General features: G+C 45.5%; 4 protein-coding genes and 1 long non-coding RNA gene across 27 annotated transcripts in view; 3 read left to right on the forward strand and 2 right to left on the reverse strand.

Annotated features, from left to right (window-relative positions):
- LOC119851133 (cryptochrome DASH-like) overlaps positions 1-7199 on the reverse strand; it is a 29885-nt gene extending 22686 nt beyond the window's left edge. For all 4 annotated transcript variants that reach the window (XM_038390451.1, XM_038390449.1, XM_038390448.1 and 1 more), the window contains exons 1-4: positions 7078-7199; positions 5310-5482; positions 3114-3207; positions 1087-1217 (exon numbers count right to left, since the gene is read on the reverse strand). In XM_038390451.1, the coding sequence (XP_038246379.1) occupies positions 1087-1217; positions 3114-3207; positions 5310-5482; positions 7078-7146 (467 nt within the window). In that variant the 5' untranslated portion in view covers positions 7147-7199. The remainder of the gene's footprint in view (positions 1-1086; positions 1218-3113; positions 3208-5309; positions 5483-7077) is intronic.
- A 26878-nt stretch (positions 7200-34077) lies between these two features.
- LOC119851757 (mitogen-activated protein kinase kinase kinase 3-like) lies at positions 34078-163684 on the forward strand. 13 transcript variants are annotated; one of them, XM_043509721.1, is made up of 18 exons: positions 34133-34433; positions 69620-69699; positions 94342-94451; positions 112997-113106; positions 116783-116826; positions 118155-118254; positions 125224-125337; positions 127495-127606; positions 137260-137393; positions 140110-140183; positions 144177-144244; positions 146561-146653; positions 147846-148040; positions 148968-149116; positions 149948-150079; positions 152985-153114; positions 154004-154181; positions 157483-163684. In XM_043509721.1, exons 3-18 carry the CDS (start codon positions 94394-94396, stop codon positions 157709-157711), a joined length of 1920 nt encoding a protein of 639 aa, XP_043365656.1. In that variant the 5' UTR covers positions 34133-34433; positions 69620-69699; positions 94342-94393; the 3' UTR covers positions 157712-163684. The 13 variants fall into 13 exon arrangements, with proteins under 13 accessions (XP_038248005.1, XP_043365662.1, XP_043365666.1 ...); XM_043509724.1 differs by lacking the exons at positions 34133-34433; positions 69620-69699 and adding exons at positions 89047-89056; positions 89250-89253; XM_038392077.2 differs by lacking the exon at positions 112997-113106 and having other exon boundaries at positions 34078-34433.
- A 9899-nt stretch (positions 163685-173583) lies between these two features.
- ACAA1 (acetyl-CoA acyltransferase 1) lies at positions 173584-207008 on the forward strand. Of its 3 annotated transcripts, XM_038388222.2 has the most exons (12): positions 173584-173837; positions 186719-186812; positions 187146-187203; positions 191896-191975; positions 192365-192407; positions 195146-195244; positions 195919-195999; positions 199226-199416; positions 199574-199753; positions 200643-200698; positions 204487-204632; positions 205406-207008. In XM_038388222.2, the coding sequence occupies exons 1-12, from the start codon at positions 173655-173657 to the stop codon at positions 205479-205481; spliced, it is 1287 nt and encodes a 428-aa protein (XP_038244150.1). In that variant the 5' UTR covers positions 173584-173654; the 3' UTR covers positions 205482-207008. The 3 variants fall into 3 exon arrangements, with proteins under 3 accessions (XP_038244150.1, XP_038244151.1, XP_043365670.1); XM_038388223.2 differs by lacking the exon at positions 195919-195999 and having other exon boundaries at positions 173591-173837; XM_043509735.1 differs by lacking the exons at positions 191896-191975; positions 192365-192407 and having other exon boundaries at positions 173593-173837.
- Positions 207009-209822: 2814 nt separating this feature from the next.
- Positions 209823-276981, reverse strand: DLEC1 (DLEC1 cilia and flagella associated protein). Of its 6 annotated transcripts, none has more exons than XM_038388216.2 (38): positions 276845-276981; positions 273026-273166; positions 261029-261185; positions 260314-260424; positions 256817-257013; positions 256316-256536; positions 255964-256045; positions 255503-255590; positions 254568-254741; positions 253613-253749; positions 253137-253229; positions 251015-251105; positions 246985-247147; positions 244678-244870; positions 243240-243298; positions 241523-241694; positions 240977-241070; positions 240611-240741; positions 236301-236459; positions 234358-234497; positions 233968-234121; positions 229980-230090; positions 228735-228865; positions 227835-228023; positions 227224-227291; positions 224275-224426; positions 223302-223417; positions 222461-222531; positions 220786-221003; positions 218001-218153; positions 216886-217008; positions 216086-216180; positions 215898-215982; positions 215114-215308; positions 213972-214133; positions 212433-212586; positions 211750-211870; positions 209825-210276 (listed from the first exon to the last, which is right to left on the reverse strand). In XM_038388216.2, the coding sequence occupies exons 1-38, from the start codon at positions 276917-276919 to the stop codon at positions 210153-210155; spliced, it is 5100 nt and encodes a 1699-aa protein (XP_038244144.1). In that variant the 5' UTR covers positions 276920-276981; the 3' UTR covers positions 209825-210152. The 6 variants fall into 6 exon arrangements, 5 of the variants coding, with proteins under 5 accessions (XP_043365669.1, XP_038244144.1, XP_043365668.1 ...); XR_006279501.1 differs by having other exon boundaries at positions 210248-210276; positions 211750-212178; XM_038388217.2 differs by lacking the exon at positions 209825-210276 and adding an exon at positions 212103-212178 and having other exon boundaries at positions 211755-211870.
- On the forward strand, positions 210200-213719 carry LOC122459062. Its single transcript, XR_006279502.1, has 3 exons — positions 210200-210211; positions 212735-212740; positions 213159-213719. It is a non-coding gene; the product is annotated as an uncharacterized LOC122459062 (long non-coding RNA).
- Positions 276982-288358: the final 11377 nt, after the last annotated feature.

A 288358-nucleotide genomic window follows, 5' to 3' on the forward strand; every position in this document is an offset into this window, starting at 1 on the left:
GATACACTGGTCGTTAATATCATTGTGAATTGTATGTACAAACACTGTATGAGGAATTATGGATACTTACTGATATTATGCTATCAAGTTTGCAACCAAACCAAGGGAGAAACTGGTTTCTTCCAGACAGGAGGAAAGGTAGTTATCCTGCCGTCCCTAATGTACGTTAAGGAAGCCCCATTTGGGCTGAGGCCCAATCTATGTCACCAGAAAAGCAGCTCTGGGGGATACCTTTGGCAGATGTAGTAAAATGGGGGCGGATGAAATGATCTGGATTTCCTCAGTTCCTCAGCACAGGGGTGTTGGGAGGGAAAAAACCCTCAGTGCTGGGCTCAGAGAGCAGGTCTGAAAGAAGCCAGGGCTAGCACTGCCAATGCAGAGTCAGGCTGCTCCTATCTAGCCACTGCACTCAATGCAGGGGGCTACTCTGAGCACAGACGGCACTCGCCCCACTGCCTCATGATCCAGCTCTGAGCAACGGCTCAGCCCTGCCCTGCGGGCACTGCAGTAACCCAGCCGTGTGGGCACCAGGGCAACATGGGACAAACAAAGAAGCAACAGGAGCAAACTGTGCCTTGGGGGGGAAGGTGAAAACAAGTAAATGCCCTCCCATCACTGGTGCACATAGGCCAACAGGCCCTCCCCTCTTGGTACAGAGGGGCCAACAGGTCCCTCCCCAGAGGTGCTGGTGGGCCAACAGGCCCTTCCCCTGCCCCTTCCCTCCTATGTGGTGCAGGTGGGCCAATAGACACCACCCCTTCCTTCCCATGTGGTGCAGGGAAGCCAAACAGGCACCGCCCCTCCCATTGGCACAGGTGAGCCAAAAGGCCCAGCCCCTTCCCTCCTATGTGGTGCAGGTGAGCTAAACAGCCCCCCCCACACACACACACCCTGGTGCATATGAGCCAAGAGGCCCCTGGGGCAAAGCCTCAGCTGGTGTACATTGTTGTCATAAATCCATTAAAGCCAACAGAGCTATGACAATTTACACTGAGGATCTGTCCCCTGACCTGGCAATGAACGCAGTGGCAGAGGGGAGAATAGGCAGCATCCCCACGCACAGAGTGAAGGCAGAGACAAGCCTACCTGGAAATGTGGCTGAACGGCAGGTCATCCCGGTGATAGAGAGTGGATGCCCAGAAGGTCTGGATCTTCACCCCGTGCTGAGCGCACACCCGCTGCAGCGCCTTCTCCACGTCCAGCTCCTCTTTCGTCGCCTAGCACCAACGGGGACAAAAGCAGAGGGACACTCTTCTGTCTGCGCACCCAACGTGCAGCTGAGAGCATCTGGGGTGCGTCATGCACACTGACCCCCACTCCTATGTCCTCCCCTTTGCCAGATTTGGCTTTGGCCTCAATCCCTCGCACCCCTCTCTTTAAGAGATGAGCACAACCAAAATGCCAACAATTCCTGTAGACATTATATCCTGGGTTTCATTTATTAGATCAACATACATCAGCTGTACCCAGCTGCCCCTCGACCCGTCTGCTATTAAAGCCTGATCCGCAGCCATGGTAGCCAATGAGAGTCCTGCCGTTGACTACACAGGCCTTGGATCAAGCTCTTAGTTGACCAATTTCTTGTAGGCATCATAAAAGAGTTGGTTGTTGGGAAGGAATTTGAAGGAGAAGAGGAACAGCTCAAGGAGGGCGATTCATGTGCAGAAGGCAATGTGGCAGAAGGCATAAAGGACTGGGTCCATGGCCCACTGATATCCAGGGGAATCTTGCCACTCACTGCAGTGGACTGTGCATCATGCCCAGAGACAGTTGCAGGATGGATGGTAGAGACAGATGCCGTTGGCGGAGCCAGGAGTCAATGTGACAAGATGGGGTAAGTAGGGAGGGGCACAGCTGTGATGGATCTTAAACGCGGGTTAAACTGCTTGTGCTGGGTGGATTAATAGATTTTTAAATCCAGATCAAGACAAAGGGATGAAGTTCTGGCCTTCCCAAGGGCTGTGGCTAGGGTTGCCAACTCTGACTGAAACTATTCTGGGAGATTTTTTCCCCCAGCATGACATAGTGTCATTTCCTTAAAATATGCTATTAAAATCTCCCGGATTGCTTTCAACAATCCCCAGGGGATTGATGCTGGTTCCGGGAGACTCCAGGCCAATCCTGGAGGGTTGGCAACCCTAGCTGTGGCTGTGATTCAGATTGGTGGCTAGGGACATTGCAAGTTTCCAATAGCCACTAACAATTAGTTCGCTGAGAATAAGCTGACACAGCCCCCATCACTGCCCCAAACCATACACCTGGCTCCCTCCTCAGCCCTGTTCTGGCCTCTGACACGCAGTTGGGCAGTTCTGCTTCCATCCAGAAGAGGGCAGTGGTGGCCCCTACGAGCCAGCCAGTTCATCATCATGACACTTCTACTTCTCTGATTGCAGGAAAATACCCTGCTTCTCCCTCCTTGCTCTTGCAGCTGCTATATCAGAGCAGTCAATTCCCTAGTTTCCCGGTGAGCTTCTCCTCCAGATCTGCTGTGCAGAAATCGGTGGAGCTCCACTTCTGCCAACAGATCAACGTCCCACCAAGAAGACAAGTCTCTCCTCTTTTGCTTCCTCACCGTTCTCCATCTGAATGCAGGGGCGCCCTCCCTGCCTCCACTTCCCTATACACAGCTAGGCTGGGCTCTTTGCTGGTGCCTCCTTGCTCCTGCTGCACCGCCTGCCTGCCTGCCTGTGCTGACTCCCAGTCTGAGCAAGGAGCCAGGGCGTGGCAGTGTATGCCCATCATTTCTGCAGTTCGAAGTTCTGCAGGGCACACAGCAGTTTCTAGTCGGAGGGAGAATATTGCTCCACCCTTGAGTCTCAATCCTCCAGCATCCAGAAACTGCTTTCTTCCAAAGCACAGTGCCTCCGAGCGGCCACTCACAACCAGCAACCTGTACCTTGTACCCCCTATAGATCACCCACAATTGATTCCCATCAGCCACTCGGACCGAAGACCTCCCTTGGAATTAGCCAGCTCCGAGGGGTTAAGACATGACAGTAGCAGAGAACATCAAGGACTCTGAATTCACAGGCCAGGCAAGTCCAATACTGCCCTGCACTAAATGTTCTTGCCAATTTTATGCTGAGCCGACATGGTTCAAACCTTTCCTTTACCTCTTCATGGAAAGCCACGGCAGCCACAGTGCCCAGCTGCGTAATAAGATCATGAACCACATCTTCCGGATTCCCTTTCCTTACCACCAAATTACTGCGGACACACAAAATTGGAATGAATTAGGCTTTATGCTATTATTTATTATTATTAATTATTTGTATGACCGTGGCACCTATGAGCCCCAGTCATGGACCAGGACCTCACTGTGCTAGCACAGAACAAAAAGATGGTCCTGCCCCAAAGAGCTTGCAAAGTAAGTATGAGACAAGAGATACCAGTTGGATACAGCTAGAGAGAGGCAAGGGCATAAAAAAAGAGACAATATTTATTATTGCCTCTCTTGTCCTTTCTTCTCCTTTCCCCCATTTTCATCTGCACATGGACCTCACTGATTATGACCCGTTGAATGTAGACTGTTTGGGACAGGGGCGGTGTCTGCACTTGTGTTCATGAGGCACCTATCATGCCTTTGGGTGCATGGGAGAAAAGATTAATTTATTAACCTCCAGCAAAGCAGTGCAGTGACTCTGGGTAGCTCCGCGATAGTTAAAGCCACACTGTCAGGACATAAGAACTTAAGAACAGCCACACTAGGTCAGACCAAAGGTCCATCTAGCCCAGTATCCTATCTTCCGACAATGGCCAGTGCCAGGTGCTTCAGAGGGAACGAACAGAACAAGCAATCATCGAGTTTAAATCACCAATTTAAACTCAATACTTAGGACAATTTAAACTCAACGCTTAGCTTACGCAAAAACACTGCTTCAAAAAAGGGCTTGGCTGAGTTTAGGTGGGGGGCGTAGAGAGATATGCTGTGGAAATGGTTGTTCCCCTCTACATGCTCACAGTGGACGTGAAAGGAAAGTTATGCATGGAGGAGCACCACTATGCATGGATCTAAGGTGAGGGAGAGTTACGATCTGGTCTGTTAATACTACGGCATTGAAAGGACATGCCAAATATTAATAGATGGAGCATAGGTCTGAATGATCTTAAAAACCAGAGGTCTTTGCCATTTTAGCTAAAGAAGAATCTCTTATCTGCAGAGATGTTAGGTTTATATGTGGCCTTTATAAAACAGTCACAAGGCATCACATGTGTTTGAGCAGTTCTGATTCTCTCCAGTACAGGCCAGTGACACACAGACATACTGGCCTGTTCATTACCTTTGTTAGGGATTCAGATGGATTCAGATCCTTTCATGGACCATAGTGTATTGCAGACCTAAAGGTATTCTTCAGGTGTTTGTGATCCACAACCTGTCACCACTGCACCCCCTCAGGAGAGGGGCAAGCCAGCTGCTACATATTCTGCTACCCAAGGATTAACATTATCTTGCTGTGATAATAATAAAATGAAGAAAAAGGTCCTTGGAAAATTTTAGATTCTAATAACCTTCCCTGACCAGTATGGACAAGATGATTTTCCTGAGGACTGTATTATCAGTGGTATAACACTGAGCTATGGGCTACACAGAAAGCCACGGCCGCTGCTGGTCTGGGAAAACATCTTTCATACATCATGGGCTCAAGCTAACCACTAGATGAAACTCCCTAGGGATAGGAAGGATGGTCCAGTGGTTGGAGCATTGGCTTGACACCAGATGTTTCAGAAGATTATGGAAGAAACCCCATGGTCAGCAGTTATGGGATATCTGTCTATCAAGGTTCTTGTATGGCCTCTAATACCATAATATCTGAGCACCTCACATTATATAATGTATTTATTCTCACAACATCCTTGTGTGGTAGGGAAGTACTTTTATCCCCATTTTACAGATGGAAACTGAAGCACAGATTGGCTAAGTTTCCATCTGTAAAATGGGGATAAAAGTACTTCCCTACCACACAAGGGTGTTGTGAGAATAAATACATTATATAATGTGAGGTGCTCAGATATTATGGTATTAGAGGCCATACAAGAACCTTAGATAGACAGATATCCAATAACTGCTGACCATGGGGTTTCTTCCATAATCTTCTGAAACATCTGGTGCTGGCTGTTGCCAGAGACAGGCTATTGGGCTAGCATGGGAATTCCTGTGTTCTTATGGTACTAGCAACAGGTGCTCAAACATGGTTGTCACCAGCATTGCTTGCTCCATAGGACAGACAAGTCTTAAGGAAGAGGAGGTGGAAGAACAAAGGGGGTTAAATAATGAAATAGACTCATGTTTATGACAAACCCCCCTGTACCTTCCTTTTTTCTTGAGTGTTTGCCTTAGATCCTTCACGCTTTCCAGTAAAAATTTGAGTCGATGAGGCCCAGTCTTTGGGAAACCATAGTAATAGGTTCTTAGGTACTGTCTTGGATCAAAGCAGTAGAGAGGAATGATATAGTCTGCGTTATTCTGAGCCCAGTGTAGTACCTGGAAATACAGAGAGGAGCAGTTAAAGATGTCAATGTTCCAGGTGTTTTCTTTCTGTACAGCAATTCATAGCACCATTTCAATTTTCCTTTATTCAGACTCATCATGAAAAAGGAAGACATGCAACCGGATATTGTACTATAGCTTTATTATATTATAGGGTCTTTCTCTCTCTCTCTCTCAGGGCCTGATCCTGCACAGACTTTGTAGGCAAAACTCCCATTGACTTAAAAGAGACCAGGATCAGAACCCTAGCATGTCTATCACCTTGGTAACCAGATGCCAAATTATAAAATTATAAAATTTAGACTTCCTCAAAGGGGCTTATACAGCACCAAGGTGAAAGGTAGATACGTCCATGCCGATTGAGTCAGTAATCACATCCCCACAGAAATCCTCACGGCTAACCGGGGAATGCTGCTGCTCTTACAGCTGCCCCGTCCAACCTCCCCCTTCCCATACACAGAACCGGAACCCTTCACCGCCGTTACCACAGGGCATGGGGGCACTGAGCAGTGCCAGGGCACTCTCCCATGCCATCCCCTGCCTTAGGCTGGGATCTGCTGGACTCTCAGACCCTCTGCTGGCAGGAGGAGAGGTTAAAATGTGGCCCTAATTTAACAGGCTAAAATGTGTGGGCAGCGTCCACAATAAGGGTCGGTGTACAGGGCATGGAAGACCACAAGGCAATATCTGTAATAAGGGTGGTGCTATCTCCAGAGTTCTGGTCAAATTCCAACCTGGGTAATTGCCACTGGCCTCCCTAAATTTCCCTCTAGTCACTCGGGACACTGGTAGCATTGCTATGTGCTGCTTAGAGCTCTGCCTTTCACCGCCAAAGATCCCAACAGGTCCCAGGGATGATTAGGGTGACCAGATAGTAAGTGTGAAAAATCGGGACGGGAGGACTAATTGGCACCTCTATAAGAAAAAGCCCCAAATATCGGGACTCTCCCTGTAAAAATGGGACATCCGGTCACCCTAGGGGTGATAAGAAAAGGAGGACTTGTGGCACCTTAGAGACTAACAAATTTCTTAGAGCATAAGCTTTCGTGAGCTACAGCTCACTTCATCGGATGCAAATGCCCTAACCGCTGGGCTTCCTAGGGCAGCGCAGAGCATTATTCTGCCCAGATCACAGCGTATCAGGGCTGGCAGGGACCTAGTCCAACCTCCTGCTCAAGAGACAGGACCAATCCCCAATTTTTGCCCCAGATCCCTCGAGGGCCCCCTCAAGGGCTGAACCCTGGGGCTTAGCCGGCCAATGCTCAAACCACTGAGCTCCCTCCCGCCGGGACACCAGAGAGCCCCTTTCCCCACCCAAAACTGCCCCCCCCCCGCTTCCCCCACTCCAGTCCCTGCCGCCGGCTCTGCCCTTGCGGCCCCAGCTCAGGCTAGGCTCCGCCGGCCCGCTCACGGCCCGGGCTCGCAGCAGCGGCCCCGGGGGCGGAGCTCAGGGCCGCCCGGGTTACATAAAGCCACGTGCGGGCAGCGGGGACGGGAGCTGCGCGGCGGCCCGGCCCGGCCCGTGCCCCTGACGCCGCCCGGTGCTCCGGGGGCGGCAGCCGCGCCCCCGGCCCCCAGCCCGGCCCCACCTCGCTGTCGTGGTAGCGCAGGTCGTGGCGCAGCAGGCAGATCGCCGTCCTCGGCCCGGGCCCCGCCATGCTGCGGGCGGCCCCCGCCCGCCCCCGCCTCCCGCAGCCCCCGCCGCTCCGCCTCCCGCCTCCCGCAGCCCTGGCCCGGCCCCGCCTCCCGCCTCCCGCAGCCCTGGCCCGCCCCCTCCGCTCCGCCTCCCGCCTCCCGCAGCCCCCGCCCGCCCCCGCCGCTCCGCCTCCCGCAGCCCTGGCCCGGCCCCCCGCTCCGCCTCCCGCCTCCCGCAGCCCTGGCCCGGCCCCGCCGCTCCGCCTCCCGCAGCCCTGGCCCGGCTCCGCCTCCCGCCTCCCGCAGCCCCCGCCCGCCCCCGCCGCTCCGCCTCCCGCAGCCCTGGCCCGGCCCCGCCGCTCCGCCTCCCGCAGCCCTGGCCCGCCCCCGCCTCCCGCCTCCCTGGCCCGGCCCCGCTGCCGAGAGCGGGGGGGCTCCCTGTGCACGTGGGCTCGGCGTTTCCCCACCTGGGGGCTCCGCCTTCAGTTCCGAGGGCCGGGGCCTGGTTGCCAGCCGCCGTGAAAGTGGGGGGGGGGCCCTAACTGCAGCTGCGGCCACTCGGGGGCCCCCAGGGGTTCCCCTTTGGGGCCTACAACTACCCCTGTCCCCACCCCATTGAAGGCCCATGGGGCAGGGCCGCAGCGTGGCTCTAGTCTAAGGGCGATTGGGGTTATCTTCAATGTTACCGAAGGACAGCCCGCAAACAAATCAATCAACTCAAACCAATATCCCAAGCAGAGATTTTCCCCTGAAAAAGAAGAGCCAGAGAAGCCATGAAGTCCACTATGGGATTTGCTCCTGCTGTTGGCTTTGGGCAGCGGTATGAAGCCTTCAGAGAGGGAGAGAGAAATTGTTACCAAAGCCGCCTCTCTCCATGCTGGCAGCCTGGAAAATAGACCCAAACTATGTCTACGCTGGCACTTCTGTGGGTGTAACTTATGTCCCTCAGGGGTGTGAAAAAACACCCTTCTGAGTGACGTAAATTACACCGACAGAAGTGCTGGTGTGGACAGCGCTATGTCGGCGGGAGACGCTCTCCCGCTGTTCAGGCTGATTCCCTACTCTGGCACATCGAGTGCAGAAGGTGGGTGCCCACAAAGGCTTTAAAAATTAATACTTACCACTCCAGGCTTGTGTGACGCAGTAGGAAGCGGGGCGGATTGACCTGGGACTGTCGCAGGGGAGTTTTACTGGGACTGTTTGTATTGGGGATGGGGTAACGGGGTGACTTTACTTGAAGGAGGATACCTGAGCCTGTAACCCGAGCCAGGAGGGGGGTTAGGGCCAGGTGACACCTTTGCCCGGGGAAACTGGACAAAGGCTGGAGGAGGAGCCGGGGGGAGGCTGGGTGAGACTGCTGGAGGCGGTTTCAGTTTGGAACGGTTCAGGGGAATCGGCAGGAGCCCCAGGGTTGGGGTCTAAGCTCCCTGCCCCCAAGAGGGACCTGACTCAGGGGTCCTGTTTGTACCTACAAGGTCTGTTTGGGACTGTGTTCCTGTCGTCTAATAAACCTTCAATTTTACTGGCTGGCTGAGAGTCACAGAGAATCGCAGGAAGAGTGGGGGTGCAGGGCCCTGACTCCCCCACACTCCATGACAGCTTGTATTAAACTCCCAAGGTTACAGCTTTTCTCTGACCTTGGATTGGTTGATGCTGCCACCACCCAAGTGCAGAACTCCTTTGAGAACCCAGGAAGGCTCACTTGTCGGGTGACCAAATAGCAACTGTGAAAAAACGGGATGGGGTGGGTGGTAATAGGCGCCAAAAAATGGGATGGTCCCTATAAAAACGGGACATCTGATCACCCTACTTACTTGGGAATTCCTTCCTGTCGGGGTACTCTCAATCCCTTTCACACACACACCCTCCGGGGAAGAGCTGAGAAAGAAAAGAAAAAAAAAGAAATCAGCTGTTGCCACCAGCTAATTAAACAACATGCGCACAAACCTCTTAAGACACAGAAATCCAATCCTGTTCTTAAAAAAGGTAAATTTTATTTAAAAAAAAATACATCTGGAACTCAGGCTATTGCTAGATTTTAAAAGAGCAAATACAAGGATTAAGCACCAAGAATAGCTTTCTTGAGGTCCAGCTTAAAGGTTACAAGCAATACAAAAACACCTGGGGTTAGCACAGAGGAATCCACAAGCCATAAAGAAATAAAAGAGATAAACCTAATTGCATCTTCCTAGACACTTCCTGATTTACTTACATATCTGGGGTTTCCAATGAGTAGTTTCTAGGTATGATACTGATGGTTTTTCATACCTAGCCCAAGCTTTTTACAGCTTAGCTGTTGCCCTGTCCGCTTCTCCCCGGGAGAACAACCACAGACAGACGAAAGGAGAGTTTTTTCTCCATTTTAAAAAGTTCTAGCCTTCCCATTGGCTCTTTTGGCCAGGTGTCCGCTCACTTCCTTTTACCTATGCATAGCTGTGAGACTTTTTAACACTTTACAGGTAACACAATTAGAGAACAGCTACTAAGAGGGATTTTATAGCTACTGACTGGCTGGGTGTCCATAAAAGGGAGCTAACCCCCCACCCCCCATTTCATTTATCACACCCACAAACATAGCTACCACCGCTTGTTGGAGGTGTTTTAATTATGTCAATGGGAGAGCTCTCTCCTGTTGGCAAAGAGCAGCTACACGAGCGATCTTACAGCAGCACAGCTGCATCAGCACCGCTATGCTGCTGTAAGCTCACTAGTGTATTCATGGCACGAGAAAGAGAAAATATTGTGCTATCTGATGGAGATACAAGGGAAGGAATCCCTTTTTCTCCTCATCTGGGCCCTGCAGTCTCCATATAGACCTCGTCTCCACAGCTCGGAACAGAATGGCTGAAATCTCCTCCGTGGTATGCCTATTAGGGAATGCTTTCAGCAGGTTCCTGGCAAGTTTCCAATGGGCAAAGTTTGGGTACCTCTGTGATGGAGCATCCCTTTATTAAGGCCCTGTGCAGGGCCTCAATATTTGTTGTCAGATTTTCAGCTACAACTATAAACAAATCCAAATACCAGCTGCCTTGGATAATCCCACCCCTGCTCCCACCGACAGCCACTGGGCAAAATCAAAGAGGCCCTAATTTAAAACAAACAAAGGCCCACATTTCGGTGGGGTCACTGGGGGCTCTGCTGTGTTATCACTGTGGCCTTCACTTAGGGTCAAACCCGGGAAAGCCAGGCATAGTCTGAGCAGGCAAGCTGTCATGCTAACCTTCCAGGAGGGGGAGGAACCTGCACTTGGTTCTCTCTTGAACCATGCCAAGAGCACATCTGTACATGCTCATGCTCCATACTCTCCATTTCCTCACCCTTGTGTCCTGCCCCAACACTAAGTGGCGGGACCTATTACCACCTATTGTGGGTGAGGAACCCCGGTGGGCCAGCCTAGATTCCACCTTGGTTCCACGGCCAGCCTGGGATATTATCTGACAGCTCCTTCATGGAGCCATGAGCCCGGGTGTGTACCTGGCACGGTTCACCCCTGTTCCAGATGCCTGTCCCTTTTGTGGTGTGAGGGAGACCCTGGCGCACATTTACCTTGAGTGCACCGGGTTGCAGCCCCTTTACCAGGTCCTCCTGGACTTATTTTTGCAGTTTTGGCTGTACATCTCCCCCCATCTTGTATATGCACACCCTATCCATGGCCCCGCAAAGTCGAGGGACCTCCTCGCCAACCTCCTAGTGATGGCCAAAGTGGCCATCTACAACTCCAGGGAGAGGATGTTGGCTGAGGGGGTTCTCTGCGACCATGGGTCCTATTTCCAAGTCTCTCTCTGTTCACACATCCTGAGTTCCTCTGGGCAGTATCCACTGGCTCCCTTGACACCTTCGAGGAGCAGTGGGCGCTGTCTGTAGTTCTCTGCTCGGTGTCCCCTTTAGGTTTTCTACTTTTGACCCTTTGACCTTCACATCTGTTCTTGTTATTTTTTCTGTTGTCCCCCATAATTATTTGAATCCCGGGCTCACTGAATCCTCCCCATAGGCTGGGGGAGGGTCCTTTAGCCATGGGCGGGCTTGCGCCCACCCACTTTCCAGAACCCAAGAGGAGGATGGGGAGGAAGCAGGCCACAGGGAGGCTGTATAGCTTCTCCAGTCTCCTGCTCCCTTATGGAGACCACATAGCAATAATAGATAGATCCACATAGCAATAATAGATCCTTGCTCCTCCATCTCTCCTCTCACTCCGAGCTCTCTTTGTTCCACCCCACCCAGAGGTACATAACAATGGCATGGATTCCCCAAGTCTGGCCTTTGCATGCACAGCACCTTATTGGTTCAGGTTGGGGGGCCTTGATAAAGATTTGCCCTGTAAAGCAGAACCCATTGGTGTATAGGCCAACTTCCTAGGGAACTCACCAACTCGTTAGTAAAGCTTGTTAAAAGCAACTGGTTGCTACCGAGCAACAATAGCGTCTTTTTTCCCTATCACTAATAACCGTGATTGGACTCAAAGGCTTGCCTCATCCCACTGCTTCTGTAGTTCTACTGTGACACCCATTGGTGACACATCCCTTAGTCAGAGTCCAGATTATTCACAGAATTGTCCTCAAGGTCCATTTTGCATTCAACATTTATACTTAGAAACAAAAGGATTTGTGCAACACTCCTTACCTACCTCACTGGGTGTTCAGCCAAATTCCTCCCCAGGGGAATTCCACCAGCGCCCAGGGTTAGGGTAATAGACTGGGACGGGGACTGGGATGCAGAATCCAGAAAGTGAATTGCAGCAGTTCACCAGGGCATCTGGCCTTAGTCCTGAAGTTTTGAATGTTCCATTGATTCAATTTTTCCAGTGAAGCCAGATCCTGATTCCTGGATGCTCCAGAGAAATCCTAAGCTGTTGTGACACCCAACACAGCATCGAGCAGAGAGTCCTTGTTTTATTTCCATATTGAGCACCAACGCTTCCAAACCCTCAAGATCCTTAAAAAGCTCTTTGCAGTGGCTGGCACAAGGAAATGATACTGATTTTCCATGTGACTCATAATTCCCTGGTTTCCTTCTTTTCCCTGCATTGCCATCTTATATCCTTATATACGAACCACACTGATTCATCTCCCTCAGCTCACACTGGAGAAAAGAAAGACAGAGCTGATAGCTAATTTGATAAATTCACTCATTTAAAGCAACACTGTCAGCTAAAGAATTGTGTCTTGTAGACGAGTGCATGTCTCTCCCTATGTTACTAATAGCACCATAGGTATTTAGAAGCGAAGGGGTTTTAAAAATCCAGAGTACAAGTCACTATTTAGGCTCTGTTTATATTTCCGTCAGTTTGGATAATAACAATAAATGAAATTGGTTTCACTTTTGTTTATAGTCCTGTTCTTAGTGCTGCAATGTTTGGGTTGCAAACGTAATAGTCAAGGGAAGGCCAATACTTGTGATCATGACACTACCTAGTGGCTTATGCAAAGTAAGCAGTCATGGGATAAGAGGGAAGTTCCTCTCCTGGATCAGTAACTGGTTAAAAGTCAGGAAATAAAAGGTAGGAATAAACAGTCAGTTTTCACAATGTAGAGAGGTAAATAGTGGGGTGCCCCAAGGATTTGTATTGCAATCTGTGCTATTCAACGTATTCATAAATGATCTGGAAAAAGAGGTAAACAGTGAAGTGGCAAAATTTGCTGATGATACAAAATTACGCAATAGTTATGTCAAAAACTGACTGCAAAGGATTACAAAGGAATCTCACAAAACTGGGTGACAAAATGGCAGTTGAAATTCAATGTTGATAAATGCAAAGTAATTCACATTGGAAAATATAATCCAAATTAGACATACAAAATGATAAGGTCTAAATTCGCTAGTAACACTCAAGAAAGAGATCTTGGAGTCATTGTGGGTAGTTCTCCAAAAACATCCATTCAATGTGCAACAGCAGTCAAAAAACCTAACAGAATGTTAGGAACCGTTAGGAAAGGGATAGATGAGAAGACAGAAAATATCCTAATGCCACTATATAAATCCATGGTATGCTCACATGCAGCTAGAATACTGCATGTAGTTCTGGTTGCCCATCTCAAAGATATATTAGAATCAGGAAAGCTACAGAGCAGGGCAACAAGAACGTTTAGGGGTATGGAACACCTTCCATCCAAGGAGAAATTAAAAAGACAGAGCCTGTTCACCTTGGAAAAGAGACAACTAAGGAGGGATACGATAGAGGTCTAGAAAATCATTAATAGCACAGAGAAAATGAATACGGAAGTGTTATTTACTCCTTTACATCACCAGACTGAATAAGATGGACACCTGAAGGCAAGCGAAAACGAGGCCGCCTGAAAACAACATGGCGAAGAGTTGTGGAAGCCAAGCTGATGGGCACAGCTGGGGAACCATTGAAAGACTTGCTAGAAACAGACAGGATTGGAGGAGCTTCGTCGCTGCCCTAAATGCCAGAAGTGTAATGGGAACATGATGATGATGATGATGATGATGATAACATAAGAACCAGGGGTAACCCTATGAAATTAATAGGCAGCAGGTTTAAAACAAACAAAAAGTACTTCTTCACTCAATGCACAATCAGCCTGTGGAACTCATTGCCACAGGTTGTTGTGAAGGCCAAAAGTATAACTGGGTTCAAAAAAGAATTAGATACATTCATGGAGGACAGGTCCATCAATGTCTATTAGCCAAGATGATCAGGGACGCAGTTCCATGCTCCTGGTATCCCCAGACCTCCAACTGCCAAATGCTGGGACTGGACAACTGGGATTGGATCACTCATAATTGCCCTGTTCTGTTCATTCCCTATGAAGCGTCTGTCACTGGCTACTGTCAGAGACAGGAGGATATTGGGCTAGATGGACCATTGGTCTCACTCAGTTTGGCTGTTCTTATGTCCCCAGCAGCTATACAGCCTTCCACTTTCCTACAGCTCAGGGAGCTCTCCTGTATCTTTGCTGCTGCAGTTCCAGGGTTCAGTCCCCAGTGATGATGGGTTGCCAGTCTGATAAATATCCCTTTAAGCAAATTGCTCAAAACAAAGGAAATGTGGGTTCACTTGTGCTGAGAGGACAGCTGATTCACAGAAAGATGGAATTCTGTTTCTGTCACCGTGCTAAAATGACACTTAAAGATGCCTGACAAAGAAAAAATGTGCTCTGTAATTAAATATTCTACCCTCTTTTCTTCAGTTATGGGCTGAGAAAGCTTCAGATCTACTCCTTGAAGCTTCTAAAGAGAACTCTAGCAAAAATAAACAAGAGAAGACTTGATATGTCTAGGGTTAAAGAAAAGCCATGAGAAAAAAAATCTAGGCTAATTGTATTCTCCATAAAGAAATAAAAGAATACACATTTATTATATTACTATTTATATTACAGTAGTGCCTAGAGAGCCCATTTTAACCACTGTACTTACACTTAGTAAGAAACAATCCCTGCACTGAAACATTTACAATCTAAGGTTTCAGAGTAGCAGCCGTGTTAGTCTGTATTCGCAAAAAGAAAAGGAGTACTTGTGGCACCTTAGAGACTAACAAATTTATTAGAGCATAAGCTTTCGTGAGCTACAGCTCACTTCATCGGATGCATTACGATGAAGTGAGCTGTAGCTCACGAAAGCTTATGCTCTAATAAATTTGTTAGTCTCTAAGGTGCCACAAGTACTCCTTTTCTATTTACAATCTAAAGAGACAAGACAGACAAAGGATGGGAGGGGAAATTGACTTGCCCCAGGTCAATGGAAGAACCAGGAATAGAACCCAAACTCTTGGTGTTCTAGTACAGTGCCCCATCCATTAGAGCATCTGTTTTATTTCCTTCACAGCTCATTTTTAAAATCAGATGCATTTTTAATAGTCTGTGATGGGGTGTATCTCTCCCATACAGGTTAAACAGTGGTTAACCGAATGCTGTGGGCCAAAGAAGCCACGGCCCTCTCACTCCTGGGCATGCTACAACTGGAACCAGAGTATAAAAGGGAGTAGCTCAGCTCAGTCTGGGCTGGTCACTTATGGGAGTAAACTTGTGTTGCATGCTCCTGCTGGAGTGCCAGGAAACCGAAGTCAGCTGGGTTAAGACTGCAGTGAACCCCCAGCCAACTGCTGGTGGAGAGACAGTGGAGGCTGAGACTACTGGCATTGGAAGGAAGGGTAGGAAGCAGCTCAGGGAATGGGACTATAGTAATGGATGACTGGGACTGATCATAGAAGTAGTGGTTCTCTGGCTTGGGACCTGGTGGGAGAAGGGTGGGTTGATGCCTGGAGGGATGATCTTGGCTGCAGAAAGACAGCCTTATTGACTCTGGCCATTGGGCCATACTGCCCTGAGTTGCCCGGCTGATACATAGACCCAGACCACTTAGCCAAATGGGTATTTAATGGTCCAACACCCACAATCTGACACCCCATGATGGGGTGTACCTACCCTGTGACATAGCCAAATACCACTTCACATGCAAACCAGAATTTTCTAAGGTATTAGACACTATTAATAGGCTCCCTTGTTAGTTTCCTGGGTATAAGAGTTTGCATTTGGCTAAGTTCTTTTTTTACGTATGTGGTGGTTTGCTCTCCTTTGGTTTTATATGTAATTCCCCTCCCCAAACCATGCTCATGCTCATATGGGTTATTATGAAACCACGCTCTGTAAATGAGTGCATCATAGGTGTGTGCATGGAGTGTGGGGGTGAAAAGCAGCTTGTGCCAAATATGGAAAGCAAGAGAACTGGCATTGTGATCCTTGGACTGCAGTGTTTTTCATGCCTGGATTTTCCGTTCAGGCAGATGCGGACCCTAAGAACAAAAGACATTTTGTTCTGCTGACACCTGCCTCTCTGCTCCAAAAGGGATGCCGGTTGTCCATTCTCCCTTTAACAAGCAAAGCCTTCTCACTTTGGTCAGCAATTGCTGCTGCATGGTGGATTCTCTATCACCTGAAGTCTTTCAATCAAAATTGGATCTCTTTCCAAAAGGTACACTCTGACTCGACTACAAGATACAGTTTTAATGTGGGAATCACAAGGTAAAATTCTATGGCCTGTGTATAGAGGAGAGCAGGCTAGATGATCATAATGGTCCCTCCTGGCCTTAAAACCTACGAAAGGTGTTCAGGACATTCTCACCTGTCTTCCTGCTCTATGATCCAGCAAGACCATCCATTCTAGGCTTCTGGATCCCCAGCCATTGTCTCCTGGGAGGAGACATGCATCTCACCCCAGTCAGAAGGGAGAATTTCCAGGCTCCCCAGCCCCGTGATCATATTGTGACTTCACTAGCAAAGCAGACTGTCGAAGCAAGCTTGCTCGTTTTATCTTCAGAGAATTGTGCACACCGATTTTTCTGTGCAAGCACATTTATTCATAGTGCAAAAGCATTACAGAAAAAACATATTGAAAACAGTAAAGGAACCTACATATGTGCTAATAAGCTTACCAGAAATCACTCCTACAAGGACTCTGGTTGGTGATTTTGCTTTTTAACCATCCCCACCCAGGGGTTTTCCTGTGGTCACCAGTTCCACTCAAGACAAGCACACCCATGAGTCTAAGACTCACTCATTTATCCCTTTGAAGAGACATTGAATAGGTAATCACAGACAGTGACTTTATGCTCAAGGTGAAGTTTCAGAAAAGGGGGGTGTCATTTGCATTTCCCTCACCCAAAGTATTTTCTAAGAAACCCACTTCACACGTATTGTTCCTATAGTGGTCTCTCCCACTCGGCAGGCCATTCCGCCTCACTACGGCTGTCACCAATAGTCTGGGTCTGACCCCTCTGGCCAGGCTGAGTGACAAACAGTTTATGGCCCAGAGCCTCCTGGCTAGGGCAGACAACTCATTGTCTGTATGGTTTGGCAGCCAGCCCCGGGCGGGAGAGGAGGGGTGGCAGCAGAGGGTATGGGGATCTGGGCCCACCCTATTCCACTGGGTCCCAGTCCAGGGCCTTGATAGTGGCAGAGGGTACTGCCACTGGGTCAGTGGGGATACATAAACACAATGCCTAGCTTCCCAGCAGCACAGCTGGACCGAAGTCTGGTTCCCTTGGGCTACTTCCTACCCAACTCTGTTGGCATTCCTCTGTCAGGCCTGTGTTCTGTCTTGCCGCCTCGTAGTCAGGTGGTGTTTCCTCCAGTACCTTTTAGGAACCTTCAGCCTCCTCCATTAATGGGGTGCTGAGCTGCTGATCCTGAATCCTGCACAGGACTCAGCTCCCTGGAAGTGACATCTGCCCCCTTCCCTGGTCCAGGCCCAACTGAGCTACAGGGCCCTCCCTTTATACTTCCTGTTCCACCCTGATACTTCTGGAAGCAGGGCAGGGCGGACTTGGCTTTGCCCACCAGGGGTCTCTCCCCCCTGGGTCCAGAGGAAGACCACTCCGCTTTACTACAGTCCCAAAAAGTCCTTTGAAGTGCCCAATACTTCTCAGAGATGGCATTAGTTGCATCTCCTAAAGAGGTTACATACAATTCTACAATAACACAAAAACAAATGTATTTTTAATACAATGGATCTCAAAGGTATTAAACTTAATTCAGTAAGGTTTGTCAAGGATATTTCAAGAAATTACCATAATTGTCACAGGGACGTTTGAAATGTGAGTTTGGGAGGGGGAGGATCAGGCCATACAACCCAGAAATACTTGAATTATAGTCTGGGGACACAAAGATCAGACTGGCAAATTCTCAGTATTTGTTTCATGTGATGTGAATTCAGAGGTCCTCTCTCCAGGCAGCAGGGGGAACCAGGATTTAGACAAACAAGACTTGAAGTTCATTAATAAGGAATAATTCATTTTGCAAAGAAAATAAACAAGTGTGCTGATACCACTGCTTATTATATTATTTATGCTCTCCTCACTCTTGCCTTGTGCATCCCTTCTGTTATTGTACTCACTTGTCTTGTTCCTCAAGTCAGATTTTAAGGCCAGAAGAATCCATTGTGATCAACTAGTCTGTATCATGCATGAGCTCAGGCCAGAGAACTTCAGTTAGTGATTCCTGCATCAAGCCCATAGCTTGTGGTTGAGCGAGAGCATTTATTTTAGAAAAACATCTAATAATGCTTTAATGTCTGCAAGTGATGAAAAATCCATCACATCCCAAAGAAAGTTGTCCTAATGGTTAATTACCCTCACTGTTAAATGTTTGTACCTTAAGTATCTACTTAGATTTACTTAGATTATAAATTCTTTAGGAGGGGGTATCTTTTAGTTAACTGTATATAGTAGGGCTGTGATCCCTGATAAGGGTTCTCTAGGCACTACAATGAATAATGAGGAGGAGGACGGTAATGATAATTCAGCTACAGTCTCTTCTGTTGTCTCCTCCTTGTTGCGAGCTTCTAAGAGAGATTACACTTTCTGATCCTCCAAGGCTCTCAGCACTTTGTTCCTGATCCAATAAAGCACTTACACCTGTGCTTAACTTCAGTACAGGAATTGTCCCATTGACTTCCATCAGCACGGGATCAGGCCCCAGATGAGCTCCCTGCAGATGATGTGTGAAACATACATCAGCCACTGGATAGCATAGAAATACAAAGCTTGTTACCCCAGTAATGCTGGCAAAATTCTATCCTGGCATAAGATCATGTAGGTGAAATTGCAGCTGGTGTAGTTTCATTCTGGTTAAGTGAATAGGTGGTAAAAACCAGGGGCCAGATCTTGAAGTGGTGTAGTTCAATATAGCTCCAATGAAGCGACCCTGATTTACACCTGCTGAAGATTTGCCCCAGCCTTAAAATGGAAAGTTTAAATTCTACAGTTTTGCAAAGTCAGAGAAAGAAGCATGGGCTTGTGGTCAGAAACACAGGATGGGGAATCCCCAGATCTTTGTCTCTCCAGCTCTATGCTTCCTGCATGGCCTGGGACAAATCCCTTAATCTCTTTATGCCTCCATTTCCTCTATTCTATTATACAGGTTTTAAAGTGCACTCATCACCATAGCATCTGAGCAGTTGCCAGTAGTGCATTAAGCAACAAGACTACACGTTTGTCACGTGTTTGTTCTCTCATCCTCTCCCCAGAGGGAGAAGCGTATGCAGTGGAGGGTCTTGGTTTTGGTAGGGTGTGGTTGTTGGGTTTTTTAATATATTGTCACAGGGTTCACTCAATGCTGGGGCGCCTCCTTGTGGCTGGGTCTGGGGATCTGCTCTCATCTGGTCTAGCACCCTCTTCTATCACTCACTTGCCCTGTGGCTCTTCTCACTTTCCAGGATTCAGGGTGCTCTCTCTACATGACTCTGATCACCTGGCCAGAGGGCTTATAGTTTTCCCCTCCTGGAGTATCTATGTCATGCCCAACCAACTGACCGGATACCACCTTCATCAGTCCTGTGCCACTTCCCAGTGGCTGGTAGGGGACCCTGGGCCTGCCCGCTACTCCAGGTTCCATGCCAGGGATCTTACAATCAGCACCCAAGGTCTATACAGTCTCAACCCTTGCTGCTCTTTCCCTGAGCTTCTTCCTGCACTGCCTTCCACAGGCTTTCTCCTCCACAACTCCTCGGGGTAAAACTTTCCTGAAGGGCTAGGACCCCAGGGTTTTTGCTCCCCTCTGATTTTTCTCCTACCCACCTCTCTGTGCCCAGAGTGACTGCAGTCTCTTTCCCTGCAGCCCCCTTCTTCTCTCAACTTCCTGGCTTTCTACAAACCCAGCCTGCTGCTGCCTAGCAGCCATTCATCTTCAACTAGTACTTATCAATCAGGCCTGACTCTCCCCCAGATGCAGCCTATAAGGTTAATTGGCCTCTTCTTAGCCACCTTACCCCTTCAGGGCTGGGATGGGGTGAACACCTCATCAAATATACCCATACCTGTTGCTATGCGTTTATGTTGGAGAAGGCAGGTCAAAGAAATGTGCTGTGCACTCAAAGTGGAAGATGATGTGGTTTGTGAGGGTCCTTAGTTCCCAGGGGAGTTCATTCCACAGCCTCAGATCGCCCCTGGAGAAGGTTCTGCCTGTCACACAGACAAGCTTTAGTCCTATGACTGAGAGTTCCACCATGCCAGAGGAGCAAAGTTGTCGACCACAATCTTTGTCCCTGAGCTTTAGACGGTCTTTTAGGTATCCTGGGCCCAGGCCATGAAATGCCTTGAAGATAAGGGCTGAGACCTTTAACTGGGTTCGAAATTCTATGAGAAACACACGGAGCACAGGTCTGATGTGTTGGCAATAGTCTGTAGTGTTGAGGAGACATGCTGCAATATTCTGAACTACTTAGTTACTTAGGTGCTGTAACTTTCCTGCCCAGGCATATCACACTGCGGTAGTTCAGCCAAGAGGTGACAAAGGCATGAATAACTGAGGTCTAGTCTTCATCGGCCAGGATGGGTAAGTGTTTCCTAACCAAGAGAAGATGGTAGACAGTGTAACTCAGAGATACGCTGCTATGTGAGAGCTTAGCGAGGAATCCCAGAGTATGCCTAGAGTAGGGACTGAAGTGGCCAGCTGTGGGTGTCTATCTTCAACCAACAGAGATCGCACTGTGGCTGCAAGCTCTTCAAAGTGCTTTCCTCTGCCCAACAGCATCACCTCGCTCTTACTCGGGTTCAGCTTCAGCCAGCTGATCTCATCCAAGGACTGGGCCATCTTGGTGGTAGTGGTGTGGTCGGATGTGATGAAGGATTGTCAGAGCTGTGTATCTTCTGCATACTGTTGGCACTTGAGTCTGTTGTCTGACTGGTTTCAGAGTAGCAGCCGTGTTAGTCTGTATTCGCAAAAAGAAAAGGAGTACTTGTGGCACCTTAGAGACTAACAAATTTATTTGAGCATAAGCTTTCGTGAGCTACAGCTCACGAAAATGCATCCGATGAAGTGAGCTGTAGCTCACGAAAGCTTATGCTCAAATATATTTGTTAGTCTCTAAGGCGCCACAAGTACTCCTTTTCTTTTTGTTGTCTGACTGGTTCACCTAGTGATTCCACGTAAGCAACATGTACAGCGGGTATGTGGGGTCAAGTGTCCCCCCCCCAGATTTCTGCTTGGGCTATTAGGGGGGGCGGAGAGAGGGGTCTGTCCTTCTGCTGCTGCGCCTGCCTCTGGCAGCCAGGCCTGGGTGGGGAGCAGAAGGGGCGGGACCAGCCTCTTCTCAGACCCGCAGCTTGGGGTCGCTGCTCTGGGGGAAGCAGTGGCAGCAGACCACCACCACCTGCCATGCCTGGCTTCCAGGGATAGGGGCTGAGCTAGCCAGAGTCCCCCTGGCATGTTTCCAGCCCATTAAGCCCCTCTCCCTGGCAGCCAGGCATGTGGGTGGGGAGGGGTGCAGCCTGCCACCACCTCCTCCTCAGCCTGGCTCTCGCAGGCAGCTACCACGGTGCACAGAGCAGCAACCTGGAGTGGCCAGCTTCAGCTGCATGAGAAGTAGCTCCCTCCCACCAAACATGCCGGGGGGCAGGCGCAGCAGGAGGACAGAACCCTCCCCACCTCACTTCAGAAATCTGGTGGAGGGGAGGAAGAGCGTGGGGGGGGGTCACTGGGTAGAAGAGACACATGGAGCCATCACGTCTCTCCCCCCACCAGCGTCAAGAAGCACGAGTTGTCTGTGTATGTAGATGTTGAAAAGGATGGGAGAGAACTGATTCTTGGGAACTCCCCAAGTGAGGGGACTTGTGATAAAGGCACAGTGTCCCATTTCTATTTATTTGGGTGCATCCCTCCAGGAAGGACTGAAACTATTTTAGCGCATTATCTTGCCACCTTTCTCAGGGGAGGCAACAGAATCTCATGATCAACAGGGTCAAAGGCTGCAGAGAGGTCCAGGAAGATGAGACTGGATGATTGTCTTCAGTCCGTTGACTGGAGGAGATCATCCATCAATGCCACTAAAGCAGTTTCAGTTCCATATCCTGGCCTGAATCCAGCTTGTGCCAGGTCTAGAGTGTTGGCTTCAATTTGAGCTTTACAGACAGCCTTTTGCTAGCTTGTCTATGGGCATGCTCAGGAACCAAAGGTTTGATGCTGGATGGTAGTTGGCTAGAACTGAAGTATCCAGTGCTGAGTTGTTGTGGGTTTTTTTTCAGCACTGAAATAGCCAATAGTTTCTCTGTAATATGGAGATACTGATATTTCCCTATCTCACAGGGGCCTTACGAGTATTATTTTGTTAGTGCTAGAGGTCCTTGGATGGAAGGTGCTATTAGAAGTGCAAAGTACTGTGTATGATAAAGTTTATAGGATATTGCAGTCAAATAAAGCCATCCTGCATATTTAAAGACAGGTTCAAAGGTTAATATCCATTGATTTTAATCAATATGACCAGATTGTTTTTAATGTGTACACTATGAAGAAGACAGAAATATAGGAATTGCCAAACTAGATCACAGCAACAGTCCATTCAGTCCAGTGTCCTGCCTCTGACAGTGGCCAATACAAGATGTTTCACAGGAAGATGCCAGATCCCTGCAGATGTCAGTTAGAGAAGAACCTTCCCAAAGGGAATGTTTCCCTTCACTCCCCAAATTTCATGCTGGGTTCTGCTTTAGAGTGCAAGGAGTTTATAGAGTGTCATTTCTAGAAATCATGAAAATGGTTTTGCCAGATAATAATTACTTGGAGGAAATGTCTTTATTAGCATCGCTTACACTTTATGTGTAACAGGATTTCCACTTAGCGACCAATCCTGAGGTCCTCCCAGAGTTTCACTCAAACTTCCATTGAGGGCAATGGAAATTTTGCCTAAAAAGATGAAAGGAAACACTGACTGAGGATGTTGGCGCTTTGGCCCTGTGTTGGATACAATGAGCCAAATCCTGGTCCTACTGTCTTCAATGGGACTAAGATCTGGTCTCCTGTCTCTAAGAGAAAGCAAATGAAAAGAAAGAAAAATGAGTCAAACTCTTCACTCCTCCTCCCCCCCAAATCAATGCTTAGGTGTAAATAATATTTATTGTGGCCTCTGCCAAAATGTGCCTAAAATAGCTTGCGGCTGTAGCTATTTTGGCTGGGAGATAGCAGCAACTTTAACCTGCCCCTATTGTGCTAGCACAGCTGGATTTTTGCCATTATATCCTCATGGGTTTTCCACAGATCCATAATTCAAAGTTACAGCTCATGCAAAATGCTACTGTGTGAGCTTAGACAAGCTTAAAAAACATTAGTCATGTTTCCTACGCTGCTTTACTAAGCTTCCTATTTGCAATCAAATTATTTTTAATTTCAACCACATTCCTATTGTTTGCCAGGGAGATAATCATCTTATCTCAGTGGCTGGATAGTTCTCTACTTTCTCATGTAGCTTAAGATGGATTAAATAAATACCCCAAACACAAAACACACCAAGCTGGGTGAAAGGGCACTTCATGATCACAGGCTGATTGGAAGTTTAGGAAATGTCTTCTTCTATTTTGGGGAGAGGGAGGACTTGGGGAGAAGAGAGGGAAGGACCAATGGTATAGCTGCCATTATGCAATGAGCTAATTTGCATGTCTGCAACTATTTTGCATGGAACACTACACATCTTAATAAAAAAATGTGGGTGCATTTAGTGCAGGTGAAAGGCATTGGCCCATTTGATCACCAGTAATGAGGAAGGGCCACAGATGACTGTCCCAAGCCCACAGAAAGAGAGAGCCCAGAGAATTTTAGGACTGGAAGGGACCTCGAGAGGTCATCTAGTCAAGTACCCTGCACTCATGGCAGGACAAAGTATTATCTAGACCATCCCTGACAGGTATTTGTCTAACCTGCTCTTAAAAATCCCCAGTGATGGAGATCCCACAACCTCCCTGGACATTGTATTCCAGTGCTTAACCACCCTGACAGTTAGGAAGTTTTTCCTAACGTCCAACCTAAACCGCCCTTGCTGCAATTTAAGGCCATTGCTTCTTGTCCTATCCTCAGAGGTTAAGGAGAACAATTTTTCTCCCTCCTTCTTGTAACAACCTTTTATGTACTTGAAAACTGTTATCATGCCCTCTCTGTCTTCTCTTCTCCAAAACTAAACAAACCCAGTTTTTTCAATCTTCCCTCATAGGTTATGTTTTCTAAACCTTTCATCCTTTTTGTTGCTCCTCTCTGGACTTTCTCAACAGGGCCAGCTCTAGGCACCAGCAAACCAAGCAAGTGCTTGGGGCGACACATTCCACCACCCCCCTTTGTTTTTTTGCTTCGGTGGCATTCTGCTTGGGGCGGCAAAAAACCTAGAGCCGGCCCTGTTTCTCAAAGTCATAAAAAGGAACTGGGGTCAGATGGTTATGTGAAACAACTCAAGAAGAGCAGGGATTATAAAATCATGAATGGTGTGGAGAAAGTGAATAAGGAAGTGTTGTTTACCCCTTCACATAACACAAGAACCCAGAGTCACTCAATGAAATTAATAGGCAGCAAGTTTTTTTTTAAAAAGGAAGTACTTCTTCATACAGCGCACAGTCAACCTGGGGAATTCATTGCTAGAGGATATCACAAAGGTCAAAAGTATAACTGGATTAAAAAAGGCAATTAAGTTCATGGAGGATATGTCCATCAATAGCTATTAGCCAAGATGTCCAGTCCACATGCTCTGAATCTCCCTAGCCTCTGACTATCAGAAGCTGGGACTGGAGGCCAGGGGATGATGGATCCCTTGATGATTGCCTGTTCTGTTCATTCCCTCTGAAGCCCCTGGCCTTGGCCACTGTCAGCAAAGAGGATACTGAGTTAGATGGACCATTGGTCTGACCCAGTACGGCTGCTCTTATGATTGGAGTAAAGTCAAAGGCTGAGCAAAAGAGTGTATCAGAGGGAGCAGTGCGGAGAGAACTCTGGGTAATACCCACTGCTCTGAGGGAGTCCATGGACAATGGTATCTTGCTCCTGAACCAGATATGGACGGGCTACGGAGCTAGTTTATACATACCAGATGTGTTCATCATAAGATCCTTCAGTGTTCTGCCAGGTCCATGGCTGAGGGTTGTTTAAATAAGGTCTTTTACACGCAGTTCCACCTAGTGGCTGACAAGGTTAGCCTTCCATTTCAAGCGGAACTCTGCCCAGATGTGTATGCATGAGTCACAGAGAGCTTTCTTCTCCTAGGCTTCTAAATGGCCATCGCCAGGAGATGGGTTATGAGTAGATCTCTGGATTTCAGGGGCATCATTGTTCTACAGAGCAGTGCCTAGCCCCATCTTTCCCTCTGCCCCAGACAAAACAATCCTGGGTCTGAGTGTACAGCTCAGTACTGAGTCAGGGATCCTGTGGCTAGCAATCTGCAGACTATGATCTCTGACCCATAGGACATGCCCCAATGCCCCTCAGCAGCTGCATTCATGGAAGGCCTTCTCTGCCTCTGTCTGCCTGCAGATTTAAAGGGGAGTTCAAATTGGTTGGACAACTGCCCATAGGATATGAAATTAGGTAGCCTAATTTTCAGAGGTGCCGAGTCCCTACAGCTCCCATTTACTTGAAAGAGAGGGACAGCAACTCCGCACCTCTGGAAATCAGATTGTAAATTCAGATCCAAATTCAAGTTTTGCAGTTCTGTTACATCTCTAGCAGAAGGTTGCTAAGATATGGGCTTCTGTGACTGGATGTACTGGGCATGACAGCACCCAAATAAGCCTGGCCATCATAGACATCAAAAGGGAAGGGGCTGGATGGGCCTGCCAACAGAGTTGCAGTTTTAGCCACACTGCAAGCTGCAACAGTGGCCTGCCAGCCTAGAGGAACAGCAGCAATGCCTCTTACGGATCCTGCAGGAAAGAAGCAGCAATGGTTACAGGTACTGGGTACACAAGAGAGGTCTAGTTGGATGGAGGCCTGAAGCCTGGCCAAGGAGATATTATGGATATGGACAGATTGGGACACTCAAGAAGGGCTTGCCCTCAGGTGAGCCAGGGGAAGAAGACAGAGTTGCTGGAGTGAACTTCAGGAAGAGCCACAAACTTCTGCAGAGCCTAAGAGGAATGAGTCCAGTTGAGAACATGCTATGCCTGTGGGTAACTTGGACATATCTGAAGTACCTGCCTCTATATGAACAGTGATGGCAAGGGTGACTCAGGGCATGAGAAGTACTGAACGGGCTCCAAGGGATACTCTGCCCACTGCCAAAGCAAGGGCAGCAGAGATATGTTTTGCCTGTAGGATGGCAGGGCATTTAAAACCACATTGTCCTCTTAGAGAAATGAGTGGCAACCAGAGAAAAGAAGGGGACCCCAGAGAGATAGAAAAAAGGAGGGGGTGTCTGGAGACTGGAGATGTGGCGGTGATGATCATGGACCTGGCAGGGGGTCATTCCACACTCCCAGTAGTGGCTAGGAAGGAGCTAACACATGAAATAACTGGGACAGAGAATGCCCAGGCAGACATAGGGATAAACACTAAAGTGAATCAGACTGCAGTGGGAACTCAGACCCTGCGGGAAACGAAAGACTTTCCAGACAAGAGGCCTAGGAGAGAGGATGCTGAGAAACCAGGGCAGAGAATACTAATAGCTCTCCAGGTACAGAGGCCTGAGAGGGAACCCAGACTCAAAGGGGCAATGATTGTTATAAGCTTTCCAGGCACAGAGGTCTCAGAGAGGAGACCCTAAGAAGGGAAAAAGACTGGATAGGAGGGGACGTTATCCTCAATAGTACCTAGGGTTGGCAACCCTCCAGGATTATCCTAGAATCTTTAATTCCTGGAGACGAATCTTTAATTAAAGATTGTCATGTGATGACACCTCCAAAAATACATTCAACCAAAATTGGCAACCCCACCCCAATCCTTTCTGAGGTATGTGACAGGGTGTTCCAGGTCCTTTGTGACCCCTGGCTGGAGGCCTTGCAGTCCTACCACACCCCTCCCCAGAAAAGGAGCAGTGAAGTGGGGTCTTCCAGGCTTGCCTAGAAAAGCTGCAGGGAAGCAGCCAAAGCATAACAGGCTCAGGTAAAAGGTGCTGCAGGGGCTGAGCTAGTCAGTTGCTGGCTGGGATCAGAAGGGTGAGGAGGGAGTGGAAGGCTTTGAAACTCTCCAGGCGAGGAGGCCTGGGAGAGACCCAGCTCAAGCCAGGAACAGACCAAGAACCCAAGGACCCTAACCCTAAGGTAAAGGCTTCGTGGGAAGTGGCCCGGGAATAGAAGCGGCAATTATTAAAGGAAGCAGCACAAGGCTGCTATTTGTAGGGTCCCTGGATTGGGACCCTGAGTAGGGGGCAGGCCCAGGTTTCCCCCCCCCCCCGTCACTGGCAGAGTGGCCAAAGCCCTGAGAAGGGGACAACGTTTCATTTAGAAGCCCAAGCACAGGGCTGGAATTTACAGGGCTCAAAGACGGGGCTGAAGATGGCTAACCATTCGTTTGAACTTCGTTGTCCCTGGAAGGGAACTGAACTTCAAGAAGTGACCTGGCTGGAGAAAGCCCTTGGGCCCTTGCTCTCTGCCAAAGCCGGCATGGACTTAAAACAGGCCTAAAGGCTTTAACAAGGGCACAGAAACAGGCCCGGTTTGACCTTTTCCCCTGGAAGGGGTTTGTTTGTTCACACACTGCGTGAGTGAGACTTGGCTGGAGGGGGGAGCCACTGAAGACCCACCTGATGAGCTTAGTAACCGACAGGGGGCGCTGGGAGCAGAGAGAGTGCAGGTTCGCACCCAAGCGAAAGGAGGGGCTCACGAGAGTGAGTGTCCCCAGTCACAGCTGCAATTGACTGTGCAGTGGAATATCCTGTGGGTGTGTGACACTACAGAGAACAAAACTGTGCTGTATTGAACTGTTGCTTCAACCAAAATCTTTCCTAATGCCGTATGCTGAGTGGGTTACATCCAGCTTCCTCATGACCAAACTGCTGCTGCTCGTATGTTACTACAGATGAGGAAACCAAGACATATGGCTTTCGTGATAAGAGATCTATGCTCGCCGTCTGTGGAGCAGGGCTGCAACTTTCTATACAAGTCCATTTATAAAACAAAACATATGTAAACAGTCAGGTTTTCATTGTTTCTGTGATTTCTCTCCCCCTCAGGATAGATGCAGAGGAAAATCTGCAGATTTCTGTGTGACAGGGTACAGCATGCAGAGGGATTTAAAGCCAATAGGACAGGCCCTCAGTTGGTGTAAATCAGCGTAGTTTCAATGACTTCAGTGCAGCCACCTCAGTTCCACTGTGTGAGCCAATGTGCGTGTTTGGGATGAAATAAAAAATGTAGGTCTAGTGGCTGCACTCAAATAGATCATCTCAGGTCAGAAGAATATGAATGTACCAGAAGACCTATACTACCAGCATCCTCAGCAGGAAGAGGGTATTGGGTGCAAGTTATTGACCAAAGAGGCAACTAACTCCAGTGAAATAATTATAACACGTGACTTCAACTAACCTTATGTGAGCTGACTAACTTTCACATCAGGACAAGGTTTGAAGAGACTGAACCAGATTCTCAGCTGTTGTAAATTGGTGTAGCTTCATTTAAGTCAACGGTCAGCTCAACCAAGACATTTAAATCTAGATCTGGACTTTTTCTGCAGTTCCATTGCTAGCCTGGACGCTGTCCAGTTACTACAAGTGATGGGTCAAATTCAAGAGGTTCAAAGTTTGGGGCTTTGTTTAGAAAAGTGTTCAGATGCTTCTCTGAACTTCCTGGGGAGCTGTAAACTTAGGCTAGAAATCCAGACTATTCCCTGGGATTCTGGGCCTCTTTGCACATAATCCCAGCTGCAATTGCCACAAGGAGAGTCTTCCTCATGGTATTTCCATACTGCTAGTTGTGGCCCTGGCTAAAATCCATAGTGTTCTGAGCTAGACCTGGCCCTGGCTGAAAGGTCCATGCTGTACCTGATTTGTGCCTAGAGAGATAGACCATATAATGACCTAGGGCTTTCAGTCCAGCACATTTTTACCAGCAGAACTCTGACTAATACATAAAATGAAGCCCTTATAAGCGTTCTTCAAAGGATTCTGCTGTATGTGGGAGGGTCTTTGAAAAATGATCCCTTATGCGGTTAGTTTAGCAGTCCCAATGGACAAGCTCTTCCCATTTTCACTCTGCCCCTTTTGGCATTGAATTCCCTTGTGGTTGGTCCATGCAGATAAGTGGTTTGCAAGTCGTGGACCAGAGGCAGCATGGAATGCTACTCTCAGCCCTTATTGCATGTGCAATACGCACATGGGAGCAAATCCCTTCATTGTAGTCATGCAGTCGATCTCAGGGGAGTTACACCCAGCGTGGGTGAATTTGACCCAGGGCATAGGAGATAATGGAAATGGACTGAAGAGCTGAGCTGTTTGAGCCGGTTCATAGCTATTGGCAATTACCTTTTTGTTATCTTCCTGTATGTGTCACATTAACCCCTCCAGGTTTTGTATCTTGACACCTACAGGAGCTCAGCTTTCTACTGTTAATGGGAAGGTGGGTGAATGCATACAGTAAATAGAATGAAGAGTCTGTACTGAGGCTGACTGATGCAAACAGGACCCTGTAATGCTAACTGAACACATCCCATGCTGCCGGGTATCTTCCTAAATCCTGGACTGGATTATATGGCCATGAAAGGGATAGCAACTACACCACAGTGAGAGAATTTAGAATTTACTATCTAAAATCTCACTTCAGGCTGTGTTTTCACTCAGGAATACTGTCCTGTGAAATAAATACTTCTGTATTTAAAAAAAAATCAAGGTAAGTGAAAGTTTCCTCCAATAGGCTTACTTACTAAGTGATAACAAACTATTACAGGTATACAGCATCGTTTGTAACAGAGAAATTCAAGGCACTTTACAACCTAAGTCTAGGGAGGATTTCACTGACCACTGACACACAGCACCCTCTATGGAAGAAAGCCTGACAGCTGTCCACAGCCAGAGCTGCACTATACCACAGTTTAGGACAGGAGTTGAAAACGGATATTGTATTCAATAGAAAGCATGGGAGAATTTTAGGTTAGGCTGAGTGTATTTAGGGTCACTGGAATCTGGTCAGTGATCTCTGGGCCATGTATTCATGTCACACAGAAACCCAAATATAGCCCAAAATAGTAGGAGTCAGATAAAGTTGAATAAAACCAAATATCTACTCCCCAATGTAGTTAAATGTTAACGGTCACATCAAAAAGGGGGGGAAGTATAAATAAAACAATGTAGTTGTTCTCAACAACATTGCCAGTCCAATGTTTGTAATATTATCCTCTCTATGTAAATGTGGAGAAGGCTATTATTGTTGATTGATATGAATCAGTGGTATTGCATGCCAACTGCACCGAAATATTTTAATTAACAGGTTTCAGAGTAGCAGCCGTGTTAGTCTGTATTCGCAAAAAAGAAAAGGAGTACTTCTGGCACCTTAGTTAGTCTTTGTTAGTCTCTAAGGTGCCACAAGTACTCCATTTATTTTAATTAACCTACACATTAAGCCTTTATATTTGTGTTTATGCTTCTTCTAGGCTTTATAAATCCCACAACAAGCAATTAATTGGCACAGAATAACACTAGATCAGAGGCCAGCTCCGCAGTTGGTTAAAATCAGCACAGCTCCATTGATCCGCTGGAGTGATGCTGAAGTTGTTATCACCTAGATCTACTGATGAAAAACACCATACAAGAGCACAAACCATTTTACAAAGGAGATCAGAATCATTACCCCCCATTGTACAGATGGGGGAATTGAGGCACAGAGCAGAGCAGTGACTGGCCCAGGGTCACCCTGCAGAAGCAGGAATAGGTGCCCTAGCCCAGTGCTCTGTCCATTAAGCCACGCTGCCTCCATACTGATTTACACCAGTGAAGCACTGGATGCTGGTCGTCTTATGGTACTTCCACCATCCAGGAACTGAAATACCCTAATCTTGCATTGTGTCATGCCCCTAGGTGCATTTTCCAAGCATTAAAGAGGCTCCCAAGAGAATAATCACCTGGATGGGATTTTCAACCGTACTCAGTGCTGGCCTAACTCCGCTTCCAGTGAAGTCAATGATAAAACTCCCATTGATGTCAACGGTAGGAGAGTTAGGATCACGCTGAAAGTAATTCCAGATCAGAGCAGCCAATAAGATTCCCTGAATCCAGTGGCTGGACATAATGCCCTGTCTTCATGTATGTGAGAGGGTGACAGAATGCTGTAACTCTCTAGTGGCTAGATCCCAACAAGACTAAAGGACCTCCTGCTGCTACTAGCTGAGGGAGATCTTTTTGCTCAGTAGCTTATGTCTTTGAAGCTCAAGAATCAGGATTCTGTGCCCAGTTCGTGTGTGATCTATGAAATAAATGTGTGTGGCTGCAGCATGTGAATTCCTCACACACATCCCCGATGGATGGGAGCCAAACCATTTGAAATGTAACATTCTAATAACTCAACAGTAGAAGCCGCAGGCGTGAGAGCAAAGGCGCAGATTGGGGCAATCTCCTTCCCAAAGCCAGGTGGTTTAGGAGATTCTTACATCGCTGCTCAAGATGACAGGGCAAGCTGGAATCAGGGTTGACTCCAGCAACAGTTCAGTCTCACTGGAAATCTCCCCCGTAAGCTCCATAAATACTGTGCAAGCGGGAAAAACTATGTGATTACACCGAGACCTCACTTGGTCTAGTAAAATCCTTTATGGAGTGAGGAAACACAGTGATTTGGGCTGGAGCCAGGCCCTGTTGTTTGGTATACAAAAAAGGGTTTCTATGGATTCTATGAATAGGTCATTGCAATTATACACTAGATTGTGAGATGTGAATCTCTCTGGAGAGCTCCTTGGTTTGTGCTTCTATTACCTTTACAGACAATGACACTTGCCTTCTCTCAGCAACTAATCATTTAAAAACCTAAGGAATATGGGGCCAGCTTTAAGATTTTGCCAGGGTGGTGGGGAGGAGGGTGGCTGGGAAGTGATCAGCAAGTGTATTTTTAGAAGCTTTATCCCTTACATTTGTCCTTTCTCTCCCTCATCCATCCAGTTAGAGTGAAATTGAGTCCAAAGACTTCACCTCACTGAAGTCCTTCTTTAACTCAGAGATCATAGGTAGGATTCAAACCTATAGGCTTTGCGGTGGCCGCTCTGTACAGGGGTGAATTTCACCCTTAAACCACAGCAGACTCTGTAGGCCCACGTAAAATTGCCTTTAAACGGGGGGGGGGGGTCACAAAGGAGCCTGGGGAAGCACAGTGTAAGTTTGGGCAGCCTTGAGGCTGCTCACACTTATACCTGGGCCAGGCAAGCCCTGCAAAAGCCCCAGAATACTGGTTATGCAGCAGCATGTTAAAGCAATCTGTGACACCCCCTCCTTGCTGCAAGTACCAGGACGGGATAACCGAGAATCAGGCCGCAAAGTAAGTGAACCAAAACCAAAGCAAATGAAACAACCCAACCCCCACAACTTCTGGCATTTGTCATGCAGAAAAGCCTGGTTACAGAAGTGAGTTATAATGAGGCCAACTGCTTGGGGTGATGAACAGTTTGTATGTTGCAGCACTGCCAACTCTTGCAATATTTGGTGTCTTTCTTAAAGCCCCAACTCCTGGAGTCAGGTGCTTGCATCAGAATTTCAGCTTTCCTCCCTCCCCCTTCCCGCTAATAAAAAGAAGTCTGGGTGAAATCCTGGGCCCCTTTAAATCAATGGCAGCCTAAAGTTTCTAGCCTTAATGGCTGCAGAGAAAAGTTGGGAAATGCCACCTCTAAAGGCTCAAAACCCAGAGGGTAAAAATGTATCCCTCACATTGCTAATTTTTAAACCCATCTCATAATTGTGATCAGCTGGTCTCGCTTGTGACATTTCAACATTTAGGGTTGGCAAGCCTGATGAGGCAAGATTTATCCTTTGCTACACTGATCAGTACTTCCAAATGAATTAAATCCAATCCAATGATGGGGGAGGGAGAAGGAAGAGGGAGGAAATTCTCAGCTTTTAAGAAGACTACTTTAAAAAATAAGTTAATCTGGAAAGCTCTGATTGGGCCTGATGCTGGGGTCAGTCCTATGGTCTATGTTGTGCCGGAAAGACCAGATGCTCCCAGTGGTCGCTGTGATAGAGAAAGCTGACTTTAATGCCACCTTTGACATTAATAAAGCTAATGTTAAATTTATTTAATACACAGGTTGAGAAAAGAGTGTCTGTACATCTGGGTATAGTGCTTAGATTATTATCCACAAATACAAAGTTTGTTTTTAAAGTTATAAGATACATATAAAGAAAAGGAGTACTTGTGGCACCTTAGAGACTAACAAATTTATTAGAGCATAAGCTTTCGTGAGCTACAGCTCACATCATCGGATGCATTCATAAATTCATCATGCATCCGATGAAGTGAGCTGTAGCTCACGAAAGCTTATGCTCTAATAAATTTGTTAGTCTCTAAGGTGCCACAAGTCCTCCTTTTCTCTTTGCGAATACAGACTAACACGGCTGCTACGCTGAAACCTGTCAAGATACATATAGTGCATAATCAGCAGTAACCCAAATTTAGGTGAGTGAATTTAAGAATACGGTTTAGATATTAGCATCCAAGTAGTTGGGTACATCACTGGTGAAAAGGTATAAGGAGAGTTGGTTGTGGAAAGCACATATATCAATGAGTGGAGATGGTCCTTCAGTGATTGAGAAGGAGGGTAGGTTGTCCATTTAGAAACATTCTGCACTGCATTGTAAGCCCAGGGATGCAGGGTTGGGGACGCCGTTTCCAAGCCTGTGTTGAGCAACCAGGTTGCCTTGCAAACGCCGGTTCCCAATTGCTGGAGCCGGGCCTCCCAGCCGTGCTAACGTGTCCATCCTGCACTGCACAGACCTTCTGACTCGGGCCAGAGGCTGGAGCTGAATCCACACTGGCCTGGACCAGGGCCACAGGGCGACTTGGGCGCTGACCCCCAGCAGGCTCCGAGGACCCGGGTCCTGAGTGCTTGCTGACCCGAATGGGACTGATCGGTGTGCGGAGGGGGCTTGGCTTGGCTGCAGCGCGGCCACCCACCCCAGGGCCCAGAGGGCGGCGCTCTGCTCCCGCTGCCCCCTTCCCCGCCCGACTCCCCCCCGACTGCAAGGGGAGCAGCCCTCAGCCGGGACCGAACTCCCGCAGGCGGAGCCCGCCGGCCTCCCTGCCGCCGCCCCATTGGCCAGGGCTGCCCGGCGTCACCGCTTCCGGCCCCGCCCCCGCGGGCGGCTGTGCCGCGACTGGCTGCAAAGTTTCCTCGCCCGCCGCCTTCTGTCCCGTCCCGTCCCGCGCGTGCGACTTTCCGCGCGGCGCCTGCAGCAGCCTCCGCACGTTGCCCTCGGGGATCATAGCAGGGGCGGCCCTGCCCACGCCGGCTCCCTGGGTCGGGCGCCGAGCTCCGCGCTGGGGCCGTCTGTGGCGTGGGCGCTGGCCCGGGGGAGGCATGGTCTGATCCGGAGCCCGGGCGCCGCGTTGGGTCCGTTCCGCCGGCTTCCTCCTCCTCTCGCTGTTGCCGCAGCAGCAGGCGGTGCTCGCTATGGCGCGCCAGGTGTGAGAGAGGCGCTAGAAGAGGTAAGCGCCCCCCCCCGTCCTTGCATAGGTCCGCTCCTGTGTCTCTTTCTTCCCCCCCCCCCCGATCCTTGCATAGGTCCGCTCCTGTGTCTCTTTCTTCCCCCCCCCCCGGTCCTTGCATAGGTCCGCTCCTGTGTCTCTTTCTTTCCCCCCCCCCCCGTCCTTGCATAGGTCCGCTCCTGTGTCTCTTTCGTCCCCCCCCCCCCGATCCTTGCATAGGTCCGCTCCTGTGTCTCTTTCTTCCCCCCCCCCCCCCCCGTCCTTGCATAGGTCCGCTCCTGTGTCTCTTTCTCCCCCCCCCCCCGGTCCTTGCATAGGTCCGCTCCTGTGTCTCTTTCTCCCCCCCCCCCGGTCCTTGCATAGGTCCGCTCCTGTGTCTCTTTCTTTCCCCCCCCCCCGGTCCTTGCATAGGTCCGCTCCTGTGTCTCTTTCTTCCCCCCCCCCCCCGGTCCTTGCATAGGTCCGCTCCTGTGTCTCTTTCTTCCCCCCCCCCGTCCTTGCATAGGTCCGCTCCTGTGTCTCTTTCTTCCCCCCCCCGTCCTTGCATAGGTCCGCTCCTGTGTCTCTTTCTTCCCCCCCCCCCGTCCTTGCATAGGTCCGCTCCTGTGTCTCTTTCTTCCCTTCCCTCCCCCCCCGGTCCTTGCATAGGTCCGCTCCTGTGTCTCTTTCTCCCCCCCCCCGTCCTTGCATAGGTCCGCTCCTGTGTCTCTTTCTTCCCCCCCCCCCGGTCCTTGCATAGGTCCGCTCCTGTGTCTCTTTCTTCCCCCCCCCCCCCCGTCCTTGCATAGGTCCGCTCCTGTGTCTCTTTCTTCCCCCCCCCCCCCGATCCTTGCATAGGTCCGCTCCTGTGTCTCTTTCTTCCCCCCCCCCCCCCCGTCCTTGCATAGGTCCGCTCCTGTGTCTCTTTCTTCCCCGCCCCCCCGTCCTTGCATAGGTCCGCTCCTGTGTCTCTTTCTTCCCCCCCCCCCCCGTCCTTGCATAGGTCCGCTCCTGTGTCTCTTTCTCCCCCCCCCCCCCCCCGGTCCTTGCATAGGTCCGCTCCTGTGTTCTTTCTCTCTCTCCCCCCCCCCCCCCGTCCTTGCATAGGTCCGCTCCTGTGTCTCTTTCTTCCCCCCCCCCCGTCCTTGCATAGGTTCCGCTCCTGTGTCCTCTTTCTTCTTCCCCCCCCCCCCCGTCCTGCATAGGTCCGCTCCTGTGTCTCTTTCTTCTTTTCTTCCCCCCCCCCGTCCTTGCATAGGTCCGCGCCTGTGTCTCTTTCTTCTTCCCCCCCCCCCCCGTCTTGCATAGGTCCGCTCCTGTGTCCTCTTTCTTCTCCCCCCCCCCCCGGTCCTTGCATAGGTCCGCTCCTGTGTCTCTTTCTCCCCCCCCCCCCGGTCCTTGCATAGGTCCGCTCCTGTGTCTCTTTCTTCCCTTCCCTCCCCCCCCGGTCCTTGCATAGGTCCGCTCCTGTGTCTCTTCTTCCCCCCCCCCCGTCCTTGCATAGGTCCGCTCCTGTTCTCTTTCTTCCCCCCCCCCCGTCCTTGCATAGGTCCGCTCCTGTGTCTCTTTCTTCCCCCCCCCCCCGTCCTTGCATAGGTCCGCTCCTGTGTCTCTTTCTTTCTCCCCCCCCCCCCGATCCTTGCATAGGTCCGCTCCTGTGTCTCTTTCTTCCCCCCCCCCCCGATCTTGCATAGGTCCGCTCCTGTGGCTCTTTCTTCCCCCCCCCCCCCCGGTCCTTGCATAGGTCCGCTCCTGTGTCTCTTTCTTCCCCCCCCCCGGTCCTTGCATAGGTCCGCTCCTGTGTCTCTTTCTTCCCCCCCCCCCCCGTCCTTGCATAGGTCCGCTCCTGTGTCTCTTTCTTCCCCCCCCCCCCCGCCTTGCATAGGTCCGCTCCTGTGTCTCTTTCTTCCCCCCCCCCCCCCCGTCCTTGCATAGGTCCGCTCCTGTGTCTCTTTCTTCCCCCCCCCCCCCCCGTCCTTGCATAGGTCCCCTCCTGTGTCTCTTTCTTCCCTTCCCTCCCCCCCCGGTCCTTGCATAGGTCCGCTCCTGTGTCTCTTTCTTCCCACCCCCCCCCCCCGATCCTTGCATAGGTCCGCTCCTGTGTCTCTTTCATTTCCCCCCCCCCCCCCCCGGTCCTTGGCATAGTGTCCCCTCCTGTGTCTCTTTCTTTAGCCCCCCCCCCCCGAATCCTTGCATAGGATCCGCTCCCTGTGTCTCTTTCCTCCCCCCCCCCCCGATCCTTGCATAGGGTCCGATCCATGTGTCCTTCCTTTCTTCCCTTCCCTCCCCCCACTCGGTCCGGGATAGCATAGGTCCGCTCCTGTGTCCTTTCTCTCTCCCCCTCTCCCCCCCCCCTCGGTCCCTTGCATAGGTCCGCTCCTGTGTCTCTTTCTTCCCTTCCCTCCCCCCCCCCGGTCCTTGCATAGGTCCGCTCCTGTGTCTCTTTCTCCCCCCCCCCCCCCCCCGGTCCTTGCATAGGTCCGCTCCTGTGTCTCTTTCTTTCTTCCCCCCCCCCCCCCCGGTCCTTGCATAGGTCCGCTCCGGTGTCTCTTTCTTTCTTCCCCCCCCCCCCCCCCCGGTCCTTGCATAGGTCCGCTCCTGTGTCTCTTTCTTCCCTCCCCCCCCCCCCGGTCCTTGCATAGGTCCGCTCCTGTGTCTTTCTTCCCTCCCCCCCCCCGGTCCTTGCATAGGTCCGCTCCTGTGTCTCTTTCTCTCCCCCTCCCCCCGGGTCCTTGCATAGGTCCGCTCCTGTGTCTCTTTCTCCCCTCTCCCCCCCCCCCCCCCCCCGGTCCTTGCATAGGTCCGCTCCTGTGTCTCTTTCTTCCCTCCCCCCCCACGGTCCTTGCATAGGTCCGCTCCTGTGTCTCTTTCTTCCCTTCCCCCCCCCGGTCCTTGCATAGGTCCGCTCCTGTGTCTCTTTCTTCCCTCCCCCCCCCGGTCCTTGCATAGGTCCGCTCCTGTGTCTCTCCCTCCCCCCCCCCCCCCGGTCCTTGCATAGGTCCGCTCCTGTGTCTCTTTCTTCCCTCCCCCCCCCCGGTCCTTGCATACGTCCGCTCCTGTGTCTCTTTCTCTCCCCCTCCCCCCGGGTCCTTGCATAGGTCCACTCCTGTGTCTCTTTCTCCCTCCCTCTCCCCCCCCCGGGTCCTTGCATAGGTCCGCTCCTGTGTCTCTTTCTCCCCCCCTCCCCCCCCCGGTCCTTGTATAGGTCCGCTCCTGTGTCTCTTTCTTCCTCCCCCCCCCCGTCCTTGCATAGGTCCGCTCCTGTGTCTCTTTCTTCCCTTCCCTCCCCCCCGGTCCTTGCATAGGTCCGCTCCTGTGTCTCTTCCTTCCCCACCCCCCCGGCCTTGCATAGGTCCGCTCCTGTGTCTCTTTCTTCCTTCCCCCCCCCCGGCCTTGCATAGGTCCGCTCCTGTGTCTCTTTCTCCTCCCACCCCCCCCTTGCATAGGCCTCTTGTGTCTCTCTTCCCTCCCCCCCCCGGTCCTTGCATAGGTCCGCTCCTGTGTCTCTTTCTTCCTTCCCCCCCCCCCCCCCGGTCCTTGCATAGGTCCGCTCCTGTGTCTCTTTCTTCCTTCCCCCCCCCCCGGTCCTTGCATAGGTCCGCTCCTGTGTCTCTTTCTTCCTTCCCCCCCCCCCCCCGGTCCTTGCATAGGTCCGCTCCTGTGTCTCTTTCTTCCTTCCCCCCCCCCGTCCTTGCATAGGTCCGCTCCTGTGTCTCTTTCTTCCCTCTTCCCCCCCCCCCCGGTCCTTGCATAGGTCCGCTCCTGTGTCTCTTTCTTCCCTCTCCCCCCCCCCCGGGTCCTTGCATAGGTCCGCTCCTGTGTCTCTTTCTTCCCTCTCCCCCCTGCCCCCCGGTCCTTGCATAGGTCCGCTCCTGTGTCTCTTTCTTCTCTCCCCCCCGCCCCCAGGTCCTTGCATAGGTCTGCTCCTGTGTCTCTTTCTCTCCCCCCCGAGCCTTTTTCACCCCCCCTTCCTCCCCAGCCATGGGTTTTCCATTCATGTGTCATTATTCAAAGTTATGGTGTTATTCCCACACGCACAGAAGCACACATACACACACCTACGCACACTTGGATTGCCGGCCTCCTGCATGTCTGTGTCCCCTGGGTGGGAACTAGTTGCACGAATAATGAAGGGCCAGGAAAAGCCGCGGCTGCTGGAAGGCCTGGGACGCATTCGGGAGCGCTCAGGATCTTGTTCGGTCCCCACCCGCGGTAACCCTAATGTTAACACTGAGAAATGCATCTCCAAGTTTTCTGCTAAGCAGGCCACGGCAATTCTGTCATGGTGAGGGGCGGGGTTGTTAAACTTCTGGAGCTCTGCAGAGCATTTCAGGTGGACGCCTCTTTTGGAGGCAGGACACGGTTCTCAATCCACCGAAATTTCCCACCCCTCCTTTTTTCCAAGAGCGGCGTAATTTTCGGTAATGAGATGGTGCTTTAATTTTTCCAGCCTTGCTAGTGAGATCGTTGTATATTTTCCCCTATAAATAACTTAAATATGTTTTTTAATCTGTTCGATCTATCTGAGAAGTTGTGTGCAATCTGCAAAGCGCTGCTAAACAGTGGGAGGTTTGGGGGTGTGTGGAAAAAAGCACAGAAATGCCCATGCAAAATTGCATTCTCTTTCTGTATACAAGCCTGGCTGGTCTGATCTCTTTGATGCAGAGACCCTATCTTTGTTTTAAGAAAAGGAGTACTTGTGGCACCTTAGAGACTAACAAATTTATTAGAGCATAAGCTTTCGTGAGCTACAGCTCACGCTGTAGCTCACGAAAGCTTATGCTCTAATAAATTTGTTAGTCTCTAAGGTGCCACAAGTACTCCTTTTCTTTTTGCGAATACAGACTAACACGGCTGCTACTCTGAAACAAAACAAAAATATCTTTGTTTTGTGTTTGTACAGCGCCTAGTGCTATGGGGTCCTGATCCATAACTGGGGCTTCTAGGCTCTACTGAAATACGAATAATAATTCATGAGCCATAGGCCATATTAATCTATTTTAGGCAACAACAGGATTGTTAGAGGAATGAATGCAATCATTGGGCCAAATGCAATCCCAGTGTAACTCTGTTACCCTTTGCAGTCATTTAATCCCTGATAATTTATCATAATAAGTGTACAAGTCCCTTTGTAAAGCATGCAAGCAGGCAAGGTTCCCTGCTCCAAACACCTGTTAATGTAAAGGTCTGATTCCTCAAGTCCTGTGTGTGTGTGTGTGTAAAGTCCATTGACATCAGAGAGCATTCCCCATGCAGAGGGTTTGCAGAGTCTGACAAGTGCAGTGCAGCTACAGTTCAACCACAGAAGAAGTTCTGGGGTACAGTCAATGAGAGGGGTCAGTGGAGGAGGATTTGCGGCAGGCCATGGGTTTGAAGGAGGGATTTGTAGGAAGACGGAGGCTATTTGGCACAAGGGAAACTGTTCCAAGTGTGGGGGTGTGGCGTGAGCGATAGTCATTGCAAGCCAGTAGAGCTGGGAAATATGGCATGGGTTTCCCTCTCCACCCAGTTATATTTGAGCAGATTGCAGCACAGAGTCACTGTAGAATCATGAGTTGTGCCATGTTAGAACATACAGGTTGATGATGCAGGAGAGTTTATTTTGCTAGCACCAAACTTTAGACAGACTGGGCTGGACTGAGAGATGACGTGTAAAGGGCTAGAAGTTCATGCCAATGCATAGGTGTGAGTCTGAGGAAATGTAAATTGGTCTATTATGTAAATAGAATAAGGTGTATATCTCACCAGCTGGATAAACCTCTGAATTTGTCCCACTGTCGCTGAGTTTTCTGATGAGGTCCTCTTCCTCCTTATGTTTTACAAGGGATCGTTATCTGGTGTTGTTTTTGCACATAGACCTGACCCTAGTTCATTGTGAGTCAGAGATTGCCTGCAGGAGGAGTTTTGCCTGAGTAAGGACAGAAAGCCAAATGCTCCCTTCCCCTTTTGCAAGTGTAGAGCAGAGGAAGTGGCTGAGGATTGTGGAGCTGTGCAGTCTGAGAAAGAAGCAGGGTCCTGGAAGTATTGTAGAGGAACAAGACCTGGACTCCAGCAGAGTTCCTAGGGTCTGTGCAGATTTTGGGTGATTCAAGGTTTTTTCCTGGGTTAACCCACCTGCCTGGTCCGTGGAGGACACGGAGTAGCATCCTGGCAGAATGGGTGGTAACTTGCTCAGTTTCCAGTACCCTAATCACAGCTTGCCACAGCTCTAGGCAGGAGCTTAGTTTAGGCAAAGAGAATTGTAGAACTGATGCCTAAGAACATTTATGCATTCTCAAGTTCTGCAGGAGTTGAACTCCTCTGCAGCTTTGCAGATGCTTAGCTGTATTCATAAGGAATTTAGGGCTGAGGTACTGTGTTATCCAGACCCCTGGATTTTATATTTCGAGTCTGCCCTGAGCCATTTGCAGAATCGGAGTTCATCTGTACAGTACTGCACAGTCTATTGCATTTACAGGGGCTTGATCACCTCTAAAAGAACCTCTGTTGGTGCCAGGATGCATGGTTGGGTTGGCCATTCTGTTTGGTTGTGGATTTAAAGGCTCTTTTATATGTTCCATCTCTAAAATGGTTTCAGTGCCTTTAGTTTTTTCCATGTGACTTAGTTTCCCATTCAAAACCCACAGTCACACTGTGTAAACATCCTAATAGGAGGCTTGGGTTTTTTTCTCTTTGAGGCAGTGAGAGGAGGTGCATCCTCCCATACCGACACAGACTGGAACCTGGACTGGGGGAACTGCCAGCAGGGCGAGTGGGTCTACTTTGCTAGTAGCCAGTAGATTAGGGCAAAGCCTCAGGAATGTGCTGCCTCCTCTATCCTGTCCAAAGTGCTCATGTTGTTTGCTGGTGACGGGCATTATTGTGCTGTTTGACAGGCTTGAAATAAGTCCTGAATCTGCACTCGTAAGCTTGCCCCCCGCCCCAAGGCAATGAGGTATGAATGGTTATTCTATCTATCTGGGCTTTCCCAGGACTCTGCATGCTGATGCTGGGGACCCAGAAAAGAGACATACTCACCCCTCCTTCCCATTCTTATGCAGGTTAGCAGGATGCAGGGACCAGGCAGGAAGGGGTTAAGGGCTTTGAGTTCCGGTTGACTTGCCCCTCCACCCACGACACCCTAGGTTCTTAACTCTTTCCTGCCCAATGCTTGAAACCTGCTGCAAACCCTAGAAGGGGTGGGGTTTTAAAGCCACTCTTCTCCAGGGACTTCTGCACCCTCTTGCCACCCGGACTCCATCTGGGGGGGTTTCAGTGGGACCAGGATTTGGCTGTAATGTTGTCAAGCCGTGGTGTGAGTATACTTGGTCCAAGTATCTCAGCGTCTTTTTCCCCCCTACCTATCTCCCAGATGCCTATTAAATTACAAACATAGAACAAAAAAAAAATGTACAGAATGTCTGCTGTGTACCACACAGATGGAAAATCATTTATATAAGGATGAAGAGTGGAAAATATGGAATTCAGCTTGGATACTTTTTATTTCTCTCTGAGACCTCAAACGCTATTCACACTTCCCAGAAAACCATATATGACCCACTTATCCTGAGTCTAGCGGTGTATGGATTTACCATGAACCTCTGCTTTTTTTGTTTTTGTTTAAAGCAACACAAGATGAAATGACTAATCGTGCTGTCTTTGTGAATCCCTTAAGGAAAGCATCAAAGGAATAATATGGCTTGTAGCTGTAAGGCTTGAGTTACCTGTTGTGGCCGAGCAGTTAGTTGGCTACAGGACTTCACACCTGCTGCTCAGCAGTGCTTGCCAGCCGAGCTTGTGTTTCTTTTGTTGCAATCATCTGTATTGAACAAGTGTTGGTTTTCAGAGCTCTCCACATGGCTTAAGTGCTGCCATAAAAAATAAGATGGCGGAAAGCTCTGTGTTCCTGCCGCCCACCCCCGCACTACTTGTCAGATATTTGAGCCTGCACCTAATATTACATACTGTAAAGAAATCGGGATGGTGAGCCAATGGGATTGTCAGACTGGCTGACCTTTACTAAAGGGATGTATAAGGAGTCGGAGTTGGGACGCTGGGTTCTAGTCTTGAGTGTGCCATTTAGTGACAGCACTTCTGTGGCTTAGTTTCCCTCTCTTTAAAATGGTAATGGTGATACTTAGCACAGGCTGCTGCGAGGCTCAGCGAGTGAAAGTTGCAAAGTGCTCTGGGATCCTTGGCTGAAAGCCCCCATAGGAGTGCAAAATATTCTCTCAGTCCTGTAGAGTAAAATCTCTTCTCTTTGTGGTCTGATACGGCGCCCATGAATGTGGAGTTGGTGTGCCTTCTAGTGATGCCTAAAGCATTCTGACTGACTAAGTTGTGTATGTGGTTCAGTCTCCATTCCTTTCCCTAGAAGGGGAAAGAAGATTCCTCTTCTGTTTGGGAGGGCAGTTGTCTGTGTGTGTTTGGGGTGGTTGTTTTTTCATCTCTGCCTGCGCCTGTGGTTCTCTTGTTGTCTAACATTGTGATTGGACAACAGTGTGACGTTAATAATGCTCAACCACCAAATCACTGTGACCCAACTCTGACCTTTAGTAATAATACAAGGACTTTAACTGGTTAAGACCTTTTAAATAGGTACCCGGGGTTGCTTCTGTTGAAGTCAGTGACAAATTGCTGATTGCAGAAGTGTAGTCACACTAGAGATTGGAGGGCAGGGAGGTTGGCAGGAGTGCAAATGCTTGAGCTTCGTAACAGCAATACGAGACATCAGTCGGATAGTGAGCAGTTGGTGGGGGACGTATGCTCCCCACTCCCCATTAGCTGCATCTATGGCTCACTGATTTCAGTGGGAGCAGGATTGGACCCTAGGAATGCAGCATGCAAATTGTCACATTTTGTTATAGGGTTGGCCGAGCTGTGCCTGATTTCACAATCCTGTCGCTCAGTGAGTCCCTTTCCTGGGGGACTACAGACAGTCCTCATTGATACACATGGCTTGTTACTCTAAGGGCCAGCTGGGTGAACAGCTCCTCGTGCAAGGAGTCCCATTGAAGTCAATGGGAGTACTGGTGTGAGGAATTGCCCTGTACTTGAAGGAAGGGCTTCACCATCTGGCCTTAAAACTTCCCACTGGCTCACCTTCCCCAGCAGCAGCGGTGGCAGGATCACAGATGCAGACAAGGTGCTGGTGGCGGCTGGCATCTTAAGCACCATCTCACCTAGACCCTGCTCTAGAAAAGCTGGACGACGTGGTGCCGGGGGCCCCATGTACAGTAGCACTACTGCTATGGTGCCACTAAAACAGACTGCAGCAGTAGGAAAACTTGGGGCAAAAAAACAGTCTGACCTCCTTGTCCAATTCTTACTCGGCAAATCGCCCCGGAGGAGTCCAGATGGAGCAAGGATTCCACACTGGGGCTGTCGTAGTTAGAATGCGGAGAAGTTTGTCAGTTGAATTTATGCCCTCCCATTCTATATTCTGTGGACTGGGGAGATAATTACAGGCAGCCCAAGGAGGAGAAGCAGTGGCAGTGAGGAAGGAGGGTGGAGCTGAGCTGGGAGTTTGGCTCAGAGCCTGGGCAGCTGCGTGGGGCAAAGTCCAACTGGTAGCATGTGCTGTGGGTAGTGAAGAAGGGCCTGATTCTGGAAAGGGTGGGGCCCAAGTATGGTATTCACAGATTCATAGATACTAAGGTCAGAGGGACCATTCTGATCATCTAGTCCAACCTCCTGCACAACGCAGGCCACAGAATCTCACCCACCCACTCCTACAAAAAACCTCACCTGTGTCTGAGCTATTGAAGTCCTCAAATCGTGGTTTAAAGACTTCAAGGAGCAGAGAATCCTCCCTCAAGTGACCCGTGCCCCATGCTACTGAGGAAGGCGAAAAACTTCCAGGGCCTCTCCAATCTGTCCTGGAGGAAAATTCCTTCCCGACCCCAATATGGTGATCAGCTAAACCCTGAGCATATGGGCAAGATTCACTAGCCAGATACTACAGAAAATTCTTTCCTGGGTAACTCAGATCTCATCCATCTAATATCCCATCTCAGGGGATTAGGCCTATTTACCCTGAATATTTAAAGATCAATTACTTACCAAAATCATGTTATCCCATCATACCATCTCCTCCATAAACTTATCAAGTAGAATCTTAAAGCCAGATAGATCTTTTGCCCCCACTGCTTCCCTTGGAAGGCTATTACAAAACTTCACTCCTCTGATGGTTAAAAACCTTCGTCTGATTTCAAGTCTAAACTTCCTGGTGGCCAGTTTATACCCATTTGTTCTTGTGTCCACATTGGTGCTGAGCTTAAATAATTCCTCTCCCTCTCCGGTATTTATCCCTCTGATATATTTATAGAGAGCAATCCTATCTCCCCTCAACCTTCTTTTAGTTAGGCTAAACAAGCCAAGCTCCTTGAGTCTCCTTTCATAAGACAAGTTTTCCATTCCTCGGATCATCCTAGTAGCCCTTCTCTGTACCTGCTCCAGTTTGAATTCATCCTTTTTAAACATGGGAGAGCAGAACTGCACACAGTATTCTAGGTGAGGTCTCACCAGTGCCTTGTATAATGGTACTAAAACCTCCTTATCCCTACTGGAAATGCCTCTCCTGATGCATCCCAAAACCGCATTAGCTTTTTTCACAGCCATATCACATTGGCAGCTCATAGTCATCCTATGATCAACCAATACTCCAAGGTCCTTCTCCTCTTCCGTTACTTCTAATTGATGCGTCCCCAACTTATAACTAAAATTCTTGTTATTAATCCCTAAATGCATAACCTTACACTTCTCACTATTCAATTTCATTCTATTACTATTACTCCAGTTTACAAGGTCATCCAGATCCTCCTGTATAATATCCCGATCCTTCTCTGAATTGGCAATACCTCGCAGCTTTGTATCATCTGCAAACTTTATTAGCACACTCCCACTTTTTGTGCCGAGATCAGTAATAAAAAGATTAAATAAGATTGGTCCCAAAACCGATCCCTGAGGAACTCCACTGGTAACCTCCCTCCAGCCTGACAGTTCGCTTTTCAGTAGGACCCGTTGCAGTCTCCCCTTTAACCAGTTCCTTATCCACCTTTTGATGTTCATATTGATCCCCATCTTCTCCAATTTAACTAATAATTCCCCACGTGGCAAGGTATCCAACGCCTTACTGAAATCTAGGTAAATTAGATCCACTGCGTTTCCTTTATCTAAAAAATCTGTTACTTTTTCAAAAAAGGAGATCAGGTTGGCTTGGTATTAAGCAGGCATGACGCCCAGTCATAAGTGTATGCAGGATCAGGCCCTACGAAGGAATGGACAAATCTACCCAGCCCCAGGAGGGGATTGGAGGCCAAATGATTCTGTCCAGGGGCACGCAGCCTGGAGTATTTTATCGCCACTGGGGCATGGAAGTTACACATTTAAAATAAGGAAAGAGGGGAGGTGTCCATGGACTAGGCAATGTAGCTAATGGTGTGAGATTTTGCCAGTTGTTAGGAAAGGGGTGTCTTATGATGCTGGACCTACCTGCTATGGGAAAGGGGTCAGTGTTTTGACAAGTCCTCTTATTAACCTCACAGAACCCAGCACTGGCTAAACATGCTAGCCTGATGGCTGTAGAGAGGGAAGCCTCAGGAGTATCCAGAGACCAATAGGTCTAGGATGGGTAGTGGCTGTGCAAGCTTTCTGCACACTGACCCTTACCCCTGCCCTGGAGGGACTGTTGTGTGAAGGTGAGTTGAGCTGCCACATCCCAGCCTTTGTACTTGGACCCTTGCTAGCACTCTTAGCTACTAGTTAGTTCCAGCTGGGGTAGGTCTGTTGGGGCCACTTATTCACTGGGAGATTTGTTGAGACCTACCAGCCTCATCATAGTACATGTAAGCCACTGAACAGTGAGTTGTTTTGCTATTGCTGTGTGTGTTGCTTACACAGTGCAAGAGTAGTGCATGGCACTTGGCACACTATGAGTCAGCCACTCGGATGGTGTAAATCGTTATAACGCCTTTGATTTACACCAGGACTTGCACTGAGGATCTGACTCCAGACAGATTCCTTGCCCTAAGCAACTTACAATGAAAGTTAGGACTAGAACAACCATGGGACATGATAATGCAGAGATGTAACTGTCCTGACTTTCAGAGGGGCTACCTCTCCTCTTACCCCCCACTTGGTCTCTGAGTACACTGTAGGGGGCTAGTTTTTGATCTGTTAAAGTCCAATGAATTGAGGCCTGGTTACCGCCAAGATCATCTCCTGTGATCAACAGAGATGCTTGAGCTAACGGCCTTCTTTAAAAGAGAAGAGGTTGCTTGCTAGAAGAGTTCTTGATTCTGGAACTTGCCCTGACAGCCTTTAGGGCATGCTACAAAGTCTTATTTTTTACTCCCCGCCCCCCACAGCCTCTCTGCAGGGGGTGAGCTGGAAGATACAGGTTGGCCAAATTGGAGATAGTGCTTACTGGCACTATCTGGGAATGTGGTTTGAGTGGTTTTTGCAGGCTGCTTAGATTGAACACAAACCATAGATGAGATACGGGGTCCTTGGGGAAAGGCCTATTGAATAAATCAATGCACAGATAGATAGTTGCCATTGTGCATGACCCAGATTCCTCCTTTGCATTTGCATGGTTCCCATGGACTTGCTGAATGTGCCCAACCCTTTCTGTTTTATATTGTACAGGTTCCTATACCATGCTCATCAGTGTATATTTGAGTGCCTTCCAGCTGTGCATTGAGCCACATGAGTAACATCTGTCCTGTGTTTGGTCTCTCCCCCACTGCCCAGAGGGAAGAAGTATGTGCAGAGGTGTGTCTTGTTTTTCAGTTTTTAAATCTGTTTACCAGGAGGGAATGGAGTCTCCTAGCCAACCAGAGATGGTAGGGAGTGTTGCCTACACTTTTGTGGGAGCCCACGGCCCAACACATGTCTCCAAAGGCAGCGTCTGTGGCAAATTTCCAGAGAGCTCAGCAGTGGGGACTGGCAGAAGCCTGCCCTTCTAAGCTGTGTCGCTGAACATCCCCTCAACCTCCTCTCCCCTCTTTGGCCAGATTCAGGTGTGTCATTGGCAGGCTATGAAGGAGTCCTCTTCTGCAACCCCTCTCATTCAGAGATGGGAAGAGGGAAGACTTCATGCAAAGATGGCCTGACCCCTGAGGGGCGCAGGCAAAACGTCTGCGTATCTCTGCTGTTTATCTCTAGTTTGAGTCTGGGAAGCATCGGTAGATGGAATCTAGTTCTTTCTAAGCCTACGGTGTGGGAAGCTTACAGCCATTTGCCACAACATTGCGGGGCTTGAAAAATTTACGAGATCCTTGCTAGTCAGAAGAATAAATCTGTTAGCCAGGGATTGATTAAAAAATAGTGTGTGAGTGGGGGCGGGCCCCACCGGTTCATAAGTTGTGCCCTGTTGAGAGGCCCATTTCTCTCAGCACCTGATGGGAAGGTGCTGAGATTCCTACAAGGCTGATGCCTCTGGTCTCTGCTTTTGAATCAGGCTCAGGCTAACAGGTGTCTGGTAATGTGGAGCCATACTCCAGCTTGTGGAATAGGATATGGCATTGTCTCTCTTTCCTTCTCCTCTTCCCCGTCCTTAGCCTCCCCTTTGTTGCTACTCTGCCTCTCCCCTCGGCTGCTACGGAGGGTGATGTTTGGGACTGGACTGGGTTTGGACTTGGGTTTTGTGCTCAGCTTTGAGGGCAAATCAAGGCTAGCATTCAGGTCTGGCTATCCGGGTGAGGCTTGAACCAGCACCAGGAAATGACACTGCTCCCTGTTTGGGATCTATCCTGGAGCCAGAACTGATGGGGCAGGAATGGATCTGGGATTCCAGGGTATTTGGGCCAAAATTCTGTTTTTGTTTCTAAACAGATGGTCCAATTTGCTTTTTTAAAAATAAAATGTAGAGTATCGTGTGTGTGTGTGTGTGTGTGTGTGTGTGTGTGCGCACGTGTGTGTGTGAAAAGTCAGTTGCTTACTTGGCATTACCAAAGCAAGGAGATGTTGCTTCTCCTGACTCATGAAATGCACTGTAGGCTCTTCTAAGAATGGGTGAGCTCATTATTTTGGCTTGGACTTGGCATCTGGTTTCCTTGGCAATCTTGGCAGGGGAGGGAGGGAGACTTCTAGGGAGGATGGGGCTGCAGGAGCGGATTTCCAAATTTGTTTCTCTGCATGAGTGTTGTGAAATCTTGGACTTGGCTAGAGTAAAACACAGAAGGTTTTGTGCATCATTAACTTTATGGAAAGGCTTGTAGATTTCAGATCCCTAGATTTCTTAGGGCTTGTCTACATTTAAAATACTACAGCAGCACCCCTGCAGTGCTTCATTGTAGACACTACCTATGCTGATGAGGAGAGATTCTCCTGTTGACCTAGTAATCCACCTCCCCGTGAGGTGGTAGTTAGAGAAGAGAGAAGAACTCTTGAGAGAAGAACTCTTCCATTGACCTCGTGCTGCCTACACAGGGGGTTAGGTGAAAAATCCACACCCCAGAGAGATATAGCTCTACCAATGTAAATTCCTAGTGTAGACCAGTGTGTCTTATTTAGTCACTCTGTGTCTTAAATCGGTGGGGGGAGGGAATACTAGATAACGTGATGGAACTGGATCCCATATGTTCCAAACAGTTGTTGATCTAGGCAATTAATTGAAGAAAGGTAGAGAAGCAATTTTTATTTCTTTAGTTAGGAAATCTACCAATCACAGATCATGTGGAAACAGCAAATAGAATCCCAGCAGTATGAATTCAAATAAAATTTTTACTGAAATATGAGACTGTAAGAAGAAGCTACATCAACACAGTGTATGGGAGACTAGCAAAAGGATTTAGTTTATTTTCTGCAGTGTTGGATTAGTACGTTGCTCAGTTCCTTCTCTGTGAGTATATAAGGCCTGATTCTCTTTAGTGTAAATCAAAAGTGACACCACTGCAGTCAGGCAAGTTAAACTGGAGTAAGACTAGCATGAGAGGAGAATCAGGGCTATAATATTTGCATGATATTCTGGATCGTGAAGAGTCCCAAAATTCTTTATGAACCCTACAAACAGGATTTTTTTCAGCAGTCTGCAGCTACCTCTGGAGTGGAAGATCAGCTGGTTAACAGAGCCTAGCAACACGTCTCAGGGATGGAAGTGAGGCTAAAATAGGGAACGAATAAGTTAAAAATTACTTAGATAAGTTAGATGTTTTTGTCATCGGGGCCTGATGAAATGCATCCTACTCAAGGAGCTGACTGAGGAGGTATCTGAGTAATTAGTGATCCTCTTTGAAAAATTGTGGAAGATGGGAGAGATTCCAGAGGACTGGAAAAGGGCAAATGTAGAGCCCAACTATAAAAAGGGAAATAAGGACAACCCAGGGAATTACAGACCAGTCATCTTAACTTAACCTGGAAAGATAATGGAGTGAATAATTTAAGCAATCTATTTGTAAACATCTAGAAGATAAGTCAGCATGGATTTCTCAAGAACAAATCATGTCAAACCAACCTAGTAGTTTTCTTTGACAGGTAACAAGCCTTATGGGTTGGGGTGGGGGGAGGAGGAGGAGGAGGAAGTGGTAGATGTGGTATATCTTGACTTTAATAAGTCTTTTGATACTGTCTCACATGACCTTCTCGTAAACAAACTAGGGAAATACAACTTAGATGGAGCTACTATAAGGTGCACGCATAAGTGGTTGGAAAACTGTTCCCAGAGGGTAGTTATCAGTGGTTCACAGTCAAGCTGGAAGGGCATATTGAGCAGGGTCCTGCAGAGATCAGTTCTGGGTCCAGTTCTGTTCAATATCTTCATCAATGATTTAGATAATGGCATAGAGAGTACACTGATAAAATTTGCGGAAGATACCAAGCCGGGAGGGGTTGCAAGTGCTTTGGAGGATAGGATTAAAACTCAAAATGATCTGGACAAACTGGAAAAGTGGTCTGAAGAAAACAGGATGAAATTCAATAAGGACAAATGCAAGGAACAATCAGTTAAGACAAAATGGGAAAAGGAGTGCTGCAGAAGGGGATCGGGGGGGTCATAGTGGATCACAAACTAAATATGAGTAGAGTGTAACACCATTGCAAAAAAAACCAAAACAAAACAAAAAAAACCCCTAATTCTTGGATGTATTAGCAGGAGTGTTGTAAGCATAGGCGCCAACTCCTGAGCACCCATGGAAAAAAATGGTGTGTGCTAAGCACCCACCAGCAGCCCCCCTATCAGTGCCTCCACCCCCAGTGCCTCCCAGCCACTGGTGGCCCCACTGATCAGCGTCTTCCCCCCTCTGTCCCAGCGTCTCCCACTGGCTGCAGATCAGCTGTTCCGCAGTGTGCAGGAGGTGCTGGGGGGAGGGGAGAGGGTGAGAAGAGACGGGGCAGAGTGGGGATGGGAAGAGGTGGGGTGGGGGCTTGGAGGAAGGGGTGGGAGCAGGGCAGGGCCTGAGGTGGAGCCAGAGGGGGAGCACTCCCTGGCACATTAGAAAGTTGTCACCTATGGTTGTAAGCAATACATGAGAAGTAATTCTTCCACTCTGTGCTGATTAGGTCTCAACTGGAGTATTGTGTTCAGTTCTGGGCGCCACATTTCAGGAAAGATGTGGACAAATTGGAGAAAGTCCAGAGAAGAGCAACAAAAATGATTAAAGTCTAGAAAGCATGATCTGTGAGGGAAGATTGAAAAAGTTGTTTAGTTTGGGAAAGAAGACTGAGCAGGGATATACCAGTTTTCAAGTACATGAAAGGTTGTTACGAGGAGGGAGAGAAATTATTCTCCTTAACCTCAGAGGATAGGATAAGACGCAATGGGCTTAAATTGCAGCAAGGGTACTTTAGGTTGGACATTAGGAAAAACTTCCTGTCAGGGTGAATAAGCACTGGAATAAATTGCCTAGGGAGGTTGTGGAATCTCCATAACTGGAGATTTTTAAGAGCAGTTTAGATAAACGCCTGTCGGGGATGGTCTAGGCTAGGTAATATTTAGTCATGCCGGGGAGTGGACTAGATGACCTCTCCAAGGTCCCTTCCAGTCCTATGATTATGAAGATGTCTTCCCGGGGCAGTTCTAGGTAGAGTGCAATTGAGATATATCCAGACCAATGGGTTTAGCGCTCCTGTCTCTTGCTGGAGATTGAAAAGCAGTGGCAGCATTTAAACCATGCTTGAGGTAGGGCTTGTAAAGATCCATGTATGTAAGTGTTTGATGCCAGGTAGTGTTGCTAATCAGCACTGATGGAAATCTTATGTGCATGTATTCTGCTAGCCCTTTGTCTGTGGCTAAACATCCCAGGTATGACTGGTAGAAACATGCCCAATATGTTGGTGAAACTCTGGTTCTCTACTGAGTACAGGGGATCCTTCGTGGAACAGCAGAAACGCAGCAAGGTAACTGGCCAACCAGCAGGCAAGGAGTTAATAGTGAACAATGTTACTGAACAGGTTTATATTTACTTCCTTGTGATCCTAAAGATGAGAGAATTTCAAAATCTGACAGCATTTGCCATCAAAGAATGAGGCTTCCTTTTCATGCTTAAGTACATATCATGCAAGACAGGAACAGCTGACTTGTTATCTCAGCCTGGGCAGTGAGTGGAAAGCAAAACTTTTGTGCTTTAAGAACTGGCACGGCCAGATTCTTAGCTGGTATAAATTGGTGTAGCTCATTTGAAGAGACTGGTACTATATTCACTTACATCAACTGGATCTGGGTCTGAAGATGTTGCCTTAAAATACACTGCTCAAGAAGAACACTTAAGAACATAAAGCTATCTTTTTAAATCCCCCAAATTGCTTTTTAAGCTGAGGTTTTTCATGGCTGCCCCTAAATATATAGTTTTTGAAAAATACAAGTATCTCAGTGATTTACAAATCCTGTTAAATTAAGCCTCGCAGTAACCTAGTGAAGGAAAGAAGTAAAATCTTGTTTGGCTGTTGTTGTTCATTTGTATTGTGGTAGCACCTACCAGCCACAGCCATGACCAAGACCTCATTATGCTTGGTGCAGCATAAACACAGTACAGAAAGAGGGTCCCTGCCCCAAGGAATTTACAATCCAATTTGTTCTTGTGTCTTCCAATCCTGGGAATATTTTTCACTCGTTAAAAGCATTTTAAGTGCTTTGTGTGCTTGGAGCACCCAAGCTGGCTGGCTTCTTGAAAGCTGTGGAGTCTGATGTCACATACTCTATATTTACACCAGTGTAACCCCAATGAAGTCAGAGTTACAAGTGCATGATGCATTGCAGCCCTCTTGCATCATCCATGTGACTAACCTTGTTGGGTTAGATCCTGACCTGTGGCTGAGGAGAAAGAGGTGGATAGGGTTGCAAAAGTGGTTTCAAGCCACCTGTGTGCTCCCCCCAATCCAGTGTAGCACAGCCCTGGGGCCCAGATCCCTTCTATTCTGTTCTGGCTCTTACTAAGTTATGAAGAGCATATATCTGAGTTCTTCATGCCAGCAGCCTCTGGCCCCAGTGGACCATCCTGGCAGCCTGAGATCACTAAGACGCAAGGATATCCAAGCCACACTCCCTTACCCTCCCTGCAGTCAGCATGGCCAAGGCATCAGTGTAAAAGTTACTGTGGCAGCTCTCTGCCACCCAAAGTTCAGATCTAGAGTCCTGAAGCGGAACCTGGAACCTGCGAGTTGCACAGGACCCACTGTCATAATAGCAGGAGCAGGTAACATGTACTTTGCAAGCGAGAATAGATGGGCAAAAAAACCCAGACTGCAGTAATTTTCTGGAAAACACTAAATCTCTTGTCAGTTTGTACTAAATAGAATTTCAGCAATGGAAAGCAAGGTCCCCCCCCCTTTTTTTTTTAAAAAAAAAGAAGGTTTTAATACTTAAACTTGAGTGAGGATAGAAAAGAGATTTGATGTCATTAACAGGAGTTAAAGTATTTTTTTTCAAGCAAGATTTGTTTTATTGGTAAAAATTCTATGGGTTTTTTAAAAAATAATATAAATATATATATATGCCAATGGTGGGTGGGTGTTTTCTTTTTATAGTAGCATAGGGGAATCTGTGTCTCTTGCGGGATCTAAGGCTTTTGCGGGTGGGAGCGAGATAAAAATGCAAGAAATAATGTGGGAGTGGGATTAAAAAATAGTCAAGCGCAGAGCTCTAGTCTAACCCTGCAATGGCCAGGTAAGCCAGTGCTTTGCACTGGTAATGCAGTACAGGGCTGTTCTAATCCAGCCTATTGGATTTCATTCAGTTTAACCTACATTGAAATCAATGTGCCTGATTCTCCACTGCCCAGAATCTTGCATAGTTATTTACACCTGGACAAAGTAGGTGCAAACCACTTTTCTAATTAGAAGGGTAATGTTTTACACCCACTGTACCTAGATGTAAATGACCCACTCAAAGGGCAGGGGAAATGGAGAATCAAGGCTGTAGAACTTTAAAACATCCAGGAAATAAATACAAGCTTCCATGCTAATGGCACTCTCCAGGAATTTGGTTTGAGGCAAAGCTCTCCTTTTTTAGAGCTTTAAACCTACTGGGAAGTACATAATTAAAACGGAAAATCCCAACTCCTGCAAACCTTACTCAGATGAGTAGTTTTTACTAGGGTGGTTTCTTGTATGAGCAAAGTTTAAAGGATCAGGGCCTACCTTGAGATTTTAAGCATAAAAAAATACACAAAGCAATGGCCAGTCCCATTCTAGATGCACATTATACTGAATTTAACAGGCTGGGTGTCTGTGTGCCATTACTGGACCGATTCAGAAATACTCAACTGTGTGCTGTAGGTGATCTGTGGCTAGCAACTAAAGCAGATTCTTAAGGGATTAAGTCCTATGCTTTTTGATGCTGTTCTATTGCTGCTGTGAGGTTGTGAGTGGCCGTGGCATGCAGCATAGTAACAACAGTGAAGACCACCAATATTTTGTCATATAAATGGATTAAACTGAATACGTGCCATGCAGGCTGAGAAGTACACATGCGGTCTCCTGCTTGCCAATTGGAGAGGACCACATCTCTCTCTCTCACTTCAGTTCTGCTCAGCAATCCTACTCCTCTTTCCAGCAATGTGTCTCCCTAGTATACTGGCCCTGATCCTGTATTCCTTGCACGCTCAGAACTCCCACCGACTTCAGCGGGAATGAAGTTTGTGCACACTTGAGCATGTGGCTTCTTGAACGTTCTAGGAATAAACTAATTTTGATGAAGTAGGTGGCTTTAAAAAATAGAAAGCCTTTCCGTAGTGAAGGGTCAGCTAAAGCTAACTAGCCAGGTGTGTGGCTGGCTCAGATTCCATTTGGTGTGATCTATGATGATGGTATATGAAGCTTTCGAAGGACACGGTGGAAAGGTGCTAGTGGAAAAGCTGTTGCTATGACAATTGGCTCAGTGCTGGAATTTGAACTGTCAACTTTGAAACTATCAACACTACCTCATTTATTCCCTTGCTTAATGAACGGCTGTAGGGCTTTTTGTTTTAATTTTTCCTCCTTACTGACCTTACCAAAAAAAAAAAAATTGTAATTCCACAGTCTGAGCTGGCTCCAGCGAGGTGCCAAAAACCTTCACTTCCCACTGACGTCAGTGATGGTGGAGTGTAGGACTGAACCGTGTAGGACTGAACCATGCAGGACTGAACTCGCTAGCATTTGTACAGAAGGGGGCTGATTCAGGAAAGAACTTGGGCGTATGCCTAAATCCCACAATAGGATTTATGTGCATGCCTAAACTTAAGCACTTGCTTATGTGCATTCCTGCATCAGGATTGTCCATTGGGTTTTGCAGTAGCGTAGCTCCATTGGCTTCGTTGGAGACCCACCTAGTTTACACCAGTGTAAATGAGATTAAATTTGAGCTTAAAAGCCTTGCCTGCAATATAGATAGTAATCAGTGGCATAAACAAGCGATAGTTTTATACCGATTGTTCAACCACTAACAGTGTGTGTCTTCACGGGTGATGCTCAACCAATTGAAGCACCCATTTTGCATTGCATGGACTTCGACGCACAGTTTAATCTTGTCTGTCTGTTTATATAACTACTTGGAACCTTGAAAATAATCCTTAGAACTGTACGTTACAGTTAAAGGACAGTACAAATAGTAACTGACCAGTTCTCACCTCTCTAATAAGTGGCCTAGTTTTTCAGAGGTGCTAAGTACCTGCTGCTCCCATTGACTTCACTGATAGGACTTATGGGTGCTATTCAGCACCTCTGAAAATCAAGGACTCTTTCCATCGATTACAATGGACTTTGGATCAAGCTCTTACTGAGGTATTTGAACATGTCTAACTCTCTAGGCAGCCTGACAACATGTAGCCTTTGTATCTCTTAAGTGTAGAATGATGGCACTTCTAGGGCATTTTTAAACACAAAACTCCATGTCTTTTGTCCTGGGAAAAAGGTATATAAACCCTATAAAGGGTTTATGATGGGGTTCCCTCCCTCCCTGCCCATCCGATTTCTGAGCTCAGTTCAGCTATGTTGGCATTCGCGTCCTAGAGAAGCATTCATCATTTAGCCAGCACATTGCATGACTTCCTGTGTTTATATGGGCAGCCTGCCAGAAAGCCAGGGCATTCTCTCCTGGCGCTGTCACTGGTGTTGCAGAAGAAAATGGAAACCTTGGTGAAATTCATCCTTGGGATTAGTGAGACACTTTCCGGAGTATCTTGATTATTTAAGACCCTTTGTTTGCTGCCAGAGCTTTAAATCAAGCCCAGGAAGGAAACCCTCGGAGTGCAGTTTCCCCACCATATATCCTTGGTGTCTCAGTGCAAAGAGGTCAGTCCTCGGAAGGGAGCAGAAGTGATGTCCTTGGGTCCTCTTTGTTTGCTGAAGGAAACGGTCCTCCTTCCTCCCCGAATCATGTTGTCTCCAAGTACTTAGCCAACAAATAGGGAGAGGGAGCATTCCGAGTGGTTAAAGTACAGGACTGGGAGTCAGGTGATTGCTAGAGGACAGTTGAATTTGTAGTTAAAGCCCTGGTTTGGGATATCTAGGTGTGCGACATACATGGCTTCTGTGACTGTAGTATCTGAGCACCTCCCACTCTTTAATATATTGATCCTCACCGCACCCTTATGAGGCAGGGCAGTGCTGTTATCACCATTATTTAGAAGGGGACCCAAGGCCCAGATTGGTTAAGTGACTTGCCTAGATCACATGGGAAGTCTGTGGCAGAACAGGGAGTTGAACCTAAGTCTTCTGAGTCTGCTAACCACAGGACCATCCTTCCTTTCCAGGAGATCTAGGTTCTGTTCTGCACCTCTAGCGTGGTGTCCTCGAGAAAACGGTTTTTAATCTATCATATTCCTAAATTGCCTGGCCATAGCATGGAGAGAATAATACATCTTCCATCACAGGGCTTTTGTGAGAATAAATTCATTGAGGCTGATGTGGTGCTTAGATACTACCTCAGTAGATCTGGTACCCCAGAGAAGTGTGGTCAGTAGGCCCTAGATGAGGGCTGAGATGCTATGGATGCACTGTCTGACTTCAGGCAAGTCCCTTCAGTGTCCCCCATCACTAAAGTGGGGATAACAATCCTTACGCCCTTTTATCAGAACACAGATATCTGGATGAAATGTGCTATGTATTATCTGCGTTCTGTTCCTGGCATTGCCACGGATTGCCTAGATGGCCTTGCGCGAGTCACAGGCCGTCGCTTTTAAAAGCAGCTCCCGATTTTGGGCGCCTGGTATTTTGACCAGAGGAGCCTCAAGCAGAGCATGTGAAAAATTCCAATGCCCACAACTCTTGCTGAAGGTAGTGGGAGCTATGGTGCTGAGAGCCTCTGACAAGTAGTCCCTAGGGATTCTCCAATTGGGCACTCAAAAATGGAGGCAACCCAAAATGCCTACTCGCTTCTGGGCCTCTCTCTGCTTGTTTACCCATCCGTAAAATGGAGAGCACATTCCCCAGAGGGATGTTGGGAGGCTTCTTTCATTCATATTTGTAAAGCAAAGCATCTTGGGGTGGATAGCAATGGACAGTGTGACGATTGCTAGACTAGATTACCTGCCCTCCCTAGAGTTTCAAAACATCTCATTAGGTAAAGCTACCATGGAGCTCTGAGAGTTCCAAATAGTGTCTACAATGGTTGGGTGCTTGGTGTGGCCACTTAGCCTGTAACCTTCCATTCTGATGGACCATTGAGGTATGTACAGCACTGGGTGCAAGTGTGTTCTTTTCTTTTCATAACTTGTAGACCACGCTGAGTTAATGTACTGTAGGTGTCTACTGGGTCATGTCCCACAATTCCACCCAGGCTCGGTGTTTAATCATATATGGCATATTTTTGTTATGTTTCTTCATATACTAAAAGCAAACTGATACTTTGAGACTGAATGGTCAAGAGGACCTATTTTAGGTCAAGAGGAGAACAAAAAATAGTCTTGATGAAAGAGCAGAATCTGTGTGTCTTCTATAGTAATCTGTGATGGGATGAGCCTGCAGCCTAGCTGTCCATCTCAGCAGAATACTTAGTAGCATTGCCAGGTGTCCAGTTTAACATCTGGTCAAAAAGGGACCCTGGTAGCTCTGGTCAGCACTGCTGACTGGGCTGTTAAGTCTGGTTGGCGGGGGGCTGGCAGGCTCCCTACCCGGCTCCCTTGGGCTCACCGGAAACGGCAACATGTCCCTAAGCACAGGGGCCGCCACGTAGGCTCTGTGCGCTGCCTCCTCCCCAAGCTCCGGCTCCGCAGCTTCCCTTGGTTGGGAACCACAGCCTGAGGGACATGTTGCCACTTCCGAGGAGCTGCCTGAGGTGAGCGCTGCCAGGTGCCTGCATCCCGAACCTCCTCCCATGCCCCAGCTTGGAACCCCCTCTCACACAGACCCCTTGGCCCCAGCCTGGAGCCCCCTTCTGCACTGCACCCCCCCAGCCCAGAGCCCGTACCCCCTCCCGCAAGCGAGTGAGGGTGGAGGAGAGCGAGTGACGGGGGGGGGGATGGAGTGAGCAGGGGGTTGAGCCTCGGGGAAGAGGTGGGGCAAGAGTGTTTGGTCTTGTGCAGTTAGAAAGTTGGCAACTCTAATACTTAGAGATTTAAAGATGCAGCATGCAAGAACAGAATTCTACGAGCAAAATACACCACTTTTTTTTTTTTTTACTTTCAGCATTTAATAAATGATTTTTCTCTCATTTACTGTAACGTAAATCTGGCTTAACTCCGCTACAGTTGATATTGCAAACATGAGAATAATCACTCCTGTTCTTTGGTAATTAACTGTTGATCAGCATGTGTGTCAGGAAGCATTTTTTCCTTGTTTTGCAAGGAAGAATTAACAAAAACAAAAACAAAACCCATCTGACTCATGCCAGTGTCTTTTTAAAGTGTGCTGAGCAAGATGCAGCCGCTAACAGTCTGACCTGTCTGACCTTACCAGTCAATTGGAAAGGAACATGGTGATCAACCCAATCTGAACAGACTAGAGAATTGAAACTGTAGCTCACTAAAACGGATGCTGTTGTAAGATACAAAATGGGATGCCACCAAGAGGGACTATTGATTTAGGGGGAGAAGGGTGTTGATGAAGGATGACTGTGTTAAAAAAGGATGATGGCTGGTGTGAGATCGCTTGTAATATTTGAGCTTTTCCTCCAAGTCCTGTCAGCAAGATACTGAATAAGGGAAGAGAAAGTGGGTCAGTTAACAAACGCGCTGATCTTGTGAGATAGCAAATAACTTTCAGTATCTGATGTTAACTTAGAGCAACTACCGCTGAGGCCATATTCTTTCTTTCAGTTGCCTATTGTCTTCAATGAGGATTGTGACTGCCAACTCTCTACCCCCAGCCTCACACGTTCTTGTCAACTGCTGGAAATAGCCCAACTTGATTATCACTACAAAAGATTTTTTTTTTCTCTCCTGCTGGTAATAGCTCACCTTACCTGATCACTCTCATTACAGTGTGTATGATAACACCCACTGTTTCATGTTCTCTGTGTACATAAAATCTCCCCACTGTATTTTCCACTGAATGCATCCGATGAAGTGAGCTGTAGCTCACGAAAGCTTATGCTCAAATAAATTTGTTAGTCTCTAAAGTGCCACAAGTACTCCTTTTTTTTTCTTTTAAAGGTTTCAGGGATCACCATCACCCCTCTTTTCCTTATGGCTAGATGCGGGGGAGCAGGTCTTGAACTTTTTGGATGATGAGTCTCAAAACCCTTCTGTTGTAACATAGGGTCACAGTATGGAAACGGCTGAGACCCACTGACCTAAGTTATAAGCTCTTCAGAGCAGAGATAGTGTTTGTAGAGCATCTAGTACAATGGAGCCCTGATCCGCGAATGTGGGACTTCTAGGAGCTACTGAAGAAATAAGACCATTCTGGAATTTCAGCAAGTGCAAACTGCAGCTGTCCACGTTCATAGCAGAGATCATCCCCCACAGCCACATTACACCCATGTTCTGGGTGTTCATGGAGCTATTGGGCCTGACCCCATTCAGATCGATGGGAGTCTTTCCACTGATTTCAGCAGGTATTAAATGAGGCTCATAAAGCCCCATATTGCTTGGATCGTAGCGTTCTTAGAGACCAGGCTGAGATGGTCAAAGCTAGGTAGGGGATTTGGATGCCTACTTCCCATTAATTTCATTGGGAGTTGGGCATCAAAATCCCTTTGATAAGTTCAGCTCACAGGCCTGATTCTACATTCTGTTTGGTGCTGTTCTGGGGGCAATGGAATTACATCAGCATAGAACTGGTGCCCTAAATTAGAGATGCAGGCTCTAACTCTCTCTCTCTGGGACCTTTCTGGCTCCTGTGAGAAGTGAAAGTTGGGAGGTGCTCTCACTGAAATGTCGTTGTCAGTGTCTGATCAAAAAAGACTTTGGAAGGATGCAAAAAGCTTTGTGGGGACACTTTTTTGTATCCTGAACAAATTTAATTCAGAATGGGAATTTTAGTGTGTGGGTTGCTGTGTGTGTATTTTTTTTAAGTGCCCATCTACCCTTTTCCTATGGAGAACAAGGGTTAGAAGGGGCTGGGGGGAGAATTTCTGAAAGACACCCCCCCCCCAATAAAATTTCAAATTGAAATGAATGAATCTTTTTCTTTTTTTTTTAACCACCACCCTAAAAAGTGTTTGGTTTTGTTTGTTTTTTATGGGGAGAGGGAGATGACCATTTTATTTTATTTTTGCAGACTATCTTTTTTTTCAGTGAGCCTTAGTTGGGAGTGCCTCCATTCAAATCAGTGGGGATGTTCTCAATTTCCACTGGTGTAGCTCACATCTGCACTGTACCCCTTCTGTGACATCTACACAAATATTCATCTGAGGGCACAATCTGGCCCTATGTGAAAGCAAAAAAAAAACAAAAAACCCCCCCAGAGCAGCATTCTTCATCGTCATTAGGCTTTCCTCCTGAGAAGAGAAGTTCCCTTTCTGAGCCAATTACAAATCTTCCAGATCCTCAGCTGGTGTAAACAGACTGAACTCCATTGATGTCAAAGGAGTTGTGCCAGGTTACACCTACTGAGGATCTGATTCATTTATACCTCGTGGCTTTAGCATTTAAAGTGTGCATAACTGAGCTGTTTTTTTATGAGTCCCACTTAAGTGTTTTTGTAAATTCGTTCAGTTTGGTTGGCCATTCAGGGTAGCCATTTCCGTGTAACAAATGAAAGAACACTGAAAAATAAATTGTACATTATGAAAGGTATAATGCAAGCAAAAAGCCCAGCATGTGTCAGACCTGTGGCCTGAAACATCACTTGCCTTAGTTTTTGTTCCTTTTTGTTTTTCATTAGCCTTGACCTGAGAGGTCCTTAGAACTTTTCATTCCTGATGAATCTACAGACCGGGTCTGCCTTTTGTTATGTAGGGTTTACATTTCCAGAAATTGCTGATCTCTATGGAACCACGAGAGCTGTCTCATACACCAATGTGAGTTAGTTATTACTCTTAAGTTACTAATAGTTAGTAATAATAGTTATTATTGCTAACTATTCCACCAAAGTTAATGGAGTTACACTAGTGTAAGAGGAAATTCAGGCTGAACATAATTTCTTGGAACAGTGTCTACTACTTCTCTTATAAATATGCACGCAGACGCGGGGAAGTTCAATTATTTGGAAAAGGACATGATTTGAAGGTGATATAATGTCCTTTGTCTACTGTTGCTTGTTAAAGCTCTCACTTTATGCCCACAGTGTGAAGTAGTCAGCAGGGTGGTTTATGTACTGGGTTTCTCTGAGTCACTGAAGCCATAGCTTTGATTCCTGGTAGGGTTGCATCATTCTCTGGAGGTAGATGAAGTCTCATGCAGTTGCAATGTGTGTCATTTGAAACATGTCATTTTAAAAACAAAGCATCAGTCCATCTAAAGTAACACATTTGAAATTTTGTCATGTGTACTTCCAGGTAGCTAAGAGTTTGAATCATTAAATACAAGCAAGCAGGCTGCCCTGGTGCAAGCAGGCTGCTAAGCTATACACATGCAACTTGATCTGTGAGCCCAACTAAAGTGCTTTATCTTGTAACCCTGTGTCATGCAAATAATTCTTACTTGTGTGAGTAATCCCACAGAGGTCAGTGGGTTTGCTCATGTGAGTCAGGTTTGCAAGACTGGGCTCAGTTTGCAGGCAAATGTTCAGTGCTGAAGAAAACAGACCTACAACCCCAAAAAGCCCATACTCCATGCTCAAAAATACAGGTGCATCATTTTGGGCTCACCCATCTGGAAAGCTGCTTTGGAAAACATGAGCAGCATGTTCCATGAGTGTAGGAATTTGCACCAGTGAGCTTTGCCAAAATGTACTCCCTTCCCCGAGTGTAGCACAACCTGCTGTGCACCGGGCTGCTGCCCTCCACCCTAGAGGTGGCTGCATTTCCATGAGGTTGCGGGCACTGTAGTTTGTAGAACAAAACTAGAATGTTAAAGGTATCAGGCTGGAAAGAAGATATACATTATTAACAGGGAGGGTAATTAACCACTAGAACAATTTACAATGGCTGTGGTGGATTCACCATCCCGGGCAATTTTAAAATTAAGATTGGATGTTTTTCTAAAAGATCTGCTCTAGGAAATTTACAGGGAAGTTCTCTGGCTTGTGTTACACAGGAGGTCAGACTAGATGAGTGCACTGGTCCCTTTGGGCCTTGAAGTTGTGAAACCGGCAGTATTGTTACACTTTTCATTGTTTGACTTTCTTTCAAGCCAATCCTGCAGGTTGTATAAATATACGTTCATATTTTTGGATGTTAAAGTTAGTACCATTTCTCCATTCATTGCTGCTGTTTTGAACGCTGCCCCAGCCCTGGCCCCCAAAGCTTGTGAAAATAACATTTACAATAATACTTTTTAACAGTTCCGTAGTATACAAAACTCCAGCGTCCTGGCAGGCTGCCTGGAAACTTGCGGAAAGTTAATGCTGTTGACTCTTTAAAAGGAGAGATTTTTTTCCGCTTGACTCCTTTTGCTTTTAAGCTCTCCAGGCCCAACATGTTGCTCCCTGCTGCTTGAAAAACAAGGAATGTCCAAATTTTAGCAAAGTTAGTTAGGGTGGTTTTCTAACTCAGCCACATTTCGGGGGGGACCAGTGATTTGTATGTTGGTTAATTACACCATCTCAGCGTATACATGGGCTAAGTTCAGCATGGAAAAAGATGAAGCTCCTCATGGAGATCTGTGGCCTGCATGCAGTGGTGCAGTAAATAATTATTTGTATTGCAAGTAGTGCCTAGAATCTCAAACTGAATTTGAGGCCTTGGTATACTTGGTGCACCCCCCAAGAAGAGATGGTCCCAGCCCTGAAGAGCTGATGATCTAAATAAACAAGACAAAGGGTGAGTGGGAAAGTGTTGGTGAGAGATGCAAGTGGCGCACTATTGCAACATGCACTAGTTTGATATTCAGTCAGGACCTGATCCTGCAGTATACAGAGTGCCACTTTCTCCTATTGGCCTCAGTGGAAAAATGCTCGTCCCCTTGCAGGAGATATCCAGCCCCTTCCAAAGTCAAGCACTGGGTGTGCAAAATGGTCATGATTCTGATGTCTGCTATAGTGCAAATCCAGAGTTGTTGCATCTAAGCCAGCGTTCACCATTGTGAAGTTACTTCTGGTTTACACTGAGCTGAATCAGACCCTCACATATTGCACCAGGGGCTGAAGGATGGTGGTTTACGACCATGTCGCTGAAAAGCTGACCCTTCCCTGAGCTGAAGGAGGGCAGAGTTCACGCTGCTGTTGCTTTTATTGCTTGTCAGGTAGTCTTTCTCCAAGGCTGGGTTACAGGCCAATAGTTTGTAAGGTGTGCTGCAAGAGATTTACAGTGCAGGCAGCATTCACTGAGTCAGGAGACCTGGGGTCTATTCCACGTGCTAGTTGACTTTGTTTTTAAAAAAAAAAAAAAAAAAAAAAAAAGACGACTTGTGGCACCTTTAGAGACTAACATTGATTTGGGCATAAGCTTTCGTGGGCTAAAACCCACTTCATCGGATGCATGCAGTGGAAAATACAGTAGGAAGATATATACACACAACATGAAAAAATGGCTGTTGCCATACCAACTGGAACAAACACCTTCTTGTCAACTGTTTGAAATGGACCATCCTGATTATCACTACAAAAGTTTTTGTTTTTGTTTTGTTTTTTTGCTCCTGCTGATAATAGCCCACCTTAATTAATTGGTCTTTTTCATAGATACTAAGGTCAGAAGGGACCATTCTGATCATCTAGTCCGACCTCCTGCACAGCACAGGCCACAGAATCTCACCCACCCACTCCTATGAAAAACCTCACCCATGTCTGAGCTATTGAAGTCCTTAAATCATGGTTCAAAGACTTCAAGGAGCAGAGAAGCCTCCATCAAGTGACCCATGCCCCATGCTACAGAGGAAGGCAAAAAACCTCCAGGGCCTCTTCCAATCTGCCCTGGAGGAAAATTCCTTCCCGACCCCAAATATGGCAATCAGCTAAACCCTGAGCATATGGGCAAGATTCACCAGCCAGATACTACAGAAAATTCTTTCCTGGGTACTCAGATCCCATCCATCTAATATCCCATCTCAGGGGATTTGGCCTATTTACCCTGAATATTTAAAGATCAATTACTTACTAAAATCCCATTATCCCATCATACCATCTCCTCCATAAACTTATCAAGTAGAATCTTAAAACCAGATAGATCTTTTGCCCCCACTGCTTCCCTTGGAAGGCTATTCCAAAACTTCACTCCTCTGATGGTTAAAAACCTTCGTCTGATTTCAAGTCTAAACTTCCCGGTGGCCAGTTTATACCCATTTGTTCTTGTGTCCACATTGGTGCTGAGCTTAAATAATTCCTCTCCCTCTCCGGTATTTATCCCTCTGATATATTTATAGAGAGCAATCCTATCTCCCCTCAACCTTCTTTTGGTTAGGCTAAACAAGCCAAGCTCCTTGAGTCTCCTTTCATAAGACAAGTTTTCCATTCCTCAGATCATCCTAGTAGGCCTTCTCTGTACCTGCTCCAGTTTGAATTCATCCTTTTTAAACATGGGAGAGCAGAACTGCACACAGTATTCTAGGTGAAGTCTCACCAGTGCCTTGTATAACGGTACTAAAACCTCCTTATCCCTACTGGAAATGCCTCTCCTGATGCATCCCAAAACCGCATTAGCTTTTTTCACAGCCATATCACATTGGCGGCTCATAGTCATCCTATGATCAACCAATACTCCAAGGTCCTTCTCCTCTTCCGTTACTTCTAATTGATGCGTCCCCAACTTATAGCTAAAATTCTTGTTATTAATCCCTAAATGCATAACCTTACACTTCTCACTATTAAATTTCATCCTATTACTATTACTCCAGTTTACAAGGTAATCCAGATCCTCCTGTATAATATCCCGATCCTTCTCCGAATTGGCAATACCTCCCAGCTTTGTATCATCTGCAAACTTTATTAGCACACTCCCACTTTTTGTGCCAAGGTCACTAATAAAAAGATTAAATAAGATTGGTCCCAAAACCGATCCCTGAGGAACTCCACTGGTAACCTCCCTCCAACCTGACAGTTCGCCTTTCAGTAGGACCCGTTGCAGTCTCCCCTTGAACCAATTCCTTATCCACCTTTTGATGTTCATATTGATCCCCATCTTCTCCAATTTAATAATAATTCCCCATGTGGCACGGTATCAAATGCCTTACTGAAACCTAGGTAAATTAGATCCACTGCATTTCCTTTATCTAAAAAATCTGTTACCTTTTCAAAAAAGGAGATTAGGTTGGTTTGGCATGATCTACCTTTTGTAAAACCATGTTGTATTTTGTCCCATTTACCATTGACTTCAATGTCCTTAACTAATTTCTCCTTCAAAATTTTTTCCAGGACCTTGCATACTACAGATGTCAAACTAACTGGCCTGTAGTTACCCGGATCACTTTTTTTCCCTTTCTTAAAAATAGGGACTATATTAGCAATTCTCCAATCATTCGGTACTACTCCTGAGTTTACAGATTCATTAAAAATTCTTGCTAATGGGCTTGCAATTTAGGGTGCCAATTCCTTTAATATTCTTGGATGAAGATTATCTGGGCCCCCTGATTTAGTCCCATTAAGCTGTTTCAGTTTCGCTTCTACCTCAGATATGGTAATATCTACCTCCATATCCTCATTCCCATTTGTCATGCTACCATTATCCCTAAGATCCTCATTAGTCTTATTAAAGACTGAGGCAAAGTATTTGTTTAGATATTGGGCCATGCCTAGATTATCTTTAACCTCCACTCCATCCTCAGCGTTAAGCGGCCCCACTTCTTCTTTCTTAGTTTTCTTCTTATTTATATGGCTATAGAACCTTTTACTATTGGTTTTAATTCCCTTTGCAAGGTCCAACTCTACTCGACTTTTAGCCTGTCTCACTTTATCCCTACATGTTCTGACCTCAATTAGGTAGTTTTCCTTGCTGATCCCTCCCATCTTCCACTCCCTGTATGCTTTCTGCTTCTTCTTAATCACCTCTCTAAGATGCTTGCTCATCCAGCTTGGTCTACAACTCCTTCCTATGAATTTTTCCCCCTTTCTTGGGATACAGGCTTCCAATAGTTTCTGCGGCTTTGATTTAAAGTAATCCCAGGCCTCCTCTACCTTTAGATCCATAAGTTCTTCAGTCTTGTTACAGTTGATATGGCAACACCCATTTTTTATGTTCTCTGTGTATATATATCTTCCTACTGTATTTTCCACTGCATGCATCCGATGCAGTGGGTTTTAGCCCACAAAAGCTGATGCCCAAATCAATGTTAGTCTCTAAGATGCCATAAGTACTCCTCGTTTGTTTGTTTTGTGCTTATACAGACTAACCCAGCTACCCCTCTGAAATCTGACATTGTGTAACATGCCAGCACTTGAAAGCTCTAAAGAGGGACTCTGGTGAGAGGTCTAGGGAAATGCTGTTGCATTCCACTGAGATGCATTGGAATAGGAGAGATGTGTAAAAGGCCACTGTAAAATTGTGCTAAAAAACAGGGATTGGGTGCTCCTCAACTGGGACAGCTAGTGTGTATTGCTGGGAATCTGGCCCAAAAAAAAAAATCAGAATTTGCAATCCAATTCTAAGGGCATCCATTTTCATAGTTAAAAAAATGTTAAAATAGAAAACATGAAACCCATATATGTTTGCATTGCTATTTACTCCATTGCACATGGGTGCTGGCTTGTTATTGTAGGGTTGCTTGTGAAAACTAACCTGCAGGAGCTTGATGGCTTGTATTCGAGGAAAGACTATATAAAACATGAGTGTAATTTCTCAGAAGGGCAAGGTCACAGGATCACATTTTCAGGCATGCATCTGTATGAGTTACTTGCATGCACAGGAGCATGGGCAGGTGTCCAGTTGTGTGTCTAGCTGCCCATTCAGACAGATGACAATGCTCTACATGCAATTGTGGTACTTGTGTGCACAAACTAGGAGCACAACTTCATTTCTGAAAGTATGACATGGAATTTGAAAACAGAAGCAAAAAAGAAGTACCCGTATATACTTGATCGTAAGCCGGTTTGTTTATAAACCAACCCCCCCCCCAAGATGGATAAGTATAAATGGTAAAAATTGTATGACCCTTTCATAAGCCGACCCTATATTTCAGGTATTGGCAAACTTTGGCTCCCAGCCCGTCAGGATAAGCCGCTGGCGGATTGGGACGTTTTGTTTACCTGGAGCAGTCGCAAGCATGGAGCCCCTCAGCTCCCAGTGGCTGCGATTTGCCATTCCCGGCCAATGGGAGCTGCGGGAAGTGGCGCCACTTCCCGCAGCTCCCGTTGGCCAGGAACGGCAAACCGCAGCCACAGGGAACTGAGGGGCTCCGTGCCTGTGAACGCTCCAGGTAAACAAAACGACAATATATTAATGTTCAATTCAATGATTTCATAGAGTTTAAAATCAAATTTTGGTGTAGACCCGTTTATAAGCCGACCCCCACTCTTTGATGCGATCACTTTTTTTTTTTTTACCAAAAATATTCATCTTATGAATGAGTATATACGGTAGGTCAGATTCTGTCCCTTTCCAGCTAAGAAACTAATCCAAATCCCATTGCAGTCCGTTTGAGTCTTGCCATTGAATTCAATAGGAGCTGGATCAGGCCCGAAGGCAGGTCCATTTATCTGAGACAGTTCATTATTCTCTGGTAGAGATATTAAGCTTTTCCATGTCCCTACTTAAGTCTTTGTCTTGAAAGGTTATAGAACATACAGTCCTCAGCTTTAGGGTCTCGGGGTAAAGAGTGCTCTTGCTCAGATAGGAAGGAATAACACATGTAGTGACACATGTAAACTTCAGAGTATTTTGCTGGCTTCTTATCTGTCTCCCTTCCTGCTTGTTTCTCTCAAAATAGGTTGGGTAAATATCCTAGTGCTTGCCAACATGAAGGTCCAAAGATTCAGATGTTTTTGAAAGAATTATTTTTAGGTCAGATCTTGAAGTCACAGTATCTTCCATAGTTCTTTTAGGAGTTGTGATTTTTATAGCTCTTGATGCTCTGGGAGCTTTCAAACTCCTTTTGTGTTACTGGTGGAGCATTTTTCCTAATAGTGTGTAAGGATCCAAAATAATTGTCTGTCTGTCTGCCCAGCACCCAAACCTCCCATTGACTTTAATGGACGTGTTGCCTGTGCAAGGATTGCAGGATCAGACCCCTGGGGAAAAAAAACTATTCTGTATATTTGTGAGATGCTGATTAAATGGAAGTCTCTTGCATATTTTATCAAACAATCAAGGGGTAAAGCCTATGGCCAAGATTTAAAAAAAAAAAAAAGGGGGGTACATCAGGTTATGTCCCTAAATCCAGCAGCTCCCAGTGGGGTTTGGGTATATATCAGTTGACTTCAGTGGGAGCTACCTGGGTGCTAAGTGCATCTAAAAATCAGGTGTGTAAATGGTGTCTATGGACTTAGGTGTCTAAAGCCATGCTTCTATGTACCTGATCTACTTCCATGTGGTCCATAGGAAGTTTGCCGTTGCCATAAACAGGAGCAGGATTTTGCCCTATGGGTTCAGTCTTGCCCTTTGTAAAATTCTCAGGGTCTGATACTGTGAACAGAGATAATCCTGTTCCAGCTCTGACCAAAAGCTACATGCTGGATTTTAAAAACATCAAGCTCTGTATCTGTCTGAGAGGTTTTGGAGACAGCTGGAGATGGGTGGAGGGGAGAGATATTGGGAGAGGGAGTCTTGGACTGCTGTGGGAAGACAGCCTGCCTTTAAAATGTTTGTTCTCTGGTACAGTTTCCCTCCACATACAATCAGCTGCTCATATCCTGGCTTCCTCCTAGGAGGATGCAGCTGTAATAAGGGAGGATGGTCCAGTGGTTAAGCCAGTAGGCTGGGACCTGGGAAAGCTGAGTCCAATTCCCTGCTCTGTCCTAGAGTCCTTCCCAGTCACTTAGTCTTGGTGTCTGTCAGATACATGTACCTCACAAGGATGTTGTGAGGATAACTACGCTCAGTATGGTGAGGTGCTCTTATGCTACAGTGAGTACAATAGATAGGTAGTCTGCACTCGGTGGAAGAGGCTTTGAGGCCTGTAGATGAGAAGTATGTTACAAAGTGGGTAGGTATCATGTCCATTTTACAGGTGGGGGAGTGGAGACACAACAAGGTGAGTAGCTCAAGTTTGTGTACAAAGTTGAGACTATACCTCTGGGGAGGGCAGAGGAGTCTAGACTGCTTGTCTGATTCCTATCAAAATAAATTGCCTGTATAAACAGGGCAAAAAGGGAAACCTGTTTGATAAAGAGCAATCAGATCAAATATCTGCATGGATAGCTGTGTTGGAGTTCACCTGTGAATTCTGTCTGTATTATTATTGCAGGGTGGACGCTTGTGAGTGGAAGACGAGGTGTGAGTGTCCGTGACCGGTGGAGTGGAGGCCTGATGTAAATGCAAACATGGGTAAGGAGTGCATCCCACTGGAGCAATTGAGCCTCTCTCTAATAGGTTACTGTGTCTTGTACCTGACAAAACAGCCCAGAGCAGGAAAATCTGCAGAAATAGCTTTGCTCAACATTAAATTGGTTTGTTCTCTTGCCTTCCAGTCAAGAAAAGAGTCCCAAGTGAAACACTGCTTTTGGTGTCTTTGTGGTATGGTGGGCAAGTCATTGCAGCTTTCTGTGCCACAGTTTACAATGCAGGCTCTTGGGGCAGGGAACTTTCTTGCTATATACCTGTACGACACCTAGCAATGGAGTGCTGATGTCAGATGGGGCCTCTCAGCCCTATTGTAATACTAAAAAAACAAAAGGGAAAAAAATGAATTGGCTAGTGAATATGTGCATCATTGCCCTCTACTGGATGGAATCTGCTCAGTTATGTGTCCTAAGCCCTATATTGCTAATGGCGATCTGCCTTTCGCTCATATAGTAGGAGTCTATAATTTTGGAGGTGGAGGATGATTCCAGTTTTATATCTGTTGTAGCCATGAAGTTCCAAGTGGCCTGGACTTGTGACTCAGTGAAGTTCAAGGCAACCAGGATTTTGTTACTCTGATACATTGCGTACTGACCATGTGCTTGGTGCTGTATGGGAGATGTTTTAAAAATGCTTAAAGGAGTTGGGCACCTGGCTCCCTCTCACTTTAATCTCCTTGGAAATCTCTACCCTCCATTTAGAGAAAAAAATCACAGCATCTCCACTGAGGAGCTTGCAATTTAAAATCATTGCAGGGAGCTGAGACGTAGCTAGAACACTCAATATTCTTGTGGCACCAGTGTGTACATCTGTCTCTCTGGGCAGTCAACCACACAATGGCTTCCCAGGAAAAATGAGTTTTGAGGAGAGTTTGAATGAAGAGAGAGGAAGCAACCCTGAGCTGCAACTGCTGTGGGCTCCTTGGCTCAAGATAAAATGCTTGTTTGATGGCATTTATGGACTTGTAACTCCAAAAACTCAAACAAACCAAGTACAGTAAAGCTCTTTTTAAAGAGAACGCTGTTTCAGTGAAAAAGACAGACTGAACTTTTCCTAAATGATGTGTAAGCCAGTGGGCCAATTTACCAGCAAATGCTTCCAATAATACTCCCAACAGTAACAGGATTTCAGCCCCTTTTCTCCAAATCAAAACAATTCAATGCAGATCAAGCACCTAAACCAGGTTCTGTTTTCTGCAAGTCACATTTTCTAATCGACCTCAGGCTGTCCTTAATATTTCCCAGGTGGACTGGTTCTGAGTCATATGCTCCCATCATGTGACCTCTGGAATCATTCCCTTCACCTAGGGAGGTGGTTATACCTGGCTCAGGTGAGGCTGAGCTCCACCTCGTAAAGGGCTAGCTCACCCAATGACAAAATGATCTAACTAATGTGGGGGAGTAGAGGTCCTAGGAGATAATGATTGGCTTTTCATTTGTAAATCTTCGCTGTCTAATCCAGCCCAGGACAGAATTGGGAGTGATTGAAAATCATCAGGGCTGGTTGAAATTTGAAAAATGGTTTCTTTGTCTCTTCCTTCCCTTCCTTTCTCTCTATCACCCCCTCCTTCATGGGGGGTGGGAAGGAGAAAGCAAAAAATTCAAACAAAAGTGAAAATGTTCATCCTTTGCTATATTTAAAAAAAAATAGACAAAAAAATGTTAACCGTTTACTGTAGTTCTTACTTTCTGATGTTTTTTGTGCAGTGAGTTAGCGCCTTCAATCCAAGTCTTAATTGGCCTGCTATTTGACTGCTTCCCCTTTTACTGGAATCTTGGTGAGGGAAAGGTGTGGGCTAACCCTGGGATTAGATCCCTCTTCAGTGTGCGAATGTGACTGAGTTACATGTCACAGTGCCCTTCAGGACTCCGCTGGGTGGTCTGTGCCTACGACTGCTTTGATCTCTCTGCCTGGGGTCTGTGCACACCTCTGCTTATATGAACTTTATTGTAACATAGGTGCACACAAAGGCAGGTAGAACTGTCAGGCTGCAGTGGACAAGAACACAATGTGAGCATAACTCTGGTCTCAGTGGCCCAGTTGTTTGGGCGAGATAGGTACAGGATGTACAGTATATATTACTGCCTCGCTGAGATGTTACTTTCACTGCCCCATTTACTTCCCTCTGAGAGTCGCTAGACTAAAGGAGCTTAAATGAGAATGCACTGAAACTGCAGAGAGGTGAAGGGAAGATTAATGTTTAATCTACAATGAATGGGTTTGGATTTTTTTTTTTAAAAGTCTTTTTGGTCTACAGCAGGCGGGGTTTTAATGAATAACTGGAAAAAACGCTGCTTATTACCCAGGGTATGAGCATTGTGATCAGACCCTAGCGGTGCTGTTTAACACAGCCACATCTCCAAAATCTTGACTTGGATTTCCTTTCAATTTAAAAGGAACAACCACCCCAGATCCCTTACAAGGAAGATCGTTAGCACAAATGAGGTATTCACAATGTGATCAGTAACTCAGATTTCACCATAACCCCATTTTCTTTGGGGAGGTGCTTCAAAGAAGCACCATGGCCTCATAAATAGAGCAGAGGGCGTGAAGTCGGAAGATCTGGTTTTTCTTTTGGCTTTGCCATGTTTGTACTGTGTGACCTTGGGTATGTCACTTAATATTTGTGCCCCATTTAGTGCCATGCTAACGATATTTGTGAAGAATGGATAGTTGCATAGATGGCACAATAAAAATATGATGCATCATTAATTATTAACCTTTCAGAGGCATTTCAAAGACAGTGTGGCCTAGCAGTTAAAGCAGGGCTCGGGGGACTTCCACTGGAAATGCACTTGTTTAATTCAGGGCAGAAATGTCTATTTCCAGTTCTTACTCTGGACAGGTCACTCAGGCTCTGATTCATCATTGCCCTACGACCCCTTGCACCAGGTAGCATAACCCACAGAGTTCTACTGCAGCATTTTATTTTGTTTCTTTGTTTATTTTCAAACTCAAAGAGCTGGAGAGAAACAGTGCGAAGGGCACATGAACATAAAAACAGCCATACTGGGTCAGACCAAAGATCCATCTAGCCCAGTATCCTGTCTTCTGACAGTGGCCAAAGCCAGATGCTTCAGAGGGAATGAACAGAACAGGTGATCATCAAGTGATCCATCCCCTGTCGCCCATTCCCAGCTTTTGGTAAACAGAGTGCCAGCAATCTGGTTCCATTTTGGCTTAGGTGGTGTCCATCCTCCCTGAATAGATTCCCCCTTTTCCCAAAGTTTCCCCAGTTCCTAATAAATCTAACCCCCCTTCCCCCACACCATTGTCTCATCCACACAATGAGACCCTGCAGTTCTGCCTGTCTAACTGGCCCTGTGCGTGGAACTGGAAGCATTTCAGAGAATGCTACTGTGGAGGGTCCTGGACTTCAATCTCTTACCTAGCAGGCTAAATTGGCCTCCAGGACCTCTCTCCTAGCCTTCCCTATGTCACTGGTACCTACCTGTACCACGACCACCAACTCCTCTCCAGCCCTACACATACATCTATCTAGATGTCTCGAGATCGGCAACCTTCGCACCAGGCAGGCAAGTCACCATGTGGTTCTCCTGGTCATCTCATACCCAGCTATCTGTGGTTTCTAATGATCGAATCCTCCATAACTATTACCTGTCTCTTCCTAATAACTGGAGTTCCCTCCCCTGGAGCGGCATCCTCAGTTCCAGAGGATACCACAACACCATCTGGAAGGAGGGTCCCAACTATGGGATCATTTCCCTCTGGTCCAGTTGGATGCTCTCCTCCTTCCCTGAGACTTTCATCCTCCACACAGCAGCTGTCAGACCGGGAGTGGGAACTTTCTACTGTGTCCTGGAAAGTCTTGTCTATGTACCTTTTGTCTCCTGTAGTTCCTCCAGTTCAGCCACTCTGGTCTCCAAAGTCTGTACACGGTCTCGGAGAGCCAGGTAATTATACATACTGCATTGAGTGCAATAAACTGGATAACACCCACTCTGTTGCTGGACTTCTGTCTGCATTCTCTTATTACTCCTGCAGCTTGTTCCTTGTTTTTATCAGGGGGTGTTTTTTGTCTTAAGTTTAACTAATGTTAAATGTATCTAGCCCCCCTCACAAAACTCCTCTGTTAGCTGCTCCTGTTAGTTAGCTCCTCTGGTCGCTTAGGAGCTGGCTTTTTAAAGCCCTGGTCTTCCTGAGTAGCCCTGCCCCTTGGTTAAGGGTTGACTGGTGCTAAAGGGCTTACGGATCAAAGCCTCCTTAAGAAGCTCTCAGCCTTTCCTAGCAGGCCGCTAGGCTCAGCACATGGTTCCCCAAACAGACAGACCACATGGTATATTTCAGTCAAGCAGCAAGCATACCACAAACAACAAGTAATTACACAAAGTGAAACTATTTCCCCTTGTTTCCCCTCCTACTGTTCTTGTAAAGTGCTGGAAATAGCCCACCTTGATTATCACTACAAAAGGTTCTGTCCCTGTCCCTCCCCTCTCCTGCTGGTAATAGCTCACCTTTCCTGGTCACTCTTGTTACAGTCTGTATGGTAACATCCATTGTTTCATGTTCTCTGTGTATATAAAATCTCCCCACTATATTTTCCACTGTATGCATCCGATGAAGTGAGCTGTAGCTCACGAAAGCTTATGCTCTAATAAATTTGTTGATCTCTAAGGTGCCACAAGTACTCCTTTTTTCTTTTCACAAACACACACATGCTTACAGACAACAAACTTACCCCAAGGATCACGTAATCACTCCACCTTCACCTGGAGAACTCCCTCGCTAAACTCCCCGTTAGCTGCTCCTGTTTGCTTGCTCCATGGATTTTAGTTTGACTCCTCTGTGTCACTGCACATGTGTAGGACAGGGCAACCAAGTTAGATGGTCCCAGAGACATCACAAGGAGTGGGAGTGATAGTTACTGGACATGCTTCACAGCTGTTTCTGAAGCGGTGAGGATGAGTTTCTGTGAAGGACAAGCAGTCTAGCAGATTCCACACATTCACCACCTCACAGCTGAGCAGTCTGAGAGGGGGAGGCTACAGATATAGGCGTTGGAGACAGCCCTGCGGGCACAGTGGGTGATCAGCAGGGCTGGTCTTAGGGGAGGGCCACCCTGGTGACCACCCAGGCTGCTGTCGGGGTGGGTGGGTGCCGTATAGCAGTGCAGAGCTGGCAGGGTAACGCTGCAAACTTGTAGAGGCAACACGTGTGGGGTGCCCACATTTCTCCCTGCTTCCTTCCAGCGGAGGGGGGGGGGTGACACTCAGCGTTCTTCTGCAACCCCCTAAGGGATTGTGATGGGGGAAGCAAGGCGTCGCACCAAGTGCTCCGTGCATCCAGGCCACTTTCCCCACGTGGGCTGTGCTGTGAGGCGAACCTCCAGAGCTGCTGCTCTCCTGTCTTCCCCCTTACACAGCCCTGTTTGGCTCAGGGCCTGTAACTGCTGATGGTCAGGAGATCAGACTGTGGAGATTGAGGCATTTGCAGGGTACTGAAGGGCTGCCATTCTCCTTGGTTTCAGGAGAATGGAGGTGTCACACACACACACACACCCTTTTTGAAGGCATGTGGTAGGACTGAGACCTCATCTGTGTGAGAAGATCAGAGAGGAGGGGGTCTGTTTGTGCATCCTAAAATATAGAAGTGTGTGTTCTCTGTTGAAACCTTGCACTGAAACACACTGAAACAGCATCAAATGGGGAAGTCCATAGAAAGAACACCAACCAACTTACTGCCTCATAGCTTTTGGTTAACAGTTATTCATAAGTTTCGAAATACACACAAACCCCACTGTAAATAGTAGGTAGGTACTAAATTTTGTTTACGAAGAAACTATATCTCTTTGATGGGAACTGTCCACCCCCTCCAGTCAGGGTTTTACATATCGTAACTCAGAGGTTGTACTCTGTGTAGTTCTGCCTTCCTAAAAAGGCAGAACTCTGGCCTTTTGCTTCAGCAGAGAGATGAGCTGAGGTGCAGAAAAAGGGAGCGGAACAGTTATTCATCATATTACCCAAATAGCCCCTTGCCACTTACATGAAGGTGGCACAGAACGGGTGCAGGCAGGTAGAAATCTCTCCCTCTGCTACTGTTGGGGGATGTCCTTGGTGCAGGAGATCCTCTCCGTTGACTCTGTCAGCTCCATGCCAGTTTTGGGTGCAGGGGGTGTTCCATGGCGGGCTGGCAGATGGTGAGTAGATAGGGGTGGGACTGAGAGCAGCAGCTGGTTGATTTCGTCCCCTTACAAAGCTCTTTAGGGTCTGTAGAAGCAGGATGGAATCTGAGGGTTGAAACCTGTGGCAATGAATAAAGCAGGCACAAAATATCTCCCCTTGTCCCTGCATCAGAGCCCACAACAGTGCAGGCATGAATCTATCCCTTCATTTTTCTGTGCTTCATTTTCCCCATTTTTAAAATCAAGGCCATGCCTACCTGTTTTTTGTAAAGGGCTTATTGATCCTCCTGTGGCTGGAGCTGTAAGAGTGCAGGGGATTTGTAGTATTGTTCCATGTGTCCCGTAACTTTTCTTGTCCTGTTTGCAAATTACGATATTTATTTGTGTTTAGGCAAGCACTACCTCCCTCCCAGACCCTGCACTCCTGAGTCATCCCCCATGTCTCGTTCATGCCAGACTCCCCTGACTTCAACTAGGAGTCCGGGGTACCCAAGCAATGCAAGATCAGCCCAATAATGCTGTATCTGGGACATCGCAGCCATTGCCCTGGCAACAGACTATGAACTCACAGACCCAGGACTGTGGCTTCGCTGTAGCATTGAGCATTAGGGGAAGCAGGTCTGTGAGGGAGAAAGAACCCTTTATGAGAGCACAGAAACCTTCAATGGTATCGGAGGGAGGCAGGAAAATAACCAGCCAGCTATATTCTGTGTAAACATTTTCTTCTTTCAGGTTTACTCCAGTGTAACATTCTTTCGTTAAGAGCCTGATCCTACCTTCATCCCCCACTCGGAGCTCTCACAGAAGCCTGAAGGGTCTAACTTGAACCTACAAGACTGTTGCAGACTTGCCCATTAGACCCTGATCCAGCAGGTTACTTGAGTAAGGGTGTAAATCCTATAGGGTCCTTTAGCTTTTATAGTGTAGTCCTGAGTGCCATTTGAAGACTTTTCCTGTGTTTTTAGCAGGGCTGTTGATTAATCGTAGTTGACTGATGCAGTTAACTCAAAAAAATGAATCACTATTAATTGCAGTTTTAATCGCTCTGTTAAACAATAGAATCCCAGTAGAAATTTATTAAATATTTTTTGTTTTTTTACATTTTCAAATATATTGACTTCAATTACAACACAGAATACCAAGTGTATAGTGCTCACGTTATATTATTTCTGATTACAAATGAAATAGTATTTTTCAGTTCACCTAATACAAGTACTGAAGTGCGATTTTTTTTATCGTGAAAGTGAAATTTACAAATGTATTTTGTTACATAACTGTACTTAAAAACAAAACCGTGTAAAACTTCAGAGCCTACAAGTCCACTCAATCCTATTTCGTGTTCAGCCAACCACTAAGACAAACAAGTTCGTTTACATTTACGGGAGATGATGCTGCCTGTTTGTTCTCATTTTTAGGTGACATTATAAATAAGAGACATTCACATGGCACTTCTGTATCCGGCATTGCAAGGTATTTTCGTGCCAGATATGCTAAACATTTGTATGCCTGTTCCTGCTTCGGCCACCATTCCAGAGGACATGCTTCCATGCTGATGATGCTCGTTTAAAAAAAAAAAAAAAAAAAAAAAGTGTTAATTAAATTTGTGACTGAACTCCTGGGGGAGAATTCATAGATTCATAGATATTAAGGTCAGAAGGGACCATTCTGATCATCTAGTCCGACCTCCTGCACAGCGCAGGCCACAGAATCTCACCCACCCACTCCTATGAAAAACCTCACCCATGTCTGAGCTAATGAAGTCCTTAAATCATGGTTCAAAGACTTCAAGGAGCAGAGAAGCCTCCATCAAGTGACCCATGCCCCATGCTACAGAGGAAGGCAAAAAACCTCCAGGGCCTCTTCCAATCTGCCCTGGAGGAAAATTCCTTCCCGACCCCAAATATGGCAATCAGCTAAACCCTGAGCATATGGGCAAGATTCACCAGCCAGATACCCAGGAAAGAATTTTCTATAGTAACTCAGATCCCATCCATCTAATATTCCATCTCGGGGGATTTGGCCTATTTACCCTGAATATTTAAAGATCAATTACTTACCAAAATCCCATTATCCCATCATACCATCTCCTCCATAAACTTATCGAGTAGAATCTTAAAGCCAGATAGATCTTTTGCCCCCACTGCTTCCCTTGGAAGGCTATTCCAAAACTTCACTCCTCTGATGGTTTAAAAACCTTCGTCTGATTTCAAGTCTAAACTTCCTGGTGGCCAGTTTATACCCATTTGTTCTTGTGTCCACATTGGTGCTGAGCTTAAATAATTCCTCTCCCTCTCCGGTATTTATCCCTCTGATATATTTATAGGGAGCAATCCTATCTCCCCTCAACCTTCTTTTAGTTAGGCTAAACAAGCCAAGCTCCTTGAGTCTCCTTTCATAAGACAAGTTTTCCATTCCTCGGATCATCCTAGTAGCCCTTCTCTGTACCTGCTCCAGTTTGAATTCATCCTTTTTAAACATGGGAGAGCAGAACTGCACACAGTATTCTAGGTGAGGTCTCACCAGTGCCTTGTATAACGGTACTAAAACCTCCTTATCCCTACTGGAAATGCCTCTCCTGATGCATCCCAAAACCGCATTAGCTTTTTTCACAGCCATATCACATTGGCGGCTCATAGTCATCCTATGATCAACCAATACTCCAAGGTCCTTCTCCTCTTCCGTTACTTCTAATTGATGCGTCCCCAACTTATAGCTAAAATTCTTGTTATTAATCCCTAAATGCATAACCTTACACTTCTCACTATTAAATTTCATCCTAATACTATTACTCCAGTTTACAAGGTAATCCAGATCCTCCTGTATAATATCCCGATCCTTCTCCGAATTGGCAATACCTCCCAGCTTTGTATCATCTGCAAACTTTATTAGCACACTCCCACTTTTTGTGCCAAGGTCAGTAATAAAAAGATTAAATAAGATTGGTCCCAAAACCGATCCCTGAGGAACTCCACTGGTAACCTCCCTCCAACCTGACAGTTTGCCTTTCAGTAGGACCCGTTGCAGTCTCCCCTTTAACCAATTCCTTATCCACCTTTTGATGTTCATATTGATCCCCATCTTCTCCAATTTAACTAATAATTCCCCATGTGGCACGGTATCAAATGCCTTACTGAAATCTAGGTAAATTAGATCCACAAATTGTATGCCTCTTCTGTTTTACCTGTATTCTGCCATATATTTTATGTTATAGCAGTCACAGATGATGACCCAGCACAAGTTGTTCATTTTGAGAACACTTTTGCTGCAGATTTGACAAAACACAAAGAAGGTACCAATGTGAGATTTCTAAGGATAGATACATCACTCGACCCAAGGTTTAAGAATCTGAAGTGCCTTCCAAAATCTAAGAGGGACGAGGTGTGGAGCGTGGTTTCAGAAGTCTTTAAATAGCAACACTCTGATGCAGAAACTACAGAACCTGAACCACCCAAAAAGAAAATCAGCCTTCTCTTGGTGGTATCTGACTTGGTTGATGAAAATGAACATGAGTGGGTCCACACTGTTTTGAATAGTTATCGAGCAGAACCCCTTATCAGTATGGAACCATGTCCTCTGAAATGGTGGTTGAAGCATAAAGGGACATATGACTCTTTAGTGCATCTGGCATGTAAATGTTTTGTGACGCCGGCTATGACAGTGCCATGAGAATGCCAGTTCTCACTTTCAGGTGACATTGTAAACAAGAAGCAGGCAGCATTATCTCCTGAAAATGTAAACAAACATGTTTGTCTGAGCAATTGACTGAACAAGAAGTAGGACTGAGTGCACTTGTAGGCTCTAAAGTTTTACCTTTTTAATGCAGGTTTTTTTGTACATAATTCTACATTTGACAGTTTAACTTTAGAATCATAAAATATCAGAGTAGTACGAGACCTCAGGAGATCATCTAGTTCAACCCCCTGCTCAAAGCACCACAATCCCCAATTTTTTTTTTGCCCCAGATCCCTAAATGGCCCCCTCAAGGATTGAGCTCACAACCCTGGGTTTAGCAGGCTAATGCTCAAACCACTGAGCTATCCCTCCCCTTTTCATGATAGAGATTTCACTACAGTACTTGTAATGGGAGAAGTGAAAAATACTGTTTGTTTACTTTATATTTATTTTTTATTACAAATATTTGCATTGTAAGCACTATACGTTTTGTATTCTGTGTTGTAATTGAAATCGATATATTTGAAAATGTAGAAAACATCCACAATATTTAAATAAATGGTATTCTGTTATTGTTTAGCAGTGCGATTAATCACGATTAATTTTTTTAATTGCTTGACAGCCCTCGTTTCTAGATATGCCTCCAATCCTCATGGTTTGGTCTTCTCTGTATGCTATCTTTGTGTGCCTCAATGTAGCATTAACGTGGGCAGGGGTTCACTCTGTGTTGTTAATGTTTAACTGAGTTGGAGCAATGAACGCTGGGTTATCTATCATTCAAGTTCCTTGAAACTTTCACTCTGTGCAGAGGGATTCCAAATTGGGTTGCCCTGTGGTATAACTACTGCTTTTTCATATAGAGATTTGGTAATCTGACTGTCTCTAGGTCATTTTACAGATTTTTGAGGTGGGGGTGGGTGTACTGAAGTGGTGAATAGATATTTTTATTTAGAGATATGAAGCTCTCTCTCTTTATCTGTACATTTCAAAGTGCTTTACAAAGGAAGTCAAGTATCACTAATCCCCATTTTACAGATGGGGAAACTGAGGCACATGTTGGTGATGTGACTTGCCCAAGGTCACCCAGCAGGCCAGTGGCAGAGCTGAGAATAGAACCTGATCTCCCGAGTCCCCGTCTAGGGCCACTAGGCCATCCCCCGTAATTAATAGTTACTAATTAATACTACTGTTAATAAACCAGAGAACAATAACTGAAGTAGCATCCATGTAAGTTAGAGCGAATGACCTTCTCATGGGAATAGTACCTCAGCAGCTGAAGGCAGAATTGAGCCTTATGTATGTAATTGTTGTTTTGAAATATTCAACAGTTATTTAGCAGAAAGGGGCATCTTTAGTGAGTAGATCTAGCTGTGCAATGATATGCTGCAATGTGTGGATTATTTCACAACCCTGTATTGAATCAGATGGCCTAAAGAATGTGACCTAATAATATACATAGCAAAGTTGTTGCCAACCAAGCCTCTGGTGCTGGAGGAATTAGACTTGATAAGTGGAGCTACAATTACCTAAACCTGCAGTAACAAGCTGCTGAATGGGTCCTTTGGGCCCCAGTAGATTATTAACGAGTGTTTACTTCCTGTACCTGGGTCCAAGTTTATGTGCCCTGGTGTTCACTTCCTGGTTTGTTTGAGCAGAAGTGTTTGCTACACTCGTATTGACGTTGTCTCCCTGCTGAGATCAGTACGGTAGAGATTTTATTATTTTTCCCCCTGAACATTTTCAAACCAAGTGTCCATATATGTGAGCATGATTTTGTGCCCACAGTAAATTGCTCCCACAGATTTGTGCCACCTATTGTATTCTTGGCTCTTTCCTGGCAATTCAGTGATGGGGGATTTAATTTATGGGGGCAAAACTGCACTGTTGAAAATGGGGGCATCTCCAGCTCCGACAGTGCCAATGGGAGGGATGAATATTTAGTCCTATAACCTTAGAAAAAGGGTCTTTTACTGTCCAGAAGGAGGCACCTTTGTTCTTTTAACCCTGCCCTATGTTTGCTGTGTAAGGGTTTTCTTAATGTGAGGGTGAGGAAAGAGAAATGGCGGGGTTTGTGACTAGTTTTGTAAGCTGTACGGTGCAATCAGTAGGTGTGCAAGGAAGAGTCGGGCTTCTGTGTTCAGGAAATGCGTCTTTTAAAGACAAAGGGCCAAATTCTATGCTGCGCCTCTCGGGAGGCGGAACACAAAAGGCTCAGCCCAGAAAAGGTGGGGAGCCAATTTTTTTTCATTTTGTTTTTCCTGTAGTGGAAAAATGGTACGTGTAATTGGTTGCTTGTCAGATTGGTGTTCATAAAATTGGGGCTCTACCATATTAAGATCCTCATCAAGCAAATGCTTAAGTGTTTGCATAACTTTATGCACTAATTCCCTTGAAGTCAAGGACACTATTTATGGCCATAAGTGTTTGGATTGTTGCCTTGCTCTTCCATACGGTTAGGTGATCAGAATATCTTCTGTGCTACACTACAGTTATTTACTTGAGATAAAAATCCACTTAAATGAGCAGAAAGAAGCTTTCTGACTGAAGAAATGACTTTTAACCTTCAACACCTCCCTGGGGCCTTAAATGTTCTCCGGATTGGTCATATTCCTGGATTATAGTGAACATGCATTCAAGAGCCTGTAGTACCTTAGTTTTTTTCCTGTACAGCGATTCCCAAGTTGCTTAGACCATCAATGAACAAACTTTCAAAGAGGCTTCAGAAACCCTACACAATTCACAATAGGGTCTCTCATTACCTGATCGCATACCGGTGGTCCATGTGACATTCCAAGCTACTTTCTTCCCACAGTTACATCATTGTAAGCCCATTGACCTCTCTTATGGGGTTGCATGAAGGTGAATGACAGCAGCATGTGACTCGTGAGTTATAATCAATGACACTAAAGAAGTGTGCTTTGATCGTAACCATAGTTTCAGCACATTACGCAGCAGTCTGCATGACTGGGTTTTTTAAGCTGAAATTTAATACTGCTCCTCCAGTGTGACTGGGTAAGTGAGATTAATTGTGCACTGCTGGCTTACGTTTAAATGGAAGATTCTCTATTTATCGAATACTAGATGGACTTTTATAACACTTTCTATTGCTGCAGACAAGAGGACTTGCTAGAAAGAACAGGAGGAAGGCGGAGAATTGCACCAACATCAGGAAGAGGCAGGTCTACTCCCTACTAAGAAGAATGGACAGGCCTGTCACCAGAGCTGATCCAGAGAGCAGAAGGGTGTGCTCTTTGCTGGGAGCTAAGATCTGGGATGTGGACCCAAGGCTGAAGAGGATTCTGGTGGGAGTGGGAAACAATCCACTGATTCACAAAAAGAAAAGGAGGACTTGTGGCACCGTAGAGACTAACAAATTTATTAGAGCATAAGCTTTCGTGAGCTACAGCTCACTTCATCGGATGCCGATGAAGTCCACCAAATGCATCCGATGAAGTGAGCTGTAGCTCACGAAAAGCTTATGCTCTAATAAATTTGTTAGTCTCTAAGGTGCCACAAGTACTCCTTTTCTTTAGACAGAAGACTGTTCTCATGGGATGGACTCCAGTTTGGGATGGAGGTTGGCATAACTGATTAAAAGAGTTCTGAACTAGGAATTGGGGGGAGACTGTTGGGAGATGCTCATGTAATCTCCATGCCTGATTTTAATATGGAGTGGGAGGAAAATCAAGTAAGGGAGGATACAGCAGTGGAGAAAGGAACAACAGAGGGTAGGAGAATGAACTTCAAGAGGAAATTGCCAATACCAATGATGCTAATAGTCAGGTAGGCAACACGGGCAATAGAATGACTGTGCTCATTGGGCGAGGAATCTGTGTGAAGCCAAGCAGAAGCAGCTAAGATGTCTGTACACCAATGCAACAGCATGGGTAACAAAATGGAGGAACTAGAACTACAGGTGCAGGAAGTGAAACCAGACATTATAGGGGTAACAGAAATATGGTGGAGTCCTGACTGGAGTATGGGTATTGAAGGGTATGTGCTGTTCAGGAAAGATGGAAGTAAAGGTGATAGAATAGCATTGTATATTGATGAGAGAGACTGCAAAGATATCAGAAGTGATGGAATGGATAAAATGCAATCTGTTTGGGCCAAAATCACTTTGGGGAAGAAAGATAAGAGGATCTACTGGGATAGTGCTTGGAGTGTGCTACAGACCCTGAGGGTCCAATCTGGATATGGATAGAGACCTGCTATTGGAGTTCCTCAGGGATTGATCTTGGGACCAATTTTATTTAACATTTTCCTTAATGACATTGGCACAAAAAGTGGGAGTGTGCTAATAAAATTTGCAGATGACACAAAGTTGGGAGGTATTGTCAGTATGGAAGAGAATCAGCATATCATACAAGAAGATCTGGACAATCTTGAAAACTGTAGTAATAGAAATGGAATGAAATTTAATAGTGCAAAGTGAAAGGTCATGCACTTAGGGACTGTCTAACAAGAATGTTTGCTATAAGATGGGGAAGTATTAGTTGAAGTGACCGAGAAGGAGGAAGACCTGGGGTCTGGTTGATCACATTATGACTACAAGCCGCCAAAGTGATGTGTCCGTGAAAAAGGCTAATGCAATCCTAGGATAAATCAGGTGAGGTATTTCCAGCAGAGAGAGGGAAATGTTAGTACCTCTACACAAGGCACTGGTGAGACCTCATCTGGAATACTGTGTGCAATTCTGGTGTTTCATGTTTTAGAAAGATGAATTCTAACTGGAACAGGTGCAGAGAAGGCATGCTAGGATGATCTGAGGACTGGAGAACCTACCTTAAAAAGAGGAGACTTAAGGAACTTAGTTTGTTTAGCCTAACCAAACAAAGGCTGAGGGGAGACATGGTTGAGCTCTCCTATTTATCCCTCTGTTATATTTAGAGAGAGGGAGAGGAGTTATTTAAGTCAAGCGCCTAGGTTGACACGAGATCAAATGACCATCAACAAGTTTAGGCTTGAAATTAACCATTATAATCATGAGATGAGTGACATTCTGGAACAGCCTTCCAAGGGAAGCAGTGGGGGCAAAACACCTAGGTGGCTTCAAGACTGAGCTTGGTAAATTTATGGAGGGGATGGTATGATGAGGTTGCCTACGATGGCATTTGGCCCAGCTGCGACTGCTAGTAGCAAGTATCCAACAGCTGATGATGGGACACTAGATGGGGATGGCTCTGAGTTACTACAGAGAATTCTTTTCCAGGTGTCTGGCTGGTGGGTCTTGCCAACATGCTCAGGGTCTTACTGATCACCATATTTGGGGTCGAGAAGGAATTTCCCCCAGGTTAGATTGGCAGAGACCCTGGAGGGGTTTTGCCTTAAGCATTGGCCTGCTAAACCCAGGGTTGTGAGTTCAATTCTTGAGGGGGCCATTTAGGGATCTGGGGCAAAAATTGGGGATTGGTCCTGCTCTGAGCAGCAGGTTGGACTAGATGACCTCCTGAGGTCCCTTCCAACCTGATATTCTAGGAATCCTCTGCAGAATGGGGCCTGGCTCACTTGCAGGTTTAAACTAGTGTAAATGGTGGATTCTCTATAACCTGAGTTCTTTAAATCATGATTTGAGGACTTCATTAGTTCAGCCAGAGGTTAGGGGTCTATTACAGGAGTGCGTGGGAGAGGTTCTGTGGCCTGTGATGTACAGGAGATCCGACTAGATGGTCGCAATGGTCCCTTCAGGCATTAAAGTCTGTGAGGTACCATTAACACTTTTATAGTGCTTGGCTTTTTCAGAGGGGACGGACCCCAGAGGAATGCTTGTATAGCCTACTGCTGAGTGTGTATTGCAGGACCCCCAATCCCCATGCCTGATCCACAATGGATAGGAGTCTGTCACAGCCCTAGCTAGAGAGTCTGGGCTCTTTGGCTCGAGCTGTAGCAGTTTCCAGCTCTCATAATCTCCAGTTCATCCCCCCTCCCCCCGTGTGTTGGCCAAAATAGCAGCTATTGTATTTGTTACCCGTGCACTCCCCTCTGCTGTCTACTCTTAGCCTTACTAGGGATTTTGCCGATATAAAAAGTCGCGCCCCTAAGTGACATTGCTGTACTGGCAAAGGTTTCTAGCATAGACCTGGCCTGTGTCTTGGTTCCCCATCTGTAAAATGGGGATAATTCATTTCTCCCACCCTTTGTCTGTTTAGATGGTAGGCTCTTGAGGGTAGGGAGCATCTTTCTCACCATGTGTTTGTGTAATGCTGAGGACAGTGGGTCCCTGACCCCAGCTGGGACTTCTAGGCGGAACCATCAGGCAAATGATAAATAGTGAATGAGCTGCAAAACGAATTGAACCCCTTGATCAGAAATACCATATCTTGCAAAGTAGGTCTGACAGGAGCAAGGAGGGAAAGATGAATGCTGAATTCACTCTAGGAGCAGAGCTAAGGTCGTTTGGGTCTCGTAGCTGTGCATCGGCCTGTTTCCATATATTTGGATTTCTTTTACCTATAATCTTATCTACTCGGCCTGGGTTTCAAATGGCAGGTTTAGATAATTGAAATGTGTTTGGTCAGGTTTCTTTTCTGTTTTTTAATACTCCTCTGTTACTGATCTGCACCATCAGCCTACATGTAACTCTCTTCTTTGTCAGGGAGTGTACACAGGAGTTATGTCCCCGTCTATGTGCCCTGGGTTGGAGTGTAGCCAGTGAGCAGGCGTGTGGAATTTACACGGGCTGGGCTAACAGCGCTAGTCTTGCAGAAAGCACTGTGGGATATTTGATGACTGCAAATGGTCAGGAGTGTGGTTTTGCATTTTATCCAAATGCAGGCACCTCCAACATTAGAGAGCCCGTTGGCGTGCTGAGGTGTTGGTTGTCAGGCTGGAGGGAGGTTACTAGTGGAGTTCCTCAGGGATTGCCATAGTTGGGGTTGAGAGAAAAATTTCCCCTAGGTTAAATTGGCAGACACTGGGGGTTTTTTTTGCCTTCCTCTTCAGCGTGGGACACTGGTCACTGGCAGGTTTAAACTAGTGTAAATGGTAGAGTCTCTGTAACTTGAAGTTTTTGAATCATGATCTGAGGATTTCAGTAACTCAGCCAAAGGTTATGGGCCTATTACAGACAGGGGTGGGTGAGATTCTGTGGCCTGCAATGCGCAGGGGGGTCAGACTAGATGAATATGATGGTCTCTTCTAGCGTTAAAGTATGAGTCTATGGTTCAGTAATGACTCAGCAGCTGATATTCTTCCCTTCTGCAGCACCCTGGGTTTTTCCTAGATCTTTGTCCCATCCTGTTTAGCTAGTGAGAGCTGATGAGATCATAGTCTGCATTGCACATAACTCTTCACAAGATCCTATTTTGCTTCCTTTCTGTCCTCACTAAATGCAGCTGTTCAAGCCACATCCATGTTTGCGTGTTGATGGAAGCAGATCCACGGATCTACCATTAGCTGCCTCTTCGTAATGACCTGTTAGTGAAGCCAACAATAACAGAACTCTCTAGACTCTAGCCCATCTGAACCCTACTAACTTATTGCTTTGTCTTGTCTTCGTTTTCTGTGTCTCTTCACAGCTGGATGATTTTGGGTGGTCTGTTGTGACCTTCAAACTCTCAATTTCTGCTGTCATTTTTCTCATGAAGAAGCTTCCTTATCACATCAGGATTGAAATTTAAAATCTCCTAGTCCCTCTATCAGTTGCACTAGCTGAAAAACTGAAGTGGTATAACAGGCCTTTGAAGTGTGAACCTGATGAAGGGAGATAGACATCAAATTGCAGCAATGGCTTTAAATGGATTTCACTTTGTACCTGGTCCTGCAGCATGCTGAGTATCCTAAACTCCCAGTGGTAATCAACAGAGGCTGTGGGTGCCCAGCACCTCGCAGGATTCATTTGAGATCTTGCTAATATGGATAGGGAGGCTTGCTTTCTTTAAGAATAGAAAACTGCCCCCCTACCCACCTACCCACCCACCCAACAACTGTTGTAGGAAAAAAGACGACAATAGATTTGGTAGAAAAAGGTATGTAGAAAGATGCCTGATAGAGATACTGAGCATCTGTAGCTCATAGTAAAAAAGAAAAGGAGTACTTGTGGCACCTTAGAGACTAACAAATTTATTTGAGCATAAGCTTTCGTGAGCTACAGCTCACTTCATTGGATGAGTCTGATGCAAAGTCCACTGAAGTTAGTGGGTGTCCTTTCCTTCTTCCTCATTGCCTTTGATAGGAATTTGGATCAGGCCCACTGAGTTCATTCAGTGTTGCAGGCTCTGAACGCTTCTGAAAATCAGGTCCATTTCCTTTGAAATTATATCAGACCGTGGCAATTTGAAATGGGAAACCCGCCCACCCGTTCCCAATGTGTTTTTAAAAGTCTCCAATGTGTGTTAGTGATTCAATAATAAAAAGCAACAGGGCAGGAGGACAGTCAACTAAATTCAGCAGAAATGCTTAAAAGGAGTTGATGATGAATGTGATATGAAAGGGGCAGGGCAGTGGGGGAAGGAGGAACTGGAGACAAAGGCAACAGATAATATAAAACAAAACATACTTAGGCACAGATCCACAAGGGTATTTAGGCTTCTAAATTCCCTTGAAATCAGTGAAAGTTAAGAGCCTAAATACCTTTGTTCTTTTCCTGTGGTGGTCCCTGATCCTGTGTGAGCAGGGAGGCCTGTTACACATGTTCTGTGGATAAGTAGTGTACTTAGCTCCTCAGGGAATTCATCCTAGTACATTTCACCAATGCTAAATTAATTGGTGCAGTGAACAAAAGGGGTGAGTTGTAAGGGGATTGATGGGATTGATTCCTTTCACCAGCTGTGAAGGGAAAGCCAGCTTTGAGAGCATCTGGGTACCTCATAGTACTTCCTTTGCAGTGTGTAACTTGCAGTTGTTTTGCTCTGGATCTGTGATGGAACAGGGAGGTATGGTTTGCCATGAAGTCTTTGCTGCTTGTTCGTAAGCCTGCAGCGTACTAGCAAAGAACTTGATCTTGCAAGTCCCCCGCGTGCATGGGCTTTCCATTGCCTCCATTGGGTTTTCTGCCCATGGAGGGCTCACCAGTGTACACCCCAAAATTGGTTTTTAACGCAGCCACATAAAAAACAGCAAAGGATGACTCATCTTTAGCAGAAGACTCTTGGGAGTGGCATTTGGTTTTGATTATCCAATAGATTCCACTTCTTGTTTGACTCTTGATCGAACTAGCTGAGCTGGCTGCTCATTTCCATGAAACAAAGTTCTCCGCCCTTCAGTCTGCTCAGAGATCCCAGGAGCTGCAATTAGGACAGGCCTGAGGGTTAGTCTGGGCAATGTCAACCCTATGCAAGAACTTTGTAAACAGGTCTGTGAAAGGACAGTTTTGCAACCGGTGATGTAAATTCTGCATCTGTGCTGGTTGCAGTTGAAATCCTGATGCTTGGAGTGTTTGCTGTTAAGCTGGGTGATCGAGAGTCGACGGCTATTTGTTTTAACCTCTGAAGCTACTCTTGATGCTGACAAATACACAGGCTTTTCGAGGAAGTAATTTACGTCTATTTTCATCTGCAGAGTTTAGAAAGGGGTTCCTGAAATGCAAATGTTTCAGGTTTGAGTGGAGGAAGAGGGCTTTCCACACTCATAACAAAAAGAGAGTCATCTTTTTATGGCTTCGCTGGCTCATCTTGTAGCAATAGTGAGATTTGTATCATGCTTTTGTATCCTGCGTAATGCAGCTAATAATACTTTGCAATTGTTTATCACTTTTCATTTAAGAATCTCAGTGCTTTCCAAGATGGGTATTATTTACCCCTTCGATAGCTAGAGACATCAAGTTATAGAGAATTTAAGGCCTAAATGTTTCAAGTATCTACTAATTTTGGTGTCTCCTTTTCCAGTAGCCCAACTTGAGACCATTAGGCCCACACTTGTTAGATTGCTTAACGCCTGATTTGCATGTTGATGTCGGTTAGAACTTTGGGGAACGGGCACTTCTGAAAATCAGCAGATTCAAGTTGGACACCTGAAACTGACACAGGCTTTTAGCATAAGTGACTTGACCAACATCACAAAGCAAGGCATTGGCAGAGTCAGCAGCAGAACCAGGATCTCCTGATTCCTGCTTTAACCACTGGACAATGCTGCTGGAGGAACTTTCCATTTGAGGAATGCTCTGTTGCTGTGAGCCATGTGGGGCTCGGTCTGGTAGACTAATGATTAGCTCTCTCCGTGGTTGTGCTGTAGAGTCTAGGGCTGCTGGAACTTCTGCTGTCCCTGTCCTGGGGTTGCAGAAGGATACAGTTCCATGCAGAACCTGTCAGAATCGCGTGCAGAATTGCCTCTGGAGCTGTGTAGGGCTGGACTGTGAAACAGGTAGACAGTCACCACTCACCCCTGTGGTCAGGATGGGTCAGGACAGCGCAGTGACACTTCAAGCAGGAACAGCAGCAGAAGTGACCTGCCCTTGTGCTACTCTGGTTTTTTTGTTTTTTTTTGTTTTTTTTTTTAGGTTTAATGTAAAAGGAAGTATTTTGGAGTATGTGACCATATTGCTGCTCATTTTGGGAGCGGAGTCTGATCCAGGTGTAATCAAACCACTGACGTGAGCCGATCTGGCTTGCAAATCAGCCATCAGTTTAGTGGAAAGGCAGCATAATGAAGCCATTTTTTATGTATTACTGGGAGAGGGCTCAAGATATGAGTTTTTCATGACTTCATTACCCAGAGCAAAATCACGACATGTGCCAAAGAAACCTTCACTTCCCCCAATCTTTGCTGTTGTCACTAAGATTTTAGCCAATAAAGTGGAGAACTTCAGGGTTTTCAACTCTCCTCTTCATTATGGGTAACCGTCTTCGTTCTATGACCTCATCTCATCCTCCGTGCACCACAACAGCATCATCCTAAATGTTGCGTTCATGGCTCTAATTGGCTTGGTATTGCACATTACCCTCCAGCCAGCAGAGTTCTGTTTTGTTGTTAGTTAGTTTAACTTGTGTCCAGATTTGCTGGCATTCCAAATTAAATTGCATGGCTTGTGTCCAGAAACCTATTTGGGGTCGGGGAAACCAGTGCAAGTGTCCAGGTTGCCCCTGAACACTACAGATGTTGAGTTGTTTCTCAGCCTCTTTGCATTTTGCACGGTTGGTCAGCTCCAGCTTCCTTCAAGTTAGTTGTCTTGCAAGCTTTTTTTGGCTTACCGTCCCTGAAGACCACTGGGGTCAGTGCTTACAGTGTGCACGGAGGGAGGGGGTTTCAAATTAAAATTAAAACTCGAGGCAGGTGGTTGAGGGGTGCACTTTCAGCACTGCCTTACCAATGATGCTGACCCAGATTATGCTATAACTCCCCATTTTTTTTCAAACCACTTTAATGTTGGATTCTCTGTAACTTGATGTCTTTAAACCATGATTTGAGGACTTCAGTAACTCTGCCAGAGGTTAGGGGTCTGTTACAGGAGTGGGTGAGAGAGGTACTGTAGTTGGCACTGTGCAGGAGGTCAGACTAGATGATCATGATGGTCCTTTCTGACTTTAAAGTCTATGAGTCTAAACACTGACTGGGATTGTGGTAACTACTCATTTGGGAACAAAACTGAAGCACTGATCCTGATCAGGCCAATGGGGAAGCGGCGGCCAGCATATCCCTCAGCCCACGCCGCTTCCCGCAGCCCCCATTGGCCTGGAACGGCAAACCGCGGCCAGTGGGAGCTGCGATCGGCCGAACCTGCGGACGCTGCAGGTAAAAAAGCTGTCCCGGCCCGTCAGTGGATTTCCCTGATGGGCCGCGTGCCAAACGTTGCCGATCCCTGTCCTAGGCTAACACCTTAAGCACTGGACTGGCCTTTCTCTGATTGGTTTTACACTGGTGTTATTCCATGAACTTCATTGGAGTTTACACTGGTGTAACTGAAAACAGAAACTAGCCTTTTGTTTAGTGCATTAACTCCAGGCTTACTCTGATTTAGGAAACTGCAATTGGTTTGTGGTGGGAGAGGGAAGAAAAGAATCACTCTTTGTAGAAAAACAACCACAAAGTCTCTCTCAATGCCCTACTAGTTCCATTTGTGCACAATCCCATACAGAAAGTGGTCTGCCCAAGGAGTAAAGGGTTAGATAAATTGCTGCTGTGGTTATAGACTGAGAGATGGATCTACGCAGGAGCATGTGCACAGGTTTTTCTAAAGACTTGGTGCTTTTTGGTTGGCGATTTTTCAGATTTTAATTAGTGCTAAACATGGCCCTCATCCAGCCAAGCACTTAAGCAGGTCCTCTGGGGGCAGATCCTCAGCTGCTGTAAAATTATTGTCGTTCCATTGAAGTCAAAGGTAACGTTAAGCACGTGCTTAAATGCTTTGCTGGATTGGCCCCTGAATGTCTGGAGTAGGCCCTTCCTTCTTAGAGGAACTACACCAACCTGATCCAAAACCCATTGAGTTCAATGAGTGTCTTTCGTTTGGTTGTGGTCCAGACTACATGCAGACTGTTGAAGTGTACTCCCTCTGAGTAAACCCCACGGTCGATGGTGCACTTGGTCTGCTCCTCATCAGCTCACTGCACCATTTCCCCCTTCACCTCTGTGTTGCAAGAAGCATTCTAGATTTTTGTTCCAAAATCCACTTGTTCCTCACAGGAGGAAGAGCAATAAGGAAATGGCTTGCATGTGGGAGCAGCACTGCATTGCTTTTTGACTTGCTGGCTGCTGTATGAGTCATTTCAGAACTTCTTAAATGTTAGGCTGTTCCTCTTTGTTGGTGTATTTTACACTGTGGCAAGCGTCCCTAAAACAGCCTTGCCAACGTGCGTCAATCCTGATCTGCAGCAACGTCTTACAGGCCTCTTTGGAGCAGACACGGTTGATGGTGCTGACACTTGCTTGGTTCTGTGATACGAACAAATGTCCTTTGGCGGTTAGGAAGAGACAGGTCTTCTCTTAGAACTGCAGATGCATTTACAGCAGTATCTCCACTGGTGGAAGGTTCGTAGTGCATTTTGTGTTCTCCTAGGGTAACCCGCTGGTGAGGGTTTATTACAGGGTTCAACTCTGTGCTCCATCCACAGAGAATGTGTCGGTTACAGCCGTGGCTCCTTAGTTCGTGTTTCTAGGTCTGGAGGACCTGGTTCAGTCCCTGATATGTCAGCCAAGAGGGCAGCCACCATCAAACAAGCAGAAATTGGACTCCACCATTCCACATTTAAGCCCCTTTTGTCTGTGGTGGTGGTTATTATTATTGCCCACAGTGCACATTACCAGGTTCGTAGTAGGGCTGGTTGAAATATGTTGAATGAAACTTCTTGTTTTTGTTGGTGGGGGAAGAGGTGTTTTTGTTTTTGTTTGTTTTTTTTTAAGAAATCGGAGGGTTTTTGTGAAAAATATCTAGTATTTTTTCTTCAAAATTTTCTGTTTATTTTTTTAATGAATCTGGAAAACAAGTCATCCTTTTTTTTGTTGTTTAAAAAGATCATGAAAAGTCCTTTTCATTCTAAAAGTTTAGAAAAGAACAATTTTTTCAGTGACTTGAAATTTTTATTTTGAAAATTTCAGTTTTCACTCACTCTCCCCCCCCCTTTTTAGTAATTTCTCCAAACACCCCACTTCCCTTTTTCAGTGGCAATACAGAAGAAGGGTGTGTGGGGGTTAAAAATGAATTTTTAATATAATCTGAATAGGTATTTCTTTTCTAAACCTACAGAATGAAAATCATGGAATTTTTCCTCCCCATTTTTGACTCCTCTGTTGAGGAGGCATGGCCGACGCAGAGGTTAGGACATACTGCATGTTTAGAAGAATCCCTCCAGACCCTTCCTGTTGCAGGATTGCTCATCATAAAATACAGCCCCACACAGTGTTGGGGAGAGGAGCCAGTGCTGGTTTTGATCTTAGGCTCCAAATCCCACTGGATTCAATGAAAAGATTCCCAGGATCTTAGTAGTGTTTGGACCAGCAACTACATGATTTCACGCTGTTTTCTGTGTGTGCCCGTTTCTTGCCTCTTTCTTCTCAGCACCGGAGATAATGTCTCAGTATTTTCTCATAGCGTTAGGGTGCTGCGTGCTGGACCTTTCACACCTTCACAGTTGAGTGGGTTTCTTAGTACAATTTCTTTCTTGCTTGCAATGTTTGACTCTTGTTGGGGGAGTTTGGATGTTTGTTGGAGAAGCTTGCTTATTCTAAAGAGCTTTCCAAGAACCTACCTTTGTCCAGTCTCTCTGGTTTTTAATGGGTGGAATTTTACCAGTGGAGGAACCTGTAGCTGGATTCAGAGGATATGATAATAGGTATAGGCACTTAAAAAAGGAGAAGGGTGGTTTCAGACTAAATAGAGCTTGGAGCCACCAAAATCCCCTTCTCCCCCCATCCACCCCTAGACCAGCAATTTATTCCCCCGTCCCCAGTGGATTCCGTGGACTTTCCCTTCCAGGCTACCTGGATAGAACTCTGGTTGCCCAGTGACTCTAGCTCCCGTCCAGCCACCAGTTGTGGATCCTAAGGAATCCTGTCTTACAGCATCTCTGAAAAGAAATTAGGACACATGCATGTGTGTATGATGGGGAGTAAGAGTCTGGTCCAAACTACTGATGCCAGCAGAGAGACTCCCACTGACCTCAGTGAACGTTGGATCAGGCTCTAAAGGCTAATATTTTGAGGCAATTTGCCCCCTGCACAGAGTTAAGTGGGAACACCCTATGAAAAAGAGGGAGAAGGGAATCCTCCTCCATGCTGGGGAGCTAAGGGGAGAAGCCTGTGCTGTACAATACTCAGCTTGAAAAAGAGCATCTGTGCTGTGAATGCTTTGCATTTCTATCCTCAGCTCGCACTGTGTGTACACGATGGTGCTTCAGGGTAGAAGTTCCTCCGTATGCTACACTCATCCTCTTCTTTTGCAGATGAAGAGGAAGCACTTAACTCTATTATGAAGGATCTGGCCGCATTGGGCAAATGTGGGGGACTGCTGGACAGCAACAGGAACAAAACCAGCATTCACTCCAACAAACAGGTGAGCTACCTCCAGAATCCCATCTCCATGGCTGGCTCAGTCTGCAGAACTCTTAGAAATCTGGGCATTGCTTCAGTCACTGCATGGAGAAATGTGATTATTCATTCAGGTGCCATAGGAGGGCATGGCTCTCTATGGACAGTTAAAGAGAAAACAGGCTCCCTGCTTCAGAATTTGTGCAGTCTAATGCAATAACTGGCAAATTCCACCAGAACAGGAAGTTAAGAGCTGTGGGCCTGAATCTCAGAGGTGCTGAGTACCTGCACATACAGTTAATGGCAGTAGTGGGTGCTCAGCACCTCTGAAAATCAAATCGCTTTACTTAGATGCCAACAATCAACAAATGCATTGGATGTTAAACCAGTGATCTAAGTACCTGGTACATCATAAAACTGTGTGCTGTTTAAAACAATAACTCTTCACTGAGAAGTTGAGCGCAGTTTAATTCAGTCTGCAGCTCTTAGGTGATAGGATACTCTGTCTCGTTAAAATCGGGCAGGGTTATTGCAATTCTGTTTCAAAAAGAAGGTAAATATGAGGCCTAATTCTGAAGCTCCCATGGACTTCAAGGGCAGGTATATATTGATTAATTTTCCTTATTAATAATATTTGTATTACTGTAGCGCCTAGGAGCCCAAGTCATGGACCAGGACCCTATTGTGCTAGGTACTGTACAAATAAAGAGCAAAGAGATGGTCCCTGCCCCACAAGATTCTCTTATTATTTGTGATATGAGAGTGTGGAGTGAGCCCGTGCTGTACAGACACATGGTAGGAGTCATTGCCTGCCCCAAGGAGCTCTCAGAGTAAACAGGCAGGACCGGCTAAGAGTGTAGGAGAAAGGAATGTTAGCCCCATTTTACAGAAGTGGAAACTAAGGCACAGAGATTAAGTAATCTTTTTCTCTCAAGGTCTCGCACACACATTGTGGCATAGCTAGAAATTGGGCCTAGATCACATGCGTCCTAGCCAAGCGCATTAACTACAAGACCAACCTTCCATCCCTTTGTTAATATTGTGTTGAATAAAACTGTTCCTTACCAGGTTATGGATGCTGTAATTCTGAAAAGGTGAACCAGTCAAATAAACTGAGTTTAGGATATCAGCTAGCTGTGCCATGTGTCATAGACATGTTCTACCTCAGATATTTTTTAAAGGCTGAAATAAAAGCATGAGTGTGACAGATATTCAGCACACTTTTAGAAGAAAAGGCCACTTTTATATGGGTGCCTGAAGATGGATGTAGGTATCTGTTTAGGCTCCTAATTCTAAGGTAGATTTAATGCTATTTGTTCTGTATGCAGAATATACAGTAGAGATTTCTCAAACTGCAGTATGGACAAGAGAGGAAATTTTTTTGCACTCAGTTTATACAATTGTCTAAATAACTAGAAGTCAAAAGAAATGGACAGCCATGGTAGAAATACTTCAGCAAATCCACATGATTATCCATTTCTTTTAGTGCTGTGACCAGACAGTAGATTGTAATTAATTTCATGCTGATTGAGTGGCTATCAAGTAAGGAGAAAAAAAATAAACATTTACAATTTTCATGCGTGTTTTCATGACATTGGTACCTATACAAACATTTATGAATGCATTAGAGAAAAATCCTTTCCAGTAGTCCCTCTAGAGTTTGAAACAGACATACACATGTGCATCTGCGTGTATCTATAAAGTGCAGCCTGGGTGTAACAGCTGTCCAAGTGAATCACTGCAGTTGTTCAGCTTGTATTGAAGAGAATTCAAGATGTTTACAAAAGTGACCGGGAAACTCAGAGTTGGCTCCCTACAGCTGCAATAGAATCAGATGATCCAGCACAGGTCAGGATGGCTTGGAGTTGAACATTTTACGCACGATGATGGGTGGAGAGCATAGCAAACCATGTTGGGACGTTAGCCTAGATTAGGAGGATTTTTCTTAAGTAACATATTTCTTCTACAAAGGCAGAAAATTCTAAGCTGTCTTTGAGGCTGTGGACATACACAGTGTATACAACTGTATAGTAGTATTCGTCCAGTTGAAAGTAAGGAAAATACCGGTATTCGGTGGGTGAATACTGAAAAACAGAAGTTATAAAACAGTGAGAATCTTGCAAGTGTGTGTGTGTGTGTGTGTGTGTATATGTATATATATATGTATATATATGCGCGCGCGCACACACACACACCTCTCCTACCTTAATTTATAACGCAGTCTGTTTATATCAGGCATGGGCAAACTTTTTGGCCCAAGGGCCACATCTGGGTATGGAAATTGTATGGTGGGCCGTGAATGCTCATGAAATTGGGGGTTGGGGTGTGGCAGGGGTTAGGGCTCTGGGGTGGGGCCAGAAATTCAAGTTCAGGGTGTGGGAAGTGGCAGGGGGGTTGAGGTGTGTGTGGGGAGGGTGAGGGCTCTGGGGTGGGGCTGAGAATGAGGGTTTGGGGGTGCAGGAGAGTGCTCTGGATTGGGACCAAGGGGCTCAGAGGGAAGGAGGCGGATCAGGGTAGGGCAGGAGGTTGGGGCATGGGAGGGGGTCAGGGGTGCAGACTCCAGGCGGCCCTTACCTCAAGCAGCTCCCGGAAGCAGCGGCATGTCTCCTCTCCAGCTCCTACACATAGGGGTAGCCGGGGGCTCTGCACGCTGCCTCGTCTGCAGGCACCGCCCCTGCAGTTCCCATTGGCTGTGGTTCCTAGCTAATGGGAGCTGCATGGGTGGTGCTTTGGGGCCGGGGCAGCTTGCTGAGCCCCCTGGCTGCCCCTATGCATAGGAGCCAGAGCAGGACATGCCGCTGCTTCCAGGAGCCATGTGGAGCCGGGCAAACCCCAGCCCCCACTCTCCAGTGGGAGTTTGAGGGGTGGATTAAAACATCCGAAGGGCCGGATGTGGCCCCCGGGCCATAGTTTGCCCACCCCTGGTTTATATTGTATCATTCTCTGATATCTGCCGTCTTTCCTTAAACCTTATTATGGCAGGATCCGTGTTTTTCTTTCTTTGATTATTGCACTAATTCTTGGAAAAGCTTCCTGGAATCATTTGGATCAGCCCACCAATTGTGTCCCATGTGATTTTTAGCTGTAATGATGACAGATCAGAGACATGTGCGAAGTGGTATGGCCACTTAGAACCTTGTGCTTCTGGGTGGTCAGATGGTCAGCCCTCCCCTCCCTTCTCTTCACGCTCTTCTGGCTGAGAACTTCACACCAACTGAGCCCAGCCCCACAAGATGAAGGGCGTTGGAGCACTGGACTAGTTGGAACACGTCAGGTTTTTGTACTGGTAAAACTTAGTTTGCGAAGCAGGGAATGGCAAGCCATGTGGATAATTTCTGATTGCCGGGGCGGGGGGGGGAGGCCAAAAATTTGATAACATACATTTTGGCGGAAAACCAAAATATTTCTATTTGGATGTGCTGCTGCAGGGCCTTATGGGCATTGTAGTTCTGGTGCCTCAAGTCTCTGTTTTCCTCTGTGAGCTAGACTCACTGGCCAGACTACATCTCCCATAATATACTGGCTTCTCTCGCCAAAAGGGAGACTGTGGTGAATCATGAGAGAGGTTGTCCAGCAAGGGAACCTGGCCGAGAGCGGAGAATGGGGACAACACGCACAAGGCCCTATCACAGGTTTCAGAGTAGCAGCCGTGTTAGTCTGTATTCGCAAAAAGAAAAGGAGTACTTGTGGCACCTTAGAGACTAACAAATTTATTAGAGCATAAGCTTTCGTGAGCTACAGCTCACTTCATCGGATGCATTTGGTGGAAAAAACAGAGGAGAGATTTATATACACACACACAGAGAACATGAAACAATGGGTTTATCATACACACTGTAAGGAGAGTGATCACTTAAGATAAGCCATCACCAACAGCAGGGGGGGGAAGGAGGAAAACCTTTCATGGTGACAAGCAGGTAGGCTAATTCCAGCACCTTAACAAGAATATCAGAGGAACAGTGGGGGGTGGGGTGGGAGGGAGAAATACCATGGGGAAATAGTTTTACTTTGTGTAATGACTCATCCATTCCCAGTCTCTATTCAAGCCTAAGTTAATTGTATCCAGTTTGCAAATTAATTCCAATTCAGCAGTCTCTCGTTGGAGTCTGTTTTTGAAGCTTTTTTGTTGAAGTATAGCCACTCTTAGGTCTGTGATCGAGTGACCAGAGAGATTGAAGTGTTCTCCAACTGGTTTTTGAATGTTATAATTCTTGACGTCTGATTTGTGTCCATTCATTCTTTTACGTAGAGACTGTCCAGTTTGGCCAATGTACATGGCAGAGGGGCATTGCTGGCACATGATGGCATATATCACATTGGTAGATGCACAGGTTAACGAGCCTCTGATGGTGTGGCTGATGTGAAACTCCCTGAAAAAGCACAAGAACAAATCCGCACAGACACACCCCTGGAGCCAGGACCTGGGGTATTCTATCTGCTACCCAAGATCCATAAACCTGGAAATCCTGGACGCCCCATCATCTCAGGCATTGGCACCCTGACAGCAGGATTGTCTGGCTATGTAGACTCCCTCCTCAGGCCCTTCGTTACCAGCACTCCCAGCTATCTTCGAGACACCACCGATTTCCTGAGGAAACTACAGTCCATTGGTGATCTTCCTAAAAACACCATCCTAGCCACTATGGATGTAGAAGCCCTCTACACCAACATTCCACACAAAGATGGACTACAAGCCGTCAGGAACAGTATCCCCGATACTGTCACGGCTAACCTGGTGGCAGAACTTTGTGACTTTGTCCTGACCCATAACTATTTCACATTTGGTGACAATGTATACCTTCAAATCAGCGGCACTGCGATGGGTACCCGCATGGCCCCACAGTATGCCAACATTTTTATGGCTGACTTAGAACAACGCTTCCTCAGCTCTCGTTCCCTAATGCCCCTACTCTACTTGCGCTACATTGATGACATCTTCATCATCTGGACCCATGGAAAAGAAGCTCTTGAGGAATTCCACCATGATTTCAACAATTTCCATCCCACCATCAACCTCAGCCTGGACCAGTCCACACAAGAGATCCACTTCCTGGACACTACGGTGCTAATAAGCAATGGTCACATAAACACCACCCTATATCGGAAACCTACTGACCGCTATTCCTACCTACATGCCTCTAGCTTTCATCCAGATCATACCACTCGATCCATTGTCTACAGCCAAGCGCTACGATATAACCGCATTTGCTCCAACCCCTCAGACAGAGACAAACACCTACAAGATCTCTATCATGCATTCCTACAACTACAATACCCACCTGCTGAAGTGAAGAAACAGATTGACAGAGCCAGAAGAGTACCCAGAAGTCACCTACTACAGGACAGGCCCAACAAAGAAAACAACAGAACGCCACTAGCCATCACCTTCAGCCCCCAACTAAAACCCCTCCAACGCATCATCAAGGATCTACAACCTATCCTGAAGGACGAGCCATCGCTCTCTCAGATCTTGGGAGACAGACCAGTCCTTGCTTACAGACAGCCCCCCAATCTGAAGCAAATACTCACCAGCAACCACACACCACACAACAGAACCACTAACCCAGGAACCTATCCTTGCAACAAAGCCCGTTGCCAACTCTGTCCACATATCTATTCAGGGGATACCATCATAGGGCCTAATCACATCAGCCACACCATCAGAGGCTCGTTCACCTGTGCATCTACCAATGTGATATATGCCATCATGTGCCAGCAATGCCCCTCTGCCATGTACATTGGCCAAACTGGACAGTCTCTACGTAAAAGAATGAATGGACACAAATCAGACGTCAAGAATTATAACATCCAAAAACCAGTTGGAGAACACTTCAATCTCTCTGGTCACTCGATCACAGACCTAAGAGTGGCTATACTTCAACAAAAAAGCTTCAAAAACAGACTCCAAGGAGAGACTGCTGAATTGGAATTAATTTGCAAACTGGATACAATTAACTTAGGCTTGAATAGAGACTGGGAATGGATGAGTCATTACACAAAGTAAAACTATTTCCCCATGGTATTTCTCCCTCCCACCCCACCCCCCACTGTTCCTCTGATATTCTTGTTAACTGCTGGAATTAGCCTACCTTGCTTGTCACCATGAAAGGTTTTCCTCCTTCCCCCCCCTGCTGTTGGTGATGGCTTATCTTAAGTGATCACTCTCCTTACAGTGTGTATGATAAACCCATTGTTTCATGTTCTCTGTGTGTGTGTATATAAATCTCTCCTCTGTTTTTTCCACCAAATGCATCCGATGAAGTGAGCTGTAGCTCACGAAAGCTTATGCTCTAATAAATTTGTTAGTCTCTAAGGTGCCACAAGTACTCCTTTTCTTTTTACAAGGCCCTATATAGCAGCACATCCAGATATAAATGTTTCAGTTTTCAAGTGTTTGGTGGTTTTTTTTAAGTCAGATTTTCCATGGAAAGTAAACATTTTTTAAAGAATTTTATTTAGTCAGCAGCACAATGTTCCATTTATAACCAACAGTTTGAATGAAAAGCTTTCACCTTTTTCTGTGTCTTTCACAAGGCAGGAGTGCTTTGTTTGTGGAGGAAACATGACAGGAAAGGATGCTATAACATTTGTACGCTACTCCCCCCCCCCACACCCCCATTCCACAGGGCTCTCTTGACACTTATCATCCCAGTTCCTCTGACATTAGCTAAACTCATTCCTTAACTGACATTAGCTTTATTCCAGAACCTGCCCTATATAATGACCATTAAGATTGTGCAAAAATGGGAAGTCATGTGTGCCAGTATGTGCATGTGCATTTTCATGTGTGCAACACAAAATTTCATCTTTAAAATACTCAGTTTTTTGTTCCAGAGCCTTTCACAGGGAGAAATTTTCTGGAGACCAAATGTTCATAGATTGCTGGTTTTCCCATCAAACCACATGAAATGTGCTGGCTTTTTTACATGGTTCTATGTGAATATGTATCTTGGTGCAGCACTAAATTTTGAATTTCAAATGCTATGCTGATGGGATGATAAGCTATAAATAGCTCTTATCCTTTCCAGCTATAGAGCTCATTATCCCCATTTTTCAGATGAGGAAACTGAAACTGAATGGGAAGTGGCTTGACCAAGGTCATCCACTAGCAGCAGAGCTTGGAATAGAACCCAGGTCTCTTGAGTCCTAATTCAGTGCTTTATCCACTAGGTTGCACTACCTCCTTGGTTTATAGGAGAAGTAAGGTAAAGACATTTTGGGAAAAGAAACAACATAAGGAGGCAAGAGATAGGGAACATAATATTAAAAAAGATATTTTGGAAAGGATATAGACGGGGGGGACTTTTTGGGCTGAGGGCCACATCTGGGTGGGGAAATTGTATGCAGGGCCAGGGCAGGGGGTTTGGGTGTAGGAGGGAGTGCGGGGTGTGGGGCGGGTGTGGTGTGCAGGAATGGGCTCAGGGCAAGGGATTGGGGCAGAGGAGGGGTGCGGGGTGAATGAGGGGGCTCAGGGAAGGGGGTTGGGGTGGAGGAGGGGTGTGGGGTGTGGAGGGGGCTCAGGGCAGGGAGATAGGGTGCAGCAGGGGGTTGAAGGGTGCGGGGTGCGGCGTGGGGCAAGCCAGGGGGCTAGGGGTACATGGGGATTTGGGGTGCAGCAGGGGGCTGAGGGCAGGGGGTTGGGATGCAGGAGGAGTGTGGGGTGGAGGCAGGGAGTTGGGGCGCGGGATGCAGGAGGGGTTTGGGCTCAGACCCGGCGCCGCTTACCTAAAGCGGCTCCAGGGTGGCAGAGGTGTGCGCCAGGGCAGGCTGGCTGCCTGCCCTCGGCACACACCACGCCGCTCCAGGAAGCGGCCGGAACCACATCCCTGCGCAGCCCCTAGGGGTGGGCAGGCACAGGGCTCCACGTGCTGCCCTTGCCACACCTCTAGGTACCTTCCCCGAAGCTCACATGGTGGGGGGTGCCTGGAGGCAAGGGCAACCCACGGAGCCCTCTGCTGCCGCCCTCCCCCCCCGGGCCCTAGGGACGTGGTGCTGGCCTCTTCTGAGAGCGGTGCGGGGCCTGCAGCACCACGGAGAGCAATCCCATGGGCCAGATCTAAAGCCCTGATGGGCCGGATCCGGCCCACGGACTGTAGTTTGCACACCCCTGATACAGACCTTTCTTGCTTCTGGGTATAACCCGCAACCTCTAACAAATTGGGGATTTAAAAGAAACTTTCCCTGGGGACAGGTTTCCCTTTTAACTGCTGCTAAATGGTTCCATCCTCTAAAGCAGCTAATATTGGCTACTAAGACATGATGCTGGACCACTGGTCTGATCCAGTCTGGTGACTCCTGTGTTCGTATAACACAGGGAAAGAGAGTGAGAGAAGGAAAAGAGGAAACAGTAATTGAAAATAATGTAGAGAAAGATACATGGTGATCTGTTACAGGAACGAAAAGAGGGGGGAAAAAATGGGCTAAAGCCAGAAGGGGAAGGAAGGTTAAAACAAAGCAAGGGGGAGAGAGAATGAGTTTTATATATTTTTAAAAAGCGATTATTTGTGGATTGCCATTGTTGCAATACAATACAACAGATGATACACACTTATAATAACAATAACTGCTGCAGTAGAACCTCAGAGTTACAAACTGAGCAGTCAATCCCACACCTCATTTGGACCCGGAAGTACACAGTCGGGCAGTAGCAGAACTCCCTCCCCCTCAAAAAAAGCAAATACAGTACAGTACTGTGTTAAACTTAAACTACTAAAAAAAAATAAAGGGAAAGTAGCATTTAGTTTCAAAGCTGTATTAAGTCAATGTTCAGCTGTAAACTTTTGAAAGAACAACCATAATGTTTTGTTCAGAATTACGAACAACCTCCATTCCCGAGGTGTTCGTAACTCTGAGGTTCTACTGTACTTCTTACATAGTGCTTTTCAACAATAGACCTCAAAGCATGTTACAAAGGAGGTTGGTCTGTTATCCTCATTTTACAGATGGGGAAAGTGAGGCACATGGCAATGAAGTGACTTGCCCAAGTTCACCTCAGAATCCAGTAGCAAAGGTGGGAATAGAACCCAGGCCTCCTTGGTCTCAGTCTGGTGCTCTAGCCACTAGCTGTCACTGGCCCATACACGTCACATTGTGCCTTCCTTTAAACTGCAAAGCTTTGGGAGAGGTATGGATGCATGACAGTCTTGCACCTTGACCTAGTGGGTGTAGTTTATGGGGTAGGAGGTGTTGGGTACAATTTCCCAAGCCCAGATCTTAGTGCTTTGTGCTGTATAATTCTAAAATACCAGGATAGTACAGAGAGGCTAAACCACTATCTGCCTTTCTCCAAGCAGGACACTTCCAGTAGACATCGTCTTACCATGCGCTTCTGAGCTAACCACACATTGTGCCTTCCCATGTGGAGGGAAAGGGATGCGATGAACAGGGAGAGATGAAAAAAACTAAATTGTTGAACAACCTGGCAACTAAACATGCTGGGGATCCATGCAGATAATTCCTAATGCCAAGGATTAGTCATGTTCTATTGTGGTTTAGGGACATGGTCCAAATGTCTGGATTATAATGTTTTGATGCTAAAAACAGAGGTAGGTGTAGAACAAATCCAAGCAAAGTGTAAGTGAATGAATTAGTTGGGGAGCCCCCTTGTCTGTGTTGGAAGACCGAGGTCAGTTTGTTTGGGGTTAGAGGTTTAGAAGTGAACCCATCACTTCTCGGATTTACAAAGCGTAACTAGAACTGTACCAGTTGAATGCAGCAGTGCCCAGTGAATTCCTGAACTAGTGAATGGAAAGAGAGGAAAACAATATGCCCTGCTCCCTATCCTACAGTACATGAAGGAGCCACCCACCAACTAATAGGGAAACCACCACAAGGGAAAAGGCACGGAAATCAGACTGGAACTTTGGGCAGAGCAATAACAGAGCTTTTACAGAGAGTTTTTCGTCTGGACATTCCAAGTGCTTTACAAACATGGGTCAGTATCATTATCACCATTTGACAGAAGGGGAAACTGAGGCAGAGTAACCTGTCCTAGGTCAGATAGCAGGGCAGTGGCACAGATGGGAATAGAATGCTGGTCTCCCAGGCCAGCACAACAGTGTACAGTAAGGGGAAGAGAATTCCAGAGTTCTGGGGCTTTAACTGTGATGGTCCTGCCTCTTGTCTGTCTGAAATTTTAACACCAAAGAGTCGGCAGCTCCATACCCATTAATCTTGTTTGCCACAGTGGGGTGTGAAGCAAGAGGCACACCCTCCTGTGGCCTAAATTATTGAAGGCTTTAGGCCAAGATTGTCAAGGGACTCATGATTTTGGGTGCCCAACTTTTGATGCCTTTAAAGGGTCCAGATGTTCAGATTCTGGGACTCTCTGTAAGGTGAACTCCAAATCACTGGTCACTTTTATGAATAGTGGCTTTAAAAAATAACACTACATATAGGATCAGACGAAACACCCTACTTCCAAACAGTGCCAAACTTTGTGGTGGCTGGCTTGAAATCTGAGCCGAAGGGTGGTTCAGAATTTTGCAAATGGCACTGTTAGAACGGGTTGGTCCAACACCTTTGAATATGCCTAAATTTGTGGGGGAGAGGCAATTGGAAAATTTGCAAAATGGGGAGCCCTTGTTGGCTAAACCAAACCCTCACATCTGAACATTCTTGAACTTCAGGGTGTTTGAAACTCAACCCAGATCTACCTTAAGTCCGTTTAAGGCTTATTACTGTAGTATCTGAGCACCTCACAATCTTTAATGGGTTTATCCCCCATCACCCTGGGAGACAGGGAAGTGCTATTATCCCTATTTTACAGATGGAGAATTGAGTTACAGACAGGGTAAGGATGGGATTCACTTAGGCACCTTACTCCCATTGAAATCAAGGGGACTTAGGTGCCTAAATACCTTTGTGAATCCCACCCTCAGTGATTTGCCTCAGGTCTCATCAGAAGTCAGTGCTAGAGCATGGAACTGGATCTAGGTCTGACTCCTGGGCCAGTACCCTAACACTGGACCATTCTTCCTCCGAGCTTTGGTCTTGGACCCATCTCTGACTTAGAGTAAGACTGAATCGTGCTCACTGCGCTATTTGCTTCATGTTTTTTAGTACAGTTATCCGCATTTCTGTACCTGTCCATAGTAAACTGCACTCAGCTGCTGTAGAGGAATGCATTAGTCTACAATCTAATGCAACGACCAGATCTTTCCACTCTTCATTAGACATTGCACCTCCCAGCTTCCACTCCACTTTGGACATGCGCCCCAACCCGATTTGTCTCCCAGCTCTGAGTGAGACCTCTCTAAATGGGAGCTGAGAGTGCTCAGTGTAGCCCAGCAGGAACTGCATGATCTATTCTTTCTAAGCTGTTTCCATTTCAGGCTTAACTGTGTGGTGTAGTGAGAATATGTGTTTTTATTACGAAAGCAGTCTGCTCTTTAGGGAACTCTGCATAAGATCATGATTCACCTTCTTTGGAAGCACTTTTTCCATTTTCCAACATTTCTCCTAATCTAAACCAGTGAGCGTGGCCGCTTTTCCCAATTTCACAGTGAAAAGCAGGGGGAGAGGGAAGCAAAGCAGAGTTTGGCTAACCTCACAGGGTGTGTGTTCTTTAGCTGGACAAGTTCTAGTTAGAAGCAGTTAGAAGCAGTTGATCCATTTATCCCCTCACTGGCCTGAAGGAGCTGGAGTGGAGGAGACTTCACAGTCCTTGCTGATCATTTCCTTTCCGACCTGCTATGGGCTGCGGCTAGATTTGCTTCAACATTTTTTTTCTCAGAAACCAGGAGGTTTCAGCCCTCTCTTTAATTAGCATTTTTAAGGAAGAGGCCAACAAAAAAATGAAAAGTTGGTGATATGCCACAGCAGCTTCATTTTATTTTTCCTTTTAAGGCATTCCGAAGGTAGCAATTGAAATATCAGAAGGCATTTGTTATCTAGGTTCTGGGGAAACACCAATAGCAATACCTGGGAGGAGAGGGGTCAGAAATCAAGGGAACTTGGTGGTATTTCCTGTCACTTTTATTTACATGTTTGTTATTATTAATAATAATTATTGTATATTAAAATAGAGCCTAGAGGCTCCATCCAAGATCAGGGCCCCATTCTGTTAGGTGCTGTACAAACTCTTAGAGCTTGTCTATACCAGGGTAAAAGGTGTCTTTTAAAATTCTAATGTAGACATGGCAGATTGGATTTTATGTCTAAGGTGACCAGTGACACACCAGATGAGGGTTGAGTGACTAGGGTGCTTAGGACATGGGACACCTAGTTTCAAGTCTTTGCTCTGCCACAGATTTTCCTGTGCGACTTCAGGCAACTTATGCCCACGCTGCCATCAGGGCTGTGGTTGCAGCTCCCGTTGACGTACCTGGGCTGGCTTTGATCTAGCGAGCGTGGGTGCCAGTAGTTGTAGCAGCAGCAAAGGCTAGTCTCATGAATACAGACCTGTCCAGTCTCATGAAACCACCCTGCCCAGGACTCTTAAGCAGCTGCCACAGCTACACTGCTGGTTACCTGAGCTAGCTTTGATCTAGTTACACACCTCCTGACTGCAGCGTGGACGTGCCCAATGTCTCTTTGTGCCTCAGTCCTCTGTCTGTAAAATGGGGCTAATAGCACTGCCCTACCTCACAGGCTAAATACATTGTGAAGTGCTCAGATGCGGCAATATAAATACTTTATATACATGGGGCTATAGGAATATAACTGGAGCTGTACTTTGTTTATACCTATTTATAATATTGATCATTATTATAAACAGCTAAAGTAAGTGTCAGCTGTCCTCTCTACCTTCACTGACTGACTGAATTCTTAGGTGCCAGAAGCCAGATCTTGAGGAAGGGGGAAAGCCTTGTGATGCAGAGGACAGCTTGTCGCTTATCGGATCAGCGGGGTGAACCGGTGTTGTCAGTTGCTTGTGTGTCACTGTGGCATCCCATGAAGTGAGCTATAGCTCACGAAAGCTTATGCTCAAATAAATTTTAGTCTCTAAGGTGCCACAAGTACTCCTTTTCTTTTTTGCTTGTGTGTGTATGTGTCCTTCCCGTGTGCTTTCCCAGCTCTTTGCAAATAGCTGGTTCACAGACCTTGATAGTACTACCCAGTGTGGTTAAGTGCTGGAGGCTGGAATGTCGTTGCCTCCGTAGCGCTGTTTAGGCCGCTCAGTGCTTTTGTTCTTGGTATTTGCAGATAACGCAGAAGACTTCAGTGTTACTCATAGAGAAAGACCACAGGAGTGGCTCAGTGACACAGTTATCTGGCCAGGCTTATTGCCACCTAGACATAGTCACTCCTTGGCTTCGTAGTTACAGGTACACTGACATGAGTTCCTAGTAGCAAGGAATGGCTCAGTTGGCAGCAGGAATTTCTGCCATCCCTTCAGCCATGCAAAGAATTAAGGTAAAGAAGACTGACATCTATAGGCTAAGAAAAACAACTAAAATATCCAACCAATACACCACCTTATGATGTATTTTGTAACTTCTGTTCATTACTTCTCCATGTTCCTAATATCTTGGACAAAACATCCCTATTCATTATATTATCAAGCCATCTTATCTTGTACTCGATTGGGATGTAGCTGTACTTGCTGGAATATATTTACATAAATATCTAGTGCCTAGCACACTAGCAACAACTTTGCCAAGTTCATGTACAGGACAGTGAACTTGTAAGCATTTGCTTTAATACATGGCCTGACTGGTTCACAGCCTCTGATTCGGGCCTTGGATCTTACACCAAATACAGAGAGCTTGGTATGTGTGTGTGTGTTGGGGATGTCTGAAAACGTTTGTGCTACAGGAATACATGGGGCATATGAGAATGATTTTAATCTTAGCCCTGTAAAGATCAACTGCCTGCTACAGCGATAGGCAGCTTAGAATGTGAGAGAGAAGATAGGACTGTGGACTGGGAGTCAAGAGACCTGCATTCTGTGCCACTGACCTGCTGTATGACCTTAGGCCAGTCATTTTGTCATCTCTGTGCCTCAATTTCCCTATCTTTAAAATTGAGATAATACTTACTTGTACTGGCTGAAAAATCAGAGTATTTTTGTAGGGATTGAGAGGTATTTTGGTCAAAATGAATTTTTTGATTGAAAAAAATCAGAAATTTTGTCCTGCTCTAATTTCTGCCCACGTTGTAAAGTGATTTGAACTCTGTGGGTGAAGCACTCAAGAGCTAAATAATATTAGTTAGCATGTCCCAGCATGGCCACCCCTTGCTTCACTAAATATATCACTTGCTTTTCTGCCACCTCTCTACCTTTTCTCCTGCACTGCCCAATACCTCCCATTGAAAGGAAGAAAGTAAATTAATATGGAATACCTGGTACATGTGTAGCCAAATTCATCAGAAAATCTCAAAGTGCTTTCCAAAGGAGGTTGTCATTACCCTCTCTGGGCCTCACTTTTAAAAGGGGGCTAAGTGATATGGCCAGGATTATGTACCGTCCCATGGCACAGGTGATAGCTGTTGTGTAGCTTCATATGAGAGTGGTAGGCTTCTTGCATGGCCCCTCAGCGACATGCAAGAGTCTCTTATGATCCTTAATATTTGCAAAAAGAAAAGGAGTACTTGTGGCACCTTAGAGACTAACAAATTTATTAGAGCATAAGCTTTCGTGAGCTACAGCTCACTTCATCGGATGCAGCTTATGCTCTAATAAATTTGTTAGTCTCTAAGGTGCCACAAGTACTCCTTTTCTTTTTGCGAATACAGACTAACACGGCTGCTACTCTGAAACCTTAATATTTGCAGAGTGCTTTGAGATCCTTGTATGAATGGTACTGTAATTGTTCATGTTGTGGTCTTGTGGTTGGGGCCCTGAACTAGGATTTGTGAGATTTGGGTTCAGTGCTTGGCTGTGCCACAGCCTTCTCTGTGATCTTGGGTAAATCACTCAGGATCAGATTTCCAAGTTTGCAACTTGGGTTTGATTTTCAGAGGTGCTCAGCACCCAGCATTGTCTTGGGACATCTGTGCCCAAATTTTCAAGAGTTGATCATGCATTATGCTGAGCAGTTGTGAAAATCTGGCCTTCAGTCTCTTTGTACCTCCACTCCTACCTGCACAATGAGGATGATAATAACAGCACTTCCTTTGTCCCTTTTGTCTAGTTGGACTAAAAGCTCTTTAAGGGAGAGACTGTCTTTTGCTGTGTGTCAATACAGCACCTCGCTTGGGGCTTTGATGTTCATTGGGACCTCTAAGCAGTACCAAAATTTGAAAGGTTAATAATAGTAATGTACTGACGAAGTAGAAAGCATTGCAAATTAAATATTATTAGCTACAGATTTAATAACTTTATGTAAAGTGAGGGAAGGATTCAAAACAAGAATGTAACCATCTGATTAGCTTCCAGTTTTTCTCCCTCCCAAATGTGGGTTTTAAAACCCCTATTTTATGTTTGTGGTTTATTTATATAATATATATATATATTATATTGACACACACACACTCAAAATGTTTTTCTCCAATGTACCCTGCTTGTTTATGTTTCTCTCCTCACAAGTGGAGCGTAATTATGTGGGGCAGCTGGTGTATTTTTGTTGGCTGCTGTCCGTGGAAGATCTGCCTTGTTGTTGTTAATGTAGAAGAAAAGGATGCAGCAGGGTTCTTTTTTTTTTTTTTTTTCCCCCCTCTGGAGTTTTTACAAGTGTGTTTGACATTTTCCAGCAACGAGCTGTTTTTAACTTATTTGTCTGAGAAACTGTTTTGCTGAGCATAAATCTGCAATGTGTTTAAGCTTGTATTTGCTAAGCTGGGGGCAAACATTGCATGTGGGCTTTCCATGGTATGCCCACATCTTGAATACTGCGTACAGATGTGGTCCCCTCATCTCAAAAAGATATACTGGCATTAGAAAAGGTTCGGAAAAGGGCAACTAAAATGATTAGGGGTTTGGAACGGGTCACATATGAGGAGAGATTAAAGAGACTAGGACTTTTCAGCTTGGAAAAGAGGAGACTAAGGGGGGGGATATGATCAATAAAATCATGAGTGGTGCGGAGTAAGTGAATAAGGAAAAGTTATTTACTTGTTCCCATAATATAAGAACTAGGGGCCAGCAAATGAAATTAATTGGCAGCAGGTTTAAAACAAATAAAAGGAAGTTCTTCTTCACTTAGCGCACAGTCAACCTGTGGAACGCCTTGCCTGAGGAGGTTGTGAAGGCTAGGACTACAACAGGATTTAAAAGAGAACAGGATAAATTCATGGAGGTTGAAGCCATTAATGGTTATTAGCCAGGATGGGTAAGGAATGGTGTCCCTAGCCTCTGTTTGTCAGAGAGTGGAGATGGATGGCAAGTAGTGGCGTATTAACGCCTAGGCCGACAAAATTGCAGGGGCGACAAATCTATAATAGCAGCCAGAGGCTGCTTCCCCTGGCGCCGGTTCTCATCCTCCGTCCCCAGCCCCACCCTAACTTCACCCCTTCCCTGCCCCCTCTCTGCCCCTATTGGTCCCCTTCCCCAAATCCCTGCCTTGCCCCGCCTCCTCTCCTGAGCACGCTGCGTTCCCCCCTCTTCCCCCTCCTTCGCGAACCTGTTTCGCACACAAGCACTGGCAGGGAGCGGGGAGAAACAGGACCTGCCGGTGCGCTCAGGGGAGGAGGCGGAGCGGAGGTGAGCTGGGGCGGGCTGGGGCAAGGAGCTGCTGTGCGGGGGGTGCAGGGGCGGGGCAATTATATCAGGGGGGCCTAGGGCGGCAAAATCATTAATCTGCCATTGATGGCAGGAGAGAGATCACTAGATCATTACCTGTTAGGTTCACTCCCTGTGGAGCACCTGGCATCGGCCACTGTCAGTAGATTGGATACTGGGCTGAATGGACCTTTGGTCTGACCCAGTATGGCCATTCTTATGTTCACACATAGGGCAATGCTCAGCAGCTGTTTACAGTGCATAGCAACATAGGTAAGGAAATAAATCAGACTGGACCCAATACTATTTTGGAACTGAGCTTGTAACATCCACCCAACTCTCGCTGATGGTGTTAGCTTTTATTAATTACGGTACAACCTACAGAATCCAATCAAAACCGCAATCCCATTGCACTAGGCACTGTACATACACACACAGAAGTGACCTTGGCTTCCATCCAGAGGGCCCAGCTGAGATCAAGGACCTGTTAGACTAGGAGTCAGAGACAGTCCCCACCCTAAAAAGCTCACAAACAAGGCATACAAAGGGTGGAAGAAAGGGAGTATTCTCCTCACTCCACAGCTGGGGAAGCAAGGCAAACTGTCCTAACCATAAAAAGAAAAGGAGTACTTGTGGCACCTTAGAGACTAACAAATTTATTAGAGCATAAGCTTTCGTGAGCTACAGCTCACTTCATTCATTCTTTTTGCGAATACAGACTAACACGGCTGCTACTCTGAAACCTGTCCTAACCACGTGGTTCTTGAAAGTGGGTCTGCAGATTTCCTAGTCAACAGTTGCTGCCCTGCTCCTACCCTGTGGCTCATTGCTAGCCAACTGAGTAGGAGAAACCATGAAACCTGAAGTTACATCAAGCCATGATTCCCTGGCCCTGGTGGGTGGAGCATGTGAACTCTGATTGGTCAGGGCTTCCAGCTGAAACCTAAAGAGGGGCACAAGAAGTTGTCTGCACATCTGGGCTCTACCTGGCTGCTATGTTGGACCCCGCCTTCTTGCTTGACTCCTGCGCTATGTCTACACTGGCAACTAAACAACAATGCTTTTGTCTTTCAGAGGTGTTTAAACCCACCCCCGAAAGACAAAAATGTTGCTGAGACAAGAGCCAGTGTGAATAGCACGTTGTCAGCAGGAGCACTTTCCAGCAGACAAAGCTAACCCTGCTCATTGGGGTGGAAGTTTTTTGTTGGCAGGAGAGCCAACAAACAGCGGCTACGTTGCACGACTTTTAGCGGCATGGCTGTAGTGACACACTAAAAGTTGTGTAGTGTAGACAAAGCCCTGGGTGCTGCTTTCACGACCTGTTCCTGGTTGCTGCCCTGTTCCTGATCTATGCCTCTGGTCTCTGAATCTGGTTCTAACCCTAGGCACGACTCTCTGACTTCAGCTTTAACCCCAACCCTCGACCTGACACTCTGACTCCAGCTCTGACCCTTGGCCTGACTTCCAACTCCAACTCCTGCTCCAATCACTAGACCCAGTCACCTCCGTCTTGGCCCCAGCGCACAGAGCGAGTAAGTGACTTGCCCAAGGCTGCACAGGGAGTCTATTGCAGAGCAGGCAACTCACCCTGGCCATGGCCCCATCACATTTTACCAGCCATAATGCCGAGCGATGGGAGGGAAGGGATGGGGAGGAGCAAGTGGGGGTGGGGCTCAGCGGAAAAAGGGGCATGATAGTAGGAGTTCAGGGGGAAGGGGCAGTGCAAGGAGGTGGGGCCACGGTTTGGGTGCTGGTGGCCCCCGCACTTTTAGGGACCTTCCCACTGCCCCAGATCTCTGCAGTTCTGGTACAGTGCGCTAAGCATACTGTCATCCTGCTCCCCTCCCTCCCTCTCACCCTGCTGCACTTGGAACCACTTGGGTTCAAAGGGGGAACCAATTAACGAGGGGAATTTTAGTCCTATCCTCCCCTCACCCTATACACACTAGTTATTTTCTTTCCATTAGCAACAAATGTATTCCTCACCTCCCTTTCAGCACAGGCTGTGAGCGGGCGGAGCACTGATGAAGAATCAGTCGCATACTCCCTGCATCTGAAAAGGATAACTCCTGAATGGGTGGGTGACAACACTTCCTGAGCGTGTTTCTTATCTCTAACCCTGCATTTCCAGAGCATGAAGGCACAGTTTCCATACTCTCACCCTTCAGAAGGAAGGCAGAGCTAAAATGGCTTTTTCTCGGATGGGGGACCAGGAGCTAGCTACTCATTAAGATAATTTTTAAAAGGCCAGATCCTGAGAGGTTCTGAGTAATGCAACACACACTGAAGTCCAGGGATATTGCAGAGCTGAGGATTGGCCCCGAAAAGCCATGCCTGAAGAGCTAACACACAGCATAGGGAGAGGTGAGCCAGTTTAGAATAATAAAGACCACCAGCCACCAATTTTTGGTGCTTCAGGAAAAGAGGGTGTTTTTCCAGTTTTGAACCGTAAGTGCTAAAATATCCCAAGAAGGCCTCTTCTCCTGGTAAGTGCACTGGCTCCAGCCAGTACTGGAAGGAAAAGCATCAGAAATGCATTAGGAAATGTGTTCCCACGAGAATGCCAGGTCTGTGCTATTCAGGTGCTTACATCAGAGTGCAGCCCGTTTGGAAAGCTTTGGATCAGCATCTACATTAGAGACAGGTCGAAGTGGTGGAGTATTGAACCGGATTTCAAACATCCCAAAATTCAGAGGGAGGAGGGGAGACTGTTTCAGGTCCAAGGGTTCTGGTTCAGAACCTTTCTAGAGGTAGTAGCCATCTGCAAAATATGGATATGGATCTGGGCTTGGATTATGCCATCCTCTGCTGCTTGGGGGGCATTTGGCCAAGGAGAAATGGGGTGGGTCAGGGCCATTTCCAATCCAAACTTTTGGATGCTTATGTGACGTGAACCCAAATGGCTGAGTCACTTCTCACTGGCACCAGGCCTGGCTGAGCCACTTCTCACTGACACCAGGATTCACTCCCTGAAAATCAGTGGATATTTACAGTGTATAAATGAGAGGCAAATCAGGGCCAGAAACTTTTGAGATTCACCCCACTGGTAAAGCAGGGAGAACATAAGAATGGCCATACTGGGTCAGACCAAAAGTTCATCCAGCCCAGTATGCTGTCTACCAAAAGTGGCCAGGTGCCTCAGAGGGAGTGAACCTAACAGGTAATGAACATGTGATCTCTCTCCTGCCATCCATCTCCACCCTCTGACAAACAGAGGCTAGGGACACTATTCCTTACCCATCCTGGCTAATAGCCATTAATGGACTCAACCTCCATGAATTTATCCAGTTCTCTTTTAAACCCTGTTATAGTCCTAGCCTTCACAACCTCCTCAGGCAAGGCGTTCCACAGGTTGATTGTGTGCTGTGTGAAGAAGAACTTCCTTTTATTTGTTTTAAACCTGCTACCCATTAATTTCATTTGCTGGCCCCTAGTTCTTATATTATGGGAACAAGTAAATAACTTTTCCTTATTCACTTTCTCCACACCACTCATGATTTTAATATACCTCTATCATATCCCCCCTTAGTCTCCTCTTTTCCAAGCTGAAAAGTCCTAGCCTCTTTAATCTCTCCTCGTACGTGACCCGTTCCAAACCCCTAATCATTTTAGTTGCCCTTTTCCGAACCTTTTCTAATGCCAGTATATCTTTTTTTGAGATGAGGGGACCATGTCTGTACTCAGTACTCAAGTTGTGGGCATACCATGGATTTATATAAGGGCAATAAGATATTCTCCGTCTTATTCTCTATCCCTTTTTTAATGATTCCTAACATCCCGTTTGCTTTTTTGACTGTCGCTGCACACTGTGTGGACGTCTTCAGAGAACTATCCACAATGACTCCAAGATCTTTCTCCTGATTAGTTGTAGCTAAATTAGTCCCCATCATATCATATTTATAGTTGGGGTTATTTTTTCCAATGTGCATTACTTTACATTTATCCACATTAAATTTCATTTGCCATTTTGTTGCCCAATCACTTAGTTTTGCGAGATCTTTTTGAACTTTTCCGCAGTTTGCTTTGGTCTTAACTGTCTTGAGCGGTTTAGTATCATCTGCAAACTTTGCCACCTCGCTGTTTACCCCTTTCTCCAGATCATTTATGAATAGGTTGCATAGGATTAGTCCTAGGACTGACCCTTGGGGAACACCACTCGTTACCCCTCTCCATTTATTCCTAACTTTTGTTCCCTGTCTTTTAACCAGTTCTCAATCCATGAAAGGATCTTCCCTCTTATCCCATGACAACTTAATTTACGTAAGAGCCTTTGCTGAGGGACCTTGTCAAAGGCTTTCTGAAAATCTAAGTACACTATGTCCACTGGATCCCTCTTATCCATATGTTTTTTGACCCCCTCAAAGAACTCTAACAGATTAGTAAGACATGATCTCCCTTTACAGAAACCATGTTGACTTTTGCGCAACAATTTGTTCTTTTATGTGTCTGACAATTTTATTCTTTACTATTGTTTCAACTAATTTGCCCGGTACTGATGTTAGACTTACCGGTCTGTAATTGCCAGGATCACCTCTAGAGCCTTTCTTAAATATTGGTGTTACATTAGCTATCTTCCAGTCATTGGGTACAATAGCTGATTTAAAGAACAGGTTACAAACCATAGTTAATAGTTCCGCAATTTCACATTTGAATTCTTTCAGAACTTTTGGGTGAATGCCATCTGGTCCCGGTGACTTGTTACTGTTAAGTTTCTCAATTAATTCCAAAACCTCCTCACTTCAATCTCAATTCCTCAGATTTGTCACCTGAAAAAGACAGCTCAGGTTTGGGAATCTCCCTAACATCCTCAGCTGTGAAGACTGAAGCAAAGAATTCATTTAGTTTCTCTGCGATGACTTAATCATCTTCAAGTGCTCCTTTTGTATCTCGATCATCCAGGGGCCCCACTGGTTGTTTAGCAGGCTTAAAAAACATTTTATTACCTTTTGAGTTTTTGGCTAGCTGTTCTTCAAACTCCTTTTTGTCTTTTCTTATTACATTTTTACATTTAATTTGCCAGTGTTTATGCTCCTTTCTATTTACCTCACTAGGATTTGACTTACACTTTTTAAAAGATGCCTTTTTATCTCTCACTGCTTCTTTTACATGCTTGTTACGCCACGGTAGCTCTTCTTTAGTTTTTTTACTGTTTTTTTTAATTTGGGGTATACATTTAAGTTGAGCCTCTATTATGGTGTCTTTGAAAAGTGTCCATGCAGTTTGCAGGGCTTCATTTCAGTTGATGAAGGGCTCTGAGAACTTCTGCTGAGAGACACACTATGGGTAAAACTTTCCAAAGCACTTAGGAGCTGAAGTCCCATTTACTTTCAATCAGACTTAAGTGCTTAAGTCATTTTTGAAAATGGGATTTCATCGCCAAAGTCATTTAAGTGCTTTTGCAAATTTCACCCTACATAAATGTAACTTGTTGTTAAACTACGTTTATCAATGATGTAGCTTTAGAGGGTGAGTAGTTAATGGTCAGTGGAGGTGCCATTTATTTATGCAGAAGTTTATTTTGATCACAATATGGGCCAAGTACAGTTTTTAGGTAGGTGAGCACAGAGCTCCCATTGTTACACTTGGCTTCTATTGAGTTTACAATCAGAAGACTGTGTGGCCCTAAATGGACCTGATCTGAAGATGTCTGAAGTTGGTGGGAGCCTTTCCAATGACTGCAGTGGGATTTGGATCAGATCCATTTCAATTAGACTCTCAGGATCTTGGGAGCTAACTGATTTCCTCTCTTTCAGCAGCGGAATGCCAGGATCAAGTTTGAATATGATGGAGAGAAAAGGTGCGTTCGTGACCCGTTCCCGCATTTCCCTTGGTGCAGGGGGGCAAAGGGCCCTTGCTTTCCCTCACCTGCAAACGTAACTCCCATTGTAAGCAATGAGAGCTTGGCATGGGAGAGGCCTGTGAATCCAACCATAAGTATTTCCTGGGACTAGTGCACAGGCAAAATGGTTCCTAACTGTGATTCTTTAAATGCCATTTACCGGTAGCTCTATTCTCAAACCCCGGTAAACTTAGCTGGACTTCAGACCTCCCACATGAGTTTATTCTTCGATTAGTAGCCTGTGACACTTACTTGAGATAACCAGGTTCTGGGCACGGATCCCATAATAACAGAGCTGTGATTTGAAGGCTGCCTGCCCTCCCTGCTTGACATTGATGTGGAAGGCTCTCAGCTTGTTGGAGGGTCCAGTGACCATGGCAGAGCAGGACACTTCGGAGAGTCAGGATCTCTCAGGCTGAGATGCATGATAACTAGTGCACTATGAATAGGGCTCCATGTCTGTCACGGAGGTTGTGCAAGTCACAGATTCTGTGACTTTCTGCAACTTCAGTGACTTCTGCAGTGGCCGGTGTGGCTGATCCCAGGGCTACCCAAGCAGATAACCATGGGGACAGTCACACCAGCCATTGCTGGAGCGGCTCTGCAGTCAGCCGCTCAGGCAGCCCTGCAGCCAGCCACACCGGCCACTGCTCGGGCAGTGTGGCTGGCTCTGGGGACTGCTCGAGCAGTAGTCCCTGTGGCAACCAGAGCAGCCGCTGCTCCAGTGGTCCCCAGCAGCAGCCCCCTGGGGCAACCCCCACAACAGCATCCCTCCCAGATACCCCCTCAGCAGCATGCCCCCTGCCCCCAGATTTAGTCAGGGGTGTTCAAAGAAACACCACTAGATCACAAAGAAAACTGGACAATGACCCCTGGATGGCACCTCTGCTAAATCTAGATGATGTGCTGCTGGGCTAGATCCTGCCAGTTTTAGCACCCGTACACCATAGAGAGGGCAGAGGGTCTAGGCTGCTGCTGGAAGCTTCAGAAGGATCTTGTTGGGGTCAGCCAGAATTCTTCCTGGACAGCACAGGCAGCTTGCACCACATTAGCAAAGAGCAGGGTCTGTGCTCCCCAGCCACCTGCAGCTGTTCTGTGGGAGGGAAGGGAAGCTACTTGTGGGTTCACTGCCATGAACTACTCCATGCTTATTGATCACTGTTATTTATTAACATGGCACTTATGGCATAAGAATACAGGTCCTTGCTCCAAAACGTTGGCCAATACCATGCCACCCATGTACCCACATGACACTTGTGCTGTTCATTTTCTGTATGTATGTACAGGATTCTCCAGTTTCCAAGACCAGTCAAATTCAAAGAAGTGCTACAGAAAGTCATGGATGCTTTTGGACAGATGATGGATTTGCACTATGCAAACAATGAGGTACTAAGCTGTTTGTGTTTACACCCTGGCAGGGTCCCTGTTTCAGACTTAATCAGTGGTTTATTCCTAATCCTCTAATTTGGGGACAGAACATACGGATAGGGAAGAGGACAATCCTTCCTGATGTTTTCTGTCCTACCTAGCTTGCAATAACTCTTTGTTACGACCCTGACTGAACTGTGTCTAGACACCGAAACAGGGAGCAGTTGCTAACTTGGCTCTCTGAGCGACTTTAGTACAGCCCCAGAACAAAAGTTCCACCCCCTCAGATGCAAGAGGGTCCACAAAACCCAGAACTTAACTGACTGACAGCTTTGGAGAATTAAGTCCTCTGCTTATCTACAGGACGGGTACAGCACAATCAGCAGCAGTACAGCTTTCTCCGCCAACACGCCTGGTCTGATAGGGGCAGCTGTAGGAGTGGTTGGTTCACTGAATCCCAGGGGCTGCTGCTGAGACTGCCAACAAATGTTATTTGTATGTAATGTATTAACCGAGGCTGCCAGTTCATACCCACTTTTTTCGAAGCTGCAATGTGGGGTTCTCACTCGGAACTGGGCTGAAGCCACTACACTAGTTACATATGCTCCGCTGAAGGGGGCCTCAGGTGGAATTGATGTGAGGTCATTGCTGATCTGGGCTGACTTGAACTCACGCCCTGACAGCTAAAGTGATAGGGAAGCTTGTACTTTCACCCCTTGTGCTGCCCTTGTTCAGTGGCTGTGTACCCTAATGACCTCCAGTGCCAGCATGGAATTCATTTTAATGTAGCATCCCAGCTCCAAGCCATGTTAGCTTAGCAGTCGAACTGAACGCTCCCCCCTGTATGTTTCTGTGGCAGACACTGTGGCCCCAGGCAAGCTTCAGCACGGTCATCCTCAGCCATCAGTGTATCAGTGTGTGGAGTCATGGATTTCTAAGGACTGAAGGAATGGACCCTGTGCTTAATTTGTCACAAAAGCGATGCTGGGGTTCAAGCAATTTTTTTTTTTTTTTTTTTACTTTCATAACTGATATGGCAAGCCCCAGAGGTGCCAGAGCTACAAACCGCCAAGCCTAGAGGTGCTGGGGCTCAACCCTTGAAAGCATTGGCATAAATTAAGCCCTGCGTGTATCAGGATAAGGCTCTGTGTTTGTCACGGAGGTCATGGACATCACAGATTAGGTGACTTTCCATGACCGCCACTTCAATGTGGCTGACCCCAGGGCTGCCCAAGCGTCTGGTTCCGGGTCCAGCTGCTCAGATGGCCCTGGGGACAGCCACACCGGCCACTTCTGGAGTGGCTCCGCAGCCAGCTTGGGTGGCCCCGCAGCTGGAGCGGGCCCAGGGCCAGCTGCACTGGCCGCTGCTCAGGTGGCCCCAGGCAGCTGGCCCTGGGGACCAGCCGAGAAGCATCCTGTGCAGCTGGCTCTGGGGACTGCCTGAGCAGCGGTCCCAGGGGCGGCCGGAGCTACTAGACCGTGCCCACTCCCCAGGAGTGTTTCTCTCCCCCCAAGATTTAGGCATGGGTATTTTTATTAGAAGTCACGGACAGGTCACAGGGTGTGATTGTTTTGTTTTGTTTTTGTTTGTTGCCCATGACCTGTCCATGACTTCTACTAAAAATACCTGTGACTAAATCATAGGCTTAACCATGATCATCGTATCATCTACAGTCTGGCATACCAGGGCATTATTTACATACCATTGCATACCGTGATTTGTGGGGTCCTACCAAGAGCTCAGAAGGGGCAGGCTATGAGTTGCCTTCCTATCTGGTCCCTCTGTTGAAGGCAGGATCAGACCGTGGGGTTGATCATACAGCCCCAGGCACTGGTGGGTTTGTGCTTATGGCAAAGTCTGCCATGCTTGTATAGTGGAGCTGGTCAGAATTTTTGTTCAAAACTTAATTTTGATGAAAAATTGCCTTTTAGTTAATAAAAAAATCTGTGGGAAATGACCAATTTCAATGAAAGTTTTCAGGATTCTGTTGGAAAAACTGAACCTGGAAAACTTTGGCCATTTCCAATTTTTTGACAAAACCCCAAAAACTTGTGAAGAAAAAATTGACCTAAAAGCTTTTTGTTTTCATGGAAACTTTCTGCAAGAATATCAAAAACAACCAGCTCTACTAGACAGTCTGGTTCACATCCCATTGGCTTGAAATGGAAAGCAAAAGAAACCCGCAGCCTGCTTGCTCATGTATAAAACAATCATTAGGGGCCTTAATTAAAGTACAAATGAAAAACACATTTCCTCCTTTTTTTTTTTTTTTTTTTTTTTTTTTTTTTTTGCAGAGTGGGGTTGGATCAACAAATAGAAACCCCCCATCGTTTAAAGCCATATCTTTGAAGGGATTTCTGCCAGATTTCCATTTGCATAGGCACAGTTTTACATGCATAAATGACTTGCATATGCGATTTTTGTGGTCAGATATCAGAACAGACTTGTGCAGAACCAATTTGAACTTGCCATGCCACTTGGGTTTTGCTTGTGCAAATTCTGCAAGCGATGCTGCTGCTATTGCTCATGATAAATGTCTAACACTATGGCAGAATTGGTCCTCTAGGCTGCAGCTTTGACTGTAGCCAGAAATGCTGCACATTTTCTAATCTTTGGGCATTCTCTGGTAGTCTCTGCCGGAAAAAGCCTGCATGGAATTCTCCGGGAGTGAGTCACTTCATTCCAGGTTTCTTTCCACTGAAAGATTTTTCCAACAAGAACAAATCAAAGTTTATGTAATATACTGTACCTTCCGCTAGGGAATGCCTGCCTGTGCATTTGCAGAGCACCTTGCACGATCCTGAGTAGGCCACAGGGTGCTGCTGTTTTAGAACCAATAAATAATTATAAGCATAAGAATGGAATTAGATTTTCTTTTTCTTTCTGTAAATAGTCTCTGTGTGTGAGAATCTGCACCTATTGATATACAGGGCATTATGCGTCCGGGAGCATTATCATGGAAATAGTATAAACCAATGAAACAGAATTTACAGAAAGGCAACTCACATGTCCATGGCATACTGTGTTTGGGCTAATAGTTTATTCTGGACCAAATTCTGTTTTTGATTACACCAGTGTAAATCTAGAGTAACTCCGCTCCATTGAGAGCAGACTTTGGCCTTTTCTTCATACGCAGACAGAACCTTGCCTTTATTATATGTTGTTAGTATTTAATGTTTGTATTGTGGCAGTATCTAAAGGCCAAAAACAGGTTGGCCTTTATTGTGCTAAGCACTGTACAAACACATAGTAAATGACAAGACATAATAGATACATGGGACAAGCAGGCTGCTTTGGAGATATGTATCCCTTTGAAAGGCCTGTGGACACAGGTGCAATGAAATCAATGGAATTGTGCTGGGAGTGCTACAGATGCATCAGAGAGGTTGGCCCAATGCATGCAGAGTGGTGTGGGGGTCTAACCTCATGTCGGGGCTGATCCCAATGTAGTGCTACGGGGTGTTTTGTTACTAGAAATGTGATCGGTCAGATGAGATGCAGAAGCCACATCTGTGGCCATTGACTGGCACTTTTTGCCAGGATAGGGACGTTATCCTGGTTGAACTCTGACGCGGATGAGAACATTCTGTCTGAATTCCCCCTGTGGTTTCAGCTGGATGCAGTAGTCTATCCTCATCTGAGCTGTGACATCCCTGAGCATTGTTAAACAGCTGCTTCATTCCTCACTAAAGGTGGCCGCATTTCACATGGGTTCTGTTCCTGGCTCTGCCACTGTCCTGTTGTGTGACCTTGAGCAAATTGCTTCACCTCACTGTGCCACTGTTTCCACTTTAATCCCCTTTTGTATGTCTCCTCAGTTTAAATTGGGGCAAGGACTGTCTGTCCCCGTGTGTGTGTACTGCACTTTGCACAAAAGGGTCCTAAGGTGCTACTGTAGTATAAATAATAAGTGAATAGTCTCATGCCTTTTCATTTATTTTTTTAGATCTGTGTAAGCTGCAGTGGATTGGCCAGTAGCTCCCACAGTAGAAAATGAGGCATGCCATCCACAAGTGTAGAAGGGAGGACTTGCAAGCTCGCAAACGTCACTCAACGATGTTTCCCTCACTTTCCTACCTGTCATTGTAGTTACTCAGTTTATAGACAGAAGAAGCAAAGCTATAGCTCAGTTGTGGAGTGTGCAACCTGCCAATTAGTGCCTAGGCTGTGTGCGTGCGTGTGTGTGGCTATATTTAGTGTCTAGTAGAACCCTGTTCCCAGAATCCATGTATACAGCAGCCTGGATGCCAAATGGAGCCAAATCCACTTGCCAGACGTGGGTGATAGGTAAAGCCAAACTAAATAGTGCATTCCCTCTGTTCTAGAGGAGGGCAATTTCAGCTTGATGCTTTTGGCGTCCCCAGGCCGGCCTGTGAAGGGATTAATGATGTGGTAGTAGAAGGAGACACAGTGACCTATAGAACATTTTGTTCAAAGCAGCGGCCGAGGGAATGCAGTTTGGAAAATATGTGAGGAGCTGGGTGAAGCGGGGGTTGTGGAATTACGCAATGGGTTCAGGGCCAAATTCTGCTCTTGGAGGAAACCAGGGGGAGTGTAAGGATGGAAGGTTGCCCTGTGCATTTTGCAGTGAGGTAGCCTCAAGCGTTGTAAAGCAGAAGTTAAAGGTGAGGCAGATTCTGCTCCTAGCTACACAGCTGCATTGAAGTCAGCAAACCTGCATGCACCCACAACTGAGAGCAGGATTTGGCTTTATTATAATCAGTGTTTTGGGATTACAAGAGACTATGGGTTGCTTTTCCACAGGACGCACATGCAGAATTCCCATCGACTTCAGTGAGGTTAAGCAATGTATTGGATGGATCTAGCCATCCCAGCTAGAATCTGTAAGGAATGATGGTCCAGGGGTAGGTCACAAGCCTGGAATGTGGAAGATCTGGGCTCAGTTCCTTGCTCTAAAGTCTATCACAAACTTCCTGTGTAACCTTGGGCAAGGCATTTAGGCCTAGATTTTGAATGGGAATTAGATGCCTAAATACCTCTAAAAATCTGGCTCTTAGCGCCTCTCTGATTCAGTTCCCCATCTGTACTATGGTAACGAGGGCCATATAAGTACCTAAGATAGATAATTACATAGCAAAGCTGTGGTTCTTGGTCTCTTGCCACAACTCTAGCAGTTTCTCACACTGAGATCTCAGCTGTATTGGCCAGTGCCTACAGCTTCCCGTTCACCAGTGTGTACCCTAGCACCTTTATCTCGGACTGCACACACTGCAGGCACACAATCTGTGATGTATTTACCTGTGGGCCAGACCCCAAGGCAACAGTACATAAGGCTGGGGGAAGTAGATGTTTAGCTTTGGTCCAAAATAACAGAAAGGGGCACTAACCAGGCACCTTTGAAATGCAGCTACTTTAGGGGTTGGAGTGTAGCAGCTGACCTGCACAGCATGACACGCCACATAGCAATGTGAGAGAGCAGAAATATTGGTTAAAGACACCACGGTAAAATCAGGCTCCTACCAAAAAAACCAAACAAACATGGGACTTTTACCTGTGTCACACAGACAGGGCTTTGTCTTGCCCACAGCAAACTCAGTGGGTTTGCTTCAGCTGAAGGGCTAAATGGAACCTACTGGGAGTTGAACCCGTGGCTCTGGTGGGGAGAGGTATTTTAGTCATTCAAATGTAGGAGCTAGGCCTTATCTACACATAGGGTTTTCCCTGATCCCATTTGTGCCCAGCCCGCAAGGGTAGCTGCACCAGTGCAAACTCTTAGTGTGCACAGGCTAGGATGATATAACTCAGTTTCGCAAAAAGAAAAGGAGTACTTGTGGCACCTTAGAGACTAACAAATTTATTAGAGCATAAGCTTTCATGAGCTGCAGCTCACTTCATCGGATGCATTTGATGGAAAAAACAGAGGGGAGATTTATATACACACACACACAGAGAACATGAAACAATGGGTTTATCATGCACACTGTAAGGAGAGTGATCACTTAAGATAAGCCATCACCAGCAAGGGGGGGGGGGGGGAGGAAAACCTTTCATGGTGACAAGCAAGGTAGGCTAATTCCCGAATTAGCCTACCTTGCTTGTCACCATGAAAGGTTTTCCTCCTCCCCCCCCCCTTGCTGGTGATGGCTTATCTTAAGTGATCACTCTCCTTACAGTGTGCATGATAAACCCATTGTTTCATGTTCTCTGTGTGTGTGTATATAAATCTCCCCTCTGTTTTTTCCACCAAATGCATCCAATGAAGTGAGCTGTAGCTCACGAAAGCTTATGCTCTAATAAATTTGTTAGTCTCTAAAGTGCTACAAGTACTAACACGGCTGCTACTCTGAAAAATAACTCAGTTTGTATCTGTGCAGTTTATATCCACTTGAGACCAGAGTAAATTGTGTTGGTGCAAATCGCAGCTTATATTCGCTGTGCCTGTATACATGTGGGTTTTGTACTGATGCAGCTACTTTGGCATCACTGGTGAAAAATTGCCCGGTTAGATAAGGCCTTAGGTCACTAAGACTGAGCAGCATCCACCCATAGCTTTGTCCCCATGAGCAGCCCAAGCTCTGTAGCTGGTTAGCATGTGCACAGTTGACTTGAAGATGAGTATCCGAAGCATATGGGGGTCCAATAACTCATAGAGAAGGGGAGTCAGGAAGATCACCCCCAACAGCCAGGGGTCTCTGTAATGCTAGCAGTTTGGAGCCACTGATGACTAGTAAGCTTTTTTTCTTAGCTCTCTGGTCTTCCCAGTGGCTGGATCATTAATGGGGCTTTCAGGCATTCTTTGTTCTTTGCGGGCATTGTTGTTGTAATTTTATCCTGTTCCTCCATGGATGATATCTTGGAAGAAAAGGTTAAAGCCCCTGAATGCTCAGGGGTGCTTGGGTTTTGTTTTCCATCCAGACTCTCCATTCCCTCCCAAGTCTTCTGTGAGCGGAGTGAAGTTTTTGCTTCCTTTGTTTACCCACTTTGTGACCCTGCCGTGCTGTGGGTGTTTGTTCAATCCCTTCCAGCTCCTGATCCCACTGAAATCCCAGGAAGACTTGGACCGAGCGGTGGAGCACTTGGACCTTAGCCCTTCTCTGAAGAGCCTGAGGGTGTTTGTGAAGGCTCCAAGGAAAGCGAATGTGAGCCCTTTAGCTTTGTTCTTTTGTGTGCAGAGTGAGTCGCGCTGTTATTGTATGGGGGGGAATGGAAAGGAGAAATGCTGTCCTAGGGGTGTCTGCTCATAGCTGTCTGAATTGGCACTAGACCATCTTCTGCTTGTACACCTCTGCTCTGAAATCTGCCCTGTCGGCAGCTCGGTGTAAATGCTGTTGCTAGCACAGCCGTTGAATTTAATTTAGTGCTTTCTGCGGGGCAGGATTGGCCACCATGGCAATAGGTGCCTTATAGATTCCTGAGACGGACGGCAAGTGTATATCCTGTGACAAGACATCCACACTGTTCATCTTCCAGGGGACTCCTGTGTGGCCCAGAGGGGTGTGTTTGTGGCAGGCCATTTTTCCTGCGAGCGGACCCTGGGATAGCAGTGTCACTCTATGGTCATACAGGGCCAGATTGTCATGGCCGTTGCATGGGTTTTCAGAGAGAGCAAAATAAATTCTCTCCCAACCTTACAGACCCTGCACATCAGCCAGGGCAATTGCAGCCTCTGCACTTGGGACAGAACTGGGACTGTTCCCTCTGTGTGATCCAGGATGGCACCCCAAAGGGGGCAGGGTGAGGAGCAGAGTGCTCCATCCTACAGGATACTGCAGACTGCACAGTCCCCCTGCACACCAGGCTGCTCAGGTGTGCACCAACCCTCCCTGGAGCAGGGTGGCTCTACACTGAACCTACCCACTCTGGGTGTACTTCCTAGCAGAAGGGTCTGGCTCTGTAGGTATGTGCAGGTGCATCCTGCCCAAGCATGTGCCATACTGCCCTAAGCATGTTCTCTGCGCATTATGTCAAGGGGCAGCTATGCGGACATAGGACACTGTCCATTTCATAAAGGGCCTGATCCTGTGGCAGGTGCTGATTGCTCTCAGCTCCCATTGACTTGAAGGGCACCTGAGAGTGCTCTGTAGCTTTTGCAAGTACTCAAACCTTGCTGGATAGAAACCATAAAAAGGGAATTCAGCAGAGATTTGAACTGGGTCTCTGAAGTCCTAGGCTAAGCACCTTAGCCATTGGATCTTCCTTCCTCATATGATTCCTGGGCATCTCCTGCTGGCCAGCCCGTAGACGCGCATGACTGCAGGAGTATTGCAGATGCAGAAGTCGCTGCTGCTAGGCCAGGACAGCTGAGTCAGAGAGGGATACAGGTGCACTCGAGTGTGGAACAGAATTGGCCAATGGCTTGTACTCCAGCACCTTCTGGGAGTACTGAGAAGAAAACATAATATATAATTGTACATACTCGGATCTAACGGCATGTCAGGGCCATGGATTTCTGGGGCAATCTACGTATTTTACCAAAAAACCTCACCAGCACGGTGTTGTTAAAGCACCATATTGCCCAGAAGTGGCAGTTACCACTTTATTCACTGGGTATGCCGTTCCCCTTTACATTACCCCTTTGTCTGTCTGTCAGTTTTCCTTTCACGGCCCAGTCCTGCAATTGGATCCATATGGATGGGCCCTTATACTGCACGGAGTTTCATTAAAATCCATGGTGTTTGCAGGGGTCTGGATCTGACTGAAGGATTGGGGCCTGAGACAAGGGCGCTGGAGCCTTCCCAAAAGTGGAGAGGTCGGGAGTCCCTTCTCCCCAAGGCCCCTCCTCTTCCCCTGGAGGCTCCACCCCGGCCAAGCCGGAGCAGGGTTGGGGAGACGCGCACACACACACACACACACAGCCTAAGGTGAGTGTGGGCCAAAAGCAGCCCCCTGCCTATGTCCCTGCCCCCAGAGTCCCCCACCCAGGGCAGGTGGAGGGATCCAGGCTCACCAAAGCTTCCTGCATGGCTCTCCCCAACCCGGCTCTGGCCACGGGGTGGGGCCTTGGAGCTGCAGTGCAGCCATGATAAGAGCTGTGGTGGACACTCCACCTGCCCGTGGTGGAGGGGGAACATCAAAAGCAGCCCCTGGCCCCCTGGGCTCCCTGCCCAGGGCAGGTGGAAGATCCGCAGCTGCCCACATGGCTCTTACCATGGCCAGGCTGCAGCTCCGTGGCCCCCCCCAGCCATCATTTGGTAACCAAAAAACGTAATGATAGTCACCAAATGTCATTTTCATGGGAATGTCTGGAAAGGTACAAACCCCTGCCCTAGAGTGTAACAGCTTCCTTTGCTTCGCAGTTCCTCCAGCCCAACAACAGTAAGCAGCATGAGATGAGAATATCCAAGTCCATGGGTGACATCATGGGCTCCCTGTATAAAGACGCTGAAAGGACGCGGAAATATTCAACAGGTGAGTGAAATGCGATGCGCTCAGGTTCACTGCACACCAGCGCTGGTTCTTCGCAGGCTGGCCGTACCATGCCCCATCCCTGTGGTTCATTCTTGTCTCCTGATATTTTTACATCTGGCCAGCGCACTGAAGGCTCAGTGTGGCTAGTGTCTGGGTCTTGGCCTAGAGGAAAGGTTGTTCCAGCTGAGCTCACGTGCTCGTTGCTGGCTTGCCTGGATCCAAGAGAAGCGCTGTCCGTTATCTTGCTTAAGAGCCAGGGTTAAGTGCAGAGGTTCCTGGTTTCAGACTTGAAGGGAAAACCTATCTAGTTGTAGAAGATTCAAATGAATTCAGTGCTGCTGAGTTTGATCAAGGCCTGGGACAGTGCAGAACCCGAAGAAGCCAGGCCCTCTCAAACCTTTGCATAAACTGTTCTCTCCCATTTTCTTTACTTTTGCCTTCTGCTCCACTCTCTTCTGTCAGCAAGAAGGAAATAACATGGCTGAGTGGACTGGGATTCGGCAGCTCCTGTGTTCTAATCCCAGCTCTGCCCCAGGAGGAAACCAATAATTCTTTTCTCACGTCTTCTGGCTTCAGTGCAGTCGCTCTAGATTTTCACCAGTGTGAGAGGAGAATCTGTGTCCTTTTGTTACTCTGGATGTGCCTCTGAACCTCTCTTGCTCCACATGGTAAAAGGGGATTCCTGGTACAGTACTTACCCCCCCTGGAGTGTTGTGAGAATGAATGTGTGTGAAGTGCTACTCAAATGAAACAGAACATCCTTTACACTCCAAAGCGCTAGTCTTCAGCCAGTGCTGAGATCCTACTCCCTCTGAACACTAGGTCCTGATCCTTCTGGCCCTCGGTCCACATGTGCAGTGCCTACTGGGCCTGGTTTCTGTTCCTGGCTCTGCCACAGACTTGTGTAGCCTTGGGCAAGTCTCTTCATCTCTTTCTGCCTTGGTTTCTGTCTGTGAAATGGCTCCTCTTTTTAAGTACTTTGAGATTGTTGGTGAAAAGTGGCATTGTTAGATTGCTCTTGATTGTTAATAAGAAAATTTATGGAAAATCCGGTAGGATTTAATAGAGGATGGTATACTTTGTATAGATCTAATAAACCAACATAGAGAATTTTATACCAGGAATATAATTCTCTATTACATTCTATAGGCTGGCTTAAAAATTTGTGCAGAGAAGAGCATTCTCCACTACATTCTATGGGTTACTTTAATGTAATTTCTAGAGAGCCATATTGGTTTCATCCAAGTGATTATTTAATATGTATAGAAGTAGTGCCAGAATCCCAGTCTGGATCAGGGCCTCACTGTGCTAGGACTCCACCCCCCTGCTCCAGAGAACTTGCAATATTATGTGCTAAAGAATTTTACCATTGCAACAAAGGGATTTCTTTTCCTGTGGATTTACCATTTCTCACTCACATGGTATATGCTGTCAGACAATATATGCTGCAGGTTGTTGAAATATTGCACAGTGATTTATTTGAAATGTTCTCCTATATTAGGTCAAATTTCACCTCACGACAGCCATGCACAACGCCTGTGGAAGTCAAGGGAGCCGTGTGTGCATATACAAGATCTGTATTTGGCTGTGTTACGTTTATTTGCCAGGGTTCTTTTAGCTCATGCTGCTTTTGAGTGTTTGTCCAAAGCTTGGCAGAGTCTCTGGATGAATCTGAATGAAACACATGCGTTAATACATGTTGTTGCACAAAGCCTCAGTAGGAACTTTTTGTACTTAAACAGATTAACATCTTTGCTTCTTTTCTTGGGGCATGTTAAACTATTAACACATGCCCATAAACTCCAGTGATGGCACTGGGATTTAATCTGTGCGTGCAGATGGCAGAATTGATCCCAGATGTAGCTGCACTAATGGGAGGATTCTAGTTATGTGGGGCACTCGCTCAGATTTAAGTCCATACCACCTTGAGCTTTTATTATTATTATTATTATTATTTGTATTGCACTAGCATCTACAGGCCATAACCAAGATGGGGCCCCACTGTGCATACATACAAGAGACCACACCAGTCTTTGCCTTGAAAAGCTTAATCTAAATAGACAAGACAGGCAAAGGAAGTATTGTTAGGTCTGCAGCAATAAGGGCACGGAGAGAGTCTGTGTATAGCCTATAGCAGCGGTTCTCAACCCAGCTGACTGCCCAGTGCCACAGGGTCCAGGCTGCCTGGCCAGGTAGGGGGTAGCATGGTGAGGTTGGGGACACCGGCTGGCCCCATGTGGCGGGCTCTGGGGCTGCCAGCCCTGCAGTGGGTCTGGCAGGGTCTGGGGCTGCTGGTCTGGCCAGCCCCACAGAGAGTCCGGGGTTGGTGTTGGGGCTGCTAGCTGGCCCTGGGGTCGGGGTCCAGGCTGCCGCCCCAGCCCTATGTTGGGGCTGCTGCCTGGTCCCGCACAACAGGGCCCAGGGTCCCTGCCACCGGGCCCCCCGCCCAAGGCTCCACTCCTGGCCCCACTTTGTAGAGGGGTCTCTGGGCGGGAGGTGCTGGGCATATGTCATGTGGGGGGTGTTTGAGGGCAGCATGCTGTGGTTCTTAACCTGTGGCCCAGGTAACACATTGTAGACTGCATATGCGGCCCACAATGATAAATCGGTTGAGAACCACTGGCTTATAGTCTGTTGCAGAACCGGGATTGGAACCAGGCCTCTGCTTTACCAGAAGGTCATCCTAACTCTGTTTGAAACTTTCAGTTTCTGGGTCAATACAGGTATAGAGAGACCTCTTGTTGGGTCTTCCATGGAGGGGTTAGCAATATAGCAGGTTGCTCTTTTCCTTCTGATTCAATATGCTCCAATGGGGGTAGGACTCCCTGCGTGGATGGAGGGGCTGTTTTTTCAGATGAGGTGTAACTCTGACATTCTGATCATCTCGGGTCATTAACAACTGCATGGTATTTTCCGTGAGTAGGAATATTACTGAGCCTGGTGCCCTGGCCAAATTCCAGCTTAGATAATTGGCATTTCACTTGGCTGCATTGTCCTTCACTTCCAGCTGCAAAACGTTACCTTGTGTTTGCTTCAACGTTGACCAAAGTGAGTGAGGTTAAGGGGAAATCTCACCTCAGCCTTAACTGTGGAGCTGCAAGTTGCAGAGCCAGGTATATTTTCAAGGGAGGTTCTGTTCTGCAAAGCAACTCTGTGAAATTGGCAACTTTGGGGCGGGGGTATTCTAAATGATTCTTTCTCCAAAAATTGCTCAATGTACTGGTGTGGGGGGGGGGGGGGGAATGGGAAAGTGTTTTCTGTCTGCTTTGCAGAGTCAGCCTGACCTCTGAAAGTCAAGTCTGAGCATATCCCTCTTTGCAGGTCATTGTCAGTGACAAAGGAGACACAGGTCTAGTCCTGGCCTAGCTCCCATCTGTGCAACCCCACGGCTGTTAACAGGGAGAAGTGGTTGATTGGAGCTTAGTAAACTATTCAGTTGATACACAAGTGCCCTCTCCCATCGCTGTGCTGGCTCTGCTACGTTAACGGAAGTAAGCAGAAGGGAGTCTGAATCCACCCAGAGGGAGCAGATCTGCTGAGGAAAAGGGACTAGTTCCACCACAGCTAGACAGAAAATACTCTCTTGCTCCCGAAAATTTCAGTGAAAACATATTTTATTGTTTTCATTGCAATTTTCTGTGGAAAACTTTAACGCCCTCCCCCTCCCCCCCCCCCGAAATAGCAAACGTTAAAAATGGACCACCTCTGAGGAGAGCAGATGCCTTTTGGAAAAACCATTCGTCCAAAATCCAATTGTTTGTCCAAAAAAAAAAACGGTGAACGGAAAAGTTTCCAACCAGTTCTGATTTTTCACATAGTCCCTTTCCAGAGATAAAGAGCATTTTTAAGCCACAGATACCTTAGAGGAGGTGCAGAGCTTCACCGCGCCAGCAGCAGGCATTCTGCATGCCAAAAGCTGACCCAGGCAGGATGCCTCCTGGGGTACTGGAAGGACGGCCCCGCGCAGTTCTTTCCAGGGGTAGCTTGCACTCTCTATGCTGTCCGCCTTGGATTGTCAGGCTGCCTGCAAGATGGTAGGGGCCTGGCCATCTCCTAGCCCCTCTTTGGAGTATGTAACATCCCAGCCAGCATGTGAATCGTCTTTCGATCCAGAAAGCAGACTGCAGATTCCATGCAGGTGTCTGACAGCTGCTATCTTTGCTGACACACTGGGGATTGAACTAGGGATTTCAGAGCTGAAAGCGCAAGGCTCTGTAGCTTGAACTGAAGAGCCAAGACAGTCTAGTTGGGGCTGCAGCGGACTCGGTCCTCTGTGGATTGGCACTGAGAGGGATATGTAGGACATGCTACATGGTCCATCTAGCCCAGTATCCTGTCTTCCGACAGTGGCCAATGCCAGGTACTTCAGAGGGAATGAACAGAACAGGTGATCATCAGGTGATCCATCCCCCCTCGCCCGTTCCCAGCTTCTGGCAAACAAATGCCAGGGAAACCATCCCTGTCCATCCTGGCTAGTAGCCATAGATGGGCCTGTCCTCCATGAACTTATCTAGTTATTTTTTGAACCCTGTTAGTGTCTTGGCCTTCACCACATCCTCTGGCAAAGAATTCCACAGGTTGACTGTGCGTTGTGTGAAGAAATACTGCCATATGTTTGTTTTAAATCTGCTGCCTATTAATTTAATTTGATGACCCCTGATTCCTGGGTTAAGGGGTAAATAACACTTCCTTATTTACTTTCTCCACACCAGTCATGATTTCATAGACCTCAATCGTATCCCCCCTCAGTCGTCTCTTTTCCAAGCTGAAAAGCCCAGTTTTATTAATCTCAGCATATCCTCATTCTCCTTAAACCCTGGACTCCTTTGCTGTGGCATCCCAAGCCCCTGAGTCACAGCCGGGACTCTAACGAACATCAGATCTTTGCATAACGTCCCTTGTTTTATGGCGACATCGGCCCAGGGCTGGGCCCTCAGCTTCTGGAGCTTGCAGCTGTGAGCGTAGGCAGTGTTTGGTGACCCCTTCGCAATCATGACCCATGTTTTTATAAACTAATAGAAACGCACTTTTCTGGATCTCTGCTTCGCCAGGGGAGGGTGCGTTGTCAGATAAGCAGTTGGTAAAGATTTGGGACCTGCTTAAATGGAGGGAGAATTAAACCAGAGAACATTTAGGCAGAGGGGAGCCAAGCCTGGCACTGGGGGATCTAGCTGTACGTGCAACACCACAAACTTTCTGCACATGCTGTATGAAAACTTCTTTTAAAAAAAAAAAACAAAACGAATGGAAAGGAACATGGAAGATCCCTGCAAATGCCAGGAGAGGCTGTCAGAATCTCCCTGCTGGCTTGGCTGGCCCTGCTCAGGACATGATGTACTCTAGCCCCGAGCTAATGGCCTTATGTTGTGTTGTGTGTAAAACGGAGGGAGATCCTAGCTCACTCTCCTCTCAGATTAGCTCAACTGAGCTGAATATTTAGGGCTAAATCCTCAGCGGGTGCAATTTGACTGATTTGAGTGATGCTGCACTGATTTATACCCACTGAGGATCAGGCCCCAGGAGTTCAGCTTTTGTTGTAAGCTAATGTTTCAGAGAGCCGGCTCCTTCCCGCTGTATCTGAGCAGGGCAGAGGCGGAATTAGTGCTTCAAGTTCAAGAGGTGGAGGAAAAGCCTGGTAGGGTGGTTTCTAGGGCACCTAATCTCTGTCCCTGGCACTGCTGTGTTTCCTCAGCACCCGAAATCCCATGCAAAGAGCATTGGTACTGCACCTTCTATCTTGCCCTTTACAGGTGTATGGTTTATTGAGCAACCTGCACAGGTGGGCGGGGCCAGCCCAAGGCCAGAGTTATCTATCCATCTATCTACCCCTCCCTCCCTGTCTCTCTGGATGAAGCTTAGGTTACCTAATCTGTCTCAGGTGTCTGTCGTTGTACTATCTGAGTCCTATAGATACATTTAGGCAACATCATTTCTGTCGTTTGTGGATCACAACCCAGCTGCCTCCATTTCCATCCTCGTCCCATGCTGAATGAAGCACGGTGATGCTGAGAGGCACGCTGGCTTTGTTAACGGGGGAAGTGCTGGGGGGGGCTGCACTGTGCTCTGAAGGTGGCTAGATCAGGCTCCACCTGATCCTTGGGAGTAGTGAGTTCGAACCTGCAGGGCCTTCCCTCTGCCCAGAATGCGCTACTCCCAAGCCTTGATCCACTTCTCCAATTCAGCCAAAGAAGGTGGTGTAGGGACGCAGAGCAAGGGCTGCAGGGAAATCCGCGGTGCCTTGGAATACACACCACCACTGTAGGTGTCGGACTATGAGCCGTTCCTGTCATCTCCTCTGAACTTTATCCACTGCGCCAGTCTTGCCATAAAGGGTCCCTAGACTAATCGGTACCAAGCTCTTCTTCACTGAGAGGCCCCTCCTTCCGAATTACTGCCTATCCTGGAAGAGTGTGTCCAGGATTCTTATCCCCCTTGAATCTTGTGGCAGAAGGCATAACCCTGGAAGGTCAAACAAAGCTGACTTATGTCAATAGGAGTGTAGCGGGTTTCACTCAGAGGCCAGCATGCCTATTGGGCAGGCCATGCTTGACAGTCCTTCCACCCTGGAGTGAGTTGCACTCAGGTCGGCAGGCTGTGGCTTGTCAATTTCCCAGTGCTCCGGAGTTCTCCCAGACAGATGTGGGGAGAGTGAGACGTAGGGGGACCCAGGCCACCTCCCCACCAGGGCCAATGGGGGAGAGGCCTGGAATGTCTTGATCACCTCTTCCTGGTGCACCTGACCAGTCTCTCTGGGGTGCTCTCTCTTGCTTTCTCAGCAGTCTCAGCCTGCTTTCCTCAAGCTGGGAGTCCCCAGTCAGTCCCAGCAGCTCAGTCAGTTAACTGAGCATTCATGAGCTCCCCAGGGGGAGGGATAGTTTAGTGGTTTGAGCATTGGCCTGCTAAACCCATGGTTGTGAGTTCAATCCTTGAGGGGGCCATTTAGGGATGTGTGGCAAAAACTGGGGATTGGTCCTGCTTTGAGCAGTGGGTTGGACTAGATGGTCTCCTGAGGTTCCTTCCAGCCCTGATATTTTATGATTCTCTTAGTGTCCAGTTATTCTCCCTCAGGGGGAGGGGAAAGCATCCCGCCTGGTTGAGTTTTACTCCCCAGTCCAGACCCTCTCTTGTGGATCACTTTGACTCCAGAAGATGCAAACCACGTTCCTCCTGTTAGCCCGCTTCTCCTTCACTTTCCCTCCCTGCTTGACTGGAGTCCCCTTCAGTGCAGATCCTCTACTTGGAGCGTAATCTGCTGCTTCTGAGGGGTGGGGCCCTTTTGGCCCGGCACTGCTCCCTCACTCCCTTAGTCTCTGTGTGGGGTCTGTAAACACCATCACAAGGAATAGTTATACAGACTAGAGCCATGATCCTACAAAGACTTGCATGCAATCATGCAAAGACTTTATACTTGCAAGCAGTCCTGTTTAACTCAATGTGGGGTACTCCTGTGTTTAAAGTTAAACTCAGGGTATGTAAATCTTTGCAGGATCAGGTCCTTAGACTCTTTTTGAAAGAACCATGTAGGAGAGAGTGAGAGATGGTAGCAACAGCACAAAGCCCTATCTTGCAATAGGGGTAATAAAAGAAATTCCCAAATAACTGAGACACAACAATTGCTGTGTGTGAAATCTATACACTTTTCAGGGCAGGGACTGCCTTTTTTTCTCTGATTGCTACAGAAGTGCTAAACAAATAATTGACTAATAATACTGTGAACCTGGTTTATTCAAGGAAACCGAGATCTTAAATGGTTACATTCTTGTTTTTAAAGAGAAAAGAGACTGCGTTGTACTTCCCATTTATTTTTGTTGTTAGGGCTGGTTTGAAGCCAGTTCAATAGGAGATCTGTAATAATTGGAGGTGTTTTCTCTCCTGGGTCTTGGCATTAGTTCTTTCTTGGTTGGTTTAGGGTTTTTTCCACTGTGTACTTCTCCTGTAGGAAATCTGTGAGGGGAAAAGAAGTGGTGAAAAAGAATTGTCTCAAAACCATATGACTATTTTTCAAATCCTAGTAAGGGATCTGGACTGGCTCCCCACGCCCCCCACCCTCTCCGGTGCTGCTTTTACAGTGGAACAAATGTGTCCCAGATGTAAATGCAGTGAACCTGATCTGGTGATCTCTAGCACTTCAGGGGAGTGACTCCTGATTTACATCTGTTTAAAACAAAGGAGGAGGACATCCAAAGACTGAGAGTTCCTGAAGTCAGTGGGGTTACAGCAGAGATGAAGGTGGCCCATTATGAAACACCAGTGGATTATTACAGATTTTATATGAAATTGGCTTCGAATCAGCCCTGATGATAAAGACCAGTGCAGTTTTGGGATGCATTGGCATCACATCTGGGGACAGGGATAGGATAGATCCTCCTCTGATGCAATATGCTTGGAATATTCATTCAGCCCTGGGCATCTCGTTACCAGAAAGATATTGATGGTCTGGAAGGAGTTCTGTGGAATGTGACAAAGATAGGGAAGGAGCTGGAAGGAGCGAGGACAGATTTAAAGAGCTACATCTGTGCAGCTTGGCCAAGTGATGGCTAAGCCAGGGTACATGAGAATAGTCTGCAGATATTGGAATGGTGTGAGCGAGCACTAAGCTGTGGAGGGATTGCTTACCATGACTCAGGAAATAATGGGACAAAATGGAAAACTGACAGCAAGATCTGTGAAGCTCTGGAGTTGTCTCCCAGGGGGAAAGGGAGAAGCCCCATCACCTGGGACATTTAAAATTAGATTGGACCAAACACTGCAGCCCTGATCCTGCAGTGAGATGCATGCAGGTGGATTCTGTGCTAGTGAGGAGCCCCACTGGTTTCAGTGTGGGACCATGTGGCTGCAGAGATTTGGGAGTGCAGAGTCAATCACAGTACTGGGGTCTAATAAGTAAACAGAAGGGGGAAGCCTTGCATCAAGTAGGAGATGGACTAGGTACCTATTCATAGAGCTACAGATCCACAGCCAGAAGGGGCCACTCTGATCATCTATCTGGGTCTTTTCCATCTCAAAGTTCTTTTGGTTCTAGGACCTCTGAGCTTAGGGAAACATCAGGAGGGAGAGGGGCTGGGTATTTTTTTTAGCTGTTTTTTAACTTGCATCTCATTGCTGCATTTGGCTGTCCAGTATTGCACAGCAAACGCATACAAAGCAGAGAGTGGGTCGATTTTTCCAAGAGCATCAGACTTTTCCTATTGTAGAAGATCTGGGCCTTAGCCACCATAACTCAATTGAGGGATGAACTGCCCCAAAGTTCAGGGGACCTGTGGGTCAGAGGTTTGGGTTTGTGCTCATCTCTGGGTATTATAGCTAAGCTTTAGAAAACTATTCTTTTAGTATTATGTTAGTATTGTTGTTTGTATTGCAGTTGCATCTAAGGGTGCCAGCCAGGGAATGGGGCCCCACACCAGTAGGCATTGTTCAACCCCACACAGCTAAAAAGACAGTGCCTGCTCCGAAAGCCTTTGCCCCATGATCTGAATGGCAGCATGGATTCTCCAGGCCCTGCCTTCCTTCCTCCTAGAGATCAGTCAACTCTGGAGTCCTAGCTCAGGCTTGGTCTAGCAAAAAGCACCCATGCTATGGAACAGCCTTCTTTCCGGGGTCAGGCAGTGGTGGTTCCTTCTCTTCTTTACAAGTGATTTTGTCTGTGTTTGTAGGTTCCCTGCACACGGGCCGGAGTTCTCCACCCCCAGGGAGCGTTCCTGAAGAACAGCAGCAGATTGCTCGGCAGGGCTCCTACACCAGTATTAACAGTGAAGGGGAGTTCATCCCTGAGACTATGGACCAGAATGTAAGTGGAACTGAGTATCGCCAGCATTAGGCAAATCAGATTGTTACAACCCCCAGGGCAAGCTCCATTACTCCAAAGCTGGAGCAATGGAGAGTTACTAGGTGTTGACCTGTGACCTAAGACCTGATCCAGTAGGGGCAAGCACAGTTTATATTTTATGTGCAAGGTTGCTTTTAGTAATGTAAGATGCTGAAAGGCAAGTCGGAGGACATTTCAACTTGGCAACAGGCTGTGGTCTAAGCAAGGCCTAGTAGAAAGTTTAGCTTAGCACAACTGCTAGATTTTTTTGCAATACGTAGCATGTGATAAGCAAGTACATCACAGAAGCTTATAGGCCACTGGGGGCATATGTAACCATGGAGAAACCACACTTACGTATCCAAACCATTAGGAAATATCTGCTGCAAATAGCTTTTGTTAGCAATCAGAACCTTAATTATGGGCCCCCAGAATGACAAACATGGGCTGGGGGCTGAGACAATGTGAGAGCATCCCAGTCCGTTCCCTGTGATTGCAGAGGGGTAGAAGTGCTGAGCTGTCCTCCCTGCTTCCCGCATCTGGGTTAGCTCCAGATATGGTTCCTGCCCCCACTATTTTCAGCTGTAGTGAAACTGGATGGGAAAGTAACTTATGCCCCACTCCTTCCCTCTCCATTTGCTCTACCCCAATCCTGCAAGTTTCCCCATGCAGATGGATCTTGGGGCCCAAGTGAAGTCAATGAGACAGTCTGTGGGTGCTCGCATGGAGCACCTTGCAGGGTCAGGGCCTTAGAGACTTGCAAACTGAAAACGCAGCCCTGGGGAGCACTGGCCACGCGGGAGGAATGCGGTGCTGCCCTTTCTTATCACAAGTTCTGGACAACATTCAGAATGTCAAGAAGGGGATAAATGCCTTAAGAAATCGGCTGCTCTTACTCTGCCACTGAAGAGGATGTAGGGGAAGAAATGTCTCTGCTGCGTTATCGTGGCTCTTGCTAGCAACACAGACGGGAAGGCTGGGCCAGGGTTTCCATGACAAAGTTATGTTTTCAGAGGTTTGTTATATGGCCATTAATAAACTGAACACTCTCTCTGGAGGAGCCTTGGCAGCAGCTGAGCGCAGATGTCTTGTGCACCTAGCAGCCAAACACTGGGCTTGGACTGTTTGTAAATGGTTTCTGAGCTGCATTCATTAGGATTAGATAAAGCGAAGGGAGGCGCTAGATCCTCAGCACATGTAAGTCGGCATGTGGCCATTGACTTTAATGGAGCTGCCTTGATTTATGCCAGCTGAGGATTTGGCCCCATGCTTTCACTGCTTTGCTGAGGACTTCTAGGTTCTAATCTTGGCTCTCACTAGTAGTGTACAGTGGGCTGGCCACTGCCCCTCTCCCACCTCCCTGACCCCACAAGAGGTGGCTGCACTCTAGTGACTTGGCTGCCTGAAGCTGTTCCCCCAGGACCAGCCCAGGAGATATTGGGGGTTGTAACTCGGGGGAAGCTGGCCTACTAGTGGTGGGAGTTTGGGGATCCAGGGAACGACAGACGGCACACTCAGCTGGTGCTGGGGACTTTCCTGTTGTTCTCCACTGACCCTCTGTGGCCATCACGTCAGGTGGCAACAGTGGGCCCCAAGGGATGGAGATCTCCTCGTTGGCTGGATTGCTGCAATGCATCAGTCTTTGGGGTAGAAGTGTGAAGGGAGGGAAGTTACGCTTTCCATTGGGACTCTCCTACCCAAACAAATGAGTGTTGCTATGGCAGCCAGTTAAATAGCTGTAACCACAGAAACATCACAGGGACAGAGAAGCACGCTCTAGTACCCTGAGCATAGCACGGGGAGTGAGGAACTCCTTGGCTTCTTAATCCCGGCTCCAAGCCTGCCATACTCCATGGCTCTGGCCAAGTTGCTTAGCTTCCCTGCCTCAGCTTCCCCCTCAAAAAGCTGGGCTTAGCACCAACCCCACAGGGGTGCTGGAGGGTGTTAGTTAATTGTTAATTGTTGTGAAGTGTCTTGTAGATGAAAAGGACTAAGTGGGATTGTTGTTATAACACCGCTGGGTGGCATGGAGAAAATGCCATGGTAGTGGAAGTGTGGGTAGCCTTTGTGGTTCCCTAAGCCACCTAGGAGAACAACTCTGTTGTTAACAATCAGATATAATTAACACAATCTAGTAAAATGTGTCATCCAGGAGCCCACACAAATACAGCATTTATTGACTTGCTGAGCTGGGGAGAGCAGAGTAAATTCCTTGACCTAACCTCCTTGTTAGCCCTTTACCAACAGAGGGGAAGGGTGGGCTTGTGATTAAAGGCAGCGACCAGGGAGTCAGGAGGCCAGAGTTCTATTCCTGGGTGTGCCCCAGGTTAACAGGTGGCCTTGGGCAAGTCTCGTATGCCCTGGCTTTCAAAAGCACTGAAAATGTGGAGCTGACTCTGTGCACATTCAGAAATCGGGACGTTAGCCTCTGTGCCTCGATTTCCCTATAGGTAAATAATTGAGAAGAAGAATCCATCCCTACTGTGTCAGAGGATTTAATGAATTTGTTTGCAAAATGCTTTGAGATCCCCTATTGAACGGGGTAACATGTACAGGGCCAGACCCTCCACTGCTGTAAGTCACTGATTTACACCTGCTGAGGATCTGGAGGATTGTCGAAGCCAGACTATTAGGATTTTCTGATTCAGGGTTTACAGCACATTGTGTCAATGTTTTCCCTTTTCCTTGCTGTCCAAAGATGCTTGAACCTTTCATCAGCCCTGATGAATCACTCTCTGGGAGCTGCCAGTCCCTGGACAGATCTATAGACAGGTAAGTCAGATACATCACCGTAGGCTTGCCTGCATAAATAAAACCACCACCCCTTCCTATGCAAGTGTCTGAAGGAGGGAAAGGAACTGTTTAAGATGTCCTGCGGGGGTTGTGACTAGGAGGAATGGGCCGCACCTAAGCAAAGTGAAATTTAGACTGAATACCAAGAAAAATCCTAACATGAGAGAGCTGTTAGCCTGCGGAATAGTCTACTTATGGAAGTGATGGAAGCACCATTCATTGAGTCAAGTAATGCTGGACTGGGCAAAGGATGGATGGGAACAGTCCTGCACCAGCAGGGGATTAGATAACCTATCTGACCTTTTCCCTGTCCAATTTCTCTGGTTCTTGGAAGATCTTTTTCCCCTTTCATCCCTCTGGATTTCTATATCACTGAATCGATATCTCCTTAGCTGCTCCCTACTTCCTCTCTACCCATAGTGTATGTTCTCAATTGAGCCTGGTAAATTGAGCAGTCAGACAGACATCCACACCTCCACAGGTGCTAAGGATACCGGAGGAAAAACAACTAAGCTCCTCTGCAAGAAGCAACTAGGACACATTGTGCTAAGTGACTGCAGGTCAATCGTTAGTGCTGCCAGTTAAATCCAGACCCGCCAGTGCATTTGTGACAGCAAACTTGCCCCAGTGCAGGTTAGTGTCTCAGATACAATGTCTTTTTCTTTTGGGAAGCCATTTATTTTCCTTGTCACTGATTTTCTTTCTTCCCCCATTACTGTTTTGACTATATAATACTAGCATCGCATTGGAGCAGGTCCGATTTGTATCGATCCGATCCTTACATGCACTCCAACTTTGCATATTTCAGCCCTCTCAGCCCTATGCTCCATTGCCTTTTTGTGCCTTGTAATAATTTCCACTCACGCAATTGCTCTTCATCAAATGTACATGAAACGTGGGCTCCCTTCCTCCCAGCCCATCCTCTCCTCCTTGATTTTGCAGTGAAGTCTAAATAGCCTTCACCTGGAATAATAGCACAGTGAACACAGCCCAGTTGCTCCTCTGAATCCTTAGAGTGACCTAGGGCCTGATTCAAAGTCCAGTGGAGACTCCCATCAGCTTCAGTGGGCTTTGGGTCAAGCCATACTCACTTAAACCCCACACCACCCTTACTCAGTTCACTGAGTCAAAGGGTGTCTGTGGTGGGGCAGCTTGCATGGTGCGGGGACAGAAGGGAGCAGCGCTTCAAGGAATGCAGCTAACAGGAGGGTGTAAGAAGGTGTCTGTCAAAGCAGATCATCTGGCTTCTTTATACTTGCACATTAGTAAGTTGGTGCAAATAAGACGTAAGGTGCTTGGCTCCTTTAGGATCTCCTTTAATTTGGCCCAGGGACTTCTGAGAGGAACGGCTGCAGAACTGGACCCTTCACTAGGTGCTGCAGATGTTGTTTCCAATTGTCTGGTATTGGCAGAGAGGACAACCTGCAAAAAGAGTAGAGAATTAAAATATGGGGGCTCTTCCTGTTACCCAGTTCTGTGCCAGCATGTTCTGACCAGCTCCAACTGTACCGGCCCACCTGTCTTTGAGTTAGGAGAGAGCAAAGACCTGTGTAAAGACTCTTCTCCAAACAGCCGAACCTGTCCTTGTTAGAGCTCCATAACTCAAAGCCATCTTGTCTCAGTTCCTTCCAGGTAACTTCACCTCAGGGGTTTTTTCTGAGGACCTTATGAGACCGTCCAAAATAAAGTTTAGAATGAAAACTCAGTCTGAACTCAGCAGCCACCCATGATTAAAGTCCCCAATACACTGTCATTCTGCATCGCATTTTTTACACCAACCGTACCTCAAACTGCTTCATGGAGCTGCAGTCTGTTCCCCCCCGCTAGCCATATCACCTGCTCCGTTATCTCGCCTGGGATCAATATCAGGCTGAGAGAGTAAACATTTGTACAGTTATAGAGCAAATACTTTAAAGGAGGGTAATGTGCATAATGCAAATCAACACCACACAACATTTTGATTAAAAAGTAGAATGATATAAAATTAACATGTCACATGTTAAATGGATTCAAAAGCGTCTAGAGAATCGTCATCAAGTGAGTCTGTTTCCAGTGGGGTCCTGCAGGGATTTGTTCTGGGCCATAAGCTATTTAACATTTTATCAATTATCTGGAAGGAAACATAAAATCATCACTGATAAAGTTTGCAGATGACACACAGATTGGGGGAGCAGTAAATAATGAGCACAGGTCACTGACTCGGAGTGAGCTAGATCACTTGGTGCAAGCAAACAGTGTACATTTTAATATGGCTAAATGTATTCATCTGGGAACAAAGAATGCAAGCCATACTTACAGGATGGTGGACTCTATCCTGGGAAGCAGTGACTCTGAAAAAGATTTGGGGGTTGTGGTGTGTAATCTGCTGAACATGAGCTCCCAATGTGATGCTGTGGCCAAAAGAGCAGAATGGGATCCTACAGTGCATAAACACACGAACCTCAAGTAGGAGCAGAGAGGTTATTTTACCTCTGCTTTGGGCACTGGTGTGACTGCTCCTAGAATATTGTGTTCAGTTCTGGTGCTCATAAGTCAAGAAGGATGTTGGTAAATTGGAGAGGGTTCCGAGAAGAGCCATGAGAATGATTAAAGGATTAGAAAACCTGCCTTAGACATGGTAGACTCAAGGAGCTCAATATATTGATCTTAACAAAGACAAGGTTAGGGGTTGACTTCTTCACCCTCTAGAAGTACCTACCTGGGGAACAAATATTTAAAAATGGGCTCATCAGTCTAGCAGAGAAAGGTCTAACACAATCCAATGGCTGGAAGTTGAAGCTAGACAAAGTCAGAGTAGAAATAAGGTGTACGTTTTTAACAGTGAGAGTAATTAAGCATTGGAACAATTTACCAATGCCCATGGTGGATGCAGCATCATTGACCATTTTAAAATCAAGATTGGATGTTTTTCTGAAAAATCTTCTCTGGGAATTATTGTGGGGAAGTTCTGCAGCCTGTGTTACACAGGAGGTCAGACTAGATGAGCACAACTTCAGTTCTGGATTTGCAATCTGAGACAATATTGTTTTTATTCCAGAGGTGGTGATAAGGCAGGCTAACCAATGGGAGAAGAGAGGAAAGCTTATCGTGGGCTGTTATGAAAATTGCCATTTTTCTCCATAACCATTAATAATACCTAGTATTATGTAGTGCTTTTCATCATTAGATCTCAAAGTGCTTTATGAAGGAGGTCGCTATCATTATCCCCATTTTACAAATGGGGAAACTGAGGCGGGGGGGTGCGACTCGGCCAAGGCCAATGGCAGAGCCAGGAATAGAACCCAGGAAGCCTGAATCCCTGTCCAGTGATTTGTTCTCTGGGCTTAGCTTAAAGGCCTGATTCTGTAACATACTGAGCTCCCTCCACTCTCCAGTAGACTCAGTGGAGTTGTGGGTGCTCAGCACCTCATGGGATTCTCCATAATGCAGGGAGCAAGTAGCTTATTCCCAGCTTTACAGCAAAAGGGAGCCCCTACAGATTCATACGTACAAAGTGTGGCTGACGGGGGTGTCAGTGTGTAATTCCATGCCAATCAAGTGACGTTAAAAGACCAGGAAAGTTGCAAAGTTGAGCACTCACTTGTCAAGAAATGAGGACTTCAGTTCTGCTCGCTTGTGCATATACATCACTGTGGTACAGTCTTTAATTGCAAGATCCTGTGCTTGTCTTTCCACAGGGTCCCTGCCTCATTCAGTGCACAGAGAGTTCTCCAGCAAAGCACATGCTTAACTTTAAGCACGAGTGTTCCCGCTGAGTGCCCCTGGTTAAAGTTAAGCACCTGCTTAAGTATTGTGCTAGATCTGGGCCTGAATGAAAGAAGCTTGCATAGTAAATTTGTCTGGAGTTCAGTGCATTCTGCCTCGTTCTGTGTAATAGTAGTATGTAATATTATCGATGTATAATGAATGCAGACGCGATTCTGGTCACTGGATCTGTTTGAAACAATAAGGTGTTTCTGTCTCTTCCCACAGCCCGCCCTTTACACAAACCCCTGTTCCCAGAAGGAAGAGCCAACCCAAAGACAGTCTTGATTGCCTGGGTAAGGATACTTGGAGTTTAGTGTCAAAGTAACAGCACAGCCATGCAGCAGTAATGTGGGCTTTCAAAATAGTGCTGTGTGAATCAGTGATAATAACGGAATACTATTGGGTTAAATCATTCAAAACAAGCAAACCAGCTTCACTGCTCATGTTATAAGTAGCCGCTGCAATTCTTAAACCTAGAGACATTTTAAAATCTCAGGTCCCAGTGCTGCAAACAGATACTGCCAAGCTTAATGATCACTGTAACCCTTTTGAAGTGAACAGGACTATTGAGGATCCAAAATGCTATGGGGCCTGATTCCACTCCTCTTTGGCCTGATTCTGAAATCAGTTTCCTCCTCTTCCCACCCCCAGTCTAAATCAGGAGTAACTCCACTGAAATTAATGGAGATACACCAATGTAAAGCTGATCTGAGATCAGAATCAGGCCCTTTGCCTAGTAGTAAGCGCTTGCAGGATTGGGCCCTCCTGCTTATTCTGTTTGTTTACTTCTTGCCTTTCACTCATTTGGGAAGAAGAAAATAAGATACTCAGTTTCACCTTTGTTTATAGTCAGATTCTAATCAGTCTCACTTCCAGATTCTTATGTCCTGTGTTGCTATTGGATTGCAAAATACTGCAAAGGGAAAAAAATTCTCAATTTGCATTAAGAGATGCAATCAATAACTTTGGAAACGCCATTACGGAAAGTGTATTGGTAACTTACAAGGATCTTAGCTTAATGCTCAGCTGAGCATAAATATCCAGCTGGTTAAGTCATGGAAACTTCATAGTATTGTGATGACTTTTGTCACTAAAAAAGGGACACATGGCTATCTGCCGATAGCTGATAACACACTTTTGGCTTGTGGCAGCACTTAGAGATCGAACTACAGAACTTGAGCTTTAAGTCAATACTTGCAGTGAAGTTTTAATATGTCCCTGGTGACAATGAATTCATTTCACTTGAAAACACGACTCTGCAACACTGCTCACGGATGGCTTGTCGTTAACCTCTTGACCTGGCATTGTTGCTTTTCTTGCTGCCCATACTTCAGCCATTGTGTGCTCTGCCCAAGCACTAGAGTAATGCAAAAATCATGCTGAAGTCAGGCTGATGCCAGGAACAGCCTCCAAGGAGCAGCTCCTGGCTTGGGGCTAAGACAAACAATCCTTCAGAATAAGCTGTTTAGTCAGGATTTGATAGGGGAAAAACAGGAGGTGAAAGATGAGGGGGAGGGAATTGAAGATATTTTAATCTAATGATGTTCTGTGCTACCAGTGATGGCATCCTGTATGTCTCATTGTAAATGTTTCTATACCTATCCATCCATCCATCCATCCCTTCCTCTCTCATGTTATCTCATTTTAACTCAAATTTTAGCTCTTTACCCAATGTAATCTCTTGTATCTAACCTAATTTTCTCTCTCTAGTGTTGTTCTGATTATGTAAAACCTCATGCTCCAGGAATTAAACTAATCAAATATTTGTGGCTCAGCATGACCCCTTAATGAGGGGCAAATTATTTTACATCTGCCTGCTCTGGGGTTCTTGCACTTTCCTCTGAAGCATCTGGCACTGGCCACTGTCAGTGATGGGATACTGGACTAGATACACCTTGGGTTTGATCCAGTATGGAAGTTCATTAGTTTCCTAAGAGAGAGATTTATAACCCTGAATAGAACCAGGCATAGTTCTGTGTAAATTCCCTGCTCTCTAACTAATGAGGCGAGAAACTAGCTGTGGTGTGGGTTAGGACCGTGGCAAAGGGGTTAGGAAAGACTGGAAAAATGTGTGGGGTCGAGCAGAGAGAAAAGGGAATGGAGGCAACCAGGGACAATGGGAGGAGGAGGAAAGTAGAGAGATGAGAAGAGAAAACAAGAGAGACAGATGTAAAAAAATGTACCCCATTGCAGAACAATGGCTCTTCTCAGTCACATACAAGAAGTTATGGCTCCAAGAAAGCCAGGTCTATCTTAGAAAGAGGCAGGAGCAATTGTGGTGGGGCCAAACCATCTGAAGAAATAAAAATGAACTGGGTTGCTGAGCCTTTCTTTAAATATTGTGGCCCATAGCCTGCTCCTATTGAAGTCCCTGGCAAAGCTTGCGTTGGCTTCTTGGGGCCAAGACCCCTTTGACCCCAGCCTTCTATCTGCAATGGGCAGATTTCAGAAATGAGCCATGGAGAATGTCCCATCTTGGGAATGAACAATCTTCTGCCTGGTCTCTCCATTGCATTTTCATGTAAAGAACAGAACTTCCAACGAGAAATGCTCTAGGAGTTCCTCACGGAATTGATCTAACCGAGACTTTTCTCATTCTCTTCCGTCAGATTTCGATATCCCGTTTTGTGAGCGATTTGGGAAAGGTGGGACCTTCCCCAGGCAATATCACCTTTCCCAGAGCCGCAAGGACTATAGCGACGGTGAGACAATGACCAGTGCATGCAGGCTTGGGGGAAAGGCTCGCTGATGGCCTAAGCCAAAGAATAGGGCATTGGCCTGGATGGGAGCAACTTGGCTTCAGTTCTTGGCTCTGCCACAGACTTCCTGTGGGCAAGTACTTGAACTGCTCTGGGCCCATGTGGGCACTGCTGGCACACATTGTAAGTTCCTTAGTGCGTGTTAATGTAGTTACTATTTGAAATGGGACTGGGTTAACACAAACTAGAGAACTTTTAGTGCACACCAGTAGGGTCCACATGGGCCACTTAGTGTGCAACACGCTAGTGTGCGCTAGAATTTGCACCCTTCTGGCGTGGACTAAAGCACTGCGCAGACACCCCCTAACTCCCGTTCTCTCAGATGATCCTTTCCATAGGTGCTGACTTACACTCTACCCGGGGGGGTGCTCGATGCCCCCACTCCACCCCTTCCCCCAAATCCCTGCCCCACCTCTTCCCCGCCTCTTTCCTCCCCCTCCCTGAGCGTGCCCCGTCCTCGCTCCTCCCCCTCCCTACTGGAGCCGACCTGCATGCCGTGAAACAGCTGTTCGCAGAGTGGGGGGGAGTGATCAGCATGGGGAGATGCTGGAGGGGGCGGGGAGAAGGAGGGAGGCTTGGCTGCCGGTGGGTGCTAAGCACACACTAACTTTTCTCCGTGGGTGCTCCAGCTCTGCCTCAAAGAACTTTGAGTAAATACTGGGAATTAGACTCCAAGTTGCACTGTGATTTCTTTTTTTTTATTTTTTTTTTAAACATATATAGCTGGTGGAAACCAGTGTGTGGCCACTCTTAATTTGATTTAAACCTTGCTTTTGTTGATTTACTTTAAATTGATTCCTTGACAAATTAACCTAAGGTTTTAATCAACTTAAAAATGCCCACGCAGGATTTTGCATCAGTTTAACCAAGGGCTTGTCTACATTGTGGTGCAGTATGGACTAAGGGGGTGTGAATTGCAGAGTGCACGGGACAGTTGGGCTCTCGCTGCCCTGTGTGGACACTGCAGCAGCATCTCAATGGGACAGTTAGAGCACAATGCTTTGGTGGGCTCTGCAATTTACACCTCCATAGCAAAGCAATTGAAACAGGTACCACTTTGAATCCAGACAGCGTCTGTGTGTATGACAAGACATTGCATGTCCTTGTCAGTAATTCTCCTGCTTTCCTCACAAAGGCCGAAGGACTTTCCCAAGGAGTTACGTCCCTCAGGAGAATCGGTTTCAGCTCATCCCTTCCAGCAGAACAAAGAGCTTCAATGGGGACAGCAAGCTCCTCACCTTACAGTACGAGGAACACAGGACCAAATGGTGGATTGACTGTGACAAGGGACTGCAGGTTTTCAGCACGTCCCCCAGCAAGTCCAGGAACTGTGAGTAAATTTCAACAGGTTGCTGTTTAGAATCTCAGGCTGTGATCTTGTCTTCTAAGTATGGTCAGGTGGCGCTGGTGTAGGGGAAGGCTCCAAGGAGAACTCAGGGGCTGGGGTGGTTAAGCAGATGGCACTTCCCTCTCAGTCCTGAGTCAGTACTGAACCAAAAAGAAAAGGAGTACTTGTGGCACCTTAGAGACTAACAAATTTATTAGAGCATAAGCTTTCGTGAGCTACAGCTCACTTCATCGGATGCATTGTGTTAAGGGGCGCTGTGCTCCCAGGATATGGCGTCTAAGAGAAAGCCCCGACATCTCATGGTCATTGAAGATGCTCAAATAAATTTGTTAGTCTCTAAGGTGGGAAAAAAAAATGCTCAAATAAATTTGTTAGTCTCTAAGGTGCCACAAGTACTTCTTTTCTTTTTTTGAACATCTCCTGGCACTTTCCATAAAGATAGGGGTGTTCTGGGCAAATTCAATCCTGGGTAATTACATTCCACCTCACCTGCAGCTACAGTGGGATAAATGATTCTCCACTTTCTGCTCTGAACTGCCGAATAACTGTGCTACGTCCTGTTAACCAGCGCTCCTGTTCCACTCCAGTAGTGGCTGCACGTCAGTGGGGGGCGCAGACAGGACTCCCAACATTACACAGCAAAGCATTCTCAGCCCTTGCCGGAGCGAAGGTGCTGTATCAATGTACATCCTTGGGCCTGATCCTGCTCTCACTTACGCTGGTGTAAATCAGGGGTAAGCCAATGGAGTGAATTGGATGGGAATCAGGCTCTAAGTGTTGCTCTTTGTGGTAGGTGCTAATGCACTTTGTGTGCCCCCACTCATTGCATAGCAGATTAGATCTGCATTGCAAAGGGTCCGGTGAACCCTATGCTGTGTCCTGACTGTGCCATCAATGTCCTTCCTGCAGCCCTGCAGGCACCAGTGAACTGGAGGTTGGGGAAGCTCCTTGGCAGAGGGGCCTTTGGAGAGGTTTATCTCTGCTACGATGCAGACACCGGCAGGGAGCTGTCGGTGAAGCAGGTGCCCTTTGACCCAGACAGTCAAGAGACAAGCAAGGTGAGTGTGAGGGCTGGACTGAGCCTTCCTGAAGAGCTTATGGGGCTGTTTAAACAGCGGGTCACAACTAGGGGTGAGGGAGTCACCACCAGGTGGTTCTTTTGGTGCCGGGGGGGGGGACGGGACACAATCATCCTGCCCTTCCCATATTGCTGAGTGGGATGGAGGTCCTGAGATGGGATCTACTAGCATCTGTTGTCACCCATGTCACCACTAGGTGATGCATGAATGCCATGCGTAGTTCCTGTATGTGCTGTGCTGGCCCTCCTGGCTCAGAGCTGTTCATGACTTGCCACAGAGCCATGGACACCTGCCACGGCCTAAGCCATCCAGTGACCACTCATCTTCCCCTCCAGGACCTGCATGATGCTAGACCAGCCTACGTTGCCAGTCTCCTCTCCTGCCATCTCCTGTCCTTTCTGCTCTTCTGTGATGCCAGTCCCAGGGCTTCATTCACCGCCCTCCACTCACATCTCTGGATAGTCCATTTGCCCCGCCTCCGCTTTTCCCTCATGCCCACCCCTCCTGAAAGCTTGGTGCTGCCCATATGAAACAAGGGAATTAGTAAATCTCTGCCTGCCTGCATCTCTCTCTAACAATCCCAAGCAGAGTCCCTGCTCTGCCTTTCCCAGTGCATCCTGTCTGTCTTTTAGGCTGTAACCTCCTTGGGAGAGCAGCCGTCTTTCTTCTTGCGTCTTGTACAGTGCTAGGGATATAGTCAGTGCTTCAGAAATCCTCTAGGAGAGTAAGCTTGAATGTGGCTGTATTTCTGTAGCGATGAGACGTTCGTAGGTCTGTCTTTTCATCATGTAACGTTCTGTATCGTCGCAGGAGGTAAATGCCTTAGAATGTGAGATCCAGCTGTTGAAGACCCTCCGCCATGACAGGATAGTCCAGTATTACGGTTGCTTGAGGGACCCGGAGGAGAGGAAGTTGTCTATCTTTGTGGAATACATGCCAGGGGTAAGTGTGACTGCAGCCAACTCGTGGTTATTTATAGAGATGGACCTGAACCAGAGAGCTGAATCCAAACGCCTCCCAGCTCGGGTGAAGTTTGGATCTGAAAGTCAAATTTCGCAACCTGGCCCTTGTCTAAAATGGGCCAAATCAAAATCCTGATTCCAAACGCACCTGAAATTTGGGGCAGTCAGATCCTAATTTGAACGTTGCAGAAGGGCCCTATCTGTGTGACACAGCCTGGAATGTGAACACTGCCGAATTTGGGATTGGATCCAGATGTGGATCCAATCTCTGCGGCTTGGGCCCATCCCTTGTTGTTTGTTACAAAGCACTTTGGGAAAGGTTAATTGTAGTACAATCCACACACAGCTATCATGGGTTATTTATTTATTCTGATACATGCACTTTGAAAACACAACATTGCTAATTATCTGGTCCTTGGAGACCAAGTCATCTCGTGGCGATGCTGTTTTATCATGTCAGGACGTCACCAGGTCATGACTCTGTTTGTGTAGAGTGAAATATTTCCAGGGGCAATGTAAAATCAAGATGTTTTGATGTTCTGCTAAGTGGCACAGGGGATGTAACGTACGTCTTTTCTTACTACTTTAGCACGTAAGTTAAACCAGCGTAAACTCCCTGGAGCAGAGCTTCACCTAGTGTAAACAGAGCAGTGCTGATTTACACTGGGTGAGGATCTGGCTCCCTCAGCCCCACCTACCCGTGTGTTACTTACACCTTCTTACACATCATCTCTGGATTTGTCCCCTAGGCTGTGAGGGAGCAAACCTGTGTTTATTCATAGATTTTTAAGGCCAGAAGGGACCATTCGATTATATAGTCACAAATAGCTTTGGTATTTGGCAAACATGGTAGAAAAAATCCCCCATCAGATCCACATGAATGACGATTTGAACTAGCCCCCTAGCACAATCCCTTCTTTCTAACCACAACCCCATGAGCCCATTTGTTTCTGGAGGCTATCTTTCTGATCCCTGACATAAACCCCATAAGCCCAGTGTAGTGTAATCAGTCCCCTTGCTGTTTGTTCTACATCATGCTTATGTCTGTTGCTTGCCAGGAAGCCAACGTTTGTTCCCGGGGCTGTTTCCTGTTCCTGGATCGGAATGTTTGTTTTCCTTCCGATAAACTAGCGCTCTGGCCAAATAAAGACTGACTTTCACTTTACGGCAACAGCTTATTTCACAACATCAGTCCAGGGCTCTGCTTTTTCTGTACTGTTAGTGGAAGAGGACCAACTCCCAAGTTGTACGGAGCAGCAGTTCTGAAGTGCTGCATCTGGCTGAGATTCTGATTTAATGCAGCTGGTTAGGCAAGAGCTGCGTGGGGCCTTCTGCACCATGCCTGGCTCTAGCAAGCATCAATAGCCTGTCAGTTTGTAATTCACCCATTTAAACAATTGTTGGAGTGTCTTCTGCACACACACAACCCACATCCTCCTTTAAATTATCTGAGGGTGAAAGGGGCTGGTCTATTTGATTCTAGTACAAGATGAGATCCTTAAAAGGGCCCTGCCTTAGTGCAATCTTCATGTCCAGTACCGCCCCCCCACCCCTGACTGAGATCCACAGAAGGTCAAAAAGTGGAGGGCTCAAATGCCTAAGCAAAGATTTTCCATCAGAGGACATTTACAGAACTCCAGATGATATCCAGCTGTAGAGGGGAAGGCCCCTGATAGGTTTCTCCCACTGGAATGCCATTGACCACCCCCTTTAAAGAGGGAAGGAGCAAAATAGGAACCCAGGGCTAAGCAAAAGTTCAGGCTGCAGGGTGGTGAGGTCAGGGACAATAAGAATGTCAGTGGGAGACTCTGAGCAGAGAACCCAGACAGCTGATGCTGCTCCCCAGTGGGTGAAAGGTGCCAGACTGACAGCCCTGGAGACTGTTTATCCATAAAACAAGAGCCAGGACAAACTTCCCTCAGACAGGATGGAATCCTACCCCAGCATTTGGAGTCAAGTAGCTGGGTAGCTCCTTTAGTGTAGTGTAAAACTTCTCTATGGAACAACCACTTTCGCTGGCTTACCTGGAGATTGAGCCAGGGAGCTGTAGACCTAAAAGCCTGAGCACCTGTTGCTTGAGCTAAAGCATCCATTTCATTACCTTCAGCAGAAAAAACTCATGCTTTGAGATCCTGCCTTCCTAGGATCAATCCTGGCAGCAGATCCAACCAGGGATGTTGTCACATCTGGTTGCCCATATAGGCCTGTGGATATCGGTAGCTCCAGCTGAGCTTCCCCAGCCTGAAAAAACGTGATGCTAAGAGAAGGTGTCTCTTTGTCCTGCTTCAGTGTCTAGGCGACGTGTAGAAGTGTCTGAGTCTGCTCCAAACTAATGCATGTGTTCCTTTCACTCAAGCAGTGGAGAGGATCATGGTTATACAGACGAATTTCCCACAAACACACTGACCAATGACCTGATCCAGCCACTAGAGGGGGATAGAGAACTATGCTGAGTTAGCAAGGGTCATGTGTGTCTCATCTGTATCCATGGGGATATTGTAGTTCAGGCATGATCCTTGCTCCGTTGTGTTTCAGTGTCTCTGATTTCATATATTCCTTTTTTATATCTCAATGTTAGATTCAGTAAAGCTTTTTATAAACCAGCAAATAAACCAGAAAACCTTGAAATGTGTTAACTATTTACGCTACACGATCTGTTCCACCTTGTATTTAGCTGACATTCTGAGTACATTTCCCAGACCTGAAGAAGAGCTGCGTGTAGCTCAAAAGTGTGTCTCTCGGACCAACTTCTGTTGGTGAAATACAAGATATTACCTCACCCAGCTTGTCTCTCAGAAAATGGTCACAGAAATATAAAAGCCAACGTGACACAATACGCATCATTCACTCCTGTGGTTTGTGTATATGTGTTTCGTTTCCAATAGGGTTCCATAAAGGATCAATTAAAAGCATATGGTGCTCTGACCGAGAATGTCACCCGGAAGTACACCAGGCAGATTCTGCAGGGAGTCTTCTACTTACACAGCAACATGATTGTCCACCGGGATATTAAAGGTAAAGTGGATTACGCTGCGAGATCACCTTCTTGCTCTCATCTAGTAGCACCGTAAGTAGGATTCTGTGCCTTATGGTCAGAGCACAGCTCTAGAGGCTAAGACACGTAGTTTCTAGCCCTGGCTCTGCCTTAGACGTGCTGTGTGGTTTTGAACAAGTTCCTTAGGCCAGAATTTTCAAAAGTGACCTCTGACTTGGGAGGGGTGTGTATGCCCCAAATATTGAGTGTCCAATCAGAAATACTCATTTTGAGAGCCCCCATTGGCTCCTGTTTCAATTGTGTGAGCTCAGCACCAGGCCTGAGGTAATGGACATTCAAGTTGAGTTGCCATAAATCAGAAAAAAGAAAAGAAGGACTTGTGGCACCTTAAAGACTAACAAATTCATTTGAGCATAAGCTTTCGTGAGCTACAGCTCACTTCATCGGATGCAGCTTATGCTCTTATAAATTTTAGTCTCTAAGGTGCCACAAATACTTCTTTTCTTTTTATGGATACAGACTAACACGGCTGCTACTCTGAAACCTGTCATAAATCAGAAGCCACTTTTGGAAGATATTGGCTGTACAGTTTCTGTGACTTAGCTTATCTCCCTGTAAATTAGGGATAGGTAATTATTTACCATCTCCCAAGGGTGCTGTGGAGTTGACGTAATGTCTATAGAGTGCTTTGGGTGGGATTTTCAGGGAACTAAGAGATAGGCCTTTTTGCAAATTCCAGTTAAAAAAAAAAAAAGGGGGGGGGGGTCCGTAGCATAGTGCCTTCATGTAGCTAAATGTCGTCTTTTCCAACTCTGAAGATGCTGGCCGGTTGCCTGAGCCTTCCCATGCTGGAGCTGCTTTGGCCCAGGTTGCAATTCTGTCTCTTGGATTTTTGTGCTTGACCCTTAGGTGCCAACATTTTGCGAGATTCTGCTGGGAATGTGAAACTAGGCGATTTTGGAGCCAGCAAACGCATCCAGACCATCTGCATGTCTGGAACTGGAATTAAATCTGTCACCGGAACACCATACTGGATGAGCCCAGAGGTGATCAGTGGAGAAGGCTATGGAAGGAAAGCTGATGTGTGGTAAGAAACAAAGTAATCCCAGGGCAAAATTTCCAATGCAGTGGATCAGCACTGAAATTTTCTAATGTAGCCTATATCTGTTCATCCCTTCGAGAATTACAGTGGTTAATTTTCCAAGGCCAACCAGTATGACTAGCATTTGCAAGACACTATGGGTTAGTGGCTGGAACAGTGTGCTTATAGTTAGAACTACCAAGATTTTCAGTAGCGATTTAGTGATTTTTTTTTTTAAGATGCTCAATTTGACACCTTAAAAAGGGTCTGATTTCCAGAGGATGGGTGCTGACCACCTACTGAAATTCAGGCTTCTTTTAGGTGTTTCAGGCTGAACACCCAAAAATGGAAGCACCCCAAATCCCTACTCACTTTTAGAAATTTCCAACCTGGATGCTGATTTTGGGTGCCCCAGTTGTTTTGGATGTCCAGCTGGAGATTCCTTGAACCTGCCTTTAAGTAATGCTGAGCCACCCTCCCCTCCCTGGGAACTGCAGGAGCTCTGAAAAACTGGCTGTCAAGATTTGCAAGTGGGATCTCAAAACTGGAGGCATCCAAAATTGGTGGTGACTCCTGAACATTTTGGATACTTGAGCTTTGCAAGATTGGGTCCTGAGTCTGAACAGCTGGAATAATAGTAATCATCCTAATGAACTACAACAATACTGTATGCACAGCACATATTCCCTTGACTCTTCCAACAACGAGGCTCAGTGGAAACCAGCCATTGTAACTGCTTCGCACTGGGGAGAATGCCTGAGAAGTTGTTGGCAGACAGCCTTACTGCCACCTATTGATAGGCGGGAAGTGCAGTTTTATTCATTGTGATTACGAGCCAAGGTTGCCAAGCTGGTGTAAACGAGGCCTGAGGAAATGCCGCGCTGCTAGAATTCCACCCCAAGGGCTGGGAAGCCATCCTGCTTTTTTCTGCCTCTGCCCTTTTTTATTATTCAGGCTGCTTTTTTCTGGACTCCTCCTTCCCAGATGCAAATGGGAGATGAAGCCAGACAGGGGGCAAAGCCTTGTTTGGCTGCAGATGTCTTTGGTAGTAAACAAAATGTGCAAGGTAGATAGGCGGCTGCCAATGAATATAAGTACAAAATGTCCCCGAGCTGGCCTCCCTCTTTCGGGGATGTTTACACTGCAATTAAAAACCTGCAGCTGGCCTGTGCCAATGGGCTTAGGCTAAGGGGCTGTTTAATTGCAGTGTAAATGTCCAGGCTCGGGTTGCAGCCTGAGCTCTGCTACAGTGCAGGGTCCTAGAGCTCAGGCTGAGGTGGGAGGGTCCCAGAGCTTGGGCTGCAGCTTGAGCCCAAACATCTACACCACAAATAAACAGCCCCTTAGCCCGAGCCCAGTGAGCCCAAGACAGCTGGCAGTACAGCCGTCCGTATCTAATTGCAGTGTAGATGTACCCTTTAAGGCCTGTATACTTCCTTTTAAGGGGGGAAATTCACCCCTTTTGAAGAGGGCCAGCACAAATCTGTGTATCAGTTAAGCAAGACCTTGGGGAACTCCATGGCAAATGGGACCTTAATTCTGCAGCAAGGCCCCTGGAAGAAAGGATGGCCCAATGGTTAGGGTTCTAACCTGGGATTGGAGATGGCTGGGTTCAAGTCAGGCTCTTTGTTTGGCCTTGGGCAAACACCTAAATACTTTGAAAAGCAGGCATCTAAAGCTGCAGGTAGGTCCTTAGCATGGCTTTCAAAGGTGCCTAACTCATTTTACCCATTTAAGTGCTTTTGAAAATCCCACTATACACGTCTCTGCACGTCCATACATTAGAAAAATCTGACTTAGTCTGTCTGGCTCTTAGTTTGAAAGGTATTCAGGCATTGCTCCCTCTGTGTTGACTTTCAATGAGGCTCAGGCTCCTAAATAATTTTTGAAAATGGGACTTAGGCTCTGTCTACACTAGGGAGTTTACAGCAGCACAACTGTACCAATGCAGCTGCGCCGCTGTAAGATAGCTCGTGTAGCTGCTCTATGCCAACAGGAGAGAGCTCTCCTGTTGGCATAATAAAACCACCTCCGTGAGCGGCAGTAGTTATGTCGGTGGGAGAAGCTCTCCCACCGACATAGCGCTGCGCACACCGGCGCTTCTGTCAGTGTGACTTATGTCGCTCAGAGGGGTGTTCTTTCACACTTCTGTGCGACTTAAGTTATATTGGCAAAAGTAGTAGTGTAGAGATGACCTTAGCCATCTAAGTCATTTAGGCCTTGCAGTGCTGAGCAGAGCAACACTGCTGGACCTCAGTGCGCCAGCTGTAAAATGGGTATAATAGCACTGCCTTGCCTCATGGGGGAGATGAGGATAAATGTAGTAAAGATCATGAGGTGCTCAGATACTGCAGTAATGGGGACCCTATAGGTAGCTGAGATAGAGATGCTGCAGCATTCTGGTGGGAATCCTGCATCTGTTTTAAAAGTGGAGGGTTGACTGAATTAACTGTAAAAAGAAAAGGAGTACTTGTGGCACCTTAGAGACTAACAAATTTATTTGAGCATAAGCTTTCGTGAGCTACAGCTCACTTCGCTGTAGCTCACGAAAGCTTATGCTCAAATAAATTTTGTTAGTCTCTAAGGTGCCACAAGTACTCCTTTTCTTTTTTCGAATACAGACTAACACGGCTGCTACTCTGAAACCTGAATTAACTGTGAAGTTGTATAATGCAATCACTACAATTGCTCTGGTTTTATTTTTTATGGTTAAATTGAATTTATTTTGTTTTGTCCCAGTTCTAGATTTCAGTGTACCACAGATTGTTTCAGTGTTGGAGTTAACAATCCGTTAACTGAAACAAGTCACACCTTTCAGATCTGTTGTTTCTCTCTGCAAATACAAGCAGATGTCACTGGGTCTCTTAACCTTGACAACATGCTTCGCATCTATCTGCACAATATAAGGGCTAGAAACATGGTTTCAAAATGACAGCTGAAAGTGTGGAGCAAATTCTGCAGCAAGGGGCAAATCCTACAGCAGAATCTGCTGAATTGCAGAATATACACTGGGCCCTGTTCTTATGTCCCTCTTGAATTTAGTACTGGAATTTGGGTACTTTGAATTGGGACTTAAGTACCTGCATGTGTGCCTGCCCTCTGCAATTTCTATGAATTTCACGTAAATAGAGGACTTCCATTTCCAAAGTGATATGTCTGTGGTATCTTTATAGCCCTAAATTTAGGGAATTTCACATCTAGGGGATAGTTTTGGGTGAAAGGTTTAGGGGCAGGGAGTGAGACAGGACAATGGCTGGATGAAAGTCTTGCTCTTTCCTTTTTTCTAATCCTCTGTTCTCCACTGCAGGAGCGTGGGCTGCACCGTGGTGGAGATGTTAACAGAAAAGCCACCCTGGGCGGAATTTGAAGCCATGGCGGCCATTTTCAAAATTGCCACCCAGCCGACCAAGCCCCAGCTCCCTGATGGCGTCTCGGACTCCTGTCGCAACTTCCTCAAGCAGATCTTTGTGGAGGAGAAGCGAAGGCCCACAGCAGAAGACCTGTTGAGACATCCATTCATGAACTGCAGCCTCTAGTCCCTTGCAGCGGGTTAGGGGAAATGCAGGTGGAAAATAAAAGGATATGGGGGGGGGGCGGGGTGTTTAAAAAACAGACCCACAGAGCTTTGCACTCTGAAATGCAGACCTCAGTCTGGGTTGGGATCCTTCACTCCTCATTGTTATCTAGGGGGCCATTTGGGCTTTCCTTTCTCAGCTGCACTTATGGTCATCTGACTGTGGAGACAAGTGGCTGTTGCCACGCTTGGGGCTGGAGGGAGTTTGGAATTGGGGATCATCCTCGGAACACATCGGCATCGATGATCGTGGCAAACTCATCCGCCCCGTTATTGATTGGATGCCTGGTAGTGGAGGAGCTTGGGATAGTAACTGCCTTGCCTCAGATGAATGATGTGAACAAACTCTGGCGCCCCCTGCTGGCCCTGAAAGCAGCACTGTCAACATCCCACACGGAAGCCGTCTCCTCAGCAAAAGAGTAGGATGCTGTGTAGCTGTGGAAGCCATTTACAGCTTGACAGACACCAAGAGGGATTCAGGTGTGAAGCAAAGGGAAACAAACCCGGGACCAAAGAATGATCGGCATAGGTGTTTCGTTCACGTCAAAGGGGGAAAGCAATCCTGTTGTGGGGTGGAGATGGGAGGCAAAGTCCATAGCAATATCTCCAGCTCTTCAGAGGGGTGGATTAGGATTGTTTTGTGCCTTAGGTGGTTAGAGTCAAGGAGTGAAAGCCTGATTCAGCACAAGGTATCCAGTCAAGGACGTGACTACAATGCAGCCATGCTGGGTTGGCGTTCTTGTACCTGTAAAATAGTGCAAGTGCAAGGCATTCTTCTCTGGATACAATAAGGTCCCTGTAGGTCATTCACCAGTGAAGCTGGCCACAGAACCTCTGTGTGTTCGTTCATTGTTCAGCGGATAAGTGTGTCTATATGATGCTGATGCCAATGGCACCCTCAGCTCAGCACAAGCTCGTTCTTCAGCACCTGATCCTGTTCCCACTGAAACAGTGCAGGGTTTGTCACTGATTTTAATGGGAACAGAACAGGTGAGGGTGTAAGTAACTGTCTTCTCATATCCCTAGCTATGCCAACCTGTGACCAGTTCCAATGTGCTGCTAACGAAGGGTCCAGACTGCAGAGCGCCGAGTGCCTTCAGCTCTCTCCCTTCTAGGATCAGGCCCTAGATGATGCTGCAGAGCATCAAGGGTAGAAAAGCTGTGCATGAGGTGGAATTCACCCCAGCGCACAGGACTAGCACGAGGGCTGTGCACCTCTCAAGGCCTCAAAAGGGGACATTGTGGGACTTCATTGATACATAGACTCTGTGCAGGTGCTGTATGCAGGGGCGAAGTTCATCCTGAGGCCAGGTCTAGACTACAGACTGATATTAGTATAACTACGTTGCACAGGGGTGTGAGAAATCCATGACCCTGTGAGATGTAGTTATACCGATCTAACCTCCTCATGTGGACGGCGGTAGGTCAATGGGAGAGCTTCTCCGACCAGCATAGCTATGAGGTGGATTAACTACGCCAACAGGACAAGCTCTCCTGTCGGCACAGTAGCATCTGCACTAAAGTGCTGCAGTGGTGCAACTGCTTTGGGTTTTATAGAAATGTAATGGGGATCCGTACAATGGACTCTGAATGCTCCTAGAGCCTGATTCTTATCAGGAACAAAGTCCAGAGAAATCAATGAAGTTACACCAGAGTGACATTGGTGGGAGAGCAGAATCCTGTCCATAGAATTGAACAGAGAATATCATTCTGGAGGCTTCTGCAGGAGGAATTTAGGCCTTGATTCTGCACCAGAGAAATCAGGGAGAGTTGTGCTGTTTACTTTAATGGGCATGGGATCAAGCCCATAATTCTCTGTTAAATTCTGTCAGATGGCTCAAAAAACCTTTATTATTTTTATTATTATTATTTATTTATTTGTATTCCTATAGCGCTCAGGAGCTCCACTCATGGGTCAGGGTCCCATTGTGCTAGGTGTTTTTATCACTCTGTTATAGTCAGTAGGACTTTCCATGAAGAGAGTTCTAAGGGTTATTAGGAAAATGTAAAAATGTTTTAAATTATTTTGAATCTGACAATTTCCCCATTCACTGGCCTGATTTTAAAAAAACAAACTGTCCTCAATCACTTTTTTAATTAAGAACAAAATCTGACTCCCAGCCAATCCATCTGGATTTGATTCTCAGTCTCTGAGGGCCAGTGGGGTAATGTTGACCATAGGCGCTGAACGATGAGCAACATGAGGCCATGCATGGGTAGGGCTGAAATGTGACCTACTTTTAAAGATATGTTGGCAAGGTTCATGGAACTCCTTCTAGAGGCTGTTTCTAAACAAATTCCTCCATGTTTCCTTTCTACCTGCAAGTCCATTCCAGGGCCCAGTGCTTTGACTGGCACTTTGCAGCCTGCCCTAAGTGGCAGCACATGGCTGAGTTGCTCCAGAAGCAATCACAAATTGGTCCCGCCTTAAGATGACCGTATTTCTCAAAGGGAAAATGGGACATTGCATGGGGATAGACCCGAGACCTCCCCTCCCCCCCGACCCCCACCCCTCCCCACGTGAGGCTAGGGCTGGCGTTGATGCTCACCCAAGTCCTGCCTCCCCCTGCAGCTGATCAAGTTGACGAGCAAATGGGACAAATGCCCATTTATGTCCAAAAAAAAAAAAAGTCAGGATGGCTGGGACCGGGCTTAAAAAAGGGTCTGTCCCGACCAAAACAGGACATATGGTCACCCTATCACTCTTTGGCCCATAAGGGAAGTGAGCCGTGCCAGCCCTTTTCCTGGCACAGTTGCCTTCCCCCTCCATGTTGGCTCAGTAGTGTTTCAGGGAGTGGAGTCAAGTCTCTGCCCAGCTGTGTGCGAGTGGGAGGAGCAGCCTCTCAGCAACTCCTCTGCAGGGATGTAAGGAGGCATCTGCCACACATATATTTACCTGCATGGGTGCATGGATCAGCTCGACTGAGCCCTATGAGAACAAAGCTGGGTGCACATCCAAGAAGGGGATGACAGACCCCTCGTTCCACTGCAGGCTGCTGAAAGGCTTATTATAAATAGTGAGGGGGAAGAGAGAGCTTTTAAAACATTAAGAAGAACTATCCTGACAGTAGCCAAATTGTGCAGGTTCGCCCAGCTTCTACTGAGATAGATCCCTAGGATTGGAGGGCAGTTTTCTCTCCCGCCCTCCTTAAATGATGTTGCGTGGGCGAAACATCTGACTGTGATGCCATAGGGAAACCTGATCTTGCCTCTTTGTTTGATTTTTGCAGTCACTAGGCTGTGTCATCCTGGGGCTGGCAGGGTTTCAGATGTAGGAATGCCAGTGGGCTCGATCCTACAGGCCTTGTGCAAACAGAAACTGCCAGTAACTTCCCTAGGAGCGATGTATGCAAGGGCCTGATCTTGGATCTCTTATGCAGTGCTGCCCTGAGGTTTAGTTCTGGAAGTGGAGAAGCTATCTAACTCTAAATGCAGCTATGTCATGTAAGGCAACACCCCCAAGGGGCAAACTCCGCCCCCTGTACAGAGGGAGAGCACAGAAGCATTCTCACCACTTCACTCCATGAAGGGTTTATGTGGTGCATGGCCCTGCACAGGAGTGAATTTCACCTGAGTGCCCTTCCTGAAGCATGCACAGCCCTGGTCCTTGGGACCTTCCTCTGCCTTCCCTTCTGTGGGTGTGGGTGTGTGTGAAATCACTCCTCAAGTGCCTTTGTCTGCAGTGTTTTGCTGTATAAAATAGAATGAGGGAAAGAATGTAATATGATTCCATGTATATTTTTTTTACAGGTAGGGTATTGGAAAGTACATTCATCTAATGTATAGTAGAAGCACTTTGCTTACATCAAATCTTGCTGCTGCTTTTTTTTGCATTATTATCAATACTGTATCATGTATATGTATTGTAATTTTTTTCCTTATCTAGGGAAAAGGCTCAAGTGTGATATTGTATATCATCAGACTTTATATTGTAGCCTATAAATCTGTATAATTCCTTCACACCAGGCCAAATATCATTTGCCAATTTAGTCAAATTGTACATAAGAAAACAGAGTTTGGGATATAGAAAGCTGACTCGTGGAGGGTAAGATTGAGGCCCTAATTGGAACCAGAGGCCTTGTATGATTCAGCCTGCAGAGACAGCTATATTTTTTTTTATTTTTGAAAAAAAAGCTTTATGAGAGACTATTTAAGCCAATGATTACTGGCTTTTGCTAGAAATAATGTATTTGTTAAGGTCTGAACTTGAAATTTGTATACATCACTCTGTCCAGTGCTTGGCCATTCCTGCAGTATGGTATGTCCTACCTTGCCCTATATGTACTGGTCCAGTTAGGGTTATTGGATGGGCAGGTCATGATCAAACTGGAGCTGGGAGACTAGTCCTTACTTGAAAAGAAAGCATCATGCAGGGTGGAGTTTGGGAATAGGAGATTGTACTGTCCATACAAGGACCAGAACTGAGACACTGTAACTACACCTGTTTAAATGTGGTGGGAGCAAATCTTGTTCTCCATTATGCTGCTGTGAATCCAGTCAGATGCTTCATAACTGAACTGAATGTGGCCCATTTACTCTAGACTCTTTGTTCTATATCTGCCTGCTTCAGTGGATGTATTTTCCAAACCAGCCCCTCTTCAAGGGCTACAAACTGACTTTAGAAACAGCCCTGAGCAAAGGCTGGTTCCTAAACTTCATGCCCCCAGCAGTAGCTCCAGGAGGCAAGGTGTCTCAGAGACACACTTCTGAGTCCCAGTTCCTCCCCTGCTTGCTCCTAGCTGGCAGTGATTTCTGTGGGCACACACCTACAATAAAGGACTGAACACAACCCTCTACCCATGCTGGTGTGGCTACTCTGGCCAGAATAATGGAAGAAGGGGAGTCAAGACTCAGCCCCTTTCCCTGCCCACCTGTTCCAGGAAGGGAGTAAGCAGGTGAATCAGACCACTCAATCTTACTGCTGGCAACTCCGATGGAACAGCGATGGTTTATTCACTGGAAACGACACATCATGGATTTTTATAATCCCAGTCAATGCAACAGAGTTCTTCTTCCTTATGCAGTGGGCTAGGCCCTGATTCTGTAAATATAATGACCCCTCCACATGGGCCATCGTTCACTGGTAAATGCATGACTTGCTGCTGCCTGAGCTGAAGTACTAACTCTATTAGCAGTCAGCTGTAGTAGACTTTCATCTCCTTTTGTGCACCAGCCACTAGAGCAGTGGTTCTCAAACTTTTGACCCCTTTCACAGAGTAAGCCTCTGAATGCGACCCCCTCTAATAAATTAAAAACACTTTTATATATATTTAACACCATTATAAATGCAGGAGGCAAAGCGGGGTGGGGTGGAGGCTGACAGCTTGTGACCCCCCCCATATAATAACTTCGCAACCCCCTGAGGGGTCCCGACCCTCAGTTTGAGAACCCCTGCGCTAGAGGGAGACAAAGACCCACACTCTCCACATGTGGGGTACTCACTCCTGCTACACAGTTCCCAAATCAGCAAAACAGAAACTACTCGTGGTTTATGTTAAGTACATGCTTACATGCTTCGTTGAATTGGCTCCATGAGTAACTTTACACATGTAAATAATCCTATTAAATAAGACCACTCGTGCCTAAAGTTACTCACATTTTTAAGTGTTTCAGGATTGGGGCCAGTGTTAGAAAGCAAATGCTTCAGGAGGCCAAGTGATGTAATGAAACACATTTGCAATTTCCTGCCTTTTTGTTAGTCTGATCAAAGCTGCTGTCACTGGTATAACACTCTTGGCTGGAAACATAGATACTCACTATAGTATCAGTACATCAAGTGTCTTAAAATCATTTCTACTTCGGAAGAATTAGCCTGTATGAAACAGAAGATAATACTGCAGGTTTGGAAAGCAGGACACCTTGTCGAATGTACTTTGTAAAATGCTGTAAATGCTTTTTCCCCCCCACACATGAAATTAAATATTTTTTAACTTTGTGGTATTGTGAAACCAATTTTCCTATTTTATTGGTTGGGGGCAGGAATAAGAAGTATGTTCATTATGAAGTGAAATGTTTCATCTTAAAGTGCAGCATTATAGTACCCACACACACACGCGCGTGCGCTATTAATAGAGATGCATGCTCTGTTATGTATAGTATTTTATCTATTCTGTTCCAGCCACTTTGTGCTACTCAAGAATCTGGCCCTAACTGGTTGGATGAGAATTGCCCTAGTGCAGAGGAGCTAAACTACTAGAAACCAGTGTAACCAGGTCCTACGGCAACTGACCCCCTTCCCTCCCATGCGCACACACACAAACACAGAGGTTGGCCTAGGGATGGTGTCAGGAGCAAGACAAAGCACACCTGCACTCAGCCAATGCTCAACAAGTATACAGAGCTGTAGCTAGCCAGCGTAAGTTAAAGCAGCCCTTAGCTGACTGACCAATCTCTCCCATTTTGTGTGGAGATTCCTGCACAGGAGACCATCTGAGCCTGAGTCCTCAACTGAATGGAAGGGCAGACTCTCTCAAGAGTGGCTGTGGCCCCAATCCTGAACATGGATTATGTAGGCAAGTAACACACTCATGTGAGTGCCACATTGATTTCAATGGGACTGCTCACATGAGTCTTTTAGGACTGAGGCCTACATCACCCTTAGGTTGCTGCAGCCTTCAGAGTATAAGGGTAAGTGCTACCACAGCAAACAAAGATTATATTTCAGATGGGAGTGGGGAAGGGGGGAAACTGTGTTTGGGGTTTTTTGACCAGAAAACTTTCAGTTCTGTTCCCAATGCCATGCGTGCAGTTAACTGGCCATTATGGGTCTGCAGGCACACATCTTTTGTGCCAGGAAGCATAAAGCAACCCAATCACTAACCAAATCATGATTATTCTGAAACTTGAAAAATACTCATATGATCAGGGAATGCAAGTGCATAAGAGAAGTATTTATAAGGGGGTTCTCCCTGACATCCAGTTTGTCTTCACTGTTAGTGACTGAGCTCTAACGTTCCCCTGCACAACTCTCCATTCCTTTTCCAGGTGGCATGAAAGATGTGTTCAAACTGGGCTTCAGAAGCACCAGGGTTGTGGTGATAGTTTTCACTACCTGAGTTTGCTCCTTGGCAATAAGAAGATGAGCAGAGCCATGCTTTCTGTGTCTAACACTAATCTATTGCCCACAGCCCTAGCCATGCGGCAGCTGCTGTGGAAGAGCTGCTAGCAGCCCAGAGGACAGTTGAGTTGATTATACAGCCAGCTCCATGTGTAAAATGCTTTTGTTCTTCAGCATGGAGTTGCTGAGTGACTGTTACTGAACTGGAAGATGGTGTGATATGTTCTTTGACTGCTAGTCCCTATTGTTATTCACAGTGGGATGCACATGTGCCCGAGACTGGAACCTCTTTAATAGCCATGAGTGCTCATATGAACGGTCCAGTTGAAGTCAACACCTGCATCCTCCATCTCCTCATGCTCTGAACCAAAGGCATAAGCTGTGGTGCAAACCAACTGCCTGGCCTGTTCCTTTCTACCACTCACGGTCTGGGACAGAACCCTTCAGTGCTCAGACTTCAGTTCTGAATAATTTTGTAATAGTTTCATCTTAGTTTGAGAATTGAGGGTCATCCCCTCACGTTGCTCTTGAACTGTTTGGGGGCACCTCCCCAGATTCCAATATTCCCAAGATTCCAGGTTTCACTGGTCCTGAACACCTGCCATGTTCTGGATGCTCTGACACTATCAGGGAGCTATTCACCGGTTCCTGTTTCAGCCCTGGTGCCACAAGACGGACTGTACCCTCAGACAACTCCTGTGCCTTGGACAAACAGGAGGTGGCACTGATGGTTTCCCTGATGGTCCAGACATGAAACATCAGCCAGTACAGGGCTTCCAGAGCCTCCTGGAGGCCTCTATGTCCCCGTGAACTGTGCTATTGGGGGATCAATTATACACACACACAGCCCGGGGCCTGTGTCTGTACCCTTATGATCCCACCCACTGCCCATACTGAGGCTCCTGAGAGCCATATTTTTGGGCCCTAGACTAGAAGGACTTTGGGCACTGTTTTCAGCAGAGATCATCTCCTAGACAGGAATCTCAGTTGTCCCCCATGCCACCACCCCAGGTGTACTTTATTGAGCAGAAACAACTGATCTCACCAGATCCACTGACAGCTCTTTCTTCACCTCCAGATGAGGTGGTGGCACCTTTTCCTTCTCCACCAGACAATTAGAGACAATACCAGAACCTCCTGAGGAGGAGAACAGAAACCCTCCAGATCCCATTGGAAGAGATTCAGGATGCGACCCTTAAACTTTGCATATTATCCACTCTATGGCTCCTTCTAAAGTGGTGCTCTCCATCAATGAGGATGTATAGTAGCCTGTTAACACTATTGGCACACATCAACCACCTGTGCCCTGACTCTGAAAAGGGCAGAGGAAAAGGTAGTTTGTTCCCTCCAACAGGGTGGAATATGTTTTCCCATCCTAACCTGAATTCTCTAGTCATCCAGGAGATCATGGAGCAAAACAGGCTGCACCAGCCCAGAACCACTCTCTGGGATAAGAGACTGGAGCTCTTCAGCAAAAAGAGGTTTTCATTAGATTCATAGATACTAAGGTCAGAAGGAACCATTCTGATCATCTAGTCCGACCTCCTGCACAGCGCAGGCCACAGAATCTCACCCACCCACTCCTATGAAAAACCTCACCCATGTCTGAGCTATTGAAGTCCTTAAATCATGGTTTAAAGACTTCAAGGAGCAGAGAATCCTCCATCAAGTGACCCATGCCCCATGCTACAGAGGAAGGCAAAAAACCTCCAGGGCCTCTTCCAATCTGCCCTGGAGGAAAATTCCTTCCCGACCCCAAATATGGCAATCAGCTAAACCCTGAGCATATGGGCAAGATTCACCAGCCAGATACTACAGAAAATTCTTTCCTGGGTACTCAGATCCCATCCATCTAATATCCCATCTCAGGGGATTTGGCCTATTTACCCTGAATATTTAAAGATCAATTACTTACTAAAATCCCATTATCCCATCATACCATCTCCTCCATAAACTTATCAAGTAGAATCTTAAAACCAGATAGATCTTTTGCCCCCACTGCTTCCCTTGGAAGGCTATTCCAAAACTTCACTCCTCTGATGGTTAAAAACCTTCGTCTGATTTCAAGTCTAAACTTCCTGGTGGCCAGTTTATACCCATTTGTTCTTGTGTCCACATTGGTGCTGAGCTTAAATAATTCCTCTCCCTCTCCGGTATTTATCCCTCTGATATATTTATAGAGAGCAATCTTATCTCCCCTCAACCTTCTTTTAGTTAGGCTAAACAAGCCAAGCTCCTTGAGTCTCCTTTCATAAGACAAGTTTTCCATTCCTCGGATCATCCTAGTAGCCCTTCTCTGTACCTGCTCCAGTTTGAATTCATCCTTTTTAAACATGGGAGAGCAGAACTGCACACAGTATTCTAGGTGAGGTCTCACCAGTGCCTTGTATAACGGTACTAAAACCTCCTTATCCCTACTGGAAATGCCTCTCCTGATGCATCCCAAAACCGCATTAGCTTTTTTCACAGCCATATCACATTGGCGGCTCATAGTCATCCTATGATCAACCAATACTCCAAGGTCCTTCTCCTCTTCCGTTACTTCTAATTGATGCGTCCCCAACTTATAACTAAAATTCTTGTTATTAATCCCTAAATGCATAAGCTTACACTTCTCACTATTCAATTTCATTCTATTACTATTACTCCAGTTTACAAGGTCATCCAGATCCTCCTGTATAATATCCCGATCCTTCTCCGAATTGGCAATACCTCGCAGCTTTGTATCATCTGCAAACTTTATTAGCACACTCCCACTTTTTGTGCCAAGGTCAGTAATAAAAAGATTAAATAAGATTGGTCCCAAAACCGATCCCTGAGGAACTGCATTGGTAACCTCCCTCCAACCTGACAGTTTGCCTTTCAGTAGGACCCGTTGCAGTCTCCCCTTTAACCAATTCCTTATCCACCTTTTGATGTTCATATTGATCCCCATCTTCTCCAATTTAACTAATAATTCCCCATGTGGCACGGTATCAAATGCCTTACTGAAATCTAGGTAAATTAGATCCACTGCATTTCCTTTATCTAAAAAATCTGTTACCTTTTCAAAAAAGGAGATTAGGTTGGTTTGGCATGATCTACCTTTTGTAAAACCATGTTGTATTTTGTCCCATTTACCATTGACTTCAATGTCCTTAACTAATTTCTCCTTCAAAATTTTTTCCAGGACCTTGCATACTACAGATGTCAAACTAACTGGCCTGTAGTTACCCGGATCACTTTTTTTTCCTTTCTTAAAAATAGGAACTATATTAGCAATTCTCCAATCATTCGGTACTACTCCTGAGTTTACAGATTGATTAAAAATTCTTGCTAATGGGCTTGCAATTTCAGGTGCCAATTCCTTTAATATTCTTGGATGAAGATTATCTGGGCCCCCCGATTTAGTCCCATTAAGCTGTTTCAGTTTCGCTTCTACCTCAGATATGGTAATATCTACCTCCATATCCTCATTCCCATTTGTTATGCTACCATTATCCCTAAGATTCTCATTAGCCTTATTAAAGACTGAGGCAAAGTATTTGTTTAGATATTGGGCCATGCCTAGATTATCTTTAACCTCCACTCCATCCTCAGCGTTAAGCGGCCCCACTTCTTCTTTCTTAGTTTTCTTCTTATTTATATGGCTATAGAACCTTTTACTATTGGTTTTAATTCCCTTTGCAAGGTCCAACTCTACTCGACTTTTAGCCTGTCTCACTTTATCCCTACATGTTCTGACCTCAATTAGGTAGCTTTCCTTGCTGATCCCTCCCATCTTCCACTCCCTGTATGCTTTCTGCTTCTTCTTAATCACCTCTCTAAGATGCTTGCTCATCCAGCTTGGTCTACAACTCCTTCCTATGAATGTTTTCCCCTTTCTTGGGATACAGGCTTGCGATAGGTTCTGCAGCTTTGATTTAAAGTAATCCCAGGCCTCCTCTACCTTTAGATCCATAAATTCTTCAGTCCAATCCACTTCCCTAACTAATTTCCTTAATTTTTGAAAGTCAGCCCTTTTGAAATCAAAAACCCTAGTTGCAGATTTATTTTTGTTAATCCTTCCATTTAGTTTGAACTGAATTAGCTCATGATCACTTGAGCCAAGACTGTCCCCTACAACCATTTCTTCTATGAGGTCCTCGCTACTCACCAAAATTAAATCTAAAATGGCATCCCCTCTAGTCGGTTCAGCAACTACTTGATGAAGGAATCCATCAGCTATCGCATCTAGGAAAATCTGAGCCCTATTATTATTACTAGCACTGGTCCTCCAGTCTATATCTGGGAAGTTAAAGTCTCCCATGATCACGCAGTTTCCATTAGTATTTACTTTATTAAAGACATTAAAAAGGGCTCTATCCACATCCAAATTCGATCCCGGAGGACTATAGCACACCCCAAGCACTATCGTAGGAGAGGCTTTACTAGTTTTCTTCCCCAATGTAATTTTTGCCCAGACGGACTCTGTCTTATCCATTGCATCGCTTCTTATTTCTTTACATTTTACCTCATCATTGATATACTTTAGCCAGCCTACTGCAAATTACCAGGTACTAATGTCCATATATGATTTTACTAATTACAGCAAACTGTTGGAGTTCACCAATAAACTACAGAGGAAGTTAGGACCTAAGACCTGGACAAAGGGAAATGGATTGCCAGATCGTCCGTTCAGGCATCACTTGATGCAGCAGGTTTCCTGTCCTCTGGTGACCCCAGTGCTTATGAGTGGAGCCTCTTGGTTGCAGTCATCAAGATTTCCCAAGGAGGTCCAGGCAACAGCAGAAATCTCCCCTTCAAGGATAACGTAGCCCAGAGTAACGGGTCTGGGGAAAAGGGGAGCTAAGCTTGTTGCCGGACGGATAACAGATGGGGAAGACAGCAGTGGGCTCACCTCGCCAATAGAAGGGGGCAGAGGAGTGTTGAGCCTTGTGAGTGGGCAAACTATGTGCGATGGACAGTTGACTAAGCCAACTGGAGGCAAGATGAGAAGAGGATAACCCTGTCTGAGGGAGTGCAGGCGATTCCCTGACTATTTCCCCCTATCTGAGGGAGTGCAAGCAATCCTTGTAGACTCATAGACTCTGAGGCCAGAAGGGACCGTCATGATCATCTAGTCTGATCTCCTGCACGCTGCAGGCCACAGCTCCTCACCCACTCACTCCTGTAATAGACCAGAGGTTAGGGAAGTCCTCAAATCATGATTTAAAGACTTCAGATTACAGAGAATCCACCATTTACACTAGCTAAAACCTGCAAGTAAGCCTGGCCCCATGCTGCAGAAGAAGGCGGAAGACTCCAGAGTCTCTGCCAATCTGAGCTGGGGAAAAATTCCTTCCTGATCCCACATATGGCCACCAGTTGGACCGGGAGCATGTCAGCAAGACCCAACAGCCGGACACCTACAAAAAAAATCCTGTGTAGTAACTCAGAGCCCTCCCCATCTAGTGTCCCATCACCAGCCATCAGGGATCGAGCAGTCACTGATCGGCTACATGCCATTGTAGCCAGTTTCATCATACCATCCCCTTCATAAATTTATTGAGCTCAGTCTTGAAGCCAATTAGGTTTTTTGCTCCCTCTGATCCCCTTGGAAGGCTGTTCCAGAATTTCACTGTGATGGTGATTCCCCAGGGTGTAATCTGGGCTGCTGAACAGCTGTATCCCCTCATACTCCAGCCTGCAATGCCTTTTATCAGGGGTGCCATTTCAGATTTTGGTAGGGTGGGGTGATTTCAGCTGTGATTCCAGGGGTTTCTTAGGTACCTGAAAACTCTAGTTTTTCTGTCTGATAACTTAGCAATTAGCTGACAGGACAGGAGCCCTGTATCTAATTCCTATATACAAGAAATTTAAATAAATATTAGACCCTCTCAGCTCTAATACTAACATGTTCTGACATCTTGTGGCAAGTCACTCAAGGAATACTGGTTAGGTTTAAAATGTTAATTTATATTTTTACGTTGTTACTAACTCTGTGGAGAGAGAGACCCGTTAGGACACCTGGGTTCTATCTCAGCTCTGGGATGGGAGGGGAGTCTAGTGGGTTACAGTGGGGGAAGGAGATACATTTGGATTTTATATATACAAACATCAGAATGGCCATACTGAGTAAGACCAATGGTCCGTCTAGCCCAGTATCCTGTCTTCCAGCAGTGGCCAGTTCTCAGTGCTCCAGACGGAATGAACAGAATAGGCAATCATCAAGTGATGCGTCCCCTATTGCCCACTCCCAGCTTCTGGCAAACAGAGATTAGGGACACGCAGAACATAGTGTTGCATCCCTGCCCATCCTGGCTAATAGCCATCGATGGACCTATCTTCCATGAACTTATCTAGTTCTTTTTTTAACCTTGTTATAGTTTTGGCCTTCACAACATCCCCTGGCAAAGAGTGCCACTGATTGACTGTGAAGAAATACTTTCTTTTGTTTGTTTTAAATCTGCCGCCTATTAATTTAATTGCATGACCCCTAGTTTTTGTGTTATGTGAAGGAGTAACTAACATTTCCTTATTCAATTTTTCCCGCCATTCATGATTTTATAGACCTCTATCATATCCCTCCTTGGTCATTTCTTTTCCAAGATGAAAAGTCAGTCTTTTTAATCTCTCCTCATACAGAAGCTGTCCCATACTCTTAATAATTTCTATTGCCCTTCTCTGTACCATTTCCAAATCTAGTATATCTTTTTTGAGATGGGGTGACGAGATCTGCATGCAGTATTCAATATGTGGGCATACCATGGATTTATATAGAGGCAGTATGATATTTTGTGTCTTATTATCTATCCCTTTCTTAATGATTCCCAATACTCTGTTAGCTTTTTTGATTGCCACTGCACATTGAGAAGTTGTTTTCAGAGAACTATCCACAATAACTCCAAGATCTCTTTTGTGACAGTTAACCGCTAATTTAGACCCCATCATTTTGTATGTATAGTTGGGATTATATTTTGCCATGTGCATTACGTTGCATTTATCAACTTTATTTTCATCTGCCTTTTTGTTGTCCAGTCAACCAGTTTTGTGAGATCCCGTTGTAACTCTTTGCAGTCAGGTTTGGACTTGCCTATCTTGAATAATTTTATATCATCTGCAATTTTGCCACCCCACTGTTTACCCCTTTTTCCAGATCATTTATGAATAAGTTGAACAGCACTTGTCCCAGTACAGACCCCTGGCAGACACCACTATTTACCTCTCTCCATTCTGAAAACTGACCATTTATTCCTATCCTTTGTTTCCTATCTTTTAACTAGAGTGTCTGGCAATGCTTTCAGGATCATCTAATGATCCTTAATTTAATTTAATGACAAGCCTTTTGTTATCTTAATCACCTTGCCTCAGTTTATAAACAAACTCCCTGCCTCCAGGGCGGAAGCTTGGAGCAGCACAGAATTCATAACATATCATACTCAAGCTGTGTTGGAGTTAAGAGCTCCATCTGGGACTAGGGCGTGAGCTGTGAGCAGACCTCAGGTACAAAATTGGGGATAGGGGGAAGTCCCCCGTTCCTCCTAAATGGCACCCCTGCCTTTTACACTGCTTTGCTATGAGAGCAACCACTCCTGGTCCTGCTCACACACAAGGTGACACCAGCAACTTTCCAGTCTCAGGCCTTCTCCCAGAAATGTGCCTCTTGTACTGAACAGTGCCTTCAGTCAAGGTATGTCACAACTGAACCATCAGAGAATAACAGAGAAAATAATAATAAATAGTATTAATAATAATAATAATACCTTCTTAGTGGGCACCACCCATGGGGCAGTAGCAATAATGGTTCATTTGTGACATTGCTTGACTGGAGGCTCTGTTCAATTCTTCTCCAGCAAAAAGTCCTTACCAGACTCAAGGTCCAAGTTCCTTACTACCATTCTTTGTGATCCAACAGAGTATTTCCCTGAGGTGCAGGATAAGATTTCTTCTGAGCAACAGCGTCACAAGGAAATATCTAGGGAGGAGTGTGGACATATATACAATCCGGTTATTTTCTGTTTGTGGAAAATCCTTATAGGATTTAATAGAAAATGAAAATATTTATATTTTTGTAACTATCGTATAAACTTTAAATAAGAATAGAGGCCCCCCCACCGGCACTATTATAGGATGTTCATTCAAACAAACAGACTCGCTCAGAAAGCCCACAGCCAAACTAAAACAAAAAAGGTGTAGAGGCAGGCTCTTATGCTCTGTTTAAATTCGACAGGTGTTTAGAGTCATTTCTATTGAACCCTTTCAAATTTCCATAGGACTCTACTTATCTCATGCCTGTTAAATTCTATCAGACGTTTCCATAACGGGACAATAGATGCTTTTCCTTGACAGCCTGCTCTAGCAAACCTGGGCGCTGTGCCATTCGTGTGGAAGGATGGGTTTGACAGTAGTGGGGTTGTGTCTGACTCTAGGTCAAGCTGGGAGGAAGCAGGAATAGGTCCAAAATTGACCTGGGAGGGGATCCTATCTAAGTGGGCTTAGGTTATGCCTCCACACTAGGCAGCAGCTACACTGTCTCATGCACAAGGCCGGCAGGACAGTGTCAGCAGTAGGTCAGGGTCCATTGGAGGGGAACCGAACCGGTTGGACAGAGCCCTCAACTGGGAGGAGGGAAGACTACAGGCCCCAGAATGCAACGCGCCACCAGTCTGTCCGCTCTCGGTGGCGCGTTGCATCCTGGGGCCTGTAGTCTCCCACGAGCCCAGCCCTTGAAAGTAGGGACTTGTCACCGGGCGCCATGTTATGCAAATCAGGGGGTGACCTCAGCCGCTTGCCCTTGCCCCCCGCAGAACGGGGGCGGGGCGGGCCGGCTCTGTCCCAGAGTCCCGCGCGGCCGCGGGGTCCGGGAGGCTGGCGGCCGGGGCGCGCGATGCAGCGGGTGACGGTGGTGCTGGGGCACCTGGCGGCCAGGCCTGCCGGGGGGCCGGCGCTGCGGGCGGCTCAGTGCGGGGGGGTAGCGACGGCGCCCGGCCGTGACGGGGAGCAGGACGACGTGGTGGTGGTGCACGGGCGGCGGACCCCCATCGCCAAAGCCAAGCGGGGCGGCTTCAAGGTAACCCCGGTTGGGGGAATCCCGAGGGGGCCCCGGGGGCGGAGGCTGGGGGGCCAGCCCCTAGAGGCGCAGTGGCTGGCTGTTGCGGGGGAGCCCTGAGGGGAGGAGGGGTTTTGGGGGAGGGGTTTTGGGGGAGCCCTGGGGGGGAGGAGGGGTTTTGGGGGAGCCCTGGGGGGAGGAGGGGTTTTGGGGGAGGGGTCGGGGGGAGCCCTGGGGGGAGGAGGAGGGGTTTTGGGGGAGGGGGTGGGGGGGGAGCCCTGGGGGGAGGAGGAGGGGTTTTGGGGGAGGGGTCGGGGGGAGCCCTGGGGGGAGGAGGAGGGGTTTTGGGGGAGGGGTCGGGGGGAGCCCTGGGGGGAGGAGGAGGGGTTTTGGGGGAGGGGTCGGGGGGAGGAGGAGGGGTTTTGGGGGAGGGGTCGGGGGGAGCCCTGGGGGGGTTTTGGGGGAGGGGTCGGGGGGAGCCTTGGGGGGAGGAGGAGGGGTTTTGGGGGAGGGGTCGGGGGGAGCCCTGGGGGGAGGAGGGGTTGTGGGGAGCCCTGAGGGGTTTTGGAGTAGGGGTCTGGGGCAGCCCTGAAGGGAGGAGGGGGGTGGGGCTTGGGATTGGGGGTTTGGGAAATTCAGGGGAGCAGGGGTGGGGGCCCCCACGGTAAAGGGTTTTCCCTCTCTGCTCTTACACTGTGTGCCCTCACCTCCCCTGCTGTAAAGGGGGCTCTGCACTTCTTTCTCTGCACCTCTGTGTCCCCTTCCCCCATGTTCTCAGGCTCTCTCCTGTCTGCACCAGGGTGGCTATAACAGGGCAAATCCCTAGTGTAGACCTGCTGCATGGATATTAGAAGTGTGCAAGTGACTGTATTGGTGCTAGTCGCTTTCTGCACTAGTGCAGTGTCTGAGGGCATGTCTGCATAGACATCGCTACCGCGGTGCAGCTGTGCCACTGCGGCGTGCCTGGTGAAGACGCTCTATGCCGACGGGAGAACTCTCCTGTCGGCATAACAAAACCTCTTCTGCGAACGGCAGAAGCTATGTCAGTGGGAGAATGGGCAGTGGTAAGAGCCACCCAGGGAGCCCAGGCTGCTTTGGGGAGCCCTGGACCCTCCACCCGCCCTGGACAGGGGCTAGGGTGCCTGAGAGCAGCCCCGGACCATGTCCCCGCCTCCAAGGGCACACCGTTGCCCATGGGACCTGGTGACAAGCTGCCCCTGCTGCCAATTGGGCTTTGTGCCAAAGGCAGCTGTCACATGCAGCACTGCTTCTCCTGTCGCCTCTGGCCTTCCCAAATTGCAAGCCTCAGACAACGCCCCCCCCACCATTCCCCAAACTATGCCCATGCCACTGCTGCTCCGTGCCTGCCTGAGGCTACTATGCTGATGTTAAAAAATGGGCGGGCATGACCCTCCAACTTTTGAAAGTGTTGGGGCCCTGGCTTCCCTGGTTCTGGGCTTGCATGATGTGAGGGGCCCAAATGTTCTTTTTGCCCAGGTCCCCAGTAAATCTTAATTCACCTCTGATTCATAACTCTGAGAGACACAAGTTATGCTAACATAAACTGTAGTGTAGACATAGTCTAAGGCATTGAACCAGTGGATCTAAACTGATAAATCCCCAACGTGTTGTGCACAAACTTCTGCCCTGAAGCCCCTGCCTGGCAATCCCTGTCTGCAGGAGGTCTCTTGCCTACTGTAGATTTGTGACCTGAAAAGCTGCTCTGTTTCCTCTTAAACAGTGTATGGAAAGAAGATTGATGTACTCATTAAATAAAACTAGTTGGCCAGGTTGCAAAGGCCTTACACTCAACTTGCAGCTGTTTGCCTGAATAATGTGAAGAAGAGCTCTGTGTAAGCTGGAAAGCTTGTCTTTCTCACCAACAGACATTGGTTCAATAAAAGATATTGTCTCATCCACCTTGTGTCTCTGACATCCTGGTACTGACACAGCTACAACAACACTGCTTATGTTAGTAATGTGATAACATTTGAACACTGCATCTGATTAATTCCAAAATTTTAGAGAACATTCTGGGCATCAGTGATCAAAACCCTACTGATTTTGGGGAAAACTGGGAAACTGAAAAGGGGGGAAATTGACGACACACGAAGCCTCTGCCAGCTCTTTTGCAGACGGTCTCAAGACTGTGTTATCTATAGATAGGGCTTCTTATTTTCAGCTTTAACTGATAAACACCCTGTAGTGAGGCGGAATAGCCTCCCTCCAGACTTGAGAGCGAAGGACCACTACACTCCCCCTGGTGGGCAAAGCCGAATCTGCCCCGCCACTCTTGCTGGAAGTACCAGAGTGGGACAGGAAGTATAAAGGGAGGACTCTGCATCTCAGTTGACAAGAAGCCAAGGAAGGAGATGGATGCCTCCACTCTGCTGTGGCACCCTGGAACTGAACATGCACTCTGCAGCACCTGCCTTTGGAGAAGATTGACTCTGAAGAGGAGTTGCCGGGACTGCTGTCCATTGTGTATCCAGAGGAGCCCGAGGACCTGTGGACTACAGAGGTACCAAACCCTGGGGAGGTAGGAAGTAGCCCAGGGGTAGCTGACTACTGTCTGGCTATGTTGCTGGCTGACTCTAGGTAAGTGTGTTGCGGCTGGATCCCCGCTGACCCAGTGGCGGACCACTCTGCCATTGTTAGGCTGGAACGCCGTGGAGTCAGGTGGGCCCGTGTTCCCCTGCCACCCTAACCTTGGGCCAGGAGGCCTCTGTAAATCTACTGTCCCCCAAGCTAGGATTGTAGGCTTGGCTGGCTCTCCCCCCAATGGAAGCCCTTAGGCTGTCAAGACGCTCACCCTTGCCAGAGCCTAGACTGTGGGCTAGTCTACACTGGCAACATTAAAACGCTGCTGCAGCAGTGCTTTAATGTAGCTTGTGTAGTTGTGGCAAAGCACTGGGAGAGAGCTCTCCCAGTGCTCTAAAAAAACCACCTCCATGAGGGGCGTGGCTCCCAGTGCTGGTACACTGTGTATACTGGCGCTTTACAGCGCTGAAACTTGCTGCACTCAGGGTGTGTTTTTTTCACACCCCTGAGTGAGAAAGTTGCAGCGTTATAATGTGCCGGTATAGACAAGCCGTAAGTGTTTGCTGGCTGCTTTAGCCTACAAGCTGAGACTAAAGCCTGCTCCCTGCTCTGCCCCGCCCCAAAGGGCCAGAGCCTGAAGTCTTAATTGCTTTCCGCCCAGCCAAGAGGCTGCGGGCTAAAGACTGCTCGCTGCTTCGCCCCACCTGAGGGGGCAAGAGCACCAGACTGTTCCTGCTGGTTTGCGTGTGTTAGGTGGCTTCAGAGCTACAGACTGTGTATTGCTTGGCCCCATCAGTGAGGCCCGAGGGTTATTGCCTAATACAGCGAGGTGGAGTGGCCTCCCTCCCCATTTGAGAGCAAGGGGCCACTACACACCCTGATACAAAAAAATGAAATGAGCGGTTATCCAATAAACACTGGAAAAACACCAGAAATGGCTACTTGTTTCTAAGGGCTTGTCTATGTGGAGCGGTAATGTGCACTATGGGACGGGGGAAGGGGTGATTTCTAAAGCTCGCTAATGTGTTGCAGATTGATTAATCCTTGTAGACCCTCTTGGTGGACACTAAAGATTCCCTAGTGCACTTTAATGTACTACTGTTTGAAACAGTACCATATTAAAGCACCCCAGGGAACATTACAAAGACTACTCATTACAATTTTTGCTATTGTAATGGTACATGCAAAAAGCCCTGAAAACCCCTGCGTTTTGGACACACAAAACACAAATACTGCTCTTCCCTCCTACCCTCTGACAAATAAAATTTATAAACCCTTAAAACCAGAAGTCCTATCTATAGAGTAAATAACTGGCTGATCACACCCATTATGCCTTTTAGCCTAACAGTTACCCCATCTCATCTCTGTTCATCTTCCCAAAGGAGTTTAATAGATTGACATTCAGAATGTCAGTCTCCTAGACAAATAATAATATGGGTTGGGGGGAAAGGAATGATGGTACATGTATTACTCCTGGTATGGGGAAGTAGAATGGGAAAGCTGTGATATGAGGGAAGGGGGACCCACAGAACCTGGCGGGGGGAAGGTGGAAATGGGGAACACACACCCAATGGCATAGGAGGAATGGGGAGGTGCACACACAGTGGCATGGAGAGAAGGGGAGGCCCTAGTGTAGGAGGAATGGGGGCACACAGAATATCTGGCAGGACAGAGAATGGGTGGAGTTGGGAGTCCCTGAAAGAGAGGGGGATGGGAGAGTGGCACACAGGGAACTTGGGGGAAGGGGAGGGATGCAAGAAGCCCAGGTGTGTGCAAGTAAGCTATGAAGTGTGAGACCTCATAGCTAAATGAGGATTTTAACTGTATGTTGTGATTTGGAAATTGAGAGGAATTAAAGCAGTAGAGGGAGGTTAATAGGAATTAATTTCTATGCTGAACTGGATATTAAATAAAAAGAATTATAATGGAATGGCAGCTTAGTTATAAAAGACTTCTATTGTAAGCATTCTAAAATCTACATGGTGACTCAGATTGTCTTGAAATTTGCTGTGCCTCACAGTGTGGGGATAGGTTAGAAGTCCAAAGTTGGGTCATGTGAGCTAGATGTCCCAAGATAAAGCCCCTTATTTCATGAGTTTACACCTAATGTACTGGAGTTTCTCTGAGCCCTTTCTGCTCCACCAGCCTGGATTCCCTCTCCCTGTTTTGCTGAATTAGGCTCTCTGGTATCTTGCAGCGCGCGCGCGCGCACACACACACACACACAGGTAGAACCACACCCAGCTGCAGACACTGACTGAAGTCAGCTCTGTGTGAGTGGACTCCTCCAGCATTCATGTGCACACCTTTCAGTGTGAAGAGAGATATGCAGATCTTCTTGCTCCTTCAGTTAGAAATTGCACAAACTGGATTTAATAATAAACAAAATGAATTTATTAACTATAAAAGGCAGATTTTAAGTAGTCAAATGGAACAAAGGAGGTTACTAAGCAAATAAAACAAAACACGCAAACTAAGCTTGATTCGCTAAAGAAATTAGCTACAAACAGTAACTTCTCACCATAAATATTGTCACAGGTAGATTACAAAGAGTTTTGAAAGCGAGCATCACTGGCCTGCAGCTTGAAACTTCAGGTATTTTTGCTCACAGACTGGACTCCCTTTCAACCTGGGCTCAGCTCTTCCGCTCCCCAGTTCAGTTCTTGTTTCCAGGTGTTTTTCAGTGTCTCTTTGTGGGGGGAGGCAGAGGAGACCCATGGTGAACCTGCCTTATATAGCTTTTGTGTATAGTGGGAACCCTTTGTCTTCTAGTGGAAAAACACTGGCATTCCAATGGGCGGGGGTGGGAGGTCCAGTACCAGGTGGCTCGGTCACATGTCTCAGCAGGGTCATAGCAGCCATTACTGGTAGGCTGTCTGGAGTGTCCACAGGAAGACTAAGATCTTTCACAGTCCGTTGTCTTTGCTGATGGGCCATCAGCCCTGTCTGGCTTTTTCATTGTTGTACCCCAAGGGCTAGTTGTGGGTGTCAGTCAAAGTAATACATTTGAAATACAGATACATGGTCAATATTCCTAACTTCAATACAGAAATGATACAAGAATACAAATTGGATGATCACATTCAGTAAATCGTAACCCTTCCAATTATATCTTACATGAGCCATCTTGCATTAAGTATATCTGTTATGCCATATCCATATCATAAACATATTTCCATAAAGAATACAGAGTGTAACGTCACAATATGTAACTTTGATACTTCCCTGGTCCTACACCTTTGCCCACCTCTGTGCTGAAGCACAGTCCAGCACTGTCTTCTGAGAATTTAAAAAAAAAAAAAAATTGCCAAGAGCATGTCATAAAATTTCTTAATGAGTAAACTTTGAAGTGTGTATATATATACACACACACACACACACACACACAAACATTTTCAACCGGCATTTGGAATACTGCAAGTGCAACCAGACGTGCCCTGTTCACCTGCATTCACCCCACACCAATGCTGAGGTAGGATTTTGTGGTGGAGCATGTCTGGTTGCATTCACAGAGGCAAACCATCTCCACAAAATGAACATGACATTTCAAAAAGAACAATGTTGGACATGGAAAAGCCCGAATGGAGTCATACTGAATCAGATTGATTATATATTGATGGATACCAGAAGAATCTTCAATGATGTAGCGACAATTGGAGAACAAATCATTTGCTCAGGCTCAGACCATCATATGTTGTGCTCAAAACTATGCATTGACGATGCCTACGAAGACCGAGTCAAGAGAAGCCAGAAACCGAAGTGAAAATGACACTTCAACGAAGAAGCATTTGCACAGGAAGTGAGTGAAATGGTCCTTGAATATAAGGTCAACAAGGACATTGATAAAGAAATGAAGAGTTTATCTCGCAGATAGTCTCAGCAGCTAAGAAGGCAAAGGCATTGAAAATGCTGTGACGTAAGCTGAGGATCAGTGAGGAAACTGAATCGGATGGCAAAGAAGGCGTGCATGAAATTAGAAGGAAAAATGGGCAAAGAATACAGAACACTGTGCAAAGAAATTTGCATGAAAATCAAAGATAGAAGAAACTAAGAGAGGAAGCTGAAAAGAACAAGAGTCTGAAGAAGGTAGAAGGAGATCTTAGGCTGAAACAGGTTATCCCGGCGGCGCTGAAAGACACAAATTGTGAAAGGACATCAGAAAGGAGCAAGATGAATGAAATATGTACAAAATTCTTCAATGATCTCTGTTCCTCGCATGTCAATGTCTAGCATACACCATCAAGGCAGCAGGCTAAAGAAGTTCCTGACGTTACGTGGGAAGAAATCGAATATGCAGTTCATAACATAAAGAGAGGGAAGAGCCCAGGAGTGGGCAATATTTGGCCAGAATATCTTAAAGCAGGGGAAGTTACTCTCTTCAAGGCATTGGTGCAACAGTTCACCATCTATATCAATAACAAGCATGTCCCAGAGGCATGGAAGAAATCAAAAACAATCCTATTGATGAAGAAAGGCGATCCAGAAGAATTGAGCAACTACCATCCGATCGCACTCCTCTCACAAGTTTATACGGTCTTCACCCACATCATACTCAATCAGATTAAGAAGGATCTTGAAATGCACGAAAGCAGAGAACAAGCTGGTTTCTGCTCAGAGTATTCAGCAATTGATCACATCCACTCAGTTCGGCAGCTCATCGAAAAATGCAAGGAATACAAAGTACCATTATATCTTGCATTTGTTGACTGCAAAAAGGCATTTGACTCAGTGGAGATTAACACTGTACTCAATGCGCTCAACAAAATTGAAATCGACTCGAGGTACGTTGACCTGCAGGAAGAAATTAACTGCAATTTTTTGATAGAGATAACGTTATTCAATGTCCCGTGCATTATTATTATACATAGAGAAGTCAGACAAGGCGACACAATCTCACTGAAGCTGTTTGCAGCAACTGTAGTTGCTGTTCAAGAAATTGAACTGGGAAGAAGTAATCAGAATTGATGGAGAACAGTTAACTGTCTTCTCTTCACTGATGATTGTGTAATATTGGCAGAGGACACAGTAGAACTGGAAAACAAATTGCAGCAACTGCAAACACTTTCTCATGAGATCGAATTGGAAGTGAACACGTCAAAGACTAAGTGGATGAGGAATGAGCATTGCACAGCAGGAATCCTCACTGTAAACAGGGAAGTAATAGAGGAGGTTGACAAATATATTTACCTGGGTCAGCAGCTGAACAGAGAGGACTCATTTGAAGGGGAATGCAGTCGGAGGAGAAAGGCGGGGTGGGCAAGTTTCAACAAAATAAAGATGTCTCTAATGGATGATGAACTGCCCATGAAGAAAAGGAAAGAGCTCTTTAACTCCTCTGTTCTGCCAGCAATCATATACAGAGCGGAAAGCGGGTTAACGATGAAAGTGGAGGAAGAAAAATTTGCTGTCACCCAGAAAGCAATGGGAAGGCAAATGTGTAAATAATGCTCTGTGATCACATACCAAATGAGGAGATTAGAAGGTGTACAGAGGAGACCGATGTAGTGCAGGCAATGTACATTGCAAAGCAGAGATGGGCAGGTCATGTAGTCCTCGGGTAAGACAATATGTGGACAACCCGCATTAGTGACTGGATCCTCAGAAAGAACATGCTTGAAACAAAATGGAATGGTGTGGCATCAACTTCCGTTTGTGGAGGAACGGACGAGGACAAGCTGGACAAAGGTGATTTGGAATACTTGTGAATAACTTTTTAAAATTGTTATAGGGTAATTACGTTGGGGTTTTCCAACATAGATTTCCCTACTTGATGGCTATTACATAATTTTCAGTGCAAGGTATACCTTGGTACACATACATACATACATACATGCTCCCCTCCAGTCTTCTCACCAAGATGACTTCTCAGTTTCTGCAATGTGGCATCAAAAGTGCATGTGTCGCCTGGACTTCTCAGAGCCAGAGGAGAATAGTAGCCACAAGTCCCCTTCAGTCTCTTCAGCGAAAGCAGACCAAAGATGGTCACAATCAGAAATAATTCCCAAAGTTCCATCACCAGCATCCAGCAAGAAGTCCACAGCCTGGATTCAAAGTCACACAGGTTCTAGGATGGGTTCTCATGGCGGTCACGCCTTAGTCCTCTGTTGTTCAACTACTGAATCCACGAGGCTGTCTCAAGCTCCCCTATTTATAACCATTTATACCCAGCTCTGACTGGCTTAGTCATGTATTCCACCAGTCTGCAGTCAGTCCCTGTGACAACAAAACCCCTGTGCACTGTTACTGACATGTACAGAACTCAGTACTGAAATGATGGGTACTTAATCCCTCAAAGTACATCTGCACTTCTTATATCATCAACTCTTCCAGTCTGCTCCAACTGATCCCTCTACAATTTAGTACAGCTACACTCAACACAGCTGGAGTGCGTGCAGATAAATACTACATGAATACAAGATACACAATGGCTCATTTTCTTAGTTGTCCTGTATGTCTACATATTATGGCACCACCCTTACTGAACCATTCCCAGTGGCTAGTACCAGCTTAATGGGATAGGTCAAGATTGCACTGTGGGGTGGTGTTTCCCTTAACTCTACATTTCCTGGTTGTCATACTTTTGAGTGTAGTTGAATTTGAGATTCTGGAAGGCCACAAAGCACCACCAGACAGGGCTGAATTACCCAATAGGCAGACTAAACACGTGCTTAGGGCACCAGCAAAGCAGCGGGCACCAAAAAAAATGATTTTTTTTTTAAAATTGATATTTGATATTTCAAAAAAAGCATCGAAGTAGTCATCATAGGAAAAATCAGAACTTTGTTAGACTTCCTTACACTCCACTACACACTCTTTCCTTGTTTTTCTGTTTTCTTATTACTTATCCCAATTTACCATGTGTTGCGCACACTCTCAATCTTGTTGGCCGCAGTACTGTTGATTGTTGTCCGGTGGCAGTACGTTTTTTCTATACAGTCCAATTACTTTATACATTTTTCTCTGCCTCAGCACACTGACGGGCAGTTCTTTAAGCCATATTTGGGCAATGATTGTGTGTTGAAATCTCTTTCTAATACTCGCTGGGAGGCACATGCAGTGGCAACAAGTACAATTCTGGAGTCCTACTCAAAGATTGTGGACGCATTAGAAAGTATAGCTGAAGACCAATCACAAAAGGGAGAAACTATATGAGAGGCAGAAAACATTGCAAACAAGATGCAAGAATTAGTTTGTATTCATGTTGATCATGTGGAATGAAATTTTACAACACTTTTACCACACAAGTCAAGCTCTCCAAGAAAGAGAATTGGATTTGAAACATGTGCAGACCTCTGTCAATCATTAGCAGACCACTTACACACTTTAAGGAATGATTTTGAAAGATTTGAAGACCTATCAAAAGATATCTTGCCTGATACTAACTACAAAGAAGCCCAGTTCCGCAAGTGAATTGGGGAAAAAACAAGCAAATGATAGCTATGCAACAGAAACAGCATTGTGGCACCTTAGAGACTAACAAATTTATTTGAGCATAAGCTTTCGTGAGCTACAGCTCACTTCATCAGAAGCTTATGCTCAAATAAATTTGTAGGTCGCTAATGTGCCACAAGTACTCCTTTTCTTTTTGCGAATACAGACTAACATGGCTGCTACTCAGAAACAGCATTGAATCCTAGAGACAAATTTCACGTATCTACTTACTACGCTATAATTGATACACTTGAAGCTCATATGAAGAGGAGAGGTGAAGTGTACAAAGAAGTATCAAGTAGATTTTCTTTTCTAAACAACATGGACTTATCTGACGAACGATATTCGCAAGGTTTCCCAAAGCTAGTTGACTCATACCCTGTTGACTTGAACATGAATCTCTGTGGAGAAGTGCAGCAGTTCCACTGTTATATGCGCGCAAAGTTTAATGAAACAGGAAAAATGAAATTCAGTTGCATTGATCTTCATGACACAATATTGAAAGACGGAATACAATGTGTATTTCCAAATGCAGAGATTGCACTATGTATTTGTCTAACATTGATGATTACTAACTGCTCTGCAGAATGCTCTTTTTCTCAGCTGAAAAGAATAAAAAACTCTCAGAGAACAACAATGCGTCAGGACAGACTTGATTCACTTTCCCTATTGTGTATTGAAGCAGATATGTTTCGTCCAGTCAGCTTTGATGAACTTATCCAGAATTTTGCAATCAGAAAATCTAGAAAGAAGCTATTTTAATTTCAGCATGTATGTAAATTTTGTGTCATTTCGAAAAATAAAATTTTATTTTACGGTATGGTATTGTTTTTATTTTGAATTACATATGGGGGGGCACCATAATCTTTTCAGTGCTTAGGGCCTCTAAAGGTCTTAATCCGGCCCTGCCACCAGGCAACCTTATTTCTGCATTAGTGAAGCTTATGGACAGGATTAAGGTTTAAACAACAAAGGCTCTTTCTGGGTCGATTTAGTATAGCATCAATCCCGTGAAGCACAAAGGTCCTTCAACTCAAGTATATCAGCTTGTGGGATCTGGCCATATATCTTCCCAGAGACCTCTTTCTTTTGCCAAAGTAAACCCAGAAACCATAGAATCTAGCTTGAAATGCTGGGCTGTTTTGCACTGTTATGGCTAACAAACTGGAGCTGCTTTTGAATTGGAAAGATTTACAACAGCACTATTTCTTGTACTTACCAAAGCAGAATGGAAGGCAGCATGTTGTCACAGGGCTTGAAAAATCCACAATGTAACATGAACAATAAACAAATGTTGCTCTAAATTGCAGAACATGTGGTTAGTTACTGGTATATTGGCTGGTAGGATTAGTAGATCTGCAAATTTTTCAAGCTTTGTACTAACATAAATCAGTTGGCCATTAAAATAGTATGGGGGGCAAGTCAGTGGGCAGGCATTGTTTCTAATTTCCCCTTAAAGCAACATTCACTCTCTTAATGCTCTTCATAGCAAGTTTTATTGGACTGAGTTCTGTTAGTGAGAGATCCAAGCTTACACAGAGTTCTGCTTCAGAAATCGGGTCTGGGAAAGGTACTCGGAATGTCACAGATGAATACAAGGTGGAAGAAATTGTTTAGCATAAGTAGTTAACATGTATTTCAAGGGACCATTCAAGGTGAAGTGGCCTGTTAACACCCTTCTAGTCATAGGGAGGAAAGAAATGGGTGTGGGGGGGGCAAAGGCAGCTGGGAGGGGTTGTGAGTGAGTTATAGATTGGATTTATGGCTTATTACAACAATGTTTCTATTCAGTTCATAGTTTTTAGTGTCTAGCAAAGTTATTAATTTAAGCTCGCAGGCTGTCTTTTGAAAGTGTTGCGCAGATTTCCTTTGAGGATGAGAACTGAAAGGTCAGATATAGAGTGATTGCTTTGTGAAAAGTGTTCAGCCACAGGTGATGTGGTGTTTTTCTCTTATCATTTTCCTGTGAGCTCATTTGAGAGCATAATGATTGTCTGGTTTTACCCACATAGCTGTTGTTGGGACTTTTATTGCATGGGATGAGAAACACAGCATGTTGTGATAGGCATGTGTATGACCCATAGATCTTGAAAGGCGTGTTGTGGGGGGTGTTGATCATTGTAGCAGTGGAGATATGTCTGCAGGTTTTGCATCTGTTGTTCTGGAAGGATCTGGTGCCACTTTTAGTTGGTGTATCCTGGTCCATGGGGAGCTTGCTTCTGATGATGAGCTTTGGAGAGATTTGGTGGGTTGTTTGAAGGCCAGAAAATGGGATTTAGGAAAGGTTTCTTTCAAGATGGAGTCACCATTGAGTCTGGGTTGTAATTGCTTGATGATGCCCTCTATGGTTTCCAGTGTGGGGTGGTAGGTGACAATTAGGGATGTGCAGTTGGAGGGGGTTTTAATTCTGTACTGAAGCAGGTTCTCTCTGGATATTTGGGTGCCCGTTCCATGATGCGATCTACTTCTCTGATAATGTCCTTGTTTGGTGAAGGTGGTTTTGAGTGTATATCACAGACTTTCTCCTCAGAACATATTTTGTGGTATCTAAATGCCTGGCTGTAGATAACAGATTTCCTGGTGCGTTTGGAGTGGTTACTGGATTTATTAAGTTAGGTGTGATGATCTATGGGTTTTTGTATATAGTTGTCTGTCAGGTTCCAGTGTTGAAGCTGATTGTGGTGTTCAGGAAGTTGATGCTAATCTGGGAATGTTCCAGAGAGAGTTTAATGGATGGGTGATGGCTGCTGAAGTACATGTCTCAATACAGAAATAACCCACGCTCTGACTGCACACCTCTCTTTGCTTGAAAGTTTCTTTTTCTCTCACTAACAGTATTACCTCACTCACCATGCCTCCCTAATATCCTGGGACCCACACGGCTACAACAACACTGCATGCTTCACAGAATGTGCCGTTTTTCCTTTCAGGATACTACTCCTGATGAGCTGCTATCTGCTGTTATGACAGCTGTCCTTACGGATGTCAGTCTGAGTCCTGAGAAAGTGGGAGATATCTGTGTTGGTAAGTGAGCCCTCTTCATCCTGCACTTAAACTTCCAGTCTTGGGCCTATCTCTGAAAACAAGAGTGCCCTTTGTGACCAATGGAAGCCATCTAGGCAGAGCTCTGAAATCAGTAGGGTGTTAACATTACACTAGAATAGTATTAGCTTAATCTCCAGTGTGTCCTCTGCCGGGGGGCTGTTTCCTCTTCTGTCAGGGGTATGGGCTCTGATTTAAGAGTTCTTCTAAAACAGACTGTCGTGATCTTAATACGCTGAAGCGTCTACAGAGTGTTAAATAGCCAGGGTAAAGGAAATGCAGCTAATCAATTGGAATTAATGTCTTTGCATGCAGGGAATGTGCTGCAACCTGGAGCTGGGGCTTTCACTGCAAGAGTTTCCCAATTTCTAAGGTAAATTTTCTTTCTCCTTGAGTGAGACTCCTTTCATTGTGTTCTCTGGCACTGAGTTCTCCTGGGTACTGAGAGAAAAGTGGAGATGTGACTCTTGAGCTCTTCCAAAGCCAGTGTCCCCTAATCTTTAAACTAGAAGTTAAACCTTGACTCGCAGTTCAAAGTCCTCGCTTATTTTATATCGTCTCACACATTTCAGACTGGGAGGAGCAAGCTCTATTGCACAATATATTGTTAGCTTTTAATATATTCTTTTACATGTAGTTACCAATTTCTAGCAAAAATGAGGCAGAAAAATAATTTTGGAAGGCAGGAAGGAAATTGGTAATGGTATGAACAGCTATTCACCCATAGAGGTGAATTCAGGTTGGGTTGGTAGTAACTAAGTCACTACTGCACAAATGATCAGTGGCTCTTGTGAAATGATTTGTTGGCTCTGCCCAATACCTCGTGAATCATTGTCTCAGTTTCTTGCGCCAGCACAACTGGCAATGTTAACAGAGAGGTTAAGGACTGAATTCTCTTCTCACTACTAGTTGGGTTCACTGGATACCAGGGCTGTGGCATTGGTGCTGTGTGACTAACACTTTCTCCAGGGACTTGGTGTACCTGCTGCTGTTTGTACCACAATACAGATCACTGAGTAGTCTAAAGGTCTTTTCTACACTACACGGTCGGGTTTCGTCGACAAAATAGTGGAGGTGTACACACTGCAATGTGCCTTCTGCCGATTTTACTCTCCTGCTACACCAATGTAATTAAACCATCTCAGCGAGTGGCATAGAGCTTTTTGTGATCAAGTGAGAGCGACGCAGTGTCAGTGTAGACGCTGTGCTTGCTTATGACACCCTAAGTGGCCTCCAGGAGATATCCCACAATGCCCATCATGACCACTCTGTTCAGTAATTTGAACTCCACTGCCCTGCAGCCAGGAACACAGGCATGCGCCCCTCCCCCTTTAAAGCCCCAGGAATTTTTGAAATTCTACTTTCTGTTTGCTCAGTGTGGACATTTCACATAACATATTTCCAGCTGCCCATGCCGACTTTTCACAGCAAACAGCTCCTGTCTGGAGTACACCGGAGTTGTTGGGTCTGTGAGGAGAGGAGGCTGTGCAGTCGCAGCTCCGATCCAGCCTTAGGAACGTTGACACCTATGAGCAGATTGCTTATGGTATGGAGGAGAAGGGTCACGAAAGGGACACGCAGCAGTGCCGTGCTAAGATCAAGGAGCTGAGGCAGGCATACCGGAAGGCAAAGGAGGCCATCGTTGCTTTGGTGCGGCACCAAAAGCATGCCGCTTCTACAAGGCCTGCACGCCATCCTCAGCAGCAACCCCACCTCCACCACCCAGAGCCTGTGGATACTTCAGGGGGACTGGAGGCAGCAGCCAGCGGAGTCCACCCCGAGGGTGAAGTGGTGGATGAGGAGGTAGAGTTGAAGGAGGATGTGGGACAGGCGATAGAGGCATCCGGTGGTGTGGCAAGCCAGGACCTCTTTTTCACTCTGGAGGGGTCTAGCCAGACCCAGTGCTCTGGCTTCCCTGAAGCAGAAGAGGCGAGCACTGGTAAGTACTCGTTTTGATACTACACGGTTACATGAGGTAGAGGTGTCCTTAATTTTGTTACATGGTGCACATGGGAGAAAGGATAGAAACTAACAACACTAGTTACTGTTTTCATTTGCTTCTCATTCCCCTATGCAGCTATACAATGTGAGCCCTGCAAAAAAAAGTTTAATGCACACTGGGATCACCTGGGAATCCTCCATAGAGATCTCTAGGAAACTCTCCTGAAGGTACTCTGCAATCCTCTGCCAAATGTTCCTTGGCAGAGATGCTTTGTTTCTTCCCTCCATTGTAGGAAACTTTGCCATGATAGTCAGCAATTACTTCTGCAGGAACCAAAACAGCACACTGGCAAGCAGCATGCAGACTCGGTCTGAAGTCACACACGTGCAGGAGATGCACCCTTGCATCCTCAGTTACCTTCAGTAGTAAGATATCGGCTTCAATCACCCACATTTGTGAAAAACCATGCCAGTATTCAGAATAGTGTCCTAGTGTCCCTGGGCACTTGTACTGATCCCCTTCTGAAACCACCCAGACCCTTTCTATCATCCTGAACACCCTAGGCCAAACTCATTATGTTTAGTATTCTGGCCATGCTGTGTGCTTGCCAAGGGAAAGTGAGAAAGACATGTATGTAACTTTTATGATTCAAGATTGTGAGTGCATACACAATATTGACTCTGTGTATTGTTTCTTTTGCTTCTGCAGAGGTGCCCTTTAGGACCAGCTCCTACACACCAGTGTAGCACCTCCATCAAACAAGCAGGCAAATGAGGAGTAAGGAGGACATGTTTCGAGAAGTGGTGCAATTGTCAGATCATGCAGATAGCGAACACAGACCATAGAGAGAGAGACAATAAATGAGAAACTAGAAATGGAGAGGAGAAAGGAGCAGGAATGGATAATAGAGGGTCAAGGGAGCAGATGGTAAAGCTCACAGAGAAGCAAACAGATGCTCAGATCCCTGATTGTGCTGCAGTTGAAACATATCCGTGCTAGAGTTCCTTGGTAGCCCATACAGAACTGCGTTCCATGCCCTCCACAGACTCTCTCCCCTGCCCCCCCACCCCATTCCTCTCATGGCCCTGGCCCTGGCACTCCACCCCTAGGGACATGTTCCATAATGATAGCTGGGCTTGCACACGGCTGTGGGATCTCATTTCAGAGAGTGCTGCTCTGTGTCATGTTTCCTGTATGAAATGTAAATCTGTGTATTGCTGTCTTGTAAAACTAAGTTTTTATTAAACAGTAGTTCTTTATTTGTATCTTACATGCAGTGGTTGCAGCAGAAATTCATACCCAGTGGCAACTGGCACATTTGCAGACTACAGGCAGCAATCATTACAAGAGTCATTCAAGGTGGCAAGTAAACAATGCCTGAATTCTGCTTTACAGAAAGATACATTACTGGAGCTCTGTGTCAAAATGCAGCTTCAAAGCCTCCCTGTTGAATAGCCCCCCATTGAGTCCCTCTAATAGCCATGGTATCTGGCTGCTCAAAATCAACTGCCAGGTGATCCATCTCAACGCTCCACTTGTGGGGAAACTTTTCTCCTTTGGCTTCACAAACGTTATGCAGAGCAGAGCAGGCTGCTATGACCATGGGAATATTTTTCTCATTGATGTCTAAACAGCCAAAAGGACAGTGCAGCGACCCTTTCATCTGCCAAACACACATTCTGCCATCATTCTGCACCTGCTGAGCCTGTTGTTGAAGCAAACCTTGCTGCTGGGAAGATTTCTGGTGTAAGGCTTCATGAGCCATGGGAGTCGGGGGTAGGCTGGGTCTCCCAGGATCATTATGGGCATTTAAACTTCCCCTATTGGAATCTTCTGGTCTGGAAAGAAAGTCCCTGCATGCAGCTTTCTATACAGACCAGTGTTCCTGAAGATGTGTGTGTCATGCACCTTCCCTGACCACCCTACATTGATGTCAGTGAAATGCCCATGGTGATCCACAAGCGCCTGCAATACCATAGAGAAGTAGCTCTTTCTGTTGATGTACTCCATTGCAAGATGGTCTGGGGTCAAAATTCGGATATGCATGCCATCTATTGCCTCACCTCAGCAATCCACTATTTCCTGCACATTGCCCAGAGTTAGTCCTTCATAGCAGAAGGTGATTAATGGTTCTGCATACTTGTGTCGCTGCAATCCCCACAGTGGACTTCCTAACCCCAAACTGATTCACGACTGACAGGTAGCCATCTGGAGTTGCCAGCTTCCACACAATGATTGCCACATGCTTTTCCAGCTTGAGAGCAACTCTTATTTTAGTGTCTGTGTACCACAGGGCAGGGGTGAGCTCTGTACACAGTTCAAGGAAGGTAGCTTTACACATCCTAAAGTGGCTTTGCACAGCCACTGCTTGTCATCCGATACCTGCATCACAATCCAATCCCACCAGTGGATGCTTGTTTCCTGAGCCCAGTAGCGTTGGTCCTCTGTATGCAGCTGCTCCGTGAATGCCAATATCAATCTTGAATTGTTTCTTTCCATGGTATATAGCAGGGCAGGTACTACGAATTCCTGTTCAGATTTGCAGCTCATGAAATACTGCAGGATCAGTTGCGTTGTGTTCGTAACATTCATCACAAGACTGGAGAGCAGTGCAGGATCCATGCTTTCAGGCAGAGAAATTTACAGGGGCATTTGAAAAACAGTGTGATACGTATTTGGAGTCTCATGGGATGATGGGATTTAGAAAACTGCATCATGGGGCTGTGAGCCTCACCCCATGATGCACTACAATCCATTCCCAGAAATCCAAGTGGCAGAAGGTGGTGATTTGCACAGTAGGGTAGTTACCCACATTGCATTGCTGTCCTGTCATGCTACAGCACCAACTGTGGACAGGCTTCGGCAAAAGAAGGAGCGTTTTGTGAACGTGCACAAGTGATGTAATTACAGTGGTTTAGGATTGTTGATGTAATTTAAGTCGACTTAACTCGGTATTGTAGACATGACCTTAGAGCAGTCTGACAACAGGTATGTCTGTCATTGTGTTAGAATTGACTGAGTTAAAGATAATTTAAGAGATTAGCTTCCTCTTTAAATTTGTTGTTGTTTTTGGTATGTGGTGTCTTTCACTCTGTGCCTTATCTGTTGTGTCTTCTGTTCTAGTGGCATTCCAGAGACTGTACCCTTATCATGTGTTAACAGACAATGTTCCTCTGGGTTGCAAGCTGTGATCAATATAGCTGGTAAGCATGTAATGAGCCTTATGGGCAGTCAGAGAATCAGAATTTTCCTTTATTGATGGTGATTTAGACTGCTGGAGCCAGACTCTGAAATAATGATTTTGTCCCTAATTCTTTCTCCCCTATGAATTTCTTATACTTTTGTGTGAATGAATGTAGCCTTTACGTCTGGAAGAAACTTTCTGTGAAGATCCCATAATTCTATTCTGTAGAAATGTTAGCTAAAGGAACTCAATATACTCCTAACAGTCCTCTCTGAAAATTATCACTGTCCTTGAAAAAGAGTGGGCTACCTTATTCCAAGAAAATATGATCCTCTGAGTAACAAGATGCTGAACAAATATTTACTGCTAAGTGGTGGTAAAAATGTTTACACAGTACTTTTGTTGCAGGTGGCATCAGAAATGGGTCTTATGACATTGGTTTGGCCTGTGGGTAAGAAAATTTCTATATACACATTTACTCCTGTAGACTTCTTGATAGTGTTTTGCCTTCTATAACATCTCTTATATGAGAATCTCCAAACAAACTTCAGAAATCCCTTGAGGTAGGCATTGTCCCTGTATTACAGATGGGTGAACAGAGTCTCTGAGATTAAGGTCTGGAATTTTTAAAAGTGAGTAGTGATTTTGGGTGCCTCATAGGAGACATTTTAAAGTGGCCTGACTCTTTCAGAAGTTTTGAGAACCCACACCCTGAAAACCAGGCTCATTTAAGGTGTGTCAAGCCGGGCACTCAGTGTACCTAGTTTCTCTTGGAAAATGTAGGCCACAGTTACTTGTCCACAGGGTCACCACAAGGCAGTGAGTAATCTGAGAATGGAACCCAAGAACAGAGTGCTAGTTAGTCATCCATCCCTTATAAGCCTTTTTTTTTTAAAAGAATTGGTTTCTTAAGCCCCTCTGGTGCCCTGCCATCATGTGCACTTTTTGTGTGTAGAGATCTAAGGGCCTGAAAAAATGCCATCTGTGATTGGCTTTTTATAAGCCTCTGGTCAGTTTGTGTTGATCTCAGATCCCAGTTGTCTCATATATGGAAATGAACATCTCATTTCAGTGCTAGTCACTGATGTTCCAAAGGAGTGTAACAGATATTTCTTTGTGCACTGTTATAAATGCAGTTAAATTAATACATGATGCTTCTTCCTTTAGTGCTGGTGACTTTTTACTGGAACAGTGAGTGGGATGAAATGTACTAATGCTGTACAGGGTAATGAAATCATGAGCTGGGACGTAACACACTTCAGAAGAATCTGAATTATACAGAAGCAAAATCTTTTATATTGAAGTAATGAGTGTGTGTTTACCTCTGAAGTTTCCAATCTGGCTTGGATTACTAACTTAAATCAATAAGGAGATCAATTTGTAACCTTCAGTGACAATCTGTTACCCTAATCATTGCTCTTATAATTCAGCATCATTGAAAATCTCATCTGATGAGAAGATTTATAAGAGTTAGGGTATGTCTGCAGAGTAGCTGGGTGGCGTAATTCTCAAGTCAGGTAGACATACATGTACTAGCTTTGCTCGAGGTAGTGCGCTAAAAATAGCTCTGTGGCAACAGTAACTCGGGCTAGCTGCCCAACGAATACATTCCCACTGGAGCCCGTAGGTATGACTCCCTAGGTATAGCCTAAGCTCCTGCCTGTGCTGCCATGGCCACACCAATAGTTTTTAGGCACTAATTTGAGCCAAACTAGTGTGTGAATGTCTACTCGAGCTGGGAATTGCACCCCTTGACTGCTGTGTAGATGTACCCTCAGATAAGAGAACTAGTACTACCCTTCTTAGGACTGCTGTGAAGGAACTAGCATAGCAAGGTAACAAGTCTGTCTCATGGATGGATGCATAGCAATTGGCATATACCAGGAACAGCCTTATACTAGCTGAACACTTGGAAGTCCGTTATCAAATTCACTTCTGTTAACATGCTTGTTCCAGGAAGTCTTTCAACAGTAACCCACTGAGTTGATGCAATTTAAAGGCCCTGGATGGCTCATGGCACTGGATCCAGTCCTTTCACCTCCTGATCCACAAGTTGTTGGGCTCAGTGCAGGCAGGAGTCACTGGGTGAAATTCTACGGCCTGTATTATGCTGGAGGTCAGGCTGGATGATCACAATGGTCCCTTCACATCTTGTGTTTAGTAACTTTATGGATTTTAATGAACAAATGTTAAACAGCTTTTATGTGCTGATCCCTTTACGTAACCAGACACTACCTGTGGCAGTATTCCCCTCCCACTTGTCTCCCTTTACCTTAATCATGCTCAATTGTTGTCATTCACTCTAATTTAGGGCCTGAGTTTTGCCGTCCTTACTCTGAGTAGTTTCAGTGGAGTCAATTTAAGTAAAGAATAAGATACTACTTAGAGTAAAGGTGCAGGATCAGACCTCTAAATTGTAGGTGCCTTGGGGTGGGGGCTTGTTTTCCTGCTTGCCTGATGGTGGTATGTAAATAATATGGCTGGAAAATAGATACATGGATGGTATAGAATATAAAAACAAACCCTTATCCCATCTTAGCACTCATGGCTTGATTTAACTTGACGTTAACTTATTAGTGTAGTAAATGGCTTCATAATCATGGAACCAATATTTTCATTTCTTAATCTGTTAACTCACTTGTAGGACAAAGGCTGCAGCTTTTTGTTGGATAGTAATCCTTTCTTGTTCATCTTGTGCAATACAAGACAAATGGCACCGCTTCCATGAAATCTCTCTGTCGTGGTTTCCTTAGCACTTGCCCTATTAGGCTCCTAGCCAGCATTTTTTAAGATGCAACTCTTGCATTTTTATTGCTTTTGTTTATATTTTACCAGTGGAATCTCCTGCCCAGAAACCTTTGCTTTCCCCTTATGTTTATTGCAGAGAAGGGCTCCAAAAATGACCTTCCCATGCTGTGAAAACACTAGAAATGAACTGACACTGTGATATTCCTCCCTAGAAAAATAACAGGCATCTTAATATGTTGGGAGATGGTTTTATAGCTTTACATTTATGTTGCAGATTGAAACCAGAGTGAGGCACAGGTTAAGTGCCAGTTGCTTCTGCAGTATGATATACAAGGTTTTTATTAGAATTCTGAGCTTTTGACTGTGCAAATGGTACTAAATTTGCATGAATTCTTCTAAGGCAAACAATGGTAGTAAATTCTAACTTTTCTTCCTGTTCAGTGTGGAAACAATGTCCCTCAGAAATGTAGGCACCCCTGGTGATGTTAGCTCACGTATGATGGACAATAGTAAAGCCAGAGATTGCCTTATTCCTATGGGGTAAGTATTATTTTCCTTCCTAGAACTTAGTGATTTTCTTGACTGTATATCTCATAAGACAATGTTTTGTTGTATTTTAAAATGCACCAAAATTATTGTCTCAAACTCACTTTCTTTAATGGTTGACCTTTAGATTCGCTACTGACGTCTGTGCACTTCAGCGTTTCCTGTGGTTATGGTAGAAGATTAATTGTATAAGGACTGGTAGTAGTCCAGACCTTTTGAAATCAGTCGTCGTTGTCTTACAGTAAAGATCAATGGCTTAATTAGCAGGAGTAAGAGAATATTTTGAGGGGCTCAGAACTGCAAATTCTACCTTTAGTGCTTCTAGAAATTTTGCTGCATTTCACAAACGCTGAAGTTTCTATTGCTTTCCATTGTGGAGATTAGCCAGAATCACATTAGGGGCTACCTCTGCGCTCCCCTTCCCCCCAAGGGTTCCGTGTGGGGCCTTTGCATCTGTCCCAGCCCCTCTTCATTGGGAAAGCAAGTGAGCGGATTTGAAATGTGACATAATTCTGTCATGTGGTACTGCAGAACTCTAAGCCCATGGAGGGATCAGTCAACTTGAGAGTAGAGCTTGCACTCTTCCCTCTCTGCTTGTCTTTGATGGCAAATGGAATTTTAATAAAATTCTGTCTCGGTAGATTAATACCAGTGGTATTTTTTCTCAGAATGACCTCAGAAAATGTGGCAGAAAGGTTCGGCATTTCCCGAAAGAAGCAAGATGAATTTGCCATGGCTTCTCAGAAAAAGTAAATACATGGGTTTTATTTGTGTGCCAAGGAAATAAAAATTACATAGATAATCTAAAATGCTTGCTTTCTATAGAGAAAACTTTCCTTTTTCCCGTTAGCAGTTTTTGTGTTATCCTGTGGTAAAGGCTTAAAATGTAACATTTCAAATAACAGCAATGTAGTGAGGTGTAAATAGGCGACCGCCAAGAGAATGAGGATCGTGGAGGTGGGGGTAGCTGTGACTCCTGAACTGTAATTGGAGTCACATGACTAAATCCCCTTCTTCTTAGCATATACACAACATGCCTGAGTTGACACGTGACCAGGATTCATCCCCAAATTTGGTCTGCTGGTTGGATCATTAGCTTCCCTGGCTCAGGCCAGATACTGACAGGGAGTGCAACGTGAATGCTGATCCAAGCCCCTCACTAAGCCCACTGTGTACATGCAGCTAGAAAACTTAGTGTAGAGTGTTTAGAGTATCTATAGTTGAGATCAGGCTTTCTATATTTTCCATCACCCAAATGGGTCACAGCTTTCATGGTTTCTGTGAAACCCAAAATACGCTTAAATTGAATGTGCTTTAGCTAGATTGCTTGAGATCCCCTTGGACTGAAGTCTAATGCTGTGGTAGAAGGAGGCTTTTCTGGAAGGAGAAGTGTGGGCGCAGACACACAAAATGTCACTTCTAGAGAAGCCCTAAACTTGTGATTTGTAGCTGGTGGTCATTGCCGTAGATGTTTTGCTTCATATGAGCCCAGTACAAACTCTAGTAACCTATCCTTTCCTTAGATTAAATTATTGCAAAACTAAATTGATTTCCTGGTGACAATAGAACTGTTCTGATAGATAATCCGTTGCTGACTATGGATTATCTGCAACAATTGGTACCAAGGAGTTGAACTAAATTACAGTAATAGTCTAATCCAGTGGTTTTCAAACTTTTTTCTGGGGACCCAGTTGAAAAATATTGTTGATGCCCCCAACCCAACGGAGCTGGGGATGAGGGGCTCAGGGCTGGGGCAGAGGGTTGGGGGCGAAGCTAAGGGCTGCGGGGTGGGGCCAGAAATGAGGGGTTCAGGAAGTGGGAGGGGGCTCTGGGCAGGGGTAGGGGGTTGTGGTGTGGGAGGGGGTCAGGGCTCTGGGCTGGGGGTGCAGGCTCGGGTGGGGCTGGGGATGAGGGGGTTGGGGTGGAGGGGCTCTGGGTTTGGGGGGGCTCAGGGCTGGGGCAGGGGGTTGGGGTGTGGGAGGGATGCAGGCTCTTGAGTGGGGCCAGGGATAAGGGGTTTGGGGTGGAGGAAGGGGTTCTGGGTTTGGGGGGGGCTCAGGACAGGGGCAGGGGATTGGGGCGTGGGGTTGGGGCAGGGACTTGCCTCCGGCGGCTCCCAGTAAGCTACGCAGCCAGAGTGCAGAGGCTGGCTTCCCGCCTGTCCTGGCACCGCAGATCATGTTGCACCCCAGAAGCGGCGAGTAGCAGGTTTGGCTCCTAGGCAGAGGTGCGTAAGCAGCTCCAAGTGGCTCTCACCCACTGACACCACACCCCACAGCTCCCATTGGTCAGGAATCGGCCAATGGGAGTGCAGAGCCAGTGCTCGGGGTGGGGGCAGCACGCAGAACCCCGTGGTCCCCCTGCCTAGAAGCAGGATCGGCTGCTGCCAGGGCGCAGTGCAGTGTGGGAATAGATAGGCACTAGCCTGTCTTAGATGGGCAGCACCACTGACGGGACTTTTAATGTCCTGCTTGGCGGTGCTGACCAGAGCCGCTAGGGTCCCTGGGTGCTGAGCAAGGCGACCCAGTGCCTTATGTGGCCCGAACTTTGAAAAACACAGGTCTAATCAAGTGTTGCCTGGTCCAACTATTTATGTAATACAGGAAGCCACTGCACAAGCTAGTTAACCTCTATATTTTGGCCCTGCTCCTAGAAAACTTGGTGTGGTAACTTTTTTTTTATTAATATTGGACCAGTAACGTAAAAAGGTATGTGTACACACTCATGCCTGCGAGCAGGAGAAGGGGGTGCTGCTCTGTCCTTGGTCTTGGAGTATCTGCGACTGTATTGGCTCATCCTACAGCATTTCACTCTTATCGTTCACTTTCCTGAACCATTACATTTGTTTACGCATCAATTCACTTTTTGAATGAAAGTATGAAGTGGTGGGGTTGTATTTGAGCAACTCTTAATAGCCACCTATTCAGTAGATGGCATTCTTCTCTGATGCATAGGAATAGGTGCATGTGCTGTTGGAGGTGCCATTTTTCAAATCAGATGTCCAATAGGGGTCCTTAAACCCCTTGTTGGTGTACAAGAGCCCTTCGTACTTTTTGAAACAGAGTATTGCATCGTAGTGTCAAAATCAAATTCCAGTTTGGTTAATTGCATTCAGCCCTCCTAAACAGGACCAGTAATTTTAGTTCAATACAGTATTTTTATTTTCTGTCCCAGACTTAGTGTTTCTCTGTGCTGAAATAGCTGCCACATTCCACTTCACCTGCATTTTGGTGCTAGGTGAAGTGATTCTGGTGTATGTTGTTGGATAAATTATGTCACGTGCTTTGGAATCCTTCTGGGATGAAATTAGATATTTAAATGTTAGTGCATCATGCCAATAGATTGCAATACCCTGGCATAAGGTTCAACTTCTCTTTATTGGAAGGCAGACAAGAGCAGGAGAAACTTGATGCATTCTGTGGTAACTAGCAGGAAAATGTAACTGTCATCATGCTGCTTACCTTGCTCAGCCTGTACTTAAACTCTTTAAGAGTCCAACCGTATTTTTTGACATTTTTGAAATATTTTGATTTTAGATTTGAAGTGACCTTTTAGTTCAGAATTTCCTTTAATTTTATTTAAATAATTAAAAGTAAGCGTGTGTGTGTGTGTGTGTGTGTGTGTTTTGAATTGCCAGAGAATCAAAAAAATCCATTATTCACCCAGCTCTAGTGATAGCTGGGGCAGAACCTGGCTCTTCCTGTTTCAAAAACATGGCCTCCTACCACTTATGCTAAAGGAGAATTTTCATTATGTTAGCAGTATAGGGCCCATTGCACACAGTTGTACAGTTTTATTTCCATTTGTTAAAGAACAACACTACACATACTCGACTATTTTTAAGCAATGAATGATGCATCTGTAAACCAATCCCTTCATAATTTATGTTGTCATTAATTATCTCTGGTGATTTTAGAAGCATTTGGTACAGTACTACTCCAGATTTTTAACCATTCATGCATTCTTTACTAACAGAGCTGCGAGAGCTCAGCAGATGGGATTGTTTAAAAATGAAATCATTCCAGTGAGGACCACTGTTAAGGATGACCAGGGCAATCAGAAAACTATCACTGTACTCCAAGATGAAGGGATCAGACCTAGTACAACTCTGGAAGGCTTGGCAAAACTGAAGCCTGCCTTCAAGGAAAATGGCTCCACTACAGCTGGTAAGCACTCTCAGTAGATGAATAGTTATTTTTTTAATCAGTGTTCTATTGGCATGTACCGTTAGCCATTTTGTTATCCTCCCAGTCCCACCTGCATTACTGGTAACTAAACATGCCCAGGCAAAGGTGATATTGTCAGTGAAATATCTCTCAACAGGTAACTCCAGTCAGGTCAGCGATGGAGCTGCTGCAGTTCTACTGGCAAAACGCTCTAAAGCAGCACAGTTGGGGCTTCCAGTCCTAGGGGTGTTAAAATCTTATGCTGTGGTTGGAGTCCCACCTGATGTCATGGGCATAGGGCCAGCCTATGCCATTCCAGTAGCTTTGGAGAAGGCTGGTAAGGTATCATGTTTTTCGTTCTGTTATACAGTGACAAGCAAAATGGGGTCCTGGTCCATGAGTAGGGGTCCTAAGTGCTGCAGTATTATAAATCATAATGTGATCTCGGTCACATCAGCTCATGGAGTTGTTTAGCAGCAGTGGGAATACTGATTCATTAAATTTATAATCTTAGAAGAAATCCTGCATAGGATTATTGTAAGATTCTATTCACATGCATTACAAAATATAAATAATCATTTCATTTGTATGTGCTCAGAAACTTGCATTGAATCCTTTTACAGTTCTAGCAAAGTGTTAATAAGTGTAGTACATGATTTGTTCTCTGATGTTGTGCTTCTCTCATCTTAATATGGGTGAGACACTCCAGTCTGAAATCACATTCCTGTAAATTAACCTCATTATTAATGAATACTCTTCCAGGATAGGCCAGTTCAAAATGGCAACTATTTATATTCTGTAAATAACCATAGTATTTTACATGTTTTATCCATGGAATTTGAGCTGTTTCTATAATTTCATACTCCAGGAATCTCACAGAATGAGTTTGGCAATGAGTTAGGCAAATTTAACAGCAGTTCATTTGCTCTCACATCCTCTCTGAAAATATCCTAAGCTCTTTAACCTCTACAAGGGTTCGGTGGAAGGGAATTTTGTTTGTCTTATCTAAAAGTCCAGTAGTGATACTTAAATCTTTATGCATAATTTTAAGTTTTATGACCTTTGATATCCAACTATGCTGCAATTACCCATATATCCCCTCATTCCTGTGAGGGGGAAGTGGAAATGTTTCCTTGAAAGCCTTCTATTTAGGAATATTTTTTTTCAGACACTATTTTTCAGTTATTAAATCTTCTTTTAACTTCTGGTCTCTCTCTAACACACAGGTTTGACTGTGAATGATATTGATGTATATGAAATTAATGAAGCCTTTGCTAGTCAGGTGAGACAGCCCATCTTGTTTAATTTTGGATTTCTAGGTTGCCTGGTGGCTGAGCAGAATTTCATATTGGTTACAACTGCAAATGTAACAGATCTAGTAAGAGGGGTGTTTAATAAAAACCTAGATGGAATCTTCACTGTAGTGTCTTCTGCACTAGAAACCAAACTCAGGTGTGTTTAAAATCTCCCTAATTGTATTTTACGGCTTATTTTATAAACCTGAATTTATAAATGTATCAGTCTAGCTCAGTTTCCCATGTGTCTTGGGTACACAATGTAGTTCCAGTGTCTTTCATAGAGATGCATGTAGATGCTGAAGATAGACCTACTATCTTCACTCTCAGTATGCAAGACACATCATATAGGCTCAGTTACTAAGACAAATTTATTTTAAATACTTATTTGGAGTGGTAAATCTGAATGCCATGCTTTTCCTTAAATTATATATTTTGAGCTAAATTCATCCCTGGTGTAAATCCACTGAAGACAACAGACTTATACTGGGAATGTGTATAGCCAGTTGGGTTCAGTATTCCATTGTATGTACAGACCTGACTTTACTTATAAGCTTTGCAACTGTATACAAATGCAAGGTGCCTAATACTAAGATGGGTGAACTTGAGTGCCTGCTATTAAATGAGGATATTGATATAACAGGCCTCACAGAAATTTGGTGGAATGATGATAATCAGGGTATAAAATATATAGCAATCTCTGTATAGGTCGTACTGGTGGGGGAATGGCACTATATGTGAAAGAAAACATAGTCCAATAGCGTAAAAAATCTTAAATGAATCAAACAGTACCATAAAAACTCTATGGATAGAAATTCCACGCTTGAATAATAAGTGTATAGCAGTAGGAATGTATTACCAACCTGACTGGCATGATGATGATGATTGTGAAGAGCTCAGGGAGATTAGAGAGGCTTGAAAAACGGAAAACCTAATAATAATGGGGGATTTCAACTATCCTCATATTGACTGGGCACATGTCACCGCAGAATGGGTTGCAGAGATAAAATTTCTAGATACCATTAATGGATGCTTCTTGGAGCTAGTCCTGGAACACACAAGGGGAGAGGCAATTCTTGATTTAGTCCTAAGTGCCGTACAGGATCTGGTCCAAGAAGTGAATATAGCTGAATCGCTAGGTAAAAGCAACCATAATGTAATTACATGTAACGTCCTTGTAGGGTGGAAAATACTATGGTTGGGTTTTTGGGGTAACATTTAACTTCAAAAAGGGGAACTATGCAAAAATGAGGAGGCTAGTTAAATGGAAATTAAAAGGAACAGTCACAAGAGTGAAATGCCTGCAAGCTGCATGGAAACTTTTTAAAAACACCAGACTAGAGGCTCAAACTACATATACACCACAACTAAAAGTAAAACAGTAACAAGTCAAAAAATGTCACCATGGATAAACAGCAGAGTTAGAGAGGCAGTTAAAGACAAAAAGACATCTTTTAAAAATTGGAAGACAAATCCTACTGAGCATAAACTCTGGCAAGTCAAGTGTAAAAGTATAATGAGGCAGGCCAAAAAAGAATTTGAAGAGCAACTAGCAAAAGACACAAAAACTAACAGTAAATTTGTTTTAAGTACATCAGAAGCAGGAAGCCTGTGACAAAATCAGTGGGGCCACTGTATGATTGAGGTGCCAGTGGAGCATCAAGGTAGACAAGACCGTTGCAGAGGATGTGCTGGAGATTCCCACACCTGAGCCATTCTTTTTAGGTAATAAATCTGAGGAACTGTCCCAGATTAAGTTGTCAGGAGAGGTGGTTTTGGAACAAATTGATAAATTAAACAGTAATAAATCACCAGAACCAGGTGGTATTCACCAAAGAGTTCTGAAGGAACTTAAATATGAAACTGCAGAACTACTAACTGTCCTATGTAATCTATCATTTAAATCAGCTTCTGTATCAGATGATTGCAGAATAGGTAATTTAACACTGATTTTTTTTAAAAGCCTTGAGAGGTGATCCTGGCAATTACAGGCCAGTAAGCCTAATTTCAATACCAGGCAAATTGGTTGACACTGTAGTAAAGGATAGAATTATTAGACGTAAAGATAAACATAATTTGTTGGGGAAGAGTCAACCTGACTTTTGTAAAGGGAAATCGTGCCTCCTAATCTATTAGAATTCTTTGAGAAGGTCAACAAATATGAACAAGGATGATCCACTGGATATAAGAAAAGGAGTACTTGTGGCACCTTGGAGACTAACAAATTTATTAGAGCATAAGCTTTCGTGAGTTACAGCTCACTGCATCCGATGAAGTGAGCTGTAGCTCACGAAAGCTTATGCTCTAATAAATTTGTTAGTCTCTAAGGTGCCACAAGTACTCCTTTCCTTTTTGCGAATACAGACTAACACGGCTGCTATGCTGAAACCAATGGATATAGTGTACTTGGACTTTCAGAAAGTCTTTGACCAGATCCCTCACAAAAGGTTATTCAGCAAAGTATAGGCAGTCATGGGATAAGAGAGAAGGTCCTCTCATGGATCAGTAACTGGTTAAAAGATAGGAAACAAAGGGTAGGAATAAATGGTCAGTTTTCAGAAATGAAGAGAGGTAAATAGCAGTGTGCCCCTGGGATCTGTACTAGGACCAGTGCTGTTCACCATATTTATAAATGATCTGGAAAAAGGGGTAAGCAGTGAGGAGCCAAAATTTGCAGATGGTCTAAAATTACTCAAGATAGTTAAGTCTAAATCTGACTGCAAAGAGTTACAAAGGGATCTAACCAAACTGGGTGACTGGGCAACAAAATGGCAGATGAAATTCAATGTTGATAAATGCAAAGTAATGCACATTGGAAAACATAATCCCAACTAAATGAACAAAATGTTGGTGTCTAAATTAGCTGTTACCACTCCAGCAAGGGATCTTGGAGTAATCATGGATAGTTCTCTGAGAACATCCACTAATGTGGATGTCAAAAAAGCTAGCAGAATGTTAGGAACTGTTAGGAAAGGGATAGATAAGACGACACACAATATCATAATGCTACTAAATAAATCCATGGTATGCCCAATCCTTGAATACTATGTGCAGTTTTAGTGGCCCCATCTCAAAAAAGCTGTATTAGAATCAGAAAAAGTACAGAGAAGGGCATCAGAAACGCCTAGGGGAATGGAACAGCTTCCATATGAGGAGAGATTAAGAAGACTGGGACTGCTCTGTTTAGAAAAGAGACGTCTGAGGGGGGATATGATAGAGGTCTATAAAGTCATTAATGGTGTGGAGCAAGTGAATAAAGAAGTGTTATTTACCCCTTCATATAACGCAAGAACCGGGGGACCTGATGAAATAAATAGGCAGCAGGTTTAAAACAAACAAAAGGCAGTAATTCTTCACACAAGGCACAGTCAACCTGTGGAATTCGTTACCAGAGAATGTTGGGAATGTTAAAAGTGTAACTAGGTTCAAGAAAGAATTAGGTTCAAGGAGTATAGGTCAATCAATGGCTATTAGGCCAAGATGGTCAGGGATGCAACCCCATGCTCTGGATGTCCGTAAACCTCTGACTGCCAGAAGCTGGGACTGGACAACAGGGTGGATCATTTGATAAATTGCCCTGTTCTGCTCATTCCCTCTGAAGCATCTGGCATTGGACACTGTCAGACGACAGGATACTGGGCTATATGGACCATTGGTCTGCCCCAGTATGGCCATTCTTATGTTAATCCAGGTTGTTCCCCAGTATGGGATACATGCTGAGAACTGACACATACATGATTAATTTCACAAGGACATTCTTGATATGTCTTTCTAGGTTGTGTATTGTGTTGAGAAACTGGGGATCCCAAAGGAGAAGGTCAACCCCCTTGGAGGAGCTATAGCATTGGGTCACCCACTAGGCTGTACTGGGGCTCGTCAAGTTGTCACTTTGCTCAATGAACTGAAGCGAAGGGGAAAACGGTGAGCATTTAAAATAATGTGATAAATGGTTGTTTCTGTAAAGTATCTACAAGGTAATGGTCAAAGCTTGTAATGTCCCTTCCTTAAAATGGAGTGTTCATGTTTCTACCATAGCCTAGAGGATAGTAGGAGATGGCAGGCTATTATTGCTAAACAAGTTGAGTAAGAGCAACTCAGGTGTCTTCAAACAGAGTAGAGAAACTTAGTTTAGAGTTTCCTGGTGGATTTACACATAACATATTTCCCCACAAATTCTGATGGACAGCATGAGAGTTTTAGTACGCCTGGAGGAGATCATAGCTGAACTTCCTGAAGAGTAGTAGAGGGAGGCAGTGTGGTGGTTTTCTTGTGGCAGTATTCTGAACTGATCCCATCCCTTCGTCTCAGAGTGTGAGTTTCTTCTTCAACACGACCTCAATCAAAGCAGAGTCCTAAAGCTCACCCCCTCTATAACCCACCTCTCCTGTTAATTTATCATCTTTGATCGGTGAGGGGCACAGTTCTTACAGTGTGCCACCCCCAGGAGAGTGGATATATCTGTGATGCCATGGGGCATATAAGAGTTGGCTGAGGAGAAACTTGTACAAGGAATCTCTCTTTCCCACTTCAGGGAAATAGGCACCAGAGACTGTTCCTGAATTAGAATCTTCGTGTATCTAAGCCAACCTTTAGGTTTGTGGGCAGTATAAGTTAACTTTATTCACTGATTTTTTTCAGGCAATCTAGACCCAGAGTTATTGTTTCTAACCACACACTAACTTGTTTTGTTCCAGAGCGTATGGTGTTGTATCCATGTGCATTGGAACTGGTATGGGAGCTGCAGCAGTATTTGAATACCCAGGGAAGTGAATTCCATTGTACAAGAGAAGCACAGCATCTGACTCTTCATTTTCCAATGATAATGAATAATTTGCACTGTAAAAATGCAAGTGGGTTCAGGAATTTGTTTAATGGAACTTAAAGGGTATAAATGTATGTGCACTGTATACTGAAATACTTTGGGGTGGGAGGAAATGAGCTTGGTGGCTGCCTCAAAGCTAAGATGTGCAAATGCCAGGGGACATAGATGAGCTCAGTTCAGCTAGTTTTGATCTTAAAAATAGAGGCCTCAATTCATATGCATATTAGTAATCCCACTGGATTCAATGGTACTCATATGTAAAATTACTCATGTGGAACCAAGGGATCAGGGCTATAATTCAGAAAGATGAAGTTCATGTGGATCTTGTTTTTTTAATGATAGATGTTAAGGTATAGTTGCCTAGGTAACTGAATGTTGATGCACATGGAGCAATTTTTCCAACACATGATATATGTAGATTTTTTACTACCTAATGATAACGTTTTTAAGGGATCATCCCAGGATGATTGATTAAATCAATAGCAACAATGAAAATATGTTTTTTTAAAGTGGTTAAGCCATGGTATTTCACCAACAGCCGGAGTGATTACATTCAGGTTATAACAATTCTTTATGGCTCATCTAATTTGTCCACTTGCCCAGTATGTGTGGTTTTTTTAATTAAAAAACTCCCATGTTTTTCTATTAAACAAATTTGAACAGAGTAGATGGAATTGTGTGCAAGTTTATCCATTCACGAATAAGATTTCTCTTGTAAATGAGAGTGATGAAATAAAAGGTAGCGAAGGGCTGAACAGGCTGCCCAAACTAGTAATTGTAAAATAAAAGCTGACCATTCCATCCTTAACTTTATAGCATTTTTACATAATTTTAGCTTGTTTTGTGACTTCTAAAAAAATCAGCCTTTTTTCTGAATTACAAAATAAGCTTTTATTAAATGTTATCTCACTACCCTAATGTAGGACTGATTTTGGCCCCCCCCCCCCTTTTTTTTCCTGTTAACTGTACAGGAATATCAGTAGCATTCTCCCTGAGTCAGTATGGCTTTATTACCAGTGCAAAGACATACTTTTTGTATTGTACAACCATTTCGCTTCTTCAGTAGCAAGCTAATGTACTTTGGTCACATTGGGCGTAGAGTTGGAGATAACCTTGAGACAGTTATTATGGAAGGAATGATGGAGGGTTATCGTAGTAGGGATGACCAGAGAGGAAATGGATGGTGTGTGGCAGATCACTGGAAGGTTAGCTGCTAGAAGTTAGTGATAGATTGTGAAGGCTTCCAAAAATTCTGCTGTGATGTCACTGGTATTCAGACATGAATAAATGGATTTAGTTACTACCTTCAAAAGACCATTTAAACTCCTATTTTAAAAGGAAATATACTTATTGTCATCTGACAAGCTGAAAAGTTGTGTCCTGTTTCTTGGTTATGCACTTAACATAATTGGGTACTTGAATGTAATTGCTATGTTCTAAAAATCGGGATCAGGAATTTAAAGGCCACAATTAAAGATTGGCTGGCTGAATTTTTTATATTCTTTCCCTACTAATGGGGAAAAAAAACCCACTAAACTAGTCACACTTATTCAAATGGTATGCGAGCAGCATGCTAGAGTTCCAAGGCGGGGCTGCAAAGTGAGATGCTGAAATCAGAGGGACAGGGAGGCCTCCAATTCCTATCTCTGGAAAAATTAGACTGCTTTGATTTAATGAGTTACTACAGAGAGAATTCTTTCCCAGGTGTCTGGCTGGTGGTCTTGCTGACATACTCATGGTTCAACTGATCACCATGTTTTGGGTCAGGAAGGAATTTTCTTCCAGGTCAGATTGGCAGAGACCCTGGGGTGCGGGTGAAGGGGGTTGCCTTCTTTTGCAGCATAGGGAAGGGGCCACTTTCTGGTTTACACTGAGTAAATGGTGGCTTCTCCATAACTTGAAGTCTTTAACTCATTAGTTGAGGACTTCAGTAGCTCAGCAAGAGGTTATGGGTATATTACAGTAGGGTGTGGGTGAGGTTCTGTGGCCTGTGATATGCAGGAGGTCAGCCTAGATTATCGCAATCATCCCTTCTGGCCTTAAAGTCTGTGAGTCTATGAGATGCCTCACTTTGCATGCCCACATTTGAAAATTCTGGCCGAGGCTTTTATGGATACATGGGATTCTGATTGGCTAAACAAATCTGTCTGACGCTTCCTAAAACTACTTCTGTTTCTGCTCTTTGCCAACAAAGATTCCCCACACATTGCCTGCAAAATACTTCTGTTGCAGGATGAGGGTGGGAAACTGTTATGCTCTCGGAAACGGGAATATCAGAGTGACTTTCAGTTTTGTTGGTATTACTGTAAACTGGAAAGTGTGAGTAGGTGGGAACCAAGGCAGCACAAGAAAATGAAGTGGGATGGAATCCCCCTTCTATAGTTGCAGGGGTAGGGGGCCATGACCAACTCCCAGACACTTGCTACTTAAACATTTAGGTTGGTATTTTTTAAAGGTGCCTAAGGGATATAGATAGCCTGCTCCCATTGACTTTTATATTCCAAGGCACTGAAAGAAACTGAGGTAGTCAGAATGATGGTCTTGTTCACTATTTCTACATCTCTAGTTTGCACCTAACTATTATAATGTGGAATTAATGGCTGATTTACTTTTAAACCAAGGAGCAAACTGAACTGTTACAGGAGCCTCCTTCTACAAAGCAGGGCAATATTAAAAGAACTGACTTAGAACAATGCTTCCTCAGCTCTCGTCTCCTAATGCCCCTACTCTACTTGCGCTACATTGATGACATCTTCATCATCTGGACCCATGGAAAAGAAGCCCTTGAGAAATTCCACCATGATTTCAACAATTTCCATCCCACCATCAATCTCAGCCTGGACCATTCCACACAAGAGATCACTTCCTGGACACTACGGTGCTAATAAGCGATGGTCACATAACCACCCCCCTATATCGGAAACCTACTGACCGCTATTCCTACCTATATGCCTCTAGCTTTCATCCAGATCATACCACTCAATCCATTGTCTACAGCCAAGCTCTACGATATAACCGCATTTGCTCCAACCCCTTAGACAGAGACAAACACCTACAAGAGCTCTATCATGCATTCCTACAACTACAATACCCACCTGCTGAAGTGAAGAAACAGATTGACAGAGCCAGAAGAGTACCCAGAAGTCACCTACTACAGGACAGGCCCAACAAAGAAAATCACAGAACGCCACTAGCCATCACCTTCAGCCCCCAACTAAAACCTCTCCAACGTATCATCAAGGATCTACAACCTATCCTGAAGGACGACCCATCACTCTCACAGATCTTGGGAGACAGGCCAGTCCTTGCTTACAGACAGCCCCCCAATCTGAAGCAAATACTCACCAGCAACCACACACCACACAACAGAACCACTAACCCAGGAACCTGTCCTTGCAACAAAGCCCACTGCCAACTGTGTCCACATATCTATTCAGGGGACACCATCATAGGGCCTAATCACATCAGCCACACTATCAGAGGCTCGTTCACCTGCGCATCTACCAATGTGATATATGCCATCATGTGCCAGCAATGCCCCTCTGCCATGTACATTGGCCAAACTGGACAGTCTCTACGTAAAAGAATAAATGGACACAAATCAGACGTCAAGAATTATAACATTCAAAAACCACTTGGAGAACACTTCAATCTCTCCGTTCACTCGATTACAGACCTGAGGGTGGCTATCCTTCAACAAAAAAACTTCAAAAACAGACTCCAACGAGAGACTGCTGAATTGGAATTAATTTGCAAACTGGATACAATTAACTTAGGCTTGAAGAGAGACTGGGAATGGATGAGTCATTACACAAAGTAAAACTATTTCCCCATGTTATTTCTCCCCCCCATCTCACCCCCCACTGTTCCTCAGATGTTCTTGTTAACTGCTGGAAATAGCCTATCTTGCTTGTCACCATGAAAGGTTTTCCTCCTTTCCCCCTCCTGCTGCTGGTAATAGCTCATCTTAAGTGATCACTCTCCTTACAGTTTTCAGAGTAGCAGCCGTGTTAGTCTGTATTCGCAAAAAGAAAAGGAGTACTTGTGGCACCTTAGAGACTAACAAATTTATTAGAGCATAAGCTTTCGTGAGCTACAGCTCACTTCATCGGATGCATTTGGTGGAAACACTCCTTACAGTGTGTGAGATAAAACCCATTGTTTCATGTTCTCTGTGTGTGTATACAAATCTCCCCTCTGTATTTTCCACCAAATGCATCCAATGAAGTGAGCTGTAGCTCATGAAAGCTTATGCTCTAATAAATTTGTTAGTCTCTAAGGTGCCACAAGTACTCCTTTTCTTTTTGCAGATACCTTGGAAGTATCGATGGGCATATGCCAATAAAAGGTAACTATAAAACTCAACATATACTACTTTGATTCAACACCTGTTGAATGGGATTTGTCCAGTAGACATTTATCCTAATTCAGTAAAATTCTTTGTTATACACTATTTGAAATTTATTTTAAAACTACAATTTTTATTTAAATCTCAAGTACATGAAAATATAGGCAATGTAGTTTAAATAGTGCCATTCAGTATACATATGTAACTTCCAGTGACTTCAATAGCCAAGAATGTGATTCATTACCTTGACACCTAATCTATACCATCTCTCTTATATTACGCGGGGATCTTCATATTTCTCATCGTAAGATCCTCTGCCTCTGATCTGTAGTTTGCAGGGCTTTTCTCCCAGCATTCCAGAAACAGTCACTGTAGTTTCATATTCCACATTACTCCTAAAATACAAAGGGAGAAGACAATTCAGTTAGTTTGCCATTCTACTACATGCAAGAATACAGCAGAGTTCTTTAAGGGGGCTGGGAGGGGGAGAATGATGCTGTTCTCTGACATTTGTTGTGCTGGCCAGCTATCTGATACTGCAGAAGTTAACTTTGCTTTCCTTATGGGAATGATGAATTTTGACTACTGTAGCCTGGCCCAGTTTCATGTACCATCACATCACATGTAGTAACTGGGTACCAGTATGCTTTTTAACAGTATCTTACCTAATGGTATATATGATGTTGTATGTGTTAATGTGGTGTTTGGAAGGAAAGCTTCAATGTTCTTTTTGTTGTGTAGTCGTATTTTTATAAATATCTAAATGACAGGTATTATTGTGTTGGCAGGGAATGAAGCTGAGCTTTCTCCAGGTGACAGCCATTGTCCTATGGAAAAGACAAGAAGTTAAGATGAGAAAATTTTCCTATTGGTACTAATAGGGCAGGAGGCAGTCAACTGAATGTTAGCTTTAGACAAATATTTACAGTAAGTGTAGTTTTGGTTAACTTGTGACGCATGTGAATTCTAGATCTAGAGCAGGGGTCGGCAACCTTCGGCATGTGGCCCGTCAGGGTAGTCCGCTGGTGGGCCACGAGACATTTTGTTTATGTTGGCGGTCCACAGGCATGGCCCCTTGCAGCTCCCCGTGGCCACAGTTCGCCATTCCTGGCTAGTTCAGCATGTAGAGACAGTGTGGTAAGCTTCTTAATGTGACTTCACAGAATACTATGTGGAACAGCAAGGGTTCGACTTTCTTGAGCACTTGTTGGGCACCCTGGGCAGGATATGAGCCCTATGATAAGGAATTTAAAATCTAAGGAGACAACCAGAGGGCTCAGACATTGGCCATGCACAGCAGTTTGTAGTACCAGCACAGAAACAATAGCTGTAAGAGCTTCATCTCAGTGGGGTGCCTCTGAACTCTAATGATAAATTCATGGTAATATTTCCAAAACATTATTGCCTGGGGTTTGCATGAAAAAGCGTGTACCTTGATTTGGGCATTTATTGTACTCGTGACTCTGTGTGCATGCTGTGGAAATGTATGGGCAAATGGGAATTAAGATATCTAAATCCTGTTTATCCGGGTACATGCAGGAACTGCGCAGTACAGCCATGTTAAAATGCATTCCCATGTGTAAATGGGCCTCTATTGACTGAATATGTCTCAATAATTCAGCTACATAATGGCTGATAATTTTAGCAGAAACATTTGTTCTTGGATTATGAGGGGAGCAAAACCACTTTTATTCTCTTTGACCCTCATAGACAACATTGTAGCACAGAGAACTGGGCAGCTGTTTGGTGGAGGCACACACTGGGGTAACAGTTAATTTCTGTTTTAATTACTCCTTGCACCATAGCAGTCTGCAAGGCCAGTCTTAGTCAACTTCAAAGACAGCAAAACTTCTGTTCTCTTACTCTACCTTGCGGTAAAACTGATCTTTAAAGCTGCTTTGGTGGGTAAGCTGGCTTCACGTGCCTCAAGAATTCCATGAGTGGGGCAGATGGAAAATACTGCCATGTTGTTATACTGTTCCTGTTGGTCTGCAATAAAGTATGAAAATATCAGTTGACATGATATAAGAGTCTTGTGTATAATGCAGTATTCATGTAAGTAAACAAACATCTCTTGACTTGCCAATGACAAATTGTCTGGTATTGTCACATTTGACTTGTTTACATTTTCATTTGCAGGGCAAGCTGGGGTAGTGGGAGTTGTAAATGGCAAAATAAAATGATCTAGTCCTGCTCCCACTGAAATAAACGGGCATTTTACCATGAACCTCATTAGAAGCAAGCTCAGGCTGAAGTCAGTGGGAGTTCCTGGTGCTCACTTCCTCTTAGGATCAGGCCTTAAGTTAGAAAAGAAAGATCAATAAATATGGTGGGTCTGATTCTATTCTCTGGTGTACATTTGAAGTAATTACTGAAGTCAGTGAAGAAACACTGGAGTAAAAATAGTGAGATCAGAACCTGACCTGCTTCTTACTGAATGGTTGTCATCATGTTGTATGTATTGACTAGATGTACGTGCTCATCTTACTAAAACAGAACACAAAGTGTTAGCCTCTTATAACAAAGGGAATCTATTGCACAGGCTTAATACCCAGTAAAGCAGTCCAGTAGCTTCTGCATCTGCTCCTGTTTAACAGGAAGACATCTTCTGTTCTAGTTTGGTCTACAAAGCAGGTCTCAAAATCAACTGTCTCACAAGAGAGCTCCAATAGCGGGACAGTAAGGTATGCAGTCACTGGCACGAGCTGGAAGAATACGAGAGAGGAAGGGAGTTAAAAAAACAAAAACAAAAAACAATCCATAACTTTGTCCAAAAAGAAACGAGCATTGAAGTCTTTAAACCACGATTTGAGGACTTGAATAGCTCAGACATAAGTTAGGGGTTTCTTACAGGAGCGGGTGGGTGAGATTCTGTGGCCTGCGTTGTGCAGGAGGTCAGACTAGATGATCATAATGGTTCCTTCTGACTTTAAAATCTATGATTATTTAGGGCAAGCCTACACTTAAAACACTGCATTGGCACAGCTGTGCTACTGTAGCACTTTAATGACGATGCGATAAGCTGCCAGGAGAGAGCTCTCCTGTCAGCAGAGTTAATCCACCTCCCGAGAGATGGTAGCTATGTCGGTGGCAGAAGCTCTTTGCTGACATAACGCTGTATACAAGGGGGATTAGGTTGCTATAACTACGTCGCTCAGTGATGTGGATTTTTCACACTCCTGAATGACATAATTATACCAGTATAGGTCTGTAGTATAGACCAGAACTTAGTTTCTCAGATGCTGGTTTAGGCAAGAGAAGAGAGATTACAGTTCAGACTTTGTTTAAGCCGTGGCCTATTACGTCAGTTAAAAGTGTGCTGTGTTGCTTTTTCAGGGAGGTTTTCAGACCAGTCATTGTATGTCCTCAGCAAGGTAATGTTCACTGTACATTCTGATGTATGAAGACACAGACATTACATTTCATTCTAGTTTCTCTTCCTTCTTTAAAGCTGTATCTGGCACATTGTTGCAAATTGTTTTTTTACACAGGTTGCCTACAGTTATCATTATGTTGTCCATATCTTAGATACCACAGTGAGCAAAACTTTAGAAATACTTTGAATGAAAAAATTCTGCACAGCACTGAAACTGCTTATTTTATAGCCATCAGTCTGGAAGAGGTCAATTTCAAACTGGGGGGGCTGTGATCATATCCCATCCCATTAGCTAAGCAGCCACAAGAAACCTTGAAGGAATATTGCTGCAGGAGGTGATGCTGGTAACTCAGTTGCTAGCACACTCACTGAGTCAGTACTGAGCAAATGGCTCCAAGAGGCAAAGTCTCATTGGAAGGTGCTGTCTTTTGGCTGAAATCTAGGCCTTCCTGCTGTACTATCTCTGGGACTCTTTGAATTAGGCCGCCACACTGAGATTAACAGTCTGTTATCCTGAGAGTCCCCTGTGGTTTCAGTTGAAAGCTATTACTTTTGTGCAGTGCTGCTGTTCATTATTGGTTAGTTAGCATACTTTACCCTAGAAGCAGCTGCATTTCAGTGGTGGATAAGTTATGAAAAATAATTGATCATTCTATATTAAAGGTCCATCATGAACATAAGTTTTTAGAGTTACTTTTGTTCAGTGCTTGTTACCTGGGTTGTTCTGTTACTGTATTCAATAACCAGATTTTGACTGAATTCCATTTTTCTGTCTCCATTCTCAAACTGGAGCACTTTGATTCCTGAGAGCAGCTGGTCAGCTGGCAGATTCTGATACGTAAGTAACTCCAGAGTTGTGTGAAATGACACTTTCACCTGGGGGGGAATTTAGATGAAAATGTATGAAGTAACTGTAGGAAATCCACAGCCCAACAGCTCTGCCCCAGAGCGCACATTCCCATCATAACCCAAAAGAATCATGCCAGTGCCCAAAATCCCATGGGATCCTGTACAACAAGGCCAAGTTTTAAAAAAAGTCTTGACATTTTTTTCAAAATCCAGAACTATTTCCTAAAGGCAAGTGCAGTGAAACAGAGGGTGAAAGGTGAACTGCAATGCTTTAAAATATGAGGAGAAAAACCCACAAGTTTAAGATCGTGAATTCTCCAGATTCTCCTCTCCTTAATGCCAGTTTTACAAAAGTAATTCTATTGCCTTCCGTGGAGTTAGTAGTTATGCTGTCAGAATCAAGCCCTGTGTGCCCATGTTGAAGTGTAGTTATTTCATTCTTTGCTGAGTGACTATTTCCTGACACCAACGTATACACCTAAAATGAAAAAGGATTCTTCTGCCTTCCCCTGTCATCTAACATAGGACTTGCAGATGGGAAGCTCAGGCCTTGAAAGGAAGAATGTAAAGCCAAATATTTTCTTTTACATTGTAAATACATTTATCATTATGATATTCTGATACTGATTTAGTGCTTCCTGCAAACTGACTTCAAGGGGACGTTGCCAATAAGAAAAGCATAACAAGCACCATTGTGTTTTTCCTTCCTCCCCAAAGCTTTGCAGTTCACCTAGGCCATGTTTGTACACTAATTACTAAAGGCTTGTCTACACGGTGGATTAAGCTGCACTAGAGAGGTGTAAATTCTAGTGGGTACCAGTGTGGACACCAGTCCCTGCTGAAATAGTACTACATGAACATACACTAAGGAAGGGCTAGTGCATTGCCAGCAGGGTCCATGTGGGCCAGTTAGCGTGCAATAGAATTTACACCCCTCTAGTGCGGACTAATGCACTGGATTGACAAGCCCTAAACTGTCCTCGCCCGAGGGGCTTCTTTGACCCTACCAGCACATTTTGCTGTGGATGAAGTAGAAGTTGCTTCCCTTGCTCCTCCCTGTCACTGTGGGATGTTTTCAGGCTCCTGTTGGGGTCGATACTGGACACAGCGAAGGGCACAGATAGAAGGATCCTGAAGTGCAGGGGAGCCTCTGTGGAATTGGTGAGTTTCAGGTTGTGAGTAATGACTGACTCTGTCAAAACCTGAAGGAGAATGTATTAAACTACTTTCAATTTGAATTCCCTCCAGAGGCTTGAAGGCAATCCGGTATCTCGAGCCATTCCATAGCATCTAAGATTTGGAGGATCCTTCCCCAAACCACTTTCTTTTTTCTCTGTGTGGGTGCTTCAGAATCTCTTGATTAAAACCATAAAATAAAAATATAAAGGTTTAAAAACAAAATTTGATAGGACTTTGTGAATCACCAAAATTCACAGACATGCTGGGAGCTAAATCACCTTCATTCTGCTACCAGAATCTTTTAAAATCTGAAAATGAATTGTTTTGATACTTAAAAGATCTCTACGGTACATTAACCCAACACAGCCACCTTCCTGAAATAAAATCTCCGTTCTTGGCTTATAGGTAATTATACTCTAGTCTTCTCTGGCCTAGTTTGTAGTCTACCAAAAAAAATGGTATTGCATTGTGGGTAAACATTTAACACTGCATCACCAGGACATGGTCAGTAAAAACATTATTGTACAGCAATGCGAGTGTTGCCATGAGTGATCTTAACAGCTGAGCAGTATATTAAATACACCTTAATACGGTAATATGTAAGATACTCACTCCAGAAAGGGGTTGATTTGGTATGAGATCACTTGCCAGGGAATGAAACACCATTCCTCCATCATGATCCATTTCTATAGTTAACCTGAATGTAAGGAATCACAGGCTGTTAGAACCCTTTCCTTAGTCTCTGATTTCATTTAGTTGTTTACTGTAAGTTTATGAACTGTCAGAGCTATTGTACTCACAGAGCAGGCTTTACAAAAGCTTGCAAGTCCATTCGCAATGGTGCAACTCCATAGCCATATGACCGAGTCACCTTGCCAGGTATCTCTTGTGCAAGCTGATAAGAAAAGGAATAATACATGAGGATCAAACTAATGTGTCAAAGCTGAAGTTCTAACTTCAATCTGAGAGGGTGTTTCTCAAAGCTGTCAGCCATAGATGAACTCTGGCAATGTTTGGCCTATTATTTGTAGTAAATTATGCTAACTCTATAAAAATTCTGCAAATAGCAGAATCTGAGCTATATTTGTATTTTGAATGCAAACAAAAATTCTTAATAAATTATGTGAAAGCCTCATTAATATGGAGGCAACTCTTATTTTCTAAAATTTTATAAAATTTCATTACTAAATATTTTATTATAGTTAATAACACTTTGTGCTTCACAGCTGAGGCTCTCAAAGTTCTTTACAAACATTATTTAAGCTTTGCAGCAGCCTGTAAGTTGTACTCCAATTTCACCAGGGAAGAGTCTGATAGAAGATACTGTGTGAATTTGGACAAGTCACCTGAGTGAGAGGCAGAGCTCGGAATAGCACTCAGGAGTCTAAGTCCTAATTCCCTTATTAAAAATGGTTTTTGTATAAATTAGCTGTGTGTGCAGTTATTAGCTAATCAGTAGCAGAAATCACAATTCACCACCTGCTTCCCATGTTGTAAGGAATAAATTAAAAAATAGCTTCACTGTTACTGTACAGCATTCGGAGCAGAAAGAAGCGACAATACTACTTAGCTAAATACTTAGCTGCGATAGTACATTTACCTTGCTGTCTAGACTCATGAAACCCAATGCAAACCCCTCACATTCAATTTTGTTAATGAGCTTTGGTAACATGTGTGGAGTGAAGGAAATATGGATGGAGGCACTGCCACCTGCAGGAACAACCTGGAATCAAAATATTATACAGACATTTAGCTAAAGCAAATGAGCAGTTTTGCATTATGGAAGCATCTTAACAGATCTACATCTAAGGTTGCATTGAGCTTTGCAATTAAAGCATAGATAAAAATCTCTTTGGGCTGCTCTATGCTCAGACTTGCACAAAAATGACAAAATATGAATTAAAACCAAAGTAACTATTTCCACTCAACTTTAGCCACTTTTATTCTGAAATAAAGGTGTCCATGCATACACAATAACTAAACTGGTTTTAAGAAACTGAATTAATTTTCTGAGAACTTAGTTAAGTTTCTAATTAAACTTGAGTTCCAAGAATTTACAAATGACCCTTTTAAAATTTTCTTTTATTAAGTCTAACCTTGTACTTTAACCCTTTGGCAAAGAAGTTCCTTACATTTGGGAATTGAAAATTGATACACTGGTAGATTAGTCCAAGATTTAAGATGTGGTAGGTTGTTTTGTTTTTGTTTTTGTTTTCAAGTTCATTAATGTTCAAATTTTTGATGTATGAACACACACACTCATAAGTTTGTCATTTTTTTCCTGTCAAATTTCTGAACATATTTTATTCTAGATACTGTGGTCCCTAATTGATTTTGCATCAATTATTTTTAAAGCAGTATCAATTATACAGTATATTTGTACAAGATGAGTCACCTGTGAAGACAGCCTGAGGTTGAAAGGCCTGCATTCAAGCTCAGCCAGTTATGCTTGTCTGTTCTTCACAAGGCAAAGGACCTGCTTCTAGAGCTTGGTACTTGGACTTCTTGGACCTTGGGAAGTCTGTTGGAGACCATTGTTATCCTGTTGACTTCCTAAGGTCTGCAGAAGTATCTCTCCATACCTTCTTTAAGATTTCGTTTTTCCACTACTCTTGCTCTGTACCAATGAAAAGCCTTCCTTTGCTGTCCCGTCTCCCCAGTCCTATACAGTTGGCTATTTGCAAACTATAAGGACACATAAGAGCCACAGCTTACGATTTGTGTAGGAGTTATACAGTAGGGATAGTCAGAAGGAAACCCTTCATGAGCTTGTACAAGGACAGAGATTATTTTCTTTTGATTATTTACTGGTCTCCAGACTTCAGAATCACTCCTTCCTTTCTCTTCCTTGTTGTCTACATTTGACTCCTACAGGTATGAAAGGATAAGGAATGTTACACATTCAGCACAGGACTATGGGAAGGCAGAACCATCATTCTCAAAACAAGAGAGCAAAAATAGCTAATACCATTTTGTCTCACTTTCCAGGAATGGGTTTCTCCCATTAAACACTGTGACTCGGGTTAACTCCTGCGGGCACTGAATGCCCTGACCTCCCACTGAAATCAATGGAAGGTCGGGTACCCCAAAGCTGTTCAGATGACAGCAAGACTGAGCCTTAGAAGTGTCTTGCTCATCATGCAAAGCAGCATTCCAGCCCATGGCTTCCTAGATTAATGTTTTCAAAACAAAAAAATAGTGTTGGTTTAACACCGATTCATAGATTCTAAGAACAGAAATTACCATTATGATCATCTAGTCTGACCTCCTGTATAACACAGGCCAGAGAACTTCTCCAAAATAATTCCTAAAGTAGATTGTTTGAAAAACATCCCAGCCTGATTTTAAAATGGTCAGTGATGCAGGATCCAGCATGACCCTTGATAAATTGTTAACAATTGTTAATTACTCTTACCATTAAAAATTTATTAATTTCCAGTCTGACTTTGTCTAGCTTCATCTTCCAGCCATTGGATCATGTTATATCTTTCTCTGCTAGATTGAAGAGCCACTTATTTAATATTTGCCCCCCAGGTAGGTACTTATAGACTAATCAAGTCACCCCTTTATCTATTTAGCTTCATAAAGAGGTTGACTCAAGGAGCTTAATCACTGGGAGACATGGTTTCTAATCCTATAACCATTCTTGTGGTTCTTCTCTGAATCTTCTCCAATTCATCAACTTCCTTCTTGAGGGCACCAGAACTGGACAGAATATTCCAATAGCAGTTGCCTTAGTGCCAAATACAGAGGTAAAATAATCTCTATACTCCTACTCAAGATTCACATTTACGCATCTCAGGTTTGCATTCATCTTTTGGTCTCAGTGTCACACTGGGAGCTGATGTTCAGCTGATTACCCACCATGATCCCCAAATAGTTTTCAGAGTTACTGCTTCCCAGGAGAGAATCCTCCATCCTGTAAATATGACCTACAGCAGTGGCTCTCAGACTACTTCCAGACTACTGTGCGTTTCAGGAGTCTGATTTCTCTTGCGTACCCCCATGTTTCACCTCACTTAAAAACTACTTGCTTACAAAATCAGGCATAAAAATATGGAAGTGTCACAGCACACTATTACTGAGAAATTGCTGACTCTCTTTTACCATATTTTATAAAATACAATTGGAATATAAATATTGTACTTACATTTCAGTGTATAGTATATAGAACAGTATAAACAAGTCGTGTGAAATTTTAGTTTGTACTGACTTTGCTAGTGCTTTTTATGTAGCTTGTAAAACTAGGCAAATAACTAGATGAGTTGAGTTGATGTACACCTGGAAGGCCTCTGCATTCCCCTGGTTCAGAACCACTGACCTATATACATTTACAGTTAGCCATATTAAAATGAACAGTTTGCATGCACCTAGTTTGCCAACATATCTAGTTTGCTCTGAATCAGTGACCTGTCCTCTTCAATATTTACCACTCCTCCAATTTTTGTGTCATCTGCAACTTTATAAGTGATGATTTTGTTTTCTTCCAAGTCATTGTTAAAAATATTAGATAGTGTAGGGCCAAGAACTGATCCCTGTGGGACTCCACTGGAAACAAATCCTCACAGTGACAATTTCCTGGTTACAGTTCTATTTTGAGACTTATCAGGTTAGCCAGCTTTTAATCCATTTAATATGTGCCATGTTCATTTTATATTGTCTTAGTATTTTAATCAAAATGTTGTGCGGTACCAAGTCAAATGTGTTTCAGAAGTCTAAGTATATTATGCGAACACTAGTACCTTTATCAACCAAATTTGTAATCTCAAAAAAAAAAAAAAAAAAAAAAAAAGTTAGTTTGACAGGATCTATTCTCCATAAATCCACATTGATTGGCATTAATTACATTACTCTCCTTTATTTTTTATTAATCAAATTCCGTATCAGCTGCTCTTTATATTCCTGGGATCAATGTCAGGCTGAAACCTGTAATGACCTAGGTCATCCCCTTTACCCTTTTTAAAAATTGACACATTAGCTCCCTTCCAATTTTCTGTAACTTCCCCAGTGGCCTCCACAACATCCTCTGGCAAGGAGTTCCACAGGTTGACTGTGCATTGTGTGAAGAAATACTTCCTTTTGTTTGTTTTAAACCTGCTGCCTATTAATTTCATTTGGTGACCCCCTAGTTCTTCTGTTGAGTAAATAACACTTCCTTATTTACTTTCTACACACCTGTCATGATTTTATAGACCTCTATTATATCCCCCTTAATCATCTCTTTTCCAAGCTGAAAAGTCCCAGTCTTATTAATCTCTCCTCATATGGAAGCTGTTCTATACTTCTAACCATTGCTGTTGCCCTTTTCTGCACCTTTTCCAATTCCAGTACATCTTTTGAAATGGGGCAGCCACATCTGCACGCAGCATTCAAAATACGCATGTAGCATGGATTTATACAGAGGCAATATGATACGTTCTGTCTTATTATCTATCCCTTCCTTAATGATTCCCAACATTCTGATGATGTGTTTTAAAAAAACAGACTGCCATGATCTTACATCATCTGTCACGAGGGAACCTGGAGAAATGGTGTCTGGGCTGCTAGAGATTTTATCCCAGTTTAACACAATTTCAGTCTCTGAGGTGCTAGCATTTGACTCAGTCTCATTCTCATCTACGTCCTTAATAGGAAAATGAGGGCCATAAAACAGCAAGAGGTCCACCAGCTTCTCATTATCTTTTTCTTGATTGTAAGTTTTCCAGTCCATGCGAATGTCTGAATGAAAAAGGAAAAAACTATTAATCTTAGTCAGGCCAACGATATGTAGCTTTTTTGGCCCTTGAGAAAAAGTGGACTAGGTTGATAATGGCGCATGGATACATTGATGCCAAGCGCACCTCAGTGGAAGTTTTTTACTCTCAGGACCAGTCAGGGATTCCTCAAGGATCAGAAGAGCATACATATGACTTAAACCCATCTTTGCCTGTCACTGGTCTTGCACTAGACACAGTCTAGGCAGGTCCAAGGATCCCAGCCAACATCTTTATTAGCATTAGCTATAATGAATGCTTTATTTGTTAAATAAACACATAAGAATGTCCATACAGGGCCTAGCCTAGTGTCCAGTCTTCTGACAGGGGCTGGTGCCAGATGTTTCAGAGGGAATGAATAGAACAGGGCAATTATTAAGTGATCCATCCCCTGTTGTTCAGTTCCAGCTTCCGGCAATCAGAGGGTTAGAGATACAAATTGCAAGGTTGTATCCCTGGCCATCTTGGCTAATAGCCATTGATGGAACTCACCTCCATGAACTTATTCTCTTTTTAATCCAGTTATAGTTTTGGCCTCCACAACACCCCAAGCAATGAGTGCCACAGGGTGACTGTGTTATCTGAAGTGATTCCTTAGTTTGTTTTAAACCTGTTGCCTGTTAATTTCATCCGGTGACTGATGGGGTAAATAACACTTCCTTATTTGCTTTCTCCACACCAGTCATGATTTTATAAACTTCTATCATATCCTCCCTTAGTCTTCTCTTTTCCAAGCTGAACAGTCCCGGTCTTTTTAATATCTCCTCACATGGAAGCCGTTCCATGTCCCTAATCATTTTTGTGTGTGTTTGGTGATGTCCAAGACACAAAGACAGACATGGCCCCTGCACTGAAGAGGTTACATTCTGAAGAGGAAGACAAAGATTGGATGCAAGTGGAATTTAGGGAGCCAAATGGTGCTAAAAACTTAGAGTGTTTTTTTTCTTTCCAATAATAGCATGATGGCAGCATTTTATTGACGTGGGTTAGCTCTAGGAGGGTTTCACAGAAAAAGTGAATTTCAAAGAAGGATACTGATGAAGAGAAGTCAGTCAGACGAACACATAGTGCACTGGAATAGGATGTTTTCCCGTTTCACACTAAACAGTAGATTGTGCTAATTATATTCCCTCACTGGCCTCTCGCTCAAACCTGCTTGCTCTGCTACTATACACAGACTAGTCCAAAGGTAACACCACAATGATAAATGTTTTTGTACAGCTAGAGACCTAGCAGCACTGGCCATTGCTCTATATTAGCTAAACTACTGAATTAGCTGTGATTCTCTTCTTCTATTTCTTTATTTCCCTCAAAAAAACCATCCTAATTAAGAAAGGGGAAGGTGTGTTAATTGCTGTGCTTTCATTACTGTAGGGACTACAGTGCTTGCTCGTATATCTTAGAATATGAAACCAGCCTTACCACAGGGAGTGGGGTTGTTGAGTCTGATGCAGCGGGAGACGGTATCCCCACCAGAGACATGAGCACCAAACCTGGAAAGGAGGAATAAGTTAATGTTACAATGTGCAATTGTTAAGTCAACTCCTAAGAATTTTTCTTCTAAATGAGTCATTAACAAAGTGGAAACAGATCAGCTTAAAGAGTTAACTGTTGGCAGTTTGTTGTATTGGAAACCAGATAATCTACGGTCAATCTAGGAAACAGTTATTTTGTACATTCAGATTACATTCCATTATCCATTCCCTCCATATTCTGATGACATAGTTGTCTCAGACTCGTGTGTGCGAGCAAATATGGTGCTCATGAAAGATGGTGGATAAAGAAGTCAACAGAAGTGTTGGAGTGGCAGAGGCTACCTCCTTAGTGAGAGAGGAGTAGCAGGACTTTTTCCACCATTGGTACTGGCATGCCAGTGATCTCTGTCCATGCTGACCCTGAATCAATTGAGCCTGGAATGACTGAAATTCAATCAGTATTAAACCCTGAGAAAATAGTCTGGAAGAATGGTTGGTAGCATGGTTGATGAAGGATTTAGGAGATGTTGTATGGAAACAGCATTTTACAGTCATGCTAGGAAACACAAACATAACAGTATGCTAAACTTATCTACATCAGATAAGGCCTTAGTGTAATGTTTGACTAAACAAAATAAAGCACACACTGTATTTTGACAAATATACCATTGAATGTTGTCTGCCCTCTTACTGAACAATAGCAAATGACCAAAAATGAACACTGTAGGCATAGTCTAATGCATTTAAAACATCTGATGTCCTTACAAACAGCATTTGGGGGGCTATACCTGATTATTGGTATCTTTGTTTCGTGTTCAGTCTGAGGTCCTGTCATCTGCAAGAAGATTGGGCAACCTTTCACAGTCATTTGCATAGGAATTAATGTAGGCTGTAAGTCTCCCACCTAAGAAAAAACAATGCATCTTGGCAATTAGAATTAAATGCTATCTTAGAATGTGGGTTACTAAATTATATCGTAGCCTTTGAGCCAAATGGATTTTCAGTTTTTTTTACTCTCTCTTTTAAAGGACATTAGTGAAGCAAGAGATCTAATGAGGACTCTTGTCACCAGGAAAGTCCTGTACCTAATCTATTGGTCATTCTGCTTGATGCCTTTCTAAGGCTATGGCTACACTACGAGGCTTTTAGCAACACGGCTGTGCCGCTACAGCCGGGCTGCTAAAAGGCACGCCATATAGCTGCTGTTTGTCAGCAGGAGAGAGCTCTCCTGCTGACAAAAAACTTCCAGCCCCCACGAGATGCAGCTGCTTTGTCGGCAGGAGAGTGCTCCCTGGTGATAAAGTGCTGTTCACAACAGTGCTTTTTGTTGGTAAAATATTTGGGGGGGGGGGTGGTTTTTTAATATCCCAGAATGACAAAAGTTTTGCCAACAAAGCGTCAGTGTAGACAAAGCCTAAGAGCCCTTCCACCAGGCACAACAGCACAACATATTGGGTTGGTGGAGCCGAGTAGTGACTGTTACAACTGGATTTTGTAGATGGAACAAAACTATGTTGTGGAACTTTGTTACAGCCCTATGGAAAAAAAAGGCCTTCAACATTAGGCCAAAACCAGATCCATACGTTTTAACAGGAGAGGACAACTGTCAACTAAACCTTGTTAGAAGAAACAGTCTAGAAAAGGCTACTCTGAATCTTTATTGAAATCCTGACAAGCAGAAGAATGTGTTTTAGCAAAGAGGAATTTGGGGAAAGACAATTGGCCCCAAACCGACCATGCAGAAGAAAAAGCCTCACCTACCCTACAGATGAGATCATCATGGTACTCTCCCCACATGTTGTTATAAGCTGTTATTTTTATAATTAGCTGCTGGAAGGCTTTCAGAGTTCCTGTGGAAGGTTGGGCATGGAAAGCCACTCCTCTCCCATGAGACAGTAATGCCATCATAAATGCTGAAAGAATAGAAGAGCATTTGATAAGATTTCTAGGAAATGGAATAATGTTTGTTTTTCAAACAAAATACATGTTCAGATCATCAGCTGGTATTAAATCAGGGTAGTTCCACTGGCTTTAGTGGAGCTATGCCTATTTACAAAGTTGAGAATTAAGCCTCTAGAATAGTTTCCCAAACTTTTCCTATTGTATACCCCCTTCCAGATCTGCCAGCAGCCCACATACCTCCTTTCAGATCTACCAGCTGCCCGTGTACCCCTACCCTTCTTATCACTGATACATTGGGTGTTCTTCTTAACACTATTTGACTTTAGCCATCTGTCTGTATTTCATTGTTATATACGGGTATAGTGCAACGTATACAACCGAAAAAACCCCTAAGTTCTGAGCTCAGTTAGACTGGACAGTTGCTGGGCAACTGAACCTGCGCTGTACAGTGATTGGAGGTGAGGGCTCTGTACGTCAGCATCTCTGTGTATTTGTGTTCTCACTGGTACATCTTGAAGTAAATGAACTACCATACTTTAACAAATTCCCACAGAATTTTAAAGCTTCGTCTGAGTAGCCAATTATGAAAATGCAATAAATAAAATAATAAATAAAATCTACCATTACACAATTTCTCCTGCATACCCCCCAGTGGTGTCTCACATACCCCCAGGGGTGCATGTACCGCAGTTTTGGAACCACTGCTTTCGAATCAAATCATTTTCACTCCAGCTTCCTATTCAGTGGTTCTCAATCTGTTTTTATATTATGGATCACTTGTTAAGACAGAGATTCTTCCAAGGACAACCTCTCCTGCCAACCTCCTAATTCTGCACTTTTCTGTGACAAATGTAATGCTTGAATACATGAAAAAGCAATATTGATAAGATGAAAATAAACTGACTTCAATGGGATTGGAGTGACTGACTGGTTAACTTCGTGATCTATGCTGTTTACTTCTTTCTAGATGTTTGCTAGCCCTCTAGTTGTGGTGGTGTCTGGAAATCTAAACATCTAACAAACACGTGACTAAGACATTTAGCAAGCACTTCAGATGTAGATAAGGACTTGTTTGTTTACTTGATCAAAAAAATGTCCCAGAAACCCCAAGACAGTCCTGACTGGATAATACGTGGCAGGAGGCATCACTTCTTAAAAACAGAGATGCTCTGCTATTGAGATAGACGCAGCTCCATGGACCGCTTGGAAGTGCATCACAGGATACAACGTGAGAACTAATGTTAGGCATTTACCCCTGGGGAAATTCTGTGCCAAAAAATTAAAAATTCTGCAAAATTCTGCATATTTGATTTGTCAAAATAACACAATATAATCACACTAGTTTCTATTATTTTTGGTACTTTATTTCAAAATTCCTGTCAGTAAGTATGTCTGTAACAATACAGACAATGAAAAAGATTCAGGAAATGTTTTTTGATAGATTCCTTACTAGGCATATAAATACAGAACACTGAATAATTAATTTAAACGACAATACAGACCCTATTTCCCATATCCCTCAGAAGCAGGACAAAGGCTTGGGGGAGTCAGAGGTACCAGAGGAGCTGAGGAAAAAAGAAGGAGCCTGGGAGTGTACCTGAAGGGTTGTTGGTGGGAGAAATATGAAACAGGGATTTTGGGGGAAGGGCAGGATTGTAAGGGAGTTGGGGTGCCTCCCCCAGACAGAAAGACCCTGGCTGACTCCTAGCCTCTCCCATTCAGTCAGGCACATCTACCCCTGTCCCCATGTGTCCCTGCACCCTGCCCCCCCATCCCCATGTGTCCCTATGCCCCCACCTTTTGTGCCCCCACTCAGCCACGCCCCTTCCCCCATGTGGTCCTACACCCCCTCCCCCTGTCCTCATGTGGTCCTGCGCCTCCACTCCCGTTCAGCCCCTGACCCTGTCTGTCCTGCCCCACTAGCCCTTAGTCTGTGATGCCCCCAGCAGCCCCGTGTGCCCCACGCTGCCTGTCCACTCATATCCCCTGTCTTCTGTCCTGGCCCCACAGGCAAGTCGCTGCAAGGAACACAGTGTCTTCTCTTCCCTATAGCAGCAGGGGAGGGCCCCAGAGTGTCTGCTCTGTTCTCGAGCCACAGCGGACCCCGGTGGGCAAAAGATGTAACTGCAGCAACTTTCCGGCAGAAGTTATTTTCTGTGGCACATGAATTATGCGTATGCGCACTGGCACAGAATTCCCCTGGGAGTAGACATTCTACTGCATCTTTTAAATTATGTTTTATTTGCTATGGGCTAGATTCTGATATCACTACTCACTCATAGCACCATACTTTATAAGTAGTCTCAATGGCTACTTGTGAAGTAAGGTGCTCCTCTAGATGAATAAGGGTATCAGAGTCTGATTCTTTATATTGGTATAATACCTTGCACAACGGAGCTGTGAGCCTTCCTGGTTAGGACCTCTGGGAGCTACTGCAATATAAATAATAAACAACAAAGGATCAAATCCTGCCTGGTCAGTCCATCCAACCCTACTGAAATCAATGAGGCTGCAGGGGATGGAAATCAGCTTGGAATTTGGCCTATTTTTTTTAAATTTTAGAGCTTGTAAAAAGGACCAGATTGACTGCCCTGAGACCTGGACTCCTCTATCTACAGACTAGATACTGAATGCTGTGGGCAAGTCCCACAACGTTCACCAGTATGTTTCAGTCCTGTCCTGGAGGCCCAAACTCTAATATAAAGGGATTTCCATTTCCATTCAGCCCTCTTTCCATGAATGCTGTTGCTGAGTGTGCCAGTTGTGAGGAGATATCTTTCTGGCCAACAAAAATAGCTTTTCTCATACCTGATTGTGCTCTCTTGGCTGCATGTCTTCTGATATGTGCTGTTCTTTTCACCAGGCTGGCTGTGGAGCTTGTAAAAGGAAAAGACTCAATGACAAATCTGTGAGCAGCACAAGTCTTTGCTAACTTTACAAGCTAGTTCAACCAAACTCCTAGATTGTGGGTAACTATTGCTCAAAGACAGACCTCCTAGAATCACCTACTAAATGAATTTTTAAAATAGCTTCTTTATATGTGAAGCCATTTAAATGCCAAGACACAAGTTCAGGATTCCATAAGCCAGATCCTCATCTGGTGTAAATCAGCATAGCTCCACTAATGTCAATAGTGCAATGCTATTTACACCAAATGAGAATCCTGCCCTTTGTGTTTCCTGCAAAAGTTGATGGCCTGCAACCATAGTACCTCAGCCAGAGGATTCATCATTTCTCATAAGCAAAGCAAAGTCAACTCAAGAAACACCCAGTATTGCAGGAAGTGGCATGGCAATAGGGGATTGTCCCCTCACACCAGTATACCTTCATTTCAATGAAATTATTCCAAGTTTACACAGCAGCGTGAAAGGAAAATCAGGCCGAGTATCCGATTCATTAGCAAAAAAGGCACAGCTTACAGATTGTTTCCTTGTTCCTCTGTGGTAACTGGACAGCTACTGAAATATTCAGCTTCTAGTGTGAATGGAGCATCGATTCCAGTATGATTGGTAAGTATTAGTTGGCGCGTCACTATGCTCTTCAGTGCAACTTCAGATCCAAAGTCCAACAGAAGATCTTGAGGACTTTGTAACATTTGCTTCTCATCACTAAAGATAAAAGTGACGTCAGATATTAAAGCTAGCACTCCTCTTTCTTCATAGCATAGAAACAGTTTAGACAGAATTGAGATTTCCAACATAAGGCAATTTTGATGTCCCTTGTTAAAAGGACCAACTAGCCTAAGATTTATACCACCAGCATTTGCCAGTATTGATTTCTCTCAATTATATTCCTGTAGGAATTTATTTCAGGTGTAATGATTATGCTGATCTGCCAAATTAAAGCTATTTCTTGCTCATCTGAAAAAAAGAAACAACAAGGACTTAAAGTACATCCTGAAACAGAGTAGTCATGTTAGGTATCACAAGGATAAAATTAAAAATACCAGGCAGATGTAGGCTTGGAAATTATCAAGGAGAGTTGCATTTGTCATATACCAGATTTGGCAGTGTGGCAGGAAAACTTCGAAACAGCCCAGGATATTTGATCTTAAATTGTATAGTAAAGAACTCAGTACTTTAATATCCGTATCTGAGAGTTAAATTTACATATTTTAAACATTGCAGACAGTTACTTTGGCTTGTATGATGGGCGTAGGATCCCCATCCCTTGGCTGGCAGCGAGAGGGCTAATTCTTTCACTCCAAGCAGAGAAAGCAAAGATACTGAATCAGAATATAGATGGACTATTACAGTGTATTAGATGTTAAAAACCAACAAACAAGTCTGGGTGATTATTTTATAAACAACTTCATTTACCTGGTAACTTTACTGTCACAAGGTATCAAGTATGTGACATGCAGTCCCTTTACTTGGCCAGAAATGCCCATAAAAAGAGGTTCAATCATATCTTCTACGCTACAGCAGAGGGTAAGGTCATTCAGCTCATCCTAATGGAGAAAGTCACATCTTCTTTGTAAATGGAGTCAAAGATACAGATGAAACATGTCATCATCAAAAATGTATTAGTAAAACAGGTAAAAATCTTACTGGATTAAAAAAAACAACAGACTTGCAGGGGAAGACTGAGAAGTTTTACAGGTTGCCTTACATGGATTTCCTACCAAAACACTGCATCAGATTTGTTTGGTAGTAGGTACCAAATTAAAAATTTGCTGATGTTAGTGTATGTTTTGCATCAACATCAAATAATGTAAACCTAAAAATGCACCATTACTGATTGTTGCCACATTTTCTGGTAAAAGCCTGTCTTTTCAGTGCAGGACTGCTTGTGGAAATAGATCTCATTGTCTGGACACATTAATTCTGACCTCCCTCTAAGTTTTTCCAGGTAAGGAAGAGTTAGGATATGTCTACACTACAGATGCTACAGTGGCATAGTTATGACGCTGCAGCTGCACAGCTGTAGCACCACAGTGTAGACACTTGCTACAGTGATGGAAGGGGTTTTTCCATTTCTCTCAAGAGGATGAGAGGTGGTAGGTAGGTCGACAGAAAAATTTTTCTGTCAACCTAATGGTGTTTATAGCAGGGTTTAGGATGACAACTATGTCTCTTGGAGGTGTGAATTTTTCACACCCCTGAGAAATGAGCTAGTTTGACCTAAGTTTTAGGTGTAGCCAGGCCTTAGAATGAGAGAGAAGAATGGTGGGAATTAATCTAAGGAAGAAGTTTTCAGGACCATAAAGTAAAATTTAATCAATTTAATATGTGTTAAGAAAAAAGGTCAAAAATAATTTTGTATATTACAAAAGCAGCATTAATCATTAAGTGTAAAGAAAAAGGCATAGTAGAAAAAAAATAAAACAAAGCAGCAAGCAAGCTGACTACAAAGTCAATTTAAGGTGCATATAATTTAAATCATATGATCTTCTGTCTTCAATCATGTTAGTCTATAAAGCATATCTGAAAGGCAGTTAGAGACAGATTCTATGCACAATTGCATTGTACTGTACTTGCGAATACTGTTTTTGCCACACGGTCTTGAAATAAGAATCCCAGTGTTCTCTGTGCTATTAAAATTAGACCAGTTTTTAAACTTACCATAATATTAGCTGTTAGCTCTATACACAATTCTTTTTCTTCATGTGGGCCCAAAGTGCCGCTTCTTGGGGAGACAGTGGCAGAGCAGAAAGCTGACTGACTTCCGATAAGCTATGACGTAGGGTAAACACTTGAACATTCAGTTAACTGTGATGAAATCTACTTCATTAAAAATTCATCTCCAGATTGGAAATGATTATCAGGATGAAGCAACACAGAGAATCCATATGTTTCAGGAAAATGATAGATCTGATATGTAGAGTCCGGACACACTTTACACGCACTTTAATTCCACTATGTTCAATTACTTAGATGCTTTTGTCCATTACTTTTTTCTTAATAGTAATTAGGGCTGTCAATTAATCACAGTTAACTCACGCAATTAACTCAATTTTTTTATACCAATTAATCGCACTTTTAAACAATAGAATACCAATTGAAATGTATTAAATATTTTTGGATATATTTCTACATTTTCAAATATATTAAATTCAATTACAACACAGAATACAAAGTGTACAGTGCTCACTTTATATTATTTTTATTACAAATACTTGCACTGTAAAAATGATAAACAAAAGAAATTGTATTTTTCAATTCACCTCACACGAGTACTGAAGTGTAATCTCTATCGTGAAAATGCAACTTACAAATAAAGTTTTTTTTGTGACATAACTGCACTCAAACAACAAAACAATGTAAAGCTGTAGAGCCTACAAGTCCACTCAGTTCTACTTCTTGTTCAGCCAATCGCTAAGACAAACAAGTTTGTTTACATTTACAGGACATAATGTTTCCTGCTTATTTACAATGTCACCTTAAAGTGAGAACAGGTGTTTGCATGGCACTTTTGTAGCCGGAATTGCAAGGTATTTACGTGCCAGATGTGCTAAACATTCGTATGCTCCTTCATTCTTTGGTCACCATTCCAGAGGACATGCTTCCATGCTGATGACATTCGTTAAAAAAAAATGCAAGTTTGTGACTGAACTCCTTGAGGGAGAATTGTATGTCTCCTGCTCTGTTTTATCCACATTCTGCCATATATTTCATGTTATAGCAATCTTGGATGATGACCCAGCACATGTTGTTCATTTTAAGAACACTTTCACTTCAGGTTTGACAAAATGCAAAGAAGGTTCCAATGTGAGATTTCTAAAGATAGCTACAGCACTCAACCCAAGGTTTAAGAATCTGAAGAGGGGCGAGGTGTGGAGCATGCTTTCAGAAGTCTTAAAAGAGCAACACTCCGATGCGGAAACTACAGAACTGAACCACCAAAAAGGAAAACCAACCTTCTGCTGGTGGCATCTGACTGAGATGGTGAAAATGAATATGCGTCAGTCCGCATTGCTTTGGATCATTATCGAGCAGAACCTGTCATTGGCATGGACACATGTCTTCTGGATGGGTAGTTGAAGCATGAAGGGACATATGAATCTTTAACGCATCTGGCATGTAAATATCTTGCAACGCTGGCTACAAACAGTGCCACGCAAACACCTGTTGTCATTTTCAGATGACATGTAAACAAAAAGTGGGCAGCATTATCTTCTGCAAATGTAAACAAACTTGTTTGTCTGAGCGACTGGCTGAACAAGTAGTAAGACTGAGTGGACTTGTAGGCTCTAACGTTCTACATTGTTTTATTTTTGAGTGCAGTTATTTTTTTTTACATAATTCTACATTTGTAAGTTCAGCTTTCATGATAAAGAGATTGCACTCCATTATTTCTATTAGGTGAATTGAAAAATACTATTTCTTTTGTTTTTTACTGTGCAAATATTTGTATATTTATAATAATAATGTAATATTTTAATATAATATATATGATATAAAAATAATAATATAAAGTGAGCACTGTACACTTTGTATTCTGTGTGGTAATTGAAATCAATATATTTGAAAATATAGAAAACATCCAAAATATTTAAATGAATGCTATTCTATTATTCTCTAACAATGCAATTAATCGTGATTAATTTTTGTAATCAAGAGATTAATCGCAATTAAATTTTTAATCACTTGACAGCCCAAATAGTAATTATTACTATATGTACACTTTTCCCACACAAGTCTGTCTCCAAAGCCCAAATGTGGTATAAAGGTCCAGAATGAGGGATTTCTCAGTTACCTCATAATATAATCACAGAATCATAAATTAACTCCAATACATCAATGGAATTCCTGACACAGCACAATATGTTGTGTAACACGCTGGCTAAGTGTGTCTGTCCCTTCTCTAGTGGCCAGTCAACATAGAGAATAAGATAGATCTACTGCTCCCAGTTAACAGAGTTACTCCTTTAGCTGAAGGGGAAAGGATTGTGCCTTAGTCCAGGGGTTCTCAACCCTTTTCTTACTGAGGCCCCCCTCAACATGCTATAAAAACTCCAGGGCAAAGCGGGGGGTGGGAAGGGAACCCTTGGGCATAGGCATAGTTTGACTTCTATTTTGGGAGGTGAGGGCTGATGGGGCTCAGGCCAGCTCCGCACAGGGGAGTCCAGGGAGGGAGCACCACCTCCATGCCCTGACTCACCTCAGCAGGCCACCCAGCCTGTCTGGGTTATGGAGGGCTGCAACCAAAAAATATAACTCAAACGGGGGACCCAGCTCAAAAAGTTTGAAAACCACTCAGGGTGCAGGCAGGGGGGCACCTAGGGGCTGTGAGCAGTGAGGAGTGTGGCTCAGGGAGGGGATAGCTAGGGTCTGAGTGTGGGCAGGGAAGGAGCTCAGGGTGCAGGCAAGGGATAGCCCCGTGCTGCTCCTGGCTGCGGAAGGGGGATGCTGGCTTCAGCCCCGCACTGCTCCCAGCTTCAGCCCCACATGCAGCTTGGGGTACCGGACTTCAGCTGCGGGGCCATATGGCCCCCCTGAAAGGGCTCACAGACCACCATGGGGCCACGGACTCCTGGTTGAGTACCGCTGCTTTAAAGCAAGAGTTCCCAGATTTAATTCCTGCTGATGACCCAATCAAGGGGTCACTACACATAGGACACATCGCAGAAGTTATCTTATTATTTTTTATTATTTGTATTGTGATAGCAACTACAGAGCTCAGCCCCTATCTTGTGTCATAGAATCATAGAATTCAGAGTTGGAAGAAACCTCAGGAGGTCATCTAGTCCAACCCCTTGCTCAAAGCAGGGCCAATCCCCAACTAAATCATCCCAGCCAGGACTTTGTCAAGTTTGACCTTGAAAACCTCTAAGGAAGGAGATTCCACCACCTCCCTAGGTAATCCATTCCAGTGCTTCACCACCCTCCTAGTGAAAAAGTTTTTCCTAACATCCAACCTAAACCTCCCCCACTGCAACTTGAGACCATTGCTCCTTGTTCTGTCATCTGATACCACTGAGAACAGTCTAGATCCATCCTCTTTGGAACCCCCCCTTCAGGGAGTTGAAAGCAGCTATCAAATCCTGCCTCATTCTTCTCTTCTGCAGACTAAACAATCCCAGTTCCCTCAGCCTCTCCTCATAAGTCATGTGCTCCAGCCCCCTAATTATTTTTGTTGCCCTTCACTGGACTCTCTTCAATTTTTCCACATTCTTCTTGTAGTGTGGGGCCCAAAACTGGACACAGTACTCCAGATGAGGCCTCACCAATGTCGAATAGAGGGGAATGATCACGTCCCTCGATCTGCTGGCAATGCCCCTACTTATACAGCTCAAAATGCTGTTAGCCTTCTTGGCAACAAGGGCACACTGTTGACTCATATCCATCTTCTTGACCACTGTGACCCCGAGGTCCTTTTCTGCAGAACTGCTGCTGAGCCATTTGGTCCCTAGTCTGTAGCAGTACATGGGATTCTTCTGTCGTAATTGCAGGATTCTGCACTTGTCATTGTTAAACCTTATCAGATTTCTTTTGGCCCAATCCTCTATTTTGTCGAGGTCCCTCTGTATCCTATCCCTACCCTCCAGCGTATCTACCACTACTCCCAGATTAGTGTCACTATTAACTGTCACAGTAGAAAGTCACTTACCTCTTCCCAAAAGTATTTTGCTGGCAGCAGTGTCTGGTTAAAGAGTTTGACGGTTGCTTGTGCTGGAACTCCAATATAAATTTCACTGAACACCAAGTGACTAGACATCAGACATGCTTGGGGGGTCTGAACTTCAACAAAAACAGGAAGATGACTGAAATAGACCCACAAATGGCCCAGTTTTACTGTTGCGTAGTTAGTGAATTTACACAGACATTCTGGGAAGCATGAGGGTAGTGTTAATTTAGCAATATGTGTAATTGAGAAGCTTATTGATATATTATACTATTCTGAGTGCTGCGGGTATGGGACATTGTCCGTGGTGTTTCAGGAGAAAAAAATATCAAAACTAAAATATGACTTAGAGGAAAACTTCCATTTTTTCCTCACCTTCCTTCTCCATTTTCGACATCTAGCTCTAATACTGTCTGGAGACGTTGACATAGCAAGGACCTGAACAGAACTGACACACTGCATTTGCCCAAAGGAGGTAATTCTCCATCAGATGGCTGAATCGTGAATGGGGATGCCTAGGTGATAGAGAAACAAATGTGAATGTCACTCAAAACCTTGCTAGGCAGTGTAAAATGCTGAACCCAAGTTCTCAGTTTGGTAAGCTCTTTGCATATCATGCAGCTAAAGACCCAAACTGAAGAACTCAGGATATCAATCAGGAGAATGAGAATACAGCACATGACTCTGTGGATCTTCCACTGTTAAAGGTAAGAAGTAACTTTTAATTAACTAGATAGGGTCCCTCTTTTAGTTCTGCTAGCCTGACCCATTCTGTCCAAGAAAGCTGTGCTTACAAAATGTCTTTAGACCAAATTTTGGCCAAAAATCATGTCCAACTTCTACTGACTACAGTTGGAATTACATGAACAACTTTAAGGGCAGAATTTTGCCTTTTATGTTTTAGAGATATGGATCTACAATGATTCTTTATACAAAAATAAAAAGCATCTATCCCAGATTCTAGGTGCCCTAGACATTTATTTTAAAACACAAAGCATGACAAATCCAGCCACAAATGCCACCATATGCTAGCAATAATCAGATATCCGATACAGCTCCCTATGCTCCTCAGAGTCAACCCTCTGCCACCAGCCTCCCTACCCCCAAGATCCTGGATTTGTAGCATGCTCTGAAGGTCAACATATTCTGGCTATCACAGACCAAAGTGGGGAGTGTGTTCCAAAGCAAACAGGCCCTCCTGGGAAACACCCTGCCAGCAGCCCCTTCTCTTTTAAACAAGAAACCTCCATCTTGCGTCTGCTGACCTTAATTGCAACTGTATAATATGAAGAGACACATGATCTTTCAAAGTAAGTAAGTTTCAGGCCTTTATAGGTCAAAGACAATCTTAATCATCATCTTAATCCAGAAACTCATGGGCAGCCAACTCAGATTACAAAGGACCAATGTAATGTACTTGCTTAACAAATTTCCAGCATCAAGCTCCAAAGAGATTTAATATATACCTCAGGCAGAGTACGACAATGGCATGAATTACTATGTCCAGATCTTTCCCTTGAAAGAACATGAGACCAAATCTGATTTTCAGTGAGGATGGCAGAGATACACCTTCCTGTTCATAATAGCTCTCTGTTCATAACAGCTACGAATGTACCAAGATTAACAGTGCCAAAATATTCTGGGGAGCGGGGCAGATAAATCTGGCACTGGGGACAGGTACACAAGAACATTAGTGTGATCGCCATTTTAAACCATGTCTAAGACAGTTCTTGGCCAACAGATAGCATCTAAGAGAAGAAAGATTTCCTCGACAAACAATGGGGTCAAGAATGTGGATAGAATATATTTGACATGTAGCATTCTAGGCGATCATAAACAATGCTTTTGGTATTTTTTATGAAGTTTTATAGTTGTTTTTGTGATAAATTTGCACTTTTTCAAATGTATTGTTTAATAACCATAAGGCCCAATCCTGCAAGGTGCTGATATCCTTCCAGGAGGCTCCTATTAACAGCAGTGGGAGTTGAGGTCATTCACTGCCCCTGAGGATATGCTCAGCACATCACAGAATTAGGCCAGCAGGGAATTTGTCCTAGGCACATTATAAATAGAAACAAAGAAAAATAGCTAAACATTATTGCACTTAATAAAACTTGCGCTGTACTTTCTTGATGTGCAAAAATCAGTTTGTTCATCATCATAAGAAAACTGAAAATTACTTTTCTGATTTGGGGGATGAAATTTAGTGCCCTGGGAGCTGAGACACAAATGATAAAGAAGATAGTGTAGCTGGTTCTGGCCAGGGTTGTACAGAACTATATTACCAGTCTTATAAAGAACCTCTTGGAACGACTTACATCTTCGTTCCTTTCAGCTAAGCAAGCTTGACTTTCTTGCATTCTCCACCATGCAGGCAATTGACTTAGGTTTTGAATCTCAAAGGTACTTAACACATTTTCTCCCAATTTAATCAAACCTAAATGGAGTGATGGAACATCGATAGAGAGAGCTGGACCCTAGGACACCAAGAAATATACATTAAAATGGATATCAATACCGAAATTGCCTGATTAAAAAGCATACATTAGCTAAGATTTGTGTTTACATTAACTTAGAACAGAAAGCAAAGGTTCAATTTCTAATACAGAAGATAAAAATCATCAAGAAAATATCCTTCTTCTGATTAATACATCACACTACACTGAGATTTCATTGTGGCCCAGGAGTCCCTCAATGCTAACTGGCAGAGGGCACCCCATACCATAACTCCCCTCTGGCCTGATACAAACACATTCCCCCAAAACACTGTTGGCATAATCTGTATCTAAAAGGTGTCATGTAAGGTATGCAAACCAATAACATCCTGGTCATTAATATTACTGAATGATGAATGAATGGGTAGTGTATAAAGAAATATAAATGTGTGCTGGAAATATGTTCTTAAAAGGTGTTTTGCAAACAGTGCATAAGCCCAGCCTGTCCTAGACAGGTCTGTCCCGGCCTGTTTTCCTGTGTCTCCAGTGTAAACTGAGCCAGGTAATACCTCAGAAGACAATATATCTATGTATAAGATAAAAAAAGCCATCAAGCTAAATGCATGGGGTGGGGGAGAAGACAACTTAATGATTATGATGCAGCCTTACTGGCTCTTGAAAGAGCGACAGTAGACTTTGGTAAATATAAGCAGAAAGAGAGTGCCAGTTTGGCATCCATCACCTGGCAGACAAAGGGGAAGCAGCACCTTTTGAGTTCATGAAGAGTGGATCCTCTTGGCCTGCAAACCAAGAGTAGCTGGAAATGACTTTTGGTGAGAAACCTACTTCAACAAAATTGTAACTTGCTGAAGTTAAGTTTTAGTCACTAGAAAGTGTGTTTTATTTTATTTGTAACCATATCTGTGTCTTCTATTCTTACTTATTATCATTTAAATACGTTCCTTTTAATAGACAATCCATTTCAGTGCTGTGTATTAAATGGAAGGGTAAATACCAGTGAAAGGTATTGGATACTGCAGGTAAGATGGTTTTGACGACACTCGGGACTGGAAGAGCTGTTGGTGTTATCCTGCAAGGAGTAACCAGGCTGAGGCCATTGTGCAGTGAGCATGCTTCTGGTGTCAGGGCTCTCAGCCAAAACTGCACAGTACAGAAGCACTTAGGGTTATAGGACAGGTGGTGACAGAATCGTTACTATCTGGGTGACATTCATGTCAGTACTTTTATGTGAATTTAGTATTCCTGAAAAGGCTTCTGATAACTCTAAAGACAGAAATTCTCTTTTTGGGCCTGATCCAAAGCCCACTAAAGTCAATGGGAGTCTTTCCATTTACTTCAGTGGGTTTTAGATTAGACCCTTTCTGCAAAGAACATATACAGCACAGGGAGCAGCAGAGGAGCCTGCCCATACTGCCTCAACCTGCATCTTCCCTATGCTGTGGGCCAGACTTCTAGAAGGCCCAGCCTGTCTGTAGCAGCAATTTGCAACCACAAAATTTGGACCTGCAAAAATGAACTGCAGGCACAAACTGCACCCACAACTCAAATGTGCACTACCTACCAAATTGTGGGCATAAACTAGATTACTCTGATTTCTCTTCACCATTTATTTGAGGGGTACAAATTGTATGCACAAAAAGGAGGCAGGCCTTTAAAAACTTTATCCCCTTGAAAATCTAGCCTTGTTCTTCAACCTGAGGATTATCTCAGAGCACTGCCTATACCCTAGAAAAATTACTAATTAATTATAAGAGTGTCAGCCCTGGGTCCTGTCTCTGTTCCCTCAGAACAAGGTTGAAAAGAGTTTGGCTGCTTGCATAGACAGTGCCACATAAATTTGGCTTACACTCAACTTGGTGGCATTTATCTGTTTCTGTGTATGAAACACAACAACATCTAATCAATTTCAAAATGTCCAAAAATGTTTTAGGCAGCAATGGGCAGAAACCTATGGACTCTGGTGAAAATTAGAAGAGGGAAAAGGGGGACACATGAAGCCCCTGGCATCTGGTTAGCAGAACAGCAGCTTTAGCCACCTCTGTAATTGTCTCAGAGACAAATGGAAGAACTGGTTGATGGCAACCATTAACACCTTCCAGCATAACAATACCCCCCATTTCAGTTCTGCTTATTGTCCCAATACAGTGTAAAATGCTGAATGACTTATCTTCCAGACAGAAAGAAAAGAAATAAGAATGGTGGAAGGAATAGGGGGGCAAACACAAAGCCCCTAGCATGGGTCGGGGAGAAGAATGCAGGGATCTTGGCATGGGTGGGAAGGATACAGAGGTACTGGCATGAGAAGACAAGGGTAGGTACAAAAATACACAGTGTGACACTGTACCCCATAATCTTCACAGTGATATTATTATGATATAATTATGGCATAATTATGATGCATTTTATGCAAGATGGGATGTCATTGGAAAGGTTTTGATTTGCTGAACATGATTATCCTATTTGTATGCATGTATCATTTTTGGATACATTGGAAGGGCCAATTTAGAGCAATGGGCCATTAGGAAAAAAACAACAAGCCTTAGGAGAAGCTTATCCCTCACCTGATAAGCCTTCCTGTGAACACTCCAAACAGGCTGTGAACGATGGCTGCTATGACTCTACAAGGACATGTGATGAGACCACATGTCTCTAGACTCCATCTTGGGATGTCAGTATTTTTCCACAGACCAGTCTGGAAACCAAGCTTTGGGAACAAACAGTTCCCACCATATGCAAAAGTTATATAAGGCAGGTAGTGACATCATCTGGTGTTCTTCGCTCCCCACACAAGAAAACTCCTGAAAAGACCTGAGGAACAAAGACTAAACTGGGAGAGGTGCTGGACCCAGACTAAAGGGATTTTTAGCCTGTGAATGAAACACCTGGGGATTCCAAGCTGTAAAGCAAGTGCAGCTTGCCCCTTAAAAAACTACAGCCTGCTTGTATCATCTCTTAGGGTGAGAATCTGCTATTCATATCTAATCAATTTAGTATATTAAGTTTAGTTTGCGGTTTTGTTTATTTGCTAGGTAATTTGATTTGATCTGTTTGCTATCACTTAAAATCTATCTTTTGTAGATAATAAACTTGTTTTTGCTTTATCTAAACGAGTGAATTGCAGTGAAGTGTGTGGGAATCATAACTCAGGGGCTGTTGCATAACAAAAGCTGTTGCATATTCCTCTCGACATTGAGGGAGGGGGGCGAATTTTATGAGCTTACGCTGTACAGTTCCCTGTGCAATGCAAGATGGTATAATTTTGGGTTTACACTTCAGAGGAGGTGCATGCCTGAGTAGCTGAGAGTAGCCTTCCCATGCAGGGGCTGGTCAGAGAGCCTGCTTGTAACTGCAGCTGGGTGTGTCCCTACCTGTTTGTATGCTGATGAAAGTGCAGGTTGGAGGGCTTTGTAGCTCATCACAGCAGTACAGTGTGAGAGGGAGTCCAGGCTGGTGGGTCAGGGGGCTCAGTGGTACCCCAGTTCCATGCGGAGAGCCTGGGGAGAACCCGTCACACATAGATCCTATGGCATGGGCAACCCTGGTACGGAAGGCATGTGGGGATGGTGGAACACGGAGCACAAGAGCTCCTGACATCACAAGGGGAGAATGGGGGACAGTGGTATGGGGGAGGGAGGAATGGAGGACACACATCCCCTGGAATGTGGCAGAGGGGGCAATGAAGGGGCATACAGAGCCTCTGTAATGGGGAGGGAGAATGGGAGATGCTGGAATGGAGGGAATGGGATAGGGTGCAAACAGAACCCCTGGCATGGGGTAGGTGAAGGTGGGTTACAGGGTGTCCCTGAAATAGAGGAGGAAGTTAGGGTAGCATAAAGGGACCTTGTGGTGGGGAATGGAAGAATGCAAGGAGCCCCAATGTTTGCCATGAGTTCAGCCTATAGAAGCAACGAATTGTGCAGCCCTCTAGTTTATGTACACCTATTACAATAAGAGTTCTAACTAGAGATGAAATAAGATGAGATGATTTCTTCTAGGTATTGGACTGAGACCACCAACTCATTTCACATAGGTCACTCACCAGCCATTAGATAGTACCAAAACATCAGACACCCAAAAAGTGAAAGGTTATATTTATACATATATCATTATATCCCATCATTATCAGCTCTCTCAGCCAGCCCATCCTCCTGAAAGGTTGTATTTGTTGTCACCTTAAAAGCAGCCTCCACATGCAGCACAACTGGCTCCACAGATTGTTCGATTTTACAATGCAGGTTATGGCTGGCATATCCAGGTTTGCTTCCAGTAAAATTCAATTCAAATTCACAGAATTCATTGGCTTCTAGAAAAGAAAAATTCAGTTTCTTCATAATCATCATCTTTCCCCTCCTCCCCTCTTTACACGGCTAAATCCCCAAAGCCGTTGAAAGTCAATGGGAAGGTTCCATCTGCTTTGGATCAGGCCCTTATTTCACAAACACGTGTTGACATCACACTCTACCATTTCTTTCTTAATGTAACACTCAACAATTTAAATATTTCTACTAATAATTATTTACAAAGCACAGAAACTTTACCTAACACTCCAGTATAAGGTTCAACTTCAACTATATCATGTGCACTGATTTTTCCCCATGTATATTTGATGGATGATTTGCTGTTATTCCACATCTAAAACAATTGAAAAATTAATGAGCTAAATAATGCACTTTATGCTTTCATGGGAGTCTGCAAAATGCCAATATGTTGTCAATAGTGCTGCCTTAGAAACAAGGTAATTCAATGTTTGCACTGTTTCAATTTTATCTTCAACAGTGAACTCATGTCAAAACCTATCTACTATAAACATGCTAAGATCAGTTTTAGGATGCGACAGGTCTATCTAGTTATTTGTGTGGCCTAAATCACCATATTACTTGAACACCTTCCCTGAAATGAATCAGGAACAAACAAAAAACATAAAACCCAAGAGTTTAAAGCAATATTGATGGTTGAAGTTAAACCCAGAAAAGTGTGGCTATCCAAAGCTACTGTTAGAATACAGCAATATATGTGCTCCCATTACACCCAGGGAGCCTAGTTACATGCATTGAACAACAACATAAAGTTAGAAGCAAACAAACCTTAAATGCTTTTTTTACATTTACGCCAATAAAGTTTTTTCCAGGGATGATAATGACATATGGTTCCAAAAGTAGTTGAAATGGTTCTGTTGAACCTTTAACTTCTATTTCCAGTGCAATCACATCATCTGTTTTGGATTCTGAATTTCCAAGCATCCCTTGCTTTTCTGAGCTGTGTGAGGAAATCATTAGAATTACTGAGCAGATTTTGCATTTATATATGATCTGATCTAGTGTGATATAGGGGGGTTTGATTTACCTTTAACTTACACTGATGTGAATCAGCTGTAACTTTATTGAAGCCATGAAATAAAACTGGAATGAGAGGAGAATCAAACCCAGGGTATCTAGTGGTTAGAATAGGACACTCCAGGGACCTATTGCCTGGTCTGCTACCATATTGCCTTGTGGCAATGGGAAAATGCTTAGATTCAAATTTTTAAATTGTCTCTCTCCATATTGGGGTGTTTTAGACAACTAAGATTAGGTTCCCCTCTCAGTTACACCAGTGTATATCCAGAAGCCAACAGATTTACTCTGAATATACACCAGTGTAATTAAAAGCAGAATTTGACTTCTAGGATGTGACCTTCAGAAGTATTGAGCACGCCTAGCTCCCAGTGACTTCAGCTGAAGTTGAAGGTGCTCACCACCTCTAAACATCAGGTATCTAAAACTGGACACTTAAAAATTAAAGCACCTAAAATTACAGGCCACTTGTAGAAATGTGGGCCTGTAATGTGCCTCAGCTAAAAACCATGATAACAACATTACCTTCCTTATAGAGACGTTGTGACAATTAATATTCGTAAAGCACTTTGAGCTCCACTGATGAAAAGCGCAGTACAAATACAGAGGGTTATTGATGGGTGAACGCAGTGTGCACTACAGCTAAACTTTACTACTGCCAATTCCCATAACAGGCCTCTTTTGCAATTGCTCCTAACCTTCTCAAACAAACTGAGTTTGAAAGGAAGTTTTCCATGATAGACCTCAACCCTGGCAATAAATATTTTTTGGCTGATCTTTTTTTGAATTATGCAAATGTGAAAAATATAATCGTTCTACCTCATATATTCTGATGGGCATCTTTGCAAATAGATAATTCAGAAAAGGGTGAAGCTAGAAAGTTCAAACTTGGCATGTTGTTTAGTAAATCCTTAGCAAGAAATAATGTAATATACAATCCTAAAGTGATTACTCAATAAAGTAAGGAGACTGAATAAATACAGAAATGGCAATGGCAGTTAAAGCCTCTTGGCTGTAGGTATGAATTCAATCCTGGTTGATGCATGAAAACTGTAAACATCTGCTGGCTGTTCATTGGTCTACATGAAATGAGTTTAGTTATCCCAGTTCAATTTCTAATGAGCAGGTATCCATACCACAAAGACCACTATGACAACTGGCAATAATTGGCAAACTTGCTGGTATTCTCAGCAGAAAGGCCACTGAATTAATGGGCATGGAGACTGAATTACCTCTTGCCCACATAGGTGGTCCCTCTGGGAAGTACTAAAGCATGTGGGAAAACTTGCAATGATGCTGTCTGCACTGCTATCTATTCTGTGGATAAATTATGTAGCATTGTCAATCCAGGACCATTCACAAGCATTACAATCACTAGAGAAATAAACCACCACCAATAAACTTAATGCTAATAATGTAATTACACTATTATATGTCTGTTGCATGTCACTACTGCTTCTCAGCTTACCTAGGTGGCTCTGGGATGTCCCTCAGTACAATTTGAATCACACTGTGATAATCTTTCAGCTATATGAAAGAGGACACAACTTAAATCAGTTATGCTGAAGTATCCATCTCCCCTTCCCCCAAAATTAAGAACATTTAAAATGGGGAAAAATGGATGCAAAATAATCTATAATTAAAAGGTAAAGGACTACAACTATATTGCACGATTACAAGAAAAATACTCATTTCAGTAGAACCTCAGAATTAGGAGCAGCTCGGGAATGGAGGTTGTTCGTAATTCTGAAATGTTCATAACTCTGAACAAAGCATTATGGTTGTTCTTTCAAAAGTTTATAACTGAACATTGACTTAATATAGCTTTGAAACTTTATTATGCAGAAGAAAAATGCTGCTTTTAACCATCTTAATTTAAATGAAACAAGCACAGAAACAGTTTCCTTACCTTGTCAAATCTTTTTTTTAAACTTTCACTTTATTTTTTTGTAGTTTACGTTTAACACAGTACTGTACTGTATTTACCTTTTTTTTTTTTAACTTTTTTTTTTGGTTTCTGCTGCTGCCTCATTGCATATGCCCGGTTCCAAATGAGGTGTGTGTGCTTGACCAGTCAGTTCGTAACTTTGGTGTTTGTAACTCTGAGGTTCTACTGTAATTCAGACTTTTTCCTTTAACATATCTTATAATTTGCCCTGGTATATTACATACTGTAGACAAATATCTGCGAGAATTCCCTAAATCAAGAATAAAATTACTTTAATGCCTTAACAGCTGAAGTATTTGTCTATCCATCCCACTAATATCAAAATTCAGAGGTCAAACTCCAAACTGTGCTTGAAAAAGAGGCACTGTTGTACCTGTTGGCAGTACTAAATTTAAAGATGGCTCCTCTTTTATGCTAATAGTGTGAAGGAATGACACAGTTGGACCTTAATACTGTAATGTGTTACAAAGAGCTCACTTATTTATAAATACCAGTAATCTGAATAATGCAATATGTGTCATTTTATGTTTTCACTAATGAAACATTTATTAATTCAGTTTTCTATTAACCTGTATTAAGATCTTTCTTAAACCACAATAAATTCCACTCCTGTTTAGGCAGTTATGTGACCCTAATCACCTCCAACTCTGTAATCTGTTTGGATCAAGTCTTTTTAAATACACTAACCCAATTCTGTTCTGATGCCACTGTAAATCCCGAGCGTCTCAGATAAAGTTAATGGAACTGAATCAGTATAAAATTGAGATCAGAATCAGGCTCTATATTTTGCAACCAAAACATATTTTCCTTTAATAACGCTGTAGATTTTTAATACTATGTATCCCAGCATCACAACTTTGATTAAACTTAATTCAAAAAGCTCTATAGCAAGGTTTTTATGACTTGCATAAAAATACACTGCTGGAATTTATAGGAAATAAGAAATCTTGACCCGTACCTCCTTCGGAGCATAAGTGAGAATAAACTCGTGATCAGTTTGGGGCTGCAGAATTCCCAGGTTAGGATTTAGAGAGAAAGCTGACTCTACATCTAGGTGGTACTTGACCTTTGCAAGGTCCCCAGTTTCTTCAGGCATTAATGGCTGCAGATTCGGCTTCATTATCTGCCAGTAGAAAGGAAGTTCCACATGACTGGAAATAGATTAATAAACAGAAAAAGACTAGAATACCAAATATTTAGATAGATTTTTTCTGTAAGATCATAGTATAAAATTGTACCACAGTCCACAATATCCTTTTCCTTAAGGATTATAAGAAAATCCTCTATCAGTCACAAAACTGAGAGAGTTATGTAGGAAGATTGTTACAGTATAAAAATACAAGGAAGCTGTGATAAACTATATAAGTATGGAAGAGCTATTAGCACAAGATGTGGACAAACTGGAGAGAGACCAGAGGAGAGCAAAAAAATCGTAAAAGGTTTAGAAAACTTGAACTATGAGGAAACGTTAAAAAACTGGCCATGTTGAGTCCTGAGAAAAGAAAACTGAGAAGGGATCTGATAACAGTCTTCAGATATGTTAAGGGCTGTTATAAAAAGAGGACTGTGATCAATAGTTCTCCATGTCCATTGAAGGTACGACAAGAAGTAATGAGCTTAATCTGCTGCAAGGGAGATTTAGGTTAGATATTAGGAAAAACTTTTTAACGATAAGAATAGTTAAGAGCTAGAATAGGTTAATAAGGGAGGTTGTGGAATCCCCATCACTGGAGGCTTTTAAGAACAGGTTAGACAAACACCTACCAGGGGTGGTCTAATATACTTAATCCTGCCTCAGCACAGGAGGATGGATTAAATGACATTTTAAGATCCTTTCCACCCCTACATTTCTATGATTCTAGCCTTCTTAATCTATAATGTAGTGCAGCATTTAGGTGACAGAAGTAGCCTTTGCTGACATCAAACTTTTCCCTTTCTGGAATTTCATCCAAAGCCTACTGAAATCAGTGGAAACACTCCCATTGACTTCAGTGGGTTTGGACTGTACCACTAGCTATTATGTAGGTAAGTTTCTATATTTAGTTGTAAAATGAGGTCAGGCTTAATCTCTTAACATGTAAGTAAATGACTATGCATTGTTAGCCAATCATGCCACTTAACTAGAATGCAGTCAATAAGAATGCTTGCTTAATTGAGTTGCTTCATGGGGAATTTTGTATAATTTAATAGGCTTTAAAATCCACTTCACTGTGACATCTAAAACCTCACACTACAGAATAGGTATGGCAGGAAGCTGATATTTTAAATTTCTGAGTGCAAATGAGGTGAAACTAAAAGAACCAGTGCAATTTTTATACTGCCTGGTATGACAGAAACTATAAAACTATTCTTGATAGTCACCTGTTTACTGCAGCATTGTATGCGAGTTTGTTTCATAAAGTACAGGTTTGTTTCATACAAATGCTTTACAATAAAAAAATGCAGTGACCATGCCAGTGCAATTAAAATGTACAGAAAATGTGATGCTGGATCTCAACAGGCGGGAATCACAATAGCAATGGAGCTCTGCCAATTTACCCTACTTGAGAATCTGACCCGTCATTTATAAATCCAAACACAATTCTCTGTCACTTTTCATTTTGTCTATATACAGTTTCCATGTCAGGTTTTGCACTCAAGTCAATACAGTCAGTAAGGATTTACATTAATGTAATCAAGGTAAGTATCTGGCCCATTGATGCTTTGGTTATCTGCAAACCTCTAACTTCAGTTATCAGAGATATTGCACTTACTGTTAATTATTAATTATTATATTATTATTATTAGTGTTACAGCAATGCCCAGTGGTCTCAATCAGGATCAGGATCATTGTACTAGGCACAATATAAATGCTCTTTAAGATGTGGTCCTTATCCCAAAGAGAGTTTATAATTTAATCTATTAGATTTAGGTGTTCCCAGTAAGGAGATTTTGTCTCCAACTCCCTCATTTACAAATCTTCTGGGGTTGGGGGGATACAGTGTAAAGAGATGACAATGTATCAAAATATGGCAGCAGATCAGCCATTCAGTCAGGAGTATGATCTGTGGTTGCCTTTAGCACTCTGATATATGTATATTATGCCCATGGCTGCTATTGCAAACAAGAAGAACATTTATCAATATTGCTGATTAATTGCATGAATATTTCCCCAACCCAGGGGATTCTTGCTGTCACTATCTAACAGAAGAGTGTAACATATATTAGGTCATAAAACAACACTCTAGAGTCCTAACATGCTATTATATTACTAGCAGCTACATACGTAGAATTTCTTATAAGGAGTTTCTTCTCTGTTGTGGCATTTGGATTTTGGGGGTCAAAACGTATGAGGTGCTGTGCTGCTATGTCTGTAGGCTCACCAGGGGCTGGGTGGCTTTCTCCACCAGTGACAGATAAAAGCTCTAAAGCTATCTGCTGTCCACTTCCTGCAAGAAAATAAATATGAATCGCTGTTTACCATACGGCAGTTAAGTTTATTCACACTGTTTGCTTATTCATGACCATACCTATAGCAATGGACACTACTGATAAATCTGGGTTTTCCTCGGCCTTCTGCATTCCAACTTGCTAAGACTACAGTACCTTCGTGATATCATTTCACTGCCAATCTACATCAATATATACAGATAGTTTCCTTATGTATTTAACACATTTTGGGGTTGCAAGTCCAGCTCATCAGCTAGTATAAACTGATATGATTTGGTGTAAACTGGCATAGTTCCACTGAAGTCAATTGAGCTATGAGAGTTCAACTGAGAATCTGACCCCCAATCTTTATCACAGAAAATAACCAATTAAAAAAGAGTTGTATATTAACAACTATAGCAAATAGTAAAAACATTTGCACTGCTGCAAATTTTTCAGTAAAATTATTAGGAAGCCTGGAAATTATATGTAATTTCTTAAGTATTTACAAGTCCTTGGTAAGAAAAGCATTTAGGTTAAAAATCAAAAGGTTAAATTAGCTTAGCAAACGTAACACAATTACCTACATAGCTTAAGACTGGGTATGCCACAACACGTTTCAAATCCAAATGCACGTCTTTCCCACAAAAATTGGAATTTTACAATTTGTCACCGTATATTCCTGACATCATAAATATCAAATCTTGAGTCAATGCAAAATGGTATAAGGCCAATGGAATGAATCATACATTATTTTAAGTTTTCTCCCTTGCTAATTCCCCTCATTGGCCACCTAATTCATACTGAGAAAGTAGGGCAATCAACTAGTTATCTTGGATGCCTGTAAAACAAACACCAGAAGCTTTGGAAACAAGCAGGAAGAATTGGAAGTTCTGGCACAGTCAATGAACTATGATGTGATTGGAATAACAGAGACTTGGTGGGGTAAATCGCATGACTGGAGCACTATCATGGATGGGTATAAACTATTCAGGAAGGACAGGAAGGGGAGAAAGGGTGGAGAAGTTGCACTGTATGTAAGAGAGCAGTATGATTGCTCAGAGCTCCAGTATGAAACTGGAGAAAAGCCTGTTGAGAGTCTTTGGATTAAGTTTTGAGGTGAGAGCAACAAGGGTGATTTCCTGGTGGGTGTCTACTACAGACCACCAGACCAGAGGGATGAGGTAGACAAGGCTTTCTTCAGACAACTAACAGAAGTTTCCAGATCACAGGCCATGGTTGTCATGGGGGACTTCAATCACCCTGATATCTGCTGGGAGAGCAATACAGCAGTGCACAGAAAATCCAGAAAGTTTTTGGAGAGTTGGGGACAACTTCCTGGTGCAAGTACTGGAGGAACCAACTAGGGGTCATGCTCCTCTTGACCTGCTGCTCACAAACAGGGAAGAATTGATAGGGGAAGTAGAAGTGGGTGGCAACATGGGCAGCAGTGACCATGACATGGTCGAGTTCAGGATCCTGACAAAAGGAAGAAAGGAGAGCAGTAGAATACGGACCCTGAACTTCAGAAAAGCAGACTTTGACTCCCTCAGGGAACTGATGGGCAGGATCCCCGGGAGGCTAATATGAGGAGGAAAGAAATCCAGGAGAGCAGGCTATATTTTAAAGAACCCTTATTGAGGGCGCAGGAACAAACCATCCTGAGGTGCAGAAAAAATAGCAAATATGGCAGGCGACCAGCTTGGCTTAACAGAGAAATCTTCGGTGAGCTTAAACATAAAAAGGAAACTTACAAGAAGTGGAAACTTGGACAGATGACTAGGGAGGAGTATACAAACATTGCTTGAGCATGCAGGGGTGTAATCAGAAAGGCCAAAGCACAATTCGAGTTGCAGCTAACAAGGGATGTGAAGAGTAACAAGAAGGGTTTCTACAAGTATGTTAGCAACAAGAAGTTGGTCAAGGAAAGTATGGAATCCTTACTGAATGGGGGAGGCAACCTAGTGACAGATGATGTGGGAAAAGCTGCCTTTTTTGGCCTCGGTCTTCACAGACAAGGTCAGCTCCCAGACTGCTGCACTGGGCTGCACAGTATGGGGAGGAGGTGAGCAGCCATCAGTGGTGAAAGAACAGGTTAAGGACTATTTAGAAAAGCTGGACATGCACAAGTCCACGGGGCCAGATGCAACGCATCCAAGGGTGCTGAGGGAGTTGGCTGATGTGATTGCAGAGCCATTGGCCATTATCTTTGAAACTCAGGGGAATCAGGAGAGGTCCCGGACTATTGGAAAAAAGCAAATATAGTGCCCATCTTTAAAAAAGGAGAATCCGGGGAACTATAGACTGGTCAGCCTCACCTCAGTTCCCAGAAAAAATCATGGAACAAGTCCTCAAGGAATCCATTTTGAAGCATTTGGAGGAGAGGAAGATGATCAGAAACAGTCAACACGGATTCACCAAGGGCAAGTCATGCCTGACCAACTTGACTGCCTTCTCTGATGAGATAACTGGCTCTGTGGATATGGGGAAAGCGGTGGATGTGGTATATCTTGACTTTAGCAAAGCTTTTGATACGATCTCCCACAGTATTCTTGCCAGCAAGTTAAAAAAGTATGGATTGGATGAATGGACTATAAGGTGGATAGAAAGCTGGCTAGATCGTTGGGCTCAATGGGTAGTGATCAACGGCTCGATGTCTAGTTGACAGCCAGTATCAAAGGAAGTGCCCCAGGGGTTGGTCCTTTTCAACATCTTCATTAATGATCTAGATGATGGGATGGATTGCACCTCAGAAAGTTTGCAGATGACGCTAAGCTGGGGGGAGAGGTAGATATGCTGGAGGGTAGGGATAGGGTCCAGAGTGACGTAGACAAATTGGAGGATTGGGCCAAAAGAAATCTGATGAGGTTCAACAAGGACAAGTGCAGAGTCCTGCACTTAAGATGGAAGAATCCCATGCACTGCTACAGACTGGGGACCGACTGGCTAAGTGGCAGTTCTGCAAAAAAGGATCTGGGGATTACAGTGGATGAAAAACTGGATATGAGTCAGCAGTGTGCCCTCGTTGCCAAAAAGGCTAATGGCATATTGGGCTGCATTAGTAGGAGCATTGCCAGCAGATCGAGGGAAGTGATTATTCCCCTCTATTCGGCACTGGTGAAGCCACATCTGGAGTATTGCATTCAGTTTTGGGCCCCCCATTACAGAAATGATGTGGACAAATTGGAGCGAGTGCAGCGTAGGGCATCAAAAATGATTAAGGGGCGGGGGCACATGACTTATGAGGAGAGGCTGAGGGAACTTATTTAGTCTGCAGAAGAGAAGACTGAGTGGGGATTTGGTAGCAGCCTTCAACTACCTGAAGGGGGGTGCCAAAGAGGATGGAGCTCAGCTGTTCTCAGTGGTAGCAGATGACAGAACAAGAAGCAATGGTCTCAAGTTACAGTGGGGGAGGTCGAGTTGGATATTAAGAAACACTATTTCACTAGGAGGGTGGTGAATCACTGGAATGGGTTACCTAGGGAGGTAGTGGAATCTCCATCCTTAGTGGTTTTTAAGGCTCAACTTGACAAAGCTCTGGCTGGGATGATTTAGTTGGGTTGGTCCTGCTTTGAGCAGGGGGTTGGACTAGATGACCTCCTGAGGTCTCTTCCAACCCTAATCTTCTATGATTCTATGATTCATTATAGGACTTTCTCACATAGTTTAAAGGCCAGCATTACACATCAAGTTAAGAGGTATGTTTCTAGTGCAGTTGGGATTCCAAATGTTTCATTTAGTAGGATAATGTAACAACAACAACATACATAGACGTTAACATCTTCAAAATGCTTTGCAAACACTGATTAATCCATTGATTTAAAAATGTTTAAATCATCTTGTACTTTCAGCTTTATACAATATCTCAAAACACGTTAGAAACAAACCTGTAACTGTGATGTCATTGATCTGGCAATTATCACAAACAATAGTGAATGTCTGCTTCAGGTTTTCAGGAGATAAGGGGGAAAACAGTATCTAAAAGAGAAGTTTACATACAATGAAATAGCAGTGCCCATAACTAATTTCATACAAGTCTTAGACTTCTATATAGAGATGTTCATTACAAAAAAACTCTAGCAATCAATTAATCAATTATAAAACCTTACATATTTCATAAAAAGTCTTTAATGTTCAGAGACTGCTCTCAGTTACTTTGAGGTAAATCAAGAGTAGGTCTTCTGAATTCACTGGTGTTCCACCAATGTAAATGAGGGCAGAATCAAGTCTTTAATATGGGATAAATATACTGCAAAAGAGTGTGGATATCATGCAGAGATCACTATCAACGTTATTCATCCATTCCTGTGCATCCTTCAACCAATCAGCACTGCAGAAGATCTCTGTATAATTGGACCTGAGAAAACGGGAAAGGACAGCAAAGAAAGCAGTAGTATCAGCAAGATCTATATATTAATTGGAATGTCCCTCTTTGAAAAGAGCACAACTGGCATCCAAAATGGAGCATAAGCATCTGCAGGCATGCAACAAAGGAATTTATGTTCCAATACGAAAGAGGAGGAGAGATTGCCCTTCCTTCCCAAGGCAATCTGTGAAGGAAAGTGCTTTCTTGGATTTGACTCCCTCCATTACAGTAAGGGATGTACTCCTGTGATCTTAAACTGTTGTTGTCTCTGGCTTCACACAGGATCCCTAGATTAGGGTCAGACTGGGCTTGTCCCCTGGATATGTGAGAGCAGAGCTGGAAGGGCACAGGAGCCTTCTCCCCTTACAAGCACCCATAATTGCAGTCTCTATGCTCTCAAATGCTACTCACTAGCACCTCCTGGAGTACAAGCCTCCCCAGAGGCATAGAAAGGTGATAGGACCATGGCACCACTCCCCTCACCACTGTCTACATATGTGAAAGAAAGAAATGTACACTACAGCCTCCTAATGGGTGGCTTAGTGAGTGCATTCTTCCTATGCATGGGAGACCTCCAAGAGGCATGGTGTATGTACGGGTGATATACAAACAATTATAAATATGGGCTGGAAATATGTTCTTAAAATGTATTTGGCAAGTAGGGCTTAAATCATCCTGCCCTAGACAAAGGAATATGGATGCACCTGCTTGAATGTGTCTCCAATGTAAACTGAGCAAAGAGAAAGCCTACAGAAGTATATATACATAAAAGATAAACAAAGCCATCAAATTAACGAGTGGGGGAGATAACCATTTAACTATCATGATGGTGGTGGAGACTATAAAAATTAATGTGGCGTCAACTCCATGGTGGATGCAGGAGGGCTTCTTGACTTTGAAAACAAAGATAAACTTTGAGGATATAAGCAGAGAAAGAAAACCCATTTCTCACACTTCATCTGAGGAGACAAAGAAATCAAGACTTGAGCTCTGTTGGATCCTGGCTAAAGACTGGCCAGCCATGCTGAAAGACCAACTGTGGCAAGAAATCTACTTTGAACAGAAGACTCTAGTTTGTTGAGTTAGGTTTTAGTCTTAGAAGCGTATTTTTACTTTTGTTTATTCGTAACTATTTCTATCTCAATTCCTTACTTGGTATCGCTTAAATATCTGTTCTTCGTTAATAAATAATCTTCTTTTATTACACAACCATCAAAGTGCAGTGTTTCAAACTGAAGAGTAAAATCCTCAGCCAAACTTACAGGCTGGTACTGTGTACTGCCTCTTTAAAGAAGCAGCGACTTGATAAGGTTTTGTTAGTGCTACAGTGAGAGGAGTGTGCACTGCAGAGGAGATGGTTTTAGGTAGACTTGGGACTGGAAGGGCTGTTGGTGTCACCCTGAAAGGAGTAACCAGGCTGTTGGAAGCCAGCGGGAGGCCATTGTGCTGTAAGCAGGCTGCTGGTGTCAGGACTCTGAGCCAAAGCTGCACAGCATAGAAGCAGCCAAGGCTATAGGGCAGGCAGTGACACAATCCCCTTATTGGTCTGGGTGACCCCCCTAAGCATCACACTTAGGGATTTTAAAATGGCCTATATTGCTCATATTTGGTAAAGTACAAAATATTAAACACTAATTACTGACCTCTAATAATATAGCTTGATCTGGACCTAGCTCAAAAACAGCAGGTCGGATCCCAAATGGACCTTGCTCCACAAAACCAATAGTTGCAACAGCCTTGAAGTGAAAAGAACAAACAAAATAAATTGATCATGTTGGGTTTTTGTAGCCAGCTATTTAGAATAGGTGGCATCCTGTGACACTTAAACTTTTTTCTTTCCATATAATTTTTCTTCTTCTTTAATAAACCTCAAAGGTAAATACCATTGCTTAATTGACAGAAAATCCTCATGGTTTTCTGGGTTACCTGGGGGGAGCAGAGGGCAGGAAGGGTGCTACTGTCACAATCAAGTGGCAGATACAAGGGGCCTTTTTTGAAGTTTACAGAGGAGCATGTATGACTTCAGGCCAGCCCTGCTGATTGTTATGGCCCACAAAGTCTTTATACTTTTATACTTTATACTTTATACTTTGTCCAATGGTTCCTCCCAATCACTTACCCTGAAATTAGGAGGTGGCCATACTTCCTTTGGCATAATACAGAACTTTCCATTACTGGACCCTTCATTTCTGCACACAAATTCTGTCATTTTTACTCCCCCCACAAGGCAGGAACCACAATTGATGATGCGAGGCACTGCAACAAACAATACAACAAAGGAAAATACGCATGTAGTGAAAGCTAACTGCAGGAAAAATAGTTATTTAATCAATTACTCTTTAAACATGGACTTATTGAATATGAATTATTAAGACTCTAAAGATGCTAAACACTTTAAATGGTTACTTTAAAGGTGAAGCAGTTTGAGCTGTAACTTGCTATAACTCTCCCATATTAAATGATGCTTCCAGCTCCAAGTACTTAAGGATTGTGTCAAACTTTGATAACAACAAAGAAAATTTTGTAAAAGAGCTTTGTGCTGGGGGAAAGTAAATCACTGATGGCTAACAAAAACAGCACATCTTCAGCTGGTATATATAGACATAACTCCATTGCGCTATGCAGATTTATGCCAGTTGAGATTGAGATTTGAGATATTACAGGCTGGGCTAGATATTTTCAAAGGAGAGTTTTGCAGTAAATAGCACCCTAGATATTTAATGTTTAACAATCGAGGAAGTGATGGACATAGCAAATATATAGAATCTGAGTTTCCAAAGTGGCTTCAGATTTTTGGGCCTCTGGCGCTGCACCCTGAAAATAACTGTTGGCACAACTTGGCAGATACAAATAATTAAGGGAGTATTTTACAGCATTTAAATGCCTATTAATCAGATTATACATGTAAATCAGACAGTTAGACACCTAAGTGGGATGAAATGCACCTGCAACATTGCTCTACAATCCTCCATAAAGTTGTAGACAGTCAAGGTCCTTTAAAAATCAGGGACCTAAAGCTTAACAGAAACTATTGAGTGCTTGTAGCATATAAACTATTGAGTGCTTGTACCTACATGTTAATACAGGAGGTGGTCTCCTAGCTTCTATAGGGATTAGGAGAGAGTATGGTGCTTGCATCTCCACTAGAATATAATCTTCATAATCAGCTAAATATTCAGGAATAAACTGAATTGTGTACTGGCAAGTCATCCCAGGAGCGACAAGTCCACCCTCTCCTGGAAATTTTCCTAGGAAAGAAAATGCAGGTGATTTAAAATTTCAAATACAAAAGTTGTTCTATACTTTCATGACCATATTCTGCCCTTTGAAAGCTGCTCTTAGTAAACTCTTAATATGTGCTATCTTAGACAATTTGCCATAAATGTAAGGGACTCTTTACACTGATTTCAGTGGGCACTGAATCAGGACCTAGATGAGTTTTTGCAGTCCCAGGGCAGGTCTACACTACGGCAGGGATTGATGCTCTGAGATCGATCTAGCAAAGACCCGCCAAATCAACTGCAGATCGCTCTCCAGTCGATCCCTGTATTCTACCCCCGAAGAAAAGAGTAAGGTAAGTCGATGGGAGATTTTTTCCTGTCGACCCCCCGCGGTAACTCGATCTAAGGAACGTCGACTCCAGCTATGTTATTCACGTAGCTGGAGTTGCGTAGTGTAGGTTGACTTACCCCATAGTGTAGACATAGCCTACGTCTAGATGTGTTATGCATACCATTTCTTTTGTTTCAATCTGATCTCCCTACATTTAATTTTTAATTAGACCACTAGAGTCTCAGACTTCTGTTTGGGAGTTTCATGTAGACTGTCCTAGACAGGTAAGACAACCTCTAACTTCTAAGAAGTGATATGAGACTATGGGATTAAGGATCTGCCCACCTGGATTGCATTGTAGATGGGACACACACAAAAAAATCAATATATTATATTTAATTAGGCAACATTTGTTCTTGTACAATTTTGCATCTTCAGAGCTAGTATAGCAACTTACCCAGCCCAATGGCAAAGGCTGAAGTAGATGGAGGAATGATTCTTACATGGCGACACACTGAAGTCAGGTTCTGCAGCTCTATAGTCATCTTCATTTAAAAAAGAAAATATAATACCAAATAACACTTATGCACCACTGTTCATTTTCATAATACTTTGCAAACAGCAGTGAATTAATTCTCACAACACGCCTAGGAGGTAGGTATTTTGTAAATAGGAAAACTGAACATTTCTGTCAGCATCTGAAGTAAAGGACGTGTCACACAAAAGCAACCTGAGGTTGAAAAGGATCACACTTGGTACTCCATGGAGGAAGTTCTGCTGATGATTGAAAGAGAGGAAAATGAGGCTCAGGAGAGTTTAGTTAGCTATGTGGAAGTCTGCATAGGGGTGGGGAACTATGGAGAGACATCAAGTTTCTCAGAGGTAGAATAAATTCTTTGTAGATGAAAAAGCTCTTACCTCATAAACCTGACCAACTTCATACTCAGAAAACAAAACAGCAGGCGGGGTAGCTAGAAATACAGGAACAGACTGAGGATCACTGAAATAAAATAATGGGAGAGACTTTGAGAAATATTCAGTGAGCTCTTACACTGTCAGTTATTTATCTATGCCTAAGAATGTCCTGATTGCATCCATAAGCATGAACAACAAAAATTATAAAAACCTTGTAAGGTATTATTTCTGAATGATTATAATCAAGATACACAGGAGAAAATACTGTTTTGGCTAAACTGGTATAAATCCAGAATAACTCCAAAGCAAAACTCTCTGCAGGATCAGGGTCTGAGTCAAGAGTCAAGGTACGTACCTTTTATCAAATGCCACTTTTCTTCCTGTTATCATTCGATCTACCTTCTTCTGAGGAAAAATAAGAGATTTTCCTCCATTAAGAGTATTTGGTGGGAAAAAGCGGGGATTCTTCAGGTAATTATGTCGGTTCTCAAGTCTGGCAAGGTAAATGCGGTCTTGTTCTCTATCCGCTTTGTACATATCATCTTTCCAGACTGATTTGTGAGAAGAGCTAGATTTCTTTGAAACAAACAGAGACTGTGATGCAAAATTCAGTGTCAAATACAGCAGCTTTGTGGGGGAGGGTGTTATATAAAATACCTATTCCTAATTACTTAGGCTTTATGTATCAGTAAAGAATTTCACCCTCAGCAAACTACTGTATTTTTCTCTTCTCCAACATGGAAAGCAACTACTTACGCTAAAATAGCAATGTGCTAGGACTTGCCTTTTTCTACAGGGATAGCAATAAGTCCTAAACTGTTTGACAGGCTAAAAAGAGTGCATCTCTGAAATATACCTTACTTGATGGTTTCTTAGTCTGATGTCTAGGCTCAGGAGTTGAAGACAGCGTTAAGGTGGATAAAGATACATCTGGCAGACTATCTAATGTTTTCCTCAAGTGTGGGATTTCTGTATGTTTCTGATCCCTTGGACTTTTAGAAATGAGTTGTTTAAAACTAAGCGTCTCCTTGATATAGTCAGGCTCTTTTTTTCCTGCAGTTTAAAGAAAAGTATTGACATTTTCTGAGCAATAGGGAGAAAAGTATTCATTTTGGAAACTTACTGTAAGCAGAGAAACATGAATAGGGCTGTCAATTAATTGCCATTAACTCACGCAATTAACTCGAAAAAATAAATCGCGATTAATCTCAGTTTTAATCAAACTGTTATACGATAGACTACCAATTGAAATGTATTAAATATTTTGGGTGTTTTTCTAGATTTTCATATACATTGTATTCTGTGTTGTAACTGAAATCAAAGTGTATATTATTTTTACTACAAATATTTTCACTGTAAAAATGATAAACAAAAGAAATAGTATTTTTCAATTCACCTCATACAAGTACTGTAGTGCAATCTCTTTATCGTGAAAGTGCAACTTACAAATGTAGATTTTTTTTGTTACATAACTGCACTCAAAAATAAAACAATGTAAAACTTTATAGCCTGCAAGTCTACTCAGTCCTACTTCTTGTTCAGCCAATTGCTAAGACAAACAAGTTTGTTTACAATTACAGGAGATAACGCTGTCCTCTTCTTATTTACAATGTCACCAGAATGTGAAAAGAGGCATTCGCATGGCACTTTTGTAGCTGGCATTGCAAGGTAATTATGTACCAGATATGCTAAACATTCGTATGCCCCTTCATGCTTTGGCCACCATTCTAGAGCACATGCTTTCATGCTGATGACACTTGTTAAAAAATTAATGTGTTAATTAAATTTGTGACTGAACTTTTTGGAGGAGAATTGTATGTCCCCTGGTCCGTGTTTTACCCCCATTCTGCCACATATTTCATGTTACAGTAGTCTCGGGTGATGACCCAGCACATGTTATTCATTTTAAGAACATTTTCACTGCAGATTTGACAAAATGCAAAGAAGGAACCAATGTGAGATTTCTAAAGATAGCCACAGCACTTGAACCAAGGTTTAAGAATCTGAAGTGTTTTCCAAAATCTGAGAGGGACGAGGTGTGGAGCATACTTTCAGAAGTCTCAAAAGAGCAACACTCCGATGCGGAAATTACAGAACCCAAACGACTAAAAAAGAAAATCAACCTTCTGTTGGTGGCATCTGACTTAGATAATGAAAATGAGCATGCGTGGGTCCATACTGCTTTGGATTGTTATGCAGCAGAACCCATCATAAGCATGGATGCATGTCCCCTGGAATGGTGATTGAAGCATGAAGGGACATATGAATCTTTAGTGCATTTGGCATGTAAATATCTTGCGACGCCAACTATAACAGTGCCACAAGAACACCTGTTTTCACTTTCAGGTGACATTGTAAACAAGAAGTGGGCAGCATTATATCTCGTGCAAATGTAAACAAACTTGATTGGCTGAACAAGAAGTAGGACTGAGTGGACTTGCAGGCTCTAAAATTTTACATTGTTTTATTTTTGAATGCAGTTTTTTTGTACAGAATTCTACATTTGTAAATTCAACTTTCATGATAAAGAGATTGCACTACAGTACTTGTATTAGGTGAACTGAATACTACGATTTCTTTTTTTTTTTATAGTTCTAATACTTGTAATCAAAAATAAATATAAAGTGAGCACTGTACACTTGGTATTCTGTGTTGTAATTGAAATCAATATATTTGAAAATGTAGAAAACATCCACAAATATTTAAATAAATGGTATTCAATTATTGTTTAACAGTGCGATTAATTGCCCTATTAATCACGATTAATTTTTTTAATTGCTTGACAGCCCTAATTATTAATAATACAAGATTGGTCTTGGAGTTAGCAAAACAACTAAATATTTAAGTGCTCTAGTGTTTCCGCCATCTTTACAGTTTATTTTGTTACAAGTAGGTTAATCTGTTTCAATCACAAATCATACTGATAACATTTAGGACAATCTTACAATGATCAAAGTACAATAATAATAAAATAATAATAATCATAATAAATAATAAAGATATTACCTCACCTACCTTGTCTCTCTAATACCCTGGGACCAACACAGTTACAACAACACTGCATTCAACTTCTTTAACACCTTTTATTTGAGGATCTTAAAATGATTTAAAAACAGTTAATTAAGCCTTATAACTCCCCTCTGAGGTAGATAAGTTACTATCTCCACTTTACAAATGGATAAACAGAGTTGATAAAAAAATGGAATTCTCACACTGAAAAATTTCCAAGATTTGAAATTTCATATCATCCCTAATTTGGACAAAAAGTAGAAACCACGGATTTTTTTGCAAAATGAAATGTTCTGAAATATTTCATTTTGACCATATTGAAATGTTTTGTTTATGTATATGTGTGTGTGTGTGTGTGTGTGTGTGTGAGAGAGAGAGAGAGAGAAAATGATAAAATCAAAGTGGAACATTTCACCTTATTGAAAAAAAGTTTTGATAAAGTAAAAACTAAATTTTTGACATTATCAAAAACGTTTTAATTCTTTCCCATAAAAATTTCAGACAAAAATTAATATATTCCCATAACACATTTCAATTTAATCAAATCAGCATTTTAGATGGAAAAACATTGTTAGAAAATTTTTGATCAGCTCTAAAATAAAGGCACAGAGATTAATCACAACAAATTTTTAAAATAAAAATTGTTTTCGTTTAAATAATTTAATTATTTCTCTGCTCTGTTTATCACATAAATACTGCTGTATTTGCTAGTGCAGAAGAATCAAAAGGTGAAACTGACCACCACAGATTCGTTGTCTAAAGTGAGTGATCTGAAAAAACTAAACAGCATTGGTAATGAAAAGTAAATTTGATATTTAAAACAAATTGTGGTTTTAGTAATTTATTAGTTACACAGAAAGGAAAATTTCTGTAATATATTACAAATGTAATATCTTGACTGTGTCCTTTAAGCTAATTCTTAGTACTTTAAATATTAGGGCTTGTCTATATAAACACTTAGTTCACAACAAGCTGGGGGCAAATCTACCTCACACTAGCCTGCAGCACACAAAATTTCTGTGTGGAGCCGGTTGCCATAGACTAAACAGTCTATCATCCTCTTTAACCTATTCCCATTTCAAAGCAGGGTACATTAAAGTGCACTAGAGAACTGTTAGGGCTCAGCAACATGGTCTACATAGACACTTAGTGCACACTAGGTTACAGCACAGTTGATTTATACCCCAGCTTGCCACGAACTAAGTGTTCATGTGGTAAAGCCCTTCGTGTTTCTGCTCATTAGGCAGAAGTACAGAGCATTATGTGCAGGCTATCCATGTCTAATTCTTCATGTCCCAGAGAGCATTATCAGAAATCCGTATTAGTCTCTACTTTAAAAGTTACCTTTAGGTGCTTTGGTAATGGGTATTCTATCAGTGATGTAATCTTCAGGACAGATTAAATTATGTTTTTTGAGAAGGTCATTATCCACACACCATCGGAAGGAGGACTTCACTACAATATTTAAAAAAAAAGATTGGTATTTTAAGATACACTAACAATGGTCAGTCCACATTTCTGTTGTTTCTCCTTCACATCACTACAATGAAGTATTTTGGAGAGAAATATGGTTTGTAAACTGAGCATAGAACTTGAATCAAAGAACTCCAGAATTCTAAATTCAGTTCTGATTCATGGCTCTGGAGCCTTGGACCAATCACTTAATCTCTGTGTCAGTTTCCCTGCCTGTAATAACACTTATCAACAGGGCAATTGTGAAGACATTTGTATTAATGATTTTTGTACAGCTGTTTATATATGCTTGCAACAAAGTTAAGGTATAGAACCATTAATGGCAGGTTTCAGGCATTAAAAATGACCTGCCCAATTAAGTTTCTTATTATGTAAGATTAATTTTTTTCTTTTTGATTCTCTCCTTACAGTTTCTCAGAGCGGCTCTTTTAGTATAAGTGGTATTAAACCCTGGCATTCATAAAGGCCATGATCAAAAGTTCACTGAAGTCAACTGGAGTCTTTCCATTGACTTAAATAAGCATTGAATTTGGCTCCAGATCCCATAAATGTGTACTGGGATAGGTAACCTTCCCAGAAACCTCACCTGGTGGCAATCCAATGTTGTTGAAGTCCTCCCCAACATCTACCCTCAACATGTTCAGAGCCCTTTCATCTGCTGCTGCTGCTTGAGCTCTTGCCTGAATGATGTGCTTTTCTACTATGTCAACTTCTGTCAGTCGATGGTTATATTCAGTATGAATCTGGCAAGTAGATTGGTGAATGTAAATAAATAAATATATTTTTAGCTATCACAAGTTATTAATCATTTCAGTACATGTAATAGAAAAATAAATGTTTTCTGTTTCTTTTTGAAGGCTTGTGTGACAAAGCTCTGTCCTTGCCTCCGTGGGTCCCGCGTTTCCTGGCGCATTTTGCTAGCCTCAGAGGCTCATTGTGACCCTCCACGTAACCCTTCTTTTTCTAGAGACAAGGGTCACAGTCTACTGAGCCATTTTCATCATAAGCCAGCGAGGGAGGTGAGGAGAAGTTATCCTTCCTTACACAGTCTCTGTTGTCTCCCAATCTCAGGGATTAATCAGGGGGCAAAGGTGGGGGCAGGGAGGGAGCCCAGGCCCACCCTCTACTCCGGGCTCCAGCCCAGGGACCCTAATAGTATCAGCTATGGTAGCAGACCTTTTAGAAACATGACATGTACAATTCCCTGGGCTACTTCCCCTACAGCAGCCCTCACTTCCTCAAGCTCCACTTCACCCTTACCTCAGGGCCTCCTTCCTTGTGTCCGATATGATGTGTACTACTCAGCCTCTCCAATCGCGCAACTTCTTCCCACAGCTCCTGACATGCCCACCCACCTGACTAACTGGGAGGCTTTTAACTAGTTTCAGCCAGCCCCTAATTGGCTTCAGGTGTCCCAATCAACCTAGCCTTCTCCCTGCCTTCTGGAAAGTTCTTAATTGGCCCCAGATGTCTTAATTGACCTGGAGCAGCTGCCATTTCACTTATCCTGGTACCAGGGATTTGTTTAGCCTGGAGGGAGGTAGGAAGCTGCTACTCCTGCTGCTAGGCCCTAAGCTCTCCTTGCTACTTCAGCTGCTTCCCTGGTTGGGCCAGACACCCCCCCCCCTCGTTCTCTGCTGGACCCCCCACTCTCGGGTGCTGCTACTGCTCCAACTGCAGCCCCGGGGGGGGGTGCTAGCCCACTCCCCAGAGAGGAGTGAGGGACCCCAGCCACTGCTGTTGTGGACACCACCACCACCACCACCTGAGAGGGGTCCTTTCTGCCTGCCAGGACCACCACCTGGAGTTCCTGGAGCTGCTGTTGAGTCTGCTGCCTGGAGCTGCTGAAGCCCGAGGAGGAGAAAAAGAGGACCATCTACCAGTGGGGGAGCACCTAGAAACTTTGCAGACCACCATGGAGGGGGCCTTAAGACTGAGTAACTTTCAAAATGTGCTCTTGTAGTGGGGGTCCTGACTGTGTTTGTAGGGACACAGGGGGTGTGGCGTGGAGCTGCCCCCCGATCCATCTGTGTCCCCCCCCAACCGCCACCACTACTACCACCACCGCTGCCCCCTCCACCACCCCCACTGGTTGTATACCATCTGCCTCAGCTCCTGCCTCTGGACTCAGCTGCTTGCTTGGCTTGCCACGCCCTATTTCCACCCTTTGGGCCAGAAGCAGCAGCCAGCCTAAACAGACATTGTGCAAGCGCACGTGGGTACACGTGCCCCCCCCAGACTGCCCACCCCACAGCTTTGCCCTTGCAACCTGCCCCATTTGCCCTTTGCAGCTTTTGCCCCCCATATGCCCCAGCCCCTGCTTACTACTTTCAGTTTGTTTGCCTGCCCCACCCATTTCCTCCTGCAGCCTCTGTTTGTTTGCCCTGCCCCAGCCTCTGAAGCTAGCCCCTAGGTTTCCCTGCCCTACCTCCAGCCTGCTTAGCCCCTTGCTAAGTGTGCACATGCCCCCTCCCATGCGCTTGTGCAACTCCCCATTTTAGTTTCAACCCTTTTCAGTGCACCCCCAACGTTGTTGTATTCCCCCCTCCCCTAGTGCACCAAGAGGAGCTGGAATTCCACCCTGTGTCGGCGACTGACCCCTAACCCCTGATTGCACCCCTTTTGGCGCCCTCCTCCCCTGCCTGCAGCCTAGCGGGGAAGAGTGGTCGACCTGCTTCCCCTTTCCCCTCCTTCTTCTGGTATCTCCCCTTCCCTCCCTGCTCACGATGCTGGGGGATGAGACAGGTGAGACCCCCCCAGCTACCCCTCCCCTGCCTGCCCCCCGTCACTCCCACAAGCCTCTATCTCCGCTGCTGAACAATCTGCCATCTCCCCCGCTGGGGAACCAGCAGCAATGGACACTCCAGGTCCAGGACAACGGGACCTCCACTGCTTCCCCGTCTCTCACCCCCTCATATTCGGGGGGAGCCCTCCCAGCCAGCGGGAAGGGCCAGAGTAAGAAGAAGGGGAAGGGCCCCGCTAAAAAGACCAGGCCCTCCATGACAGGGGATGCCCCCAATGCCTTGGCCCCACCGCCAGCTGGGGCGTCCCTCCCTGCTGTTTCCTCCACCAGCTCTGCGGGTGTCCCTCCCCTGCCCCCAGGGCGTACGCCCAGGTGGCAGCAGCCCCCCCACCTGCCGCTACGTCATCTCTCCCGCCCACCGCCTCCACTACCATCTATAGCGGCTGGGGCCCCTTTCCCACCATGACCAGGAAGCACGGTGTCCGTTGCCTCCTGGTGCCCGCCTCGCCCCACGTGGAGACCTATGTGCAGGTGTTGGCAAGGCTAGTGGGGCCCAAGGCCATTGTGGCGGCCTCCAAAATGTATGGCAAGGTCGACTTCTTCTTAACATCAGAAGCCGCCGCCCAAGAGGCGGTGGAGAAGGGCCTGGCAGTAGGGGGCGAGTTCGTCCCCTTAGAGCCGCTAGAGGACCTGGGCGTCTGCCTGGTCCTGACCTCCGTCCCTCCCTTTCTTCCCAATGCCGCCCTGTTACCCGCCCTCTCTACTCTGGGGAAACCCATCTCTGTCATCAGCCCTCTCCCATTGGGCTGCAAAGACCCCGCCCTCCATCACGTCCTCTCGTTCCGCCGGCAAGTGCAGCTTCAACTGCCGCCGGCGGCATGTGACCGAGAGGCGCTGGAGGGGTCCTTCCTAGTCCCCTACCAGGGGGCCCATTACCGAGTGCATTACTCCACGGGGGAGGCCCGGTGCTACCGCTGATGGGCAATGGGGCACGTCCGGAGGGACTGCCCCTTGGCCCGGCAAGGAGGGGCATCCGGGACCCCCGAGCCCTGGCAGGGCACCGGCCCCGTCATCGCCAGTGCCCCTGGCTCCCCGGCGCCCAAAACCACCCCTCCTCCTTCTCAGTGCACCATTGCTCCCGCTCGGGCCCAACTATGCCCAGACGAGCGGGAGAGCCCCGTCGCCACCACTTGCAATCTGGCGGCGCCTGTGGAGGAGGGTGTGGCAGGGACACCGCCGGGCATGGGAGAAGGCCCGCCCCAAGGGGAATCTTCCCTCCCTGTGCTGCCCCACCGTTATCCCCTCGAGTCCCTGAGCCATCGCCTCTGCCCCCTGACACAACCCCTGCTAGCCAGCCCCCGGATGATGCCATGGAGGGCTGGGCCCTAGTCCAGGGGAAGCGGGGCAAGCAGAAGGCTCGAGCTCCTTTCCTTCCATCTGATGCAGAGGCCCCCCGGAAGACCAGGAAGGGGGGCACCAATGCCGAGCCTTCCGCTTTACCCACAGGTGTGTTCCATCCACCGGTGCTGGCTGGGGAAGACGTGGCAGCACTGGAAGGCAGTATCTCCCCTCCACGGGAGTCCCTCCCTTCCGAGGCCCCCGAGGGAGCCCCCCCTGCCCTGGCACCATCTGAAACCTCAGCGTGCCCCAAGGTGACCGTCGCGTCAGGTGCCAGCGGGGAGAATCCCGGGGTGGCGGAAACTGATCTCCCGTCCATATATGAGGAGATCGAGGCCTTGGGTCTGACCCCGGTCACCCAGGGGGAGGACGACCCTATGCCAGCAGGCCTCAATCTAGGCGACTTCACTCCAGCCCCCGTTTCCCCATGCTCCCTTCCCCTAACCGTTGCTTCCGCTCCCACCTCCGAGGAGCCCCTGGACTCCTCCATCAACCCGGCTGCAGATGGCACCCCGCTGAGGGCCGCCGAGCCTGTTGAGGCGATGGCCAATGCCACGCGGCCGGGACCTGAGCCACCAGGGGCACCCCTCGTTGGTGAGGAGCATTCGACCTCCTTCCCGAGAGAGGGCCCTACAGGAGACAGTCCACCTCCTGATGCCGTGGCTCCCAAATCCACCATAGAGCCTGCGCCCAGCATCACTGAGCCCTCTCTCCTCCCAGAATCTCACCTCTAACCTTGCCCCTGCCCCTGTCCCTATCCCGTCCACCTCCCGAGATATTATTGCCACCCCTGGGGCTGTCTCCTTCCCTTTTCCAATCGATGACCCCCAGGGAGCAGCCTTTGGGTTTACCCATTCCGAACCACCAGGGGCTGCTATCCTCCCTCCGCCGCCCTCTATCGCCCCAGCGTTCGGGCCAACCCATCAGGAGCCCCGTCGGGAGTCCGCACCCTGTCTGCCCCCCTCGGTGGGCCATGGGGCTGTACCAAGGGCCCCTTCGGGGAGTAACCAGGAGACTGTAACCCCAGCCCCCCATGCGCTGCGAGAGGAGTTGCGGGAGTTTTTAGAAGATGTCTGTGGCTCCTGTAACAAAGTACAGCTTGCTCTCCAGCGATGGGGGGACTTTTATCAAATCCTCTGAGACGCAAGGGCCCTCATAGGGGAGGGTAAAAGGACCGGAAGGCAGGGTGCCGTGGCCTACCAGTGGGCCCGCCTCTTCCGTGACTCCTTACTCACCAACGGGATAGGTCACGGACTGCTGCACGGCCCGTCGGGAGCCGCGAGCGTCCCTGCTGGCAAGGATCCCCCCCAGCCCTCCTCATGGCACCTCTTACCATCGCAACATTGAACACCCGTGGCTGTAGGATGGGTCTCTGCAGGTCCCAGGTGCTCTCCTTCCTTCTGTGGTTTTCCTGCAGGAGACTCATATGGATCCGACTGCCGAAGACAGCTGGCGACTGGATTAGGGGGACAGGGTCTACTTTAGCCATCTCACAGTTCTTACGGCTGGAGTGGCGACCCTGTTCTCCCCTGACCTACGGCCCGAGGTGCTGGGGGTCGCCGAGGCTGTGCCGGGCCGCCTGCTGCACCTCTGGGTCCGCATAGAGGGGCTCGTAGTCAACCTCGTTAACATCTATGCCCCGGCAGCGAGCCCCGAGCGGCTGCAATTCTATCAGGAGGCGTCCGCCTTCCTCGGCACCTTGGATCCTCATGAGTGCGTGGTCCTGGGAGGGGACTTTAACATCACCTTCGAGGAGTGGGACCGCTTGGGGACCGAGCAGAGCCCGGCCGCCGCCGCCGTCCTCCAGGAGATAGTCGAACACCACACCCTGGTGGACGTCTGGCGCAACCACCGCCCGGATGACACTTCCACGTTCACCTTTGTCCGGGTGGAGGACCCTCCGTTGAGCCACTCCCGGTTGGACTGCATTTATTTATTACACTTCCATCTTTCACGAGCCCACTCCTCCAGCATCCAGCCGGCCCCATTTTCTGACCATCATTTAGCCACTGTGACAGCCTCCCTCTGCACAGAGAGGCCGGGGCCGGCCTATTGGCATTTCAACAACAGCTTGCTGGAGGATGCAGGCTTCGTGGCGTCCTTTCCGGAGTTCTGGTTGGCCTGGTGAGGGCAGCAGCGTGCCTTTCCCTCGGTGCGGCAGTGGTGGGACCTAGGGAAGGTGCGCGCCCGGCTCTTCTGCCGTGACTACACCCAGGGCGCCAGCCGATGGAGGGATGCGGAGATAGAGCAGTTGGAACGGGAGGTCTTAGAGCTGGAGAGGCGTCTGGCCGCCAGCCCCGAGGATCTGCCCCTCTGCAGAGCGTGCCGGGAGAAGCGGGAGGAACTCCGGGCCCTCCAGGGTGCCTTTGTTCAATCCCGCATCTGTCTCCTTCGGGAGATGGATCACGGCTCCCGCTTCTTCTATGCCCTGGAGAAAAAGAGGGGGGCCAAGAAACATGTCATCTGCCTTCTGGCAGAAGATGGCACCCCCCTCACGGATCCGGTGGAGATGTGCAGGAGGGCGAGAGCCTTCTACTCAAGCCTTTTCTCCCCGGATCCGACTGATCCTAACGCTTGCAGAGTGCTCTGGGAGGAGCTCCCTACGGTCAGCACGGGCGACCGAGACTGGCTAGAGCTACCTCTCACCCTGGCCGAGTTCTCGGAAGCCCTCCGTCGCATGTCCGCCAATAAATCTCCGGGCATGGATGGGCTGACCGTGGAGTTCTACCGTGTGTTCTGGGACGTCCTTGGCCCAGACCTAGTCACCGTCTGGGCTGAGTCTTTGCAGAGCGGGGTCCTCCCTCTTTAGTGCAGGCGAGCCGTGCTCGCCTTATTGCCGAAGAAGGGGAACCTCCACGATTTACGAAATTGGCGTCCCGTCTCGCTCCTCAGCACGGACTACAAAGTCGTGGCAAAAGCAATCTCGCTGCGGCTAGGGTCCGTGCTGGCAGACGTGGTCCATCCAGACCAGACCTACACCGTCCCGGGCCGCAGCATCTTCGACAACCTATATCTAGTCCGGGACCTTTTGGAACTTGGGTGTAGAGATGGTCTGTCATTCACCCTCCTGTCCTTAGATCAGGAGAAGGCGTTCGTCAGGGTGGATCACGGGTATCTCCTGAGTACTCTGCAAGAGTTTGGCTTTGGACACCAGTTTGTGGGTTTTCTCCGGGTGCTGTACGCCTCTGCAGAGTGTTTGGTCCGGCTCAACTGGAACCTGACCGAACCGGTCAGCTTCAGGCGAGGAGTACGGCAGGAGTGCCCCCTCTCGGGCCAGCTGTACGCTCCGGCGATCGAGCCCTTCTTCTGTCTCCTCCGAAGGAGGTTGACAGGGTTGGTGCTGCTGGAGCCAGAGCTGCGGCTGGTCCTGTCAGCATACACTTATGACGTGCTCCTCGTGGTCCAGGACCCGGGCAACTTGGAGCGGGTGGAGGCTTGCCAGGCCATCTATTCAGCAGCCTCCTCCACGCGGGTCAACTGGGTCAAGAGCTCTGGCTTGGTGGTAGGGGACTGGTGGCAGGCAAGCTCCCTCCCATCCGCGCTTCAGGCCATCCGGTGGAGCACGGGTCCGCTGCTCTATCTTGGCATTTACCTTTCTGCCACGCATCCCTCTCCGCCGGAGAACTGGCAGAATTTAGAGGATGGGGTGACAGAGCGGCTCCAGAAATGGACAGGGCTACTCCGGTGCCTCTCCCTTTGAGGGAGAGCGCTGGTGCTTAATCAACTAGTCCTGTCTATGCTCTGGTACTGGCTCAACACCCTGGTCCCAGCCCCGGGTTTCCTGGCCAACCTCCGGACATCGATTCTGGAGTTCTTTCGATCAGGACTGCACTGGGTTCCTGCAGGGGTTCTCCATCTACCCCTGAAGGAGGGAGGGCAGGGCCTGAAATGTCTGCTTACTCAGGTCCATGTCTTCCGCCTCCAGGCCCTGCAGAGGCTCCTTTATGGTGCAGGTAGTCCAGCGTGGAGCATACTGGCGCACGCCTTCCTGCGCCGCTTCCGAGGGCTCCGATACGACCGGCAGCTCCTTTATCTCCATCCGAGAGGTCTTCTGCGAGACCTCTCCAGGCTGCCGGTCTTCTACCAGGACCTCCTCCGGACCTGGAAACTGTTTTCAATGACCAGGTCCATGGCGGCCACCGAGGGGGCAGATCTCCTCGCGGACGCCCTGCTACACAACCCCCAGTTCCGTGTGCAGGTGGCGGAGTCCCGCTCGGTGCGCCAGAGATTGGTCCTGGCAGAAGTCACAAGAGTCGGAGACCTCCTAGACTATGACCGGGGAGACTGGATGGATCCCCTGACGCTCGCTCAGCGCATGGGGCTCTCCAGACCTTGTACTCCCCGGCGCATACTTCAGGAAGTGAAGGCCGCTTTGCCGCCCGCTGCTCGGGTTTATCTCGACCGGGTCCTGCACGAGGGCACTCCCTGCCCATCCCCTACCCCAGGCCCGCTGGACCTTTTAATTGGACCCCTGCCCCGTGGACCCAACGACCCCCTCGCCCCTTCACTGTAACCAGCTGCATGAGGTGCAGCCGGTCTGCTTTCAAACCACGCCAAGAAAACATCTATATACGCTCGTGCTCCACACCCTTCATGCCCTCACCCTCACGTCCCGCCCCGATACAAAATGGCGGGACCTCCTGCCATCTTTGGAGGGTGAGGAGCCCCGGTGGGCCAGCCTATATTCCACCTTAGTCCCGAGACCCGCCGGGGATGTCAGTTGGCGGCTCCTTCACGGAGCAGTGAGCACAGGTGTGTACTTGGCGCGGTTCACCTCAATCCCAGACATCTGCCCCTTTTGCGGCGTGAGGGAAACCCTGGCACATATATACCTGGAATGTGCCAGGCTGCAGCCCCTATTCCGGCTCCTCACCAATATTTTATTATGCTTTTGGTTGCACTTTTCCCCTCACCTTCTTATCTATGCACTCCCTATCCGTAGCCCCACAAAGTCATGGGATCTCCTGGTCAGCCTCCTTCTGGCCCTAGCTAAAATGGCCATCTATAAAACAAGAGTGAGGAGGTTGGCCAATGGAGTCTCCTGTGACTGTGGGGCCTATTTCCGATCCTCAGTCCGTTCATGTATCCGGGCAGAGTTCCTCTAGGCAGCGTCCTCTGACTCCCTTGACGCCTTTGAGCAGCAGTGGGCGCTGTCCGGGTTTCTCTGCTCAGTGTCCCCGTCCGGTTCACTTCGTTTGACCCTTTGACCACACTCCTGTCCCTGTTATTTCATTAGTTGTCCCCCGGAATTTTTTGGTATCTAGGTCCTGTGGATCCCCCTTTTAGGCTGGGGGGGATCCTTTAGCGGTGGACGGTGTTCACCCGCCCACTTCCCAGATCCCAATAAGACTACTCTTCCATAGCCATCTGGCCTTGCCCCATCACACTTGCTAGAATGTTTTTGCTTTACAAGAATAAACTCTCAGAATAGAATGCATTATTTTCCAATATTTAACTTGTGGTGGGGCTTGAAACATTTACCAGATCCCTATCAGTCAGATCACTAAACTTTATAACCAGAGGCAGATATGACGAAAGGAGCCCCTTTACCCAATTGACTTCAGTGGAACTATGCCAGTTTACACCAAATCATATCAGTTTATACTAGCTGATGAGCTGGCCTTGCAACCCTAAAATGTGTTAAATACCCTACTGAGAAGCGTGACCTTCAAACCTTTTATTGGAAAGAGGGAAGATGCTATGCTTGGACCCAGCTTGTGTTCCAGATACTATATCAGGTATATGATTAAATTTAAAGTATTCTCTCTCCCCTAGTTACTAGAAAGCTTTTTAATTCACTGATTCAGAGCAGGGATTTGAACCAAGTCTCCCACATCCCAGGTGAGTGCCCTAAATAGCAGGCTATTGACTATTCTTCTCTCTCTGTCCCTTTTCCCTGATCCCCCAATTCCATCTTGGATCTGAGAAAATTTCAGTTTCAACAAAATAGCAGTTATCATCAATTTTTTCCTAGTGGTTTTGAATATCAGCCATGAAAATGACCAAAGTCTTGTTGATTTCATTCCACAGCTGCTCCAACAAGAGAGATTTTAAGATTACCTGTCTACAGACTCAGAAAGACTGCACATCTGTTCAGATTTAGGACTAAAAACAACTTTTAAAAACCGTTCAAAACCTGAAAGCTTAATATCTGCAGTTAAAACTGAATTGATAGCTCAGTTTCACCCACCTCTAACTTGTAAGTTTTCTGTTCTCCAATAGTAAGCTGGAAAGTGGATTTTGTAAAGCTCTGATTTGTACTGAATATACAGCACATATTGTACCAATTCCTCAGATGGATAGAGCACCACCCACTTTAAAAGAAAATCTAAATAAATTTCTTATAACATGGGTTATCTTAATGCTAACTACCGTATATACTCGATCATAAGCCAGTTCATTTATAAGCCAACACCCCCCCTAAGAGGGATAAGTAAAAATGGTAAAAACTGTATGACCCTTTCATAAGCCGACCCTATATTTCAAGAGTTGGCGAACTTTGGCTCCCAGCCCGTCAGGGTAAGCCGCTGGAGGGTCAGGATGTTTTGTTTACCTGGAGTGTTCGCAGGCATGGAGCCCCTTAGCTCCCAGTGGCCGTGGTTCGCCATTCCCAGCCAATGGGAGCTGCGGGAAGTGGCGCCACTTCAAGCAGCTCCCATTGGCTGGGAACGGCAAACCGCAGCCACAGGGAACTGAGGGGCTCCGTGCCTGCAGACGCTCCAGGTAAACAAAACGACAATGTATTAGATATTCAATTCAATGATTTCATAGAGTTTAAAATCATCAAATTTTGGTGTAGACCCGTTTACAAGCCGACCCCCTCTCTTTGATGTGTCACTTTTTCACCAAAAATGTTCGGCTTATGAACAAGTATATGCAGTACTTCTTTTGGGAAGCATCTTACTTTAAACGACGAGATGTCAATGTTTGAGGAGAGATCATTCAAACACACTACTCAGATATTGTCAAGAAAAAGCAGACTGCATTCACTAGTACCTCCTGAAGAAACTCAATTCAGGAGAAAAATATAGAATCTGAAATTCATGCTTGTCTGTCTTGCAGTCTGTGCATAGGTGATGCGTTGTGCGGTAGGCAGGGTCAGGTGCCACACCAGATTTCTGCATGGGCTGCCAGCATGGGGAAGGAGAGGGGCTCTATCGTTCTCCCACTGCTCCTGTCCCCTGGCATGCTCGGCCTCTGACCATGGCTGCCGGGCCTGGGCAGGAAGCAGAAGGGGCGGAACCAGCCACTTCTTATGCCAGCCGTTCAGGTTCACTGCTCTGTGTGGCACAGTGGCTGCCTGAGAGAGCCTGGCTGGGAAGGTGGCAGGCCGCCCCTCAGCTGGGCCTGGCTGCTAGGGACAGGGGCCAAGTGAGCCAGAATCCCCTCTCCCCCCAGGCACATTTCCGGCTCACTCAGCCCCTATCTCCAGCAGTCAGGCCCAGGTGCCACCATCTCCCCAGCCAGGATCTCTCAGGCAGCTGCTGCACTGCACAGTGACCCTCAGTAGCCAGCTTCAGTTGTGTGAGAAATGGCTCCGTCCCGCTCCCCGCCTGGGACCGGCTCCCAGGGAGAGCAGCCGAACATGCTGGGGAGGGGGGTAGGCACAGCGGGAGAAGAACAGAGTCCCCCCTGCAGGTAATGCTGGTGGGGCAGGGAGAGTGCAGAAGTCCCAGACTGGGCACTGGGCTTTGGGCACCGAGCAGGGGAGACACATGGTGCAGTCGTGTGTCTTTCCCTTTAGATTTGTGCCCCCTCCAATATGAGGAGGCACGAGTCCTCTGTGAACAGTACAAAGAGATACAAAATTAACATCTGTTGCCAAAATCAGAATATCTGTTCATTTTAACAGTGGATTTGTCTCCTATTCTCACTCAGCACCTACTGAAGCAATATGATTACAAAAAATACTTTGCACTTCTATAGCTTTTTTCATCATTTTTGTCTCAAAAGTGCTTTGCAAACATTAATGAATTATGTATCACAACCCACCAGCGAGGTAGGAAATGGTTATATAAGGATCACTTCACTCCATTCAGCAGCTCCTTAAGAGCACACAACAACACTACTCAACAATTTATTGAAGGATAGTAAGAAGACTATCATATCCACTTGAAACTGCAGGGAGAATGTAGTGTAAAAGCAGACAGTGCTTTAGGAACTTTAAAGAGAATTTTTTTTTACTTCACATCTGAAAAAGCTCCCAGAACAACAGTTAGGAGCATCAGGTGACTAATACATATTGAGATGAGAGAGGCTCTACAAGCAAAATTGGTCTTAAGAAGGGTATTTGCCACTAACATTCAAACTGCTCATGAAAATGTGGTTGCGATTCTATTGTGAAAAATAATCCTGGGAGGTCTGAATTAACATTGACAAACATTTTGCTAAATCTCAGAACAGCTCTGAAAATTGCCTCTGTTTTTTGTTTATTTGCTTTACCTTTTGCAGCTCCTCCACAAACTTCTCATGATAGAGATTGTCTCCTCCACGGGACTTGATAAGATTTGTTCCAGTGTCCATCCCTATAACATCTGCAGTATATGTGCTCTTAAAGACGCTAGTCAACAAATGAGAAATGTCCTGAAGGGGAAAAAGTTGGGGTGAGAAATTTTTAATCTTTAGAAACAGAGACAGGATTGAGGGTGAGGGGCATGAATATTAAACCATACATGCAACAGTGATTAAATCAGTTTAGTTCCACAGCAGTAGCTTCAGATTACCAGTGCTTTGGTAAGAAAGGGACCTATGTACATAATGTTCTGGATATAGAAGCTCTGTGTATCTATTTGCTTTATAAAAATCTGGGTTATATAAAGATATAGGCTGCAAAAGCAAAGTCCATTCAGATCCTCCAGAGAATGGCTGGGTGGGTGGCTAGGTGCGGACTGTCTAGGGCTGGAAGGCTTTGTCTGGAAAGGACTATCTGGAGGGGGAATTGGGGTCTGCCAGAGAGGGGATTTAGGAGGTAGAGGAAGTGTCAAATGGTGGTGGAAAGGGGGGTCCTGTCTGCAGTGGATACTATAGGGGCACAGAAGGGGGGTTCACAGGAAGGTCCAAGAGAGGCGTGTCTGAGAGGGAGTATGTGTACAGGGATGTCTTTCTGGACAGGCTGGGGGGTGTCTCTCCAAGTGGGGCAAAGAGGCTCCCTGCAGGAGCTCTGAATGGGGTGGGGTGTCCACGCACAGTGAATGGGCTGCTGGGGTGTATGTGTCTCTCTCTCTTTGTGATTCATAGATTCCCTAGCCCAAAAGGGACCATTGTGATCATCTAGTTTGACTTCCTGTATATCACAGGCCATAGAAATCCCCCCGCTGCCAAATCCCAAGAGCAGATATTTTAGAAAAACATTCCATCTTGATTTTATAATGGTCAGTGATGGAGACTCCACCCTAACCCCTGGTAAATTGTTCCAATGTTTTATTACCCTGTTAAAAATTTACACCATGTTTCGAGTCTGAATTTGTCTAGCTTCAACTTCCAGCCATTGGGTGGAGGGGTGTCTCTGTGGGTGCAGGTGGCATGGGGGTGTGGTTGCGGGAGGTGTCTCTGTGGAGGGAGCCTGCAGTGGTGGGGGTGTCTCTAAGGCAGAGGGGCATCTGGGAAGTGTTGGTCTGGAGGGGGGAAGGCCCTGTGGGGGGGAAGTATTGGAGGATGAGAGAGGGGGGTTTGTGTGTATGAAGGGCCCGGGGGAATCAGTTTTTGAGGGGAGGGGAAGGATCGGGCGGGGGCATTGGTCTTTGAGGGCAGGGTAGGGGGTTGATCTCTGAAGGCAGGGGAGGGCTCTGTTGGGGCAGGAGGGGAGGAGGTTCTGGGGGGGGATTGGTCTCTGAGGGGGGAGGGTCCTGCTGGCCTGGGGGGTTGATCTCAGAGGGGGGAGGGCCCTGCTGGCCTGGGTGTCTGTCTTGGAGGGGAGGGGGTTGTGTCAGCGGGGGGGCCCTGCTGGCCTGGGGGATCGGTCTTGGAGGGAGGGGTCAGTCTCGGGGGGGGCCCTGCTGGCCTGGGGGTCGGTCTCTGGGGGAAGGATCCGTCTCGGGGGGGCCCTGCTGGCCTGGGGGTCGGTATTGGGGGGAAGGATCGGTCTCGGGGGGGGCCCTGCTGGCCTGGGGGTCGGTCTCGGGGGGGGCCCTGCTGGCCTGGGGGTCAGTCTCAGGGGGAAGGATCGGTCTCGGGGAGGGTCGGTCTCGGGGGGGCCCTGCTGGCCTGGGGGTCGGTCTCGGGGGGGAAGGATCGGTCTCGGGGGGGCCCTGCTGGCCTGGGGGTCGGTATTGGGGGGAAGGATCCGTCTCGGGGGGGGGCCTTGCTGGCCTGGGGGTCGGTCTCGGGGGGAAGGATCGGTCTCGGGGGGGCCCTGCTGGCCTGGGGGTCGGTCTCGGGGGGAAGGATCGGTCTGGGGGGGGCCCTGCTGGCCTGGGGGTCGGTCTCGGGGGGAAGGATCGGTCTCGGGGGGGGCCCTGCTGGCCTGGGGGTCGATCTCGGGGGGAAGGATCGGTGTCGGGGGGGGCCCTGCTGGCCTGGGGGTCGGTCTCGGGGAGGGTCGGTCTCGGGGGGGCCCTGCTGGCCTGGGGGTCGGTCTCGGGGGGAAGGATCGGTCTCGGGGGGGCCCTGCTGGCCTGGGGGTCGGTCTCGGGGGGAAGGATCGGTCTCGGGGGGGGCCCTGCTGGCCTGGGGGTCGGTCTCGGGGGGAAGGATCGGTCTCAGGGGGGGCCCTGCTGGCCTGGGGGTCGGTATTGGGGGGAAGGATCCGTCTCGGGGGGGGGCCTTGCTGGCCTGGGGGTCGGTCTCGGGGGGAAGGATCGGTCTCAGGGGGGGCCCTGCTGGCCTGGGGGTCGGTATTGGGGGGAAGGATCCGTCTCGGGGGGGGGCCTTGCTGGCCTGGGGGTCGGTCTCGGGGGGAAGGATCGGTCTCGGGGGGGCCCTGCTGGCCTGGGGGTCGGTCTCGGGGGGAAGGATCGGTCTGGGGGGGGCCCTGCTGGCCTGGGGGTCGGTCTCGGGGGGAAGGATCGGTCTCGGGGGGGCCCTGCTGGCCTGGGGATCGGTCTCGGGGGGAAGGATCGGTCTCGGGGGGGCCCTGCTGGCCTGAGGGTCGGTCTCGGGGGGAAGGATCGGTCTCGGGGGGGGGCCCTGCTGGCCTGGGGGTCGGTCTCGGGGGGAAGGATCGGTCTCGGGGGGGCCCTGCTGGCCTGGGGGTCGGTCTCGGGGGGAAGGATCGGTCTCGGGGGGGGCCCTGCTGGCCTGGGGGTCGGTCTCGGGGGGAAGGATCGGTCTCAGGGGGGGCCCTGCTGGCCTGGGGGTCGGTATTGGGGGGAAGGATCCGTCTCGGGGGGGGCCTTGCTGGCCTGGGGGTCGGTCTCGGGGGGAAGGATCGGTCTCAGGGGGGGCCCTGCTGGCCTGGGGGTCGGTATTGGGGGGAAGGATCCGTCTCGGGGGGGGCCTTGCTGGCCTGGGGGTCGGTCTCGGGGGGAAGGATCGGTCTCGGGGGGGCCCTGCTGGCCTGGGGGTCGGTCTCGGGGGGAAGGATCGGTCTGGGGGGGGCCCTGCTGGCCTGGGGGTCGGTCTCGGGGGGAAGGATCGGTCTCGGGGGGGCCCTGCTGGCCTGGGGGTCGGTCTCGGGGGGAAGGATCGGTCTCGGGGGGGGCCCTGCTGGCCTGGGGGTCGGTCTCGGGGGGAAGGATCGGTCTCAGGGGGGGGCCCTGCTGGCCTGGGGGTCGGTATTGGGGGGAAGGATCCGTCTCGGGGGGGGGCCTTGCTGGCCTGGGGGTCGGTCTCGGGGGGAAGGATCGGTCTCAGGGGGGCCCTGCTGGCCTGGGGGTCGGTATTGGGGGGAAGGATCCGTCTCGGGGGGGGCCTTGCTGGCCTGGGGGTCGGTCTCGGGGGGAAGGATCGGTCTCGGGGGGGCGCTGCTGGCCTGGGGGTCGGTCTCGGGGGGAAGGATCGGTCTGGGGGGGGCCCTGCTGGCCTGGGGGTCGGTCTCGGGGGGAAGGATCGGTCTCGGGGGGGGGCCCTGCTGGCCTGGGGGTCGGTCTCGGGGGGAAGGATCGGTCTCGGGGGGGGGGCCCTGCTGGCCTGGGGGTCGGTCTCGGGGGGGGCCCTGCTGGCCTGGGGGTCGGTCTCGGGGGGAAGGATCGGTCTCGGGGGGGGGCCCTGCTGGCCTGGGGGTCGGTCTCGGGGGGAAGGATCGGTCTCGGGGGGGGGCCCTGCTGGCCTGGGGGTCGGTCTCGGGGGGGGGTCGGTCTATGCCGGGGCCTCAGGGGCCGTTACCTGAGTCCGCTCGGAGGCGGGTCTGTGCCTGTACATGGAGGGCTCGGGGCCGCTGGGGGCGCCGCCCGCCGCCATCCCCCACGCGGGGCCCGCAGGCCAGGGCAGCCCCGGCCCCGCCGCTCGGCCCGGCCGCAGCCCGTTGCTAGGGGAGCGGCCTGCTCCGTTTACCAGCGCCCTGCCCTAGCGACGGCGCCTCCTCCCAGCCAGCCGCGGGTCCCTCCCCTGCGGGGCTGGGCAGCGCCTGGCCCGGCCTGGCTCCCCTTACGGGGGGGGGGGCGGGAGGAGACCGCCCCCGGGGGCAGCAGGGAGCGCAGAGCTGGGGGGTGGGCAGGTAACGGTGTTTCTCGCCCCCCCCTTCCCCTTCTGGGGTGCGCTGTGCTCGTCGCTTACCGGTGTTCACCCTCCCCCTCCTCTCTGCGCGGCCCCCCCCCGCCCCCTCGCTCGCCCCCCCCGACCCCCCCGCGCCCGGAGATCTAGCCCTTGGCTTATGACCCCGGATTTCGCTCCCCACAAGGCCCCACTTCCCGCGCTGGCTGCTCCTGGTAGCCTTTGATTTTCCTGACCCTGGCATAATGGCAGGTTTCAGAGTGGCCGCCGTGTTAGTCTGTACCCGCAAAAGGAAGAGGAGGACGTGGGGCACCTTAGAGACTGATACACGCACACAGAGAACATGAAACAATGGGATTTATCATACACCCTGTCAGGAGAAAGAAAAAGAGGACGTGTGGCACCTTAGAGACGAACAAATTTATTAGAGCGTAAGCTTTCGTGAGCTACGGCTCACCTCGTCGGATGCATTCGGTGGAAAATACAGAGGGGAGATTGATATACACACACACAGAGAACATGAAACAATGGGATTTATCATACACACTGTCAGGAGAAAGAAAAAGAGGACTTGTGGCACCTTAGAGACGAACAAATTTATTTGAGCATAAGCTTTCGTGAGCTACAGCTCACTTCGTCGGATGCGTTTCTTTTTGCGAATACAGACTAACACGGCTGCTCCTCTGAAACCATGTATTAGAGCGTAAGCTTTCGTGAGCCACAGCTCACTTCATTGTATCAATTTAGAGGGAGCACATGGGCCCAAAGAGTCACAGATGGTAACTTGCTCCTATCCCTGGCCGATATTATATGGTGCTGTGTAACAAATGCCAAACGTTATATAGAGGCCTCAGCCTGTTTAGTACCATGGCAAACACACTCTTTTAAACCTTTTATTAAAGATAAGGAAACACCGTGAATACATTACAATTCAAATGCTTTCAGTAAGGTTTATTTTAACAATATCCTTTGTTCCTGTTCCTTTAGCTGTAGGGAGTATTTAAAAAGAGCCTCCCTCCTGCACACGCACACACACATCCCCCTCATCTCTGATAGTCTCTTAAATAATATGGCAGATGGCAATAACTACTTTTGGGGGTTGAAGTGAGCTGTAGCTCATGAAAGCTTATGCTCTAATAAATTTGTTAGTCTCTAAGGTGCCACAAGTCCTCCTTTTCTTTTTGATTTTCCTGTCTCCGTTCACTCTAGGTCCGTGGTTCCCAAACTTTAACAGCCCGTGAACCCGTTTCACTAAAATGTCAAGTCCGGCGAACCCAAACCTCCTAAAAATGAATATTTCCAGGATAAGGAAACACCATGAATACATTACAATTCAAATGCTTTCAGTAAGGTTTATTTTAACAATATCCTTTGTTCCTGTTCCTTTAGCTGTAGGGAGTATTTAAAAAGAGCCTCCCTCCTGCACACGCACACACACATCCCCCTCGTCTCTGATAGTCTCTTAAATAATATGGCAGATGGCAATAACTACTTTTGGGGGTTGAAGTGAGCTGTAGCTCATGAAAGCTTATGCTCTAATAAATTTGTTAGTCTCTAAGGTGCCACAAGTCCTCCTTTTCTTTTTGATTTTCCTGTCTCCGTTCACTCTAGGTCCGTGGTTCCCAAACTTTAACAGCCCGTGAACCCGTTTCACTAAAATGTCAAGTCCGGCGAACCCAAACCTCCTAAAAATGAATATTTCCAGGGATTTTCTCCCTTACCTGAGTATAAATTATAAAAGCAGTGATCTTGGAAATATTCAGGTTTCAGAGTAGCAGCCGTGTTAGTCTATATTCGCAAAAAGAAAAGGAGGACTTGTGGCACCTTAGAGACGAACAAATTTATTTGAGCGTAAACTTTCGTGAGCTACAGCTCACTGCATCAATATACAATTTGTTTTTATGACATGCGTATTACACACTATTTATTATTAATTATTTATCATTACAGAATTTTTATTACATTATGAAAAGGGCAACAGTCTTCCAGGATCTCACTTTGGTAGCTTGTATCACTTTGAATAAGCCTGGAAGGCTCCTATGTCTCATCAAGGAATATCAGATGTGAAACAGCATGAAGGTATTTAAGAAGCCAACTCAAACAGTTCCTCCTATACAAGCATTCAGGTCTTGAGCAGTCCAAGTAAACGACGCACATTAAAACAAAGCTTAAACCTGTTTTTCATAATAATTTTAAAAACAATACTAGCTGCCTATTTAATTTTAAAAAGAGCAAAAAATATCCACCTCCCTTTCCATTTCTTATAAGGAGTCTTGAAGTTTAAATCTCCTCAGTGTGATAGATATGCTTGCTTTGATCTGCTTAGCGCTTGGAAGTCCAGGGGCTCCAGGCTGCTGGCCCTGTGCTGCCCGGAGTCCCTAAGGACAGCTCTGTCCGCCATTAGGGAATTTTTCCCTGAGAACGCCCTGTAACGTGTCATGAACCCCAGTTTGGGAACCACTGCTCTAGTGCATTGCAGCTGGGCTAGCATCCCATTTCAACCCCCTCTCCCCTCTTTTCCCCCTCAATAATGGAGAAACTATGAGGCTTCCTGACACCATCCCACTATGTAATTATTATTAATAATAAAAGTCGTTGGAACTGATCAACAATGCAACAAAACAATTCTGAAAAAATGTGAAATTTCAAAGAAGTTTTTGTTTCTTTTGCAGGGCTTAAAAGGGATCCTTTTGTCATTTTTTGCAATATTTTTATCAAAATAGTTATGTAAATTAATAAGCACTTTGATCAAATGATTTAAAATGGCAAAAAATGAAAAAAAATGGAGAAGGCTGATAGTTTTGCAAAAAAAAAGGGGGGGGGTTTCAACAAAAAAAATCACTTCATTCAAAACATTTCAGCCAGCTCTAATATTGGTTTATTAACCTGCTCCTACTAAAGTAATTGGGAAAGCCCCTACTAAGTTGAATGGGACCAGGGCATTTGGAGCACTGCCCTGAAGAATTTACATGGTCATTATGAATGGGATAATCCTGATAATAATGAGAATCTCAGTGCTCAACACCTCTTAGAATTAGGCCTAAAACAAACATAAAACCAGACAAGGTAGGAACCTCATATCTGACTTGGAGGGAATACATCTAGCGATAATTAAATAATACAGTTGACTTGATCACACAGTTCTTTCCCTTTCTGTTGAGACTACCAGCAAGTGCTAGTAGCAATAATAGATTTTGTTGTAGTGGACTGAAATCATCATCTCCTGTCATATAAGCAATCCAAAAGCCATACACTGTTCCCTTTAAGCTGTGTGTGTGTGCATGCGCACACAGATCCTAAACCCCACGCACACGGTGAAACACCGGATGCACAAAATTTTGCACAGAAGAAATTTTTTGTGCACACGGCCTGTCAAAAATTTTCACAGAAGAATTTTTTTGTGCACGCAGCCTGTCAAAAATTAGAGGGAATATTGGATAGGAATGACTTTTACTCACTACCATTATAGGTGGAATATAAACTGGTTCCCTAGAAGTGAAAGGCTTCTTAGTTCAGTCCTCCCTTTTTTCTGTTCCTATCTAATTGTATAAGCTTGGAACATGTTTATAGTGGTTGAACTGGCAGTCTTATTTTGGTGGTAAAATATGATAGCACTGTTTGCCATAACTACATTCCCAGTATTTTTTATTTTGCCACCACCACCTTTTTTCTGCTTCTGACTTAGACTGAGAGAGCTGCACTGTAATTCATATAACTTTTCTACAACCACCAAGATAGTTAACCGGCATGAAGGCCTCTTCAAATATGGCTTGGGGCAGAAAAATACATGATGGTGTCAAATACTGGCTAAGGTGCATGCATGCTTCTGCCCCTTGGTGGCTGCTGTAGCTCACGAAAGCTTGTGCTCAAATAAATTGGTTAGTGTCTATGGTGCCACAAGTCCTCCTTTTCTTTTTACAGATACAGACTAACATGGCTGCTACTCTGAAACCTTAATTTGCAAAATATAGCCCACCTACAGAAGCTACTCCTAGCTAGTGGGCATTCGTTCATTCAGGGTGAGCAAAAAGTCCTGGGTTCTTTCCTCTCTACTGTTATGCAATGTTGGGTGACCAGATAGCAAGTGTGAAAAATTGGGACAGGGGTGGGGGGTAATTGGCACCTATATAAGAAAAAGCTGCAAATATCAGGACTGTCTCTATAAAATTGGGACATCTGGTCAGCCTAGTGCAATGTAGCTAACAATAGTTGTGTTTATATGTATGCAGTGCATAGATTAATTACAATAGGATAAATGGAACAATCCTTCCTACATCAGGCCATTAAACTCTGCATTTCCCTTGTATAATATGTTATCAAATGAGATTCTTAGAAATCTAGGTTTCAGAGTAGCAGCCGTGTTAGTCTGTATTCACAAAAAGAAAAGGAGTACTTGTGGCACCTTAGAGACTAACAAATATATTTGAGCATAAGCTTTCGTGAGCTACAGCTCACTTCATCGGATGCATTTGGTGGAAAATACAGAGGGGAGATTCACATCGTTTACTAGGAAATGAGAATGCCATAGTTTCTTATCATGTGCAGGGGAAGTTCAGGGTTTCTAAAATCTCCTGCTTAGGAGACTAAGACCAATCAGAGAAATTACTGTCATCTGGCACCGGTTTCAGTTTTCATCTAGTATTGCCAGGTGCAAATGTTTTCCCATAAAAAAGGATTATGACTATTCTTTCTGATGGCACCCTGTGAACTTACATATGTTCTTGCCTTTAAAACTGGCCCTGAGTGTCAGCATGCAGATGTGTCAATCCTTCAAGATTCCAAGTTTTTTAGTCATCTGTTGTTACAGTTGACTATAACATCTATGGACTTACCTGGAAAGTCAATAAAATCCAATATTCTTTTAGCAGTTCTTTCCAATGGACCAAAATAAGCTCAGATAGAGTAGTGGCAATCAGAAAGATGTTTTTGTTTAAAATAATGTGTGGTTCAACACTGAAAAGTGACTATCAAAATAGATTTGCAGGGTTTCATATTTCTTGTCTCACAATTACTTATAAATCAGGTCTGTTCAGTTTTTATAGGTAAAAATGTTTTTTCTAACTTCTGCCTTGAAAACTCACCCTGGAATCTGAAAGTCAAGCTGGAGTCTTTCCGTTCACTTATCAAATAAGAAACCTGCAGTCAGAATTTAAGGGCTGATTCAAAGCTGACTGAAGTAAGTTGAAAGTCTCCCACTGACTTCAGAGATTTTAGATTAGGCCTACTTCCCGCCCCGCATTATTAACATATGTAAACTGAATATATATATATAATGTCAAATGAGCCAGATGTTTCTCATTAACATGAATCTAATAAATTCACATTCCCACACAAGTACCGTATTACAAATCTTATTAATAATACACATACCTCACCTTCTAATTCCACCTTATTTAGCCTTCAAAGAAACAAGAGGGTTCTCAGAGCTCTAGCCTGTGACAACACAAATACCAGTTTAGAAAGCACTGTCTAAAGTACACATTGTCCAGATATACACATTACTCTTACTTCCAATGTATGAGATCTTCCAGAAATGTTTCTCTTCTTCTGGCATTTTTCCTCTGTATATTATGTAAGTCATAACCAGCTGCTATCTATTTTCCTTCATATAGGAGTCATTTGCCCTGTTCCTCTTCTGGTTATTCCACCTTTAAAAGACCCATTTGTGTCTGATCAACCTTATATCATTGTCTGTATATTTATTTTGTTCAAACTCCAGAAATGGTAACCACACATTATAAAATGTGCTTGATCCTAATAGAAGATGATCATTTTTTTTCTTTTGCAATAATTTCCCATGTCTTATTTCTCCGTTCCATATAGATCATTATTGCAACCACTGTTATATATTTGCAACAAATATTGTACAAAGGTTATCAAGTGAGGTGTCTATAAAAAAGTAATGATTTGCTGGTTATGATTATGCTATCTTCATGTATGTATCATTTTTGTATTTGAAGTTATGAATATTGGCTCTATACCTGCATTTCAAATATTTGCTCCTAAAATAACACCCAGGAAGTAAAAAGAAAAGGAGTACTGGTGGCACCTTAGAGACTAACAAATTTATTAGAGCATAAGCTTTCGTGAGCTACAGCTCACTTCCACCAAATGCATCCGATGAAGTGAGCTGTAGCTCACGAAAGCTTATGCTCTAATAAATTTGTTAGTCTCTAAGGTGCCACCAGTACTCCTTTTCTTTTTGCGAATACAGACTAACACGGCTGCTACTCTGAAACCTGTGATTACCCAGGAAGTAGTTAGCCAGCACATCTTGGAGGAACTATTCAAATTGAGTGGTCCATCAAAGAACAATGGACCCTGGGAGACACCTATTTACACTTAATGGAATTTCCTGCAATGACTAGGTGAAATGCATGGACATGTGACTTGCCCATGTGACTCCAAACTCCATCTTGTTGTTGTAATTTTCCACAGTAAGAACAATGGGTTTCCCTCCACATGGCAGAGGATATAAAAGGCCCTGGAAACCCCTCCATTTTGCCTCTATCTTGCTCCAGCTCAAACCTCTGGACTATGAACTTATATTAATGGGAGCATTCTAACCAATGGACTGAGGACCTTCCAATGATTTGGAAACAGCCAGAGACTTGACTTAAGCCAGCAGTTTATTCCATCGCTGCTACAAGCCTGAACTAAGAACTTTGCAATTACTGAATATATTTGATTCCTTTAATCAATTTTAACTCTCATCTTTCTTTCTTTCTTTCTTTCTTTCTTTCTTTCTTTCTTTCTTTCTTTCTTTCTTTCTTTCTTTCTTTCTTTCTATCAATATCCTTTTAGATACTAAAGGATTGGCATCAGTGTGATTTTTGGGTAAGAACTGGGTTATATATTGACCTGGGTGTGTGGCTAGTCCTTTGGGATCAGAAGAACCTATTATTTGATGAGAGAGGGCCGGCTCCAGGCACTAGCGAAGGAAGCAGGTTCCTGGGGCTGCCAATAGAAAGGGGTGGCACTCCGTCCATTATTGGGGCGGCACGTCCGGGTCTTCAGTAGCAATTTGGCAGCAGGTCCTTCATTCCCTCTCTCCCTCCCTCTTCGGTGGCAGCTCAATTGTTTGGTTTTTTTTCTTCGCCGCTTGGGGCGGCAAAAAAGCTGGAGCCGGTCCTGGTTGTAAAGAACCTCTCATCTCTGAATCCAGTGTTTTTGGTGGTGATATAAGAACTGGAATGCCTGAGGAAACTGCCTTTATATCTTCTTGTTAGCCAGTGTGGTGAAACAGAAGTTTACTCTTGTTGCTGGTTTGGTATAGCCTATGGGGAATTAGCTACCAGTCTTGGGGTATATAGGCAGAGGAGAAAGTAAGCCGGTACGCCCCGGTACGGCGTACTAGCAAGAGCCAGTGCACCGTACTGGGTAGCCTGGCTTCCCCAGGGGCCAATTTAAAGGGCCTGGGGCTCCCAGCAGTGACTGGAGTCCCAGGCCTTTTAAATTGCCTCCAGAGCCCCACTGCTGGAGCCCTCCCCTGCTTCTACCACCCCGGCCCTTTAAATAGCCCCCGGAGCCCTGGGAAAGCGGCAGAGCTCCAGCGGCTATTTAAAAGGCCGGGGCTCCAGCTGCTTCTACCAGTAGAAGAGGGGAGCCCTGGGCCCTTTAAATAGCCTCTGGAGCCCCGGGCTGCTGCTGCTACCCCGGTGGGGGAGGGAAAGGAGGAGGGGTGGCACTTACCTTACAGGGTGGGCTAGGGCTGGCTTTGACCCCCTCAACCCCACCCCTTCCGCCCTAGGCCCCGCCCCTTCCAGGGGCCAGAGCTGGCCCCAGCATACCGATAAGTCACTCGACTTACTTTCACCCCTGTATATAGGCCTTATTTCTCAGCAATTTGTTCTGAATTTGGCATCCTCAGTTGTGACCCACTGAGGCATTGTTACATCCTACTAGAAGGTGATACTTTTTTCTTTTGCAATGATTTCCCACATCTTGTTTCTCCGTGCCATTAATGCTGGGTCCTTTTCCAAAAATGAGCTATCCCACATAAATGTATTTTATTCAGTAAAGTGATCAGATATTATTCTGAATATATACAAATGAACAGAAGTACACAGTCACATTGTAGAGTAGAACCACACTTTCAATTTATTACATAAATGGCTTATTTTAATTTGGTTTATCTTGCTCCTTTGCATTAACATAGAATCACACAACAGGAAGGTACCTTGAGAGGTCATCTAGTCCAGTCCACTTCACTCAAGGCAGGACTAAGTATTATCTAGACTATCCCTGACAGGAGTTTGTCCAACCTGCTCTTAAAAATCCCCAATGATGGAGATTCCACAACCTCCCTAGCCAATTTATTCCAGTGCTTAACTATCCTGACAGTTAGGAAGTTTTTCCTGATGTCCAACCTAAACCGCCCTTGCTGCAATTCCAGCCCATTGCTTCTTGTCCTATCCTCGGAGGTTAAGGAGAACAATTTTTCTCCCTCCTCCTTGTAACAACCAAATCAATCCTCTCCTCCAGTCGCCCCAACAATTCTGGACCTCCCAGCCCCCCATTAGGTTGGGCCCTCAGCCTCACTTCTGCTTCTCCTGGGTTCTTCATCCCTCCCTCTTGCAGGCTAGGTGGGGGTGGTGCTTGGAGTGCAGTCTCCTCCCCTCTTCCAGGCTGGGGTGCGTGTGACTCCAGAGGATCCTCATCCCCTGCTGCTTCCCAGACAGGGTGTTGCGGGAGAGCTGGGAGAGGAGCAGAGGTGCCATTCTGCCCTCGTCATTGCTCATGCGAGGGAAGGGGTGCAGAGGGAGTGGAGCTGTCCTGATCTGCTGGGCTACTGCCAGAGCCCCGTCTTTTTCGCAAATGTGAAATAACATGAAATAAACCAAAAATTATTAAAAACATTAAAATGATATAAATAAAAAAAACTCACCCTGCACCTGTGGCTCTGCTTCTGGAGGAGCAGGGTCCTGCTCCAGGCATGGTGAAATGAAACGTGGGGTTGCAGCACCACTCAGTTTTGGCTGGACCAAATTTGAATGAGTGGCCCCGTGCACTGGGCTGCAACACCCAGAGTGGGGAGTTGGGCCCTGCCTTGTGGGACAGGAGCTGCCGCTGCAAAGTGAGTGTGAAGTGAACTTGTTCTGAAACACCCCCTAGCGCCTCCCATCCCCCTGGGATCAGGACCAGACCCACCCCCCCATTGGAGCTCCCACCCCCCGAGAGGCAGGACCAGACCCCTTTCCCAGGGTTTTCACCCCTCCCCAGGGCAGGACCAACCCCTCTCCCCCCCCACCCCATGCAAGAGGAGAGGAAATGGATAAAATAAAATAACAAGAAATTCCCCCAAAATAAAATGAAAAATTATAAAAAGGGGCTTTAGTGATTTCTGCTCCTCCACCCCTTCCCCATCATGGGAATGCCTTTGGGTTGGGGAGGGAAGTTGGGGGGAGAAGAGAGCTCTTCCTTTCTCTTCTGATTGGTTGCACAGCCCCAAGAGGCATGGCAGTAGGGAAGGCAGCCAATGAGAAGGGGTTCCCCCAGGCAGGGCTCACATTCGCTACAGGGCTGGAGCTTCTCACATCTGTGACACTCCCCAGGGGTACCCAGGGTTGTGAGATGTCTGCCCACTACCTGCCCTTACTGTAAAGCAATCTGGTGTAGGCTTGCTGTGGGTCAGCTCCCAGAAATGAACAGCCTCTGGTAACACAAGCACTGCCTTCCAGGCCTCCGCAGGCCTCGCTTGCTCGGTGCAGGCTAGGAGCAGGCACACATTAACCCGAGTCCTCTGAGAATTCTCTGTAGCATCCAGCCCCTTATTCACTGAACTCTCATAGAATGACCAGGCCTGCTGCTCCCAAAAGAGCAGTACACACCAGCTTGTAAGATTCAACTCAAGATCACCACTTTGCTTAACACCACAGCACTGAGATCTATTTATAGCTAAAAGCAAAATAAACATTTATTATCAAAGAACAGAGATTCCAGTGATAGTGAGTAAGACTATTGGAAACAAACAGTTACGAATGAAAAGAATTCATAACACACTTTCAAGAGACTAAACTCAATGTACAGGTTACCCTCCTATCTAAAGAAGCTTATCTCACCCAAAGTTCTCTCCAGCATTTTCAACCAAGCTTGGTTGAGACCCCTTTTTCATGAAGCAAACTTGCTGTCCTTTCACTTGGTCAGTGAAGAATGAGCTGGTGTCTTCTTTGCCCTCCAAATATAGTGGAGCAAATCTTTGATCTGCACCCACCAGATAGGGTTCTTTCCCTCGCCCCCTGTTTTTGTCTTCATATTAGTTTCCTTCTTTGAAGTTCTCCCAGTCCTTCATTTGCATTAATTTCAGGCTGGTGATAAGGGACCCCCTATGAACAAGACAGTACTCAATTTGCATATAAACATGGATAGATAGACAAACATCTCTTGTCTGACAGAAAACCTGTTTTTCACCTTTGCTGGTGACCAGTCCCTAGGCAAAAAGAAAAGGAGTACTTGTGGCACCTTAGAGACTAACAAATTTATTTGAGCATAAGCTTTCATGAGCTACAGCTCACTTCATCGGATGCATTCAGTCGGATGCATTCCAGTCTTCTGGAACTTCCCTGGTGTTTCAAGGATTATTCAAAATCAACATTAATGATCCAGAGAGAACCTCAGCCAGCTCTTTAAAAAATCTTGGATGCAAGTTATCTGGACCTGCTGGTTTAAAAATGTCTAACTGTAGTAGCTAATGTTTAACATCCTCCTCGAGATACTAGTGGAATGGCAAATGTTATCATATGATATGACTATATCCTCATTTTTCTCTAAATACAGAACAGAAATATTTATTTAACACTTGCCTTTTTTGCATTATTATTGATAATCTAGTAATGGATCAGTACTATTGTTAAGATTCTTTTTGCCCTTAACACTGCTGGCCATAGATTTCCCCTTGTGTCTCTTTGCTTCTCTTATGAATTTTTTACAGTTCCTAGCTTCTGATTTATATTTATTACTATCAACATCCACTTTCCTCCATTTGTTTATCTATTTACTTATTTATAGCTGATTTCATTTTCCTTCTAAACCAGGTCAGTTATTTAACCAATATGGCCTTCTTCATTGATTGTGGGACTGTGCCTTTTGGGGCATATAGTAAGGTGTTCAACAAATTCCTAATTTTCATTCACATTTTTCTGATTAAATTCTTTCTCCCAGCTGATTTGCCGTAGTGAAATTGATCCT

Source organism: Dermochelys coriacea, chromosome 2 (assembly GCF_009764565.3).
Source record: "Dermochelys coriacea isolate rDerCor1 chromosome 2, rDerCor1.pri.v4, whole genome shotgun sequence".
Lineage (NCBI taxonomy): Eukaryota > Metazoa > Chordata > Testudines > Dermochelyidae > Dermochelys > Dermochelys coriacea.

Excerpts from the sequence above, each read along its gene's own strand:
- LOC119851757 (XM_043509721.1), top strand. The coding sequence starts at position 94,394 with ATGTGGGGGACTGCTGGACAGCAACAGGAACAAAACCAGCATTCACTC. Across the intron at positions 118,255-125,223 it reads TGCACTATGCAAACAATGAG|CTCCTGATCCCACTGAAATC; the intron begins GTACTAAGCTGT and ends AATCCCTTCCAG. Across the intron at positions 146,654-147,845 it reads CCGCAAGGACTATAGCGACG|GCCGAAGGACTTTCCCAAGG; the intron begins GTGAGACAATGA and ends TTCCTCACAAAG.
- DLEC1 (XM_038388216.2), bottom strand. The coding sequence starts at position 276,919 with ATGGCGGCGGGCGGCGCCCCCAGCGGCCCCGAGCCCTCCATGTACAGG. Across the intron at positions 215,983-216,085 it reads GCTTTTGTAAAGCCTGCTCT|GTTAACTATAGAAATGGATC; the intron begins GTGAGTACAATA and ends CCTTACATTCAG. Across the intron at positions 211,871-212,432 it reads CTACTGGACTGCTTTACTGG|ACCAACAGGAACAGTATAAC; the intron begins GTATTAAGCCTG and ends ACTTTATTGCAG.
- ACAA1 (XM_038388222.2), top strand. The coding sequence starts at position 173,655 with ATGCAGCGGGTGACGGTGGTGCTGGGGCACCTGGCGGCCAGGCCTGCC. Across the intron at positions 195,245-195,918 it reads GATTGCCTTATTCCTATGGG|AATGACCTCAGAAAATGTGG; the intron begins GTAAGTATTATT and ends ATTTTTTCTCAG. Across the intron at positions 199,754-200,642 it reads AGTAGCTTTGGAGAAGGCTG|GTTTGACTGTGAATGATATT; the intron begins GTAAGGTATCAT and ends TCTAACACACAG.